At 47.7% G+C, this 284,594-nt stretch overlaps 8 protein-coding genes, 2 long non-coding RNA genes and 1 other non-coding gene across 20 annotated transcripts in view; 5 read left to right on the forward strand and 6 right to left on the reverse strand.

The window, feature by feature from the left end:
- Positions 1 to 6,314: 6,314 nt before the first annotated feature.
- Positions 6,315 to 54,228, forward strand: ACAD9 (acyl-CoA dehydrogenase family member 9). 2 transcript variants are annotated; one of them, XM_030307514.2, is made up of 18 exons: positions 6,315 to 6,543; positions 12,185 to 12,278; positions 30,792 to 30,893; positions 35,140 to 35,246; positions 36,196 to 36,296; positions 37,380 to 37,458; positions 38,438 to 38,612; positions 41,182 to 41,255; positions 44,656 to 44,731; positions 46,293 to 46,363; positions 46,622 to 46,741; positions 47,884 to 48,012; positions 49,941 to 50,020; positions 50,764 to 50,890; positions 51,106 to 51,183; positions 51,643 to 51,771; positions 52,408 to 52,480; positions 53,332 to 54,228. In XM_030307514.2, the coding sequence occupies exons 1-18, from the start codon at positions 6,394 to 6,396 to the stop codon at positions 53,430 to 53,432; spliced, it is 1,866 nt and encodes a 621-aa protein (XP_030163374.1). In that variant the 5' UTR covers positions 6,315 to 6,393; the 3' UTR covers positions 53,433 to 54,228. The 2 variants fall into 2 exon arrangements, with proteins under 2 accessions (XP_030163374.1, XP_030163375.1); XM_030307515.1 differs by lacking the exon at positions 12,185 to 12,278 and having other exon boundaries at positions 6,491 to 6,543.
- Positions 51,784 to 117,457, reverse strand: CFAP92 (cilia and flagella associated protein 92 (putative)). Of its 2 annotated transcripts, none has more exons than XM_030307510.1 (16): positions 117,204 to 117,457; positions 116,294 to 116,585; positions 114,814 to 115,004; positions 114,026 to 114,230; positions 111,812 to 111,943; positions 110,802 to 110,877; positions 109,349 to 109,470; positions 105,172 to 105,315; positions 101,285 to 101,469; positions 83,914 to 84,818; positions 78,382 to 78,576; positions 76,157 to 76,451; positions 56,676 to 56,840; positions 55,904 to 56,116; positions 55,671 to 55,815; positions 51,784 to 52,024 (listed from the first exon to the last, which is right to left on the reverse strand). In XM_030307510.1, exons 2-16 carry the CDS (start codon positions 116,550 to 116,552, stop codon positions 51,990 to 51,992), a joined length of 3,267 nt encoding a protein of 1,088 aa, XP_030163370.1. In that variant the 5' UTR covers positions 116,553 to 116,585; positions 117,204 to 117,457; the 3' UTR covers positions 51,784 to 51,989. The 2 variants fall into 2 exon arrangements, with proteins under 2 accessions (XP_030163370.1, XP_032448253.1); XM_032592362.1 differs by having other exon boundaries at positions 110,802 to 110,874; positions 117,204 to 117,456.
- Positions 117,458 to 127,155: 9,698 nt separating this feature from the next.
- LOC116737932 (EF-hand and coiled-coil domain-containing protein 1-like) lies at positions 127,156 to 130,209 on the forward strand. The gene is made up of 2 exons (XM_032592363.1): positions 127,156 to 128,575; positions 129,921 to 130,209. The coding sequence occupies exons 1-2, from the start codon at positions 127,592 to 127,594 to the stop codon at positions 130,206 to 130,208; spliced, it is 1,272 nt and encodes a 423-aa protein (XP_032448254.1). The 5' UTR covers positions 127,156 to 127,591; the 3' UTR covers position 130,209.
- Positions 130,210 to 156,072: 25,863 nt separating this feature from the next.
- Positions 156,073 to 170,185, forward strand: LOC115508606 (EF-hand and coiled-coil domain-containing protein 1). The gene is made up of 7 exons (XM_032592492.1): positions 156,073 to 156,147; positions 158,403 to 158,688; positions 160,443 to 160,584; positions 161,770 to 161,935; positions 163,727 to 163,867; positions 165,608 to 165,677; positions 166,500 to 170,185. The coding sequence occupies exons 1-7, from the start codon at positions 156,073 to 156,075 to the stop codon at positions 166,634 to 166,636; spliced, it is 1,017 nt and encodes a 338-aa protein (XP_032448383.1). The 3' UTR covers positions 166,637 to 170,185.
- Positions 170,186 to 184,033: 13,848 nt separating this feature from the next.
- Positions 184,034 to 187,744, reverse strand: LOC116737933. The gene is made up of 2 exons (XR_004343275.1): positions 187,655 to 187,744; positions 184,034 to 184,304 (listed from the first exon to the last, which is right to left on the reverse strand). It is a non-coding gene; the product is annotated as an uncharacterized LOC116737933 (long non-coding RNA).
- LOC115508609 lies at positions 187,296 to 187,782 on the forward strand. Its single transcript, XR_003967053.1, has 3 exons — positions 187,296 to 187,376; positions 187,535 to 187,608; positions 187,691 to 187,782. It is a non-coding gene; the product is annotated as an uncharacterized LOC115508609 (long non-coding RNA).
- Positions 187,783 to 189,763: 1,981 nt separating this feature from the next.
- GP9 (glycoprotein IX platelet) lies at positions 189,764 to 192,404 on the forward strand. Of its 5 annotated transcripts, XR_003967052.2 has the most exons (5): positions 189,764 to 189,870; positions 190,322 to 190,446; positions 190,609 to 190,737; positions 190,845 to 191,840; positions 192,264 to 192,404. XR_003967052.2 is itself a non-coding variant. In XM_030307520.2 (4 exons), exon 4 carries the CDS (start codon positions 190,856 to 190,858, stop codon positions 191,387 to 191,389), a length of 534 nt encoding a protein of 177 aa, XP_030163380.1. In that variant the 5' UTR covers positions 189,764 to 189,870; positions 190,322 to 190,446; positions 190,712 to 190,737; positions 190,845 to 190,855; the 3' UTR covers positions 191,390 to 191,600. The 5 variants fall into 5 exon arrangements, 4 of the variants coding, with proteins under 4 accessions (XP_030163380.1, XP_030163379.1, XP_030163377.1 ...); XM_030307520.2 differs by lacking the exon at positions 192,264 to 192,404 and having other exon boundaries at positions 190,712 to 190,737; positions 190,845 to 191,600; XM_030307517.2 differs by lacking the exon at positions 192,264 to 192,404 and having other exon boundaries at positions 189,785 to 189,870; positions 190,284 to 190,446; positions 190,845 to 191,600.
- Positions 192,405 to 204,846: 12,442 nt separating this feature from the next.
- Positions 204,847 to 235,170, reverse strand: RAB43 (RAB43, member RAS oncogene family). The gene is made up of 3 exons (XM_030307522.1): positions 234,854 to 235,170; positions 209,843 to 210,026; positions 204,847 to 206,328 (listed from the first exon to the last, which is right to left on the reverse strand). The coding sequence occupies exons 1-3, from the start codon at positions 235,055 to 235,057 to the stop codon at positions 206,078 to 206,080; spliced, it is 639 nt and encodes a 212-aa protein (XP_030163382.1). The 5' UTR covers positions 235,058 to 235,170; the 3' UTR covers positions 204,847 to 206,077.
- Positions 235,171 to 240,457: 5,287 nt separating this feature from the next.
- On the reverse strand, positions 240,458 to 265,969 carry LOC115508610 (pre-mRNA-splicing factor ISY1 homolog). The gene is made up of 11 exons (XM_030307521.1): positions 265,713 to 265,969; positions 263,607 to 263,629; positions 262,950 to 263,001; positions 261,431 to 261,496; positions 260,375 to 260,417; positions 255,403 to 255,515; positions 249,750 to 249,867; positions 246,045 to 246,167; positions 245,128 to 245,249; positions 241,538 to 241,624; positions 240,458 to 241,148 (listed from the first exon to the last, which is right to left on the reverse strand). Exons 1-11 carry the CDS (start codon positions 265,713 to 265,715, stop codon positions 241,041 to 241,043), a joined length of 858 nt encoding a protein of 285 aa, XP_030163381.1. The 5' UTR covers positions 265,716 to 265,969; the 3' UTR covers positions 240,458 to 241,040.
- TRNAR-UCU lies at positions 248,727 to 248,811 on the reverse strand. The gene has a single exon. It is a non-coding gene; the product is annotated as a tRNA-Arg (tRNA).
- Positions 265,970 to 282,019: 16,050 nt separating the features above from the next.
- The window catches only part of LOC115508613 (CCHC-type zinc finger nucleic acid binding protein), a 10,586-nt gene continuing 8,011 nt past the window's right edge, over positions 282,020 to 284,594 (reverse strand). For 2 of the 4 annotated variants that reach the window (XM_030307525.2, XM_030307528.1), the window contains exons 3-5: positions 284,556 to 284,594; positions 284,174 to 284,372; positions 282,020 to 283,110 (exon numbers count right to left, since the gene is read on the reverse strand). The exon at positions 284,556 to 284,594 is cut by the window's right edge and continues 54 nt beyond it. In XM_030307525.2, coding sequence (XP_030163385.1) covers positions 282,993 to 283,110; positions 284,174 to 284,372; positions 284,556 to 284,594 — 356 coding nt within the window. In that variant the 3' untranslated portion in view covers positions 282,020 to 282,992. Of the gene's footprint in view, positions 283,111 to 284,173; positions 284,376 to 284,555 lie in introns of all 4 variants that reach the window. The other 2 variants (XM_030307526.1, XM_030307524.1) reach the window with 1 other exon arrangement.

The following is a 284,594-nucleotide window of genomic DNA, read 5'->3' on the forward strand; positions in this document are numbered from 1 at the left end:
GTTGATAGACCACAATCTGGCCAGCCGTTGAGTGTTGGATGTTCAGGAAAACAGGGGGGAAAAACCTATTAATTACAACGTATTACAGGGGAGAATGTAAAATTGGCTCCTCAGATGAGTTTCATGGAGTTCGCTCTCCTATAAATTACAGCTGGAGGAAAAATGAATCCAAATAAATGCCAAGTTCTACTAAGTGATTAAGAGAAGTAATTGTCTTTAAAAGGGAACAGATACAGTTCCCTTTTCCAATAACTTTTTATTTAATGCCAAATCTCCGCAGTCCTGTACTCTGCATTTACAACCTCCAGGAACAACTGGGAGGAGTTTTTCACACGTCATTCCTTTGATGGCATGTGAATATACACTCCAGATCCTTCTAGGAGGCAGGCAGGGTAGAAATGATAAATGAACGAACGTGGAGGACAGAGCTGATTATCAATTCTCTGCATCGAAAATCACATCGTCTGCTAGGTATTTTATGGAGCTTTAACGTGGAGCAAACTGTATTCTTTATCAACTCGTGCTGAGTGAGCATTGAAAGCTTTTTGAAATGCAGGCACTGGTTTGGGAGCCTGAACAGCCTCTGCCTTCTGTGCTCAGTGGGTGAACCATTAAAATGAATTCCCCGCATCGCACTTCATTATCTGGTTTGCAGTCCCACGGTCACTGGCTCAGAGGATTACACAAAATATTGTTGTTAGTGCTGAGTGCTAACTGCTGCTGCTACAGCCCCAGGGTTTTCTGGAAAGAGGTTGGCTGTCGCCCTTGCTGACAGTGACCTGCTGTGTGTCCTGCTTCCACTGCCGCAGGCACCAAGGTGATGAGCTACGCTTTCCCAAATATGTTTCCCGGTATTTATTTGTTCGAGTTGAAGAGGAACACAGTGGTCCTCCCTTATCCACAAGGGATGTGTTCCGAGACATTTAGCGGATGCCTGAAACTGCAGATTGTACCAAACCCTATATGTGTATGTATATATATATATATATATATATATATATATAGCTTTTTTCCATAGACATGCATGTCTGTGATAAAGTTTAATTTATCAATTAGGTACCCTAAGGGATTAACAACTATAGAGCAATTTTGGCAATATACTGTAATAGAAATTATGTGGTCTCTCTCTCAAAATATCTTTTTTTATGTTTATTTTGAGAGAGAGAGAGCGCGCACGAGCATGAGCGGGGCAGGGGCAGAAAAGGGGACAGAGGCTGAAGTGGGTTCTGTGCTGACAGCAGACGGCCCGACGCAGGGCTCAAACTCACAAACGCTGAGATCATGAGCTGAAGTTGGACACCCAATGGACTGAGCCACCCAGGCGCCCCTCAAGTTGTCTTCTTGTGACGATGTGAGATGGTAAGATGCCACGTGATGAGATGAAGTCGGGGGAACAACGTAAGCATTGTGCCGTAGCATTAGGCTACTAGTGACCTTCTGAATGTACATCAGAAGGAGGATCCGATGCTTCTGGACTGCAGTTGACCATGGGGAACTGAAACCATAGAGAGCAAAACCGCGGATGGGGGTGCTGGGTGACGACAGTCCTCCATAATATAGTCCCTTTAGCCAGACTGGCATTGCATTTTCTTTATGTGTAGTTTCCCACGAGTTAAGGTTTTTCCATGCTGGCTCTGCCTCCTCACCATCTTGAAATGCGATTTCACTCTCCTGGCTCTTGTGCAGATACAGAAGATCCCAATGGGTTAATGTGAATAACTGGTTCTTACTTGCAGCAATTGCTTCGAGAATTCTAACACTTTCGACACAGCTTTGTGTTACTTTACACAGTTTTCATGCTGTAATAGTGGGGGCCACATGCTCTAGAACTCGGACCTTAGGCTATTTTGGCTTTTGAAACACAAGAGAAGATCAAAAGTACTTTGGTTTCATTGTTAATGCTCTTGATATTTCAGCTCTCCTGAGGTTTTGAAAGGTCATCATTAGGATCAAGTCTGAACTGGGGCGCCTGGGTGGCTCAGTCGGCTAAGCATCCGACTTCAGCTCAGGTCATGATCTTATAGTTTGTGGGTTCGAGCCCCGCATCAGGCTCTGTGCTGACAGCTCAGAGCCTGGAGTCTGCTTCGGATTCTGTGTCTCCCTCTCTCTCTGCTCCTCCCTGCTCACACGCTGTCTGTCTGTCTCTCTCTGTCTCAAAAATAAATATAAAAAAATTTTAAATTTCCAGGTGCCTGGGTGGCTCAGTCGGTTAGGCATCTGACTTCAGCTCAGGTCATGATCTCTCAGTTAATGAGTTCAAGCCCCACGTCAGGCTCTGTGCTGACAGCTCACAGCCTGGAGCCTGCTTCAATTCTGTGTCTCCCTCTCTCTCTCTGCTCCTCCCCCACTCACGCTCTGTCGCACTCTCTCTCTCAAAAATAAAAAAGATTTAAAAAATTTTTTAAAAAAGGATCAAGTCTGAACTTAAAAGCCCCTATTTTTGGACTTTTTTTCCTTTTTAGCTGGATTGCTAGATTCTGAAATCTAGGGTGGGTGGAACGAGAAGAGAAGCCAATGTTAATCTATTTAATCTTACTTAAAAATACATCCTTTTTATTGACTTCATCATTTTATGAAGGAGGAAGAAACTGAGATCCTGTGATATGTCTTGCCTAAGGTGCAATGGCAGTGATGGAGTGGGAAGAACAGGATAACGTGTCTTGTCTGAAGATACGTTGCTAGGCAGAAAGATTCCTTAGACAAATCCAAAATATTGAGACTGGGGCACCTGGGTGGCTCAGTCGGTTGAGCATCCGACTCTTGATTTCAGTTCAGGTCATGATTTCACAGCTTGTAAGTTCAAGCCCCATATCGGGCTCCAAGCTGACAGTGGGCAGCCTGCTTGGGATTCCCTGTCCCTCTCTCTCTCTCTCTCTCAAAAGAAATACGCTTTAAAAAAAAAAAAAAAAAAGAGCTTCAGAATATTCAGACTGATGGTTCCACCTGAGAGGGAATAGCACATGCATACGACGAGAACCTGGGTACCAGGTGCTGCACTTGCCCTCTAATGCAATCTTGACCTAAAGGTGCTGTCGCCTTGGATGAGTTGGCAGGGGTGGAGAGTGAGAGACGACCTGATGGGGCTCCTGACCTTATCTGTTAGACTCATTTGGCCATATTTCAGGTCAGTCAGTAATGGGGGAAAAGAACACAAAGAGGGCTACGCGTCTCTCTTGACCTCGCCTCCCCTTCCATCTCAGGAAGACGGCAGAGGAAGAGGGATAAGAAGACGCGGGATCAGGAGCCAGTTGGAGAGGCCCCGAGTCTGGCTTCGCTATTTAGGGCTGTGTGACCTTCAGTATGCTTGTAAAATGGACATAAAGTAACAACGCTGAACGCCCAGGCGGATTTGGAGAATTCAATAACACAGCACAGGTGAAGTACATGAAACAGTGTCTGGCATAAAAAAGCGCTAAGGGGGCGCCTGGGTGGCTCAGTCGGTTGGGCGTCCGACTTCAGCTCGGGTCACGATCTCGCAGTCCGTGAGTTCCAGCCCCGCGTCAGGCTCTGGGCTGACGGCTCAGAGCCTGGAGCCTGCTTCCGATTTTGTGTCTCCCTCTCTCTCTGCCCCTCCCCCGTTCACGCTCTGTCTCTCTCTGTCTCAAAAAAAAAAAAAAAAAAAAGCGCTAAGTATTAGCTGCTACTATCACGGTCTTTGGGGCACTGGCTCCAGTGACCAAGACGGGGCTTAATAATACCAGTGTGGTTGCCTGGGACTCAATTAATGTGTCTGATGAATGTGATGGGCTCTTGGAATGATGGCTGTATTTACGCTGTACCTGACCGTACTTCAGTGTTTTCTTTGAAACTTGGGAGGTATTTTTGTCAACACTGGTTGCCATAACAAATAAACCCGAAATGTCAGTGGCTTACTACAACGGCTATCTCTTGCTCGTGTAGCAGCTCAACATGGGTGTCCCTATTCTGTGGCTGGCTGTTCTCCATATGGTTGATTCAAAGACCTAGGCCCCTTCCGTCTTGTGCTGCCGTCCCTGGGGCCCAGAGCCCCCAGCTTCCAGCTGGTAGAAGAGAGGATGCTTTCATTTCTTAAAACAACAGAAGTCACACATCACTTCCATTCACACTGGGTTGGTGCGAACGTCATTCTGGATGCAGGGGGCCGGGGGAACGTAGTCCCAGGCTGGCAGCTGCCTTGCACTGACAGATGGATGCTAAGGATGTGGCAGGGCTTTTGGGGCCACTCTTTTGGCTAATGCACCGCTTCCAAGTCGTAGGCAATATGGTTGAGGCTCCGAGGCGAATCACACAGCCGGCAAGTGACAGAGTTGGGGCTCGGTCTCTCTTGAAGCCTCGTGTTGTTCTCACATCTTGCGTCTCTCCTCTACCTATACCACAGACTGTGCTGTCAAGTCTAAGGGGCTTCCCCAAAATGTTTAACTGTGCCAGGCTCCTATCATTTACAAAACTATTGATTCCAAACCGTAGCGAAAGCTGTGGGCGTATGGGTTCTAAGACACAGCCTCAGTCCTGCAGTCACTATTAGGCCCTACTTATTTCTAATAAGTGTACCAAGGATCACAACATGTCTTGTATTAGTCTGTGAGGGCTGCTCTAATAAAAACACACACTAAGAAGAAGAAGTTCGGCCTCAAAATTGGAATGTCAGCTCCTGCTTGAGTTTCCAAGTGTGTTGGCATGCCTACAGTTTGACTCGCCAGTCCCTACAATCATGGAAGTCAAGGCTTTGACATAAATCTCTCAACATATATTTTAAAGAAAGAAAAGAACTGCAGACCAGGTGGCTTAAACAATCCATGGTCTCGTAGTTCTGGAGGCTAGAAATCCAAGATCAAGGTGTCAGCAGGGTTGGTTCCTTCTGGGGGCTGAGAAGAAAATCTGCCCCAAGCTTGTATCCTAGCTTCTTGTGGGTTGCTGGCAATCTCTGGTGTTTCTTGGCTTATGGAAATGTCAACCCAGTCTCGGTCTCCATTCTCACATGGGGTTCTCCTAAAGGCACCAGTCATATTTGATTAGGGGTCACACTGCTCTAGTGTGACTCATCCTAACTTAGCTAATTACAGCAGCAACAGAATACAACAGGAAGTCCTCTTTCCAAATAAGGTCATATTCTTCAGTACTAGAGGGTAGGACTTCAACAAATGAATCTTGGGGGTACACAATTCAACTCGTAACACTCTATTACCTTTGTGGCTTTTAAACCAATGACTTCCATATTTCTGTAAGAACTAATGTATCCCAAATGGGAACAAATATACATCAAAAAGGGAGTAGCCCCTACTAGGGGCGCCTGGGTGGCTCAGTCCGTTAAGCCTCCGACTTCGGCTCAGGTCATGATCTCCCGGTTCGTGGGAGCCTTGTATATATTTAGAAGCCTGCCCAGATTCTGTGTCTCTAAGTAACACAGGTTGCATTAGATACTTGCAAAGATTTTGCAACCGGAAAAGTTTTTGAGCTTTTTTCCCCTGATGTTGTGTCATCAAGTCAACCTTTTATTGGGCCGGGCCGGCAAAGCACGCTGAGACCGACTGCGATTTCCCACTCTTCTCCAGGAGTTCACAGGGTGGTGGCAGAAAGCGTTTTCCAATACTGTGTCAATGCCAGAATCAGGGTACAAGCACAAACAAGAAATGTTCCTGGAGGAGGCTGACTTAAAACCACGAGAGAATGCCCACTTGCCGCGGGTCAGGCAGGCATCGCTGCACAAGGACCTGGGGTGCTACGGGGCTGTCGGCCCTCCTCCCTGGGCCCCATCGCCTTGCCCGTCCCGTCCAAGTGTACACACCCCTTCTCGGTTCCCTCTGGAGCTTCTCTTCCTCCGCCTGCCTTTTAAGTTGCTGTTTCCCAGGGAGAGTTTTGTAACTCAGGATTATATCCAGACCCCTTTCTGGCAGAACAAGCTTTTTATTTTCCTCTTGCAAAGTAAGGATATGTAACATACACGAAAGCCACGAATCAAAAGGAATCCACCATTCACTTTTTTAAAAAACATTACGCCTACTGAGCTCCCCCCAGAGATAAACCAATACTGTAAATTCCTCCCGCCCCATTTCCTTTTCTTTCGCTATGCGGCGTCCTCAGCGCCACAACTGGCCAGAGGGAGCTGGGTGTCCCTGAGAAGTTTCCCCCGGCTGGCAGGGACGCAACCACCCACCGGCATTTGAAAACAAACACTTCGCAGCAGCCCCTCGAAGCCGAGCACGAAGCCGCCAACACGGCAGCAACCCCACCCCCTGCGACCTCCCCCTTCCCGGCCGAAGGCCGCGCAAGCGCAGAGGCGGCGGGCGGGGCGGAGCAGACCGGCGGCTGGGCTCAGGCCGGTGACGTCATCCGGCGGCGCGAGCCGCGTGCACGTGACCGGGGCTCCAAAAAGGAGGTCTCCGACGCGGGGGTGGCGCGGTCGACTTCAGCAGCATGAGTGCGGTGGCGCTCCTCTTGCGCAGGGCGGCGGCGGCGCGTGCCTGCCGGGCCCTGGTGGTCTTCGCAGCGAGCCGGCGCCTGCTGCGCACTAGTCCGCCGAGCCGGGCTTTCGCCAAGGAACTCTTCCTGGGCAAAATCGAGAAGGTAACGCCGAGTCCTGGTCGACCCTTGAGCTCTTGCCTCTCGCTTTTTGCCCTTTAGCAGAAAAGAGGGGTCGGAGTGAGTGAGAGTCCCCATACCTGGCTGACATATACCCGTCGGGGCGGCGGGGGTGGAGGGGCGTGCTAAAGTTCCCAAGTTCCTGAGCCCCGCTGGAATCTTTCCAGGGAAGGGGAAGAGTCCCGGGGACGGGGTCCTGAGAATCCATCTGTGGTTGTGACGTATGTTCCAGCTAATTCTTGTTAGCTCAATTTGGGAAACCCTAGGCGAGGTGGTCACTCGACTCGGCGTTCTGGCCCCGGAATGTGCGGTGGTTCCTATCTGATTCCTAAAACACAGCTCAGACCCTGGCGCTCTTCTGTCCTCTTCCAGGGGCCCCTTAGCTTTCACGGCTTGAGTTCCAGCGCGTCCCTCTGTCACTCAGGCTCCCAGGCTCCCCGGCAGTCTGGCTTCAAGTTGCCTTCCCCATCCCTTCCCTTCCATAGGTCGTACAACCCTGTCAGCAGTAACAGCTACATTATCAACCACACTCACTGTCCTCTTAGGGATTTGACCTTGGTCCTTGGTCCTGTAACTTTGAGCCTCAGTGCTTTCAGCCTTAAAGTGGAGCTAGTGATGTGTGCTGTCTCACACAGATGTGTTGTAAAGTGACATTTATAGTGTGTGGAAATGCTTTGTAAACTGTCAGGTGCCGTGCCGATCCAGGAGGCAGCAGGGTAGGTAATTAATGCCGGCTTCACTCACCACTTGGGTTAGTCACTTCACTTTCCCGTGCCTGAGTGTACTAATCTACAAAATAGTAAAAGTAGTACTTGCCCACTCCTAAAAGTGCAGTGTAAAGCAGACATTTGTGTCAAATGCTCTGAGGTAGGCTGAAATGTTGGCTGATACTGTATTATTTAAAGTTACTCCCTGGTGTTTTCTTTTAGATTGTCCCTCTAATCAGGCATTACAGTTGCAGAAGCTGAAATTCAGAGTGGTTTGCCCTGCTAGGAAGTACAAACCCAGGTTTCAACATTTGAGAAACCATTTTTCCCAGAACCTGGGGCCATTGGGCACTCAGCCCTGGGATGTCATGCCTTCCAGCACACGAGTGAAAAAACCCCCGAATCTTTCATGCATCTCTTTCTCGAAGCCTCTTGCACCACCTCCCCTGTCTTCACACCCACCTGTCAACTTTGCTTCTTGTTTCACTGAGAAAGTACATACAGTCGGGTGAGAACCTCCTCCGCCACATTTACCCCTCTTCCCCACACATGCCCATACGGTCTACGCTCTTTCTGTGGACAAACTATCTACTCTTGGCAAAGACCAACCTCATCACTAGATCCCCTGCCTTCTCACCTACTCAGGGGCATTCATTGATCCAGTAATTCTCTCCTTTCTCATCTACATCAGTGATTGTTTCCTCTCTGCTGCGTCTTGCCCCCATACCATTCAGGCTTCTGTCCTTAACAATCTGCTAAAACTGCTCTCCTGCATCAGTGGTGACCTCCCTGTTGTCAAATCTAGTGGTATTTTCTCATCTTACTTGACCCATCTCTGGCATTTGACACAGTTCATCACTCCCGGCTTCTAAAAAAAAAAAAAATCTCTTCTGGCTTTTATGTTTACTTCGTTAGCTAATGCTTCTCTGTCGCTTTTCCTGGTTCTTTCTTGGCTCCTTACCCTGTAAACAGTGGCCAGTCTGACTAGCCCAGTCAGAGTTGGGAATTTTTTTTTTTCTTTTTGTCTAGGTTTTTAATTTTAGTTCCAGTATAGTTAACATGCGGTGTTATGTTAGTTTCAAGTGTACAATACAGTGATTCAGCAGTTCTGATCATTACTCAGTTCTCATCATGGTAAATGTACACTTTAATTCCCATCACCTATTTTAACCATCCCCCCTACATACCTCCCCTGTAGTAACCATCCGTTTAGTCTCTGTAGTTCAGAGTCTTTTTCTTAGTTTGCATCTTTCTCTTGTTTCCCTTTGCTCATTTGTTTTGTTTCTTAAATTCCACATGAGTGAAATCATATGGCATTTGTCTTTCTCTGGCTTATTTCACTTAGCATAATACTCTCTAGCTCCTTCCATGTTGCCAATAGCAAGATTTCATTTTCTTCTGGGTGAATAATATTTCATTGTACACTTATGCCACATCTTTTTCCATTCAACTATCGAAGGGCACTTGGGCTGCTTCCATAAGTTGGCCATTGTAAGTAATGCTGCAATAAATACAGGGTTGTGTGTATCTTTTTGAATTAGTGTTTTTGTATATTTTGGGTAAATCCCCAGTAGTTCGATTACTGGATTGTAGGGTGGTCCTATTTTTAACCTTTTTTTTTTTTTTTTAAAGTAATCTCTATACCAAATGTGGGCTTGAATTCATGACCCCAAGGTCACGAGTCAGATGCTCTACCAACAGAGTCAGCCAGGCTCCCCTAACTTTTTATTTTTTTATTTTATTTTTTTAATTACAGTATAGTTAACATAACACTATTATATTAGTTTCAGGTGTATCTTTTTTCTTTTTTTTAGTTGAAGTATAGTTGACACACAACGTTACATTAGTTGCAGGTGTACAACATAGTGATTTGACAAGTCTATATTTAGGCTCGTCACAAGTGTAGCTGCCATCTGTCACCATACAACAGTGTTAGAATACCATTGACCATGTTCCCTTTGCCGTACCTTTCATCCCTGGAAACCTATACCTCCCACTCCTCTTCACCTATTTGGCCCATTCTCCTACCTCCTTCTCTGGCACCCTTTAGTTCTCTGTATTTATGGGTCTGTTTTTCAGAGTTGGAGTTTTCTGAGACTCCGTCTATAGACTTCTCTTTTTATCCACAATTCTTCCTTTAATCTAATTTAGTATTGTGGCTTTAAATACTGTCAATATCCTGGGGCGCCTGGGTGACTCAGTTGGTAAGCGTCAGACTTCAGCTTAGGTCATGATCTCACGGTTCGTGAGTTTGAGCCCCGCATCGGGCTCTGTGCTGACAGCTCAGAGCCTGGAGTCTGCTTCAGATTCTGTGTCTCCCTCTCTCTCTGCTCCTAACCCACTCACACTCTCTCTTACAAAAATAAATAAACATTAAAAAAAAAATTAAATACTGTCAATATCCTGGTGACTCAGATCTATTTCTCCAGTTCAGACTTACTGAACTCTAGGCTCTTGATCTCTGCCTTTATACTCAAAAGCTCCACTTAGATGTCTAATATGCACCTCAGATTTAGCATACTAAAATTGAGTTCCTGGTCTTTCCACCCAATCTTATTCCTCCCACCAGTCCTCTTTATCATAGATGGTGGGGCCTCTGTTCCACTTGTTCAGGCCAAACGCCTGGAGTCTCCTTTGATGCCTCTTATTCTCGTAATCCACATCTAAGCCAACAGCAAATCCTGTTTTCTCTACTTTCGGGATATATTTAGAATGTGACCACTTTTAAGCCCTTCCACTGCTACTGCCCTGATTCAGGCCAACCTCCTCTCTCACAGCATCATTAGGGTTTGAGCAGAAACATAGCATCTGAGATGCTAAGAATCTCAGAAGAGAGAAAAACCTTCAAGATCCTCTAGGCCTGTAGCTGTCACACTGCCCGCAGTTCGACCCTTGCTATTCAAGGAAGTGTCCCAGCAGCTACTGCAGGGACCAGTGGAGAGTCGAATGGGAGGCGTGTGGGTGACCTCCCCATACCCCACCACAGCAGCTTCACTTTTACCTGTTTTTCATATTTGGCTTCTGTAGTAGATTTATTTGAAAAACAGGTTCCACTGCTTTAAGAATGTTAAAACTACTGAATCGAAATTAAGCCTAACATCTATAAGGCACCCCATTAGGTTTTTGAACTTTGCTATCAGAGATCTGTTCTTAAATGCACATGAGATCTCTCTTCCTGTAGCAGTCCTACAAATCCAAATCCAAAGGGTTTTGGTTATAGGTGCGGCCAGTTAGCTCAGGCTGTTCTCTTGCTCACTGGTACCAGCACTGAATAATCTTCCTCTAGCACAGCCTAATGCACAAGGCCCACGGGAACTAATGAGGCTGTGAAGGGCCTGGTTTGAGCCTCTAGATGCTCTGCTAAGCAACCGGTTTTGTTCTGAGACGATGAAAATCTCATCGTATTTTCCTTCTAGACCATCTTGAGGGCAGAGTAAGGGATGGCCTGGGGGCGGGGGACAGGAATTCCTCTAAGTCTGCTGTCATTTTTGGATAGGGATCCACCACAAGCCTGGAATCATGGGTCCTGAGAGGAGAGAACAGACCTGGGAGCATGTTGCTAGAGCAGACAGGCTTCAGTGGCTGATGAGCCACACGAGAGGCTGGAGGGGGAAGACTGAGGACTCCTCTGCTTTGAAGACCTTTCTTGAACACTTGGTGGGAGGTGCCATGAGGAGAGGCAGGGCTCCTGGAGGCTGGCAGCCTGTGATCGGCGACCCCACTTCTCAAGTCCCAAGTACTTGTGCTGTGCTGGCAGCTGAGGGGTAGCAGGAGCCCAGAAAGCCAGAGGGGCTAAGAGCACAGCAGGAGATTTTAGGCAGTATATGGTGATGACCCAGTGAGGAATCCTAGACCGGCCGGAAACATTGGGTACTTGACAGTTTGAGACAGAGACTTGAAGCTCAGCTGTTTTCCAGGCTGTGAGGCGGAGACCAGAGCAGAGCCGGTATCTCATATGGATAATCAGTTACTTTGGGTTCCAGGATACACCTTGTCTCTTGAGAGCCTCACCTTCTGAAGTGTCCTCTGTAACAGAAGAGAAACTGACACTGAGAAAGGCCAAGTCGCACATGTAAGTGGCAGAGTCAGAGTTGAATTCAGGCTGATTTGGCTCAACCTGCAGTGGCCCTCCCTACAGGTAGCAGGTGTTATCAAACAGGAGGGATGGAGGCTGGCGTACGCATCCGGGTGAGAACCTGGCGGGATGCGCGGCCTTGTCACCATAGTGTATTCTTGTCGGCGTAACATCTTTGAACTCACAAAATAACCAGTGTAGAATTTTACGTATCGGTAGAGAGCTTTCCCGTCTATTCCTTTTCACAATCCTCACGACACCATTGAGTAAATACTACCTGCGTGTTATGGATGGCATACGAAGAGGTGAAGGGGGTTGGCCAAGACCACCCAGTTAGCAGGCTGCAAAGCAGGGAACAAAACCCAAGGCTTTGAAGTGTTGGGGCCCTTTGCTTTGTGGGACACTCCACATAACTTGTTGCTGATTGGGAAAGCCGATCCAAATCCAGAATAAACCTGCTCAAGTTGGAGGGAGGATCTCCATGGGTGGTGGAGTCCTGCGCACAACTCCTGTTCTAGAATTTGCATTCTGACTTCTTCAGTGCGTAAGACCTCGCCTACTGGACACAGAATCTACCAACTGTTTCCTACCTCTGCCTTTTTTTTTTTTTTTTTTTTTTTTTTTTTTTTGAGAGCGAGCGGGGGGAGGGTGGAGCAGAGAGAGAGAGAGCATGAGAATCTCCAGCAGGCTCCACACTCCATGCAGAATCATGGCCTGAGCCAAAAGAGTCAGAGTCCAACCAACTGAGCCACCCCGGCGCCCTGTTTCCTCCCCTTTTGGCTGATATTACCACTCTGGGAGGTTGTTAACAATTAAATTTTTAGTCAATGTTTATCATTTTTAGAAAGAAGTTTTCCCATTTCCAGAAGTTAGCCAAGATGAACTTAATGAAATCAATCAGTTTGTGGGACCTGTAGAAAAATTCTTCACTGAAGAGGGTATGTATGATCTTTATCGTTACTCATTTCCATTTTAAGGATGGTTGTTTAGATATTTACATTAGAAGCAATACTCATATGGGAGCTGTCTTGAATATCATTAATCATGGAGAAATAATATCTATTGATAATATGTTGCTTTAAGAATCATCCCAGTTTATAAATGCTATTTAATTACAAGGCATCTAGTTTAGTGCTTCTCGATGTTTCTGTGATGAAGGATCACTGTTAAACATTTCCAAACTGTTGCAGACCAACACTTTCATAAACTATAATAAAATGAACAACTAGAAAAATGAGAAGAAAAATAACCAAAGATCTATAGAATATAAATCCATTGATCATGTGCTTGGTTGTGTGGCAATATAAAAATGCTGTAAATGTTTTTAAAGGTTTACTCTCTATTAGCTCATTAGGAACCGGGAATAGTCCGGCAGCCTGCAGAGCTCAGGTTTTGAGGGCCCCAGTACTGCCTGCGGGATGCCTCCCTTAGAGCTGGCAGCCAGCCCTGGGATGGAGCTGCGGCCCCTCAGCGGACAGAGCTCTCTGGGGAGCTCAGTGATGATTCACACACAGCCGGGACTACCTCTCTAGCACTGAGGACTCCAGAGTTCTTTTTGATGTGGGTTTTCTCTAGGGACATGTGCCCTGCTAGAAGATCAAAACTGAGAAATTTAAAAATTACTGTGTTCATTTATTACTTTATTTAAAATTATGAAAAAAGCCCATTACATGTTAACAGAAACAATATTTTAAATGACAAATAATATTTCCTTTTTTAAATTATTTTTTAATTTTTTAATTTTTTTTTTTTTTTTTTTTTTTTGAGAGCGAGAGCGCAAGCTGGAGAAAGGGGCAGAGTGGGAGAGAGAGAGGGAGAGAGGGGTAGAATCATAAGTAGGCTCAATGCTCAGCACAGAGCCCAGTGCAGGGCTTGATCCCACGACCCTGGTTTCATGACCTGAGCCAAAATCAAGAGTTGGACGCACGGGGTGCCTGGGTGGCTCAGTTGATTGAGCGTCCTTCGGCTCAGGTCACAATCTTGCAGTTCGTGAGTTCGAGCCCCGTGTCGAGCTCTGTGCTGACAGCTTGGAGCCTGGAGCCTGCTTCGGATTCTGTGTCTCCCTCTCTCTCTGCCCCTACCATGCTCACACTCTGTCTCTTTCTCAAAGATAAACATTATTAAAAAAAAAAAAAAGTTGGATGCTCAACTGACTGAGCCACCCAGGTGCCCCTAATATTTAATTCCAAACAAAAATAGGAGTGGTATGGTTTTACAGTTTTGCAGATCTTTTAAATATTTGGCTTATTGTTATATGCAACAGATATCAGAATCTAACTGGAACCAGAATCCAGCTGGATTCTCAGAACTGTTTCTGCATTTAATCTATGATATATTTCATGTAGTCCTTGGAAAACCCCACTGTATACTCATGACAGAAATAGAATTAAAAAGGCAAAGAAAATTTTACCATTGCTAAAATAGCTTTGGCCCTGTGGACTCCCTGGAAGTGTCTTAGTCCTCCCCTCTCCACCCCTCCCCCCCCACACATTTTGAGAAATTTTGTATCACTAAGTGTTGTTACGTTGCTAGTTTTAAAAGTTGCTTAGGGGGCGCCTGGGTGGCGCAGTCGGTTAAGCGTCCGACTTCAGCCAGGTCACGATCTCATGGTCTGTGAGTTCGAGCCCCGCGTCAGGCTCTGGGCTGATGGCTCGGAGCCTGGAGCCTGTTTCCGATTCTGTGTCTCCCTCTTTCTCTGCCCCTCCCCCGTTCATGCTCTGTCTCTGTCTGTCCCAAAAATAAATAAAAACGTTGAAAAAAAATTAAAAAAAAAAAAAAGTTGCTTAGTTGTGTATAAATATCTTTTATTTAGATATACTTCTGTTTTTGGTTTAGTGATTATCTTCTTGTATCTTTTCTTAGTTCCTTGCTCTTTTACTTAAACTTTTACTATGTGATTTGTCAGGGTTTTCATAAGCTTTATGGAGGTGTAATTTGCACATATTTAAAGGGTAATGTCTGATAAATTCTGATATATATGTACTCCCAAGGGACCATCAACACAATTACGTTAATAAACCTATCCATTACCCCTCAATGTTTTCTCATGCCCTTTTCATCCCCTCCTGTCCCCAGGCAACCAGTGATCTGATGTCTGTTGTAGATAAGTTTGCGTTTCCTGGAGTTCTGTTTAAGTGGAATTCTACATTACGTATGTTTTTGTCTAGCTGCTTTCAGTATAACTTTTGAGTTTTCGTCTGTGTTGTGTGTACTAATAGTTCATCCCTTTTAATGCCACGTAGTATTTCTTTGTGTGGATATACCATAGTTTATTCATTCACCTATTAATTGACATTCATTATGCATCCAGACTTTAGCTATCACAAAAGGTGTTGTGAGTGTTTTCTATGAGTCTGGTGCACATATGCTCACATTTCTCTTGGGAAAATACGAAGGTGTGGAATGTCTGGATTACAAGATAGGTTCACATTTAACTTTATCCACCAAACTGTTTTCCACTGTGGTTACCACTTAACATTCCCACTAGTGGAGTATTATACTTGCCGTTGCTCCGCATTTTCACTAACACTTCATATGGTCTGTCTTCTATTTTAGCCGCTTTAGTGGGTGTCTTGTGGTAACTCATTGTGGCTATACTTTTCATTTCCCTGATCACTGATAATGTTAGGCATCTTATGTGCTTACCTGCAATCTGTGTATCTTTTTTGGTGAAATGTCTTTCAGGTATTTTATACATTAAAAAAAAATGGGATTGTCTTACTGTTGAGTTATAAGAAGTCTTTATTCTCAGTGCTAGTTTTCTGCCCAATATCTGTTTAGCAAAATTTTTCTCCTTCTAGTCTGTGGTTTGACTTTTCATTTTATCTTTTTTTTTCTTTTTTTTAATTCATTTTTTTAACTTACATCCAAGTTAGCATATAGTGCAACAGTGATTTCAGGAGTAGATTCCTTAATGCCCCTGACCCATTTGGCCCATCCCCCCTCCCACAACCCTCCAGTAACCCTCTGTTTGTTCTCCATATTTAAGAGTTTCTTTTGTTTTGTCTCCCTCCCTGTTTTTATATTATTTTTGCTTCCCTTCCTTTGTGTTCATCTGTTCTGTGTCTTAAAGTCCTCCTATGAGTGAAGTCATATGGTATTTGGCTTTTTCTGACTAATTTTGCTTAGCATAATACTCTCTAGTTCCATCCACAAAGTTGCAAATGGCAAGATTTCATTCTTTTTGATTGCTGAGTAATACTCCTTTGTATATATGTACCACATTTTCTTTATCCATTCATCCATCAGTGGACATTTGGGTTCTTTCCATACTTTGGCTATTGTCGATCGTGCTGCTATAAACATGGGGGTGCATGTGCCCCTTCCAAACAGCATCCCTGTATCCCTTGGATAAATACCTACTAGTGCAATTGCTGGGTCATAGGGTAGTTCTATTTTTAATTTTTTGAAGAACCTCCATGCTGTTTTCCAGAGTGGCTGCCCCAGTTTGCGTTCCCATGAGCAGTGCAAGAGAGATCCTCCTTCTCCACATCCTCACCAACATCTGTTGTTGACTGAGTTGTTAATGTTAGCCATTCTGACTGGCGTGAGGTGGTATCTCATTGTGGTTTTGATTTGTACTTCCCTGATGATGAGTGATGTTGAGCATTTTTTCATGTGTTACTTGACCATTTGGATGTCTTCTTTGGAGAAGTGTCTATTCCTCTCTTTTGCCCATTTCTTCACTGGATTGTTTGTTTTTTGGGTGTTGAGTTTGACAAGTTCTTTAGAGATTTTGGATACTAACCCTTTATCTGATACGTCATTTGCAAATATCTTCTCCCATTCTGTCGGTTGCCTTTTAGTTTTGCTGATTGTTTCCTTTGCTGTGCAGAAGGTTTTTATTTTGATGAGGTCCCAATAGTTCATTTTTGCTTTGGTTTCCCTTGCCTCTGGAGACGTGTTGAGTAAGAAGTTGTTGCAGCCAAGATCGGCCTGCTTTCTCCTCAAAGATTTTGATGGCTTCCTGTCTTACATTGAGGTCTTTCATCCATTTTGAGTTTATTTTTGTCTATGGTGTAAGAAAGTGATCCAGGTTCGGGGCGTCTGGGTGGTTCAGTCGGTTAGGCGGCCGACTTCGGCTCAGGTCATGATCTCACGGTCCATGAGTTCGAGCCCCGCGTTGGGCTCTGTGCTGACAGCTCAGAGCCTGGAGCCTGTTTCAGATTCTGTGTCTCCCTCTCTCTCTGCCCCTCCCCTGTTCATGCTCTGTCTCTCTCTGTCTCAAAAATAAATAAATGTTAAAAAAAAAAAATTAAAAAAAAAAAAGTGGTCCAGGTTCATTTTTCTGCATGTTGCTGTCCAGTTTTCGCAGCACCACTTGCTGAAGAGACTGTCTTTATTCCATTAGATACTCCTTCCTGCTTTGTCAAAGATTAGTTGGCCATACGTTTGTGGGTCCATTTCTGGGTTCTCTGTTCTGTTCCATTGATCTGAGTGTCTGTTCTTGTGCCAGTACCATACTGTCTTGATGATTACAGCTTTGTAATACAGCTTGAAGTCCGGGATTGTGACCCCTCCTGCGTTGGTTTTCTTTTTGAAGATTGCTTTGGCTCTTTGGGGTCTTTTCTGGTTCCATACAAATTTTAGGATTGTTTGCTCTAGTTCTAGGAAGAATGCTGGTGTTATTTTGATAGGGATGGCACTGAATATGTAGATTGCTTTAGGTAGTGTTGACATTTTAACAATATTTTTTCTTCTTATCCAGGAACATGGAATCTTTTTCCATTTTTTTGTGTCTTCTTCAGTTTCTTTCATAAGCTTTCTATAGTTTTCAGTGTAGAGATTTTTCACCTCTTTGGTTAGATTTATTCCTAGGTATTTTATGGTTTTGGGTGCAATTGTAAATGAGATCGATTCCTTGATTTCTCTTTCTGTTGTTTCATTGTTGGTGTATAGGAATGCAACCAATTTCTGTGCATTGATTTTGTATCCTGAAACTTTCCTGAATTCATGAATCAGTCTAGCAGTTTTTTGGTGGAATCTTTTGGGTTTTCCGTATAGAGTATCTGCAAAGAGGGAAAGTTTGACTTCCTCCTGGCCGATTTAGATGCCTTTTATTCCTTTGTGTTGTCTGATTGCTGAGGCTAAGACTTCCAATACTATGTTGGATAACAATGGCAAGAGTGGACATCCCTGTTTTATTCCTGACCTTAGGGGGAAAGCTCTCAGGTTTTCCCCATTGAGGGTGATATTAGTATTGGGTCTTTCATACATGGCTTTTACGATCTTGAGGTGTAATCCTTCTATCCCTACTTTCTTGAGGGTTTTTATCAAGAAAGGATGTTGTATTTTGTCAGATGCTTTCTCTGCATGTATTGAGAGGATCATATGATTCTTGTCCTTTCTTTTATTGACGTGATGAGTCACACTGATTGTTTTGCGGATATTGAACCAGCCCTGCATCCCAGGCATAAATCCCACTTGGTCATGGTGGATAATTTTTTAAATGTATTGTTGGATCTGGTTGGCTAATATCTTGTTGAGGATTTTTGCATCCATGTTCATCAGGGAAATTGGTGTGTAGTTCTCCTTTTTAGTGGGGTCTTGTCTGGTTTTGGAATCAAGGTAATGCTGGCCTCATAGAATAAGTTTGGAAATTTTCCTTCCATTTTTGTTTTTTGGAACAGCTTCCAAAAAATAGGTATTAACTCTTCTTTAATTGTTTGGTAGAATTTCCCTGGAAAGCCATCTGACCCTGGACTCTTGTTTTTTGGGAGATTTTTGATTACTAATTCGATTTCTTTACTGGTTGTGGGTCTGTTCAAATTTTCTATTTCTTCCTGTTTCAGTTTTGGTAGTGTATAGGTTTCTAGGAATTTGTCCATTTCTTCCAGATTGCCCATTTTACTGGTGTATAATTGCTCATAATATTCTCTTATTATTGTTTTTATTTCTGCTATGTTGGTTGTGATCTCTCCTCTTTCATACTTGATTTTATTTATTTGGGTCCTTTCCTTCTTCTTTTTGATCAAACTGGCTAGTGGTTTATCAGTTTTGTTCATTCTTTCAAAGGACCAGCTTCTGGTTTCATTGATCATTTTATCTTTTTGAAGAGCAAAAGTTGGGGCACCTTGGTAGCTCAGTCAGTTAAGCATCTGACTCTGGATTTCAGCTCAGGTCATTATCTCACAGTTCATGAGATCGAGCCCCGCATTGAGCTGTGCGTTGACAGCACAGAGCCTGCCTGGGATTCTCTCTGCCCCTCCCCCACTCTTAAAATAAATAAATAGGGGCGCCTGGGTGGCGCAGTCGGTTAAGCGTCCGACTTCAGCCAGGTCACGATCTCGCGGTCCGTGGGTTCGAGCCCCGCGTCAGGCTCTGGGCTGATGGCTCAGAGCCTGGAGCCTGTTTCCGATTCTGTGTCTCCCTCTCTCTCTGCCCCTCCCCCGTTCATGCTCTGCCTCTCTCTGTCCCAAAAATAAAAATAAACGTTGAAAAAAAATATTTAAAAAAAATAAAATAAATAAACTTTTAAAAAAAGAATAATATTTGTTAAGTAAAGAGCAAATGTTTTTAATATTGATTTAAGTACAATTTTATTTTCTTTTGTAGTTCATATTTTTTTTTTGTATTTTATGTAAGAAATCTGCCAAACCTAAGGTCTTGGTGATTTCTGTCTATATTTACTTTAGAAGGCTTATATTTTTAAGTGTTAACATTCAGATTTATGACCCTTTTCCGGTTAATTTTATATATGATGTGAGGTAAAATTTGAGGATTTTTTGCATATGACTGTCCAATTGTTGCAGCCATATTTGCTGAAAAGATTATCCTTTCCTCATTTAATTCACTTGGTACCTTTGCCAAAATCAATTGACCAGAGAATTCTGGGACAATAGCAGAGTGGTAGGAAGCACCAGGGATCTGTCTCCCCACCTGGACAACAGTGGCAGAATCTGTATGATGTAACTGTTTTTGGAACTCTGGAGTCCATTTAATTTAGCTCTGAGCACAGCTACCCATTCCCCACCCCAGCCCCAAAGTAGTCAGCTGTGCACTTGTTCCTGGAGCAGCTTGCACTCAGCTTGTGGGAGCCAGAGGAGACAAAAACACCTTGGCCATCAAGTATTAGGGATCTGTGCTCTGATTGCTGCTTCTGATCACAGAGATACAGACCAAAAGGCAGAGACCATTTTTCAACCTTCTCTTATTGTTGCAAACCCTTACCCCTGTAGCGAAAGTGACAGTCAGGGGATGCTGTGTCTTTTCTTGTCCCCCCCCCCTTCATTTTTCTTTTTCCTCTTTTGGGAACCAGATTGAAGACCAGGACATTCAAAAGCAATCATATATACAGGGGGAATTAGAAAGTCACCACATATGCCCAGGGAAAGGCATAGACTCAGGAAGGACCTGAGAAGGCCTTAGATTTATACCTGGGGCTGATCACTGGCACTGTTTAAAACAAAAACAAAAACAGTTTTTTAAAATCCAAACATCAAAAGTACAATCAACAAAAGCAAAAATCAACGTATGGGACTGTAGCAAACTTAAAAACTTCCACACAGCAAAAGAAACCATCACTTAAGAATTGGGAGAAAATATTTGCAAACCATATATTGGATAAGGGGTTAATATCTAAAATACGTAAAGAACTCTTACAACTCAGTAGTAAACTCAGGCAATCCAATTTAAAAAAGGGCAGAGGAACTAAATAGTCATTTTCCAGAGAAGACATACAGATGGCCAACAGGTACAAGGGGTGCCCAACATGAGTAGTCATCAGGGAAAGTCAAATCAGAAGCACACTGAAGTATCAGCTCACACCTATTAGAACAGCTCTCATCAAGAAGATGAGATAAAAGTGTTGACACAGATGTAGAGAAAAGGGAATCCGTGTACCCTTTTGATGGGAATGTGACTGTTTCCGACATCGTGGAAAATAGCATAGTGGTTCCCCAAGTGAAAATACGGGGCGCCTGAGTGGCTCGGTCATTAAGCATCTGACTTCGGCTCGGGTCATGATCTCACGGTCCAGGAGTTTGAGCCTCACATCTGGTGAGCTCAAGCCCCAACTTCTCTCTCTCTGCCCCTCACTCACTTGTGCCCTCCCCTCTCCCCCCCCCAAAAAAAAGAAAGAAAAAGAAAATAGAATTATGGAGACACCTGGGTGGCTCAGTCGGTTAAGTGTCTGACTCTTGATCTCAGGTCAGGTCTTGATCTAAGGACTGTGGGTTCAAGCTCCATGCTGGGCTCTATGCTGGGCATTGAGCCTACCAAAAAAAAAAAAAAAAAAAATTACCAAAGGTTCCATCAGTTCTACCTCTGGGTATATATCCAAAGAAAACAGAAAATGAAAATAGGGTATCAGAGAGATGTGCACTCCCATTTTTATTGCAGCATTAATCACAGTAGCCAAGCTGTGGAAACAACCTAAGTACCCATCAACTGATGAATAAAGTGTGAGTTATGTGCGTATATAAACACACACAAGCCTGCTGTTTGCAACAACATGGATAGACCTTGAGGACATCATGCTAGGTGAGATAAGCCAGAGAAAGACAAATATTGTAAAACATCACTTGGGCGCTTGGGTGGCTCAGTCAGTTAGGCGGCCGACTTCGGCTCAGGTCATGATCTCGCGGTCTGTGAGTTCAAGCCCCACGTCGGGCTCTGTGCTGACAGCTCAGAGCCTGGACCCTGTTTCAGATTCTGTGTCTCCCTCTCTCTGACCCTCCCCTGTTCATGCTCTGTCTCTCCCTCTCTCAAACATAAATAAAACGTTAAAAAATTAAAAAAAAAACACATCACTTACATGTGGAATCTAAAAAAGCCAAGCTCCTAAAAACAGTAGCATGGTAGTTACCAGGGGGTGACGGTACAGGAGAGATGTTTAAGGATACAAATTTGCAACTACTAGATAAATAAGTCTTTAGCAGTATAGTGATTATAGACAACAAAACTGTATTATAAACCCCAAATGTGCTAAGGCATAAGGTCTTACTCCCACCACAAAAAAGAAATGAAAAATATATGATGTGATAGAAGCATTAGCTAAGGCTACAATGGCCATCTTACTGCAATATATAAATGTATCAAATTCAACATGTGGTATCCTTAAGCTTTTAAAAAAAAATTTTTTTAAAGCTTATTCATTTTTCAGAGGGACAGAACACAACAGGGGAGGGGAGAGAGAGAGGAAGACACAGAATCCAAAGCAGGCTCCAGGCTCCGAGCTGTCAGCACAGAGCGCAATACCGGGGCTCAAACCCATGAACCGTGAGATCATGAACTGAGCCAAAGTTGGACGCTTAACAGACTGAGCCATCCAGGTATCCCTAGTATCCTTAAATTTAGACAATGCTACATATCAAATATATTCAATTAAAAGAACAAAAAGCAGAAGCAGAAACCCTGCAAACTCTGGGGGAGAGGGAAGATCTGATTTCCAGAGTTACCACATTTTATCAGATTCACATCTCCAGTAAAAAAAAAAAAAAAAAAAATCACAAAGCATACAAAGAAGCAGGAAAGAACGGCCTGTTCAAAGAAAAACCAAACCAAACCAACGAAACAGTAGAAACTGTTTCTGTAAAAGATCTGATGGAGGACCAGACTTTAAACCTGCTGTCTTAAACCCATGGTAGACATGAAGAAAGTCAAGAATGTATGAACAAAATGGAAATGCTAATAAAGAGAAAACCTGGAAAGAAACCCCTTCTTCAACTCATTTATTAGTGCTAGGAGTTTTTTGGGTAGGTCATGGAGGATTTTCTGCATAGACAGTGGTGTTGGTGAAGGGCAGTTTGCTTTCTTTCTTTCCAGTCTGGTTTCCCTTTCTTTACTTGTTTCATCATGGTGGCTAAAACCTCCAGTATGGTGTTGAACATAAGTAGCAAAAGCAGACTTCCTTGCCTTGTTCCTGATCTTAGGGCGAGGCAGTCAGTCTTGACCGCTAGGTGTGACGTTAGTTGTGCTTTTGTCCACACTCTGTATTAGGTTAAGGGAGGTTCCTTTCATTTCTAGTTTGCTGACCATTTTCATCATAAATTGTATCAAATTTTGTCCAGTGCTTTTTTCCACATCTCTTGAGGTGATTATTTTCTGTCTTTATGGACCTGGCAAATTGCATGTTGATTGCTCACCCACCTCACATTTCCAGGATAATTCATACTTGGTCGTGATGTTATTACGCTTTCTTACATTGTTGGGTTCAGTTTGCTAAAATTTTAAGAATGTTTGCATCTGTGTTCCTGGACATATTTGTCTGTAGTTTAATTTTCTGTGATTTTTTTAAAATCAGAATAACGCTGGCCTGCCATATAGACTAAGTCAGGAAGTGTTTCCTCCTCTTAAAGTTTCTTTGAGGCCTTGTGTAAGGTTGGTGTTATTTCTTCCCTAAATATTTGGCAGAATTCAGCAGTGAAGCCATTTGAGCCTTGAATTTTCTTAATGGGAAAGTTAACTAATTCAATTTCTTTAATAGATATAAGGCTATTTAGATTATATAATTCTGTGAACTTTGATGGTTCATAAATTTTAAGGAATTCATTTTATCAAAGTTGTTGAGCCTACTAACTTGAAGTTGTTTATAATCTTATCTCTTTATCCTCTTTTTTTCTTTAAACAAATTTTTTTATGTTTATTTTTGAGAGCAAGAGAGACTGAGCATGAGTGGGAGAGGGGCAGAGAGAGAGAGAGAGAGAGAAGAGAAGAGAGCGTGAGCAGGGGAGGGGCAGAGAGAGAGGGAGACACAGAATCCAAAGCAGGCTCCAGGCTCCAGGCTCCAAGCTGTTAGCATGGAGCCTGACATGGGGCTCGAACTCACAACCCGTGAGATCGTGACCGGAGCCAGTCAGAGGCTTAACTGACTGAGCCACCCAGGTGCCGCATTATCTCTTTATCCTCTTAAAGACTGTAGGCTTTGTGCTGATATTCCCATTGTTGATTTCTAAAAAGTGGTCCGTTGTGGTCAGAGAACATTGTATAATTTGAGTTCTCTTAGATTTATTGAAAATTTTTTATGGCCATAATATGGTCTACTTTGTGGGTGTTCTTCCATGTGCACTTGAAACAATATTCTTCCATCATTTGGTTGAGTGCTCTATAAATGTCAATTAGGACAGATTGGCTGGTAGTGTTGTTCTAATGTATCCTTACAAATTTTTTTAGCGACTTTTTCCATCAGTTAATGAGAGAGGGATGTTGACCTTTCCAGCATGGTTGTATGTTTTTTTCCTTTTCATTTCTATCAGGTTTTTTTCATGTATTTTGAGGCTTCGGTATCAGGTGCATGAAAATTCAGGATTATTTGCATGTTGAGTTGCTGAGTCCTAATGAAATGAAATGATCTTTTTATCCATGATGATAGCATTTGTTCAGAAATCTACTTTGCCTGGTGTTGCTACTCCAGCTGTCCTTTTTTTTTTTTTTTGCTTATTTTGAGAGAGGGAGAGCAAGCATGCGTAGGGGAGAGGCAAAATGAGAACCCCAAGCAGGCTCTGCACTGCAGCACAGAGCCCGATGCAGGGCTCGATCTCACGAACCGTGAGATCATGACCTGAGCTGAAATCAAGAGTCAGACACCCAGCCCGACTGAGCCACCCAGGTGCCCCACCAGCTGTCTTTTGATTGGTGTTAGTATAGTATGTTTTTTTCATCCTCTTGACCGATTTGTGGTTTATACTCCAAGTGGGTTTCTCTTCCACTTAATAAGCATAGAAGGGATTGTAGAAATACAAAATTATCATGAAGCACACCCTATAGTAAAGTTGTTGTAGCCAAGTTCCACTAATGGATGCTAGTGTTACCGGGTTAAAGTTTGAGGAGAAGCAGTTTGTTTATATAATCTCAAAGTAGTTTCCCTATGATATTTACTAATTCCAAAGGGGAAAATAGTAACTTTATATAGAGAATCTTGGCAAACACCACCTTGCACAAGTATTCAAGGTTAGTATCACCAGTAGTGAGACTTAGTGACATCATGTACCCCCTGATATGATATACCAAATCATGAGAAGACTTCATAACCCCTGTGATACTCTTGCCCAAAACATATAACCTCAGGCTGGTCGTGTCAAAACATCAGGCAAACCCAAATTGAAGGACATTCTACAAAGTAACCGGTGTTTCAAAAGTATCAGGGCCACAAAAGACCAGGAAACACTGAAGAACTCTCACAGACTGTAGGATACTAAGGAGACATCACTAAATACAATGTAGAATCCTGGATTGGATTCAGGAACAGAAAAAGGACATTAATGGAAGTGAAATTAATTCTGGAAGTGAGTTAGTAATATTGTATGAATGTCAGTTTCCTAATTTTGAGAATTTTTTCTGGTTCTTACAAGGTTCTCTTAAAAGCGGGATGAAGAGTATATAGGAACTCTATACTATTTTTGTAACTTTTCTTTAAATCTGAAATTATTTCAAAAAAAAGATTTTTTTAATGTTTATTTTTTTTTATTTTTTTTTTCAACGTTTATTTATTTTTGGGACAGAGAGAGACAGAGCATGAACGGGAGAGGGGCGGAGAGAGAGGGAGACACAGAATCGGAAACAGGCTCCAGGCTCTGAGCCATCAGCCCAGAGCCCGATGCGGGGCTCGAACTCACGGACCGCGAGATTGTGACCTGGCTGAAGTCGGACGCTTAACCGACTGCGCCACCTAGGCGCCCCATATTTATTTTTGAGACAGAGAATGAACGGGAGAGGGTAGGAGAGAGAGGGAGACACAGAATCCGAAGCAGGCTCCAGGCTCCGAGCTGTCAGCACAGAGCCCAACATGGGGCTCGAACCCACGGACTGTGACACCATGACCTGAGCTGAAGTCAGACACTCAACCGACTGAGCCACCAGGCACCCCTGTCTGCCTGCTATTTCTAATCTTCATTTCCTCCAGTGTAACTGGATTTCTTTCTGGTACCATCCCTTTCCATGGGAAGACTTTTTTGATATTTCTTGTGTAGGTTTGCAGGATGAATGTTTTCAAGTTTTATGTGTGTGAAGTTTATTTCATCAGAAAAGATTTCTTTGTTGACGGTATTGTTCTTCCAGCCCCTTGAAGGCTTTGCTCCACTGTCTTCTGACTTAATGTTTCCAGCGAGGTGTCTGCCGCTATCTTATCATTCTTACATAACGTCTCTTTATTCCCTGGCTGCTTTTGATTGGGTCTAGGAAAATCGGATTATAATATGTGTTGGTGTAGTTTTCTTCCCATTTCTTTTGCTTGGGATTCTTTGAACTTTGGTTCTTTGGTCTGTGTGTTCATAGTATTGACCAACTTTGATTAGCTTTTGGCCATTATTTCTTTAAAATTTTTTTAGCACCACATCTCCTGCCCTCTCCTCCCCCACCCTCCTTTGGGGACTCCAAGTGTGTGTGTGTGTGTGTGTGTGTGTGTGTGTGTGTGTGTGTGTGTTCTCTAGAAGTTCAACTTGTATGTTTCTATTTCTTCCATGTCTCCTTAACATGCTTGTATTTTTTCTAACTTTCTCAAGCATTTGGAATATAGTTATAATGGCTCTTTTAATGTCTTTGTCTACTATCTGTGTTGTTTATGAGTCGTGTTCAGTTGATTGTTGTTTCTTTTCACTGTCAGACTGTCAGTCATATTTCCCTGCTTCTGCATGTGCCTGGTAGTTTCCTACTGGGTAGCAGTCACTGTGGGTTCCACATCATTGGTGCCAGGTGCGTGCATGCATGCGTGTGTGTGTGTGTGTGTGTGTGATGTTAAGCTTTGTTCTAGGGTACGGTAAATTACTTTGGAACAGTTTGATCCTTTGAAGGGTTGCTCTCTCCCCCACTATCCAAAGAGTAAGTTAAAGTGTTTTCATTGTGTTCATGTGTTGTCTGAAACCATTCTTTTATGTGGAAATGAGAGCACAGTAGGAAATGTGGGCATTTTATGTACCAGTTAACAAGGAATGAAATACAAAATACTCATATTTACATACCAAAATTATTGCAAATAAAAAGTTGTCCCTAGACACTATTGATAACGCCTCTTAAAATTATTTTGAATATAAGAGAGGGTCCTATATTGTCTACAACAGCAGAATTAAATTGGATTGTTTAATACTGCCTGAGGACCAGTTTATCCTTTTTTATAGTTAAATGATCATTTTATTTTATTATATTTTAATTGAAGTGTAATTAACATACAATATTATTAGTTTCAGGTAAACAATCTAGTGAGTGATGCAACGTTTATGTACATTACAAAGTGATCACCAGTATAAATCTAGCTCCCATCTGTCCCCATACAAAGTTGTTACCTATTATTAACTGTATTCCTTATGCTGTACATTGTATCCCTGTGTCTCCCCCCCCCCCCCCGCCCCCCCGCCCGTAACTGGAAGTTTGTATCTTTTAATTCCCTTCCCCTACTTCTGCCTAGCCCTCCATCCCCCCTCCCCTCTGGCAACCACCTTATTGTTCTCTGTGTCTGTGAGTCTGTTTCTGTTTTGGTTGTTTTGTTTTTTAGATTCCACATATAAGTGAAAGCATACGGTCTTTGTCTTCCTCATTTCACTAAGTATGATACCCTCTCCATCTATCCATGTTGTCACAAATGACATGATTTCATTTTTTTTATAGTTGAGTAATATTGTATATGTACATACCACATCTTTTTATCCATTCATCTATTGATGGACACTTAGTTTGCTTCTGTATTTTGGCCGTTGTTAATAACGTTGCAGTAAAGATAGAGGCAGTATGTACTTTTTCAAATTGGTGTTTTTGCTTCCTTGATACAAATACCCCGAAGTGGAATTACTGAATTGTATGGCAGTTCTATTTTAACATTTTTGAGGAACCTTCATACTGTTTTTCCACAGTGGCTGCACCATTTTGCATTCCCACTAATGGTGCACAAGGGTTACTTTTTCTCCACATCCTCACCGACACTTGTTATTTCTTGTCTTTTTGGTACTAACCATGCTGACATACCTGAGGTGACATTTTATTGTGGTTTTGATTTGCTTTTCCCTGATGATTGATGATGTTCAGCATCTTTTCTTGTGTCTAATGGTCATCTGTATGCTGTCTTTGGAGGACTGTCTAGTCACATCCTCCGCCCATTTTTTAATTGGATTGTTTTTTGACATGGAGCTTTGAGTTCTTTATGTATTTTGGATATTGATCCCTTATCAGATCTCTTATTTGCAAATATTTCCTTCCATTTAGTAGGTTGCCTTTTATGTTGATGGTTTCCTTTGCTGTGCACAAGCTTTTTACTTTTTTTATATATTTCCTTTGAGAGAGCATGCACGTGCACGAGTTGGGGAGAGGCAGAGAGAGGGAGAGGGAATCCCAAGCCGGCTCCACTTAAACCTCATGAACCAACTTCTGCTAGCTTCACACTCAGCTGTGGGTTTGTCATCTGTGGCCTTTATTATGTTAAGTTCCTTCTATCCCTACTTTGTTGAGAGTTTTAATCAGAAATGGATGTTGAATTTTATTAAGTGCTTTTTAAAAATTTTTTTTGGGGGCGCCTGGGTGGCGCAGTCGGTTAAGCGTCCGACTTCAGCCAGGTCACGATCTCACGGTCCGTGAGTTCGAGCCCCGCGTCGGGCTCTGGGCTGATGGCTCAGAGCCTGGAGCCTGTTTCCGATTCTGTGTCTCCCTCTCTCTCTGCCCCTCGCCCGTTCATGCTCTGTCTCTCTCTGTCCCAAAAATAAATAAACGTTGAAAAAAAAAAAAAATTAAAAAAAAAATTTTTTTTTTTAATTTTTTAAAATTTACATCCAAATTAGCATATAGTGAAACAATGATTTCAGGAGTAGATTCCTTAATGCCCCTTACCCATTTAGCCCATCCCCCTTCCTACACCCCCTCCAGTAACCCTCTGTCTGTTCTCCATATTTATGAGTCTCTTATGCTTTGTCCTCATCCCTGTTTTTATATTATTTTTGCTTCCCTTCCCTTATGTTCATCTGTTTTGCCTCTTAAAGTCCTCATATGAGTGAAGTCATATGATTTTTGTCTTTCTCTGACTAATTCACTTAGCATAATACCCTCTAGTTCCATCCACGTAGTTGCAGATGGCAAGATTTCATTCTTTTGATTGCTGAGTAATACTCCATTGTGTATATATGTACCACATCTTCTTTATCCATTCATCCATCGATGGGCATTTGGGCTCTTTCCATACTTTGGCTATTGTCGATAATGCTGCTATAAACATGGGGGTGCATGTGCCCCTTCGAAACAGCACACCTGTATCCCATGGATAAATGCCTAGTAGTGCAATTGCTGGGTCATAGAGTAGTTCTGTTTTCAGTTTTTTGAGGAACCTCCATACTGTTTTCCAGAGGGGCTGCACCAGCTTGCATTCCCATGGTTTTTATCCTTTTTATTAATGTGATGTATCACATTGATTTGCAGATATTGAACCATCTTTGCATCCCCGGATAAATCCCACTTGATCATAGTGAATGGTCCATTTACTATATTACTGAATTCAGTATTTGTTAGTGTTCTGTTGAGGATTTTGCATCAATATTCCCTCAGGGATATTGACCTCTAATTTTGGTGATGTCTTTGGTTTTGGTCAAGGCCTGCTTTTAAGTGTCATTTGGTGGGAGTAGAGCAGCCTGTAGAGCAGTGTTTCTCAACCTGTTTTTCATTATTGCCCCCTCTCCTCCAGTCCTTTATGGCCCCCTATTTACACCCTACTAATGAAACTTTAATGCCACAGTTGTAACAAATATCTGTCTGTGTATTATTTGTATTTCTGGTCTTTATACATTAAAAAAATATTTCTGGCTGCTCCACACCAGACCCAGTTTTTTTTATACCTTGGGGAGTGCTGTTGCCCTTGTTGAGAATTCGTGATCTAGGGCTAATTCTCTACTGGTGACATGTTGCTCTCATGTGTGCTGTGCCCAGTGCCCTGTGCATTTAGTGTGTTGTGGAAGGAGATCATTCCAGTCCCTGGTACTCCATCTCCATTGGAAGCAGAGCCTCCCTCGATCCTGGCGGTTTCTTATTACACATACTCTACTGTACAGCCCAAGCATTCCACTCCAAAATAGTGATGCAAGAGAAATGAAGACAGAGCTGTGTGAAATGAGCATATGAATGTTCGTGGAAGCTCTATTTCTAAGAACCAAAACCTGAGAGCCATCCAAATGTCCATCGAGAGGTGAATGGATAAGCTGGTTTTAACCATAACGGTAGAGTATTGAACAGTAAAAAGTATTACGATAAAGTACTGAAACATGCAGCAATATGGATGAATCTCAAAATCATACTGAGTCAAAGAAGCCAGCCCCCCAAAATACATTCTGTGTGATCCCATTTATATAAAACTCAAAAATGCAAACCAATCTACAGACAAAAAGGAGGTTACCTGGGGTTGGAAATGGACTGAGGGATTGATCACAAAGGAGCATGAGGAGACTTGGTGGAAAACGAAATTTTTATTCTTTATTTATTTGGTGGGAGTAGTTTCATGGGCAGATGTCAGAACTCAACAAATGAAATATTGTAAATATGTAAGGTTTACTATATGCCACTTGTATATGTCAGTAAAGCTGTAAAAAAGGTAAATAAAAAAGTGACAGGTTTGGAGTTTTGGGGGGAATGTGTATTTCTCCTTTGTGACCTCTGTGCATAAAAATTCCCAAGTGCAGGTTATGATAGTTTTTCAAATTTATATTAGTAGTGAAATTTAATTTGCTGACAGTTTGAAAGAGCATTTGAACTTGCTTCAGGCAAAATTGTGTATGTATAAAGTGCACGATTATAGACTTAATGCCGCTGGTTGCTCCATTCTGCTCTAAGGGAAGTGAGTAGGTGTTAAACAGATTACGCCACCCTCAGAACCTGTGGGCTGTGTTGAAACAGTTGTGATTTCTGTAGACTAGGTGAATGTGGGTCCAGATAGTGCCCAGAATTTGGCTATCTAGCCTCACATTTTTGGACAGTTTTGGAAGTTGCATGCTTATTTTCTAATTTTCTAGAAGGTAATGGTAATAAAAAATTCAGGTAGAGTATGCCTTCAGAAAAGTTTATATTGTATAATTTGCTGGAGTTTTACACAGGAAATACATCCATATGAATAGCACCCAGATACAGAACACTACCTGGTACTGGTCATTTTTTTTTTTTTTCTTCTTAATGTTTATTTATTATTGAGAGACAGAGGGAGACAGAGCATGAACATGGGAGGGGCAGAGAGAGGAGGAGACACAGAATCTGAAGCAGGCTTCAGGCTCTGAGCTGTCAGCACAGAGCCCGACGCAGGGCTTGAACTCACAAACTGCAAGATCATGACCTGAGCCGAAGTCGGACGCTTAACCGACTGAGCCACCCAGACACCCCTGGTCATTTTTCAAAATCAAGTGCTGGCTGGGCTGATTAATTAGGTGAGCTTGAGCACCTGCTGCGTAACTGACCAGACCACTCCGTTTTGAAGTTTCTGACCCTGGGGAAATTGTTCTGTTTACTTTTATTTGTCTAAACATAGCTTTTGTTTTACTTAATCAAATATTTTCTCTTGGCAGTGGACTCTCAAAGAATTGACCGGGAGGAAAAAATCCCAGATGAAACGTTAGAGAAACTGAAGAGCCTGGGTCTTTTTGGGATGCAAGTCCCAGAAGAATATGGTAAGTGAAGGAAAGCACCACACTGCTGGCTCTTAAGAAAGTGCTTCATATTTGCCCCAAAAAAGGGTTCTGTTTGGGAAAGTGGCCTTTAAATGCAGTATGTCCAAGATCAAGCTCTGAGAGTGCTGGAATTAATAAAAACCCACATCGTGGATCAAATCTCGGGTAGCTGGCAGGTGAGTGTGTGGACTAAGGGACTTTGGGGCAGGAAGAGCTGCTGAGGCCTGTACTTTGTTCACTTGACATGGATCAGGTCCGCTCAGGGTGCCTATGCTCTCCAGGTCCTTGCGGGGCAGAGAAGGAGGTGTGTATCACCTCGGAGCCTCATTGGCTGATTTCAGTGTCTTCTGCACCGTGAGGCCCTTCGGTCTCTCTGCAAAGGAATTGCCCCAGAGCTGCGAGCCCTTTGTGGGAGGGACGACTGTGGGGTGAGAGAGCTCAGGTGTCAGGATCCGCCAGGGTGCTTCCCATCCTGGTGCAGAGGAATAAGGCACATGGCTATAGGACACAGGTGCCTGGAGACAGGAGACTAGATCAGTGAGAACATTCAAGCACGGACTGTCCCTGTAATTCCTGGATCATTGTAGTGATATTTTTAGCCCCCAAATGAAAGACCCTGTCTTTCTCCCCAGGATCCTCATGTAATTCTGCCTTCTGAGATTTGGTCAATGACTACTACTCTCCCTCTTTCTTCTGCCTAGTCTAGAGTTGGTGACCTAAATTCTGTAAGGGTTAAGGGGACAGGCAAGAAGTTGGGGGGGGGCGGGTGAAGGGCACAAGGAATAGAGAAAGTGTCACATGAGCAAAATACAGTCACACACGGGTGTGTGCACACTCAGTCCCCTTTGACATAAAAGTGTGGCTCCAGGCTCCGCAGCCTGTAACCTGCACCCATTACTCTGTGAGCCCTCTGCCTGAGCCTTCTCTGGTGTCGCTTCCCCCTTTGATCAGCTAAGAGCTGTTGATGGTGCTTTAAGGACCTGGGCCTGTTTCTTGTCTGTGAGCTGGTCATTTGGACATTTAATATTTTGGGCATTTTTCCAACCAGGTCATGAGTTAGGTTTTGCAGAGCAAGACACAAAAGTCAGGAGCTTTTCTCGGTATTTTGTCTCCCTACCTGGTTTATCTCCAGAAGTTACAGTTAGGCCTGTGTTGTTCCTCTCCCACCTCTGTAGCCAGGCACCCCTGGGGGGCCTCAGTGTCTACAGAATAAGTTCCCACTGGTACCCAGTCTGGAGCTGGTCCAGTCTGAGACCAAATGTGAACATTTAGGACCAACTAGGTATAATGGAGTGCAATGCTGGATTGATTCTGAAGTGTGTGTGTGTGTGTGTATTTTAAGTTTACTTATTTTGGGGGAGGGCAGAGAAAGATGGGGAGAGAGAGAGAATTCAAAGCAGGCTTTGCCCTGTTAGTGCAGAGCCTGACACGGGGCTTGAACTCACAAACCCCAAGATCATGACTTGAACTGAAGCCAAGAGTCAGACACCCAACCAACTGAGCCGCCCGGGTGCCCCGATTCTGAGGCATATTTTTTTTTAACGTTTGTTTATTTTGGGGAGTGAGAGCATGCACGCGCAGTAGAGGAACAGAGAGAGAGGGAGACAGAGGATCTGAAGCAGGCTCTGCCCTGACAGCACAGAGCCCAGTACAGGGCTTGCACTCACAAACCGTGAGTTTACATGTGTGTTTATTGCAGCATATTAAGGGATTAAACAGTTGTCATTTGTCCTTTATGAAATAGCTCTCCTCACATCCCTACATGTGTAAAAACAGCCCCCTGCAGAGGCCACGAAGCCATCAGTGACGCTGCATCCCCTGTGGCAGGGCGTGGCAGCATGCACGGCTGCAGAGGACGCGACACGTCCTGGGTTTCCTTGCCAAAACCTATAGCCTCTGTGTGCGGTGGGGGGAGACTGAGCTCTGCCCAGACTTGGGAGGCTTGCCCGTGTCCGAGCTCACAAGGGACACTGTCCCCCGTGGTGTGTGGTCCTTGGTAAATACTAGAACAGAACGAAGGTGCAGGCAGAGCCAGAGAGCTAAAGTGGGTCTGTCATCAGCTATAAATACATACCTACCTACCTACCAGCCTACCAACCTACCAACCAGCCACTTGGAGAAAGCATAAGTGGGGAAGAAAGCCTCTAGACCTACGCAGGTTAGTAATAGTATATATTTCCCCTTCAGAAGCATTTTTAAATTCCCTCTTGCTTGGTGAAAAGGACTTCATTTTTTCTGCAGACACTTTGTGTCCGTTTGGGATGTGACTTCACCTGTGCGTGTGTGTTCTGTGCCAGCACGTATGGGCGGGGCGTGTGTGTTGGCATGAGGTTGGACAACTCTGCACCCCTCGTTTTGGTTTACGTGCTGTTCTCTGGTGTGAAAATGTTCGTTCTTGCCTGTGACGAGTTTGGGCCTTTTTTTCTCTTTTCTTTTTTCTTTCTCTTTTTTATCCTTTCTTGGGAATTTTAAGACAAGCACGACCAAATTTTTGAGGGAAACATTCCCAGTCTGGAGTATTCTGAAGACTGGCTGGAAACCATCATCCTGGAAAACGGGGGCCCTTTTGCCAACCGAGCCTGGATTTTCTCCCCCAGGCCCCTGTGTGCTGCCCAGTGTGTGACCGTTTCCTGTCTCAGCCCCTCCCCAGCCAGCCGTCTCCACCTACCCGTCATCTGTCTCCATGTGATTGCATTCCCCCACAATTGTAGTGATACTTACATCAGGGGAAAAGCATCAGAATTTTTTTTTTACATTATGTATTTATTTTTGAGAGAGGGCACAAGTGGGGGGGGGCTGGTTACAGAGAGAAGGGGACACAGAATCAGAATCCGAAGCAGCCTCCAGGCTGTCAGCTGTCAGCACAGAGCCCAACGCAGGACTCGAACTCACAAACTGTGAGATCATGACCTGAGCCAAACTTGGATGCTTAACTGACTGAGGCACTCTGGTGCCCCCCCCCCCGCCCCCCACCAGCCCTTTTCTTTTATTTTTTATTTTTTTTTTTTTTTTTTTAAATTTTTTTTTCAACGTTTATTTATTTTTGGGACAGAGAGAGACAGAGCATGAACGGGGGAGGGGCAGAGAGAGAGGGAGACACAGAATCGGAAACAGGCTCCAGGCTCTGAGCCATCAGCCCAGAGCCTGACGCGGGGCTCGAACTCACGGACGGCGAGATCGTGACCTGGCTGAAGTCGGACGCTTAACCGACTGCGCCACCCAGGCGCCCCCAGCCCTTTTCTTTTAAACAAACAGTACTGACTCCCTCAGTATATGAAATGAGTAAGACCAAAACTTTTGTTTGCAACTGAGGCACGGATGGAGTAGGGGGCGTGGGGATGGGATACCGTGGAGCCCCGGCCTTCCCTGGGTACTGATCCCAGGGGACTGCACGTCAGGCGGGGCTGCCCTCCCCTTTATGTGCACCTTCCGCATTTGGGCTGTGCAGGGGGCTCCAGGGCCAGGACCCCACCCGAACTCAGGGCCCAGCTATACTGCGTGTTGGCCACATGACCCTGGGCCCCAGTTTGTCACTTTTAAGATGCACATAGGCCATCCAGCCTCCTTGAGGTTGAAGAGGAAATGCAAAATACATGAGTTCAATGGAGTTTTTTATTTTTTTAAATCTTTGTCTTCTTCCTAGAAAACTTCCATCCAGGGTGAATTACTACCCCCCCACCCCCCAGGGAATGTTTGGCAATGTCTAGAGATGTCTTTGGTTGTCAAAACTGGGAGAGGGGGAGCTATTGGCATCTCGTGGGTAGAGGCCAAGGTTGCTGCTAAACATCCTGTGATACTTTGAACAGTCCCCCACAGCAAAGAATGATCCATCCCAAAATGTCAGTAGTACTGAGGCAGAGAGGCCAGCCCTGGAGTCCACTGGATACCAGGAGTGGGATGCTAGACAGCTGTCTTGTTTATAAAGATCTAGGTCTGTGACAGAAGATATTCACAACATTTTAAATGGTTTAACGCGTGTGAAGGTACTCTTTTTGTATTAAATGTTATGTTTTTATGATAAAAATATATGCTTATATACCTAAAAAAATCTGAAAGGAGGTACACAAAAATGCTCTGGTAAGTTTATGGGTAATTTTTGTTTTCTTCCTACCTTTCTGTAAGTATGACTTCTTAAAATAGTGATCTGGTATTACTTTACAACCAGCTAAAACAGTCAGGGTCTTTGCCTTCAGTGGGGGGAATTTGGAGCTGGACCACAAGTAAAGCTGGTCTGTTTTTTCTTCAGGTGGCCTGGGCCTCTCCAACACATTGTATGCGCGTATGGGAGAAATCGTCGGCCTGGATGGGTCGATCGCCGTGACCCTAGCAGCACACCAGGCTATTGGCCTCAAGGTCAAGTGTCTATGGCTTCTGTCTGATGCTCTCTGTTGGTCTGGAGTCACACGGTGGCATTGAGGCAGGAGCCTTGCTCGTTTTTACCAAGAAGTGAATTGGGCTCGCCGTGTCGGGTCTTGGAGGGGCCCCTGCAGCACCCCCCTGGTACACCTCCTCTCTCCGGCCACACTGGCTGATGCTGGGTCCCCACACAAGCAGTGGTGCTTCGATCACACTGTCCCTCCCCTTGGAATCCTCCTGTCCCCATCGCCTTTGACCCATCCTTTGAGGCCCACATCAGATACTCTGAGGAGCCTGTCTTCACCTCATGCTGGAAGCGAGCCTCCCCTGCTGAGCTCTTGAGTCACTAGGGGCCTGAGCATATCCTCCCCTCCTTGCTGTCTGTGCACATGTCTTCTTCACCTCTGGGCTTGGAGCATTTTGGGCAGGTCCACGGTCACACTCAGTGACAGTCCCATTACTCAGGCTGTCTCTGCTCAATGGAGAAAGTGAAAGGAGCCAAGTGAACAGTGTACTTGGGCCCCCCACCCCCCACCTGTGCTCCGAGCGGTCATTGGTGGAAAGAGCGGACTTCTCCCCAGGGCACCAACTGAGAAGGGGTCAGACAGTTCTGACACTGACTGCACACCTTCTTTATGCACTCCCATGTATCATCCAACACCCCTCCCCGGTGGGTAGGATTATCCCCAGTGGCATGGAGTTGATGGCATGGAGGCTCAGAGAGGCGACATCCCTTGCCCAAGGCCACCCAGCCTGGTGGTGACAGTCCCTGAGTCTGGCTCCCATACTCATCAGCACCTGTTCATTTCTCAGCTGGTGCTGCTGGCTCTGAGCTCAGAGTGTTTCTTCTTGTGTGAAGTATTTTCTCTAGAAGGGACCACATTCTGCAAGCACACTTCACACTTTCTTTTCCCCACAGCTGATAGCCTGTGTGTGTTTGGTTTAGGGGATCATCCTGGCCGGCAGCAAGGAACAAAAAGCCAAATACCTGCCCAGGCTGGCATCTGGAGAGCACATCGCCGCCTTCTGTCTGACGGAGCCTTCCAGGTCTGCCCCCTGACAAGAGGTGCTGCATGGCAGCCTCTGGGGAACCTTCCAGGGCACCCTGGGATGAGGGCTCTGGATTTTGGCTCATAGCTCGTGGCTTTTCTTTCTTCCCTCCCTGAATCTTCCAGAGAGTCAGCTCAGCAACTTTTCTTGCCAGTTCTCTTATCTTTACCTTATTTCTCTGTCTTATGGATACTTACGAGGGAGACAACATACCTGACGGCACCTATCAAGTAATTGTTTTGTGTCCACGGCACACCTTACATAGGATAAGCATTCAGGCTTCTAAGCAGCTTTGCAAGTGGTATCGTCCCCACTGAGCATGTTAGGAACCTTAGTTCAGTGGGGTTGTGTCATCAGCCCAAGATCACACGGCTGGCTTAGGACTCAGGGCTTCTGCTGACAAGTCCGTTACTTGGGCCGTGCTCCATCCGGAACAGGGGGTATCCTGCACTCCTCACAGGAGCTCACATGAGCCTGTTCTCTGCACACATTCCTGTGTTTAAACCTAAGCCCAGGAGGTTTTCACTGCCCCTTTTTTTTTTTTTTTTTTTTTTTTTTTTTTTTTAAAGCCTAGGCCCGTTGTTTCGGAGTCTTTGTTTTAGTTTTTAGAGGAGGGAGGCAGAGGGGCAGAGAGACAAGGAGAAAGAGAATCCCAGACAAGCTCTGTGCTGACAGCACAGATCGATACAGGGCTTGAACTCAAACCGTGAGATCATGACCTGAGCTGAAGCGGGACGCTTAACCGACTGAGCCACCTGGCTGAGTGCCCCCACACTGCCACTCTTTGATGTGATAAAGCCAGGGTGGCCAGCCGGCACCTGTCTTTGTAAATAGGGTTTTACTGGAGCACGCCATTTGTTTACAGGTTGTCTGTGGCCACCTGCGTGCCACAGCAGCAGAGCTGAGCAGGTGGGACAGACATCCTGCGGGCTGCAAAGCCGAATAGATTTACTTTCTGGCCCTTTATTTTTAAGTCGGCGGACTCCCATGTTAAAGTACCAAACCGTCCATTTGTACCCCCCCAGAGACATTGTTCATCCCAGCATCACTTGCTTCAGCCACGTGTTTCTGTTTCTGCAGTGGGAGTGACGCGGCCTCAATCAAGACCAGGGCCACGCTAAGCGAGGACAAGAAGTACTACATCCTCAATGGCTCCAAGGTAGCGCTCCGTGGCCTCTGCGGCCTGCTTGGGGTCTCAGCTACGGCTTCTGCCACGCACTGACCGCTTCCTGCACCCCGCGGATCCTAAAGCGTGTACACCTCAGCTCTTGACTGGCAGCTCTTGGGTGGATGCTGCTCTTTTTGAAAGAAGAAACTGGCTCGAGGTGAAGCGACTTGCCAGCGGCCTGTGTCTGCTCAGTGGCGGAACCAGGATCGGAAGCAAGCTGTCCTGCCTCCAGACCCTACACGCCTGTGCAGAACTAGCTGCCTTCCGGTAGCTGGGGCTGGTGTTGTGTGTTTGTGTTTTAATTGATTGCACAAAATTTCAAACAGACGCAACAGTTTAGTGTAGTGAGGCTCCATGCAGCCGTCCCCAGCTTCAGCAGTTACTCGCCGACAGCCCGCCGTGTCTCTTCGGTCAGCATTGCCCCCTCTGGTCGCATCCCTACGGTCTGAGCGTGTGTCTCGGCCAGATAAGACTATTTAAAAAAACCCGTTGGTCATTTCTTCGTCTCTGGTCGTCTCGTACCTTCTTATTTTTCAAATAATTTGTTTGAACCCAGATCCGATTAGGTTCCGTACATTGCAGTTTGTTGAGGAGTCTCTCTCTTTCCCTCTCCCTCCTTTTCCCGTTTCTTCTTTGCCTCTCCTCACTCCTTCCCGCCTGCTCTGTTTTCTTGAGGAAACCTGGCTGCTCGGTTCTAGAGCCTAAGCCGTCTCGGTTCCTCTGGCGTCTCTTCCGTGCACATGTGCACACACACGGCCACTTGTGCCTCTTGGGGAGATCCTTGCTCTTGGGAGATTGCGGTGATCCCCTGTCTTCTGCCCGTGCAGGCTTGGCTTCCCCTGAGCCGAGGGCTTTACGTTTGTGGCCTGAAATTTGACAGGCCCTGGAGCATCCTGTAGCAAAGATGGAGCCGAGAGGTGATGCGTAACAGTCTTGCTTTCTCCAAAGCCCTTCTTCTTTCTTCCCTCAGGTCTGGATCACCAATGGCGGACTGGCCAATATTTTTACCGTGTTTGCAAAGACGCAGGTTGTTGATTCTGAAAGCTCAGTAAAAGACAAAATCACAGCATTCATAGTAGAGAGAGACTTTGGTGGAGTCACTAACGGGAAACCTGAGGATAAGTTAGGCATACGTGGCTCCAACAGTAAGTAGCACGCGCGTGTGTGTGTGTGTGTGCCTGCGGTATGTGTGTGTGTGAAAGATAGCCGCCCTTCAGCCCCATCCAAATGCAAGATAAAATGAGATGTAAATAGTGTTGGTTTCACATAGACATGTCCGCAAAATCACGTTAAGAATGCCACAGTGAGAGGCAGCTGGGTGACCCAGTCGGTTAAGCATCCAACTCTTGATCTCTGCTCAGGTCATGATTTCACAGTTTGTGGGATCGAGCCCCATGTTGGGCTCTGCTCTGGCAGCGAGAAACCTCCTTGGGATTCTCTCTCCCCCTTTCTGCGCCTCCCTTGCTCATGCATTCTCTCTCTCTCTGTCTCTCAAAATTAAAAAAAACAAAAAACCACAGCGACTTCATGGCAGTGCAGAGGAGCCCTTGAAGCTAATTTATTCTTTTGGCTCATTTATGCCCCTCCCCACGCAGCAGGCACTGGCGATCTCCACGGGAGGCAGGTGTAACGGACACCAGAGAGGCAGAGAGGTGTCTCAAGGAAACACTCCACTGCAGGACACCCCATCTTTCCTGCCTGGGACCTCCTCCTTCCTCTGGCGCTCCCTCATACCCGCCCAGTGCTGCCATGGAGTCCTGACAAGACTCTGCCTCTTGGGGATCCTAGTTTAGATCGTGGGGTGTCTGTGATGTGGGGACCAGCGTGCTGCCCTCGGCACCTCTGGACCTGTTTGTTTGCCACTCTGTGTTTTGGCTGGTGATATTTGCCACAGCAGCCTGGTTCAGAGGGGTCAGAGGGGCCCTGAGCTCTAACCGGACTCCACCGCCTAGGAACTCTGTGACCTTGAACCAGCTAGCTTACTTGCCCATGCCTCCGTTTCCTCACCTAAAGGAAAGGGGTGATAACAGAACCCACCTAGTAATGTGACACGGGAAGGAGGTGTTACAACGTCTGTACGATGCTTAGTGCACACGGAAGCAGGACAGTGTTAGCTCCTGCCATGTTCCCAGAGGGAAAGGAGCGCGCTCAAAGGCCCAAGGTAAAGAGCTTGGCGTCCTGGTGAGGGAAAGGGGGCCCTGACGGGAGGGAGCAGGGTGGCAGGCCTGCGCACTGCTTGGGCAGTGTCCACACTGAACTCAGGGTAGGTGGTGCCCCTGGGACCATGCAGTGGCCCCGCAAGAGTGGAGTGAGTGACACAAGTTGAGGTCAGAGAGGGAGGCAGAGTCCTTCCCACACTCCGCAGCTTGGTGAAGGAATTCGAGCCACTGGGACAAGTGCCTGGCCCCACAGCCAAGGTGGTAAGCTAGGACCCGGCAGCCAGAGAGGTGGAGATTTCATTGTATTTCACGACCAGGCTGTTGGAATAGTAGAATAAAAGGTTAGTGGACCCAGTTGCCCACACTTGACTTGCCTGCTATGCGGCTGCTCTTGAGCCATGACCTTCTTTGTCCCGAGTCTCCCTTTCTTCCAGTGTTAAGTCGCTGGGAGTTGCAGTGTTTATGTGACAACGTGCAAAAGCACGCTGCTACAGAAAACATGGGTCAAAAGCCCCTGTTCTGTCCTGCCTCTGTCATCACCACTGCCATGCTTTTTCCCTTTTCTGCCTGCCTCTGTCACCTTGACCTTGGCTTTCTGCTTCTGCACACCAAGTGCTTCCTCACTTCAAGGTCTGCTCGTCCTCCGTCACCATCGTCACCTTTGTGAGAAGCCACCCCAGCACTGAGCTGACAGAGCGAGCCGTCCTCTCACTCAGCCTGCTTCAGGCTGTGGTTTGGCTCCCTGTCTGCCATGTGTCTGCCATGTGCGTGCCATGTTGGGGCATGTGTTCCTCACAGCAGATCACGGCCCCTGGGGGCCAAGCTGGCTCACACCTAAGGCCTCGGCTCATGTCGGGTCAGCTGTGTGTCCCTGGCGACAGCTAACAGGGAAACGCAGTCTGCTTCCACAGAGTCACAGCGTAGGGTGTGGCTGCATCCAAGCTAAGTGGGACCCGTACTCCCATCAGATACAGGGACCTTACAAAGGCTGTGCTGTCCACTTTCATTGTTCCGCCTTTGCCTCTTGCTCCTCCTTCACACTTCTGCTGAATGTCAGCTTAGAAAATCCTGATGTAAGCCCTTGTCAAAAATATTATTCACCTCCTCTCCAACCTCTGATTTTGTCACCATGCTCTATTTTTTTTTAATATTTTTTTAAGTTTTTTAGAGAGAGAGCACGAGCAGAGGAGGGGCAGAGAGAGGGGTGGTGAGGGAGCGAGGATCCCAAGCAGACTGTATGCTGTCAGCTCAGAGCCCAATGCAGAGCTTGAACTCCCAAACTGTGAGGTCAGGACCCAAGCTGAAACCAAGAGTCTGATGCTTAACGGACTGAGCCACCCAGGCGTCCCCACCATGCTCTATGTATTTCCTCTGTAGCACTTACAACACCAACATGTTCCTAGCAAAGTATGAGCTCCACGCGGACAAAACCCTTGTCTTTCTGTACTGTCCTGTCGTAGCTGGAGAGTGAATGAGTGAATGAATTTGTGCCTATGGGTCAAGTGCAGAATGGTTTGCATTTGTCAAGTAAAGCCTGCAATTTCATCTTTTTCAGCTTGTGAGGTCCATTTTGAAAACACCAGGGTGCCGGTCGAGAATGTCCTTGGAGAAGTCGGAGGCGGGTTTAAGGTGCGTGGTTAGAGCAGGCCCTGTGAGGGCTGCGGTTTCACGGTTTAGCTTGTTGGCCCCCCAGTTTCCTGTACCGTCCCTGTTTGTGGCCGACCAGTGCACTTGCCAGGTGACTACATAATTCTCCACTGGGAAATCGGAGTGGAGAAGAGTTGGTTCCCAGAAGAGGGAGTGTGTAGTTGGAACTCCATCTCCTTCCTCTGCAAGGCTTTGTTTGCCTTGAGGAGGGTTAGGAGTCCTCTCTCCAGCGAGGGTAAGAAAGCAGGCCAGTGGGCGTTGAAGAAGCTCCAGTTCTCTGAATGCACAACCCTGGGTCCTGAGTCCCTGCCCTAATTTTTCTTGGAGTCAGATTTAGTATTGTTTTTAATTGACATGACTCACATAACGTAAATTTACCGTTTTCAAATGTACACATGGGTGTTTATTTAATATATTCACTATGTTGTATAGCCATCCCCATGGTCTAATTCTGGAACATTTTTATCACTCCAAAAATGCCATACCTTCTCATGCTCCTCTCACCATCTTTGGTGTCGCTATTTTTCTGTTTCTGTGGATTTGCCTATTTTAAACGTCGCATACGCGGAATCCATATGTGATCTTTTGTGTCTGGCTTCTCTTCACACAGCAGAATGTTTTCGAGGTTCACCTACCTTGTGGCACGTGTCATTCCTTTCTGTGGCTGAATAATACTCACTGTGTGGATACACCACACTTGCTAATCCATTCATCAGCTCGTGGACATTTGCACTGTTTCCACTTTTAGACTATTGTCAATAATGCTGCTGTGAACATGCACGTGTAAGTCTTTGCGTGAACACTGTGTTTTCAATTCTTTTAGGTATATACCTAGCAGCAACATTGCTGGCCATGTGGTGACTATATGTTTAACTTTTTGAGGAACTGCAGACTGTTTTCCGGTGGCTGCACCATGTTACGTTGCCAGCAGCGATGTAAGGAGGTCCATTTTCTCCACATCCTCACCAATACTAATCTCTGCACCCAACATGGGACTCAGACTCACCACCCTCAGATCAAGAGTTGCACGCTCCACCACATGAGCCAGCCAGGCGCCCCTCCTTTACGCAGCTTTATACTGGGCTACTTGTCTTTACTGTTGCCCTGCCCTAATTTCATGGGTGACCCGGGCAAGCATCTTTGCCCTGGGGAGCCCCACCCACCTTGGCTATGAAGCGGGCATCACAGCAGTACCTTTCTCCCTTTCTGGGTGTTACAAGAATCTGATGAGTGCCATTAGCCAAAGCTCCTGGCCCAAGGCTGCCTGGTAAATGTCTACCAGAGGACTTTAGAGGTGGGCAGACAAAAAGGGAACAGTTATATGCACACGATGGTATGTTTATCCCGGATGTTCTGTACAGGTAAGAGAATGTAGATGGGAAAGATGAAATTACTGAAGGTTGACTCCAAGAGAGTTGATGTTCATCGTTCAGTTTGGGTGCTTATCTTCCTAGATTTTGATCTTTTTAAAGAACATCCATCTCGTAAATATTTGGTAACGCCATTTGTGTAATACACCCCGTCGTTTTTCGCTCACCAAGAATTCCAGTCTTCTCTTCGTGCCAGTGAATATATGTTGCTAATATTTCACGGTGCAGAATATCTTTGGGACGGCACCTTTGATGTTCCCAGTCCCTGAGATCGGGCACGCGGTACTGTTCGCACACCTTCCCTGCTCAGAACCAGATTGTGTGGTGTATGTCCTTGCTTGTAGCTGTACACACTTGTCCTGGGTTTAAACATCCAGCAGGAGACTTGCCAGGTGGGAGAGCACGAACGTTTTTAGTTCGTGGCCCCTGCTGCCAAGCTGCGTGGGGAGTTGGGCCGGCACCCACCCACCAGCGGTGTGTGGGAGTGCCCCTTGCCCTAGTCCTTTCCACACTGCATTAACACATTGTTCCCATCGTGGTAGATGAAAAAAACAATTGTCTTAATATACAAAAGAAAGATTTCCAAAGCCCTCTCTTTGTTATTAGTAGGATTACTTGCCAGTTAGCCTAAACGCTAAACAGTGAGTGATTCCAGAGACCACAAAATGAGCAAAGGCCAGGGGAACATTGCCTGGCTGATGTGGGAGAAAAGTAAGCCTCTTCCTGTGGACAGTCAGAGGTTTTGTCCATGGTCAGATCTTTGAGGCATGGAGGCAGTGAATGGTCGGGCAGGGGCTGTTGAAAGCGTGGAGTATGTGTCTTGCTCGTGGGCAGGCCACGATGTAGAATGCAGCTTAGAAATTATGGATGGAGAGGTCTGCAGTAGGGATGCTGTTGCAGCATTCTGGGACTGCACGGGCAGGGGGTGGATCCCGGGGTTAAGTAGGATTGACACTTGAGCTCGGGAGCCCCTCTTGAGAAAGGGTGAGATCTGTTAGGTCGTTGGTCCTCTGGGGAATGAGACCTCATCTCAAATCTTTTTTTCCTTCAAAATCAATTTTTTTTAATGAGGTTAAGAATAAACTCTGAAGAGGCCACGAAACGGATTTCATTCGTAAAACTGTGAGCCAGCTTTCGCAAGCCTGTGTGGGCAGAGGGAATGAAGGTGGGGCGTTCGCATCCTCATCATAGTCCTGGCAGGTCTAGACTGGCGCACACTCATGGCCCGAGACTCAGGGAGTGTGAGGCCGGAGGTGGCCCAGGAGGAAGCAGGGCAGGATCTGGGTGTCTGTCACACTGTGGTGGCGCATAATGGCACCCTCTCCATCCAGCACCCAGGGCTGGGCCTTAGTCCCGCATTCCCGTGGGAACCGCACTCGCCACTCCCAGCAATTGTTGCCAACCTCACAAAGTCTGCTTTGAGATTCTCCTGTTCAGGTTAACAAGTGATCATAAATTCAGATTCAGCTGCATGATTTATTCACCCAAGTCCTCTATAAGCGTTCAGTCAAAAGCTGTAATACACTTGAAGTTGAGCTTTTAAGAAAACTGTGGTGTTCACAGACTCCTTCTGCCTTCAGCCCCAGCCTGCCTCTGAGGCATCACAGGCATGGTAGGGGCATGGCAGGTCACTATTTCTCAGGAGTGGTGGGAAAGTCCAAGTAGCTTGCAGGGGTACCTGGTAGGTCTTAGTTTCTGCTCCTCTCCTCTGAGGACTAAGAATTGTCCTGTTCTGGAATAATGTGGGTGACTCCAAGGATGTTTGTGATTGAGTTACCTTGTTGTAACATGTGGGGACTACTCTCTCTCCCAGCCCGGTGGGGATTGGCAGAACAACTCTCCCAGATGCTGGCACAGAATTCTGTACCAACTTGCCTTTTGTCTTCATGAAACCTGGTAAAAATAGACAAGCAGTGCTGTGGTCTGGCCCTTGGGCTTTTCCCAGTACAGCAGGGGTGAACAGGACACTTGGGCAGTGCAGTCCCAGTGAGCTACCCCCACTCTCCCTGCAGGTGGCCATGAACATCCTCAACAGTGGGCGGTTCAGCATGGGCAGCATTGTGGCTGGGATGCTCAAGAAACTGATCGGTAGGTACATTGGGGACAGGAGCCTTTTGTGGCACAACCTTGCTCCTGCGGCCCCCACTCCATCCCGGAGGCTCTGCCACGTCCTCGCAGCAGGCCGGTGCTGAGCCAGGCCACTGGACAGACAGCCCAGCTGCAGGTTAAGACGTGGGCTTTGGTTTAGACCAAAAGTTGTAGTCAGTCTGCGCCCAGGTGGCTAATGTTCCCATTTCACACTCCTCTGTTTTACTTACAAAGGATGGGGGGAGCCGGTGTAGTCTGCCAGAGGTCAAGAGGGGTTGCTACTCTGACCACTAAGAACAGAGCTACTTAGCAAACATCCAGATGTAAGCAGCACAGTAGTGCTATTTCTCACAAGATGCCCATTTTGTAGTGATTCAGTGGGTGAGGAGTGGGACTCCTATCACTTGGTTTCGGGATGTTGCCTTTGTTTTTTTCCATTAGCATACCTGAAACCTAGAAGTTTTTGTCAGCGAGCTTAACCCTGTAGGATTTTTGTTGGGCAAGGATGTCAGCTTTGTGGAAGTGACTGAAGGGAAAGGCACAGAGCTGAGGGTTACCTGGAGGCTGGTAGAGTGCTTGTGAAGTCCTCAGAGTGCAAGGCCAGGTGGGGACAGAGAGGCTTTGTTTTAGGCTCTTCTCTCCATTTCATAGATGAGGAGCCTGAGACTCAGAAAGGATCACTCATTTGCCCGAGGCCACTCACCTGGGCCAAAAGCTGACCCTGTCAGACTCCAACCTCTGGGCTCATCTCACTTTGCTGAGCTGCCACAGCCCCTGAAGCCGTCTGGGCCTCTGCTTCCCCTTCCCCGTCAGGAAAACTCAAGAAGCATGAGGAAGCAAGAGCTTCGTGGGGGCGCTCATGGTTAGCCTGTCTCCAAAGGATGTAGGCTCTTGCGATCCCGAGGCCCAGAAGTAATGTGTGAATGTGGGTGCCTGTCTACCTCCTGAACCCATCATGGGGGCCAGACCGTGGTTGGATCATGCCTGTGAAACGTTCAGAGAACACCGCAGGGGGCGGGGCTGGCCTTTGCTGCCGACTGCTGGGAGGCTGCCGTGTCCTCTCAGGTGACCTCAGAGCTGGGCGCCTGTTCACAACTATACACAAAACAGGCTGCCCTCCTGCTCTGGTGAGGGACGGCTGGGACAGGCGTGAGCCTGCTCCTCTTGTCGGGGTGCTTCTGGGGCCCTGGCTCTCGCCAGGTGCCTTACACCTTCCTCTCTGATAACCTTGGCAGCCATGCTAGGAGGCCGGTAGTGTTGCTCAGGGATGTTGGCTGCTTGGCCCGGCCTACTATCTGGTAAGGAAAAGCACCAGGGTCGGGCCCGACTCTAAACTCTGTGCTTGTGCCCCTGTCCACTGCTGAGGCACCCGGAGAGTGGACGGCCGCTCCTCTGACCAGATACACTAGGAAGGGGCAGCGCCATCTTGCAGGGCGTTTGGTCTCAGCCAACCTGCTTCTCATAGCTCCTGCCTGAGTGTTCGCAGGGACTTGATGATAGCCTTAGGAGATCATTCTAGGATAGCCAGAAAATGGTTTGTGATGACTCTGCTCTTCTCCAGAAATGACTGCCGAGTATGCCTGCACAAGGAAACAGTTCAACAAGAACCTCAGCGAATTTGGATTAATTCAGGTACTGAAGGTTGTGGGTGCTGCGTGTGTTGATTTCATGTGTGGGCGTTACACGTATGCTTTCGTGGTCTGTACTGGGGACTCTCGTGCAGCGGTTCGGAAGACGGCGAGATAACGTGCCTCCCTGTTCGGGATGCCGGGGCTTGGTTCTCTTGGGCACCGAGGCTTTGGCCTTAATTGCCTTCTCTGCTGGCTGGCACATCTGGGTCTCAGCACATGCAAATTGTTTCTTGTTTGTGTTTTTTTCTGAACACCCCAGGAAAAGTTTGCCCTGATGGCTCAGAAGGCTTATGTAATGGAAAGTATGGCCTACCTCACCGCAGGGATGCTGGACCGACCAGGGTTTCCTGACTGCTCCATTGAGGCTGCCATGGTGAAGGTAATCCCCGCACAGCCCGGGAGAGAGCAAGAACAGCTCCTTAGCTGTGGCCTTTCAGACCCAGTGTTGCCTGCCACCTTCCTCTTCTCTTTAGCTGATAGGCCAGTTTATCATCGACCCAGTATCTGTGGTGTCCCCACCATGTGCCAGGTACCGCCCTAGGATGCACGTGGAGAGACCAGGATAGCATAGGAGAAGCAGCAAAGAACAGTGCCCAGTTGAGTGCGTTTCTAGGACAGGTCAGTGTCTCCTGAGCACAGTTTGTGCCAAGTTGTCTCCGGTCTGTAGCAGATGGAGAAAAATCTAGGCCACGTATGTAATTTCACGTCAGTATAAAACAGCAGCCAAGCTTTCTTAGGACTTTTGTTGTGAGTGTTCAGCCTTCCTGTTTTTTGGGTAAATACTGGAGTTTTCAGTACCTTCATTTTGGGGAGGGGGGCAGTGAGGAGTGTTTTTTTTTTGTTTTTTTTTTTTTTTTTAAGCTCCAGTATAAAAGAGGCATCCCTGGTTCAGGAGAAGTGGTGAGAGGAGCTCAGAGGAGAGACCCTGCAGTGTCTCGAGGTGCTTTAGAGGCACCGTCAGTAGGTCTCTGTGCCAGGCACTTTGCATTCACTGTGCCCCCTCATCCTTCACCGACAGCCAGACACAGGGACGGCCCCTGGACGCAGCCTCTGCCCAGAGGCTGAGCTCCCAGCCGAGCAGGACAGTGACTCTGCTGTCCGGGTGCTCACGTGTGGACAGACGTGTCTTTGTGTCACCCACAGCCGGGTGTCGGGCCAAGCAGCTCACGTGCAGAGGGGTGAGCTGTGGGTGAAAGGGCCTGGGCGGGCAGGGGCGGGCCTCGTGGAGGAGGACAGGAGATTCCTCTGTGGAAGGTGTAGAGTGGCCCCTTCCACTGTAAGGAAGCCTCAGAGGTAGGAGGAGTCACGGTGAGTGGGGGGCCAGAGCTAGTCATTGTGGTCCAGGAAGCAAAGGACTTGCCTGAGGCCTCCCCGGGAGATTGCATCAGGGCTGCTACAGGGTCGGTCTCATCCTAGAGACCAGTTCTCCGTGCCCAGTCACCCTGCCCTGGCTAAGGCCCCCTCGTGGAAGGGACTCGGCCCTGCCGCCCCCGTGCTGACCGTGTCCTGGGTCTGTGGCAGGTGTTCAGCTCAGAGTGTGCCTGGCAGTGCGTGAGCGAGGCGCTGCAGATCCTCGGGGGCTCAGGCTACATGAGGGACTACCCGTACGAGCGCATGCTGCGTGACGCCCGCATCCTGCTCATCTTCGAGGTGAGTGCCCGCCACTCCGCCCCCCACCACCCACCCTGAGCACTCTCATTTGTCCCTCCTCACAGAGCCCCTTCCCCAGGCGTGGAGGGGAGGCCAAGGGGCCAAGCAAGGGCCTCTTCCGAGCCTGCCACTTCCGTTGGCTATGTTGAGACAAGCAGAGATCTCATGGGAGGGCCTGGTTCTGCCTCCAGGGCTCTCTCTGGGTCTGGGTTTCCTTCTCTGGGTATTGAAGCAGCTGAGGGTCCTCTCCATGGGCTTCCCCAGCCCTGACTGCTCCCTCTCTAATTACTGCCTCCTTCCATGGGCTCACAAGCCTAAAGAGGGACTTCAGTGAGTGGGGAGAGGCCGAGTGGGGTAAGGAAAGGGGACGTGGGGGCCGCCGAGAAGCTCTCGGGGAGCTCATGGTCTGACTGCACGGCCAAACTAGTGCAGTGAGGGCCTGAGGTGCCCCTCCCCCTAGAGCAGCTGGAGTCTCAGGAAGCAAGTGCACTGGGCCCCTGGCGGCAGAAACAACTTGGGCCTGGCCTAGGGGAGGGTGGTTTGGGCCAGGCACAGGAGATGGAGTATGCCAGGCCCAGACAGGGCCTTGCCTGCCAGCACTAGGTAGAGTAAGCAAACCTTTGTGGGAGCAGCGGATAGTCCTGGTTGAGGGGAGCTGGGGCAGAAGGTAGATAAGAAGGAGAGGCAAGTAGCCAGGCTGTGGAGGACCGTGGCCAATAAGCAGAGTCTGGATGTTACTGTGAAGGTGCTGGAAGCCGTCAGAGGTTTCTGGGCAGGGAGTGACTCGGGTACATTCCCGTTGTGGGAGATTCCCTGGGGCTGACATTGGGGGTGGGTTGCAGAGGTGAGACCAGAGGCCGGGTGCCCGCAGCAGAAGAGAGAGGTTGAGTCCAGAGGCTGTGGAGATGGATGGGATTTCAGGATGCACGCAGGCTGTAAGAGAGGCAGGCCCATGGACCAGGCTCGGAGCCTGAGCAATTGGTGTGGTTTCTGAAGGGCCACCTTCAGACCATGTGCGGGTGGGGCCCCGCTCCTGGGCTACCAACTCAGGGGAAGGCCTCAGGGTGTGCTCCCCACATCCCAGCCCCTGTGGTCCTCTTTCTTAGTGGATACACAGGATGTGACCAGCCTGAAGTCACGAGTCCCAAGGGCACGGGGATGCATCACATCCCTGCTGCCCCAGGAAGGCTTCTTCCGAGGCCCCATTCCCTCGGCCTGGTTGAATTCAATCCTGTGTGACTGGGTGGGGCAGAAGCTCTGAGGGGCACGGACCCCTCAGTGCGAAGCAAATGCTCTAGTCTAGACTGCGAGACGGGGCATGGCTTGGCCTGCAGTCCTCCAAGCTCTCCTTCCTCTCCCATGGGAGTCTCCCGTCCATGGCTCAGCCTGGCTGTAGCGCTCAGTGCCCCATGCTGGCTGTGTGACCCGCAACCCCACTGGCTCCCTGAGATAATCCCGGGGAGTCAGTGGTGTGCGTGGGCACAGCAGCAGGTACCGACACCTGGTACTCGGGCACGGTTGGAGGCTGCCTGCCCCGAGGAATCTGGTGGTGCCCACACAGCACTTGCTGCGCCCTGGGCATCAGCATCCCTCCCCACTGGGGAAAGTGGCTTCTCTCATAAAGAAGCCGAAGTAGAGGCTTGGAGAAAGGAATGACTCCTGTGCAGTTGGTCATAGAGAATTGGTAGGTCCCTAGGGAGGCCATGGTTTTCTGGTCAGCCCTCAACTCCTCCCCATGGAGGTGGTAGCCAGCGTGTTGCCCTGACCCTCAGGTCACAGCCCTGCTCCCTTTGTGAGGCCGCTTCCAAAAACGGCAGCTTCTGTAGCACTGACAGGTGGGCAGTGGTGTGGCCTACCCAGTCACGTGCACAGCACAGGCAAGGCCATCCCGAGGGGGCAGCCTCTGACCTCTGTACTGCTGGCCACAGGGAACCAACGAGATTCTCCGGATGTACATTGCCCTGACGGGCCTGCAGCACGCCGGTCGCATCCTGACCACAAGGATCAAGTAGGTGCCAGCCCCACTGTCTGCTCCTCGGGTCCCACCTGCCCATCAGAGGCCCACCCCAGGGCATCTGGAGGAGGGAGGCCGCCCTGTCCCGGTGAAGCCATGCAGTGCTCAGCTCAGTCGCAGGCTGGCTGGAGGGAGGGAAGGGGACAGGAGCCTTGAAATTAAAAGCCGGGCTCCAGAGCTTGGCCTGCGCCTGCAAGTGACGGGAGGGTCCACTGCCTCAGGAAGTCACGGGCCGCCTCCACTGGCTGCCTCCACTGGCAGCTCCTGCCTCCCACACTGCAGGGAGCTGTGTTCTCAGAACCTAGGGAATGAGAGGTACCCCTCAGGTGCTGGGCTCCCAGGCTAACAGGAGACGACTCCCTTCTCTCCCTCATGGCTCCCCTGGACCCCCGTCATGGGCTCGGAGCAATTAGAAATCACTGCTGGAACCCCGTACGGGTTGCTGAGACTATTTGCAGACTCCTTAACCCGAGAGCACCTGGGGGCCGGCTGTGACTGCTGCTTGTGGAGAGAACTCGTGTGGCTCCACTCAGAGGGACCAGCTGCTCTCTGACAGGCGTGCAGCAGGCCCAGGCCAGGGCGGGCGGCACATAGGTCTTGAGTAGGTCCCTTTAATGCCTTAGATAGTCCTAGGGAAGAGGTGCCCTGCGGTTCTAGTGTGCCACTAGGGACCCTGTTGCTGGGCAGTGGAAACCAGCAGTGGGGCCTGAGTTCGTGGGGCCATGGGCTTTCTGCAGTGAGCTTAAACGGGGCAATGTGAGCACTGTCATTGAGACCATCAGCCAGAAGCTTCGAGACTCCGTGGGCCGAACCTTGAACATGGGGCTGACAGGGAAGCTGGGAGCTGTGCACCCCAGTGTCGCGGTGAGTGGGCACAGCTGGCATACCCCCCATCTGGGTGCCCTTCTGGGGGATGTCCCTTTCCAGAGGGCTGTGCCCAGGGCGTTGGGGAAGATGGCCCCTGCCTGGTAGCAGAGCCTGGGCCCCAGAGCCCCAGCCGTGCCATGTCTGGGTAGGATGGGCACCATGAGGAGGGGACACTGAGCAGTGACTCCTCTGACACTCCTCTGACATACTAGGACAGCGCCAGCAAGCTCGAGGAGAATGTGTATTACTTTGGCCGCACTGTGGAGACATTACTGCTCCGCTTTGGCAAGGTACCTGGGCCCCTGCCAGGTCTGGGGAGGGCAGGCCCCCTCCGACTTGGGAGCCAGGGAGATGGGCTGTCTGAAGTGTCCGCCTTTGGGACCAGGCCTAGAAAGAAATCTTGGTCACCGTGGAGGCGTGGGGTGGGGCTGGCTGTGCCAGGGGCCACTTGGGTGGGTGCCTTCCAGGCAGAGAGAGGCTCCTTAGAGCCCAAATCGAGGGCTGTTGCTGCTCCCGGTGACAGCACCGTAAGCACCAGCCTGTGTCTCAGTTTCCTGGGACCTGGTCTCACCTTGACCCCTGCCCAAACTGAGACAGAAGGGAAAACCGGGCATCCGGTGAGCCAGCCTCCCCCAACCCAAAGGGAGAGGCTGTGTTAGGCATGAATTGAGGCCTGGAGGTGGGTGAAGATGTGCCCGGGGAGGGAGGTCGTGGGTGGCGAGCCTCCACCCTGGGCTCTGTGCTCCCAGACCATCGTGGAGGAGCAGATGATCCTAAAGCGGGTGGCCAACATCCTCATCAACCTGTACGGCATGACGGCGGTGCTGTCGCGGGCCAGCCGCTCCATCCGAGTGGGGCTCCCCAACCATGACCATGAGGTAAGTCTCCCTGCCTGCTTAATCCTCTGAACTTTAATGAGGCCAGTGGTTGGAGGAGGGGGTCAGCGAGCGGCATGACCCAGTCAAGGAGTCTCAGGAGCGAGGGACTGGGCAGGTCAAAGGCCTCAGCCCGGTAGTGGTCCAGGAGGCTGCTGGTTTGCTGAGTTGTGGCCGTGGCCCGCACTGGCGGTCAGCTCTGAGGAGGAGGTCTGTGCTGCTCAGGACACAGGGCTACTCCCTTTTGTCTTCCTACCTGAGGGAAGAGGAGTGGGTGAGTGAGGAGGGTCCCAAAGCTGTGCCCTCCTCCGGCTGCCTTCCTTACCCTGCCCGAGGGGCCGGATGCCGTAACTGAGCACCTGCCGTATGCATTGTCCCACAATAGCCTGTGGGCACTAGGATTATGATGGCCTTCCTGCCACAGAGGAAACTAAGGCTCAGAGTGTCGCATAATTAGCTAACTAGTTGGGTCAGGGCTGGAATTAGAATAACGACTCTGGCTCCTGAGCAAGGCCTTTTGACTCCAGCCAAGCTGCTTAGTTTGGCTGATGGAGTTCCTTAAAGCTCACACACCAGAAAGGGGGTGCCCTATGTCATCCCTAGGTCTCTATGTCAACTCTTTAACCTTGGTTCTGGCAGGTTCTCCTGGCCAACATATTCTGTGCCGAAGCTTATTACCAGAATCTCTTCACCCTGTCCCAGCTGGACAAGTGTAAGTAGGGTGGCCTTGGAGGTGGGAGGGGAGGGCCTAATTCCAGGTGACTGTTGATGGTGAGCTGCTCCTGGCCCCTGTCAGGCTCCCAGGGCCTGCTGGCTGTTCACCAACTTCTCCCTTGAGTGACGGAGGGTCAGCTGGGCTGGCCTGCCGGGCAGGAGCAAAGGCTGTCAGAGTCCCCACAGGTGTCTGCCCAGCATGCCTAGCCCCAGTCTGGCAGCTGCCTAGTGAAGGTTTGCAAAGGCAGGCAGCGTTTTACCTGCCTCTTCACCCCCTGCACTCCGGGGAAAATCAGTCTGCCTTTTAGCAGAAGTCCCAGGCTTTGGCTCATGCAGCTGTTGGTCTGGAATGCTCCTCTTCTACTGTAGTCACTTGGCCAAGTCTGGGAACACCCGGCTCACATTCTTCTTCTGACCCTTATGGTCATTTGGCCTCAAGGCTCTGTGTCACGTGTCCCCTGCAGAGCCCACCCCTGTTGCCAAGTGACGGAGGAGAGGAGCCCGTGATCGTGTACAGCTCCTGGCCCTGGGTGCTGGCATGTCTGGCCCTGGGTGCTGTGGAGGGAGACACGCTCCTCTGGCAGGCTTGCCTGGGGAAAGGGTCCTTCTCCAGCCCCTGCTCCCACGAGATCCGGGGTTCTTCGGGGTTACCAGGATGAACCCTTTGGTTTACGGGATGAAGCCCCTCTCCCTCCTTTCTCCCTGCAGCCAGAATCACCTCCTTGGGGGTTTGGAGGAAGAGGGTCACCTTCAGGACTCCCTTCACAGCGGGTGGGCTGTTCTTTGAAAAAAAAAAAAAAGTTCCAGGAATATTTCTGTTATCACAAATCTATTCTTTTTTCCTCCCAGATTCTCCAGAAAATCTAGATGAACAGATTAAGAAAGTGTCCGAGCAAGTCCTAGAGAAGCGAGCTTACATCTGTGCCCACCCCCTGGAAAGGACGTCCTGAAGCAAGAGGACAGTGTTCCTTGCTGCCCCCAAGCCATGGCCCATCGCTGGACAACTCTTTCTCCAGAAGGTGGAGGATTTGGGGTTTTTTACAAGTGGAACCGTTTCTTCCCAGTCTATACCAAAAGGGCCTTCTCCTGGCCTCAAGGCACCTCTTTAGGCTTTGCCCTGCAGGCCCTGCTGCTTGACCTGATCCCAGGTGCTGAAGAAACGGAGAGAAGGCAGTTGGTGACACCTGGGATTTGAGGGGCTTCTGCTAGTTTAGTGGGAGACGTCGCTGCCTGTGGCACGAGGCTGGCGGGGACCTGTTTCGGGCTTGGGGAGCTGCTTCTGCCGGACCACACATTCTTCTGGTGGGCTGTGCGTTCTCCAAGAAACCACCTGCCAACTGTGTATGTGGAACGTATACACTTAAAACATATACTGGGAACTAACGAAAACCAGGAAACGTAGTTTGTGTTTCCGCCTTTGCCGCACTGGTCACATTTTTCCTCAGAGCCCTGGGATCCCCCCTCTGGTGATGGCCTCCAGTTCCCTTTGTGTTCACCCCGCAGGAAGAGGAAGGCCCTGAATGCTGAGGGGCAGGTGCCCAGGCCACAATGCTCCAGGGAGTACCAAGTCCCTGTCTCTGGGCTTTCTTGGGTGATGGGTGAAAACCATATGGTCGGCTGCATGACAGCATATGCTGTTTCTTGCCTGGGGCCTGTCTCCTGTCTCTATAGAAGTTGGCCTTCACTCTTGAAGGGGGGACAAAAAGGAATCTTGAGGTGACACTAATAGACCTTTGCATTTCTCTAGACTCTTTTCTGATGTTGTTAGCCAGATCTTGGTCCCTGCGTGCTCACACTGGCACGCTTCCAGGCTTCACCTGGTCCTGAGAAGTTTGGGGCTCCAGAAAGCCCGCTTTGGCCATCACCTGGAGGTGGGAGGAGGAGGCCAGGCCCTTCCCTTTCCCTTCAAGTACAAGTCAGTCTGCACGGACGGCTGGCCTGAGCACTCCGCCAGGGTTTGGGGAACTAATCTTCAAGAGGTAAAAGTTTACAATTGTGACATTGGACGTGACTTTCCAGTGAAACCTGACGTTCTTAGTGTTTTGTTCGCAGGGAAGCATTCTGTACAAAATGGAGAGTACTAACCTTCTAGTATAGTGCCAGGACCGGAGGCTGCATGGAGCACCTTTGCCAGGGAAGCATCTGTTCAGACCTCCCGCCCTGAGGGCAGCCCTCGGGAAAGGGGGCTTCACTGTAGGCCCGGAGTCATGGTCGCCCCTGGCGGCAGCTGGTTCTCTGCATCCAGCTGAGTTTCAAAGGCTGGGGCCCCTGGTTCAAATCTCCCTTTCCCACCTGCCGTTTCCGAGTTTTCCTTAAACACATTGTGGGGAGGAGAGGCCCCAGCGTGCGTCTGTGGCCTGCTGTCAGCTGGCACTGGCTACCCACCGTGCCCAGGGAACGCGGCTTGGGAAGGCCTGCAGTGGGGCCTGGCCTCACTGGGCTGGGCCAGGAGACCTTCATGCAGCCCCAGAGCCTGTTCCAGAGGGAGGCAGCAAGGGCCAGACAGGAGGGAGGCCAATTTCAGCAGCCTGCCAGCATTTCCTCCTGTTTCTCACAGCTGTTACCCACTGCCCTCGGGGCTTGTGGGAAGAAAGAAATCCATTTTGTCTATCTGGTCTAGCTTTCTGAGAAAGGTTTCTCTGGCAAACCAGAGATGAGTTTCTCTCTCCCTGAGCAAAGGCTCTGGCAACCAACAAGTCTGGATTCTCTGTTAACCTGTAAATGAGGCCCATCTTCATAAACAGGGTGAGAGGGACCCATGCTCCTAGGCTCCCTCCCTCCCCCAGAGAGGGATGGCAGCATCTTGGAATAGGAAGGGAGTCAGAAGGTCCCAGAGGTGCCCAGAGCCCCTGCCCCCAGCCGCTGGCCAGGCATCCATCCGGTCCTGGGTAATGTGTGTTGGGGCTCAGAAAGCCCTTAGACCTATCTTCCGACTTCTGCGTTTTGTAAGAAACCAGACCCAGAGCAGTGAAACGACTTGCCCAACGTCACACAGCAAGTTAGCATGACAGCTGGAATTAGAATCCAGGGCCCCTGAGTTTTCACCCAGCCCGCTAACGGCAAACCCAAATCTGACTCTCAGAAAGTCTGGGCAGCTAAAGCGAAATGGATCCTGCCACAAACGCACAGCAGCAGAGTTCCCAACTGTCCATGGCATCGGGAGGCTCAGCCCCACAAAGCCCTCTTACCTGTTCTGGGCTTTAGCACTGGAGAAGGGGGCAGCTCGAAGAAAAGTGGTGGCTTCCCGTACAGGTCAAAGTCCTGGTGGCGGCGGTCCCACGTCCACCTCCTTCGATCCAGCATGTTAGCGAGCGGTGTGTTTTCCCTCCACTCCTACGTGGAGAACGGCACAGTAAGTTAGGAGGGATGTTCCTGTGCACACCCTGCCTGAGGCCCTACTCCTCCCCACCCCCCCGTGGACCTCGTTCAGCTCTGTGACCATGCCAACGGGCAGCAGCCTGATGTGACGGTCGCTTTTGGTGCTTTTGTGAAGACCTGTCAGTTGGAATCCGTTGGCCGTGAGCCAGGCCTGGCGGGATTGCTTCTTGGCTTTCTTTTCCTCTTCCTCAGAGTCCTGGGGCTCCACCATGGCTGAGAGGTAATTCTGGGAGTACGTGAACCTCTTCCTTGGCTCCTAGAAACGAGGGGCAGACACGAGGGTAGAAGGGCTGGTAACAGGCACGGACGGGGCCGACTAGCCCTCCAGTCTCCAAGCAGGTGTCAGAAACGGTGGCATAGGGGGGACAGAATGACCGTCCCTGACAACCAGACCTCCAGAGTAACTGAACCGTGAGGGTGGCGTGGGTGTTCTCGACGGAAGCAGCCCTCTTCTAAAGGTCATGTGCTGGCAGCCTCAGCCAAGGCTTTTCCTTCGGGGTGACGGCGACAAGAGCTCTCTAGGGAAGGCGAGGCGTCCACACTTGTGTGCAGACAGGTGCCTGGGAGCACGTGTTGAGGATCGCTTGGCTCTCCCACGTGTGGAGGATTCACGTGTAGCATGGGAACAGAACACCTCTCCCTCCGGGGTGCGACCCCCCCCCCCCCCCGTCTCCTTCCCCTCACTGGTTGACTCTCTTGTGCACGTCGGAGAGTGCTGACCTCCAGGCAGCACGGTCACAAGAGGAGAGGGTTCACCAGGTTAGCTGTTACTCTGGAGTGCAAGCATCCACTGCCTCCCTCTCTGGGCCTCTCACCTTGGCCATCTCTCGATACAGCTCCTTCTTGGCAAGCTGTGTGGAATTCAGGGTCTGGATGCTGTAGTTATAAACCGCGTCTTTGGCAGGCGCTGCGATTCTGATCACCTTCACCACAGACTTCGGAGGCTTCTTGCCGACCTGGTAGACCCTGGCAATATTTTTCTGAAGAAAGAGACACGAGTCACAACCCGCACACAGGCCCCTCGACACCAGCTGCCAGCTTGTGTGAAGCAAGCGGACCCCTGGGACGTGGCTGTGGTTCAGGTGTCACTTCCTGAGCACGAGGGCGGCCATTCCATCCCAGAACACTGCCAGAGGGCCATCGGGTCCAACGCCTCACCGTCCGGGGTGGAACTCGGGACCAGAAAGGAGATTGGTGTAAGTAAGGTCAACGTGACTGGAACACACAGCACCCAGCCACGGAGAGAATTTGTGGCTCAGATGGCCAGAAGTGGGAGAAGCTTCAGGTTTTCATGGTATATACCATCCTTGCCCGTGGTCACCTTTCAGTGCTGACTACATAGGGAGCGTCCCCATCTCTCCAGAGCCCCACGATGGTTTGTCAGCTCCCTTTGTGAATGAAAACAGCAGTGAGGAAAGAGAACAACAGTGCAGGGAAAGGTGGCAGGGCCCCAAGAGGAAGCTGCACTCTGTACTGTGCAGCACCCATAGCCTGCCCTTCACTTGCCTGTGCACCTCCAGCAAAGTCACCATCTTTTGCTTTGAAGGAACTTTTTTCTCTTAAAGATGGTGACCTTGACTCACATACTAACCACTACTTCAGGCCAAGCCCCAGTGTCTTAGTCTCTGAGCAGTTTCTGTAAGAGAAAGCAAAGTAACCAAGGGAAAGATTAAATAAATCTGTGACTCAGACACGAAGGAAAGGTCAAGGCAGTAGGACCCGCATGGCTGAGAGCAACAGGGACTGAAGGCAAAGGCAGGCCACACGTCATCGGGTGAGGGACAAAACTCTTGCCTTGGAGCACCTTCCAGGTGACCGTGCCAGACGGGCCATCTGAGCTAGGACCCTGTGGTGGCACACACATGGCTTCGTCAGAGCACTGAGTATTTGGTCCGGTTTTTCCAGCGGGAGGGTTGGTCGGAATGAGTCAGTCTGCGTTACTAAAAGTGCAAGTCCTCAGACCTAAGGGAGACCGCTTCTTCCTTTTACGATACTTCCTGGAGTTTGAGGTTGAAGTTCCAACCAAAAGAGATTACGTGAGGTCAAAACAGTGGTCAGCGGTGTTTCTGGATGCCTGGCGTTCTCTGCCCTGGGGGTGGAGGCTGCAGGGAAAGTTGGACTCTTCAGCCAGAGTAACTAGATGCCTGAGGAGGACCGGTATCCAAGACCAGAGGCACAAACTGAACTGAAGCCAAGCTGTTGGAAGGGATGGGATAAAAATTTATCGTACATGCAATCCTAAAAGCAGCAGACGGAAGAAACAAATATCGGGGGCAAAACACGAGAGTTGAGATCAGGGGCGCGGGCGAGTGAGCCGCCGCAGAGTGAACTCGTGAACTGGAATCCAGGCTCAGACAGCAAGCCTGAGTTTAGGGAATGGGAACCAAACTCAAAATGTGTGAATAACAGAAGCCCCAAAAGGAAGGGGGAAACAGGAATCGGAACTTTTAAGAAAGCAGGAACATCAGAATAGATCAGGAAACTTCCAAGCCTGGACACACTGTTCATGAAGTGTGAGACCCCAAGAGACAGCAGGCCACCTGTGAAGGGAAAAGTACCAGACTGACCTCAGATGCTACAAGAGCAGGAAACAAGGTGGAGAACTTGAACCTAGGACTGTACATCAGTTGAGGTGAGTCAGGTGTGCAAGGCCTGGGAATTTAGGCAGAGACTTTGAAAATACACTCAGAAGAAAATTCAAAAGGGAGGAGGAAAACCCAAGAGTTTGGACAAAGGTACCAAGTGATGTTTTCTTGTCTAAAAAGGACCAGAAAAGCATAGTAACCTAGAACTGAAATTCTGGAGACTTAATATATAAAAGGGATGGTAAGGTGTGCATAGGAAAAGATAAAAGGAAGATATTAATATAAAATTTTCAGGGGCCGCCTCTGGGTGGCTCAGTCATTTGCGTGTCCGACTCTTGATTTTTGCTCAGGGCATGATCTCACAGTTCATGGGTTCAAGCCCCGTGTTGGGCTCTGCGCTGACAGGCCGCAGCCTGCTTGAGATTTTCTCTCTCTGTGTGCCTCTTCCCCTTTTGCACACACTCTCTCGATCTCAGAATACACTTTAATAAAGTTTCAGAATTCAGTAGGAATTTACAAAAATGAATGTGGTCTTTAGGACAGCCACCTTAGAAACCAAGAATGTGTAACTCTTAAATCTTTGGTCTAACCAAAGAAAGGAAGAATTTAAAAGAAAGCGAGCCTCAAAAGCCTAATCTAACAATACTCTCGGTAAATGGCTTGTTTGCCAACTGGCAAATCTCAGACTCAATTTTTTTTTTTTTTTTTTAAGCTAACATGCTGTCTATACGAACTGCTTTAGGAGTGTCTGGCTGGCCCTGTCAGTAAAGCATATATGACTCTTGATCCCAGGGTCATGAGTTCAAACCCCAATTTGGGTGTAGAGATTAATTCAAAATAAATCTTTTTAAAAAGAATGGCTTTAGACCAAAAGATACAGGTTGCAATTAAAGGGAGGAAGAATACAAACTAGGCAAAAAGGAACCACAAAACCAAGACGAGAAAAACGAGTGGCATTCGGAAGACTGGACCACATAATTCAAGATAAAAATCTATCAAGAGGCACAAAAAGACCTTGTATATTGAGAAACAGAGCAAGAAGGTATAACTGTCATGAACATTTGTGCCCCTTAACAATACAGCCTCAAAGTTTATTAAGCAACTGACAGGACTGCAGAGAGAAATGGACATCTGCTTGACATCACTGGATAGTGATCAAGGAAGTCAGAATTCGAGGGGCCAAGAACCTGGAGAGAAGGAGAAAACATTGAATCCTCCCCCACCCACCCTACACAGTTTACTCTCAAGGTATTTATTTGCTGATTCCTAAATTGCTCATGAATGAGATGAATGGAGCAGACAAGAACCCAGGCAGAAAAAGCAGCCAAGAGGTTCAGGGCACCTGGGTGGCTCAGTCAGTTGAGCGACCGACTTCAGCTCAGGTCATGATCTCATGGTTCGTGGGTCCGACCCCCCACGTTGGGCTCTGTGCTGACAGCTCAGGGCCTGGAGCCTGCTTCAGATTCTGTGTCTCCCTCCCTCTCCGCCCCTCCCCCACTCATACTCTGTCTCAGAAATAAACAAAAGACATTTAAAAAAAAAAAAAAGCAGCTAAGAGGTTCAATGTTCAGCAGGTATTTTGGAAAGTGTCACCATGCTGGGAAACAAAAACTGGATTTCAGAGTGTCCCAAGGAGGAAGGCACCTGTTTACACCCTAAGCTTATAGTCAAAAATTCAGAAAATCTGTGCTTAGAAATAAATGCAAACAAGGGATAAGCCTTTTTAGGGGAATTTGTCCTTCATTGGCCTGCTAGAAGAAAATTAAATCCTCTCTGTAGGAAGATACAGTTTTTCCTATACAGTGTTCACCATTTAAGGAAACACCCCAAGGCAATCTACCAATTCAATACAATCCCTATAAAAATTTGAATGGCATTTTTCACAGAAATAGAACAATTCTAAAATTTTTACCAAACCACAAAAGACCCCAAAGAGCCCAAGCAATCTCATTTCCTGATTCAACTATATCACACAACTATTGTAATCAAAACAGTATGGTATTGCCATAAAAATAGACACAAAGTCCAATGGAACAGAACAGAGCCCAGAAATAAACCACACATATATAGTCCATTTATAATAAAGGAGCCAGTAATATACAATGGAAAGAATGGTCTTTTCAATAAGTGGTGCTGGGAAAATAGGACAGCTGCATGCAAAAAAAAAAAAAAAAAAAAAAGGGACCACAGTTCACACCATACACAAAAATCAATTCAAAATGCATTAAAGACTTGGATCTAAGACCTGAAACCATAAAAATCCTGGAAGAAAAAATAGGCAGTTAACTCTTTGACATCCGTCTTAGCAATGATTTTTTTGGATTTGACAAAAGCAAAAATAAACAAGTGGGACTACATCAAACTAGAAAGCTTCTGCACAGCAAAGAAGACCATCAGCAAGATGAAAAGGCAACCTACTGAATGGGAGAAGGCATTTGCAAGTGACACAACCAATAAGGGGGTTAATACCTAAACTAAATAAAGAACTCCTATAACTCAATAGCAACAACCAAAAACAACAAAACACACCTGATTAAAAATGGGCAGAAGATCTGAATAAACATTTTTCCAGAAAAGATACACAAATGGCCAACAGGTAAATAAAAAAATGCTTAACATCACTAACCATCAGGAATATGGAAATCAAAACCACCCCACACGTTTTAATGACTATTATTTAAAAGACAAGAAATAACCAGTGTTGACAAGGGTGTGGAGAAAATGGACCCCTTGTGTACCCTTGGTAGGAATGTAAATTGGTGCAGCGGCTATGGAAAATAGTATGGAAGTTCCTCAAAAAATTAATAATGGAACTACCATATGATCCAGCAATTCCATTACTGGGTATTTATCTGAAGGAAATGAAAACACTAACTGAAGAAGATATATGGACCTCCATGTTCACTGCAGCATTTATGATAGCCAAGACGTGGAAGCAGCCTGTGTCTATCCATGGATGAGTGGACAAAGATGTGGAGTGGGGTGTGTGTGTGTGTGTGTGTGTGTTACACAATGCAATATTACTCAGCCATAAAATAGAAGGAAATCATGCCTTCTGTGACAACATGGATAGGCCTTGAGGGCATTATGCTACATGAAATAAGACTGAGAAACCTCACTTGTGGAATCTAAAATGAACAAAAACACGAATTCATAAATACACAACACATTGGTGGTTGCTAGAGGTAGGGGGTTGGTGAAATTAATAAGTGGTCAAAGGGTACAAACTCTTAATCATACAATAAGTAAATCATGGGGACGTGATATATAGATAGCATGGTGACTACAGTTAATAGTACTGCATTGTATATGAAAGTTACTAAGAAAGTAGATCTTAAGAGTTTTCCTAAGGAAAAGAAAATTGCTATATGTGGTGATGGCTGTTAACTGGACTTACCATGGGGATCATTTCACAATATACACAAATATTGAATCATTGTGTTGTATACCTGAAACGAATAGAACATGTCGGTTATGTCTCAAGTTTAAAAAACTAAGAGACATGCCAAGACACAGGACCAAATAGGAAAACGAAGAGAAAAGGCAGGTAATAGAAAGAAACCCAAGATAATCCAGATATTGGAATTACGATTAATATAATAAGCTAAATGAAAAGGTGGAGAATTGAACTAGATATCTGGAATCCATAGAAGAATCAAATGGAAATCTTAAAATTTTTTAAATCATTAAAATTATAATTCACTGGATGGGTTTAACAGCAGAATGAACATCCAGCAGAAGAGATCAATGAGTTAAGATAGATTAGTTAAAATTTGTACTGTATACTACCGTATGGTATAAATTGAAGACGCCTGGGTGGCTCAGTCAGTTGAGTGTCCTACTTTGGCAAGGGTCATGATCTTATGGTTCATGGGTTCGAGCCCCACATTGGGCTCTCTGCTCTCAGTACAGAGCCCACTTCAGATCCTCTGTTTCCCCCCTCCCCCATCCCTCACCTGTTCATGCTCTCTCTCAAAAATAAACATTTAAAAAAATATCCAGATTGAAGAACACCCACTAAAACACGGAAAAATAAAAGCATGAGATATATAAGTAATATAAGATGTAAGTCATAGTGAAAATATCTAACTTGTCATTAGAATCCCAGGAGGACAGGGAGAGAGAACTTGACTAGAACAGAAGTATTTTTGAAAAGAAATACTGGGTCTAGATTTTTTTTAAATGTAAAGATATCAAGCCACAGATTCAATCAGCTCTACAAACCCATAGCAAGATAAATACAAAGAAAAATACACCTAGGAGCATCATAGTAAAACAAAAGGAAAAGGAGAACAATTTTGGGGCAGCTGGGTGGCTCAGTCGGTTGAGCATCCGACTTTGGCTCAGGTCATGATCTCAGAGCTGGTGGGTTCGAGCCCCGTTTTGGGCTCTTTGCTGTCAGTCCAGAGCCTGGAGCCTGCTTTGGATTCTGTGTCTCCCTCTCTTTCTGCCCCTCCCCTGCTCATGCGCTCACTCTCGCTCTCAAAAATAAACACTAAAAAATTTTTAAAGAAGAAAAAAGGAGAACAATGTTACATGCAACCAGGAGAGGACAGTATCTTAAAAAAGAGCAAAACAGACAGCTTTAAAGTGTGAAAATAACTGCCAAGCTAGCATTCTGCCAAGAAAAATGTCCCCCCAAAATTAACCAGAGAACCATGATAAATGGAATTGAAACACGTCTCCTCAAAATAGGACACTGAAACAATGCAAAGGCAAGCCACGCACGCAGATACTTGTAATGCATGTAACTCATAGCTTATCTGGATTTAAAAAAAAAAAAAAGCAAGATCCAGATGAGCTGGAGGAAAAACTGCATTTGAACAGGCGCCTCACAAAAGAAAATATACAAATAGCCAACAGTAGGTGAAAATAGGTGCTCAGTATTATTATTCATCAGGGAAAGGCACATCAGAATTAAAATGTAATACCAGTAAACCTCACCAGAGTGGGTAGGACTATAAAGATGGACAAATTCAAGTGTCTGCAACACTGCAGCACAGATGGAAAGCTACACTCCTGTATTTGCTGGCAGAAGTGTGAAATGACACAACCACTTTGGAAACGTGGCAGTTAAAAGTTAAACACATGCCTGCGCTATGACCCAGTAAGTTTACTCCTAGGGTATATGCCCAAAGGGATGAGTAGATGGGTCCAACAAAGAGGATCTGTATAAAAACACCATAGCAACTTTAGCCATAATAGCCTCCCCCAAAATACCCTGGAAAACAACACAAATGGAAATCAGCAGGAGAACAAATAATTGTGGCATACACATAATGGAAAACTGCACAGCAACAAATACGTAATAATACAAATCTTTATAAATATATTTGTGTAGCAAAAGAAGCCAGTGTGAGGATGCATGCTGTATGGTTCCATTATATAAGGTCCAACAAATAGCAAGCAAACCTATTCCATGATGACAGAATTCAAGATAGTAGTTAATTGGGAAGGAGCATGGTACTTTTTGGGGTGACAGAAACCTTCTACCCCTTGATCTGTGTAATGGTTTCACAGGTATGTGCATAGATGGAAATGAATGAGGCTATATACTTAAGATATATGCATTTTACGGTATTTGCTCTAAAAAGTATTACCAGAGACAAAGAGTCTTATCATATTTATAAAAATCAAATCAACAGGATAAAGCAGTCTTAAATTTGTATATATCTAAAACATAAGTGAGCAAATATAATAAGCAAAGCCAGGAGAGAAGAAACAAATCCATAATCTCATTTGGAGATTTTAACAGACTTTCCCTAGTAACTGAGAGAAGAAACAGAATTTAAAGATCAGGATAGAGGTTTGAAAAACAAAGCAAAGTTGATGTATTTGGAACACTGTCAACAACTGCAGGATATATTTTTTTTTCTCAAATACTCTGGAACACTTTCCAAAACTGACCTTTTCTGGATTGTAAAATATCAACAAAGGATAGAAATTATACAGAATATATTCTCCGACAGCAGTGCATAGAACTGAAAAAACAAACAGAGGTAACAAAAAGCCCAAAGTATTTGGAAATTACAGAATATACTATTAGCTAATCCACTGATCAAACAAAAAATGAAAATGGATAGTAGAAAACATTTTTAACTGAGTCATGAAAATACAATGTATAAAAATGGGGATGCACTTGATGTTCATAGGAAATTTTTAGCCAAAATAAATACACTAAGATAATAAAATGATGCATATCTGAAAATAACCAAAATATCCATCTGAAGAAATCAGAAAAAGCAGAGCAAATTCAAGCCATAGAAAGTAAGAAGAAGGAATAAGAGCAGAAATCAATAGGAAGTAAGTATACAATATGGAATCAAAAAACAACAGAGACACTGGTTCTTTGAAGAAAATAATGCATTCGTAAATGCAATTTCAATAAAGATCTCAATCTCCCATAAACAAACTCATGTATGAAAAGCAACTTGATCTGACAGAATAGGCAACATAAATCATTTGGGAAGGGATGGGCATTTAAGCAAAGCGCTGGTACCATTGATCATGTGGAAGAAATGAAATTAGAGTCCTACCCTCATACAAAAAATACATTCCTGATAGATCCAAAATGTAAATATGATGAACAAAAATGTAAATCTTTTTAGAAGGGTGCCTGGGTGACTCTGTCGGTTAAGCATCCGACTTCGGCTCAGGTCATGATCTCACGGTTCGTGGGTTTGAGCCCCACGTTGGGCTCTGGGCTGACAGCTCAGAGCCTGGAGCCTGCTTCGGATTCTGTGTCTCCTCCTCTCTCTGCCCCTCCCCCACTTGTGCTCTGTCTCTCTCTCTCAAAAATAAATAAACATTAAAAAAAATTTAAAGAAAAAAAATGGGGGGTTGCACCTGGGTGTCTCAGGCGGTTGAATGTCCAACTTTGGCTCAGGTCATGATCTCACAGTTGGTGAGTTTGAGCCCCACATCAGGCTCTGTGCTGACAGCTCAGAGCCTGGAGCCTGTTTCAGATTCTGTCTCCCCCTCTCTCTCTGCCCCTACCCCACTAGTACTCTCTGTCTCTCTCTCTCTCAAAAATAAATATCAAAAAAACCTTAAATACCAACAAGTACAAATTAAGAGGGCAAACAAAATGGAGGAAAGCCCTTCAAGCTTCAGTGAAAAACAAAAAGCTCCCACCTCGACACCGAGGTGAACACTAAGGATTAAGGGAAAGTTTTAAAAGATTCCAGAGGAGATGACAGTCTAGTTAAAAAGGAAAAAGGATCAGGTGGGTATCAGACTTACCCGCAATTCTTGATTTTAGAAAGCAATGGGTTTGGTGGGTGGTGGGGGGGAGGCTGCGTGCAGGGATTTGAAAGCATAATCTCAAAAACAGTTCAGGTGCTATTCAAGTGCAAAGACAATGATAACCATGGACCTGCAAGCACCCTGAAAGTTCATTATCTACAAAAACTTTCTGAAAGAAAAAAAAAATAGTAAAGCAAAGGATTAAGTAGACACGACATGCACACATCACTGCAAGAATAGAAATAAGTAAAAATTTGAAGTTGGCTAGGAGGAAGACAGGACTTCTAGTACGGTGGAGTAAGGAGTCCAATCCTTCCGTCAAAAAACAATAAAACTGGACAAAACCGTCAAAAGCAACCACTGGAAATTCTCCAAAGGCATACAAAAAAACTTCGAAGTCTTTATTCACGGAAATGTGCTCAACTTCAGGTAAGAACAGGAAGAGTCAACGTCATTCCTGCCATCCCCGGCACTTCGAGTAGTTCTCCGAGGGTGTGCGAGTCAGGAAGATCACCAGCTGCACTGCCCACTTGAGTGCACACTTACTTGATCTGCACTGCAGCTTGCAAAGCCCACGGGCAGGGCCAATTATAAGCAACGACAGCAATCTCAGCAGCAAACCAACAGAGCAGGCGAGCTGCTCAGCAGACCTGAGTTGCTGTCCTACCTGGCGCAAGCAACAGGCAAGCAAACTAATTAACGGGGAGACACAGGAAATGAAATAGCCACCTTGATATGCTCTTCATACATCGCTTGCTGCCTGCCTGCCTGCACCAGCAGAGGAGATGTGAGAGAGAGAGCAGGGGAGGGGCAGAGAGAGAGAATTCCAAGCAGGCCCCATGTTGTCAGCTCAGAGCCCAAGGTGGGGCTCGATCCCACCAACCAAGAGATCATGACCTGAGCTGAAATCAAGAGTCCCCCAACTGAGCCACCCAGGCGCCCCTACTGCAATGCATTTTAAATGTACAGTTTTCTTTCTTTGTTTTTTTAATGTTTACTTATTTTTGAGAAAGAGAGTGCAAGCAGGGGAGGGGCAGAGAGACAGGGAGACACAGAATCTGAAGCAGGCTCCAGGCTCCAAGCTGTCAGTACAGAGCTTGAACTCACAAACAGCAAGATCATGACCTGAGCCAAAATCAGATTTACCAACTGAGCCACCCAGTTGCCTCTTAGATGTCCAGTTTTCAACCAAAACTTAGGAGACATGTAAAGAAATAGTAAATTGTAAACCTTATTCAGGAAAATAAAGTAGTCACTAGAAACCGTCCAGTAGGTCCAGCTGGTTGACTTTAGCAAAGATTTCGATGTGGCTATTACTACAAAAAAAAAAAACAAAAAAAAAACAAAAACAAAAAATTATTTCAAAAACTTAAAGAAAGTATACCCCAAGTCAAGAAATACACAATCTGAGGGGTGACTAGGTGGCTCAGTTGGTTGAGCATCAGATTTCAGCTCAGGTCATGATCTCACAGCTCGTGAGTCCGAGCCCCACTTTGGGCTCTGTATTGACAGCTCAGAGCCTGGAGCTTGCTTCGGATTCTGTGTCTCTCTCTGCTCCTCCTTTGCTCACACTCTGTGTCCCTCTCTCAGTAAATAAATAAACATTAAAAAAAAAGACATAGCCAATCTGAATTAAAAAAAGCTACAGGAAGACTCTGCAGTTATATCGTACAGTAACTGAAATGAAAAATGCACTAGAGGGACACAACAGATTTAAGCAGACAAAGAATCTGAACCCAAAGACAGAGATTATCCAAGCTGAGGAACAGAAACAAAAGAATATTTTTTTTGCATTTGTTTATTTTTGAGAGACAGAGAGAGAGAGAGTGTGTGTGAGCAGGGGAGGGGCAGAGAGAGAGGGAGACACAGAATCCAAAGCAGGTTCTAGGCTCTGAGCTGTCAGCACAGAGCCCGACATGGGGCTCGAACTCACAAACTGCGAGATTATGACCTGAGCCAAAATCAGACGCATAACTGATTGAGCCACCCAGGTGCCCCAAAAGAATATTTTTTTTAAATTAATAGTGCCTCAAGACATATGGGATATTAATAAGTGAACCAACATGCACATAATGGAAGTCTGAGAAGGGAGGGTGGGGAGAGAGGAAGAAGCCGCAAAAAGTATTGAAGAACTAAAGACCCGAAACATTAATCTACTGATCTAGGGAAGCTCAATAAACCCCAAGTAGGATAAATATAGAGAGATCTACACCTGTACATATTAGAGTCAAACAGTTGAAAGAAAAATACAATGATAAAAATCTTAGAAACAGCAAGGAAAAAAAATGACTCATGACTCATCATGTACAAGGAAATACGATTTAATGGCTAAACATCAACAGAAACAACAGAGACACAATGTAATAACATTTTCAAAGTGCTGGAAAGAAAAAAAAGTTCTTGGTAAATATACCATGAATTCTGTGTCCCGCAAAAACCATCTTTCAAAATCGAACGTCAATAAAGATATCCTCTGATAAAGGTAGAATTTGTTGGTAGTAACCTGCAAATTATCAAATATACTAAAGGAGATCCTTTAAAGCTGAGAATAAATGACAGCAGATGGTAACTAGAATTTACATTTAAAAAATCACTGGAAGGGGTACCTGGATGGCTCAGTCAGTTGAGCGTCTGACTTTGGCTCAAGTCATGATCTCACAGCCCATGAGTTTGAGCCCCTCCTTGGGCTCTCTTCTGCCAGTGCAGAGCCCATTTTGGATCCTCTGCCTTCTCTCTGCCCCTCCCCCCTCAAAAATAAATGTTTGAAAAATCACTGGAAAAGATAAATATGTGGTAAATATAAAATATTATATACATTTTTCCTTCTCTCAACTTTTAAAAGACCTGACTGCATAAAACAATAATAACACCATATTTGGGGATTAGTGCATATATAGATATAACAATAATAAAATAAAGGAGGGGGAGGAAACAGATATATAGCAGAACAGTTTCTCCATTTACCCAAATAAAGCTAGTGATAATCTGAAGTAGATTGTGCTGAAGATGCATATTATAGATGAATCCTAGAGAAACCACTAGGAAATCATTTTTTTAAGAAAAAAATCCATGAAGGAATTAAAGTGGTACAACTTTATATCTGTTAAACACAAAAGGAGGCAGTAAAGGAACAACAGAGAATCGAAATTAATATTAAATATATAAAAAACAAGACATAAATCGAACCATATCAAAAATTATATTACTCATAAATGGACAAACAGCAAAGATTGTCAGACTGGACTTTAAAAAAAGGATGCAGATATCTGCTGTCTACAGAACACACATATTAGATGTAAAGGCACAGTTTGAAAGTCAAAGGGGTGGAAAAATATATAGTATGCAAACCAGAAAAGAGCTGGTGTGAGTACATTAATATAAGACAAAATGATGTTTTAGACAAGACATGTTATTAGAAACAAAAGAGATATTTCATAATGATTAAAGTGTCAGTTCATCAAGAAGATATAATTATAAACACAAACACGCCTAACAACAGAGCCCCAAAAGACAGTAAGAAAAATTAAACAGAATTGACAGGAGAAATAGACAATTCGACCATCAATAGAGACTTCAATACCTCAATCCAATCATTGAACCTGAGAAAGGAAAATCAATGACACAGAAGACCTGAACAACACTATTGCCAGCTTATCATCCTGCCATTTATACAACATTCCTCCCAATGTCAGAAAAGCATATATTCCTTTCAAGCCTGAGGATGTATCTAGGCCATAAAACAAATTGTAATAAATTTCATTCAATAGAAATCATACAAAGTACATTCCCTAGTCACAACGGAATTAAATTCGAAATTTCTAAAAGCCACAATGGAAATTATAAAATATTTTTTGGTGAATGAAATGAAAATACTACATACTAAGTTTATGGGATGCATCTAATGTAGAGTTTAGGGGGAAATTTGTAGCTGGAAACACATGCATAAAAAAAGATCCAAATCAAAAACCTGACTTTACTCCTTAAGAAACTAGAGTCACAGGGGCGCCTGGGTGGCTCAGTCGGTTAACTGTCCAACGTCAGCTCAGGTCATGATCTCACAGTTTGTGGGTTCAAGCGCCACATCAGGTTCTGTGCTAACAGCTTGGAGCCTGGAGCCTGCTTTGGATCCTCTGTCTCCTTCTCTTTCTGCCCTTCCCCCTCTCGTGCTCTTTCTCTCTTTCAAAAATAAACATTAAAAATTAAAAAAAAAAAAGAAACTAGAATCACAAAATGAATCCAAATAAGCAGAAGGAAGAAATCATAATACAGTTTAGAGTAGAAAAACATGAAATAGAAAAATAGAGAAAATGAACAAATTCCAAAAATGTTTTTTCAGGGGCGCCTGAGTGGCTCAGTTGGTTAAGCATCTGACTTCGGCTCAGGTCATGATCTCACAGTTCGTGAGTTCAAACTCTGTGTCAGGCTCTGTGCTGATGGCCCAGAACCTGGAGCCTGCTTGGATTCTGTGTCTCCTTCTCTCTCTCTCTGCTCCTCCCCTGCTCACGCTCTCTCTCTCAAAAATAAACATTAAAAAAAAAAATGGTCTTCCTGCTGTTCCTGTTTTTTCAAAAATGGTTCTTCAAAAAGATCACCAACATTGGCAAATCTTTAGCTAGAATGACCAAGAAAGAAAAACGTACAAATTAGTAAAATCAGGAGTGATAGAGGAGACATTCTACTGACTTTACAGAAATTAAAAGGATTATAGGAGAGTACTATGAACAAGTATAGGAGAGCAAACTGGAGGGCTTACATCTAATGGATAAATTCCTGGAAAGACACAAGTTATCAAACCTGTCTTAAGAAAGAGATATCTGGGGCGCCTGGGTGGCGCAGTCGGTTAAGCGTCCGACTTCAGCCAGGTCACGATCTCGCGGTCCGTGAGTTCGAGCCCCGCGTCAGGCTCTGGGCTGATGGCTCGGAGCCTGGAGCCTGTTTCTGATTCTGTGTCTCCCTCTCTCTCTGCCCCTCCCCCGTTCATGCTCTGTCTCTCTCTGTCCCAAAAAAATAAATAAAAACGTTGAAAAAAAAAATTAAAAAAAAAAGAAAGAGATATCTGAATAGACTTACAACAAATAAAGAGATCAAATCAGCCTTTTACCCACCAAGGAAAGCTCAGGCTTGGACGGAGTCACTGGTTCATTCTACCAAACAATGAGAGAATGAATACCAACAGTTCACTTGTTTCCAGAATACAGAAGGGGAGGAAACACCAACTCATTTTACAGGGCCAGTATTCCATGGGTACCAAGGTGAGACAAAGCTATCACAAGAAAAATACAAAATATTAGCAAACTAAATTCAGAAACACATAGATAAAAAGCCATGCACCATGATCAAGTGGGATGTATTCCAGGAATGAAAGGATGTTTTAACGTCCAAACATCAAGTAACGTCATACACCATATGAATAAAAGACAAGAACCACAATATGTGCAGGGGGAAGAAGGCATTTGACAGAATCCAACATTTATTCATGATGAAAACTCTCAACACACTAAGACTACAAGGAAACTTCCTCAACCTCATAAAGCGTACCCCAAACCTGTAGTTAACATCCAACTCCATGGTCAAAGATTGCTTTCCCCAAGATCAGGAAGAAAACAAGCATGTCTGCTCTTACCGCTCCTATTTGACACTGATCTTTATACTACAGGTTGTAGGCAGTACAAACAGAAGCGAAGGGAGGATTATAGAATGAAAGCCCCCCCCCCGACACCCCATTCATGCATTGAATCCCTAATCCCCAATGTGGCTGTATTTGGGTAAGGAAGTAATTACGGTTAGATGAGTAAGAGTGGGGGGACTCTGATCTGACAGGATTAATGTCCTTATGAGAGGAGGAACCAGGGAGCCCACTGTCTTTCTCCCCACGCCAAAGAAGAGCCACAGAGAGGGGCCCCTGGGTGGCTCAGTCAGTTGAGCGTCCGACTTCAGCTCAGGTTGTGATCTCATGGTTCCTGAGTTCAAGCCCTGCGTCAGGCTCTGTGCTGACAGCTCGGAGCCTGGAGCCTGCTTTGGATTCTGTGTCTCCCTCTCTCACTCCGCCCCTGCCCTGCTCATGCTCTGTCTCTCTCTCTCTCTCAAAAGTAAATAAACATTAAAGAAAAAAAGAAAAGAGCACACAGTGAGATGCAGCCACCTATAAGCCAAGAGAAGAGGCCTCAGAATGAGATCCACTCTACCAGCATATTGATCCTGACTTCCCACCCCCCAGGACTGTGAGAAAAGCACTTTCTGACATTTAAGCCACCCGACCGTTGTGCTCTGTATGACAATCTGCATAGACTAATGCAGGAAGGAAGGGTATCCAGCTTGGGAAGGAAGAAGTAAAGAGATCTTTATCCAGGGATGACATGATCCAGTTTCCAAAGATTTCAGGATACGAAATCAATATACAGAAGCCAACTGTATTTCTGTTATTGCAACAATTCAAAAATTAAAGAATTCAGCTCACAACAGCAAAGATTTAATCAGGTGTAAGGCCTGTGTGTGACAGCTACAGAGCTTACTGAAGGATATTACAGAAGACCCAAAAGAAGTCTAGACGTTCCATGTTCATGAATTACAAGCCTCAAAACTATCAATATAGCAATTCTCCCCGAAACTGATCTACATATTCAATATAAGCCTCAGGAAAATCCCCACAAGTTGTTTTTTTTTTTTTTAATAAATTGGCAAGGTGATCCTAAAATTGTTTTTTTTTAATAAATTGGCAAGGTGATCCTAAAATTATATAGAAATGCAAAGGACCCAAAATAGTCTAACAATTTTGAAAAAGAAGTTAAAAGACTTTATACAACCCATTTTCAAAACTGCCTGTAAAGCTATAGTAATCAAGATAATGTGGGGCTGGTGTAAGGACAGGCATCTAAGTCAATGGAGTATAACAGAGCCTAGAAATAAACCTTTGCATTTCTCATCAATGGATTCTTAGGGACGGTGCAGGGATAGTTCATCTTTTTGAAAAGCGGTGCTAAAACGATTGGATATCCACATGCAAAAAAGATGAATTTAGACCTTTACCTTCCATTATGCATGCACACAAAAAATTGGTGAAGATGCTTTAAAGTCTAAAAGTAAGCCAAAACTCCAAATCCCCTAGAAGGCAGCACAGGAGAAAATCTTTGTGAGCTTGGGTTAAGCAGAGCCCTGAGCTATGTCACCAAAAGCATGATCAATAAGACAAAGACACTGATAAACTGGAATTCATCAACATTAAAAGCCTTTATACGTCAAGAGTTTTTCCTACCACAATTAAGAAAGAGACAAGCCACATATACAGAGAAAATATTTGCAAATCATAGTTCTGATTAAGCAACTATATCCAAAATAAAGATCTCTTACAATTCAACAAGAAAACAACCTGATTTTAAAACATGTAAAATATATGAATAGTTACCAGAGATATATAAATCATTAATAAGTACATTAAGAGATATCCAACAGGTATCTGGGTGGCTCAGTTGGTTAAGCGTCTGACTCTTGATTTCAGCTCAGGTCATGATCGCACGGTTCATGGATTCAATTTGACCTGGCATCAGGCTCCACACTGGCACTGTGGAGCCTGCTTTGCATTCTCTCTCTCTCTTTCTCTCTCTCTCTCTCTCTCTCTCTCTCTGCCCCTCTCTAGCTCATGCCCTCGCTCTCTCTCAAAATAAATAAATAAATAAATAAATAAATAAATAAATAAATAAATAAATAAATAAATAAATAAATGAAAAAAGACTGACAGTAACAAGTGTTTGCGAGGATGTGGAGAAACCAACTCTTGGAGTGCTTTTTGTGGTGTAAAATGGTACAACTTCATTGTCAAACTGCTTGAAAATGTCTTAAAATGTTAAATTTACCACATGACCCAGCAATTCTCTATCTAGGTTTCTACTTGAGAGAAATGAAAATACATTTTCACATAATGATCTGTATGCAAATATTCAAACCAGCGATATTCATAAGAGTCCCAAACTAGAAACAATACAAATTTCACCAAGTGGGGAATGAATAAGTAAACATGTGATACACCCATGGGTGCCTGGGTGACTCAGTTGGTTAAGCATCTGACTCTTGATTTGGGGTCAGGTCATGATCTCACAGTTCGTGAGTTCAAGCCCCGCATCAGACTTCACGCTGACAGCACAGAGCCTGCTTGGGATTCTGTCTCTCTCTCTCTCTCTGCCCCTCCCTGCTCGCTCTGTCTCTCTCTCAAAATAAATAAATACACATTAAACAAAACTTTCAATGTGATACATCCAATCAATGGAATACTATTCATCAATTTTAAAAAGGAACTATTGATACATTCTGAGACATGGATGAACCTCAGATTATACTCAGTGAAAGAAGCCAGACACAAAAGGTCACGTGTTGTCTGATTCCATTTACATGAAATGTCTAGAAAAGGCAAATCTGTAGAGACAAAAAGTAGATCAGTGGTTACCTGGGGCTGGAGGTGGTAACAGGGATTGACTTCAAACGCAATAGGGAAAAATTTTATGGGGATGGAAATGTTCTAAAACTGGATTGTGTTGTACACAACTCCACAAATTTGCTTAAAAATTACTGATTTATATACACTTACAATGATTAAATTTTATGGTATGTAAATTATATCTTAGAGTAAAAATAGAAAAATTAAGTTATGGCTGGGTTTCAATGATTGATTATAGCATGGATAAGCTACTTAAGGCCATTTGAAATTAGCAATAACTAAGATAATAGAAACAATATTTCCAAGTGGTTTCAATAAAATACAGATGATAGGAAGATATTAATTGTACAAACATATTACAAAATTCTGTACAGGCATATTTTTATAAAATCTTCAAGGCCCTGTGTTAAATGCCATTAACAAAACAGTGTTAACCCATAAATGAATGTGATACATTTGTGTACTTGAATGCATGTGTGCACAAGTGTGTACCTGTGTAAGTGCATTGAGAAGGTAGAATAAGGGGGTCAGAGAAGACTGCTCATAGTCTCAGTGGTTTGACTTTTTTCTAGGACTGTATCTAGGTCTTGTTTTGTTCTGAAATTTCTAAGACATTTCAGGCAAATAACAATCGCAACATACAATACATGTAACACTTTACAGAATGTGGCCAAGGATGTGTACAGAGGAAAATGTGTAGCCTTTCTTATTAAATAAGGAAGAATAAAAATGAATGAAATAGTCAACTCAAGAAGCTAGAAAGGTGCAGCAACTGTGGAAAACAGTATGGAGGTGCCTCAGAAAATTAAAAATACGACTACCATATGATCCAGTAATTCCACTACTGGGTATTTACTCAAAGAAAATGAAAACACTAATTTGAAAAGATACATGCATATCTATGTTGACTGCAGCAGTATTTACAATAGCCAAGATGGGGAAACAGCCCAAGTGTCCATCAACTGATTAATGGATAAGGAGATGTGGTATATATGTACAATGGGATATTACTCAGCCATAAAAAAAGAATGAGATCTTGCCATTTGCAATAACACGGATGGGGTTAGAGAATATAATGCTAAGTACAGTAAGTCAGAGAAAGACGAATACCGTATGATTTCTCTTATATGTAGAGTCTAAAAATAAAGCAAATGAACAAACAAACAAAAAACAAATAGACTCTTAAAAACAGAAAACAAACTGGTAGTTTCCAGAGGGGATGTGAGTGGAGGGATGGGTGAAATAGATAAAAGGGATTAAGAGGTACAAATGTCCAATTATAAAATAAATAAGCCACAGAGATTCAAATTACGACATGGGGAATATGGTCAATAATACTGTAATAATGTTTTTTGGTGACAGATGGTGACTACACTTACTAACGATATGCCAATTATACTTCAATAATAAAATTTAAAGAAGCTAGAAAGAAGAGAAAAAGTTTTAAAAGATGATAAAAGATAAAAGCTGACATTAATTAGAAAACAGACCAGAGAAAAAGCAGATTGATGAATCCAAGAACTGGTTCTTTTGAAAAACCAAAAACCTCAACACAAATGGGAAAACAACCTCTTTGCTGGTTTTCATAAACAATATCCACTTGCAAAGCTCACAAACTTCTTTCTGAACTTTTCTCTCCCTGGAGATTGGGGGGAGGGAGGTGCTTCACACAGACCATGGGCGGACAAGTTCAAGTCACACCTTGGATGTCAGTGTTTTAAGCCTTCGTGGTGGCTGTGGAGGGAGGGAGATTTTCCTTAGCGCCCAGCCTTCAAGGTGAACTCCGGGGCCAAGGTAAAGGTGACAACACCTAAGAGCGTTCCTTTTCACTTTCAGGAACGATGGGTACCTGACAGCTGGGAGTGAACACTTCTGACCTGGTTCAGCCCCCAACCCGGCACCTCTTATGCAACCTGCCTGGGATCCCAGGAGAGTAGGTACAGGAACTGGTCCTCTGCCCTGTATCCCCGTGGTGACTGGACAGCCCAGGTGGGGCGAAGGCCTGGGACCCCTGACCCGGGGAGGAGAGAGTGCCCACCTGGATCAGGCTGCGCTCCTGGCCTCTGTTCTTTAGCACCATGGCGTTCCGCCACTGCAGATACTTCTCCTGGTGGGCTTGGATCTCATAAGCGAGGTCGGATTTCTGACCTCGGAAGTCCGCGAGATTGGGGGTGGGAGGAGTTGGCAAGACCAACGGCTTTCCATCTGTGAGGCCTTGCGAAATGGGCAGCCCCAGCTCTTGGCTCAAGTCTTTGACCATGGCGGAGGATGGCAGCAGGTCTCCTGTGATCACCTCCCTGAGTTTGCTGCTGTGATAGCAGATGCAGTAGATCCTGAAACGCAGAGGGCCCCCCCACCCCGCAACACAGCCTCGTCTAACCTTTCAAGATGGGCGAAAGCGGCCCCATTTCACAACACCAAAGGGAGCTCAGAGGTTGGCCAGCTGGTCCCAGATCACAGACCTCATACACGCAGAGTTTAGACTCCACTCGGACGAGCCCACAAAACGCAATGCCCCCTTTCCGCTCTCCTCCCAGCCCCCAGAAGTTAAGGGCTTTCCACAGTCCACTCTGATTATTTTTCTGCTACCGTGGCCTTATTCCACGCCTGTCACCAACCTGCGCCCCATCAGGGTATAGCCCCAACCAGCTAGCTGGTCAGGGGTGTGGATCTCAGAGCTCCTGCCGCAGGAGGAAGGCAGTACACACACAGCCTCGTGTCTCCGCAAAGCTCAGGACTGAGCGGCCACCACCCACGCCTCCCCCCACATCCCCTGCCCTGAGACTCCTCCTCGCTGCCCTCTCCCGGGGGGTGGCCGGTGCACCTTGGGCACTTGGCTGACGCTGATGTTCTACAACATACACATAGCAGCTGTTACTTGCTGCTCACTGTCTCTGACACTCCCAAGGTCCACTGCGAGGGAGCATGCCTGAGGATGGCGGGCTCTGCCTCTCACCCGCTGAGTTCTCTGGCCACCATGGGACCTTGCAGATGGGAATAAAGCCACGATGAGGGCAGCTGCCCAGGATGCAGCCAGCACTTCACAAATAGCGGTTTTCTGCCCTTTCCCTAACACCCCCCCACCCCAGCTACTTCCTGTCACCAGCAGGGCAGGACAGGGCAGGATCCAGCCTCCTCTGACTGACTGCCAAGGCTCTGGACACCCCCATGTCCCAGCACCTCCCCACCATGAGCCTGAGGCCCACTGCACACACGACCCTTCCTGAGTTGCAGCTTCGGCCTACTGCTTCAGGGCTACCCTGCCTAGCCCCTCAGGCAGACCCGCGCGTGGAGAAGGGGGAAATAATAGGACTAAGTCCTCTTTCTCCGCGTCCGGGCTCTCTCCCTTCCTTTCTCTCTTGCCTCTGCCCTCTCCTTCATTAATACGTTCAATCAGCTGGGCGCCACGTCTCGGCCACGGCTGTTGCTGCTTTTAAAGGTATAAAAAGACAGTCGGTACCCCTGCCCCAGACGGCAGTGAGAGGACTTGTCCACCTGATGAATGCCCGCTCACTGACGTTCAAGGTCAGCCTTTCCTGACCTCCCGAAAGAACCAGCCACGGTCCTTCACTGCCCCCACGAAGCCCGGCACAGGCTGGCCAGGGTCCCAGGAGCCCCACCGCACTATGCTTTCTCCGTCTCTGCTTCCAAACTGGGTGTGCCTCATTCGGCCCCACTGCTACCGGGCAGTGGCTGTTCCCTACGTGAAGGGAGGAGGTCCTCCTGGAGCACGAGCCGTGCTCAACCCGGCTGGAGGAGCACACAGCTTCCCAGGGTTGAGCACAGATTAAGGCATGCCCTGTTTAAGATCTAGATCTTTGGAAGATGCCTTTCTGATGGTGGCTTTCTGGACAGGCCGCTGGGGAAGAAGCCAACAAAAGCAAACATCCAGTTGCTAGAGACAACTGCTGCAGGCCTGGTGGATCTGGTTCTGGTCCTCATCACTCACTGGGAAAAGGGGTTTTATCCCCCCCCCCACTCACTGCTCACGCTGTTCTAGGCTATTATTCCCCAAGAGCAGCAGAGAGCTTCATGTAACCCGTGTTCAAGTCAACCGCCCTCCCTTCCCCAGTGCGATTCCAAAACCCCATTGGTGGGGGGGCATGACAGAAGCTCGGGGTCCCTCGGAACTGTGCTCCACTCCTGGTTCGACTCCTTTGGGCATGAAGAGTATCAACAACTGCCCCTGGAGGGGCCCCCCCACGAGGCCCCGGCGCCCGCCCCGAGGGAGGGGACCTTCATCTCTGTGGCAGCCTGACACACCTGGTCAGGGCCTGGAAGGTCTTCTCTGGAACGGTGTTGCGGACATAGAGCACCGAGTGCTTCATGAGCTGCGACAGCGGCTTGAAGAGGTGCACTTGGTACAGGACGGTCTCCAGGTCTGCGTACAGGCGGTGGCGAAACAGTAGCGCGGAGTTGTAGAGCACCTTGCATTTCCCGTGTTCTGCTTTGGTGTTTCTGCAAGGAGCCCGCAGGGCGGGGTTTTACCAGCACCGCTCTGCAGGCCCCCAGAATGCTCCGCGGTTTTGCCCTTTGGCAAGAGCCTTTTCCTTTTCTTTTCCCTTTCTTTCTCTTTTTCCTTGTTTAAAAACACACAAGCAGAGGGGCGCCTGGGTGGCTCAGTCGGTTGAGCATCCGCCTTTGGCTCAGGTCATGGTCTCACAGCTCGTGAGTTTGAGCCCCGTGTCAGGCTCTGTGCTGACGATCCTACTTCAGATTCTATACCTCCCTCTCTCTTTCTCTGTCCCTTCTCTGCTCATGCTCTGTCTCTCTGTCTCTCTCTCTCTCTCAAAAATAAATAAACATTAAGAGGTACAAACTTCTAGTTATAAAATAAATAAGTCACAGGGATGTAATGTGCAGCACAGGGAATAGAGTCTATAATATTTAATAACTTTGTACAGTTACGGATGGTAATCCGATCTACCATGGTGATCATTTTGCAGTGCATACAAACATCAAATCACTGTCCTGTACACCTGGAATATAATATTGTAAGTCAGTTATAATTCAATTTAAAAGAAAAGAAGACTTGGGGCGCCTGGGTGGCTCAGTCGGTTAAGCGGCCGACTTCGGCTCAGGTCATGATCTCGCGGTCCGTGGGTTCGAGCCCCGCGTCGGGCTCTGTGCTGACAGCTCAGAGCCTGGAGCCTGTTTCAGATTCTGTGTCTCCCTCTCTCTCTGACCCTCCCCCGTTCATGCTCTGTCTCTCTCTGTCTCAAAAATAAATAAACGTTAAAAAAATAAAAGAAAAAAAGAAAAAAAGACTTATGTCCACGTAAAAACCTGTACGTCATTGTTCACGGCAGCTTCATATGTAAAAGTCAAAAACTGGGAATAACCAAAAGGTCTCTCAATAAATGGATGGTTCAACTGTGGTACATCCATTTCATGAAATACTAATCAGCAACAAAGAGGAATGAGCTATTGACATACACAAAAGCTCGCATGGACCTGTCACAATCTATACTGAGTGGAGAAAACCCAATCTCCTAAGGTCATATACTGTATGATTCCATTAATATGCAAGATTATACACAGATGAAAAAATTAAGGAGATGGAAAACAGGACAGAGAAAGAGGGTGGAACTTCATTAGCGTAGTGGTCATACAAATTTGTATTTGACCAACTGGCACAGACAACACACACATTGTATTGGTGTCAGCGTCCTGGTTTAGATATTGTACTGTACTTAGGTAAGATGTAACCACTGTGGGGAAAGGGTCTGTGAGATCTCTGTGACATTCTTTAAACTTCCTGTGAATCCATAAGTATCTCAAAATAAAAAGTTGAGGGGCGCCTGGGTGGCTCAGTCGGTTGAGCATCCGACTTTGGCTCAGGTCACCATCTCGCGGTTTGTGAGTTCGAGCCCCACGTCAAGCTCTGTACTGACGGCTTGGAGCCTGGAGCCTGCTTCGGATTCTGTGTCTCCCTCTCTCTCTGCCCCTCCCCTACTCGTGCACTCTCTCTCTCTCTCAAAAATAACCATTAAAATTTTTTTTAGCAAGTTGAAAATGTACACAGATTTTTAATCCAGCTGGAATTGATATGTGTGAATGGTTTGATGTAGGAAATTATTTTCCTTTTTTCTTCTGGATAAACAATTACCCCAACACCATTTTTTGAAAAAATTTTCTCCTTTCCTCAGTTTTTTTTTGCCCACTAGAGGTACTTTTCTTTTTTATTTATAACGTTTATTTATTTTGAGAAAGAGAGAGAACACGAGCAGAGGAAGGGCAGAGAGAATCCCAAGCAGGCTCTACACTGTCTGCGCAAAGCCCAACACGGGGTTTGAACTCACAAACTGTGAGATCATGGCCTGAGCCGAAACCAAGAGTTGGTCACTTAACCCAACTGAGCCACCCAGGCGCCCCCCAGAGGTATTTTTCAATTGAGATTTAATTCACAGTCCATACAATTCATTCATTTAATGTGTATACTTCAATCGTTTTTACTCATGAACCATGAGATTATGATCTGAGCAAGAGTCAGATGTTTAACCAACTAAGCCACCCAGGTGCCCCCCTAGTGGCTATTATAATCTTGTTATAAAGTTATATACTGTTTAGCATGGATATATAGTCTCATTTACCTTGGGCATTTACCTCGGAGTGGGGCTGCTAGGTCAAATAGTAACTCTTTTGAGGAACTGCCAGACTATTTTCCAAAGTGACTACACTATCTAATTCACCTAATTCTTACCAGCAGTGAATAACAATTCTGATTTCTCCACATCCTTGTCAACACTTGCTATAATCCGACATTTTTATTCTAGCCAGACTAGTGGGTGTAAAGTGATATTGCGTTATGTAAATTCACGCTTTTAATGCATTTAAAATTCATTCCCACTGATTTTTCAATCTGCATATGTCATATGTCAAGTTACCACTTACATGGAGGTCTCTTTTTGGATTTTCTATTACATCCCATACATCTGCTTGTCTATCCCTGAACCAATACGTGATCTTAATCACTGTGGTTTTATCATGAGTCCCGATATCTAGTAGAGCAAGTTCTCCCATCTTGTTCGTATTCAAGAATGTATTTTTTGCAGGCTGATGTAAATTCATAAATCAGATTTTCAAGTTCCATACTTTCGAAAAAGTGGCATTTTTAAATTGATATTGCATTGAATCTATATATCCAATTTGGGGATAACTGACACCTCTACATTATTACGTGTTCAAATCCATGAACATGGTATGTCTCTTCACTTATTTAGGTTTTCTTTAATGTTTCTAAAAGTTCCACAGTATTCGTGATAGAGGTCTTCCACTCCTTTATGTTGAATTTATTCATGCAAATTTCATATTTTTATGATACTTAAAAGTATTAACTTTTTTAAAAATGATTTTTGTATGTAGATAGTATTCAGACATTCAATAGATTTTTACATTAACTTTTATATCCAGAAACCTCTAAACTATCTCCTCTGAAAACATTTTTATATATTTGGAATTTCTTGTACATATTTAAGTTTACTGACATAGTTTACAATGCTTATTTCAATCTCTGCAACATCTATCAATCATTTTCAGACTTTCTTCTTTTCTAATGTAAGTATTTAAGACTATAAAGTTTCCTCTAAAGAACACTTTAACATTACCCCACAAATTTAGATATTATACTCTTTTCATTAGTGTTCAATTCAACAATGTCTAAATTATATTACAATTTCTCTTTTGACTCATGGGTTACTTGGAAGTATTTGCTAATTTCCAAGCATGTAAAATTTTTTCTTGGTTAGTAATTTTTTATTTGTAGTTTAATTTAACTGGGGTCCATGAACATACTTTATATCATTTCTCCTACTGGGAAAAAACTGTTCATTGAGATACAAGATCATACCATACCCCTCGACTTAGCCAAACTACAAAATTTGAGGTCATAGTCCCTGAAACTGCCCTGATTTCTGATACCAACTGAAGTTCAGGGGGTTCCTAATACCACCCCCAGGCTCACCGATTATTCAACTTATTGAAAGCTGTTATACTCACACAGCTTATTACAGGGAAAGGATACAGATTAAAATCAGCCAGAGGAAGAGACATAGGGCAGGGTACAGGATGGTTCCAAACACCAAGATTCCATTGCTCTTTCCTCATGGAGTCAGGATGTATCACCCTTATGACACTGATGGGACAATATGCAGAGAGAAGTTCCCCCAAGCCCTAGTGTGTAGAGAGTCTTATTTGGGCTCCATTAGAGGGACATGACCAATTTACTGCTTGATTGCCCACATGGCAATCTCAGTCTCTAGACCAACCAACACTGCAAGACCAAAGCCCCAATCCTAACTCACACTGTTGGTCTATCTGGCATGGTCAACCTGTATCCTATGATTATCAGGTGAGGCTGGTCCCATTCTAAGATCTAGTGCAGTCAGCCCCCATCCTAAACAAAGGCACTTATATACGGTATGACATATGTCACCCCCCAGAAGCCAAGGAAGGGCAAAGGCCAGACCTTTTAGGCAAGGCCAGATTCTTCACCGCACACTGTAAGTCTGCCCTTCTTAATTGTAACAATTCAATGGTTTTGAGTATATTAACCATGTTGTGCGATCGCAAACATTAATTCTAGAAAATTTTCATCACCCCAAAAAGAAACTGTACCCATTATCGGTCACTCCCCACTTCTCCCTCATCCTTCCCCTGAGACCTTGGGAACCACTAATCTTCTGTCTCTGTGGATTTGACTATTCTAGACATTTCGCATAAACAGAATCATTCAACATGTGGCCTTTTATGCCCAGCTTCTTTTACTTGGTACGTTTTCAAGCTTCATCCATGTTGAAGTACGTGGATCAGTACTTCGTTCCTTTTTCATGGCTGAACATTATTCATGTGTATGGATATATCACATCTTGTTCATTGGTTGCAGCACATTTGGCTTGTTTCCACTTTGTGACTATTATAAATAATGATGCTGTGACCATTCCTGTACAAGTTTTTGCGTGGACTTATGTTTTCAGTTCTCTTGGGCAGGTAACTAGACATATTGCCAGCTTCTCCACAGTGCCTCTTGGCCCACTAGCACATCAAGACAGGTCCCCGCAGGGCTGCTCTTCCCTCCTGGGTGGATGCACTCAACCTCAGGACTACCTGCTATTGTCATCATCTGGGTCCTGGGGCATCTGAACTCCAAAGACAGAGAGAGGGTGTTCCCAGACTAAAACAGGGAGGTCCTTTTAACCCGAACTAGGATACATGCAAATAATGAAAGGAAAAGAGAATTGTCAGGAAACCAAAACTAAAGAATGGAAGGACCATAAGGGGCCACCTGCTCTAGCCCCGAATCAGACACTTGAATTGCCTCTCCAATATCCCCACTGAGCAGTCATCAGGTGCTCCTGGAGGCCATCAGGGAAGGGAAACCCTCTGCACCTGAGGCAGCTTTCCCAGCCCCAAAATAATCAGAAAGGCCTTCCTTGGGGTGAGTTGAAATCTATTTCCCTGTAGTGTCCATCTTATGGCCATATAGAACATTCTTCTCCCTGTTAGCCAAGTAGGCCCCTCAGAAGTGTGAAGGCAGACCCATTTTCCTCAACCACCCTCTCTTCCAGATGCCCCTAAAGTCTTCTCTTCATCCAAAGGCAAGCAACTGCTTCTGTGATCAAGGCCAAGTACAGAGCCCTGTAAAGTGCTTTACAATAAACCCCAAGAGGAGCTGAATCAGCATATCCTTCTCACAGATGAACATACTGAACCTGATCCTGGCTTCAAAAGATTTCCCCGCTCACTCAGCATCCGGACATGATGACTTTTACATGAAACACAAAACCACGCACTCACCGGCTTTGATGGCTGTCCCACAGCCGCTTTAAACCTTGGTCAGCCAAACCTTCCAGAATGAGAAGATGGATCTTCCCATCCAGCAGGTGGAAGCCAGTGAGCACATCCAGGTCCTGCCTTTCCTGGATCCTCATGTGCATCTTAAAGGCAGACAGAATCTGCTGGATGTTCCCAGCAGAGTAGGCGTCCAGATCAAGGGCCTTGGCATTGATCATGGAGATGTCCTGCAGCAGGCTGGAGAGGAGGAAGATCTTTCTGGAGTCAAACACGAAAATGATGCGGCCAAACAGGGTGCCTGTAAGTTCAGGGTCAGGGGCTTCGGCGCTGGCCCGCAGTGGCACTGCAATGTCCACCCGCAGCTTGAGCTGGGAGTTGGCTTCAAGGTAGTTGCCCATGGGCACTGAGCTGTGCTGAAAGCCACCTGGGGGGAACCGAAACCCCACAACCTTCCTGCTCCTGCCATCCCGGCCATGGTGTGTGGGCTTGGGCTCACACCTGTGGATGGGGACAACCAAGTTCAAGTACTTGTGGCCAAGGAGAAGGTCAGCAAAACTGACCTTGGCAACCCCATAAGGGTCCCATATCTTGTTTTGGGATTCAAAGGGGTTGTTCTCTGTCTCTTCCGGAGAGATGAGGGCCTGGAGGTTGAGGTGTGAATCCAAGGGGTCATCCCCAAACAGGGTGGGCTTCCGGGAATACTCTTCTAACTTGCGGTCCCTGTCGTGAACCTCCACAACCATGGGGGGCCCCTCCAGGTATTCCCTCAGGTCACTGGGCTGCATTGGCCCAAGAAAGATGACATTGATGTCCTGGAAGTAGATGTGTACTCCATGGGGCTTCCCCTCCGTCTTGTGAACTGGAGTCTTAAAGAACTTGTACTTGCAGTACACGGGGGTGCACAGCCTCTAGGAGAGAGTGAGGTGACGACAGATCACCAGGATGCAGTGGCAGTCACCCTGCCTCCTCTTTAAAGGAAGAATCCCACACGGGCTCAAATCCTAATGTCGCATTTGTCACCTGCAGCCCCTGTGGCCTGGATTTCCTCATCCACAAATACTGATGAAAAGCCTGCTCTGCCAGGTAATCCCTGGGATTAGGTGACATATGTGAAAGCATCAAGATGGTGGCTGACACAAGACAAGGGCTTAATAAGTATTAAGTCACTATTTCCTCCTCCCAAACTGAGTGTCATGAAGACAGTCCACGTGCATTTTGCACACCTGTATTTTTACTTCCAAGCCCAGGGCTAGGTGCAGAAAAGGCGGAGGTAAGTGGTTTTTAGAAAAGGTAATCCATATTTCCCAGACATCCATCTGGAGGGCTGGCATGGGCTCACCTTCAGCATATCACTAGGTATTCAAGGAGAAAGATACAAGGTGAGGAAAGGCTCAGAGGTTTGGGGCTTAAGAGGGCATGGAGAATGAGATGGAAAGGAGGGACAGAAAACAGGGAATCTTGCAACTTTTAACCTTGGGGCTAAGATTTTATTATCAAAAGTTATCCCTTATGCAAGTTTATGATCTGAATCCATACCCCAAGTGTACTACTTATTTTACACAGAAACTGAAAATTTACTTTTAAATAATCCTGGGCTGGTATGCTCCCAGTTACCTGGGAGAAGCAATCAAGAAACCTAGAGAAATCCACATTCAACCTTGGCCTCAAAGAATCCCCAAGATAAAGTCCAATTAAATGTGAGCTCATAGTAAAAAATCACAAAATAACTAAGGTAAAAGGTACTACTAGCAAAATTGGTTGCACAAAGGCATAAGATATTAGAACGATCAGATACATATAAACTAAATATATTTGGTTATGTGTATAAAAAGGAATATCAAGGTCAAATCTATTGTATTTCAATTTACTGGTGATGAATAAAGATATCACCTAGAATACCATAAAGACATAAAATGCCTAGAAAGAAATGCAATAAAAGATGTGTAAGACCTGTACACACTGAAAACTACAAACTATTGCAGAGAGAAATTAAAGAAAATCTAAATAGAGAAATACAGTTTTCATGGTCAGAAAAATGCAATTAATTCTAGATGAATCATAGACCTAAATACAAAAGCTGAAATTTTACATCTTCTAGAAGAAGACATAGGAGAGAATCTTCATGAACGAAGGATAAGATCTCTTTGACAGGACACAAAAAAAGCACTAGTTATAACAGCCAGAGTTAATAAAATGGACTTTGTCAAATAAAGTCAAGTCCTCAACTGGCATAAAATATGGGCAATACCTAAACATCTGATAAAGGACTTGTATGCAGACTATAAAAAGAACATCTATAAAACAATAATAAAAAAGAAAAATTAAAACTGGTCAAGATGAACTTTAAAATTTGGCTAAATGGAGTAAGCACATCTGCCACGTATCTCCCGGTGAATGCAACCAAACACTGTAGACAGAATGCATGGAGCTGCTGTCAGAGGTCTCTGGAAAGTAAAAGGTAATGGGCAGATTGCAGAAAGAGAACAAACTCAAAGTACAACCAATCTAGCTGTGAGTTTCCTAGATTTTATCTTCCTCCTGTATGTCACAGACTGGATTCAAAAGGAAGCCTGAATCCCAGAATTGTGCACCAGGCATTGACAGTCAGAGCTCTAAGAGAAGCCCTTTCTTTCTGTTCTAAAGAATGGGAGGAGGGACTCCCCCCCCCCCACCCTGCTCCCCTGCCACTACAGGATACAAAGAGTAGAGGTTGGGGAGGATCTCCTGTTGTTTTTCTCTCCTGGCCCTGCCCTCATTCAAGTTCAAGTTCCAACGCTGCAATCTGATGGCAGTGGCAGCAACTGGGCAGGCACTGAAAAATCTTTTGTTTGTTTTTTGAAGGTTTTAAGTAATAAATACACCCTATGTGGAGCTCAAACTTACAACCCCAAGATCAAGAGTTGCATGCTCTACCAACTGACCCAGCCAACCACCCCAAAGGCACCTAAAAATCCGAAAGAGGGAAATCCTCTTTGACCAAAGGAACTGTGATACAAAGTGTGTGGCACACCCTCGCTATTGTTTTTACTCTACATATCTTCCCACCACCTATTCTCAGAAGCAGTCCAAGTCCCAGGAAAGGCATGTTAGAGTGGAAACACTAAAGATACACCTTTCAAGCCAGCAGACCAGGAAGAGGATTCCTTAGGAACTGGAGAGTGTAGATAGGAGGAAAATCAAGAAAAGGATTCCATAAAGCTATGTGTAAACTTGGGCTTATACCTGAACTATGCATGTGTGGATCTGGCCTTAAGCAGCATACCAGGGGTTCTGAGAACTGAACTATAGAGAGACCACTGCACAGGTCTCAGACTAGCCCCTGAGTAGTGCACATGCAGCACAGGCTTAAATATCACTACAAAATCTTTGAATACTGAATTGGCTTTAAAACCACAGCTACAGAAGGTAAACTGGAAATTACACCTTCACCCTAACTGTGGTTATTGTCTAACAAAACAAAGAAACCAACATTCTCCATAGGATTTAAAAAGACTCAGGGGCTCATAACATAATATTTAAAATATCTAAGATATAATCCAAAATTACTTGACATACAAAGAACTAGGAATGTTGACCAATTATCAGGGGAAGAGACAACCAACAAATGCCAGCTCTGAGTTGACATGAATACTGGAGTTATCAGATGAAAACTTTAAGACCACAATTATAATCATTCTCCAACAAGTAACTGCAAACATTCTTGAAACAAATGGAAGGTAACCAGTCTCAGCAAATAGAAACAATAACAAAGAACCAAAGGGAAATTTTAGAACTAAATAATATAACTGAAATTAAATATTTGCTGGATGGCCCAAAGAACAAAATGGAGATGGCAGAGGAACAAGTATGTGACCTTGAGGATAGATCAATAGAAAGTATGCAACCTGAACACATATAGAAAGAAAGACTGAAAATTAAAACTAAACTGAGCCTCAAGGACCTGTGGGACAATATGAAAAGGTCTCACATTTGTATCATCAGAGCTCTAGGAGGAGAGAAGAAACTTGTATAAAAGATATCTGAGGAGGCTGGGAAGATGGCAGAGTAGGAGGACCCTAAGCACACACCTCTTCCCACAGATACAAGAGATAACGCTCACATCAGTGTAAATAACCCAGAAAATGATCTGAAGACTAACAGAACAACTCCACAACTAAAGGTAGAGAAGAGGGCACATCAAAGAAGGTGGGAAGGGGAAAGACATGGTTTGGGAAAGAGACGAACTGTGTCCGTATGTGGTGGGGAAGGAGCCAATGTTGCAGAAAAGGCCAAAAAATAGACTTTCACACCAGGGAGCCCACAAAGGGAAGACGAATCCCCATAACATGTGGTATTGAAAGAAAGAGGGGCTGAGTTTTGTGAGTGAGACTTAAAGCCTAGAATTTTAGAAATCAGTAGGTTCAGCCCTGGGAGAGCCCAGAAGACATTAGAAAGTAGAGTTCTCACCCTTAAAGAGACAGCATAACAAACAACCCAGGCAGACACAGCCTAGAAGCAGCAGTTTGAAAAATGCCAGGGGTGGCGGGGGCAGAGAAGAGGGAGAGTGATTCACTCATCGCAAATCATGGCCCAGAGAGGCAGGGATAACAGGGAAACCTCTCCAGGAACAAAGGAGCTGGCAGGTGCCATTTCCCTCCCCTACCCCCCAGCAAAAACATACGGCCACCTGTGGGAACCAGTGCATCACTGACACTCACTACCTAACTGGCTTACACCAAGGTCTCCCCCACTCCACAAACTTTGGTAGACCTACCCTTCCCAGTCATGTTTGCCTCAGTCCCCACACTGCAGGGCCCCTCTCCCAGAAAACGGGCACAAACTGCACCAACACCTCATCTCCCGACCTGCATATTTTGTGGGACCTTAGTTCTAGCAGGAGCAGCTGTGCTGGCAGGTCTTATTTCACAAGCAGACCAGTGCACACCTTATTAAAATGCACCCCACCCCTGCTGGGAGCCAAACACTGCCCACAACAGGCAAAAACAGCCTCTGCAGGCAACTGGACTGAAAAAAAGGGAGGGTGCCAGGACTCAACAGCAGGGTATAAACAACACACATAGGAGGCACTCCCTGAAGCTCCAGGTCCCAGGGAACAGGGGACACTGCAGAGCCACTATAGGACTTTTTCTTCGTAAGACCATTACCTTCAAGAGCAGGAGAAGTAGCTGACTTTCCTAACACAGAGAAACAGCCACAGAGAGTTAGACAAAATGAGGAGACAGAGAAAGATGTCCCAAATGAAAGAACAGGACCAAACCATAGCAAGAGACAAGCAAAATGGATAGAAGTAATATGCCTGATAGAGAATTTAAAGTAATGATCGTAAAGATGCTCACTGGAGAAAATAGTGGAGGACTTCAGTGAGATCCTTAACAAAGAGATAAAAAAAAGAATCAATCAGAGATGAAGAACAAAATAAGTGAAATTTAAAATACATTTGATGGAATAAATAGGAGGCTAGATGAAGCAGAGGAATGATTTAATAACCTGGAAGACAGTAAAGTAACCAAGATGAGCAAATGAGACAACAAAAACTATGCAAATTGAGAATAGTGTTAGGAAACTCATCAACTCCATCAAGCATAATAACTTTCATATTATAGGGAACTCAGAAGGGGGCGCCTGGGTGCTCAGTCAATTAAGCATCTGACTCTTGATTTTGGCTCAAGTCATGATCTCACTGTCATGAGATAGAGTCCCATGTCAGTCTCGGTGCTGGGCATGGAGCCTGCTAAAGATTCTCTTTCTCCCTCTCTCTCTCTCTGCCCCTCCCCAACACATGCTCTCTCAAAAACAAACAAACAAAATTTTTAATAAAATATAAGGATCCCAAAAGAAGAAGAGAGAGAAAAGAGATCAGAAAGTTTATTTGAAGGGGGGCCTGGGTGGCTCTGGCGGTTAACCAACCGACTTCAGCTCAGGTCATGATCTCGCAGTTTGTGAGTTTGAGCCTCTGCACTGACAGCTCAGAGCCTGGAGCCCATTTCAGATTCTGTGTCTCCCTCTCTCTGCCGCTGCCCCACTCATGTTCTGTCTCTCTTACTTCGAAAATTAACAAACATTAAAAAAGAAGAGCCCATGCACCAAAAACCATAAAATACCTAAGAATAAATCTAACCAAAGAGGTGAAAAATCTATACACTGAAAACTAGAAAGCTTACGAAAGAAAATGAAGAAGACACAAAAAAATGGAAAAAGATTCCATGCTCCTGGATAGGAAGAACAAATATTGTTAAAATGCCAATACTACCCAAAGCAATCTACATATTTGATGCAATCCCTACCAAAATAACACCAGCATTCTTCACAGAGCTGGAACAAACAATCTTAAAATTTGTATGGAATCAGAAAAGACGCCAAATAGCCAAAGCAATCTTGAAAAAGAAAACCAAAGCAGGAGGCATCTCAATCCCGGACTTCAAGCTGTATTACAAAGCTGTAACCATGAAGACAGTATGGTACTGGCACAGAACAGACACTCAGATCAACGGAACAGAATAGAGAACACAGAAATGGACCCACAAATGTATGGCCAACTAATCTTTGACAAAGCAGGAGAGAATATCCAATGGAATCAAGACAGTCTCTTCAGCAAGTGGTGCTGGGAAAACTGGACACACTGACATGCAGAAAAATGAACCTGGACCACTTTCTTACACCATACACAAAAATAAACTCAAATTGGATTGAAAGACCTAAATGTAAGGCAGGAAGCCATCAAAATCCTCAAGGAGAAAGCAGGCAAAAACTTCTTTGATCGTAGCTGCAGCAATTTCTTTTTAAATATTTCTTTTAATGTTTTTTTTTTATTTATTTTTGAGACAGAGAGAGACAGAGCATGAGCAGGGGAGGGGCAGAGAGAGAGACACACACAGAATCCAAAGCAGGCTCCAGGCTCTGAGCTGTCAACACAGAGCCCAATGCAGGGCTCAAACTCATGGAGTGTGAGATCATGACCTGAACCGAAGTCAGATGCCCAACCTACTGAGCCACCCAGGCGCCCCTAGCTGCAGCAACTTCTTAACACGTCTCCAGACGCAAGGGAAACAAAAGCAAAAATGAACTACTGGGATCTCATCAAAATTAAAAGCACAGTAAAGAAACAATCAGCAAAACTAAAAGGCAAGTGACAGAATGGGAGAAGATATTTGTAAACAACATGGCAGAGAAAGGGTCAGTATCCAAAATCTATAAAGACCTTATCCAACTCAACACCCAAAAAACAAATAAGCCAGTGAAGAAATGGGCAAAAGACAGGAATAGACACTTCTCCAAAGAAGACATCCAGATGGCCAACCGACACATGAAAAAATGCTCAACATCACTCATCATCAAGCAAACACAAATCAAAACCACAATGAGATATCACCTCACACCTGTCAGAATGGCTAACATTAACAACTCAGGCAACAACAGATGTTGGCGAGGATGCAGAGAGACAGGATCTCTTTTGCACTGCTGGTGGGAATGCAAACTGGGGCAGCCACTCTGGAAAACAGTATGGAGGGTCCTCAAAAAATTAAAAATAGAACTACCCTACGACCCAACAATTTCACTACTAGGCATTTATCCACGGGATACAGTTATGCTGTTTCGAAGGGCCACATGCGCCCCCATGTTTATAGCAGCACTATCAACAATAGCCAAAGTATGGAAAGAACCCAAGTGTCCACTGATGGATGAATGGATAAAGAAGATGTATATAGATACAATGGAGTATCACTCAGCAATCAAAAAGAATGAAATCTTGCCATTTACAACTACGTGGATGGAACTAGAGGGTATTACGCTAAGCAAAATTAGTCAGAGAAAGACAAATATCATATGACTTCACTCATATGAGGACTTTAAGACACAGAACAGATGAACACAAGGGAAGGGAAGCGAAAATATAAAAACAGGGAGGGGGACAAAACACAAGAGACTCTCAAATGTGGAGAACAGACAGAGGGTTACTGGAGGGGGTGTGGGAGGGGGTGGGGGGGATGGGCTAAGTGGGTAAGGGGCACTAAGGAATCTTCCCCTGAAATCATTGTTGCACTATATGCTAACTAACTTGGATATAATTTTTTTAAAATTAAATTAAATTAAAAATAGCCTATAAGGCTACCAGCAAACTTTTCAGCAGAAACTTTACAGGTCAGAAGGGAGTGGCATGATATCTTCAAAGTGCTGAAAGGGAAAAATCTGCAGCCAAGAATACTCTATCCAGCTAGTCTATCATTCAGAATAGAAGGACAGATAAAGAGTTTCTCAGACAAACAAAAACTAAAGGAGTTCATGACCACTAAACCAGCCCTGCAAGAAATATTAACAGGAAATCTTTTTTCTTTATTTTTTAATGTTTATTTGTTTTTGAGAGAGAGAAAGAGAGACAGAGTGCAAGTGGGGGAGGGCAGAGAAAGAGGGACACACAGACATAGAATTCAAAGCAGGCGCCAGGCTCTGAGATGTCAGCATAGAGCCCGACGCAGGGCTCAAACCCATGAACCGTGAGATCATGACCTGAACCGAAGTCAGACACTTAACCAACTGAGCCACCCAGGCGCCCCTTAATGGGAACTCTTTGAGTCTAATGGAAAGAATACAAGTGAGAGTATGAGAAATAAAAACTACAAAAGCATTAAAAATAAGTATTTCTTTGAATATGAGTCAAGGGACTCATAAAGTAAAAGGATGTAAAATATGACACCATATGACACTAAAACATGGGAGGGAAGAGGAGTAAAGAATGGGTTCAAACACATGCAACCATCAATTTAACATAGACTGCTATATGCAGAAGATGTTATATACAAACATAATAGTAACCACAAATAAAAAGACACTAATAAATATGCAAAGAATAAAAAAAAAGAAATCCAAATATATCACTAAAGAAAACCATCAAACCATGAAAGAGAGAAAGAGAAGAAAGGATCAGGGAAAATCTTCAGAAACAACCACAAAACAGGTAATAAAATGGCAACAAATACATAACTATCAATAATTACTCTGAATGTAAATGGACTAAATGCTCCAATCAAAAGACATAGGGTGTGGGGCGCCTGGGTGGTTCAGTCAGTTAAGTGTCCGACTTCAGCTCGGGTCATGACCTCACAATTTGTGAGTCTGAACTCCACACTGGGCTCACTGCTGTCAGTGCAGAGCCCACTTTGGATCCTCTGCCCCCATCTCTCTCTGCCCCTCCCCTGTGTGTGCTCTCTCTCTCAAAAATAAGTAAATATTTAAAAAATTAAAAAAAACCTTCTCCAGAATAGATTACATATTAGGCCACAAGACAAACCTCGAGAATACTGAAGTCATAACATGCACCTTTTCTGATCACGACACTATGAAACTAGAAGTCAATCACAAGAAAAAAACCTGGAAAGATCACAAATACATGGAGGTTAAATAACATGCTAGTAAACAATGAATGGGCCACCAGGAAATAAAATAAGAAATTTTTAAAAAATACATGGAAACAAATGAAAATGAAAACACAAAGCTCAAAACCTTTGGGACACAACAAAGGTGGTTCTAGGAAAGATGTTTATAGCAATACAGACTTATCTCAAGAAACAAAAAAATCTCAAATAAACAACTTAACCTTACACCTAAAGGAGCTAGAAAAAGAATAATAAAACCTAAAACCAGCAGAAGGAAGGAAACAACAAAGATTAGAAAAGAAAAATGATATAGAAACTAAAACAAACAAACAATAGAACAGATCAATGAAACAAGGAGCTGGTTCTTCAAAAATAATAAATAAAATTGATAAGCTTCTAGCCAGACTTATCAACAACAACAAAAAAGTGGAAAGGAGCCAAGAAAATAAAAACATATAAAAGAGAAGAGAGATAAAAATAAAAAAATAAATTAAAAAAGGGAGCAGGGATAACAACAAACACCACAGAAATACAAACAATTATAAGAGAATATTATAAAAAACTACACGCCCACAAATCGGACAACCTAGAAGAAATGGATAAATTCTTAGAAACATATAACCTACCAAAACTGAATCAGGAAGAAATAGAATTTGAACAGATTGATTACCAGCAAAGAAATTGAATTGGTAGTCACAAAACTCCCAACAAACAAACGAAAAATCCAGGACCATTTGCTTCACAGGTGAATTCTATCAAACATTTAAAGAAGAGTTAATACTCCACACCTGAAAAACAAATAACCCAGTGAAGAAATGGGCAGAAAACATGAATAGACACTTCTCTAAAGAAGACATCCGGATGGCCAACAGGCACATAAAAAGATGCTCAACGTCGCTTCTCATCAGGGAAATACAAATCAAAACCACACTCAGATATCACCTCACGCCAGTCAGAGTGGCCAAAATGAACAAATCAGGAGACTATAGATACTGGAGAGGATGTGGAGAAATGGGAACCCTCTTGCACTGTTGGTGGGAATGCAAATTGGTGCAGCCGCTCTGGAAAACAGTGTGGAGGTTCCTCAGAAAATTAAAAATAGACCTACCCTATGACCCAGCAATAGCACTGCTAGGAATTTACCCAAGGGATACAGGAGTGCTGATGCATACAATAGCAACAATAGCCAAAATGTGGAAAGAGCCTAAATGTCCATCAACTGATGAATGGATAAAGACATTGTGGTTTATATACACAATGGAGTACTACGTGGCAATGAGAAAGAATGAAATATGGCCCTTTGTAGCAACGTGGATGGAACTGGAGAGTGTGACGCTAATTGAAATAAGCCATACAGAGAAAGACAGATATCATGTTTTCACTCTTATGTGGATCCTGAGAAACTTAACAGGAACCCATGGGGGAGGGGAAGGAAAAAAAAAAAAAAGAGAGGTTAGAGTGGGAGAGACCCAAAGCATGAGAGACTCTTAAAAACTGAGAACACAATGTGGACTTTTCAGTAAATAAATAAATAAATAAATACTGAGAACAAACTGAGGGCTGATGAGGGGTGGGAGGGAGGGGAGGGTGGGTGATGGGTATTGAGGAGGGCACCTTTTGGGATGAGCACTGGGTGTTGTATGGAAACCAATTTGACAATAAATTTCTTATATTGAAAAAAAAATAAAGAAGAGTTAATACCTATTATTCTCAAACTATTTCCAAGAATAGAAAAGAAAGGAAAACTTCCAAATTCATTCCATCAGGCCAGCATTACTCTGATACCCAAATCAGATAAAGACATCACAAAAAAAGAACTATAGGCCACTCTCATTGGTGAACACAGATGCAAAAATCCTCAACAAAATAATAGCAAACCAAATCCAACAATACATTTAAAAAATTTTTTCACCATGATCAAGTGGAATTTATTTCTGATTTGTAAGGGTAGTTCAATATTTGCAAATCAATCAACATGATGCATCACATCAATAAGAGAAATGATAAGAACCATATGATCATTTCCACAGAGGCAGAAAAATCATTTAACGAAGTATGACATTTATTCATGATAAAAAAAACCTCAACAAAGTAGGTTTAGAGGGGAAATACCTCAACATAATAAAGGCCTTCTATGAAAAACCAACAGCTAATATCATTGCCAATGGTGAAAAACTGAGAGCCTTTTCCGTGAGGTCAGGACCAAGACAAGGATGCCCACTCTCACCGCTTCTTAAATGACAAATGACAATCAACAGATGCTAACACCAAATGACATCTCTTGGAATTACCGGACAAGAATTTTATTTTATTTTTTTTTCTAAATTTTTTAATGTTTATTTTGATTTTTGAGACAGAAAGAGACAGAGCATGAGTAGTGGTAGGGCAGAGAGAGAGAGGGAGACACAGAATCTGAAGCAGGCTCCAGACTCCAAGCTGTCAGCACAGAGCCCGACGTGGGGCTCGAACCCACAGACCGTGAGATCATGACCTGAGCCAAAGCCGGACACCCAACCAACTGAGCCACCCAGGCGCCCCAAGAATTTTAAAGCAAGTATGAACATTACTGAATCAAATGGAAAAAAAAATTTTTTTAAGTCTCAGCAAAGAAATAAAGAAGAACCAAATGAAAATTTTTATTTTTTTAAGTAGGCCTCACACCCAGCATGGAGCCCAATGTGAGGCTTGAACTCATGACCCTGAAACCAAGACCTGTGCTGAGATCCAGAGTTGGAGGCTTAATTGACTGAGCCACCCAGGCACCACCCAAATGGAAATTTTAGAATTGAAAAATACAATAACTAATATTTTAAAACTCAATGGATGGGCTCAATAACAGAATGGAAAGGACAGAGAAAAGATCTGGTGAACTTGAAGATAAAACTATATACATTATCCAATCTGAAGAACATAGAGGAAAAATAAGCTAAAAACAAATGAGCTAAAACTTCAGGGACCTGTGGGGACTATAACAAAAGAACTAACCTTCGTGTCATTGGAGTCCTAGAAGGAGAGAACAACAAGGGTAGTGCTAAAATGTATTTAAAGAAATAATGGCTGGAATGGGGGGAGGGTTAAGATGGCAGAGGAGTAGGGCAACCCTAAGCTTGCCTTCCCACACCCCAAACAGCTAGATAAATATCAAATCATTCTGAACACCCAAGAAATTGATGGAAAGTCTTAGAGAACAAAGCTGCACATTTACAAACAAAAAATGACCCGTGGAAGGTAGGAAGTGCAGACTTGATTTGTGGTAGAAAAGAGCCCCAGGTGCTGTGGTGGGAAGGGAGCCCTCAATGCAGAGAGAGTAGCTAGAGAGAGACAGAGAGAAACGATGGGTAAAAAAAGAGTGAAAACATGCATGGGGGACTGCACAAGAAAACTGCTCCCCAAAACCACTGACAGGAAAAAAGGAGAGGATTTCAGTACTGCCAGTTTTTTTTTTTTCAGTTTATTTATTTTCATAGAAAGAAAGCGCACACGTGAGCAAGGGAGGGGCAGACAGAGATGGAGACAGAATCCCAAGCACGCTCTGTGCTGTCAGCATGGAGCCCTACGTGGTACTCGATCTCATAAATTGTGAGCTCATGACCTGAGCCAAAATCAAGAGTTGGATGTTCAACCAACTGATGCAACCCAGATGCCCAACAATATCACCAGTTCTTATAAACAGCAGAGCACGCAGAGTCTGAAATTTCGGACTTCAGCCCCTGGTGATGCTACAGCAAGGAAGTGGGGTGGAGCCTTAGAAGCAGGCAGCACATCTAAAGATCCCCTGGGTCACATGGGGAAAAGCAGTTCCCCAGCTTGGAGTGCATTTGGTAGAGGTGATATGGCCTCTCCATGGTTAAAAGACCTGGTGGGCACCATAGAGCTGCCCTGTTCACCAGTATAGGAACAAAGACACCAGCTGAGGGCAGCAAACCCTGGCACCAGCTGTGTGTTGCAATTTACCATAAATACTGAGCCACTACTGCTGCACAATCACACAAATGTTTTCTGGGACAAGCTGGCACCAGCCACAGCACAGAGAGATCCTCCTCCAGAGGATTAGTGCTGGTCTGAAGTGTGGGGATCTCTGAAGTGTGGGGTTTTGAAACACAGCCATACCTGAGAGATAAGACACAGAAGGGCAGCAGCACCTGGCAGGCAGACAGCTTGGACACAGACAGGGTGAAGGTGGGGATCTAACAAAAGCTGGAGATACAGGAAGGATGACTGATGCGTGTCTGTGAGGGTATGGACCTTCCACTCCAGAGACTAGAGAGAGGGCTGAAGTCATTTTCACCCCTAGCCCACCAGCACTGACTGACTTCAGTGAGCTAAACAGCACCACCAAGTGGAGAACGGAGCCATTACACCAAGCCATGCCCACTCCTCCCTCCAGGCACATCTCCAATAGGGCAAGTCCACCTGAGAATCAGAACAGCAGTCCCCTCCCCCCAAGACCAGCACAAACCCCTTGCCCACACCAAGTCTACTGATCATAGAGTGCTGCAAAGCTTCAGTTCTAGGGGAAACAGGATCTAGCTTCCTTCAGGTTTTTGGTTGGTTGATTGGTTGGCTGATTCTGTTTTTGTTTTGCTTTGTTCTTCTTGGATACAGAAAGAGCAAGTTTTGTTTATTTACTTATTTTTTAATTTTTGTCTTTTTTTTCTATCAAGCTTCTCTTAACAAGCAGACCACAGCATACCTAGAATCTAGCTTTCTTTATTTTATTTAAAAAAAATTTTTTTTAATTTTTTTTTTCAACGTTTATTTATTTTTGGGACAGAGAGAGACAGAGCATGAATGGGGGAGGGGCAGAGAGAGAGAGGGAGACAGAATCGGAAACAGGCTCCAGGCTCTGAGCCATCAGCCCAGAGCCTGACGCGGGGCTCGAACTCCCGGACCGCGAGATCGTGACCTGACTGAAGTTGGACGCTTAACCGACTGCGCCACCCAGGCACCCCGAATTTAAATAAAAATTTTAAAAGGAAAAAATAATGAAATAATAGCTGGAATTTCCCCAAATTTGGCAAAAGATGTAAGCCTAAAATTTCCATAAACTGAGTGAATCCATAGGATAAACCCAAAGAAATACACACCGAGTCAAACTTCTGAAAACCAGAGACAAAGAAAAAAAAAAAAGTTGAAAGCTACAAGTAATAAATGCCACCCAGACTATTGGGAAAGACAGTTGATTTCTTACCAAAAAACTATACAGGTCAAAAGGAAATGGCACAACTTCTTTCAAATGCTCAGCCCCCAATTCTAAATCAAGTGAAGTTAGCCTTCAGGAATAGAGGAGAAATAGACATGCTCAGACAAAGAGAAACTAAGAGAATTTGTTGTTATCAGATCTACCCTAAAAGAATTACTAAAGGAATTTCTTGAAACAGAAATATTTTTTTTTAATCTTGGAACATCAAAAAGGAAAAAGAACACTAAAAAGAGCAAACCTATAGATAAATACACTTTTCTTCTCCTCTTGAGTTTTCTAAATTATGTTTGACAATGAATCAAAAAGTATAATATCATCCTGTGGTGTGTATACATATACAATGGAATACTATTCCGCATCAAAAAGAATGAAATCTTGCCATTTGCAACAATGTGGATGGAACTAGAGTTTTCGCTTATGCTAAGCAAAATAAGTCAGGCAGAGAAAGACAAATATCACATGATTTCACTTATATGGAATTTAAGAAACACAGAGGAACATAGAGTAAGGGAAGGAAAAATAAGATAAAAACAGGGAGGGAGGCAAACCATAGGAGGCTCTTAAATACAGAGAACGGACTGGGGATTGTCAGAGGGGAGGTGGATGGGGGGGATGGGCTAAATGGGTGATGGGCATTAAGGAGAGCCCTTGTTGGGATGAACACTGGGTGTAATACATAAGTGATGAATCACTGGGTTCTACTCCTGAAACCAATACTACACTGTATGTTAACTAACTTGAGTTTTAAAAAATAAATTAAAAAAAAAAAGGATAACATCATCTGATGTGGTTCTCAGCCTATGTAGAGGAAATATTTAAGACAATTGTAAATGAGATAGGGTAAACAGATTTGATGAAAGGTAAGGTTTCTACATTTCACTCAAACTGGAAATATGTTGACACCAGTAGGCTGTGATAAGCTAGCTATGCATAATGTAATTCCTGTAGTAACCACTAAAAACCTATATAAAGAGATGCATTCAAAAATGCTTAGATAATCAAAATAGAGTTCTAGAAAGCTTTCAAATAACCCACCAGAAGGCAAGAAAACAAAGAAACAGAAAGCAAATATTAAAATGGCAGACCTAATCTCTAAAATATCAATAATTACACTAAATGTAAATGGTCTAAATAAACCAATTAGAAGAGCTAGTGAATTTAAAAAAAAAAAAACTGCACTAAATGCAAGGGCATTATGCTGAAGCAGGGGAGCGTATCTCAAAATGTCATACACTGAATGTTTCCATTTATATAACTGTTCGTTTCCCAGGGCTGCCATAATAAATTACCACAAACTGGGTGGTTTAGCACAACAGAAATGCATTGTCTCACAGTTCTGGAGGCTACAAGTGCAAAATCATGGTGTCAAGAAGGCCATGCTCCCTCTAAAGATGCTAAGGAAAGATTCTTCCCGGTCTCCTCCAGTTTCTGGTAGCCTGACACACTTCCTGGCTTGTGACAGCATAACTCTACTCTTCACATAGCATTCTCCCTATATCTCTTCATATAGTCTTACCTCTATGTCTCTACATCCAAATTTTATAAGGACAGCAGTCATATTGGATTAGGGCCCATCCTCAAGACCTCATTTTAACTTGATTACCTCTGTAAAGGCCCAATTTCCAAATAAAGTCACATTCTGAGTTGCTAGCAGTTAGGTGTTCAACATATCTTTTTGAGGGAACACAATTCAACCCACAAAAATAACATTCTCAAATTGACAAAATTATAGAGATGGAAAACACGTTAGTGGTTAGGGGTGGTGGGAGGTTAAGAAGTGGTTGTGACCATAAAGGGATAGCATGAGAGATCTTTGTGGTGATATAGTAATTCTGTATCTTGAGTGCAATGACAGTTACATAAATCTACACAAAAGATAAAATGGCATAGAACTACACACACATTTATCAATATCTGATTTTGATATTACACTATAGTTATATAAGATATAACCACTGGAAAAAAACTGGACGGGGTACCTGGATGATAGTTGGTTAGCATCTAACTTCACCTCAGGTCATGATCTCACAATTCATGGGTTCAAGCCCCACATCAGGCTCTGTGCTGACAGCTCAGAGCCTGGAGCCTGCTTCAGATTCTGTGACTTCCTCTCTCTCTGCCCCTCCCTGGCTCATGCTCTGTCTCTTTCTCTCTGTCAAAACTAAATAAATATTAAAAAAAAACACATTCAAAGCACATACAAAGGTTCAAATGGAACATAAAAGATGGCAGAACAATGCCTTCAAAACTCTGAAGGAAAATTAGAATTCTATGCCTAGCTAAACTATAAATCAAGTGTAAGGGTAGAATAAAGATATTTTCAGAACATGAGATCTCAAAACAATCACCTCTCATTAACCTGTTCTCAAGAATCTACAGGAAGATGTCTTCCAGCAGCAAAACCAGAAAGCAAACAAATCAAGAGGAAGACAGAATCCAGGAAACAAGGATCCCACCAAGAAAGGAAAAAGGGAACTCCCAGGATAAACATCAGTGCTAAACCTGGTTGGTTCAAAATGAGTGAGCATCTAGGTGAGTGCTGTTACTGTATTCACGAAGCCTGGCGGGTGGGATCTGAAGGGAGGATCACTACCTGCACTTGAAAGACACCTGTGGTGCAGCGGGGAGACATCAAGAGTCGGTAGCTCTTAATCCCAGGAACCTAATCTCTCTCATATCTTGCTATGAGATCCTAAATGATTATACATCTCACATAAGGTCACGGTGGGGAAGTAGAGATGACACGGACAACTGGATGGGAAAAAGAGCTCTCAAGTCCGTTTTTCTGGCTCACTCTTACCTCTAGTTCATGGATTGGCACAGGTTGTGATGGAAGGCAGGAAACACACTTGATCTTTATGGTCAAAGGGTTTAAATCCTGCTTTTGCTCCTCAGTCATGATAGGAACTTCTGTTTTAAAACTCAAATAACAATCTAAAATGCTGGCAGACTTCCAACAGCCACAACTCGTGACAGTTTGCCATCCTAGGAGGGACATACACAGAGCATTAGACTGTTACTCTTGAAAGCCCCACCACAAATACAGAGGGATCGGGCAACCTGACAAAAGCCAATGATAAATCACAACTAAAAGAAGAAAACTTAAAAGAAAAAAAAAAAGCAAATTGGCAAACACCTATGGGCAGCATAGTATATGTCAGTTTCTCAAACTGAGGTCCCATAGGTCTCCTAAGAGAATTTACTTGTTGTGATTTAATCTTGATCATCACCTTGTAATATCAGCATTTCCTGAATCATCTACAGGAATACCAATGTTTGGGTACCTTCAAGCAGTCTCATGTACTTGGTCTGGGATGTAGCCTCCACACTAGGGTTTTTAAAAACTTCTCAGGCTGGGGCGCCTGAGTGGCTCAGTCGGTTGAGTGACCGACTTCGGCTCAGGTCATGATCTTGCCGTTTGTGGGTTCGAGCCTCGCGTCAGGCTCTGTGCTGACTGCTTGGAGCCTGGAGCCTGCATCGGGTTCTGTGTCTCCCTCTCTCTCTGCCCCTCCCCCACTCACTGTCTCTCAAAAATGAGTAAGTGTTAAAATAAATAAATAAATAACTTCTCAGGCCATTTGTGGCTGCTGAAATTTAAACTTAAATATAATTTAAAACACAGTTCCTTCATCACACAAGTCACATTGCAAATGTTCAAGTGGCCACGTGTAGCTAGGAGCCACTGGCCTGGACACCACGGATACAGAACATTTCCATCAGTGCAGAAAACTCCACTAGAGAGTGCTGCTCCAGGCAATTATTTTAGAACACAACACATAATGTCAGTGTCTCTGTTACAGGGCCCAGTGGTGCCACTTTCACTGTCGCAGTCCAGTGAGAAGAGCCTAGATGCTGACGTAGAATATAACTGGTACCTGATCAAGCATGGCGCCCCTTCCCCAATGGCTGCGCGATGGCGCAACTAGGGAAAAGGGTGGGTGAACTGAGCCACCGCGTGGCACACGGGTAGCAGTGAGAATATGTTCTTGCAAAAGGCGTCCCTACATTTTACCAGGTGGAGACATACCGGGGTGGGGGGCGAGGGGAGGGGAAGAGGGAAATCCTCCAATTTAACAAGCAGAGAGGCCTAGGCTTAAATCCCGGATTCGATTCTCAGCAGTCATGAGAGGTACAAGCATAGGCTCTTTGAGGCTTCATGTCCTCATGAGCAAAACAGGCACAGATCCCAGCTTTCTTGGTCAAGAGGGTCAAGAGGGCTCATATATGTGAAGGTGCTGGGGATACCACCCAGCATACAGTGGGTGCTCAAAAAAATCAGTTCTATTCCTTTCACGACACTTGTAAATGCGTTTCCGGGGCACACAAAAACCCGGTCAGTCACACTCAGAAAGAGGAGTCACTTCCAGGAGCCCCTGGGTGGCTCAGTCATTTAGGCTTCTGACTTGGGCTCAGATCACGATCTCACGGTGTGTGAGTGCGAGCCCCGCATCGTCTCTCTACTGTCAGCACAGAGCCCTTTTCAGACCCTCTGTCTCCCTCTCTCGCCGCCCCTCCCCCTCCTCAAAAATAAACAAACGTTAAAAAAAAAAAACAAAGAGTAAAGAAAGAAAAGAGCAGTCACTTCCAAAACAAGTTATGGGCCCAGCGTGTCTGGCCATGTGCACAGGCCGTGAGCGTGGGGCCGTGTGCAGCTCCAGGGGAGCAGCCCTCAGTGCTCCCATATCTCTCTTTTCAACAGAGCTGACTCATTAAGGCCATAACTAATTATGATTTGTGTTCTAGAACTTTGCAAGCCTCTTCGTAGAAAAAGACTGCCCAGTTTAGAAGAAATCTCCCGTGCAAACATGCACTCAAATCATCATTCAGAAATTTAGGGCAGGGAGAGCCATAATTCCAGGGTAGGGTTTCCCAACCTCAAAACCACAGACACTTGAGGACAGAGAGTTCTCTGTTGTGGGGACCGTCCTGTGTATCGTGGGGCAGTTAGTAGCAACCCTCTAATGCTCTGCTCCCACCTGTGACAACCAAAATACATTCTCACACTGTGGGGGGTGGAGTGGGGGGAGGCACACGTGCCCAAGCCGAGGAGAGAAAAGGAGCGGGGGAATGAACGCCACACAGTGTGTGCACCGAAACGGCCAGACCTGAGCCTGCATTCATGCCATTTGATCCTGAGAACAGCCCTGTGTGGCCACCATAATGTCTGCTTTGTAGATAGAGAAACCGAGGTCCAGAAATGGTGAGACGCCATCCGAGGTCTCCTGGCCCATAAGTGGCAGAACCCATGTCCAAGCCAGTCCTGCCTGGCTACGCTTGGCCCCTCCACTATGCAATAATAGAAAGTAAAGAGCTCATTCCAAACACAGAATCTTTCTAGAATCTTAATGTGTTACTAGCCAACCAGCATTTATCACTCAGGGATGCAAAGCCTATGGCCTAATTTGAAATTGAAGATGATTACCAAAAATTATCATGCTGGTCTTGGAATAGTCTTATGCTATTATTTTATGGCAAAAACAAACATATAGGGGCACCTGGGTGGCTCAGTCGGTTAAGCATTCAGCTTCAGTTCAGGTCATGATCTCACAGTTCGTGAGTTCAAGCCCCACGTCAGGCTCTGTGCTGACAGCTCAGAGCCAGGAGCCTGCTTTGGATTCTGTGTCCCCTCCTCTCTCTGCCCCTCCTCCATTAACACACTCTCTCTCTCTCTCAAAAATAAATAAATGTTAAAAAAATTTTTTTTAAATAACTAAAAGTAAAAACTAAAAAGTTAAAGGTATTTCCTCAAACTGTATCAATATCAACCCAAGAGCTTGTGAGAAATGATTTTCCAGTCACTCGACACTGACTTTAGGAGGTAAAACCCCAAGCAGCTGCAAAGGTGGGTTCCATCCCAAGACGGAAGCCTAAATTTCTGCAGATTGGCCAGTAGAGGGCGCACATTTACCCTGATGGCCAAAAAAAATTTACAATGAATTAGTCTCGAAAATTACCTTCTCTAAAAGAGAAGGGTTTCCCCCCATATACTATTTCAGAAACGAAGTCACATAATGTTACCCAAAATATATTCTGAGCTTTCCATGAGCACAACCTATGGATATAACATGCCTACTATTTATTATTTAAGCCAGAGAAAGCCTCATTTCTAAATTGTGGTAGATCTTACAAAGCAGAAGAATGAAACCCCTGTCCTGCCACTGAGCTCTGTGACCTCAAGTAGGTTGCTCTGACTTCTCTGAGTTTTGGTCCCTCACAGAATAAAGGAGAGCGAGCCCAACACCACAGCTACAAGTTCACTGGGAGGATCAGAGTTTGCCATGAGCAGTAAATGATGGGCCAGGAATACTGGTTCCTTTTCCTCATTTCCTTTACTAGATGTTTTTGTAAAACTCTGCAGGAAGGCGTTTATAAAAAGCAGCATCCTATTTAGAAAACAAAATCAGGGCAGTTATTCTCACAGGTTTCTTTGGACTTCGGAATCAGACCTGAGTTCCAATCCTGGCCTCGCCTTTACTTGCTGGTGTGATCTCGGACAACCCGGCTGACCTCTCTGCGCCTCTTTTTCCTCCTCTGTGTAATGGAGACACCTCCATTTTGCTGAAATGGCTGTGAGCATGGAAGTAGGTGGCAGAGGAGAGGCTTGGTCAATGCAAGCATCCTGTTTATGGACATTCTAGCCACGTGGGACCAGACAACTAAGAACTGCTGGGAACAGGTGTTAACTACCTGCGAGGAGCGGCATCAGCACCAGTTCGGTAGAGAAAGCTCCGTGCTTCCAATTTCCTGCCCCCTTGGAGTCACTGTCTTCCACTCGAGATTTCCTCTTTCTCTTCTGGCTCTTCTTTTTCACCTCTGACTCTTTCCTTTTACCTGTAAAATCAAAGGAAGGAAATCAGTGTTAAGAGGAGCACGTATCCAAGCTACCATATATGAAATCTTACACGCTGCAGAGATTCGGAAAGGTTCTGGAACAGGGGCGCCTGGGTGGCTCAGTTGGTTAAGCATCAACTTCAGCTCGGGTTGTGATCTCGCAGTTCATGGGTTTGAGCCCCGCATCGGGCTCTGTGCTGACAGCTCAGAGCCTGGAGCCTGCTTTGGATTCTGTGTCTCCCTTTCTCTCTGCCCCTCCTGCACTCATATTCTGTCTCTCTCTCAAAAATAAATAAACATTAAAGAAAGAAGAAAGAAAGAAAGAAAGAAAGAAAGAAAGAAAGAAAGAAAGAAAGAAAGAAAGAAAGAAAAAGAAAGAAAGAAAGGAAGAAAGGAAGGAAGGAAGAAAGAAAGGAAGAAAGAAAGATAGGTAGGTAGGTTCTGGAAGATCCTTGAAGGCAGAGGCTGTCCTTGGTGCTGCCGTTCCCCAGCAACCAGAAGAGGTGTCTAAATGTAGATAGCAGACCAGTTATCAGTTACACTCAGGAAGAATGTGACCTCCTAGACTCTCCTACCCAAGAACGTGGTCAGAAGGGGGCTAAGAATGGATGATGACCACAGCACCATCACATACCAAAGTTCTCCCCCAAGTCAGCCCTTAACCACAGTGTAGGGTTGAGGTTTGGGCTTCGGAGTTGAACCACCAAAGTTCCAGAACCAGGTCTCCCCCTCCGTAACCACTCTGAGCCTCGATCTGTAGAATCTGTAGAATGGGAGCTATAGTGTTTACCCTGTAGGGTGTTGAGAAGAGGAAATGAGCAAAGGTACATAAAATACTCAGCTCTGTGCCAAGCTCAGATCCAGGGATTAAAAAGGAGACAATAAGACATATATTTCTATGGTAATTAAAACCATGAGCTATTTGTTCCGTGATATAACGACCAAGGGAACAGAACTTAGAAAGCCCAGAAATACATCTGCTAGCATAGAGCGACTTGACAGATGCCAGAGGTGGCATTTCAGATCGCAGGAAAGGATGGATCAGTCGGTTAATTGTATTGACTATCCATTCGGAGGCAGATGAAATTATCAGGCATCTCATGCCATATGCAAAATGAATTGCAGACTAATGATAGAAAACAAAAACTTCAAACTCATTTGGAGAATACAAGAAGACTCTATTGACAGCTGGATGAGAAATGATTTTATTTTTTTTCCAATGTTTATTCATTTTTGAAACAGAGAGACAGAGTAGAGTGTGAGCAGGGGAGGGGCAGAGAGAGAGAGGGAGAACCAGAATCCGAAGCAGGCTCCAGGGTCTGAGCCGTCAGCACAGAGCCTGACGCAGGGCTCGAACTCACAGACCGTGAGATCGTGACCTGAGCCGAAGTTGGCCACTTAACCAATTGAACCACCCAGGCACCCCAAGGAAGGATTTCTTAAACATTACCAAAAGTACAAACTAGAAAGGAATAGTCAAATAAAGGGTGTGCAAAACAAAACAGCACACATAAAGTAACAGGGTAAATTGCAGACTGCGGGCTGTGATGTTTATAGTGCATGTAACTGACAATGCATAATTATCCAGAAGATGTCAGAAATAAAGCTTACCCATCGCTAGGAAAAAAATATAAAACCCAACAGAAAAATAAGCAAAGAAATCGCAATAGCCAAATCACATAAGACAGTGACCAAATAGGCACATGAGATGTTCTCAACCCCACTGGGAATCAGGAAATAAGGCCCTGAGTGCACCAAGCACGGCTGATGACATGGAAAAACTGGAATTCTCAGGACTTCTGTCCAGAGAGCAAACTGGTACCACCCAGAGAGTAATAAACCTGAATACCTCCTGAGGAGGTCAACGTGCATTTCCCATGCCCTGTGATCCCTCTGGGCAAATGCCCTAGACTCTCTGGCACGGGCACATGGAGACCTACCCAAGAGTGCTCGCTGTCAAAGCACTGGTGACAGCAGGAAACTGGAGACAACTCAAATGTCCCTCAGTGGGGACTGCATGGGTGAAGGATGGCACGTCCATCTAACGGGGTATTCTACAGAAGTTCCAAGGAAGGAGCTGGACTTAGGTATACGGACACGAATATCTCAAAAATCAAGCTGAATGCAAAGAGCAAGCTGCAGGAAGATATGTACAGTATGAAATCATTTCTGTGACTCACAAAAATAAAAATCAATTACAATGTTGTATGAATGTGTCAGAAAGAAAGGGGTGGCAGGGAAGGGTCACACCAATTTATCTGCAGGACAGGGTATGCTTCTTAAAAGCACAGGATGTAAAGGAGACAAACTCTATCTGTAAACTTTTCTTTCTCAAGAAAGCTGTGGTTGTATTTTACTGTGTACTTTTACAAAGTAAAAAGGAGGGTGTGAAAAGCTCATTAAAATGCTTAAAGAATATTTTTCAAAAGCAAGGCTGTTAAGGGGCACCTGGGTGGCTCAGTAGATTAAGTGGCCAACCCTTGATTTTGGCTCAGGTCATGATCTCATGGTTCATGGGATCAAGCCCCATATCAGGTTCTGCATTAACAACATGGAGCCTGCTTGTGATTCTCTCTCCCCCTCTCTCTCTGCCCCTCCCCTGCCCATAGGAGGGCTCTCTCACACTCTCTCAAAATAAATAAATAAACAAATATATTTTCTTAAAAAGCAAGTCTCTTTAGGGGCGCCTGGGTGGCTCAGCTGGTTAGGCACCCGACTTCAGCTCAGGTCATGATCTCACGGCTCGTGAGTTCAAGACCTGCATCAGGCTCAGAGCCTGGAGCCTGCTTTGGATTCTGTTTCTCCCTCTCCCTCTGCCCCTCCCTGCTCTGTCTCTCAAAAATGAATAAACGTTAAAAAAAAATTTTTTTTTTGAGCAAGCCTCTTTAATCTGAAAAAGAGAAAACTCAGAGTTGAAGGTGTTCCGATGTGAAAGTGTTGACTAGACTTTTAGGGCCTTAAAAATAGGAACATGAACAACTGTGTTTCTGACGCCTGGCAGAGAGCCGACTCAAGCAGCCACTTCTTCCCCCAGCTTCAGAGTGTTGAATGCGAACCAGGAAAAGCAGATTAATTGATAGAGAGTTAAGGAAATGATCTGTAGCAGTTACAGCTGAACAAACAGGAAGTAGGCCATCCCAGAAGTAGCAAGTGCATCAGCTCTAGAATATTCCACCTCATACTGGAAACCCAACTGCTTACTGAAAAACTGGTGAGGAGAACAAGGTCAAGAATGAACAGGTCCACTTAGTGGCTTCTGACAACACTTTGCCTCTTGTCTGTCACTAAGATTACAAGCATCTGCATGAGCAGTTCCTATAACCTAGAATGCTATTTCCCTTATTCCACCATAAGAAGCAAATAACTTATCTTCCAAGATTATTTCCATAACCCCAACTCTTTTGTGCTTCCCCAACATGCCTACCTACCCTACCACAGCATCTATCACATAGGACTATCATTATTTATTAGAAAGTCTCCATCAACATTAGAGATTTTCATGCTTCCTATGTTCATGACACCATGAGTCAGGAGCACAGAAACATTGGTGGAGTGGAAAAGGGATGCAGTGTGGATGGGTGGGATCACGCAGGTAACTGAATGGGATGAGGTCGGTTGGAATGGATGGATGGGGTGGTAGGGATGGCTGGTTGAGGTGAGATAGAATGGGGTAAGTTGAATGTGTATGTAGTATTCTTTTACTTTTGAGTCACATTTGGTCAGATATCAAAGAATCTTTCTGAAGTATTCTGAATTTAAAATATTTCATAATCCCGGGTGCCTGGTTGGCTCAGTCAGTTGAGCATCCGACTCTTGATTTTGGCTCAGGTCATGATCCCAGGGTCGTGGGATCGAGCCCCATGTTGGGCTCCATACTGGGCATGAAGCCTGCTTAAGATTTTCTCTCTCTCCCTCTCCTTCTGCCCCTCCTCCCACTCATGTGCACTCACTCTCTAAAATATATAAAAAAAAGAAATATTTCATAATTCTTCCTAGTTACGTTATAAAATTCCAAAATCCCATCCTAACTTACTTTGAAATTTTTGCTTTTCTACTATGTTTGTTAAACTGCTAAATGATCTCTCCATTAATTCCTTCATCTCCATCCCAGGTGCTGTCTCCAAATAAACAGTTGGTTCTCTTGAAGTACTCCATCTAGAAAATTCACAAAGAGAAAAATAAATGAAGGTGAAAAAAATCAGGGACCAGACCTAAGAATCTATTTACTGGACCAAATATGAGCAGATTTTTTAAAATGACACTGTATTTCTCTAACCAATGCTTCATAAATTTCATTGTGCATATGAATCACCTGAAAATGCTGTTAAATAAAAGTCAGGTTAGGGTTCAGTAAGCCTGGAGTGGACCTGACATTCTACATTTTTAACAGGTTCCCAGGAATGCTGATGCTGTTGCTCTGCAGACCACACTTGTACTATCAATTTCTAACCAACCAGAGACATTAAGGAAAATATTATATTTTTTATAAAAGCACTCAAACTCTAAAAACATCCAGGAACTCGCTTACAGGAATTATCCAACATCTATAGGAAGAAAAATTTTTTAACTCTATTAAAAATCATAAAGAAGGAACTGAATTGGGTGAAAAGGTATACCATGATCATGGACAGGAGAACTTCTCAATGTAAAAATGTCAATTCTTCCCAAATTAACGCATAAATTCAATGCAAAAAAACAATTTTTTAAAAATCAAGATTCTGTAAAAATTTTTTAAAATGTTTTTATTTACTTTTGAGAGACAGAACGAGTGGGGAAAGGGCAGAGAGAGAGGGAGATGCAGAATCTGAAGCAGGCTCGAGGCTCTGAGCTGTCAGCACAGAGCCCGCCCGATGCAGGGCTCAAACTCACGAGCTGTGATACCATGACCTGAGCCAAAGTCGGATGCTCAACCAACTGAGCCACAGAAGCGCCCCCAAAAATTGATTTTTTTTAATGACATGGTCTCTTGGGTTCTCCCCATCCTATTCTCTCAAGCCACCAGCTGGGCCTCCACCCTGGTCCCCACAGCATCCAAGGAATCTCCTTCTCCATATCCTTCTTAGGCTCCAAGAGCAACTGCACTCAGCAGGAAAGGCTGTGGACTTGGTGATCCAAAGGTATGGGATGGGGTCCTGGCTTTACCAACACTCCCAAGATTCCAAAGAATTCCAATTTTAAAGCTTTGTGCAAATTGCTTTACCACCACTCTGTTAGCTTGTGAAGACAATGGAGATAGTAATACCACCTCACAGAGTGACCATGATGAGGATTAAATGAGATAAACTACACATGCAAAAGTACAGTACATGTTTACACACATAAACACAACCATTCCTTTCTCTATTCCTTTAATTTCACCTGGATTGTATGAGTTCTGACTTAACTGAAGTTACTAAAACCCACATAACTCTTGGCGAGAGTTTATAGGGCCAGTACAAGAGGGGGTTCCACTCCCACTCCCCAAAATAACATGGGTCCATCCTTACCGAACTGTGCCAAGATCATCCATTCGGAGTGCCTTTTCATATTCCTCGGAGCTCTTGGAAAAAGTTTCAGGCTCTGCTGAGTGAGAATCGGATAATATTTATTAGTAAATGGACTTCTTGTCCCATTCTAGTTCATTAAGAAATGAGGGCCCTTGACCCATTTTGCAATGCCAGTCACCAGACAGAGGGCTTGGTGTGTGGTGAGCATTCCATAAAAAGATTAGTTAATAATGAATGAGTAAATGAGTGAATGTAATTGTAAATAATTACAGTTATTTGGACAAATGGAGGCAAGACAAGGCCTCCGATTTCTTATATAACATGCCATGGAGGGGGGGAGAAAGAAAGTCTATTCAGTTGTCTGCTTCAGCACCATTTACATCAGAGAATACTGAAAACACTTCCAAGACCCCCAAGTTTCCACCTACAGGGAACGATTAAGAAACGTATAGTGCTACCAGCAGCTGATATATTATGTAGTCACCACAAATGGAGTTTATGCAAAGTTCTTAAGTAAACAGGAAAGTGCATGTGGTGACAGGTTAATCTCAGAATACAAAATTCAGAATCCGGAACAACCTCATCTAGGCAAAAGAAAAAAAAAAACAACTTACAACAAAGGTATTTGCCATAATATAATAACCAAAATATCACACTGCTTGTTCCTGGTGATGGAATTATAGACTGTTTTCCCTGCTTGTTTTGTACTTTTCTATATTCACTGAATTTTCTTTAAAAAAAAAAAAAACCCACAAGTGTAACTCCTACAGTTAGAAAAATTGTATAAGTCACAAAATAAACAAAAATAAAACAAAGAAAAAGGATCAACAACAGAAAGTGACTCCTGCCCTGAGAGCATTGTTTGCTTCAAGGGCGAAGCAGCACCAGCAGGAGTTGCTGATACACATGAAGGGTACCAGTGCACATGCACAGTACCAGCAACACCCATCCACCTCGTTCTCTGCCATCGCCCTTCACTCAGTTTGTCCACGGAGGTCATCTCCACTCACCATGTGAAGGCTTTATGTGTTTTCCTGCCTTTTCTGCTTTTTCTGGTGCATGCTCCTGGTTCCACTCCTTTCTGATGTGTGCGTCCTCTTCACACAATCTTCTCTGACTTAAAACCAAATTTTTCACTTCCTCTAGAATGCAGGAGGAGAATCATTGACTCAGTCAATCAGAAATACTTACTGAACATCTTCTGTGCATACGGCACTCTCCTAGTGCTGCAGATGGGGCAGTGGACAAGACAGGCAGGACCCCTGTCTTCCAGCAGCAGTTGCCTAGGGGGCTCCTTCAAAATACCAGGTAATTCAAACTTCAACTGGCAATGACTTCTTCCAAATAAGACCATTAAGGATTTGACTTGTGTTGGTCCATTTAATCATCACATTTCACTTGAAGGCACTTCCACTTGCCCTACTTTACAGATGGGGAATATGACACTTAATGGTAACTTTCCTGTGATCACAGAGCTGGCACTTATTAAGCCAGAGCTACCCTCAGGGCTCAGGGCATCGAGCTAAGGAAATAGGTCCTCTGTTTTTCACTTCTATCAATACAGGACTCTGCAGAAACGTAGCAGTAACCAACACGTATGGAATAATGAATGAGCAGAGGGAGCAAATGAATGAATGGAGATAATGGAAGCTACGAGAAAGAGGTGAAATGGGGTGCCTGGGTGGCTCAGTTGGTTAAGCATCCAACTTCGGCAAAGGTCATGATCCCCCCATGGTTGGTGGGTTGGAGTCCCGCCATCGGGCTCCAGCTCAGAGCCTGGGACCTGCTTCGGATTTCTGTGTCTCCCTCTCTCTCTGCCCCTTCTCTCTCTCTCTCTCTCTCTCTCTCTCTCTCTCTCTCTCTCTCTCAAAAATAAATATACATTATTATTTTTTTTTTTTTTGGTTGTCACAACAGGGAGACTATTGGCATCTATCAGGTCAAGGTCCCAGGACAGTCCCCACGGAATGATCTGGGCCAAAATGCCAACAGCACCGAGGGCAAGAAACCCCAGATAAAAGTGAAAGATGAACAGTCGGAAATGCCCCTCCCCCCCACCCCATGTCAGACCGGCTCCTCAAGAAGGCAGGCTGGAAACCCAGAGAAAGGAGAGGCTTTCCAGTCACAAACAGAATGGGTTCTGATTGCGGCACTGCCTTGCCCTTCAAGCAGGTGTGGGTCTTCTTTGCTCCCTGTAAAATGGGGACAACTGTACTTGTCTGCAGCCACCACCATCAGTGCTCTAGACCGTACTCCGACCAATCTCAGACGCACACTGCCGCGACGTTTCAAAGTCTCTAAAAACTGGATGCATCTTATGATTACCACCACAGAGTTTAACTGGTAGCATTTTAGGATGCTAAATGCTTATTTATTTATTTTGATAGAGAGAGGGAGCACAAGCGGGGGAGGAGCAGAGAGGGGGGAGAGAGGGAATCTCAGGTTCTGTGCTGCCAGAGCGTAGAGCCCGTTCACAGGGCTCGATCCCACCGACTGTGAGATCACAACCTGAGCCGAAATCAAGAATCAAACGCTTAACCGACTGAGCCACTCAGGCGCCCTAGTTTTTAAATTCTTTATAGACAACACACACCCTCTTTATTGCGGGGTGGGGGGCACTCCCATCATCCTGCCTCAGGGGCATATAACCACCGGAAGTAGTAAGCTGCCCAAGGTCAACATGGAGACAGGTTGAAGTCAGCTATCTGACTTCAAAGCCTGGATCTTTCCACTCTCCTGGCTCTCTCCTTGGAGATGAGCTCAAAAGGACACTTTCTGGTCCTTGAGAGAATATTCACCCAAGTAAGAATCTAGAAGGTCTATACGAAAATGTTAACATGGTTGTCTCAGGGGTGTGGGACTTTTAGGTTTTCTCTTTTGTTTCTTGGTGTCGTGTGTGTGTGTGTGTGTGTGTGTGTGTGTGTGTGTGGTCAGGGAACACCCATTACTTGGCCAGAAGACAGACCAGTGGGGACTGCACAGGTCACGCTGCCTGGGGACAGGAAGTCCAGAAATGCGGCAGAGGTGGAGGTGGGGACCGTGTACATGCAAAACAGATGCTGTCCACCCTCCGACACAGCTCCGCCGGGCGGTACTCCCAAGCTTGTCCACAAAGTAACATGTTCCCCGAAGTAAATGATGGAACACTGGCTTTTATCCTGTAAACACTGAGAGGCCACACGCCTGTAGAAACGTTTCAAATAAAACACAAACACCCGACTTACCAAAAGATCCTGCGTCTTCTGAATATGCAGGAGTCTTTAACCGATAATACCTGACTTTTCTTGAAACTTTGTCCTTGGTGTCCCAGACCTTCAAGGTGATTTTGTGAACATTTATTTTCTTTAGTAATTCCTTCGTCATGTTGATGTTGAAAGTCTGGGTCCATGACACCCAGATTTTGTCCCCTTCCTGCCATGGCCTCACCGTCTGTGTAAAAGAACACCAAGGGGTTTGAAGCGTGCAAGGCTGGGAGGCTTAGAGCCCACGACTACCCATCCCTGCCAGCCTTGCCCTTCCGGGGACCAAAGCCCGGTGCTGCTCTCCACCTGTCTGCCTTCTGGGCCCGGCCCTCCCTCAGCTCCCACTCCACATCAGGAAATGGGTGTCCTGGCCTGGGCCCTGTCACACCTCTGGGTTCCTCGGGAACCCAGAACCAAAGCAATTACCTACAAATAGCACCCTCTCTAGTGACTTCGAAGCACTGACCCACAGCCAGGCCTCGGGCAGGAGGGTGGGTGTGTGCGCGGGCAAGCAGGTGTGCACACACATGGGTACCCAAAAAAGAAATCGTAAGAGGGGCAAAAACTTTTAAGACACCAAAGAAGCTACCTGACAAAGATACCTAAATAGAAAGTCAGGTAACTGGTATTATTAGGTCAGTGAGGATTCTCATTCAGTAGGGCTGGGGTGGGAACTTAATATCCTGCATTTCTAGCAAGCTCCAGGGAAGCAAGCACCCTTGGTACAGTATTAGACTATATGTGAGGTGCACATGCACACACACACACACCTTTACTCCTGAATCCAGGAACAATTTGGCCACCGTTGGAAACACCACCATGTCAATCTTTTTAGGCTCTCCATCATCCGGCAGAAGGAAATACTCCATGTGGTAGTAACAGCGAGCCTTGGAAGCATGCTTGTCCATTCGAGAGTGTTTCCTATGTTTTTCAATAAAACATGTATGTTTTCCTCTATGACCTAGGAGACACGATTTCAGGAGTCTTGGTTGAACCTCACACGAGAAAGCAGACCCCACCCTGCAGTGCCCTGGAAGCAAGGAAGAGCCCGAGGCTGTGGGAGGCTGCCCCTGCCCCCGCCCCCACCCCCGGGCTGCTCGCCCAGCCTGGAGGCTGAGATACAGATCCGGTCCCCCTGGCCGGTAGAGGAACAAGCTGTGCACCAGTCAGCAGGGTGCAAAAACACAGCGTGCGACTCTGAAAGGGAGTGTCTCCTTAAATGTTTCACCTGCCTGCTTTGCCTGCCTCACGGCGGTCTTGGCAGTAAAAAAGTTCGAGTCACCAAGACCGTAGGTCAATTCTAAACGTGGTATATACATCTAACCAAATAGCATCCAGAGTATCTGAGGCAACAATGGATAGAACTACAAAGGAGAAGCCGAAATTAATCTTCTACCGGGGGCGGGGCGGGGGAGACCAAGTAGGAAAAAAAAAAAATAAAAAAAAAAAAATAAAAATAAAAAAAAAAAAAAATATATATATATATATATATCACTCAAAACATGGAGTTCTTTTCTCTGCCCCTAATCTTGGGGTTCAACCATGTGACTGGCTTTGGCCAAGAAAATGCTAGCAGGTGGGAGGTGCTCAAAGACTTGAAGAGTTCTTGGATGTCCGGGCTTGCCCCCTTGGTGTGCCTGTGCCTTCCCATAATGAGAATGTGTCTGGCTAGCCCCCATGTCCCGGAGGAGAGTGAGAGGGGCACGAAGGGGTGAGAGGGGCACGAAGCAGAGCAGAGCCACTACAGGGAGACCCGCCTGGACCCGCCCACCTGCTCATCCAGAACGAGGGATTCCTGTTCGAAGCCCCCGACTTGTGGAGTTGTTTGGGTTTGTGACACAGCATTTGTGCGGTAAAAACCAACTGATGCACCGATACACCCAGAGAGCTGGATCCCATGCATCTGAGAATCTGTATTTTCAACAAGGAATTAGGTGATACACAACCAGCTGAGGGGAACCAATGCCTTCACCTCTTCCCCATGTTCTCATCTGCAAAAAGTAGAAATAATACCACCTACCTCTTAGGGTTATTGAGAAGATTAAGCACGTGAAGCCCATGTAACCGCTTACTTGCTGGCCCACTGTGGGCCCCTGAAATTGCAGCTGCTTTTCTGATCCCTGCTGCTGGCATTGGCCACATCACTTGGGGAAGCCAACAGAGGGAGCTCAGGGGCCCCAAACTTCTGGGGGCAGGTCATTGGCGCACCCCTTTCTGCAGAGGGTGTTGGGACTCTGCCCTAGCACTTACCAGCAGTCACCGGGAAGGCCAGTGAGATGACGAACTTGCAGGGGACAGCCTGGGGCACATCAGACTGGAAGCTGTCGGCAGGCCCATGTGAGGACTTGCTACGCGGGTGGTCGGAATCCAACTCCAGGGCTTGTGTTCTGACCTTCAGGTACTCCTCCGTGTCCCACTCACTGCCAGACTGGTAAAAGCTGCCCATGGAGGACATGGGCCCCATGCTCGCCCTGTCCTCATCTTCCCACTCCCAGGCGTGCAGGGACATTCCGCAGAGCACCCACAGGCCCGGCACTCCTGGCTGGAAGACGATGAAGGCACTGCTGTCACCACCCTCTGTTCCCCGGAGGCAAGCCCTGCCTCTTACCCACCCTTCCTCTCCTTCCCTTCCTTTCCCTTGTCCTGTCTGGGGTGAACGGCCAAGGCCTGGAACACCGCCTGGCCCACAGTAGGCGTGCAACAGTGAGTCACAGAGAATGACGGCTTGCAGGACTCAGGATAAGCAACACCGACTCCAGCTTGAGTCTCCCTCCTCCCCCAGCCCCAGCTCCTCCCCCTTTCGCCAAGTCAATCATTGGCACTTCTGGAGAGCCAGCCCCAGGTGAGTGCAATTCCCTAAGAACCGAGAAGCTGGGAGAGAACCGGGTGTTTCCACTCCGTGGGGCCGCGGGTGAGCAATGTCAAAGCACAGTATGCGTTTGCCACGTAGGGACAGGCGAACCGGGCCAGGGGACGGCAGTGCAAGGGCCTGGTGAGGTCAAAGAGGGCGGGAACACCCCCGCCCCCGGGGGCAAGACACGAATGGGCACTGAGTGCTGGGCTCAGGGCACAAACTCTGGGTCCATGGAGGAGGAACTCGGGCAAATGCTCAGAAAGGGGTGCCCAGCAGGACGGGCAGGTGGCAGGGGACCTTCGGTACCTGCAACGCGATGCGCTGGGCAGCACCCAGGGCTCAGACCCTGGCGTCAGCCAGCTCGTACACCCGCTGCACAGCCGCCAGGCGAGAAGGTTCGGAGGGTGCAAGTCGATCCACCCAGGCTGGGAGGCCCGGGGGTCGAAGCTGCGCACTTCTGTTTACAGTTGCTAGGAGACAGGCGTGGCTACGGCTCTGGGGCGGGGCTCCTCTGGAGGCGGGGCTCCTGGAGGTGGGACTTCCGTCCTCAGCCCCTGGTCCCTGACCAGGTGCAGCCAAGGTGTGGCAAAAAGGTGTATCCAAATCCGGAAACTAGTTGGAGCCCTTGCATGCACGCATTCATCCATTCATCCATCCATCCACTTAAAGAATTCCAGATCTGAACGTGAGCGCCTATTACACACCTCGCTCTTACCTGCAGTACAGGGGACAAGGATTGTGGCCCCTCCTGTACTGCCATCAGCCCCCACCTTCCATTCTTTGATAAGGGCGAGGGAAGCAATGGGCTCTGAAAACTCTGATATCTCTAACCCTACCCCAAACCTTTTTCACATAGACTCTGCTTCTGTCGCTGATGTCCTTAAAATATCATGAGAATTCTGTTTCGTGATCAGGAGCCCCAACTCAGAGATGAGAAAACTGAGGCTTCGACTGGTGCCACGACTCGCCGGAGGTCATACAAGCGAGTGTGTCGCAGCACTGGGTGGAAATCCAGACTATCTGACGCTAAAGCCTGGGCTCGTCTGCAAACACCACCGCCACCCCCAAGCTCCCCAGCTGAGAGAACACTGGCGGCTGCTCCCTACGTAGATCACAGAACATCCAAGGGGCTAGGGCGGAGGGACACACCGCAGAGGTAGCTGGCAGGGGGGGGCCAGGGGCAGGCTTCATGGAAGAGGTGACAAAAGCCAAACTTCAGGGCTTGCCAGGAAATGAACGCAAGAGAAAGTATTCCAGGCAGCGGGAAGAGCCTATGCAAAAGCCCAGAGGGGGTGAAGGTGCCCGCAAGTTCTGGGAAGGGATGATGAGGCCGGAGTGGTGAGCGGAGGGCCCCTGAGACCCACCCAGGTGTGAAGGGCAGGCAGGGCTCAAAGACTAGGGTCAATGAGGAGCCACCTCGGGTTTTCTGTTAAGGGAGAGTAGCTCCACTCAAGAGAATGGGAGCTGAGACTCCACACGTGTACCTGTTGGGGAAACTGAGGCTCTGAGCTGAGATATGACCTACCCATGGTTAAAGAAGCAAAACTGTGGCCCAGCTGGAGCGGGAACCCAGGTCCCCTGCCTCCCACTTCCTGCCTCCCTAGACCACCCCCTTCTAGAATCCTGCCCACTGACTGGGGCCCTCCAATAGTCCTCAGGTTGAATCAATCTAAAAAAACCTGAGGCTCAAGAACAGCTATGAGGGGAAGGCCCCAGATGGCAGCGAGCACCCTGGAGAGGAGAACTCAAACTCTCCCCACTAAATGCCATACCGCCCTCTCATACTGTACCGCCAGCAGCCTGGACATCACCATCTACAAACCAGGAAGTGCTAAAGAGACACACACAGGGTTGGAAGAAAAGAAGGCTGCTAGGATGCACCAGCTCCCAAAAGGCCCCATTAATAAGGGCAGGTCGAGGCACCCGGGTGGCTCAGGTCATGATCTCACAGTTCGTGAGTTCGATCCCCACACTGGGGCTCTGTGCTGACAGCTCAGAGCCTGGAGCCTGCTTCAGATTCTGCGTCTCCCTCTCTCTCTGTCCCTCCCCTGCTCACTCACTCTCTCTCAAAAGTAAATAAACATCAAAAAAAATGTTTTAATAAAAAAGAAAGGCAGGTCAGTGATACCACCCTTCCCTGCACAGACAGCAGGCCTCCTGTTCCTCAGGTCCCCCTGCTGACCCAAGGCTGGTTTCTCTCCAAAGTCCATCTCCCCAGCATCTCCTGTGGTGTGGACAGCTCTGAGCTCAGAATTGAGAGGCCACAGGCCTGAGACAAAGGGCCACTTCCTGGTCCTGGTTATGCACCAGAATCACCCAGGAACATGTCAAAACTTCAATCCTGAGGCTTCACTCCAGACTTTCAGAATTGATTCTCCAGGGGTGGGGCTTAGGAACCAGTCACTGTATTCTCCAAAGACAGCCACCTCAATAGATCTCCCACACACTCCCCTTACAGAATGATGTTGGACTCCTCCCATGCAGTGGTAGGTCTAGTCCCTTCGCCCTTGGATCCAGGTAAGACTTTCTGCGACCACCTCAGCCCACAGAGTATGGCAGAAGTGACTCTGTAACTTCTGAGGCCAGGTCATACAAACCCCATGTGCTTCTGCCTTGTTCTTCTGGGGAGCTCACTCTGAGAATTCAGCCAGGATGTTGGGGGGCAGCCCAAGCAGCCACATGGAAGGTCCACATGTGGATGTTCTGGCCAACAGCACCAGCTGAGTTCCCAGCTGCCTCCCAGCCTCAACCACCAGACGTGCAAGAGTGCCAGACTTCAGATGATTCCAGCTCCCAGCCTTTGAGTCACCCCAACGGACACCGTATGTAACAGAAACCGGCTGCTATCACCAAACCCTCCCCAAATTGAGCTTTATGACTGGAGCAAATTATTGTTGTCTTAAGCCACTAAGGTTTAGGACGATCTGTTGCACAATAACAAATAACCGGGCGGCGCCTGGGTGGCTCAGTCGGTTGAGTGTCCGGCTTTGGCTTAGGTTATGATCTCTGGCGGTTCGTGAGTTCAAGCCCGGCCTAGGGCTCTGTGCTGACAGCTTGGAGCCTACTTTGGATTCTGTGTCTTCCTCGCGCTCTCTCTCTCTCTCAAAAATAAACATTTAAAAAAATTTGGGGGGCACCTGGGTGGCTCAATTGGTTGAACGTCTGACTTCAGCTCACGTCATGATCTCACAGTCCATGAGTTCAAGCCCCGCGTCAGGCTCTATGCTGACAGCTCAGGGCCTGGAGCCTGCTTCGGAGTCTGCGTCTCCCCCTCTCTCTGCCCCTTCCCTGCTCATGCTCTGTCTCTCTCTGTCTCTCAAAAATGAATAAAGTTAAAAAAAATTTTAATTTTTAATAAAAAATTACTGGAACAGACCCCATATTTTTTAAAGTTGCCTCCACCAAGATTCTATCGCACAGCCAAGGTTTAGAACCGCTGCTTTGAGAGAAATGGTGTCTAGGTCAAGACCCAGAGCATCATGGGAGGGAGTGAAGGCACACGTGTGCTTGCTGGTACTTGGGTGTGGGAGGTGGGTCCACAACCTCACCTCAACAAAGGTGCCTTCAGGACAGGCAAAGTCAAAGGAAAGCAAAGCAAAGAGGGTATATGTTCACAGTTCCATAGACCAGTGACTCTCCAATGGTGTGGCCTGGGCTCACTCACTGAGCTGGATCATCTATCCACAGGGCTGGGAGGTCCAAGATGGCCTCACATGTCTGGCCGTTGGTGCCCTTGCCTGGGGTCCCTCAATCTCCCCCTCCCCGTCCATGTGCCCCCCCCCATGCTCCACCAGGCTGGACTGGCTTCCTCAGATGGCAGGGCATCTCAGGGCAGGGTTCCAAGAAAGCAAAGGTGCAAGGTCTAGGGCCTCTTGAGACCAAGGCTTGGGAAATGGCACAGGGTCACTTCTGCCATATCCATTGACCAGAGCCAGTCACAAGGGCCAGCCAAGATTCAAGGGGATGAAGAACAGACTCCACCTCTGGATAGGAGGAAGGGCGAAGCCACATTGCAGACAGATGCCCCATGGGTGGGAACAATCTGAAGGCATTCTATCACTTCCTTCTTCCTCCCAGAGTAGGGGAGCCCCAAACTTTCCATGGGCATCCAGAAGAGCCTTTCTGAAGTTCTCCTAAGCCTCTGGCAGAGGATGCATCTTTGAGGAAAAGCTACACCCACCTTCTTCTTGGCATCTCCAACCCCCCTTTTTAACAGCTGTAATGAGGTATATTCTATATCATAAAATGCACCCATTTCGAGTGTAGAGTCCAATGGTTTTTGGTAACTTTACCAAGTGATGAAACCATCCATCTCCCGAATAAGAGCCTTCGTGCACATTTACAATGAATCTCTGTTCCCAGCCCCAGGCCCAGGCAACCAGTAATCTACCTCTGCCTCTAAAAATTTGCCTTTTCTGGATATTTCATATAATTGGAGTCATACGTTACATGGTTTGGCTTTGTGACTGGCCTCTGTCACTTAGCATGTTTTTGAGGCTCATTCATGCTGTAGCATGAATCAATACTTCATTCCTTTTTGTGTCTAAATATGTTCCATTGTGTGATAGACCACATTTTGCCTATCCGTTCATCTGTTCATGGAAATTCAGGCCGAACACTTAGACATTTATGAAAAATGCTGCCATGAACATTCCCCTAAAAATCTCTGCGTCATCAGATACGTTCATTTCTCTTGGGTAGACACTTGGAGTAAAATAGCTGGGTCGTGTGGTAGTGGTGTGGGGAACAAAAGCAAAAGAAAAAAATAAATAAATTTCCTTACAACTTACAGCCCATTGGCAAGTCCTTGAGACAGGCAGGGTGACCTTCCTCTAGAAGATCAGATGCTTCGACGTTAATATTTTGCTAAGAACAAAAGGCAATCTTTGCTTAACATTATCTCGCCCCTCCAAGATCCTGTGAGTCTCCTTTAACATATAAAAATTCCTTTGGAAACTTCCTTTATCTCTACCCCTCCCAGATATATGTTAGCAATCATCCTCCAAGCATATGGCCCACTGATACACATCCGAAGGTCTCATGACCGAGGTTTTACTAGACAGTAGCAAATGACCTTTTCCTAACAACAGTTAGTCCTTCAAGATCCTGGAAACCTTGCTTCCAAGTTCCTTAGAGTCTTATGCTATCCCTAACCCCCTCCCAACTTGAATGTGTATAATCAGTCACCTCTCACAACCCCAGTGCAGCTCTTTCTGCCCTCAGGTCCTGTCCCCGAGCTTTAACAAGACCGCCTTTTACACCGAAGATGTCTCAAGAATTCTTTCTTGACTGCCTGCTCCAAACCCCAACATCTCCACGTCAGTAGTTTCATGTTTCTCTCTTTGAGAAATTGCCAAACCGTTTTCCAAAGTGGCTGCGCCATTTCACATTCCCGCCATCATAGGAGGAGGGTTCCTGTTCCTCCCCATCTTCCAGAAACCATTTATTGTCTGTCTAACTTACTACAGCCATTCTCATGAGTATGGAATAGTATCTCGTGGTGGTTTTATTTTGTATTTCACCAATGACTAATGATATTGGGATCTTTTCATGGACTTATTGGTCATCCATAATCCTCTTTGGTAAAATGTCTGTTCCTGTCTTTTGCCCACTTTTTGATTGGATTGTCTTACTGAGTTGTAGGAGTTCTCTGTAAAGTCAGAATACAAGTCCTTTAATTGCAGGGCCTATGTTCTGCAAATACTTCCTCCTGGTCTCCTGCTGGTCCTTCTATTTTCTTAACGGTGTCTTTACCATTGCAGTTTGAAGTGCAAAAGTTTTGTATTTTGATTAGGTCCAATTTACCAATTTTTTTTTTGTTTTGTTTTTGGATCATGCATTTGTTGTGTCTAAGAAAACTTGCCTAGCTCAGTCCGATTTTTAATAGAGAGAAGAGTAAAACTTGGAGTCTGAACGCTAAGCAAATCCACTGACCAAGACTCCTGAAAATATAAAAGCTTTGTCACGGAAAATGATGGCTCCCAGACATTCCCAGACATGCCAGGGGCCTGTACAGAATGACAAAACGTTTCTGAAAAACAGTTCGACAAAATCAGGAGCTTATAAAATGTCCAAACTCCTTGGCACAGTAGTAAATCACTCAGGATGGAGAGTCAACAGTTTACGGTGTTGTTTTGATGGAGAAAAACCACAAACCACCTTGATGTGCATCGGTGGGGGATGAGGAAACACCTCGCAGCTCCCAAGAGGCAACATGAAGCCGTCTCAAAAACATTTGCAAAGGAATATTAATGACAGCAAAGCTGTTGAGGAAGTATGGCTGATGTGCAAGGAAAGATCCCAGCAAGAGCATTTCAACTGTGTTTCTCTAGGTTGAGTTTAATGAGGTACAATTCACATCCTGTAAAACTCGTCCTTTTAAGTGCTTTGACAGATGTACACAGTCCCATAACAACCACCCCAGTGGAGTTCTCTCAATGCATGGAAAACGCCTGGAAATAAATACATCAGAAGTGTCTATGGTCCCCGCTTACGGGGGTGACTTTTGCTGTTTAGCATTTTTCGGGGCTGTTGAAAGGCACTTTAAACAATATACTGTTTGAAATGGCTCAAACAACAGTGAACCGACTTCAGAAAATCATCTCTTCGCGGGGGCCTCGGCTCTCCCCCACGCAGACACACACCCATCCCCCAGCTCAGACAAAAGAGCACAGGAGACCTTTGAGTTTGCTCACTCCGAACCTTAAACAAAAACCTTGTGGGTCCAACCGGAATGATTTCAGAGGCGCCTGGTAACCCTGCCCCACAGACAGACAGGCCTGACAGCGCACCATTATAAACCCCGACTTCCCTGGCCCCTGCTGAGCGGCGGGGGGCAGAGGCCCAGGCAACGCTCCATGGCAAGATATTTAAAGGCTTTCTTTTCAGCGTTGACTGGCCCAGGGAACGTTACTGTTCAAAGGATTCCCTCACCAAGAGCAGTCCCCAGCTGCAGGGACAGGGGGTAGGGGTGGGCGCTGTGGTCTGGCTGGGCGTGCCAGCTCTCAGCACCCCCATGAAATCAAATCCCATTCGACTGCAGAAGTGCGACCCGGAAGTCCAGAGCCAAGATCCAGAGTCCTGTCCTACACAGCAAACCCGCAGACCAGGGGGCTCCGGGCCCAGAAGCTTCTGCGGCCCAGCTGATCCAGTCAACTACCAACATTTGGAGTCTCACGGACTCCAACACCAGTGCATCAAAGGACACCGAACTCCCCCCCACACACACACCCCCACCCCCGTGCCAGCTAGAGGCACTCTTCCCATTCGATGCAGTGACTTCACGTGTTCAGTCAAAGCAGTGTTATTAGTTCCTACTCTGTGCCAGGCCCCTGCTGGGACTGCAGGGCACCAGGTTCTCAGACCTCCTGCGAGGCCCACAAATAAATAATAATGTGGTGTAATAGCTGCCTTTAAAAAAAATACACATAAAAAACACACATAGCATTTGTAGGCAAAGAAACTATGTGGCAGGTAACACACGACGCCATACCCAGGGTGGGGACGAGGGAGGCAGCAGGGATGGAGGCTGGAGACCCTCTCTCCTTTCGGCGTGCCTGACACCGTTCCAGGGCAACGGACAAGTGCTGCTACCCTCATGGCTGACGGACAGTTTCGGACAGGGAGACAGACGCCACACACAGGCAAGACAGCCTGTCAGAGGTGCAGGGTGCATTCGATGTCACCAGAGCCCTCCCCGAGGCGGTGATGTTGGAGCAAAGGCCTTGGAGGTGAGGGGGCTGTAAACAGCTGGTGGAAGCAGATGCAAATACCCTGGGGTCAGAAGAACTGAGAGGAGGTCGGGGAGCAAGTCCATAGTAATGGCTGAGGAATGTGACTCTAGGGATCCGGGGTGGACTTAGCCTCTAGTCCCTGTGAGAGGGAAAGAATTAGGGGGTGGTGAGCAGAGGAGGGGTCCTCTGGCTATGGAACAGACTGTAGGGGTCCAAGGGCAGTTCTTGGGGGAGTCTGTTGCAATAATACAGGTCGGAGACCTTGGGGGTTTGGCCCAGGGTGGTACCAGTGGAGGGGGTTGTGGGAGTCGGATTCAGGATGTCTTCTGAGGGTACAGCACTGGATGGCCCGACGGTCTAGAGAGGCTGGGCGTGAGCACAGAGAAGAACAGAAGATGGCAGGGACTTGCTGAGGAAGGCTGGGGGCACCGCGAACTGACATGGAAGCTGCTGGAGGCCGGGATTGAGACCGGTCGTATCACTTAACCCATCAAGAAACAGGAAAACACTGCGGGTAGGAAGGTAAATGGTGCAGCCATTTTGAAAACCAGTTGGGCAATTCCTCAAAAATCAAACATAAAACTACCATCCAGTGGGGCGCCTGGGTGGCTCTGTCGGTTAAAGCAGCCAACTCTTGATTTCAGCTCCGGTCATGATCTCATGGTTGGGAGACAGAGCCCCACGTTGGGCTCTGTGCTGACAGCATGAAGCCTGCTTGGGATTCTCATTCTCTCTCTCTCTCTCTCTCTCTCTCTCTCTCTCTCTCTGCTCCTCCCCTGCTGGTGCTCTCTCTCTCTCTCTCAAAAATAAATAAAATGAACATTAAAAAAAAAGCCATCTAAGCAGCCTTCCCACCCCGGGTCTACACAACAAGAGGAATGAAAACATGCCCACGTGAATGTTCACAGCAGCACTATTTGGAATAGACAAAAGGTGGGGACAACCCAAATGTCCATCGACTGATGAGCGGATAAGCAAAAACGTGATCTACCCACACAATGGGATATCACTCATCCGTAGAAAGGAAGAAAGTACCGATACATGCTACAATGTGGGTGAACCTGGAAAACATTATTGTTAATGTTTTCAAAAAGGAGCCTGTCACACACTGTATGATTCCTTTTACATGCAATGTCCAGAAGAGACAAATCTATAGACACAGAAAGTGGTGGCTGCTGAGCACTGGAGGTTGGGGGTGGAAGGTGGAGATGTACTGAATGAGTTAAGTAGTACAAAGGTTTTTGGGAAACGGGGGATGAAAACGTTCTGAAGTTAGACTGTGATGGTTATACACTCTACAAATGCACTAAAAGCATTTACTTATACCATTAAGTGGGTGAATTTTATGGCATGTAAATGGTAAATAAGGTATGTCCTCCCTGGAAAGAAAGAAAGAAAGAAAGAAAGAAAGAAAGAAAGAAAGAAAGAAAGAAAGAAAGAAAGAAAGAAAAAGAGGAAAGCAGGAAGGAGGAAGGAAGCAGAAAAAAGGAAGGAAGGAGGGAAGGAAGGAAGGAAGAAAAAAAAAGGAAGGGAGGGAGGGAGAAGTCATCTTGTCAAAAAGAGAAATGCTATAGCAAAGGCTAAATATCTTTGATCCTCAGAAATAACCACTAAATCAGTTTTGAATCCTCCCATCTCTCTCTATGCATATATACACGTCTTTACAGAAAATATTTACCACCGTGCTGTGTGGTTTTGTTGTTATTGTTACATGTAAGTCTTAACATTGTACATAACAGGTTTCAACTTGCCTTGCTCACTCCTTTTTTGGTGATTCATCGAGGCTGATGGTACTAGGTTGTCTCTAGTTTCTCAATATTATAAACAATGATGCAGTGAACATCCTGTGCACATGTATTTTTCTAAGGTAGGAGCCAAGAAGTGGAACTGATGTAACACTTTTTGTCAAAATGTTATTACTTTTATAGTTTAAAAAAATATGTCCAAAATGGTTGGGGAGAAGCATCTAAGTCCTTCCTTTGGGCAAAATCTTCAAGAATGGGTAGGAGTTTACCAAATAAACTGCTGACTCTGGGATACTGCCGAAGAAGAGACAGAATTTTAGCGCTTTTTCAAATTCCAGGATTTAGCATTTAAATTCCTAGAGTTATACACAAGCCCACATTCTGCCCATCTTAAAGCCAGGGACAGTTGAATAAAGTCTGCTCCAACATGGCTGGACAACCAGTCCCAGTGCCGGTAACAGGTGCATGACATCTCTCTGGTGAAAAAGAAGGGAAAAGCAACCTAGGTCTCCCCGAGAGGGTGGTTTTCCTTTCACCTGCCAAAAACGTGTTGTAAGGCACCGGAGAAAGTGTTGGCCAAACAACCTACCAGCATAACCCCAGCTCAGAGGTGGAACTCAGGTCGCTCCGCCAACTCACTACCCACAGGCACACAGGTGAGGGCCGGAAAAATACCTTCCTTTCCCCGCCCCCCCCCACCCCACCCCTCACCAAACACACACGCAGCTTAGAGAGGGAAAGTCTGTCCATCTCAGATCGACTTCTTACCGGCGCGATGCCGGTAAAGCGGTCCATTCACTCCTCCAACCTGCCTCTCCTCAGCTCTAATTACACGTGAGGCTCCCCGCACCGCCTGCCGTGGAGCGACGTGTGAGTTTAAGACCCCAGTATCTGAACAGACGGGGAGAGGGGCTTCTCTGCACCGGCGCGGGGAGAGGACGGTTGGAGCCAGCTCGTGGGGCTATCCTCGGAAGACTTTCCTTTCGGAGGAGAAGGGGTGGAGCGACACGTGGGCTTGGGGGGCACGCCCCCAGCCACAGGACCTGGCTGCCACCGTCCCGTCTCGCTCCGGCTTCCTATCCTGCGCCCACGCCTCGCGCCTGTCCCCGGGCAAACTCTGAGCCCAGGGCGGGTGGGGCCGAGGGTGAGGGAGTCGAAAGCCGACAGAGCCAGGAGTGGGAGGGGAAGACGAGACGCCAGGAACGCCCCCGGAGTGATGAGGGGAGGAGAGCGCGGGGGCCACCCGGAGAAGCGAGACAGAGAGAGGGACCCGGCCCCCTACCCCAGTCCCCTCCAAGCCAACCGGGGAAACACGGACGACCCGCCAAGCCGGCGCAGCTGCGGGACACGGCCCCCCGCGCGCTCCAACCAGACCGCGACCGCTAAGCCTAAGCCCCTCCTTCCGAGGAACTCCGGAGCCGCCCCTGGAAGTGGCGGGGCGGAGGCACCCGAGAAGCGACGCTCGGCGGCGAAGGAGCCGAACGGCGCGGGCCGGGAGGCCGGCATGGAAGGCGCGGCGGGTGACCCGTACCGGCGACCCGCGCGGCGCACCCAGTGGCTGTTGAGCGCCCTGGCGCACCACTACGGGCTGGACCGCGGCGTGGAGAACGAGATCGTGGTGCTGGCCACCGGCCTGGACCAGTACCTGCAGGAGGTCTTCCACCACCTGGACTGCCGCGGCGCCGGCCGCCTGCCCCGCGCCGACTTCCGCGCGCTCTGCGCCGTGCTGGGGCTGCGCGCCGAGGGGGCCGCCGCCGGGGAGGCCTCCGGGGATGCGGCCGCCCGAGACGCGAACCCGGGGGATGCGGCCGCCGGGGACGCGGCCGCCGGGGTGGCCACCGACGGGGACGCAGATGCCGAAGAGGAGGCGCGCCTGGCGCTGCGCGCGGACCCGCCCGAGCTCACCTTCCGCCAGTTCCACGCGCGCCTCTGCGGCTACTTCGGCACGCGCGCGGGGCCCCGGCTGCCCCGCGGCGCTCTCAGCGAACACATCGAGACGCAGATCCGCCTGCGCCGCCCGCGCCGCCGCCGCCGCACCCCCCACACGCCGGGCCCGGACGGCGGCCCCAACTGCCCCGACGGCGGCCGGGACGGCGAGCGCCTGGCGCGGTTGGAGGAGGAGAACGGCAGCCTGCGCGAGTTGGTGGAGGACCTGCGGGCCGCGCTGCAGAGCAGCGACGCTCGCTGCCTAGCGCTGCAGGTGCGCGCCGGCGCGGAGGGAGGGGGGCGGCAACGACTGGATGGGGGCGGGGGTCGTTCGAACAGCCGGGACCGGGCACAGGAAGTGGAACAGGGGAGAGAGGGCAGCCCCACCCCACTCCAGGTCGCTGGCATCCTGTCCCTCTCCCGCCCCACTCCAGCCCTCCTCTTCTCCTCCCCCGTGCCACCTCCAGAACCGCTGGCACACCCAGATCACCAGCCCACCCCGTCTCCCCACCCTCCCTGTCCCTTCTTGCCTCTTCTAACCCAGTAGTAGCATTCGCCCCGGAAACCTGGGCCGGCTCACACATTCAGTCATTAAACAGGCATCTTGAGCTCTCCGTGGTGGCAGGCTATGGGGGTGCGGGGAGAGGTTAGGAGATAAGGGGTGAAAGAGGCCCTGTCCCCACCCCCCCTTAAGCAGCTCATTGGATCATTCAGCAAATAGTGATGGGCCTCCCTCGGGGCCAGGGCCTGGTGTTCATCGGGTAGTCACTGGCCACCAAACACCTGTGGGGGTCAGGCCTTCTCTGGGATATTGAGAAGGAAGCAGTGAGCGAGATATGGACCCAGCCCAAGCATCTGGGATTCAGTCAACAAACACTTCTGCACTGTGCCCAGCCCTGTGCCAAGGGTGACAGGGGTGGGAGGAGGAAAAGAGCAGCCCCAAGGAAGCCTAGGGCAGGAGGGAACTGACCGGTATTGGCCCTGCTCTGCACTCTGCCCAGACACCAGCCCTGAGTGGCAGAGGGGTGGCAGGGCGCTGCTTTGAGTGGCCGTACCTATGGACCAGGCAAGGGCTGGCAGCCAGGGAGCACCAGAGAAGCAAAGGGTGGGAGTGCAGAGTAAGAGGGTCCAGGATCATTCACTCCAGGTATTTATTGAGCACCTACTGTGTGCCAGGCCTGGTTTAGGCGTCGGGGACACCGCAGTAAACAAGACAGACAAAACCCCATCCTCAAGAACAGTCTATTGACCAGACCTTGGGGAAGTCCGGAAACGCCTTTTTGTTCCTCGAGTCTAGGGATCGGAGGCGCCACGGAAGGTCGAGTGCCACCAATGCAGGCAATCGTCAGGGAAGAGTCGTAAAGTTTGGGAATTAATTGATACCGCGCCAAGATGAGAACATGGGTGTTGTGGCTCAGTTTCCATCACCCAGGAAAAGGGGGGCTGATCAGAGCTCCTGTCTCATTAGGTTTATTGCGAGGAATGAACCGAGTTCAGAGCAGCCCGGGAGCGGGAGGCAGTGCGCGCAACAAACGTGCACGGTCGGTGCTCCTGGGGGCGCGGGAATGGTGAGCGCAGCGAGGCGCTCACGGCTGTCCCCGCGGCCCTGTCCCCCGCAGGTCGGCCTCTGGAAGAGCCAGGCGGGCGCGCAGGAGGCGGGGCGCGTTGGGCCCGAGGTGGCGGCGCGGGAGCTGCGGCAGGCGCGGGGCGCCCTGGCGGTGGCCGAGGCCCGCGCGGGGCGGCTGCGCCAGGGCCAGGTCGAGGTTCGGCGACGCGCCGAGGAGGCCCGGGAGGCGGTGCTGCGCAGCCTGGGCCGCGTGCGCGAGCTCGAAGCGCTGGCGAGACAGGTGCCCGGCCTGCAGCGCTGGGTGCGGCGGCTGGAGGGTGAGCTGCGGCGCTACAGGTGAGCGGGGGGGTGCGGCCCCGGTGCCCCAAGTCAGCTCCGGGTGTCCCAGACCACGGGCGTGTATCCTCCCCGCACGCACGCTGGTGCTCGCGTTCCCGTTTGTTCGTTTCGTGTATCCCTCCGCTCGCTCGGCCGTTCCTCCCTTTCCTCCGACGTTCATCCACTCCATCGCTTGCCCCCCACCCGACCACTCCTGTGCGTGTTCACCCACAAAGGCCTTCCATTTGCCCATGCGTGGGTCGCAACAGGGTAGAGTTATTCGTATCCGTTCTTTGATCAACCCAGTGATGATGATGATGGTGGTGGTGGTGGTGGTGGTGGTAGCTAACAGTTGCTGAGTCCTTAACGTGCACCAGACGCTGAGCTAAGCACTTCAGTGGCCTGACTGAATCCTCACGGCAGCCCTGTCACTTGGTACCATCTCATCCCCGTTCGGCAGATGAGGAAACAGATGTACAACGATCCCTTGTGCCAACCTCACCAGGCAGGAAGCCGGGCTTGGGACCAAGTTTAAATCCTAGCAGGGCCTCTGCCAGATGTGCGACCTTGGGCAAGTCACTGACCCCTCTTGGAGCTTCTGTTTCCCCTTTGGTAGAACAGAGTGGAGTCCCTGCCTGCCAGCGTGGCTGTGAAGAGGGCGCGAGGTCCTGCCTGCCACGGGGCAGGCGCTCAGTGAGCAGCCCCCTCTCCGTTTTGAATCCCAAGGCACACCTGCCTGCCTGCCTGCCTGCCTTCCACATTTACTGGGCACTGACTCTGCACAGAGGCTCCACCAGGTACCAGGAATGTGACTGGGGGCAAGACAGCCCCAAGTCCCTGCCCTGAGCAGCCACTACCGAGCATGGGAGATCATGTGATGAGATGTAGGGCAGCCGGCTGGATGAATGCTGTGGGGGAAGAGCGGGGCTCAGCCGGCACCTGAAGTGACCCTTGAGCTGAGAGCTGAGAATAGGATGTTACTTGGCAAGGTGGGCCGGGGAGAGGGACAGGGGAAAGGGTGGGGGGGGGGGGGTTAGAAAATGGGAATCGTGTGGGCAAAGCCCTGAGGCAAGGGGAACTGTGGCACATTCCAGAAACTAAAAGGAGGCCAGAGTGGCTGGAGCGGCAGGCAGAGGCCAGGCCTTCCAGGGCCTGGAAGGGTGTGTCAGGGGCTTTAATCTTTCCCCCAAAGAGAGCATGAAAGACTTGGGCAAGAGGGGGACAGGAACAGATTTGCATTTCAAAAAAAGTGGCCCTGGCTGCAGTTGTGACAAAGAGATGGGAGGAGGGAAGAGTAAGAGCCTGTGGGGGAGCCCACAGAGGGGCTGTTGTCATCTTCCAGCCCGAAGGGAAAGTGGCCTGGCCTAGGCTGGTGGGCAAGGCAACCAGAAGGGGAGGCTTTGAACCTAGCCCCTCAGAGGAGGGACCTCCTCCTTGACTTCTGAGGTGCTCCCAGCTGGAAGATGAGAAGACACAGTGTGGAGAGAGGCCTCCGTGAGGAGGCCCACCCCGGGGCCAGCCTCCTGCAGCTCCAAATGTTTGGGTAGTCCCTTCCTGTTTGCATAGCTGACGGACCAAAGAGCAGAGCTGGTTGGCTTGGGGCCTGTGTCCAGCCTTAGAACTTTCTCCAAGAGGAGAAATGAAGGGGCCCTTCTTTGTTTCACCCTAAAGTAACTCACTGTCTCCCACAGCATGACTACAGGAGCCACTACAAACATTGGGATAGCCCTTTGTGCTAGAAAAGGTGGATTTGTATCCAGGGCGCCACTTAACCCTCACAAGAACTGTGCCAAGGTAGAGGTTTTATCCCCAGTTTACAGATTGTGGGGAGTGAGGCTCTGAGAAGTGAAGTAACATACCCAAGGTCACACAGCCAGAACATGGAAAAGTAAGGTCAGCCTGCCCCTACCACCTGTGTTCTTTCTTCCTCCCTTCCTTCCTTCCTCCCTCCTTCCCTCCCTCCTTTCTTTCTTTCTTTCTTTCTTTCTTTCCACTTTACCTTTTCGTGTGTGTGGACTCACAGTTACAAGATAGCTGCCACACCTCCAGGCCTCACGTCTGTGTCCAGACATCAGAAGAAGGATGGGCAATGCTGAGGGTGGATGCCATCCTGCCCGTCTTCAAGTGAGCTTTGACTTTGTTTCCAGGGAGAGACACCCCTTCCCCACCAGAACACGCATCTCCATGTCCTGGGCCAGCACTGTGTCACATGGCTGCTCTTATCTACATACTGAGGCCCCAAACAAAACTGGGTTCTCTTGGTGAGGAGAAAGAGTGACACTGTGCTCAGGTCGCGGTGATTAGGAGATGGCTCTGTCACTTGCTCCCCTGCCCCTATAACAACATGCCCCCTAAACCACGCCCAGCCCCAGGAGGCAGACCTCCTCTGCCCGTTTTCTACGATCAGAGTTTGAGGGCGACTTGCCCCAAAGCTCTCCTTCTTTGAAGAAAGGAAAGGGCGGGCGGGTGGAACAGCCAAGGACATGCGTTGAGCATCACGTGTGTACCAGGCATGATGCAAGGCACTTTCCCCATGTTAGTACAAATGAGCCCCTCAACTGGCCTCAGAGAAAGGTATTATTATTAACTCCACTTGCTGGATGAGAAAACCAAGGCCAGACAAGCCAGGATCCAAGCCCCAGCCCGAATAGCCCAAAGCCACATACCCCAGGCCAGTCTGGCAACTTCCACAAGTCCTCCTGGAGTCTCCCCGTGCCCCCCCCCCCCCAAACACCTGAAGGAATGTCACAGCCTGCAGAGGGGCTGTGGGCTACAATGTCACCTCTGTTTTTGCATAAGTGTCAGGAACTCAGGTGTCCCTCTGTGACCAGACGCATGGAGCCTGCGGTAGGGTCCGAAGGAACTTGGGTTGAAGAGGCCTCACACCCCAAAGACTAGAGCCTGTCATGCCCTCTTAAGTGACATCGCTCTGGAATGCCTCCAGGTGTTCTGCAGATTTATCTTTGGGGAGAAAAAGCGCAGTGACTGAAATCCCTGCTGGGAATGACAGCTTGAAGCCATTTGGTTAGAATGAATGACACTTTTCCAGCACTGTGGCAGGAAGCGACACACTCTGACCTTCTTATAACCTCTGAGGTTGGTATCTGAGCCACCTTTTCTCACACGAAGAAATAGAGCCCTGGAGGGGGGGTGGCCTCCTAACGAAACCTTGGCTGTTCGAGGGCCCTGGTGAGTTTCCCAACTCCGAGTAAATGTCCTTTCCCCTTCCGTGCCGTCGCCCTAAAACGATATCTCAGTGACTCCCTTTCTCATTCCCTGGGCTTCCATTTACTTCTTTTTCGTCCCCCTCTGTCCTTGTGTTGTGGATGCCATCCTGCCCGTCATGTCTTTCCCAAACGTCCTTCTTTTCCAATCTCTTTGGGATCACTGCAACCGCTCAGCTTTCCCTGGTGTTTTACCTCTCTGCCCTTTCCGTGCTGATGGCAAGGTCCTCGGTGTGCCTCGTGATGGCCAACTGCGAGCCCATCTTTGGCAGAAGCCATGATCCGGGAGAACCCACCCATCCCCAGGGCTGTGGCGTTCCCGTCAGAGCTGTTCCCCGTCTGCCTCCCCCAGGGCCCGATTCCGGGCCGGCTTGTAACTTCATTTCTCAGCTTGAAGCTTCAGAACTACACAGGTCGGGAGAAATTGAGTCCATATATAGGGACAACATCCCAAGGGCAGTAAGAGGGGTTTTTCTCACCTCTGTTCATGGATGAGGCAGCCCCGGGCTGGCCCCTGGCTTCATGCAGGAGCCTCCTTGTATGAACTCCCCAGGCAAGCTCCCTCTTGTTTTTGACCTTGGCTCTGTACTCATTTAAATGGTTATATTTTATCCAGTTCTTCTGTGTATTGGTACATGGGAAGGGAACCTCGCACAGCACCTCAATTCACCACCCTGACCGGGAACCTAAGAGAACAGACAGTAAACATTTAAGCAATTGAGGATGTTCATATATTAGTTCCACATTCTCTACGCACCTTCCATGGAGAAAGTGGGTACGTCGGGTACACGGGAATGACACAGACATGTCTGCTGCCCCCAGAGGCTCCTCTGGGGCCTGGGGGGAGCAGGCCATGAACACCCATGTTAGGATACAAATGGGCTGTGTGCAGACAGGCCCCACGGAAGAATTTCTGGTTTCACAGCTGTGGGAGTGAGTCCCAGATCATATGGACGCAGTCCAGGAATCAGAGGGGTCTTCGGGCCTCTTGGAACCAGAAAAAAACCCAGGGGCTCACCGGACCCAGCCCAGTCTGCCAAGAAGGATTACCTGCCCCATCGCAGCCACATCAGCCTCTGGGCTCCTGCTTCTCGGCTTCTTCAAATCCCCGAAAACAGTCCCCCCTCCCAACACATTTTTGAGCAGCGCAGACCTTACTGATGACGGGAGGGAGGAGAGATGACATTACAGCGATCATTTTTTATGAATATTTGCCATCCCGAGTCATCAAATGTCATTTAACCCCACGTCCAACCAGGGTTTTCACTGTTACTTCTCCCAGTCTACACCCAGCCACTCTCCGCCCTTCTCTTCTCTGTTTTCTTTCTTCCCGTCAGCCAGCTCTCTTAGATGAATGCCTGGAAGCCTGACTCTAACTGACTTGGGTTAAAACAGTGGCTTCTGGGAAAGTCTCAGCATACCAGCTTCAGGCATGGCTGGATCAAGGTACTCAAACAATGTCACCAGAATATAGAAGCTCTGCTTCTCTCTCAGGCAAGTTCTCTCTCCTGGTAGCCTTTGGGGCACTTACCTCCTCAAAGGTCTAAGTCCAATAGAAAGATCATCTCTCGTCTGAGACATCCCAGTGAAGTCCTGGAACTGGAAATCATTGAACCAACTTGGAAACATATTCATCCCTGAACCCATCAGTGGGGGTGGGGAGTGGGAGGTAGAGGAGGGGCAAGAAGATTTGATGTTCTGATTGGCCAAAGCTTAGTCACATACCCACTGCTGGAGCCACAGCCAGCCCCATCGGACTGTGGGACTGAGCCCCTCCCAGGACAATTAAGGAGGAACATATCCCATATGTGTTAAAAAACACGTATCCCCCACCCATGCCTCTCTCTGGAGCCTGCAGCCCAAATCCCCCTTCTTATCTTGAAAAATAGGCCAACTCTGGCAGCCGGAGACTCCCCGGACAGTGGAGGGGGAGGAAGGCTGGTTTAGCTGCAGAACAGGCTTGTCTCAAGATTGGCTTTTCCAGGCTGCTGAATGCTTTGGGTGGTTAGGGGCATTCCGCCCTCGCCATCCTGTGCCTGTACAGGCGCTTCAGAACTTGCTCGGAGAGTGGGCAAAAAGGGTCATAATAACTGGTCTCCAACACTACGTGTTGGCATTTCTGTAGCTGGGCACCCAGCCCAGGGCTCGCAGTAAGATGGTGAATGAATGGACGCGTAAGCATATGGATGGATGCGCCCTCAGACGTGCCTTGGTGAGAAGGGTGCGGGCACAGGGGACTCCAGCACAGGGTCAGCCCTGGGTGAGTGGTCCAGTGGGTAGATCCTGCTTCAAGGCGGGTGGTGCTCCTGGAGGAACTGCCCTTGACTCAGTGACCGTGGGTTTCTGGCATCTCCACCTTGAAGCCCGCCTGCCCCTGCTCTGTGCTGAGCCTGGGGCCAGTACCTCTGGGCAGGGGCTGAGCTGAAACTTACAGAAAAGAAGACAGAAAGCTCAGCTCAGCTGGAGCAGGGAGGAGGGGCTTCCTCCTGGCCTCTGTGGCTTTGTTGTCCAGGAGGGGAAAGATGAAAAGGCCCCGTGGGGGTGGGGGAGAGTAGGAGGACAGCTCCTTCGGCAGACCAGACCACCGTGGAAGGGACACAAAGATGAGGCCATTGGAGGGCCAGCTCCTTTCTTCTGCCCCACTGCGGCAGCCCAGCCTGACCTGGGGGGGGCCGGGGGCGCGGGGGGCCAAGTCAGCAGGTCAGGGGAGGGAGGAAAGCAGACAGGCAGAGGCGGGGCAGTGGGGCATGGGGTACCATCTGGAGCTAGGAGGCGTCTGGTCACGGATTCCATTAGTCTTGGAAGCAGGTGTGTGGGTGGCCACTGGTGGGAACCGAGGCCTTTCTCTCAGGGACAATACCCAGGGCTCACAAAGAGGCAGTGGTGGTCAGGCACCTGCCACATGCCCCGGCCTGGGACCCTCCACAGATGGGCTTGATGGGGAGGGCGGGGGGTGGGGGCAGGCTCAGGAGGCCCAGCCTGACCTGCGTTTGAGTCCCAGCTTTTCCACATATTTTCTGTGGGACTTGGAGCCCTTCCCTTTCTCTCTGTGAGCCTCAGTTTCCTCATCTGTAAAATGGGGATGACGAGAATATTACTACTAATAATACCCATTTCCTGGGGTATTTGAAGATTCAGAATGCTAACATGTATAAAGCACCTAGAAAAGTGCTTAGCATTGAGAGAAAGCTCAATGAATATCATGTTACTATTATTATTGATCCCTTATCGCAGTACCCCCCATAAATAGTAACGGTCATGGTGGTTGGTGTTAATAGTAACAGAGCCCAGCCCCTAGAGAGCCTTCTGTCTGGAGACCAGCAGCAAACAATGGACAGTCTCAGCTGATTGTAGACAGGACCCTAACCAAGTTGCAGAGTGTAGACAAGCATGGAGGAGGCATGAATGAGGCAGGGGGGTCAGGGCATCTCTTGGGGTTATTCCATCATCCAACCTGGGTATTGAAGGACGAGTAGGAGTTTTCTCCGGCATTGCAAATGCAGGTTGCAGTGAGTACAAAGGCTTAGAGATATGAAGGGCTTGGGTGCCTCCTGCGAACAGGGAGACTTACGGTGGGAGAGGGTTTGAAGTGGAAAGTGGCAGGAGAGGAGGCTGGAAGGCAGGCAGGGGGTGGCGAAGGACCCTGAGCACCAGACTGAGCATGAGACCTTTACCCCACAGAACAAGGGAGACAGAGAAGGGCTTAAGCAAGAAGGGCCTAATCAGATTTGAGCTTCACGGAGACCCCTCTGGCTGTGTCTGGAACAGATCAGGCAGGAGGGGTGGCGAGAGGCAAGGAGACAGGTGAGGAGGATATATCTGTGTCTAGGGAGAGAGAACGCAGGGCCCGACCTCCAGCCCCTGAGAAGGGACAGACCCCCAGTCCCATACCTGGAGGCCTTGCCAGGAGCTCAGTGGGGGGGGGGGGGGGGAGCCTCAGACCTGCTATTCTCTGTTCCAAGACAGAGCTTTCTGCAAGGATGGAACCTTGGGATTTGCGGCTGAAACAGACTTTAAAGTTTATTTATTTTGAGCAAGAGAGAGAGTGTGTGCACACACGTACACGAGCGGGGGAAGGGCAGAGAGAGAGGGAGAGAATCTCAAGCAGGCTCTGCCCTGAGAGCTCGGACCCCGATGTGGAGCTGGGGCAAATGGGTCTTTGCAATGTTCCTTCAGACGTGTGGCCTCCACAACTCTATTAAAGGCAGAAAGAAGGGGGACATCTGTTCTTTTCTATCCAAAAAAGCAAAGCCTGCTGAGAAACCACTCACCAGTGGATGTCTATGTGAACGCAATGGCCAGAGCAGGGTCACGGAGGCACAGAAGGGCCCGAAGAAGGAGTGAGGCCTTTTCAGTCCCAGGAATGGAGACGGCGAGGCCAGAAGAGCTGCGGCGTTCTTTGCTCAATAGTATCTCCGCAGAGAAGTCTCCCCTCAGGCAAAGCATGCCCCCAGCTAGATTTCTCTGAGAGCAGAGCTGAGCCCATCCTTATGGCTGACGGCCCAGGGTCCTACCAAGGAGCGGGATCTTGACCGTACAGGCTAATGTGTGCAGCAAACGTGTCCTTCAGAGAAGAAGCTGGAGCCCAGAGACGGACAGTGATCTTCCCAAGGTCACCCAGTAGGACAGGGCAACCCCCAAGCGAGACTCGGTCCTCAAGAGTCCCAGAGTCTAGGGCTGCGTGTGCTGCTTCCCTTGGGTGGTTGGGAACAAGCTGCAGTTCCTGTGTCTTTGTGCTCAGATTAGGGGATGGGCTCTGCGATCCCCCGCTTTCCGGTCCCAGCTTGTCCAGTTCCCAGCCAGGCAGGTAGCCTGAAGCATGCAGATGGGTCCCAAGTGGACGGGGGTCCCCAGGTCAGAGGCAGCCACACGGACCCAGGGTGGCCTGCGGGGCCGCACCAGCCATGTTTGGTCACGACCCACCTTGTCCACTTACCTCTATGTGCGTCTATTTTCTTTGGTGCCTTGACACTTCTTGGGAAGCTCTGACTCAACCTATCGCGCCTCAGTTTCCTCATCTGGAAAATGGGGTCAATTTTAGTGCCTACGTCACGAAGAAAGAATTAGCCAGGATGCAAAGGGCACTTCAAATTGTGCCTGGCACGTACTTGGCACTCAGTAAATGTCACTGTCATCAGTTGGCCTCCCGTGGCGGGGGCGTTCTCGTCTGTGGGGAGCATTCGTGCATCTGTCTGCTCCACACTCTGGAGCAGATTTAAATTCCCATGCCGCCAGCACACTCTGTGCATCCTGTATCTCTGCTTGTCCCTGCTTGGTTTTACCCACGAACGTGGCTGCCGTGAGCCCAGCTTCGGTGACCCAACATCCTGCTTTCTAGCACCTGTGGATGATGTCCCAGGGAAGAATCCATGGCTGGGATTCCTGAGGCCAGGGTGCTGGGAGACTCCATCCGGCCAGGGCCGGAGCACACACTGAGCCCTGAGGTCTGGGAGAGGTGGGTGCTTAGCCTGGGCGTGGGGGCGGGGGAGTTCCTCAAAGCAACGTGGGTGCCGTTACCTGGAGACAGAAGAAGGATGCAGGTCAGACAAAAACAACAAACGTCTAACCTGTGAGCTTCCTTTCTGGAAGTGAAAATCCAAGAATCATAAAGGCCGCAGCATGGCACCAACGAAGCAATTTTTTTTTTAGTGTTTATTTATTTTTGAGAGAGGAAGAGACACAAAGCACAAGCAGGGAAGGGGCAGAGAGAGAGGGAGACGCAGAACCCGAAGCAGGCTCCAGGCTCTGCGCTGACAACAGAGAGCCCGATGTGGGGCTTGAACCCACGAACCGCGAGATCGTGACCTGAGCCGAAGTTGGACGCTCAACTGACCGAGCCACCCCAGGCCGCATGGCACCAAGTAAAGGGAAGATGAAAAAGCGGATGTTTGGGCCCCTGAGCCAGATGTGGGAAGTTTTTTTGGAAGTTTGTTGTGTAGTGTAGTGGTGTTCCAGAAAGCCAGAGGTCCTTGGTGCATGTGGATGGTTCCCCTCGTCTAGGGTGGTCCCGACCACATAAGGAAACACAAGGAAGAGGCCAGTGCCGGGGTGGAGGCCTGGCAGGCCTTGTTGCTTCAGAGGCACTATAGAGCCAGGATCCTGACATCGCCTGTCTCGAGTTCTGGGTGGTGTAAATGGCTTCTGCCTGAGACCCAAGCCAGAGAAACCCTGGAGCACATGAGGGAGTGGGCGTCATGGTCTCCAGGATGTTCTGATGCAACGACCTGGGGTATAGACCATCAAGGTGCTCTCGTGTGGGGGAAATGGTGAGAAATAGATGTGTGCTTTTTTGGAGGTAGCGGAATATCTCTGTTATATCGGACGCTTGTCGCCAATGGCGGAAACTAAACTCAAACTGGCTTAAATTTAAAAGTTGGTGGGAGCGGGGTGCATGACCTGCTGAAAAGCACAAGAGTATGGCTTCAGGCGTGGCTGGATCTAGGAGTACAAATAATGACATGTGGAATCTCTCTATCTCTTACCTCTGCTTCCCTCTTGTGGGCTCCACTTTCAGACATTCTTCCTATATGGGAGCCAGAGGTCTGCCAGCATCACCAGGGTGAGTTTCCACCCTCTGAATCACCCCCAACAGAAAGAGCTTTTCTTTTCCGGTAGTTCCAACAAAACCCTTAGATTAACTCTGATTATCCTGACATGGTTATATGCCCATCCTTGAACCAATCATTGACAACAGGGACACGGAAAGTAGTGATGGGCCCAGGTGGGAGTTGTGTAACTACTCGGAACCAATCACTGTGATTGACCAGGCCTGGGTCCCATGCAGGAAGTTGAGGCAGGAGCTCCTAGACTGGGAACTTCTTGTGGGCAGTGATGGCACTCAGCGCCCCTCTTTTCTGTCCCTGCTGCCACTGAGCCCAAGCCCAGGAAAGACGAGGGCTGCCTACTGGCTGGCAGGTGCTTGGACTGTTGGAAACATCTGAGGATTCCCACTGCCTGCTCTGAATTGAGGGCAGTGGGGACACTTCTCCCAAGAGGACTGAGGTGACCTGGAGAAGCTTGGGGCCAACAGCAGTCAGAGACCCAGTAAGCGTGGGGGACAGAGAATCTTCCCTTAGTCTCTTCATCGTCTCCGTCAGACATAACTACTGACTTTTCTTTATTCACCCAAATTTTGTTGCATGCCCAGAGAGTGCCGACGCTGTCCTGGCAGCTATGACCGAGACAAACTCTCTGCCCTCATGGGACTGACACCCTGGGTAGGGGATATGGTCAGCCAATGGGTGACAATAAATGGGATGAATAAGATATGGGCAAGGTGGAAGAGGTTTCTTTACTATGGCGCTTGGGACAGTGTATCAGTCAGATTGGCTGCGTGACAAATACTATTGCCGGCTTAAACAGACATGCATCATTTCACCGTCCTGGAGGCCAGAAGTCCAGGATCAAGGTGTGGGCAGGGTTGGTTCCTTCTGGGGGCTCTGCAGGAGAATGTGTTTGCAGATGGCCGTCTTCTGCTTCTGTCCTCACATAGTCCTCCCTCTGCACATGTTTGGGTCCTAATCTCCTCTTCCTATAAAGACATGAGTCAGATTGGATTAGGGCCACCCCAGTGACCTCATTTTAACTTGATCGCCTCTGTCAAGACCCTGTCACCAAATACAGTCACTTTCCGAGGCTCTGAGGGTGAAGACTTCATGTAAATTCAGTCCTGCCTGGCAGAAGGCTTCCTTGAGGAGGTAATGTTTGAATTTGAAGTCTCCAACCTACCTGCTCCCCTCCAGCCACACCTGCCACCCACCAGCATCAGCACAGATGTGACTGCTGTCCCTAGCTCTCTAGCCCACTAACCAACCACACAGTGGCTGGCGGGGCGGGGGAGGGGGGGAGGCTTTCTAAACCCACATCCAACCTTGTGGCTTCCTGTTGCCCTTAGAATAAACACTGGCCTCCTTGCATTGACTATCGTGGACCTGAGTGATCTGGCCACCACCCACGGATCCAGCCCCAGCGTCCTCCACTCCGCCCACTGTGCACATCACTCTGGCCACAGTGGCCCTTCTGCTCCTTGGTCGTTTAGTTCCTGACCGCTCTCAGCCCTGCCTTGCCTAAGTCACCGGCCTAAGTCATCCATACCGCCGGTCTCCTCTGCTATGGCTCACTTCTTCAGAGAGGCCCCAGCCCCATCTAGTCTGCTCCCCTGTCATCTCTCACAGCCCCTGGCTTTTTCCATCCTTAATTTACTGTCGTGACCCCTTCATTAAGGTCTGTGTCCCCCAGGGGAAGGTGAATTCCATGAGGCTAGGGCTGTCTGCTGCTAAGTGCAATACCTCTGGCGCTGGGCGCGGTGGCTGGCTCAGTAATGCATCTGTCGGATGAATCACAGAACAAAATTAGCAGCTAGGCGGAGAGACGCCTCTAGAGACCACTCAGTGGCAGCGTGACCCCTGCACCGAGACCCTGATGGACACACTCCCATTGCACCTGCCTCCCACCCCAGGAAAGGCAAGTAGGAGCCAGAGTTGAGGAGCCACGGACAACCCTTCCCAGGCCCAAAGCACCCCTGAGGACTGTCCCACACTCCCCTCTTCGTGATTTATTTTCAGCTCACCCTCCACAGCCCCCTCTCAAGCTCTTCTTCCTACTGTTGTTCTCTTGTTTTCACATGCTGGCCTCCGTTTCCTGCGAGGCTTCGCTCAGGAAACGCCGGCACGCAGCAAAGGAAGCACGGTGTGCAAGCCCCCAGGCCCTCCGGGGCGGGCTCAGCTGCCTGGAAGCCCCCACCCGTCGGTGGGCCCTAGCCGGGCTCTAGACGTCCTGTCCGCCCTGCAGCTCCCCAAAGCGCACAGAGGGGCTGAGTGGCTCAGGCAGCCGAAAGCAGAAGGGGGAGCGAACGCAAGTGACATTTTCCAGCCATTCTAGGAAAAGCCGGGCCGGGGAGAGGTGACGGTCTTCTGATGTGTCACTTGGTAACAGCCCCAGGTGGTCCAAACACAAATCAAGGCTCGCTGTGAAGGCATTCTGCAACTGTTATTAAAGTCTGTGATCAGTTGACTTTCAGCAAGGGAGGTGATCCGGGATAATCTGGGTGAGCGCAATTTAATCACTTGCAAGGCTGAGGACTTCCCTGAAAGAAAGAAGGTTCTTCTTTCACAGGTTCCGCCTGTGACCAGAGCTTCTCTGTGCCCAGGGATCCCAGCCTGCCTGTGATCTCCCCCTCTTAGGGATTTTAGACCGGCTGAGCCAGCCCCCCAACCACAGAAGCCACTTCCTTATAATAAAGCTCTTGAGACAGTGCTGGAACTACAGACATAGGCACAGATCAATGTCCCCTGCTGGCCCCAGTCCTCCGGCTGAACCCTGACTCACCCCAGGGCTAAGGCAGGAGGGGAGAGGCACTAAGACTGCAGGCTAACATTTCTGAGCACCTGCTGGGCCTGAGGCTCTGCGCTAAGGACATACACAACCTCACTTAACCCCCAAGCAGCACTGTGAGCCGTTTTCGGTGACAACACTTTAGGCTGCAAGAAACAGAAAACCCAACTCCAAATGGCTTAAATCTTAAGGACGCTGATGATCACCCATAAGAAGTCCAGGGAAAAAGCAGTTTCTTCGAAACTCAGTGATGTCTGCAAGGATTACAATTCTTCATCTTCCCACACTGTCTTCCTCAGCTTGTCGTCTTGGCCTGTCGGCAAGCCTCCCTCATGGTCACAAGATAGCTGCCATGGCCTCAGGCGTCACTGCCACATCCACAGACAGAAAAATAACGTCCTCCTTGGACTTCCCTTTTCCCAGAGATCGGCCTGGAACACTTCCCTTCCCCTCTTATTGGCCAAAAGCACATAACATGCCTATCCCTAAACCAATCCCTGGTAAAGGGGAGGAGTCACCATGATCCAACACAGACCAATCAGATCTCTTCTCCAGAAGCACATGGCCACTCAGTGCCTGAAAGGGTAATTGAGGTTGTGTGTGCAGATGGGGCGCATCTGTTTGGCAGTTGTGTTTGGTTTCTATGCAACCGTAACAAATTACCATAAACTTAGTGGCTTGAAACAACACCCATTGATGATCTCACGTTGTGTAAGCCAGAAGTCCAGGCAGGCTTGGCTTGGCTCTCCTTAGGCTCTCACGAGGCTGAAATCAAGGTGTCACTGGCCAGGTATAGAGGCTCAGGGGGAGAACACGTGTCCAAACTCCAGCGTCGGCAGAATTACATTCCTTTCGGTTGTAGGTCTAAGATCCCAGTTTCCTTGCTGGCTGTCAGCTCCAGGGTCACTGTTCACACTGCACCTCGCATGTCTATTCACCTTCTGGCCAGCGAGGACCCAAGTCCTTCTCACACTTCAGGTCTCCCTGAAGTCCTCTTTGGACCGGAGAGCTCTCTGTTATTAATTTTTTTTTTAATGTTTATTGATTTTTGAGAGAGAGACAGAGCACGAGCAGGGGAGGGGCAGAGAGAGAGGGAGACACAGAACCCAAAGCAGGCTCCAGGCTCCGAGCTGTCAGCGCAGAGCCCGATGCGGGGCTTGAACCCACAAACCACAAGATCATGACCTGAGCTGAAGTCAGACGCTTAACCAACTGAGTCACCCAGGCGCCCCAAGAGAGCTCTCTGTTTTTAAAGGGACTCGTGTGACTGGATGGGAACGTTAACCCCCTTGACATCAGCTGTAACAACATAACACCATCAAGGGGATGATACCTCCCCACAGTCAAGGGCTGCAGGAACATTTGAGTCATTGCTAGAAACTCTGCCCACCCTGCCGTAACCATGGTGCACACCATGTAAGTAAGACATTTTTGTGGAAAGAAAGTTGAAGTTGAGAAAGCTGATGTGAATTGCTCAAAGCCATACCAGCTGGGGGGCCATGGTTGCAAACAACAGGAAGTGACGCTGGCTCACTAAAGCCGGAAGGGAATTATTTGGCAGGGTGTCAGGGGCCAGCACATCGGAGGGCCAGACTCAGGCCAAAGCAAGGCAGAGCTGACCCGGCTGGTCTAGGGGCAGGCTGCCGGCGTCCCCTCCTGCCACCCACCGCTCGTGCCCTCTGCCATTAGATACCACCAATGAGCTCGAGTGAGCCTGCACCTGTGAATGTGTGTCCCACAGGCTGTCAGCCAACCACTCCCTTAGCATATCAGCCACAAACAACATCCCTCCCTCCTGCTGACCCAGATGGATACGCCATGCTGCCCATTCAGGGGGTCCCCACTCCCCTCAGGGTGGTCTTTCTGGCCCCAGCCAGATGGTTGCTCTGTTCCATCTCTCATTCAGTGCTCTTCACAAATCCAGAAGGTGCTGGCTGGCTGGCCTTGGGGGCAAGGTGAGCCCTCAGCCTACCACACCAATTAAACACGTTTTCTCTGGATGAAATTCTGTCCACTGAGGGCAAAAGTCATCAATTAAACCAGGAGTTCGCAAACTACAGCCTGTGGGCCATATCTAGCCCCAAGCCTATTTATGGATCTTATGCAAACTATGATTTCAACCTTTTCACGTGGTTGAAAACCCGAAAAGGAACAATATTCCTGGCACAGAGGAATTTCATGACGTTGTAAATTTCAGTATCCATAAAATAAAGTTTGGAACACAGCCATGTTCATTTCCTTGTGGATTGTCTGTAGCTGCTTTTGCACCTGAAAGGCAGAACTGAGTAACTACAGCAGTGGCCACATAGGCTGCTGAGCCTGAAATATTGACCCCCTGGCCCTCTACTGGAAAAGTTTGCCATCCCCTGAGTTCAGTGATAGTGTCCTACAACCGCCGTGCTGGTCATCAGTGAACATGTATTCTGACACTTGGAAGGTTGTGTACTCGGAGCGGGAGACTTGGGTTGGAGCAGGGGTAGGAATGGATACTTTCTCCCCTTCTCTTCCCACTTCCCTGTCCGCCCTGTCGGCAACCCTCCTCGAGTGACTTCCAGGTATCTTCTTTTCACCGTGCTCCGGCAAAACGTGCGTTTCTGTGTCTGCGTTCGGCGTCCGTAACGGCACTGTGTTCTGTGTCTCACGCCGCGTCTTGCATTTTTCACTCAGCCTTGCATGTTTCAGGTGCCTTGGCTGTGTGCACGGCTGCCCCTTGTCCCTCCCTCCTGGTGAGTCTCCCGCCCAATCCCAGAGCCGCCTCCCAGCTGCCACCTCCCCAGATGACACTGATGAACATTCTCCTCCATGCCACCCTGCAGACGGGTGCGAGAACTTCCCCCAAAAAACAATACCCCGGGGGCGGAATCGCTGGGTTGTGAGAGGCTTGCACAGAACTTGACCAAGGGATGCCAGCCGGCTCCCATGTGTCCTTTGATTGATCAAATTCATCAAATGCTTTGGGCCTTGTGATTTTTGCTTTTGAGTTTTTGTTTGAGCTGTCCCCCACCCCTAGGTCTCAAAGCCACTCATCCTGCTGTATGTTCTATTTTAATTCTGCCCTTCATATTTAGGTCTTTAATCCACCCAGAGTCCACCCCTTCAGTGGGTGTAGACGGGGACCCAGTTTGAGTTTTTCCATGTAGAGAGGAGTGCATTGGATTATGGCAGGAACCCACTTGTGATATATTTTGTTTATACATACAACAGGGTCAATTTCTAGGTTCAGATAATTGCAATTTAAGCAGAATTATCACTGCACGAACGAAATAGTGAATTGGACAGGCGACTTACAAGTCAGAATTATGGTTCGAGGCAAAATGACTGTGAAGTATTACTTTATCTTCTTACCATAACCTCAGTGCTGTCCAACAGAACTTTCTGTGATGATGTAAATGCCTTATATCTGCACTGTCCAATATGGTAGCCATAAGCCACATGTGGCTACTGAGCACTTGACATGTGGCTCACATGCTGAGGACCCGAATTTCATTGTAATTAGTTTAAATTTCAGTAGCCCAGTATGACAAGCGGCCACCATATTCATCGACACAGGTCAGATTAAGAAACTGGGCGACTGACTATCCATGCGCTGAAGCATTTATTTGAGGTTTTTAAAAAACAAAATGAATAGAGAAGGAGGTGGTTGTGAACAGAGGATGGGAGCTAACAAGAGTTGGATGCGTGCCTACAGTGTGAACAGGTGCACACATCCCTCACTTAGCCCCAGATCTCATCCATGAGCAGGGGCGACTTCCCCATTTAAAAGCTTGGGGCTGCTGAGTCTCAGTGAGGGGAAGGGACTTGATGAGGGCACCCTTGCTTGAGAGGCTGGCCCAGGAGTAAACAGATACAAGCCAATCCCCCATCCTTCGTGGCTGTGCAAGCCCAGAGACCACATGGTGAGGTGGGGGGGGGGGGGGGGGGGTTGGCCAGAATGGCTGCAGGCCAGAGGGCACTGGCCAATGAAGTTCCTGGGTGCTTCCCCAGGGCATTGGCATGGTCCAAGTGGCTGAACCGGCAGCCTCCAAGTCCAAATCCATCAATTGGGCACCTTACAGTCCCCCCATGAGGCAGCCTAGAGCCAGGTTTGGGTGGAGGCTCCCATAGCCAGTGGGACCTGAGGTTAGAACAGGAGCAAGGAGGGAGTCTTCAACAAGGCATCTCTCTGGAAGCAGCTTCCCTCCAGGGATGTTCTGGAAACTTGTGGGGAGGGAGTGTTTGTCTCAATGAATAGGGGGACAGTGTTCCTGGCCCTTGAGGGGGGCCTTCCCAGGGACACAAGCTTCTGCACAGGTCCTGTACAACCCAGGATTGCCCTGTACCCCACACGGCTTCCAAATGTCTGGACATTCATTCTTTGAAAAACGTGCTGTCACTACAATTGTCTGAGACTGGGATCTAATGCTGCTTTACATATAACCACAAATTCTTTGCATAGCTTTAACATACAATGGATTTTCCAAGAATGTAATGCTGCGTGAGTAGTGGGAAGGTTATACTTTGTTTTGTTTGGAATTTTCCAAGAATTGCTCATCATTTCAAAACCACATCCTAGACACTGACAACACTTGTGCTTAACCAGCTGATAAGGAATGTCTGTGTCCACTGGCATTCATTATGCTGTGTCCCAGTGAGTCTGCTTATCTATCAACCCATCTGTCCACCCATCCATTCACCTATCCATCCACCCATGCATCCATCCATCCATCCGTCTATCCATCCATTCACCTATCCATCCATCCATCCATCCAGTCACCTATCCATCCATCCATCCATCCATCCATCCATTCATCCATCCATCTATCCATCCAGTCACCTATCCATCCATCCATCCATCCATCCATCCATCTGAATGTATTTTCTTAGCCCATATTTCAAAATGCCAAATATAGGGAAAGAATGTCAACAACATGCAATTGAATATTACCTCATGACTCTCAAATTCAAGTGTAGCTGTTATAACAAACACAAAGCAGAAACAGACCCATAAATACAGAGAACAAACTGATGGCCGCCAGAGGGGAGGGGTGGGGGGATGGGCACAATGGGTGAAGGGCAGTGGGAGATACAGGCTTCCAGTTATGGAATGAGTAAGTCATGGGATGAAGGTACAGCACAGGGAACATGGTCACTGGTATTGTAACAGTGTTGTATGGTGACAGAGGACAGCTACACGTGTGGTGAACACAGCAGAATGTGTGATCACTGTGTCATACACCTGAAACTAATGTCACATTGTGTTAAGTACACTTTAATTTTAAAAAAGCCATTATAGGTAGGTTTAACCATCTAAAAGTATCATTACGTCTGAATATTTACATGTTGAAATGTGTATTATAACCTTCCTTTCTCCTTTAAATCACTGTTAGCGCATCACATTAATTTTTTTTGAATTTTTTCGAATATTTGTGAGGATTGAGTATATTATTTATCCAGCTCATGTGGGGCCATTCCGAAATAGCCATTATAAAAAGAGGGTGCCCATATTTAGAGTTGGGGTCCTTTCCCCTGAGGGGCTAACCAAGTGGCTGAGGCCGTAAAGAGCGCAGCTCTCGTAGCTCCCAGAGCTTACCGTGTGCTGGTCTAAGGCTCGCCAAGCTTCAGACATTCTCCTAGGCTCCGTGTCACTTTTTGCCATTATCTGCATAGCACCTGTGCTATTATTATTTAATATTTTTCCTTAAATCATCTCACTCTTTTTACTTAAATAAATTTATTGAAAAGAAAGGTAGGGGCCCCTGGGTGGCTCAGTCTGTCGAGCATTCAACTCTTGATTTCAGCTCAGGTCATGATTTCACAGTTCATGAGTTCGAGCCCCACGTCGGGCTCTGTGCTTACCGTGTGGAGCCTGCCTGGGATCCTCCTGCTCCCTCTTTCTCTGCCCCTCCCCCATTCATGCTCATAGCTGTCTCTCTCTCTCTCAAAATAAATAAACATTTTTAAAATGAGTAAATAAATAAACATTGTTTAAAAAGAAAAGAAAGGGGGCTCCTGGGTGGCTCAGTCTGTTAGGCGACCGACTTCAGCCCAGGTCATGATCTCACGGTTCGTGAGTTCGAGCCCCGCGTCGGGCTCTGTGCTGACAGTTCAGAGCCTGGAGCCTGCTTCCGATTCTGTGTCTCCTTTTCTCTGCACCTCCCCTGCTCATGCTCTGTCTCTCTCTGTCTCTCAAAAAATAAATAAATGTTAAAAAAAAATTTTTTTTAAAGAAAAGAAAGGTATAACACTGTCATACACAGAAAACTGAAATTGTTTGGTGTGCTTGTTATTTGTGCTTCATACACGTCAAAATGAATGCTTAGCTGTTTAAAACACACACACGCAACTGTCCATCTGAGCACCACCTTGGATGGCCTCGAATGTTAGTGGAGGCCGGGGCTCCCCAGCTTTGGAAGTACTGTGTCATTTCATGTCACCCTCATGGGACCCAGGGCCCCTCCGTGTTTACTCACGAGTGAATGGGGGGATGAAATGGAGACCCGGGGGTCACACTGCAGAGCCACAGTCCTGCGGGACGCGACCCAGATCGGGCAGTTCCCAAGACCCCTCTCAGCATCGTGGATCCCAAGAAGGGGCCTGTGTGTTGGGGACCTCGAGCTGAGAGCCAGGAGCCGCAGGACTGGAGGAAGGGAGAAAGCAACATCTGGCCTTTGTCAGATTGCATAAGCTGCCGGGCTGGTGGCCAGATGTGGCCGTCGGCCTCCAACAGGAGGGAGACATCAGAGGTTCACCCCAGCCTCCGGGAAGTGCACAGATGCGGCCAGCTGGAGGGAACGCCCAACCGCACACGAGGACTCGGGTCTGTCTGGAAGCGAGGGTGTAAGGGGACAGTGGACAGCCTTCAGGGCCCACCTTGCCCCAGAACCGCCTGGAACTGGGAAGGAGGTCCTTCTCCAGTGCTTGCTGAGTGACAGGTACCTCTACAGTCACAGGAGTCCCCCCCCCCACCGCCCCCAGTTCCTCCATGGCTCCCAAAGGAAAGTGGCACCGAGGCGCAGAAGGGGTCACAGGCCAGGGAGGCATGGAGCGAGGAGGCTGGGCCTCCTCAGTCCTGGTTTGGAACAGGCGAATCTCTAGCGCCTCCGGGCTAACCCACTTTAAGGGAGAAAAAGCAGTCTTGGGTTCAGAGGCAGACAGAAACCTCAGGGCTAGGTAGAATCGACTCACTTTGTTTTGTTGTTCTTTTATGTATTTTTGTTGCTGTTGTTACTTTCTGTGTGGGACGAGATACCGGCTTTCCACGGCTGGTAATCGTGTTTCCTAGGAAAGGAAACCTATATTAGTAAGCAATAGGGTCGGCGGCCAAAAAGGTGTACAGTTTAAGAAAGCACGACACCCTCTCACTTTGAGGGTCCGCCCCTCAGTGAGGTGCGCAGGAGATGAGCCCCTGATCCACAGGAAAAGCTGATCAGAGCTGGGGCGCCACCCAGGCCTTGTGGCTTCACATTGAGTGCTCTCCTCTCTGTCCTTTCTGGAACAATCCAAGAGCACAAGGTGAGGGAGGAAGCTGGGATCCTCACCCAGGCTCAGGACTTGTCCAGGCCTGACCTACCCTTCACACATTCATGCCCTCATTCACTAATTCATTATTGGGCCACTCTGTCCCTGTGATGCCCGGAGGAAACCTCTGTCTGGTGAGGGACACGTATCATAACAGGACACCTGAGAGCATGTGAGCTCTGGGAGTCCAGGTGAGAGAGAGGGGAGTCCTGAGAGGAAGTGGTATTTGCATTGCAGAGGGGAGAGCAAAGGGCCAGTAGGATTTTCCAGGCTGAACTTGCTGGGCTCGGGGTGCACATTGAAGATGGGGCAATCTGTGTGGCCTCGGGCAAATTGCTCTCTGCACCTCAGTTTCCTCATCTGTAAAATGGCAGTAACAAGAATCACTCCTTCAGGGGTGCCTAGGTGGCTCAGTCAGTTGCGTGTCCAACTCCTGATCTTGGCTCGGGTCGTGATCTCGTGGTCGTGAGATTGAGCCTCACCCAGGGCTCCGAGCCACCAAGCGCAGAGCCTGCTTGGGGTTCTCTCTCTCTCCTTTCTCTGCCCCTCCCCAACTCATGCACATTCTCTCTCTCTCTCTCTCTCTCTCTCTCTCTCTCAAAATGCGCAAACTAAAAAAGAAGAAGAAGAAGAAATCACTCCTTCTTAGGGTTACTGGGAAGAATAGAGCAGTTTGCATTAAAAGACTCAGAATGGTGTCGTGTCTGGCACACGGTGAGGCCATACGGGTGTTGGCTATGGTTGTCACGCGCAAAGGCCCCAAGAGCAACACACAGGAGTTCGGTGGGTCTGGCTGTGCTATGCCCGGTGGTCATCACCAGTGATGAGGCTGGAGGGTTAGGTCAGATCTTGGAGGACCCTTGATGTTGTGTTAAGGATATTGAAGTTCTTCCTGGTGGCCACAGAGAGCCACTGAAGCATTTTGAAGGCAAGAGACACGGGGTCAGAGCTGACCTCTGCTCCCTTACTGTACTCCCGTACAGTGGGGACTGGAGGGCAGGATGGGGGGTGGGGAGGGAGCAGAGGGACTTGTCCCCACCCAGAGGGCCCTCCTGAGCAAAATGTGTTCTTTCCTCCGTCAGATCTTTGCTTTGCAACTTCAGAAACTCCTCCATGGAGGGGTTCAGATATCAGGGGATCTGGACCTCTCCAGTTGGCCATGGGAGCCACAGAGGGCTTTGGAGCAGGGTCAGAGCTGTCTTCCAGAAAATGACCATGATAGCAAGTACTGATGGCCCAGGGAGTGGGGAGGGAGGGTAGAGACGTAACATGATACAGTGTCTGCTCTGTGACCTTGGGGCTGGTGTTTCAAGGAGGCTGGACCTGTGGGTCGGCGGGGGGGGGGGGGGGGCGCATAGCACCCAGCTCATTCAGCAAGATGACAGGTGACCCTCTGCCTTGTCCCCAAGCAGTTCCATCTCCTGCCCAGAGCTGACTTGAAGGGACCCATTCTTATGGGAAACACTCCTTAAACCACCGGGCTATATGGCCCAGTCCTAGGGTGGATGGCTATCAGCTTTCTAGGCCCAGAAAACCCTTTTTCTCTTTTCTTTTTATTTCTAAGTAATCTCTATATCCATCATGGTGCTTGAACTCACAACCCCAAGATCAAGAGTCACGTGCTCCACCAACTGAACCAGCCAGGAGCCCTGTAGGCCTAGAAAATTCTAACAAAGCCTCTCACAAACCAGGGTACTCACCACTGAAGTGACAGATTGGCAACCGATCAATTGAGAGACCTTATCCATACACATCCTGTAAGATTGAACCATTTTAAATTCCCCTTTGCAGGTCTAAATCAGCAAAATCAGCCTAGGTGGCTTAGTCGGTTAAGCATCCAATTTCGGCTCAGGTCATGATCTTGTGGCTTGTGGGTTCAAGCCCCGCACTGGGCCCTGAGCCAACAGCCACAGAGCCCGCTTCGGATCCTCTGACTCACTCTCTCTCTGTCACCACCCACCCCACCCTCCCACCCCTCATGCTCTCCCTTCTCTCTCTCTCAAAAAAAGAAACCCAGCAAAACCCAGCAATTCCATATGGTTCAACCTAATACCTGCAAACCTCTGCTTGCTTCCACCATCTATAAGATGTGGGACCTTCCAAGGCCTGGTGACCTAGGGAATGGGACAACGGAACAAGGCAAGGTCAGGCTTTGGAGAGGAGGGACCCAGGTCTGGATCTCTGCTGGCCCTCAACCACCTGTGACTTAAATTTCTCCTGCTCTGAGAGATATCGACCTCCTAAGTCCATTGAGCAGTACTCAAAACACCACACATAAGGCCCAGCCCAGATTTGGGGTGCCCAATCAGGGCCTGTTCAGCCCTTTCTGGTCTACTGTGACTCCTTTTCTCTGGCCCTGCTGCCCCTGATCTGTCCCCAGAGACACCTGCTGCCTTGCCTCTTTCATTCTGTTCAACCCCAAGTCCTGCCTCCTCTAGGACACCTTCCCTGCTTTGCAGACCCAGCACCCTCCTTGTCTATGAGGGTCTGGCCCCGAGTCCAGTGGGCACTGCCTTGAAGAGTGAAGGGTCTGGACTCCCTGTCACCCAGAAATCCATTGAGGGCAGGGGCTGCACTCCCCCTGCCTCCTTCCCACTTCTGTCCCCACCTGCCCAAACCCAGCATGGGAGTGGCCACACAATAGCATTATAGAACGGCCCTCTGTCTCCCTCCAGCACCCCTGGGCTGGACATGGGATCAGAACTGAGTGACAGGTCAGACTCTCCGCCCTCATGGATGACCTCCACTTTGGGGGGCCAAGTGAGTGTTGGCGCTTTTCACTGAGGGCGAACAGAGGGAGCAGACGGAGAAAGACAAGGATACTTGGAGGCATCTGCAATGCCTGTGGGACATCCAGGTTGAGATGCCAAGGCAGCAGTTAAGCTGGGTAAGGCTGTCATAAAACTGGATCCCAGAAGCCAAAGCTGGAGATACATTTGGAAGTCATCGGCTCTTACGGCCACAGAATTGGCTGAGACCCCTTGAAGAGTTAAATGATATAAAATTCTCAGGTGGGGTCTGAGGGCATGCCAGCCAGCACAGAGGAGTAGGGAGGAAGAGGGGGAACGAGCCAAGTAGACAAGGAGGAGCACCAGGGAGGGATGAGCTGTCTCCTGGAAGCCACCTGAAGAAAGTAACCAGGTGAGGGAGTAATGTAGCATCCGTTGCCTTCTATATAGTAGTGTTCGTGAAACGGACCCCATGAAATGTGCACTATGGGGGCACCCGGCTGGCTCAATAGGTTGAGCGTTGAGGATCTGACTCTTGATTTTGGCTCAGGTCAGGATCCCAGGGTTGTAGGACTGAGCCCCGAGTTGGGCTCCACACTGAGCTTGAGATTCTTTCTCTCTCTCTCCCTCTGCCCCTCTTCCCTGCTTGCTCTCTCTAAAATTAATTAAAAATAAACGTGAAAAGAATGAAACGTGCACCATGACGTGTGCACTAGGAAGTGTAGTGTTCATTTCACCGGCCAGATGAGCACTGAGAGGCAGCCATTGGGTCTCACAGGACAGCCGTCGTGGGTGACAAGGTGAGATTGGAACGGCATGTGTAGCCGAGGTAGCTCTTTCTAGAAGTTCTGCCCTAAACCGGACAGAGAGAGAGGTGGCAGGTGGGGGAACCTGTATGCGGGAGAGGGTTATTTCATTGGTTGGCTTTCGTTTTTGGTTTTAAGGTGGAGATATTACAGCACATTTACATGACTATGCGAATGACCCTAAGGAGTGAATCAGTTACTAGACCAGGTAGCACACGCTCGGCGTCCCTGAGGACACTCTGTTGCTTTGCAGCCACATTTTATTTCTTGGAAAATTCCGAGGCATATCCGCCCCTGTCCCACTCTCCACACTCTGTTCTCGGTGGCTTCCTCTTCCCGACTTCATTGCCTGTGGCCTATAGTCACCTAATGAGAATGGCGGCTGGGCTGGGTCATTCCAGACCTTGCCTCCCAAACTTCCTCCCACGTGGCAGGGCCACGGAGGTGTGGGCCCGGAGCCAGTGGCCTGAGCGTGAATCCCAGCAGCTCCAGAACTGAGTTGTGAGGCTTGAGGAAGTTACTCTGGCTGTCTGTGCCTCTGCAAAATGGGGGTAATGGCAGTACCTACTTCCTAGGGTTGCTGCGAGGAAAATGTTTAAAGCACTGAGAACAGTGCCTGGCACCTAGTAAGCATTCTGAAAGATTTAGCTGTTGTTGTTTTTGGTTATTGTTGGTAATGCACAAAGTTGCACTTGGGGCAGGGTTTCCAAGACTCAAGTGGCTGTGGGCATGTGGGGAGAGGAGGGACCAGGGTGCCAGCGCTAGCCTATGCTAGGAAACTTGTAAATAAGGGCTGGGTCCCTCCGTCTCATATTGTTTGTTGAAGCCCTTAAATAATTTAGGGGGGAAAGCAGCATTTCAGAGTGGGAAGACGTAGATATTGTCAAGTTCGGCCTCCAACTCTGTTCAAAATTCCAGCCCACTGAAGTCCCTTACCTCCTTACATACCTCCTTGGCCCAGAAGCTCATTACCTTACAAGACAGCCCAGTCTGTTCTTGGTCAGCAATCCCTGTGAGAAAGTCATTCCTCACAGTGAGCTTAAACTGCCTCCTTCTGATTCTCCAAATCTCATCTTTGCTTCCCCCTCCTTCTCTCCTTCTGGGCAAGCATCGCCCTCTGGGGCCATAAAAAGGCTACTTGTCTCCACCTTTGAGTCTTGGAAACAGTGACCCCATACCCTCGTGTCTTCTCTTCTCCGGGCTGTATGAGCCTTTGGAAACCTCACATGGTGTCATGCTTAAACAAGAATACCCGCCCATGGCCTTTTCACACTGACGGCTGCCAAGCCAGATCCCTGTTCTCGGCTTGCATTACAGGAGCTTGAATACCGGACTTAATCAGTCAGAGTTATTGGCTCGTAAAACACAAAAGTTTAGGGGCTCCTGGTGGCTCAGTCGCTTGAGCATCCAGCTCTTGATTTCTGCTCACGTCATGATCCCAGGGTCCTGGGATCGAGCCCCACATTGGGCTCTGCACTAAGCGTGGAGCCTGGTTGGGATTCTCTCTCTCTCTCTGCCCCTCTCTCCCAGTCGCGTGCTCGCGCTCTCTCCCCAAAATAAAACATTTTAAAAACACACACACAAAAGTTTAGGGTTAGCCCTGATCCAGCAACCCAACTCATGTCATTAAGGACGTCGTTTCTGTTGTCATCTTCAGGCTCTCTCTGGAGCTCCCTGCATCTCCAGCCAGCCCCCTGGGCTGTCACATCTCCCTACGTGTCGTGTGGTCCTCAGACCTCACCAGGCAGGGAGCCAGCGGGTCCGCTGGAAACCCCAGCAGACAGTTCCTTTGGTCTCATTGGCTACCTGTGCAGGCCTGGGCCAATCACGGTGGCCAGGGATGGGATCATGCTAATTAGCATGGGGAGGAGCCACACGCCACGCCCTCCTCTGAGCAGACTAGCTGCTGGGGGTAGGGGTAGGTGAGCAGGTGAGACATCTGGGTGGCAGTCAGGGAAGCTGCCACCAACGGGGAGGAGGTGCTGGGTGGCCCCAGGCGGCCGATGCCCTGCTCTGGGTTCCGAGTGTAGTCCCGCAGATCCCCTCTTGTTTGGCTCAGCAGACAGTCCCCCCGATGCTGAATCCACCCAACAAACACTGGGCACCCACACCTGCTAGGACTCTCTGCCGTGCCGCGTCCCCGTGTCCCAATCACTCTGGAACGGCTGCTGTCGTTTCCCTGACACGCATGCTGGCCAAGCTGGCTCCTCTGAATACTCACACAGGCCTGATCACCAGAACACAAGCAGAGATGGGAAGACCTCAGAGGTCATCAGCTCCAGCGACCCATCTGCAAAATGGGGACCAAGTCCCACTGCCACTTCCTCATTGGCAAGGCCAGGGCTGGCACCAAGGCCCCCACTTCATCCACGGTGTCGTGTGGCTTCTATCTTTACAGTGGTCTGTGTGGGCAAGGACTGGCCGGTGACTTCAAACAGCAACTCCTGAGCTGAGCAGAAGGGTCCTCGGTTTCCAATAATACTTGGCCCCGGAGAGATCCACTGAAGTGAATCTGCACAAAATGGGACCAAAGAGAGTGGCCTGTGTCTGATTTGACTGAGGCTTTAACTTGAAAAATAAACCCAAAATGTATTAAAGAGAGTTTCTTGTGCTACTTAGCAGATAAAACCAGGTGATGTTTTCAACTTATTCCTTCTTTTTTTTTTCCATTGTAACATGTATACATAACATACAACTTAACCACTATAGCCATTTTTTAGTGCACAGTTCAGTGGCGTTAAGTACATTCACACTGTTGTGCATCCATCCCTCCACCCATCCACAGAACCTCTCTCATCTTCCCAAAATGTAACTTTGTCCCCATTAAACACTAACTCCCCGTTCTCCTGGCCCCCAGCCCCCCGGCACCCACCCTCCTACTTTCTGTCTCCAGGAATCTGAGCGCTCTAGGGACCTCACAGAAGTGGGATCATACAGCATTTGTCCTCTGATGACTGGCTTCTTTCACTGAGCACCATGTCAAGTCTCGTCCGTGTTGTAGCGCGTCGGTATTTCCTCCCTTTGGGAGGCTGGATAATATTGCATTGTATGGATAGATCACACTTTATCCATTCAACCATCAATGGACACTTGGGTCACTTCTACCTTTTGAATCATGCTGCGGTGGACAAGGGTGTGTCAACATCTGCTTGAGTCCCGGCTTTCAGATCTTTTGGGTACAGACCCAGAAGTGGTCTGCCGGGTCACACGGCAATTCTATTTTTCACTTTTCACTCCTTTTTTAAAAGCAATCTTAGGGGCGCCTGGGTGGCGCAGTCGGTTAAGCGTTCGACTTCAGCCAGGTCACGATCTCGCGGTCCGTGAGTTTGAGCCCCGCGTCAGGCTCTGGGCTGATGGCTCGGAGCCTGGAGCCTGTTTCCAATTCTGTGTCTCCCTCTCTCTCTGCCCCTCCCCCGTTCATGCTCTGTCTCTCTCTGTCCCAAAAATAAATAAACGTTGAAAAAAAAAATTAAAAAAAAAAAAAAAAGCAATCTTCATGACTGTAGGACAGTGTATTAATTCTTAGATGTAGACTGTTTCCGGGTTGATTATATTCCTTTTGGAATAATTTTCCCAACAAAACTGTGTGAAAACACAATGGGGGCATCCTTAACATCACATTTTCTTGTTGTTGCAACTGGGTCATGAGGAGGGTCTCTTATGCAAAAGTATTTGAGACTTTTGATCGTTTTTCTAAGGGCTTTTCCCAGTCCCCCGAGTCTCTTCTGGTGCTCCTGGCCCTTCCTAATCCTGTTGATTTTTCTCTTGTTCGGTTGTAAACTGGCCCAACTCTGCCACATTCCCACCATCAGTGGCTTTGCCTGTGAGTCCCATGGTTCCCCAGTATCCCTTCAACGACACCCCCACAGCCTCTTCTTTTCCAAGATGTGAAATTTCACTTCACAGCCCTTTCTTTTCTATTGGGCTGTTACATCTGACAGGGAGAGGTTGAGTAACAACAGATTCTGAAGAGATGAAAGACAGATGTGGGTATAAAATGAAAGAGGAGGAAAGGGCTAGTTTAATAAGCAGCCAGTTCATTAGTGAATATTTTCATGCTAGGATAGATTTGTTTTTCTTTTTTTCCCTTGATTTTGTAAGGGCAGTGACACGGACCCTGAAGATTCAAGTGAGGACCTTAGAATATCAAGAACATTGATTGATGAGGGTGAAGTAGGTTCTCCAAAGCCCAATTAAAAGTAACTGAAACAATTAAGACTTTTAAAAAAATCTCTCCCATAATAAGAAGTCCCACAGTGGGAGGTCCAGGACTCTCAGCAGCTGAAAGATATCAGAGCTCTTGTTCAACTACTCCATAATTCTCTCAGCCATTTCCTCATGGTCACAAGATGGCTGCCAGTGTTTCAAACATATCCACACAACAAAGTCCAAAGGCAAGAAGGAAGGGCATTTTCTTTCCTGATTTACTTTTAGTAAGGGATAAAAATCCATTCCAGAGGCTCCCCAGAAGATTTTTCCTTTAGCCTCCTTGGCTAAAATTAGATTGCAGCCTGTGCCTTAGATGCAAGGGACACTGGGACAGGGAGTGTCTGTCATGGAAGTCTGACTCTAACATCCTGGCTGTTGGGTAGAGAGCCAGTAAGGTCAACCACATGGTCTTCTTCAGGCACATCATAGCTCACCTGTGCAGAGTAAGCAGTGGCAGAGGGTGGGTCCACATCCCACACTGCCAGCAGGAAGCTGGCCAAGCCCCCTCCTCCCTCTCAGCACCTGTGTCTTCTCCCCTGCCCACAGGTCAGAGGGCACCCAGCTCCCAATCTCCTCACAAGGCAGCCCAGAGCCAGAAGCCAAGAGTGGTGAACCTGAGGAAAGTGGGACCAGAAGCCCAGACACCTCTCCAGAGGGAGCCTGGCAGTCAGACAGCAGCTCCGGGAACAGACCCCTGGACGAAGGTTTGTCCCTGCACACAGTGCTCGCTGGGCTCAGCCATGGGCAGGTGCGGAGGGGCCGCTGGATGCCATCTTTCCAGCTCATCTTCAGAGCCCCTTGCCTGCCCCTGCCTCGGGCACCAGGACGTGTTAATGACCGTGACCATAATGATACCACACACACGCGCGCATATATACATGCACACATACACAACACACATACACACAGCACCAGGAAATCCCGAGGACGAGAAACAAACCGTCAATATTGGGAACACGATTCACGCAACCAAAATGTCATGGATCAGTCACCTCAACCCTGGTTCTGTTTGGTCCGGGACAGTTTCTTTTTTTTCTTTTTTAACATTTATTTATTTTTGAGAGAGAGAGAGAGAGAGAGAGCGTGAGCGGGGAAGGGGCAGAGCGAGAGGGAGACGCAGAATCCAAAGCAGGCTCCAGGCTGTCAGCACAGAGCCCGACGTGGGGCTTGAACTCACGAACCATGAGATCGTGACCTAAGCCCAAGTCAGACACCCAACCGATTGAGCCACCCAGGCGCTCTGGTCCAGGACAGTTTCTATTGAAACAAAACGGAAGGGCCCTGAGCCCACCCAGCTGGGTCAGTCAGGCTGGAGAGACGGGTGTCCCAAGTCAGGATACCTGAATCAGTGGTTCCCAAACCTGCCAGGTGGCCCGGATCACAGATGCCCAGGCCCACCTCAGATCTGCTGCTTCTGATTCTCCTCTCCCTCTATGGGGGGGGAAGGTATGCACAGCTTTGCTGCTCAGGATACTGTCTGTCTGCGAGGGTCAGGCCATTGTCACTGTCAAACTGGCTCGAGTTAGATGGAAGGTACGGTGCGGGGAATTAATTAAAAAGTCCAAGTAGGCTTTGGGCACAGCCGAGATGTCAGCAGAACTACACCCCTTGCTGCCTTGCCTTCGTGGACCCACCGTGCAGAAGGCGCTCCCCTCTTACTGACCAGACAGCCCCCAGGAGCTCCAGACCCACACCTTCCAACTCCCAGGCCAGGGGAATGCAAGCCCTTCTCTTCCCTGGAAGTCTGAATCAGATTTTGGCCTGACTGTCCTCGGCCCGCCCTGGGTCCGCTGCCCTGGCTGAACCAGTCCCGTGGCCATCTAGTCTGCACTCTGCCTGGCCAGGCTGGACATCTGTGTCCCCAGGGCTGGGGTGGAGTGGGGAGGAAAGGGAGGGCTCCCCTGGAGAGATATTCGGGGGCTGTTCCCCCCCCCCCCCGGAGACAGAGCCTGATGCTGGGTGACAGGACACCAGGAGGCCACAACCAACCCCGGGGTTTCTGATGCACAGCCAGACTGGGGGACACCAACCAGACACAGCCATGCTGGGGATCACACAGAGTCACGCGTATGACTGCTCTTCCTCTGCATCCCCTGCCCCCCCCCCCAGTGTCAAAGGCATGCAGCCCCCTGCGAGCTGAAAACCTGTTCAACCTGGTGTGTGTGCCAGCAGACCCCAGCCCCCGCCCCACGGCTTTCCTGGCTGGGATGGCCATATCCTCAAATGGGAATAATACTGCATCTCTGAGGGCACGGACAGGTCCTGGCTGGTTGTGTCATCTTAGAAAGCGGAGAAGAAAAAGGGCTTCTCTCTCTCAGGGTCCCTGGGTAGAACATCAGGGAGGGGCTCTGGGTGGCCGGCTCGGCTCCTGGTGGAGCCTTGGTGGCTTCCCCCTGGGGCGGGCTGCCTGGTTCCCTCCCTCTGTCCCTTGTCCCCGCATCCCGTGTTTCTCCAGCAGTGGACGGGCAGCTGTTCCGCTCAGTGGAAGGCCAGGCCGCCTCCGACGAAGAAGAGGAGGAGGCCGAGAAGTGGCAGGAAGAGCAGAGGTCACTGGCCAAGGTCAAGATGCTGCTGGCTCGCCTCTCCAGCTGCAGGAGTGGGTATGTGTGCCGCGGGGGGCGGCGGGGGGGCGCGAGAGGCCCAGAGCCCCTTCACACAGTGACAGAGCTTGAACTTGGGAGGCTGACAGGCCTGATTCTGTCCCCTAGTCCATAGGAGGGAAGTGATCAGATGCCCCGCCCCCCACCCCCGGCATGTGTGGGGATGAAATGAGGAGACTGGCAAAGGCACACTTTGTGGGGGGCTTTAATGACCGTTGGTGTCTTCTCAGTCCCCTGGCCGCTATCCCAGGACATGGCCCACAGCTCCATGTAATTCCAGGACATACCAGACCCTTCCTTACCCGGTCGCTCCTGCGAGAAGTAGCGTTTACGGTGCCCTCCTCCAGCCTGGCCCAGGTCAGGGGCCTTCTGACTCCCCAACTTATGTAATCCTCACGACCACCCTAGAGGGGAGAAAGACCCAGATGCCTGGGGCACCTCAGACAAGTCTCCTGACTCCTCTGAGCCTCAGCTTCCTCGTCTCTAAGGCAGGCAAGAGGTTTGTGAAGATTTGTTGTCAAGGCTATAAAATGCCTAACAGGTGCCTGACCGCACTAGGTACGCCACCAAGGGGCAGCGCTGATGTTTATTATTGTATTGTATAGTGCTGTCAGCTTTCCAGGACTATTGTCACCACCGACCCTTAAGTCAACAACAAGCATTTATTAAGCATCTACTTCGTGCCAGACAAATCTGGAGGCTCTGAGAGAACGGCAATAAACAAGACAGCAGCCCTCCTCTCCTGGAGCCCCTGTTCTAGTGAGTGGTGACAAGTAGGAGGAAAATAAGGTGAAGCAGCAGAAGAGGGAGGGGCGAGGAGATGCCAGGAAGGCCACTCTAAGAAGGTGCTATTGGAGCAAAGACCTGAAGGAAATGAGGGAAGAGCATTCCAGGAAGAGGGAACAAGTGCAAAGGCCCTGAGGCATGTTGGAGGGGCAGTGAGGAGGTTTCTGTGGCTAGAGCACAGTGAGTGAAGATGGATGAGAGGGAGGCCAGGGAGATCAGAAGGGCACATTGGGTGAGGCCTTTGGCTTTTCCTCTCAGTCAGATGGGGAGCCATGGGAGGGGTACTGACCAGGGGGTGCCATGGCCTGGCTTTTAGACTCAGTGGCAACACCCACTTTCTGAGGCTGGAGCAGACTCTGGAAAGCAGCCCCACAGTGCTGGTGCTCTCCTTTGCTGCAGGTGTGATGAACAGACAGCCAAGAAGCTCGTGACTTACTTCGGCCACTTTGGCAGTGCTGACCATGCCTGTACCCTGGGGGAGCTGGAGGCTCGCATCGCCGTGCTGGTGGAGCAGCTGGGGACCCAGGGCTGCAGTGAGAAGACCCTGGGGACACCTGGGGAGGAGGTCAGCTGAGCCCCAGAGGTCGAGGTCTGGACCAATGCTAAAGTCTCTCATAGCTGGAAGAACCCTGAGGGATGTCAGCCAAGTCCTGTGCCCTGTTCACAGATGGGTAAACCAAGACTCAAAGAGATGTGCCTTCCTTTGTCGTAGATTTAACGAAGAATGTTTTGGTTGCAAGTTAAAGGAACCGTCTCAGAACAGCTTGCGTGCAGAATAGGTATTTATTAGAATATGGAGCTGGCAAGAACAGCCGAGGAGATGAGCGTCAGAAACAGCTGGATCCAGCGACTCAGACCAGATTGTTGCCACCTATCTGCTCTGTGTTTCTCTTGGCGCTGGCCTCATTCGCCCTACTTCAGAAAGGCTTCCTCCGTATGGTGGGGAAAGGGACCAGAGACAGCTCCAGCCTCCCACTGGCCCACCTAAGAAAGCCCAGGGGGATAAGAGCCCAATATACTAAACCTCAGGGAAGAACGCCAACCGGCCCAGCCTCGGTCATGTGAGTGTCCCTGGGCCAGTCCCTGTGGTAGCCGGGCAAGATTCAGTGATTAGCAGCTCCATCAAAGTCAGATGAGGGGGAGGAGGGACACTGCCCCCCAGGAGAGTTATGGAGGGTAAGGGAGGGATATACACCAACAGCCAATGGCAAGGTGTCTCCGTTTCAATGAGACCGCTTGGCCTTTTTTCTCATCTCTCCACTCCGAGCAACTTCTCCATCCCACAGTAGTCAAGTGTGGAGTGCTACTGAGAGTCGCCATTGCATTAAGCCCCAGCACATTGCGCTTTTGCAAACTGTCGTTTTGATAGAAGATCGTTTTATATTTATATACCTGAAATTCTAAACCCATTCTGTCTTTGACGTTGGACTGATGCAGTTCCACAAGGCATAGCCACCACCCCTTTTCTAAGTAAATTTCCAGGAAGTGGGGATCAGGAGAGTTACTGAGGCACACGAGCTGTGTCCCCAAGCCCACCTTCCAGGCCCGTCTGCAGGAGGCACAGGCACCACGCCTTCTCTGTCCTGCCCAAAGCCCAAAGAGGACTCAGACTGTCCAAGGGCACCACGTCTTCGGCTGCTTCTCTTTCCCTCCATCAGTGCTAAGAACAGGGACCACCTTACTCCTGGCATCCCTGCTTTAGAAGGCAGATAGCCGTGTGACACTTTATGACTGCCTGGCATCTGCCCCCTAGTGGGTATCCCAGTGGATACCCACGGTCTCGGTGCTCCCCTGGCCAAGTGTGAGTCACTGGCCCAATCAGGCCCCTCTCCTGAGGCCTTTCATCTTGAGAGAGATGGGAGAGTTGCTGGAAAGTGTTCTTCTCAGCTCTGGCCCCTGGACAAGAGGCCTGAGACCGTGCTACCGTCTCAGCCCCCACTGCTGCCCCATCCCTGAGCTTCTCCAGCCACCGGTCTGTTCTGGGAATGACGCATAGCCCACTAGTGAATTTTTTTTCTGTTTAAGCTAGCCAGAAAGGTTTCTGTTGCTTGCAACCAAAAAAAATTTTTTTTAATTTAAATTAATATATATATATGTATATATATATGAAAAGAAAGCATATGGATAGAGAAGGGAAAATGAAGTTCTCCACTAGAAAACAAAATATGCATATTCTTGCATTAACCCAACACACTGTGTGACCTTAGGCCAGACATGCAGCCTCTCTGGGCTGGGGGGCGGGGGGGATGGGCAGAGGGGGCCAGATGACCTCTGAGAAAGGGTCAAGGCAAGCTGTGGGTCCTGCCCAGAGACAGCACGGTGAGTGTGGGCGCTGAGTCCCCGTTGGTCCCCGCAGGCAGAGCTGCAGCGGAAGGTGGAAGAGAATGAGCAGCTGAGGCTGGAGCTGCAGATGGTGGAGACAGAGAGGGTGCGGCTGTCCCTGCTGGAGGAGAAGCTGGTAGACGTGGTGCAGCTCCTGCAAAGGCTCCGGGACCTGGTAGGCTCACAGGAGGTGGCCCACCCAGGGCAACGAGAGGGGCTCTCAGAAGGGGGCACTGGCCTATGTCGGGCACCTGGCTCCGAGCTTTCCTCACATTAGGCAGGTGTTATCTCCACTTTCCAGATGCAGAAAAGGAGGCTCAGGGAAGGTAATTAAAAACAAAAGGAGGCTCTCTAATTTATTCTATAAAGCTAACCTAACTTTGATTTCAAAACTACAGAAGGATGAATATAAGAAAGGAAAATCATAGGGGAGCCTGGGTAGCTTAGTTGGTTAAGCATCCGACTTTGGCTCAGGTCATGATTTCAGTTTGTGGGTTCGGGCCCCGCATCGGGCTTTGTGCTGATAGCTCAGAGCCTGGAGCCTGCTTCAGATTCCGTGTCTTCTTCTCTTTCTGCCCCTTCCCCATTCACACTTTGTCTCTCTCTTCTTCAAAAATAAATAAACATTAAAAAAAAAGAAAGAAGAACAGTAAGGACCCTCCTTTACCAGATAAGGAGTCTCAGCCAACTACGTCTCACAAACCTCACAGATATTGGTTAAATGTTAGAAGGAATCCTTCTAAAGTCAGAATCAAGACCAGCATGACTGTCCTCACTGTCTGTATTCCAGCTAGATGTTCTAGCCAATGGGATAAGACAAGAAAAAAAAAAAAGAAAAGGTGTAAGGATTAGACAAGAAGACATTAAGCTATCAGTAATTATATATCATATTCATCTACACAGAAATACCCAAGAGAATCCATAAGCAAAATATTGTAATTTCTTGGCAAGGTGAATGATAAAATATCAGAGTACAGACATCAAGCGTGTTCCTAAATAGCATCAGCAAACTATTTAAAAAAAAATTTTTTTTTGAGGGGTGCCTGGGTGGCTCTGTCAGTTAAACATCCAACTTTGGCTCAGGTCACAATCTCATGGTTTGTGGGTTCGAGCCCCGCATCAGGATCTCTGCTGTCAGCACAGAGCCTGCTTCAGAGTCTCTGTCCCCACTTCTCTCTGCCTCTCCCCCAACTCATGTTCGTTCTCTCTCTCTCTCTCTCTCTCTCTCTCAAAAATAAACATTTAAAATTTTTTTTCTTGAGGGACAATTAACTTAGGATTACAGCCGCTGTAAGGTGAAAGTGGGATCTGAACCCGGCTTGCCTGAGTTTTAAGCAGGCTCTTACCTGTGCACCAGACTGCCTAGGATACAGAACCAGCAAGGCCCAGGCCAGATTAGCACAGCCTGGGAGAAGAGCTGAGGGGCAGCCAGCACCAGCAGGCAACTTCTGGCCATGCAGCCTGTGGGTAAATGCTGGTTCTTCTGCCTCCTTGCTGGGTGGCTATGGCCGAATGTCTCATTCTTTCTCAGCACTGCTTTTTTCACCCATTAAAAGGAGCCTAATAATATAAGCTGTTGCAAAGGTTACATGAGACCATGCATAGAAATGCTCTTATTCATGTGTATTTCCCAAGTGCCTACTTCTCCTTGGGCACATGAGTGGTAATCCACAAATATGTGATCTTTGATGGAATGGGTCCCGCATACCACTCGATCCACCCACCAAAAGTCTCTGAGAAGCCCAGCAAGCAGTGTTGCCAGCCTAGGGCCAGGGGGCCAGGGAGGGAGGGGGGTTGTGACTCTCTGTGCCCTAGGGAGCCATACAGAAGCCCGTAGGGGCCACCAAGTCCGACCCGCTGAACGAGGACACAGCAGCCACAGTGCAGTCCAGCCCTGTCTCTATTTCTTTTTCAGAACATATCGAAAAGAGCCCTGGGGAAGATTTTGCTGAACACGCTGGATGCTTGCAAGGACCCCACACATGGTAGGAGATCTCTCCTATCTTTCAGAGCCTGGACAGCATCTGATGGTGGCCTGACTCAGCACTGTCTGTCCTGAGTGTCTTGTCTGCAAAATTCCACTGTCATTACCACCCTGAAAGTACATAGTCAGGAACAGTTCAAAATGCTATTTGACAAGAGCAGGGGAACAGAAGTCCTGGGGAGAAGAGCCCAGCAGAAGCCAGCAGGGCCAAAACCCCCAAGGGAACTGGGCAGGGTTCCCTGCTCTCAGTTCAGTCGGCAGGCTGACTATGGGCCAGGCTCTGGAGAGGCACCTCACATGGTTTTAACCCCCTGCGTCATGACAGCAGCCCACTGAAGAAGGTTCTGTTATTGTGCCCATTCCACAGATGGAGAGACTGAAGCACAGAGAGGCCAAGTGCCAGCTGCACCCAAAGCCTTAGGTCTCTCCTTTAAGCACTGAGCTACATGGTCGCCATTTTTAGATAAAGTTCGGGGGCAGTAGGATTACATCAGGGCCAGATTGTGTCTCGTGAAATCAAGACGAGCCAGGCCAAGCTCTCTCCTCAAAGGGCCTCACGCTAATGGGATGACCAACTGGTCATAAGCCTTTGCTCGCTAGCTTCACAGGGCATTGCTGGGCAAGGCTTGGGTATGTCTAGCACCCGGAATGGCCCCTGGAATCGAGAGGGAGGTCAGAAATTATGTGCTAGGAGCCGGCTTCTCTGGGGTCCTCAGTGGGAGTGAGACAAGAGAGGGCTGGAGAGGGCCCCAGAAAGAAAAGTGGCTCTGTGGGCCATGGTGAGCAAACTGACGTGCCCTCCCTGTCTACTCTTTCCTTCCAGAGGGGAGATCTGGACCCTCGGCCATCCTGGACGCCCTGCACACGGCTTTGGCTGGCTGTGAGCTCTTGCGGAGAGAGCCCTCAGCGCCAGCCTCCACGGCTCCTGCACTCGCCAACCCCCTCCTCATCTCCTGCTGAGGCCACTGGCCCAACCTGTGGGCACCTGGGTCAGCCCGACCTCCATCAGACCAGCCTCCATGTCAGCCTGACCAGCAGGCTGGAGACCCAGACTCCTTGTGAGACTGGACTTAACCCCAGAGCCTCCCACGACAGAGCCTGACAGACATCCTTTCCTTTCGTTCCTCACAGATTCCCTTGCGTTCCTGCTGCCAGAGTTCACATTCAAACCCTGGGGCTGCTGGATCAGCCCATACCTGCTGCTGCTTCCCCTGCCCTCAGTGCAGAGTTGCCTACATTCATGCACAAACCGGCCCAGAATCCCCTCCCTGGACTCCTGGAGTCTTTTCCCCTTCCAGCACTGCCCCCTTCCTGTCACCCATGTGCCTGATGCAGGCACACTGTGCCCAACCTCCAGGCCACACAGGCTGGGGAAAAATAAGGAGGGGGTGATCACTGCAGGCTTCCAGGTAGAGGCTGCCCTTGAACTAGCTCTAGAAGAGAGGCAGGATTTCGATGGACAGAGAGGGGAGAGAAGGACATTAAATGCTAATGTGAGGAAACAGCAAGAGCAAAGAGTGGGGCCAGAAAGGGCCCCCATTAGTACAGTACCTGGAACACCTCTTTCACAAGCATGCAGTGGGTACTGGGTTTCATGCAGTCACAGGAGAGAGTAAGACAAGCTGCCCGTTCTCACCTACCTTAACATCTCATAGGAGAGAAAGATACGTTGGCAAATAGCGCAACATGCATGAAATCAGCGCTAAATCAAGGTAAAATAGTTACCCGGCAGTCCAGCCTAGAGGGGTTCATCCGAGCCAAGGAGGGCAGATGCACCACAGAGGGGAATGGCAGGGGTGAGGGCAGGTGCCTGGGGGGACAGTGGCAAGGTCGGGGGTGGGGGAACCCAATAGCAGATGAGGACCCGGGACTTACTTCCACAGGCGATCAGGAGCCACTGGAGGATTCTGAGCTGCCCCATGGAGCATGGATGGAGAGGAGGGAAGAAGAGGCAGCTGCAGGTCCGTGGGAGGAAGGCGGCACCAGCAGCTTGGGGCCAAAGCTACAGGGACACAGAAGGGGATCATGGGAGAAGGAGGACCAAGGGGTACCCAGGGGGAGCCTGGGAGCAGCAGACACTCCGGGGCAGGGCAGCAGGGACTGGGGACAATGACCGACCTCCTCTCTGACCTCAGACACTCAGCACCTTGGATGGGGCCAGAAGGCATCAGGGAGCCACTGCAGGCTCCTAAGCAGGGTGACACAGGCCCCAACCCAGTTTCTCTATGGTTCCTCTGGGAATGGAAGGAAAGAGACCAAGGCCAGTGGCCATTCCAGGGGGCCACCTCACCCCTGGTCCTGTCAGATGAGCCAGGCTTTTTTGAGAAGGCCCCTAGGGCTCTTCAGGGGCCAGTGGGCAGGGAAGAGCCTTGAGGAGGCTGGTCTGAGCCCTGAGGAGGGGGCTGCCCCCAACTTGCTCCTCTCAGCTCAGCCTGAGCCCACCAGGCCCGCCTCCCTGGGCTGTGCTGCTGACTGCGTGACCCAGGTTGAGCCTCACCTGTGCCCCGCCCAGTGAGAAGGGCCAGCTGTTCTGTATCCTGACCATGGCAGCAAGCACAGGACGCTACACGTGTGTTAAGATTCACAGACCTGGAAGCTGTCCTCAAAAAAGTCAACTTGACCGTTATGTTAATAAAACCCAAGAGCCACCGGAAGACACATTCCTACAGTGCCTCTAGGTCTAGCCACCTGAAATCTGCAGACAGAGGCACAGAGAGCTCTCATAGGTTACAGTCACAGTAAGCTTCATCCTCGGGATGTCCCTCATTAAAATCTGCTCTTACCAACTGACCGGCCATCCGTGGTCCATCACCGCACTTGTATGCCCCTCAGCTCATTGGAGGCAAGTTGAGGTGGATTAGGATGGAGAAGTGCCCAGAGAGCGTAGGTGAGCTACCCAGTAAATCAGCATCCAAGCTTGGAGCAGGCCTGTTTTCGGCCCGTATTTCATGTGCTTTCTACCACAGCCAGCTGTCTCTGGCTAGGAAACTCTGGGCTCACTAAGGGTTTGGGGTCTGGATTAGTTAGGGTACAGGCTAAATTGCCTTGATAAAGAGACCCCAAAATACTCTGGGTCCAAGAGGATAGAACTTTACTTCCCTGCTGTAAGAATCCAAAGGTGCGTGGTCCTGGTTGGCAGAGCAGCTCTGCTCTATGTGGTCACCCACGGACCCAGGTCCCTTCCACTTTGTGGCTCTGCCATTCCGTAGAGTGATGTCCTCCCTTGCATGGTGGAGGCCAATTCGTCAGAACTGTATCTGCCTTCCAACCCATAGGAAGGAGGAGAGGGGAAGGGAAGGAAAGGCTCTCTGGCTCACAAGGTTTCTACTTACACCCCACTGGCCATGCCTAGCTGCAAGGGAAGCTGGGAGATGTAGTCTGTGGCTGGGCAACCATGTGCCCAGTTTCCAGTCCAGCATGTAAGGAGCTTGGGAGTCATCAGCCCATTCTAAGGACAAGTAAAAAGCTGAACAAGCTGGAAATTCAACAAATCCTCTTAAATCCATGAACATCACAGGACAAAGGCTGCCCCCCAAATTGGAGAGACAGACTGCCGAATGCAGAGAATCACAACTTGCCAAAGCAGAAGCCACCTTCTCAGGAACTGGTACCAGAATAGGAAAAGCTCAACTGTGATTGACAAATTGGTGGCTCAGTGTGGACAAGTATGAGAGTTAAAAACTCCAGGGTGACCCAGTCACGGAAGGGGTGGAGTCCCACACCTTTGTGAGCTTTACGTTCTGAAGCTCTACCAGGTCCTTACAGTGAAACTCAGAGAGGAAAAAAACCTGCTTCTCACAGTAGAAGGGAAAGTAACCATGTTGAAATATGCCAGAACACTCTGCTTTTCTTAACAAGGCCCTTAAGAGAAACTATTTTGCCAGAGCTTAACTTATTGGGGTTTTATCAGAGCCTATATTAATTTTAGACAGAGCAGACTTCAGAAAAGGAAAAATGTTGAGGCATTATGTAATGCCTCTTTTTATAATGATGATAAAGGGTCAGTTCTCCAAGAAGACATAACAATCCTTAATGTATATGCGCCTAACAATAGTGTCAAAATATATAAGGCAAAAACCAGTAGAACTACAAGTTGAAATGGATGGATCCACTATTATACATGGAGACTTCAACTCCCCTTTAACAGAAATGGGCAGATCCAGCAAGTATAAAATCAGTAAGGACACAGTTGAACTCAACAGTACCGTCAACCAACTGGATCTAATTGATACCTATGGAGGACTTCATCCAGAAAATACAGAATGCACATTTTTCTCAAGATCACATGGAATATTCACCAAGATATACCATATTCTGGGTCATAAAACACACCCTCACAATTTCCAATGTGTTCTGTATGCTCTCAGACCAAAATAGACTTAAACTAGAAATCAATCAACAAAAGTAGGTGGAAAATCTGAATATGTAGAAATTAAACAACATACTCCTAAATAACATGTAGGTGAAAGAACAAATCTCAAGGAGACTTAAAAATGCTTTGAACTAAATGAAAAATAAAATCTACCAAAATTTGTGGGATGCAGTGATTACAGGGAAGTTTATAGCATTGATGCATATAATGGAAAAGAAAAAGATGTAAAATCAAAAACCTAAGCTTCCACCTAGGAAACTAGAAGAATAAGAGCAAATTAAGTCAAAAATAAGCAGAAGAAATAATTTTAAAAATTAGAGCAGAAATCAATGAAATTGAAAATGAGAAAACAATAAAGAAAAACAATGAAACCAAAAGCTGGTTCTTTGACAAGGTGAATAGATTCAATAATCCTCTAGCCAGGCTAATTGAGAAAAATAGGAGAAGACACATATTGCTAATATCAGACATGAATGAGGATGTATCACGATGGATCCCATGAACATTAAAAGGATAATAAAGCAATGTTATGAAAAACTTGAAGTCCCCAAATCTGATTACCTAGATGAAATGGCCCAATTCCTTGAAAGACACAATCGGCCAACACACAAGAAGAAATCTGAACAGGCCTGTATCTACTAAAAAGGTTGAATCAGGGGCACCTGACTGGCTCAGTCAGTAGAGCATGTGACTCTTGATTTTGGGGTTGTAAGTTCAAGCCCCACATTGGATGTAGAGATTACCTAAAATTAAAATCTTTTAAAAATTAAATAAAGGGATTGAATTAATAATTAATAACCTTCCCAAACAGAAAGCACCAGGCCCCAGATGGGTTCACCGGTAAATTTAAGGAAGAAACATTTAAGGAAGAAATTCTTCCAATTTCCTGCAATCTCTTCCAGAAGACAGAAGCAGAGGGAATACTGCCTAACTCATTCTGAGGCCAGAATTACTCTAATACCAAAATTAAACAAAGCTATCACAAGAAAAGAAAACTACACAGGATGCCTGGGTGGCTCAGTCTTAAGCGTCCAACTCTTGATTTTGGTTCAGGTCATGATCTCATGGTTCGTGAGCCCCATCAGTTCGAGGCCCCATCAAGGCTCTGCACTGACAGGCTGCTTGGGATTCTCTGTCTCTCCCTCTCTCTCTCTCTGCACCTCCCCCACTCATGCTCTCTCTCAAAAATAAACATTTAAAAAAAAAAGAGAGAAAAATACAGAGCTACATCATGAACACAGGTGCAAAAGTCCTCAAAAGTAAATCCAACAATGTACAAAAAGAATTATACACCATCACCAAGTGGGATTTATCCCATGTATGCAAGGCTGGCTCAACATTCAAAAATCAACTAATGTAATCAGCACATCAACATGCTGAAGAAGAAAAAAATTTCATGATTATATTAATAAATGCAGAGAAAGCATTTGACAAAATCCAACACTTATTCATAATAAAACACCAACCCATCAGCAAACTAGGCATAGGGAACCTCCTCAACTCGATAAAGAACATCTACAGAAAACCTACAGCCAACATCACACTTAATGAGAGAAAAACTAGATAATTTCCAACTAAGACCAGCAACAAGGCAAGGATGTCCCCCTCTCCTTTTCAACACCTTATGTCCCCCACCATTCCTTTTCAACATCTTATTGGAAGTCCCAGCCAATGCAATAAGAAAAGGAAATGAAAGGTGCTATGGACTGAAAACTTGCATCTCCTCAAAGTTCATATGTTGAAACCCTAATCCCCAGTGGGATAGTATTTGGAGCAGAGGCCTTTGGGAGGTAATTAGGTCAAGAGAGTGGAGCCGTCATGATAATTAGTGCCGTTATAAGAAGAGACCTGAGACTGCTTGCTTCCTCTGTCTCTCTGTCTCTGCCATGCAAGGATACAAGAAAGTGACCGTCCATAAACCAGGAAGAGGGCCCCCACCAAGAATCCAATGATGCTGGCACGCTAATCCAGCCTCCGGAACTGTGAGAAATGTTTGTCGTTTAAGCCCCCCAGTCCATGGTGTTTGTTATTAGCAACCCAAACTGATTAAGCCAAAAGATACACAGATTGGAAAGGAAGAAATACAACTTTCTTTGTGTGCAGGTGACATGATCATCTAAGTAGAAATCCTAAAGAATCAACAACAGCAACAAATTGGAATAAGTGATTATAGCGAGATTGCAAAATACAAGGTTAATATACAAAAGTCATTTGCTTTCCTATATACCATCAATTAACAAGTAGACCTTGAAATAAAAAACACCACACCACTTACATTAGCACCCCCTAAAATGAAATACTTTGATATGAACCGAGCAAGATATGTGCAAGATCTACATGAAGAAAAATACAAAACTCCAATAAAAGAAATGAAAGAACTAAACAAATGGAGGCATATTCCACGTTCACAGACAGGAAGGTTCAGAAGTATCAAGACGTCAGTTCTTCTCAACTGATCTCTCCATTCAGTGCAGCCCCAATCAAAATCCCAGCAAGATATTTTGTGGATATTGACAAACCGATTCCAAAGTTTATATGGGGAGGCAAAAGGTCCAGAATAACCAACACAATATTAAAGACAAGGACAAAGTTGGAGGACTGACACTACCCAACTTCAAGACTTACTATAAAGCTACAGTAATCAAGACATACGGTGCTGGAAAATAAATCACTGGAACAGAGTGGAGAGCCCAGAATAGACCCACACAAATATAGTCAGCCGATCTCCGCGAAAGGAACAGAAGCAGTACAGTGGAACAAAGATAGATTTTTCAATAAATGGTGCTAGGACAAGTGGACATCCACATGCAAAAAAAAAAAATTTAGACACATACCTTACACCCTTCATAAAAATTCAAGTGAATCATAAACCTAAATATAAAATGCAAACCCACAGGGGCACCTGGGTGGCTCAGTCGGTTAAGCGTCCGAGCTCAGCTCAGGTCATGATCCCACAGCTCATGAGTTCAAGCCCTGTGTCAGGTTCTGTGTGGACAGTTCAGACCCTGGAACCTGCTTCAAATTCTGTGTCTCCCTCTCTCTCTGCTCTTCCCTCACTCATGCTCTGTCTCTCTCTCCTTCAAAAATAAATAAAAACATAAAAAAAATTTTTTTTTAATGCAAACCTACAAAAACTCCTAGAATGCAAAACAGGAGAAAATCTAGACGAACTTGAGTATGGTTATGAGCTTTTTAAATATAATACCACAGGTGTGATCCATCCAAGAAACCACTGATACTGTGGAATTTGTTAACATGAAAATCTCCCGATCTGAGAAAGACACTGTCAAGAGAATGAGAAGAAAAGCCACAGCCTGGGAGAAAATACCCGCACAAGACACATCAGATGAAATTATTATCTGGGGCGCCTGGGTGGCGCAGTCGGTTAAGCGTCCGACTTCAGCCAGGTCACGATCTCACGGTCCGTGAGTTCGAGCCCCGCGTCAGGCTCTGGGCTGATGGCTCAGAGCCTGGAGCCTGTTTCCGATTCTGTGTCTCCCTCTCTCTCTGCCCCTCCCCCGTTCATGCTCTGTCTCTCTCTGTCCCAAAAATAAATAAATGTTGAAAAAAAATATTAAAAAAAAATTATTATCTGAAATATACAAAAGAACTCTTAAAACTCAATAATAAGAAAATTAACCACCTGATTTTTTTAATGAGCAAAGACCTTGAATAGACAACTCCCCAAAGAAGATACAGAGGAGGCAAATACACGTATGGAAAGATGTTCAACAACATGTGTCATCTGGGAATTGCAAATTACAACAATGAATTCCACTCCTCACCTATCAGCATGGCCAAAATCAGAAACACTGACAGCACCAAACGCTGGTGAGGATGTGGAGAAACAGGCATTCTCATTCCTTGCTGACGGAGATGCCACTCTGCTGGTTGGGAATGACACAAGAGCTACGGCCACTTTGGAAGACGCTGTGGCACTTTCTTAAAAATTTAATATGTTCTCACCATATGATCCAGCGGTCACACTCCTTGGTATTTACCCAAAAGAGTTGAAATGTACATCCATACAAAAACTCACACAGGGATGTTAATGGCAGCTTCAATCATAGGTGCCAAAACTTGGCAGCAGTCGAGATGTCCCTCAGTGGGGGATCAGATACATAAACTGTGGCACATCCAGACAATGGGATATCATTCAGCACTAAAAAGGAATGAGCTATCAAGCCATGGAAAGACATGGAGGAACGTCTGAAAAGACTATATACTGTCCAAGTGCAACTATAGGTCGTTCTGGAAACGGTAAAACTTCGGAGACGGTAAAAAGAGCGGCGGTTGCCAGGGGTGCAGCGGGGAGGGATGACAGGGTAGAGTGTAGAGTAGTTCAGGGCAGAGAAACTATTCTGTATGAGCCCATGGTAACAGGTATGTCTGTCAAAACGCATAGAACGAACAACCCCAACAGTGGACCCTAATGTAAGCCGTGGACTTGGGGAGGTGGTGGGGGAGGCTGTGCATGTGACAGGGGGGCGGGGAGAATAGGGGAACTCTATACTTTCTGGCCAGTTTTGCTGTGAACCTAAAACTGCTCTAGAAAAATAAAGTCCACTTAAAACTAAATAAAGGAGGGGCGCCTGGGTGGCTCAGTCGGTTAAGCGTCCAACTTCGGCTCAGGTCGTGATCTCGTGGTCTGTGGGTTTGAGCCCCGCGTCAGGCTCTGTGCTGACAGCTCAGAGCCTGGAGCCTGTTTCAGATTCTGTGTCTCCCTCTTTCTCTGACCCTCCCTGTTCATGCTCTCTCTCTGTCTCAAAAATAAATAAATGTTAAAAAAAAATTTTTTTTAACGAAATAAAGGAAGAATGGGTACAGAAGGTCTCTCGGCCACCTTGGCAGTCAGCCCCGGGGTCAAGTGCTTCCTGGCCCCTCAGCATTGCTGACTTGCCCCTGGGCGGCCTTCCTCTTGCCCAGTGGGGAGAGCCTGGGACCTCCTCAACTTCAAGACCCTGAACGTGGGTGTGACCTAAGAATCTGCCTGATGCTCTGTTCTGGGTCAAGGTCGGCCTGCTGCCCCCGGCCCCGTGGAACTTGGCCCAGGGAATCTGGCCCCATGCTGCCTCCAGGCGTGACATCCTGAGAAGACCAAGGGACTGAGGGACTTCCCTGGAAAAAGGCCCAAGTCAGGGACCAACAGAAGCCAGGCAGGGTGGGGGTGGGCAGGGTTTCCTCTCACCTCCACCTCTGACTAATGGCGGCCCTCGTCCACCGCCACACAGCTCAATAGCAGAGCCAGGATTCAGGCCCCAGCCTGTCGCTGTGATAAGCAGGTAGGGCTTGTACTGAGCAACAAAGCCTGAGGTCGCTGACAGAAAAGAAGGTCAGAGGGCACAATTTCACCAAAAGGTGGGGCACACCTTTGCTGAGCCGAAGGCCGGGGTGATGTCTCCCGGGGCAGAAATCGTGGAGCCCAGGGAGCTGCCATCACGGGAAACTTGGGGTTTCCTCCGGTCAGAAGCAAAATAAGTGTTCAGCTCCTGAGAAGCCCTCACTGGAAAAGGGGCCTCCCCTGATATTTGGGCCTGAGGATCAATCCCAACTCTGACCCAGAAGTTTCCTGACAGCTGAGCCTCCTGGGAGCTACCATTAACTAATTAATCCCTGGGTAGATGCCTCTCAATAAAGCTTTAGCGTTTCCTTGAAAGCAACCTTACAACTGTGTTAAAGTGTCCACAGTCTTCGATACTCTTCCTTCAACCTGTAAGGCCAAACTCCCTTCCCCGTGAGCATGAGCTAGACTTAGCAATTCAGTCTTCTTTTTTTAATGTTTATTTATTTTGAGACAGAGAAGGAGAGCACACGCACAGGCGCGAGGGGCAGAGAAAGAGAGGAAGAGAGACAATCCCAAGCAGGCTCCACGCTGGCAGTGCAGAGCCCAGTGCGGGGCTCGATCCCACGAACCGTGAGATCACGACCTGAGCCAAAAACCAAGAGTCTGAAGCTTCAGCAACTGAGCCACCCAGGCGCCCCAGCAACTCAGTCTTAACAAAGCCAGTGTGGCAGAATGGGTGGTGTGACTTCTCCTACGTGGTCATGAGAGGCCCTGTGCTCCCTCCTTGCTCGCTGTGTCATGAGGGCACCCAAGCACCCCATGAAAGAGGCCGTGTGACCGGGATCTGGGTCTCCTGTCAGTAGCCTGCGAGGAACCGAGATCTCAGACCAACAGCCATGGCTCACACTCAAGAAGCAGATCCTCCAGCCCTAATCAAGTCTTCCAGAGAATGTAGCCCTGGCTGAAATTCCAAACGGAATATCCAAGCCACTCCCAAGCTCTCAAGCCACGAAATGGCGAGATCATAAACGAACACATGGTATTGCTACCAGCTGCCAGTATGGGGGACGATTTGTTATGCAGCTGGAGATAACAGATACATTTCCTAATTAAAAAAAAAAAAAAGGCTTGGGGAGCCTGGGATTCTCTCTCTCCCTCTCTCTCTCTCTCTCTGTCCCTCCCCTGCTTGTGTGCTCTCTAGCTCCTTCAAAATAAATAAATAAAGATTTTTAAAAATTAAAAATTAAAAAAAAATTTTAAACAGAACACAGGATAATTTGGATGTGTCTGTGGTGGGTGTTTAGGTATATTAGTATATTAGTAACCATTGGAGGCCTGACAATAACCACTAGCACGTTGGAAGGAGGACAAGGGTCCCCCCCAGGCACAGAGCCGGCTGACTAACATAATGCACCCTGGCAGGAGGGCAGCATGGGAGTCCAGGGGACCAGTGCGGCACGGGAGGGAGTAGGCAACCAAGAATCAGGGAGGTGACAGGGTTAAATTGTAGCGTAGGGCTAACCTGTAGCCTTAAGAAATAACAGCTTTGTTTTAACACTGTAGGTGAAGAGATAACAGCCTTATCCTGTCCACCAAGGGAACAAAAGTTTAAGGAAAATCAACCGGATTAGTGTTTGATTCGATTGGGACAAGGGCACGTCTGAACTGTTTCCACCCCCATCCGGGAACTATTCCTTTGTTCTGTTCCCAGGTAATAAGACGATGTGATCGGCTATAAAAACTCTGTACCCCGGCTGCTTGAGACCGCACTCGGGTCAAGAGTGTCGGTCCCGATCGATCGGTTTGCCTTGCCTCTCATTGCAATAAACTTGGTTGTGACTGTCACTGGTGCCCACAGCCTTCTGTTTCAGGAGTCATGTGGATGCAACAGTATGTGTTAGCCAGGCTCGAAGTCCCCGGTGCCTGCACCATTGTCCTGTTAGACTTCGCTTACAAAACAAATTCAAAGTTAAGACAATTATGAATTTCAAGACAGAAGCCACAGAGCATTAAACCCCAATCGTAGGGCCTTTCTGAGTGGGGAGCCCTTGCAACTACACTGGATACATGTCCTGAAGCTGGCGCTGGGTAGGGCGAAAAGCAAGGAGGAGGTGGGGAGTGAGGTAGTAATCCTACCTGTTTCGGGGAGAAGAGGAGAATTGAATATTTGTGAATAGCCTCCACATCTATCACTCTTCTCTTGCCTTTTTTCTAGAAAGGATTCTTTGGGATTGTTAAAATGGCCTGCAACTAGTTAAAAATGTTTTTCTGGGGGGAAAATGTTTTACCAGGGAATTTCTAACTAACACACTTTCTCAGCTTCTGGTGACAAATTTGTGTCGACCTGAAATTGCTCCCATTTCTCCAAACATCCTGTAATTTCACACTCTTGCCACTAGGTGGCGAGCGCACTCACTGAATAGAGGAACGAACAGAGGGTTCAAAATCGCCTTAAGCATGAGGTCTGGGAGTCTGGGATTGAACGCATTCGGATGCCCCTCCTTAGATATTTGCCGTATCTTTGCACTACTTGTGCTATTACCAACTCGATAGTTTTCTTAGAATCAGCCCCCTTTTTAAACTTATGGAAATGGCTTTAGGACGAAAAGTTTTTGTGCTCTAATTTAATTGAGAAAGCACTCCTGCCTGCCGAACCGAGAGGGTAACGTAACGGGAAGTTCACAGAAAATACGACTTGTAGCTTCTGACTAGATGCATTTGCCGAGCCTGAGGAGACAAGCAAGGGGCAAAGCCCCAGTGCTCAGGGGTGCCAAGCTAGACTGTCTGATCCTTTCACACAACTGATGTGGGACGCAAAGACAAATGAAAAATTAAATTTTCTTACAATTTACACCCCACTGACAAGTCCTTGAGACAGGCAGAGTGACCTTCCTCTAGGAGCTCAGCTGCCAGATGATGACACTTTGCTCAAGGCAAAAGGCAATCTTGGCCCAACCCTCCAGGATCCTATGAGTCTACTTTAACATGAAAAAATTCCTTTGGAAACGTCTTTTATCCATTACCACCCACTCCCCCGCCAAAATATATGTTGGCAATCATACTCCAAGTTTAATGGCCCCCTGATACACATCTGAAGGTCTCATGACTGAGGTTTTACTGAATAGTAATAAATGACTTTTCCTAACAGAAGCTAGCCCCCAAGGTCCTGGAAACCTTGCTTCCAAATTCCTTAGAGATTTACACTATCCCTAACCCCCTCCCAACCTGAAGGTATATAATCAGTCACCCAACACAACCCCAGTGCAGCTCTTTCTGCCCACGGGTCCTGTCCCCATGCTTTTAATAAAATCACCTTTTTGCACCAAAGACGCCTCAAGAATTCTTTCTCAGCCGTCAGCTCCGGACCCCCACCCCCACTCAAAACCACATCACAACCAAAGAGACAAGAATCCTCTGACACCACAGACAGATCAAAGGGTGTCAGGCCCACCTTTTATGCCCTGATAGCAGACAGTGCCTTGCCTGTGGCTGGCTGGCCCAGCTCGGACTGTACCAGGCTCCAAGCAACGCGCTTCAAGTGCCTGACTCACGCGGCCCTCATGGTTCCCCAGAGAGGCAGCTTCTTTTATTCCTCCATTTTACAGATGAGGAAACTGAGCCAGGGAGAAGCTGAGACTGTTGCCCCAGATCACGGAGCTAGGAAAGTTAGCAACAGGTGGGTTTGGAGCCACGCACGCTGCTCTACAGCCTGGTCCCAAACAGCTTTATTGACAGAGATGTGTATCCGCAAAGAACCAGCCAGCAGAATTTCTGGTCAAAGGGGCCCCAGCAGCTGGGGCAAGGGTGATCCTTTCACTGCCTGGTTGCACACCGGCTAAAAATGCTAGGGAGTAGTGGGGTACCTGGGTGGTTCAGTCAAGCGTCTGACTCTAGATTTCCGTTCAGGTTGATGGGGTTTTGGAGTGGTGGGGTCCAGAGCTGATGGCCAAGAAAGAATTCTTGAGACAGCTTTGGTGCAAAAAGGGGGTTTATTAAAGCACCGTGACAGTGCCCGTGGGCAGAAAGAGCTGCCCTGGGGTTGTGATGAGTGACTGGTCATATACTATGGAGTTGGCGGAGGTCAAGTCAAAAGGGAGGCCTCCAGGAGGACTTTCACATGCTAAAGAGGACTCAGAAGATGCCAGGGGCCTTGCTATTGTCAAGCTAAGGGTGTTTTCCCTCTAGTAGGGCATTAACATGAAGACAGAAGGGAGTTCCTGGAGAAATGTTCTACTCTGTATTTGCCTCAAGTATTTGTCAATGAGCTGCAGGCTATAAGGAAATTTAATTTTACCTGCCTTTTCCTTCTTGTCTTTGTTTCCCACATCACTACTGCGGGGAGGGTGATGTTGGGGCTCCAGGAAACTGAGTCTCTAGGTTTCTGGAGATCCGGCTATTGCTAAGATGGCCTTTTTCTTGCAATTAACTAAGATTTGTAAACTGATCGAGACCCGGTGTCCTGAAGGACTGTGATCTCTATCGGTTAACCATTTGTTTCCTTTCCTTTCCCAGGAGAGCCTGGGGAATGTCACACACATCCCACCTGGGGCATGCTAGCCGTGCATTGCCCTGTTTGCCTTGCGCTCCCTTATCAAGGTCATGATCTCACGGTTTGTGAGTTCAAGCCCCACCTGGGGCTCCGCGTTGGCAGTGTGGAGCCTGGTTAGGATTCTCTCTCTCCCTCTCTCTCTCTGCCCCTCCCAGCTCACTCTCTCTCTCTCTCAAAGTAAATAAAGTTTTTTTTTTAAAAACCCACAATTAAAAATGAAATGCTAGGTAACAGTAATCACGTCTTATTCTCCTCTGCTTCCCATGAGAAGAAAAAATTATTCCAGGAGGATAGTGAAGGATCCTGGGGCCCCCAAATAAAGGGTTTCTAAGCAGCTTCCCTTATACAATAAGAGACCAAGGCTCTCTGCGGTTTTGGAGTGGTGGTGGGGTCTGGAGCTGATGGCCAAGAAAGAATTCTTGAGACATCTTTGGTGCAAAAAGGTGAGTGTATTAAAGCTCGGGACAGGACCCGTGGGCAGAAAGAGCTGCACCGGGGCTGTGAAGAGTGACTGATGATATACTGGGGAGTTGGGGGAGGTAAAGCCAAATGGGTGGTTTCCAAAAGGGCTTTCATATGCTAAAGACTAGACTATTCCTAAGATACCTGAGGCCTTGCTATTGTCAAGCTAAGGGTGTTTTCCCTCTAGTAAGGCATTAACATTACAACAGTAGGGAGTTCCCGGAGAAATGTTCTACTCTGCCTAGGCAGGTTATAAGGAAATTTAATTTTACCTGCCATTTCCTTCTTTGTTCCCCACATCACTATGGAGGGGAGGGTGAGGGGGGGCTCCAGGAAACTGGGTCATAGGTTTCTGGAGATCAGGCTATTGATAAGATTGCCTTTTTCTTGTAATTTACTAAGATATTTGGAAACCGATGGAAGCTCATGACTGTGATCTCTATCAGTTCACCATTTGTTTTCCCCTCTGCTTTAGCTTTAGGGCAGCCAGGAGTGACTGAGGAATGTCACACATGTCCAACCTGGGGTTGGGGGGGAGGGGCTTGCTAGCTTGGGCTTTGACCTCAGCTTGCCTTATGCTCCGACATCACCTTTGGGTCAGGGGATGGGAGAGGAGTGACTCTGTCCCTCCTGTGTCTCAGTATGTATGTCAAAGGCATGTGTATCTGCTGAGATCACCTGAGAAACTCAGCTTTGAGTCATTCCTCAACTCTGTGAAGCTCATCCATTATACCTCTGTGGGTGCCTGGAGTCCCCAAGGAGCTGGGCTTATGGGCAGACAGACAGGCAAACAGCAGGGCCACTAACTCAGGTGGGGAAGCAGGTCTGGGAGGACTTCTGGAAAGAGGTCACGTCCTAGGTGAATATATGTATATATTTCTTAGATTTATTTATTATTGAGAGACAGACACAGAGCGTGAGCAGGGGAGGGGGAGAGAGGGGGGAGACACAGAATCTGAAGTAGGCTCCAGGTTCTGAGCTGTCAGCACAGAGCCCAACGCAGGGTTCGAACCCACGATCCATGAGATTGTGACCTGAGCCAAAGTCAGGTGCTTAACCGACTGAGCCACCCAGGCACCCCTAATCCTAGGCGAATCTTAAAGGGAGGAGTGTGACAGGAAAGCCAGCTGGGGAGGGGAGCAGACTCCAGAAAGAGAGAGGCACAGAGAAGGAAACCAACATGTGGGTGGGGAGTAGCATCAGAGATGACCTACCCTGAGGCTTCTGGTCAGGAAGAGATGACAGGGGAGCCTGGAGTGGATGGCCGAGGAGAGGAGAACTCTGTGGAGGAGTTGGACTTCATCCTGAAGATAACCAAGGAGCCATGAAAAGATGTTGAGCAGCTGAGTGTCAAGGTCAAACCTCTGTAGTCAGAGGCAGAGACTGGCATCCAGGAGACAAAAGTCCTGGAGAGATATGGACTAGCCAGCACCGGAGGAGAGCTGGTCAGCAAAACTGATAAATATGTATTAGACACATACTATATGCCAGACATAGGTGTGGTTGTAAACAGTAGTTAACAGAGTCCCTGTCCTCCTGAAGTTCAACGTCAGGGGCACAGACATTTAAGAAATGCACAAAAATGTACATAGAAGGGGCGCCTATATGGCTCAGTCAGTTGAGCCTCCAACTTCAGCTCAGGTCATGATCTCAAGGGTTCAAGCCCTGCATTGGGCTTCTATGCTGTCGGCACAGAGCTTGCCTCAGATCCTGTCTCCCTCTCCCTCTGGCCCTCCCCTGCTCGTGCATGCTCTCTCTCTCAAAAATAAACATTAAAAAAATAAAATAAGATAATCTTAGGTCCCATCAAGTGCTATTGATGAAGAAGCATAAGGCAAGCTGACACCCTTCAAGCACCGCCCCCCCACCCCCGCCCCAGGTGGGATGTGTGTGACATTCCCCAGGCACTCCTGGCTGCCCCAGAACAAAGGAAAGGAAAGAAAACAAATGGTTAACCGATAACACAGTCCTACAGGACTTGAGTTAACAAATCTTAGTTAATTACAAGAAAAAGGCCATCTTAGCAATAGCCGGATCTCCAGAAACATAGAGACTCAGTTTCCTGGAACCCCAACATCACCCTCCCCGCAGTAGTGATGTGGGAAACAAAGACAAGAAGGAAAAGGCAGGTAAAATTAAATTTCCTTATAGCCTGCAGCTCATTGACAAATACTTGAGGCAAATACAGAGTAGAACATTTCTCCAGGAACTCCCTTCTGTCTTCATGTTAATGCCCTACTAGAGGGAAAACACCCTTAGCTTGACAATAGCAAGGCCCCTGGCATCTTCTGAGTCCTCTTTAGCATGTGAAAGTCCTCCTGGAGGCCTCCCTTTTGACTTGACCTCCGCCAACTCCATAGTATATGACCAGTCACTCATCACAACCCCAGGGCAGCTCTTTCTGCCCACGGGCACTGTCACGGTGCTTTAATAAACCCCCTTTTTGCACCAAAGCTGTCTCAAGAATTCTTTCTTGGCCATCAGCTCTGGACCCCACCACTCTAAAGGAATTGAATGGAATACTATGGGGCAGAATAATGGAGAGCTGCCTTAGCAGGTGGGGGGAGGGCCTTTGAGAAGGAGGTCACTTCAATTGAGACATGAATGACGGTCAGGAGGAAGCCATGGCAGGGTCTGGGGAAGGGTGCTCCAAGCAGAGAGATCTGGGAGTGCAAAGGCCCTGAGGCAGGAAGATACTGGAATGTTTGAGGAACAGAAAAAAAGGTCAGCGTGGCTTAGATTAGGGAGCAAAGGTCAAGAACTGGGTGGGGGTCAAGCCACAAAGGACCTCATAAAACACGAACAATGGAGTTTATTCTAGTTGCAATAGGAAGCTGAGAAAGTTTACAGAAGACCAGGGCAGTGGCAGTCCAGTGGGTTAATTCTGTATATTTGGGGGCTGAGACAACAGGAATTACTGATGGGTTGGGTAGCAGGTGAAACCAAATCTTTGGAGGAATTTCGTGATGGAGAGAGGCAGGAGAAGTGGAGGAGACTGGATTAGAGTGTGGCATTAGGGAGGGTTTTATAAAAGGACGATATTATAGACCATTTGCAATCTAATGGGAATGGTACTGTAGAGGATAAATTTGATGATGCGGGAGAGTGGCTAGCTGTGGGAGCAATGTGCTTGAGAAGGTGAAAGATGATGACCTTAAAAATAAAACTATCAGTTACCTTGCCAGCGAAAAAATGGGCTTATTCGGGAACAGCAGAGAATTGCAACTGGAGACAAAGAAGCTACTGCAAAACCATAGGCAAATCCGCAGAATAAAAGAGAAGGCTCTTTTATAGAGGAAAGGGAGGAGCTGGGAGGGGCTGTCTTAATTAAACAAAAAGCCCATTGGTGTAAACTAGGAGCTCAAAGTGTAGTGACTTCTCATTGGCTGCGTTGCGACAGACTCTCATTGGCTGGGCTGTTGCGAAGGCGGGGCAAGAGAAACCTTCCTTCCACCTGCTAGATAGTAAAGTAGCATTCAAGTGCCAGGTCCCTCTCTTCCTATTGGGTCTATAATTGACCATGGGTGGTAGGGCGTGAGCGCTCCCCCTGCCCGCCTCCCCGCTCCATTCTGAACAAGATTTCCTTTCATGACTTTTCCCAAAGGGGATAGAATGCAGAGCACCTGAGCAGAGCCTGCCCTTGGCGTCGGTTTTCTCTTGCTGCTGTGAGAAATTACTACAGACTTGTAGTAAGGCTTACAGCAACACTCGTTTCTTATCTCACATTTTTCAAGGGACAGAGGTGTGGGCCCAGTGTGGCTCTTGGTTCTGTGCTTAAGGTCTCACAAGGCTTAAATCAAGTGTGGGCAGGGCTGCCTGTGTCCCTTCCCAGATGCTCTGGGTTAGAATCCACTTGCTGGCTCATTCCCACCATTGGCAACATTCAGCTCTTGCTTTGTCTTCAAATCGGAAGTCTCACATCAAGTCCTCATGGTCAAAAACCGACCTCTGTGCTCTGGAGCTGAAATATAACAGGAGGACAGAGTTTGGGGATAAAAAGGAACAATTGTATTAGTTTGCCAGGCAAAAGGAGGCTGCAGCAGGCTTAATGCCTTCAAAATTTGAATGCCTTCAAATGCCTTCTAATGCTTTAGACCTGCCCAGGGTAAAAGGCTGAGGGGTTTTATAGGGAAATACAGGATCTGGGCAGTTTTGATAAGAATCTGGTACGCTTCAGTCACGTGTGTCATGTCTTCGAGATGGTCTTATAACTGGCACTGGCACGGGCCATCCAAGCCTCATTATTAAGTATCGATACCAAGTTCCAGAACAAAGGATTCTACAGAAAAACAAGTGAAGGGGAGGGGGGAGGCCTCAAGAATGAGGAACAAGGGGGCACCTGGGTGGCTCAGTAGGTTAAGCGTCCAACTCTTGATTTAGGCTCAGGTCCTGATCTCACGGTCGTGAGATTGAGCCCCGCATCCAGCTCCACGCTGAGCATGGAGACTGCTTGGGATTCTCTCTCTCTCTCTCTCTCTCTCTCTCTCTCTCTTTCTCTCCCCCCACTTCTGCCCCTCCCCCACTTGTGCACACACTCTCTCAAAAAAAAAAAAGTGAGGAAGAGAAACATTTGTTCAGTTTCACGTCCCCCTTCCTGAAGAATTAGTGTGTCCACCTTAATTTCTATCCACCTTGACATTTCTAGAGCGATTCCATTCTTACACTCCGGATCTCTCCAGCTTCCCTTTCTGCCACATCTCTCTCACTTCCTCCTCTGCCAGCAGCCACAGAAAGTTCTCCGCATTTAAGAGCCCACATGTGTGGATCAGGCCCTCCTGGAACGCCTCCCTTTGTACGGTCAACTGTACCATAAAACACAGCACCACCATGGCAGTGATGTCTCATCAGATTCACCAATTCTGGGGATGTGGGTGTGGGATCTTGGAGTTAGGGAGGCATTCCTAGGAATTCTGCCCACCCAGCCTTATAACAGCAGGACCTTCTTCTTTTTTTTTTTTTTCTTTTTGAGAGAGCGAGAGCGAGCAGGGAGGGGCAGAGAGAGAGAGAGACAGAGGATCCGAAGTGGGCTCTGTGCTGACAGCAGAAAGCCCAATATGGACTGAGCTAAAGTCAGATGCTTCACCAGCTGGGCCACCCAGGTGCCCCAGGACCGCAGGGCCTCCTTGCACTGTAGCAGGTGGCATGGCAGAATGTGTGAGGGCACACCTACGGGCAGACTGGTGGGGTTTGCCCTCAGAGGCACATAGGCTGCTGAGGCACGTGCCTGAGCCTGATGGCAGTTCCAGAACCATCAAGAACCCGGGCTCCTTCTTTTTGCTCTGCTATCGTCAAGTCAGGGCTATTCCTCATGGACCAAGATGGCTTTCCCTGCCCTCTGCAGCCAGTGGGAAGCAGAACTGATCACTTCTTCCTCTTTCCCCATTGGCCTACACTTGGTCACATGACTACACTGAAAGGCAACAGAGGCTGGGAAATATAGTCTTTAGCTTGACGGCCACATGTCCAGCTAAAATTCTATTTGTGTGAGAGAAAGGAAGAGTGGACACTGAAGGACAGTGGTCATCCCGGAGTCAGCCTGTGAGGCCATGACATTGAGAGTATAAAAGGACCCACGATAAGGCCACTGGCCTGGAGATCTTGATGAGGTCAGAGAAGGACCAGAGCAGGTATGCTCAAAAATTTGTGCTGGAATGGAGAGGTGTAGTCAAGGGGTGGGGCACTTGAATCAAGGGTTGGAGGAGGAGCGGTTGCTGGTGATGGCCAGTCTGGGATAGGATTGTGAGGGTGAGTGGCTGGAGTGGGGCAGAGGGCAGGAGTACAGTGCAGGGAGAGGCCAACGGACTGTGAGGCCAGGGGGACCAAGGGTCATCCGCGTGGATGCTAGAATTACAGAGAGGGAGGGCAGTGTTCATGGTGGACAGGAAGCCAGGACAGAGGAGTGACCGGGATGGGGAGCTGCTGGCAGGAGCAGGTCGCCTGGTAGACAACAAGCATCAAGAAGGAGCAAGAGGACAGGGTCCTAGGGAAGAGCTGGGTTTCCATTCTAGAAGTGGAGAAGGATGTGAGAGGAGAAAGGGGAGTGGAGAGGGTTGCTTGAGAGAGGTGGAGAGCAAGGCCAGAGGAGAGGGACATAGAGTGAGCAGAGAGCCACCCAACAGGGGACGAAGTCTACAGATATGTGGGAGGCATTTGGCCAGCTTGGAGGCCAATGGGATATGAGAGTGGGGAAGAGAGGACATCCCTAATGGTATCCCAGGTTTCTGGTTGGGTGACGGGGTGGACGAAGCTGGCCCTCCCTAAGGTGGAGAACACTGAGAGGGGCTGGCGTTGGGGAAAAACGACCAGGTTTAGGCCATGGTGGGTGTGATCACCCTGTAGGACACTCAGAGGGTTTGTCCAGGAGTTACAGGATACCCAGGTCTGGGCTGGCATTGGAGATGGGTAGGCAAGCAGTGCAGCTGGACTGCAAGCTAAGAGAGAACACACAGGACTGAGGTAGGACTTGGTGCCTGTGGGACGTAGCGACTGTATCTGGGATAGTCGTCATCCCAAGGGGATGAGGGGAATGGGCAGGGAGCATGCTGTGGTGCTCAAAACATGCACACACACATACACACACGCACAAGATCTTTCCAGAATATAAGAGGTCATAAGCATGTATAGGAATTGAGAAGAAGGAAGGGGCCAGACAGAAGAGGCCTCCACATATAGAGAGTGGGGGGTGACCTGGTAAGGAGCCTGAAGGGGCAGGAATGGAGAATGCCTCAGTTTCCCCACAGGGAAAATGGTGTAATAAACCAGGCCAGCCAACTTGGGTCAGCCTGGAAGGAGGAGTCTCCCCACCTCAGGAAGCCCCAAGAGCTGTCCCCCCTCCCACCCTCAGCCCCCACAAAGGCCTGTCTGACCGAGATAAGGAGAGCAAGGCATGTTCCTTATGCCCAAAGAGTCCTTAAATAAAAGGTGCTACATCCATACAATGGAGTCATGGCGAATGCTGGTGACATATGTGGGTGTTTCACAGGTGGGAAGAGAAGGTTCCAGAAGAGCGTGGGCCCCAAGTGACCTGATTTGGGTAAGAAAAAAAATACACACAGGGAAAAACTAAAAGGCAAGCCTGCTTGGTATTAGAATTGAGAGAACATTTTATTGTCTCTTTCCTGCTCATCTGAATGCTCAATTTTTCCACAACAAAAATGAGTTCTCATTTGTCCCCCTTTTTGTTTTTTTTAGTTGTACATGTTAAAAATAAGAAGGCGATCTCAGAGGGCCAAGAGGAAGAAAGAGCGTGGGCCCAACTAGGTCAGGTCAGGTCAGGGAACACAGCCTGGGGGCTGTGGGACCCCCACTCACCGGGACTCCTTCCCCAACTGCTGTAAACTCATGCAGGCAGACGGAGATGGGACAAGGCCAGGCGTTCACAAGTGGACCTCCAAGGGAGGGTCCATGGAGGCCGAGGTTCCCGTCTGGGGTCCAGGCTCTACTGAGAATGTTCACCAAGTACCTGCCAGGGGACCCCACCTGGAACAAGCAATCTCCACAGCAAGCATGACTCCAGGGGCCCGAATGACACCTTTCCCACCCTGCTCTGGGCCAGGCATCAGAAGGTCGAGGAGGCTGGCCCTTTGGGAGGTGCATGGTAAGAAATAAGGCCTTGGGGCACCTGGGTGGTTCAGTCCGTTGAGCGCCCGACAGTTGATTTTGGCTCAGGTCGCGATCTCACAGTTCATGGGATCGAGCCCTGAGTGGGGCTCTTCGCTGACCTCGCGGAACCTGCTTGAGATTCTCTCTCCTCCTCTCTCTGCCCCTCCCCCCTCACATGCCTGCTTTCTCTCTCAAAATAAATAAACCTTAAAAAACAACAAATATAAAAATAAGTAAACTAAACAAGAAGGCCCCCATTCTCAAGCCCCCCTCTCCCCACCCCCCCGCCCTGCCCCGGGCAAGGATAGTTTGGATAGTTTGTCGCAGTTTGTTTTACCGAAATGAGGTATTACTTTACACTCAATACAATGGAAATTCCTTCAACACAATTCATGCAGTTTTATGTCACTTAATGTAATGTCAGTATCATATCCCGGGGTGTGAATGCACCAGTACCTATCCCTTTTGCTTCCGGCTGTTTGCTACCATTAACAACACTGCTTTGGGTATTTAAAAACAAAAACAAACCCAATCCCAGGTGTCCTAGGACCAGAAGTCTGCTCAGAAGCCCGGGGCCACCGTGACAGGTGAGGCTCTCGGTGAGCCAGGGCTCCCCTCTGAGCTGCCTGCCAGCATCCGGCATCTACACAATGAGGGGTCAGGTTAGAAGAGGACCAGGGTCCCCCCTGTGGATGGGATCGGTCAGAGTCAAAGCACTGGCTCCCTCCTGCAATCACCCGGCACAAACTAAGTGAGGACCTGCAACGTGCAGGCACTGACCTGGGCACTGTCACTGGACCGTGGAGATGGTTCCCGCCCTCAGGGACCCCTGTGCAGTTGAGGAAAAGGCAGATGACAGATACACACAAGAATGGGAGCAACGCCATGCCTCGAAGCGGGCTGGGAGTTGCCAGATGCTAAAAAAATAAAACACCCACATTCCGTGTGAACACAGGAATGCTCCTGTGGGTCTAGGGTAGTGTGTAAATGGGGTGTTTAATGTTGTTGTTTTTTTTTAATGTTTATTTATTTTTGAGAGAGAGAGAGAGAGAGAGAGAGACAGAGCGTGAATGGGGGAGGGCAGAAAGAGAGGGAAAGACAGAATCCGAAGCAGGCTCCAGGATCTGAGCCGTCAGCACAGAGCCCGACGTGGGCCTCGAACTCATGAACAGCGAGATCATGGCCTGAGCGGAAGTCAGACTGAGGCACGGTCTAAATATAATGCAAATTAAAAATGGTCTCCAGCTAGAGACCAGTGTTTGATGGAAACTGAGCCCCAGACTGCAGTGTCCTGTGAAAAACAGGGTTCAGCAAAGCGTTAGAAGGCGCTAAAGACACGGGGGAACCAAAAAGCGGCTTTCTCCCTGACCTTTTCCGAAGAACCGAAGAAAATGAAAACCCACGTCGTTCTCCCCCTGTGGGGTTCTCAGCCCATGGGAGCTGCCCAGCCCACACCCCGTGTATACAAGCAGGACAGACATCATCGCTCCCATTTTACAGATGAGGAAATCTGAGATTTGGAGGAAGAGCCAACAAAGTCGCTCAGCTCCAAGGCCTCTTCCTCCTGGAAACCTTCCCCACCTCCAGAGACCTGGGGAGGGGCCTCCTTGGTCCTCCCACAGACCCTGAACTGAGGCCCAGTGAGGCGCTGGTGGCACATAGCCTACCTTGTGGGACCCCCTTCCGTAAACTGGGGTCGACTTACCGTTCTGGGCCCGAGCCCGCTGGATCCCTGAGTGCCCGCTGCCCCCGCAGATAGGGCCCCCCGGCGGCTGCATTCGGGGGATAAGCCAGGCTATTTTCATCACTTCCTTCCTCCCACTCGAGCAGCGCCCACCATCTGCTGCCTCACATCCAGCTGCCAACTCAGCCTCCACCAGGACAGTTCAAGCCACAGAAGAGGGTGCCGACTGCAGGCCTCACAAGTAAGTGGCCCTCCTTATTGCCCATCGCCCCCTCCCACACACACCCCCGCTCCCAGGTGGGACAACGGGACAGGACCTGGCAGGGGAGGCCAGCCACCGAGGCCTGCCTGTGTCCCACCTTCAGCTCTCCGCTCCAGATGGGGCTGGGCGGGGGGCACTCGCTCTGAGACACGGGCTCCTTGGTTTATTCAACCCAAATTCACAGGAAGCCTGCGCGGGCCAGGCCCTGGTGGGAAGGGCCTGTCTTAGGAAGGGGAAACGCTCGTAGGGAAGTCACCTAGAGCTCATGAGGCCTGAGTTTGAGTCTGTTCTCTGACACAGACCGCTGGGTGACCCTGCACAAGTCACGCTCCGTCCCTGGGCCTCAATTTCCCCAACTCTGAGCATTAGCCTAGATGCATGGCTTCCCACAGGGAACCTCTTCTGTTCTCCTTCCCTGTCTGCACCTCAGCATCCAGTTTTCGGCATTGGCTTTCACCTAAGAGTTCACTCGGCCTCGGGGCGAGCTGTTTGGCGTGGTTGGGAGGAGGTGTGGTCTGTGAAATCCACACTGGCTGCCTGACCCCAGGCTTAGAGGTAGGGGAGCTGGGAGGAGCCTGGGGGCCAGGGGTCGGAACTGGGAATCATGTAGCAGGCATCAGCGCCCCTCACCCATGAACTGGGGCTGGGGTCTCTGTTAGGGGCCAGGAGGTCCCTTCCCAAGAACCTTCTTACCCTCCCTCCCGTCCCCCATCACAGCCACGCTCACCATCCTGCCTTCTGAGTGTCCAGTGAGGCTCAGCGAGGCCTGGGTGGGACTCATTACACTTGCTTCTGTCTTCACCACCCCATTTCAACACAGGAGAAAGTTGAGGCCTGAGAACGGAGGTGAGTGGTCCCTTGTCTCAGGTTCGATCCCCCTAGCCCTTGGCATGGGGTGGAGGCTGCCGGGCCCTCCCTCACCCTCCCTCACCTCACGGCCACTCTCCCCACAGCCAGCCTGCCAATGCCTGCCTGGGGGGCCCTGTTGCTGCTCTGGGCTGCCGCAGAGGCCACCAAGGACTGCCCGGCGGAGTGCACCTGCCAGGCCCTGGAAACCATGGGGCTGTCGGTGGACTGCAGGGGGCGGGGGCTCACAGCCCTGCCCACCCTGCCCACCCAGACCCGCTACCTCCTGCTGGCCAATAACAGCCTTAGCTCCGTGCCTCCGGGTGCCTTCGACCACCTGCCCCAGCTACAGGTCCTCGACGTGACGCAGAACCCCTGGCACTGCGACTGCAGTCTCACCTACCTGCGTCTCTGGCTGGAGGACCGCACGCCCGAGGCCCTGCTGCACGTCCGCTGCGCCAGCCCCAAGCTCGCCACGGCCCACCCCTTGGGCCAGCTCACGGGCTATGAGCTGGGCAGCTGCGGCTGGCACCTGCAGGCATCCTGGGCCTACCCGGGCTTCTGGTGGGACGTGGCGCTGGTGGTCGTGGCCACGCTGGGCCTGGCTCTCCTGGCTGGCCTGCTGTGCACCGCCACAGAGACCCTGGACTGAGCCCAGGACCCTAGGGTCACTCCCCCCAGCCTGAGCCCCCAGTAACCCAAAATAAACTGCTCAACCATTGTATCCAAGCTCAGAAAAATTGTGTTTCCTCTCGGTACCCAAGTCTGGCTCCTCCTGGAAACCTGGGTCCGTTTAGTTATAACCTGATATCAACTGGGGCTTCTCTGTCCCCCAGGTTCCTAGTAAAATGGGCTGTTCCACCTCCCCCACGCCAGCCACCCCCAATTCCACCATCTGTGGACATCCCGAGCCCTTCTTCGGTGCCTGACAGGTCCCAGGACTCCGGTCCGCACGCTCTCCTCTGTCCCAGCGCCCACACGGAACACTCTGGAGGGCCCAGGCGAATTTCACATCAACACGTGGCTCCCGTCCAAATTCTGCAGAAAGCTGGCTCTCACGACACAGCAGTGAGCAAGCGGGAGGCTCAGAAGACCCCGGGCAGGTGGGAGGAGTTTCCATCTCTGTGACAGACATACCTTGAAAGGCACACCACCGTTTACAAAACAGCCTTTTGTGTCCTGGCCATGAAGACACCTGCTTTTCCAGCCCCATCCTTTCTCATCTTCTCCTGCAGGGCTTCTCTCCTTTCCTCCTCTCTCTATCCCTCTTTCTTCAGAAACAAAAGTGGGGCTCCTGGGTGCCTCAGTCGGCTCAGCGCCCAACTCTGGCTCAGGTCATGACCTCACGGCTTGTGAGTTCGAGCCCCACGTCAGGCTCTGTGCTGACAGCACGGAGCCTGGAGCCTGCTTCCGATTCTGTGTCTCCCTCTCTCTGCCCCTCCCCCCCCAAATATAAATAAACATCTAAGACATTTTTAAAAAAGAAACAAAAGAAATTCTTCCCTTTCTCATGGAAACAACTCCAGGTGCTGACATCAGACACCTCAAACTCTGGAGTCCCACTTGTACCCCAAGCAGTGGTCACCAAATTCTTCAAACAAGACTCTTCTCTCCCTCAGAGGATTCTGGTGCCAGCAGTTAAACTAATAAAACATTTCTCCACTGTATGAGAGTGTTTCCAGGTCTGTTACGGCCAATCTGAATCCAAATATAATCACCCCAAGGTCCTTCCCTCGAGGAGATCCTGCATGTGGTGGGCCTGGGGCTCAGAGGGTCATAAGGAAGGTCAGGTAGGCACAGAGCACCATGGGAGGGCACTGAGCCACAGAGCTGAGGCTGGAGCAGGAGGCCCGAACTCGGGGGTGGGGGTGAGCTATAGGGAGGGGTGGAGACTATGGCAAATCCGACAGCCCGTGTTCCATCTGTGCTGCCCTGTGCAGATGTGAACCCTGTCTTCCCATTCGTCCGGAGAGATTGGAAATGTACATCTGTATGTGAAATCCCAACCTCAGTGTTGGCAAGTAAATCCGGAAAAAAATACGTATACATCAACAGGACACATAAAATACATTGATTGACTGGATGGAGTCCGTAGGCTGAGAGTCTGTGAATTGTACAGTCGGGATCAGCTGGAACCGGGCTGCCTTGGGGAGCAGGAAAAGCTGGCATCTCCCCACAGGGCACTTAGTAGGTGTGCAGCCCTGCGTGAACCACCCACCATGGGGCCTTCTTGTATGCCCCGTGAGGAAGGCACTGCTCCCCCACACCGGATGGAGGACACAGCCCCAGGGCCCATGACAGTCTCTTCACAGGCGTGATCTCAGACAGGTCCCCTTTCGTACCTGAAAAGTGCCCCCTTGACAGCTTCCTCAAACTAAGGCCCTTCAGCAACCCCAGGCTCCCCCATGTAGGGTGCCCCTAAATCCTGCTACTGCCCCTTCCTGAGGCGCACACATGCAGCCACGGCTCTGGCACAGTAGTGATCATAAGCCTTGATCCTACTGGCCAAGCAGCTGGTCCCATGAGACCCTGCCAGGAGCCCAGACAGCACAGCATCGTCAATGCAGAGGGTGACGTCCCCGCGGGAGGTGGGGAGGGCAGGGATCTCCCGAGGTGGATGGCGGATTCACACGAGAATCCCCAGGGAAACAGGTGCGCTGGGAAACTCAATTGGCCACCTCCGTTGTCCCCATGGTCTTTGTCCCAGGCCAGCAAGGTGGCCACCACAGCGCCACGCGCATAGTCCCTACCCACTCCACAGCCACCAACCCAGCATCCACAGATCCCATCACCACGGCCGACCATCCGCCGGCCACCACTGTCTCCTACGGGTCGGCCACAGCCACAGACATCAGGCGACACCGCCCACCCCCTGCCCCGCCGGCCCCCTACTGCTTCTGTCACCTCTAGCACCAAACAACCAGGGACCTTGGCCCCATCACGGTCACCCTGACGTCATCCTCATGACCATCTCCCTCATGAGCGTTTTCAAAATCAAGCGGCACGTGGAGAATTTGCTAAGGTGACTTTCACCAGCTGCTGACCCCCTTGCCACCTCTGCCTTCTGCCCCTGCTCCAGGCTCCTGCTCCGCCCGGCTTCTAGGGCCTGCTTAGAGCCCTCTGCTGGTCCTCTGCAATCCTCTGGCCAGTGGGTGAGCAGAGAGACCAAAGAGGAAAGCGCGGATGTTCGTGGCCGGGCCTGGAAGTGGTAGGGAGGGCCTTTGCAAGCAGCTGTTGTCTGGAACCAGCCACCGGCCCCGCCCTAACCACAAGAGAGGCCTGGAACTGCTCCCCCTGTGTGCCCAACCGCAGCAGCAGGCGGGCATCTGGCCACTGCCGGCCCCACCCGGTCTACGCAAAGGTAATGGCACTTGATCAGAAGGCAGGCACACTGTAGAGAGGGAATCTGTGAAGCCTGGGCGGTCTCGGGGGCACATGCCGAGTCTTGGCCCTGAGCCACAGCCAGATCCAGCTCCTAACACAGTGCCCATCTCATGTGTTTTGCATACACACTTAACCACACCTCCTGTAAGTGCATGTGTGCAAAGTCTCCTAAGACTCCATGGCCCAGCCAGGACCCTCACCGTCTCCAGCCCCTGGGGTTGACACATCAAACCTGATGAGAGTGAATTCCTTGTCGGGCAAAGGATGCACTCCATTTCTTGAAAGCGGCCTGAGCCAGCCCCTGTGCGTGTAGCTGAGATGGCATTGAGAAGGTGGAAGGCTCTGCCCTCCCCGGGCTCCGCTCCAAAGGGGGACGCTGAGTCCAGGGCCTGAGGAATCTTCTAAGAACAGCATCTGACTTGACAGACACCCCTGGCCTCTGAATGTCAGCTTTCTAAACAGCTCTGGGGCCAGAATCCTCATTTTAAATCACTACAGGCAGTATGTCTTAAAATCTTGGGAAAGTTTTGTTTCTGTAGATAGATCTCTAACCAAGTGGGTTAAATTCAGAGAGGAAAGCAAAACTGTAATACTTTCTTTCTTTTTTTGTGTGTGTGTTTATTTATTTTTGAGAGAGAGAGACAGAGTGTGAGCAGGGGAGGAGGAGGAGACAGGGGGAGACACAGAATCCAAAGCAGGTTCCAGGCTCTGAGCTGTCAACACAGAGCCCAACGAGGGGCTTGAACCCACGAACTGTGAGATCATGACCTGAGCTGAAGTAGGACGCTTAACTGGCTGAGCCACCCAGGCACCTCTATTTTCTTTTTTAATGTTTATTTATTCTTGGGAGACAGAGAGAGAGAGAGAGAGAGAGAGAGAGAGAGCGCGAGCATGAGTGGGGGAGGGGCAGAGAGAGAGGGAGACAGAATCTGAAGCAGGCCCCAGGCTCCAAGGTGTCAGCACAGAGCCCGATGCAGGGCTCGAACCCACGAACCGTGAGACCATGACCTGAGCTGAAGTCAGATGCTTAACCAACTGAGCCACCCAGGTGCCCCAAAACTATATTACTTTCTTAATAAACACACACACACACACAAAACAAAACAAAAAAACCTCGGGGTTGTCAGGGCAACAATACAGAAGGAGCCCCGGATCAGCCCTATTGATCATGTCCTGTTTGTGTTCAGACTGTTAGAGGGACATAGATTTAGTCCTATTCCTTTCTTTTAGATCTGTGTACCCCTATTAAGTAGAAAACAAATATGAGGTTTACAACGATATCATGAAAAGAGAGGTCGGGCTCTGAGGTTCATCCAACCTGCTGGGTTCTTTATCTGATGCTTCAGGGTGCTGACTTGTTAGTGAAAACAAAAGCATGAATACATGCATTTGATGTTTCAGAGTCTAAAAGAACTCCGCACACCTGCATCGCAAGCTGAATGACTGTTCCTTCCTCTGAGTTCAGAAAGTTTGAATTACCATACAGAAAGTCTTTGTATATTTATGCAGTATCTTTCAACAAACACGGATAATTGTATTCTGTAACTGAAGCCTTTAAAAAGTCGACAGCGGAGACTCAGGGGTGGGGAGTTTGGGGAGCTGTTGAAGGCATGTAGAGTTTTGTTTTGCAAGAACTAAGACGAAGAAGCTCTGGAGGCGGATGGTGGCAATGGTCGCACACCCACACAAATATACTTAACACTCCAGAACTAGACACTTAAAAAAGCTTAAGATGGTAAATTTTATGCTATGCATGTGCTATCACAACTTTTTAAAAGAAGTCTAGAGGGGCGCCTGGGTGGCTCAGACGGTTGAGCAGACGACTTCGGCTCAGGTCATGATCTCGAGGTCCGTGAGTTCAAGCCCCGCATCAGGCTCTGTGCTGACAGCTCAGAGCCTGGAGCCTGCTTCAGATTCTGTGTCTCCCTCTCTCTCTGCCCCTCCCCTGTTCATGCTCTGTCTCTCTCTGTCTCAAAAATAAATAAAAACATTAAAAAAAATTTTTTTTTTAAAAAAGAAGTCTAGAGTGATGGTTTTCAAACCTTTTAGCAGTAAGACCTTTCTACCAACGAACCCCTAGGCAGTACCTGGTCTATGAAATAAAGTGTCTCCATCTGGTTGGACGGGGGCCTAACTGGCGTCCTTCCCTCCTTCCCCATCCCTGCCTTTTGTGGGCTACTGACAGGCTTCAAGACTCTTCCAAAAGCCCATTTGTGAAACACAGGTCTAGAGTTTTAGTGGGGTATTAAAATTTGGTTTAAAAAAAAAAAAACAAGTTACAGGGGCACCTGGGTGGCTCAGTCAGTTAAGCGGCTGACTTCGGCTCAGGTCATGATCTCACAGCTGTGGGTTTGAGCCCCACGTCTGGCTCTGCGCTGACGGCTCAGGGCCTGGAGCCTGCTTCACATGCCGTGTCTCCCTCCCTCTCTGGCCCTCCCCCGCTCACACTCTGTCTCTCTCTCTCTCAAAAAGTAAATAAACATTTTAAAAAATTAAACACAAAACAAGTACAGCGAACTGTCTCTGAGGACACATGGTCTGGAAATGGAAAGAGGTACCCGTTCAAGAACCACAACACTCAGTCCTCCCAGATTAGTCTCTAAATTCAATGTCATCCCAATCAAAATTTTTGCTATAGAACTTGACAAATAAGGGATGAGACCAGCGTCACCGGAACCTCCTTATCAATCCTCGTGAGAGGTTTAAGCAGAAAGTCAGATAAAGCCAGAGCGGCAGCTTGGAGGGGCGTGGGTGAGGCAGACAGAACCTTCCCCAGACTGCTTACGCTGAGCACGCTGACCACATGGAACAGACAGCTCTCCCTGCCTCAAGCCCCACGGAAGTTACTAGATGATTGTAAAAAAAAAGGGTAAGTTCAAGGGATACAGGAGTACTGATGCATAGGGGCACTTGTACCCCAATGTTTACGGCAGCACTCTCAACAATAGCCAAATTATGGGAAGAGCCTAAATGTCCATCAACTGATGAATGGATCAAGAAATTGTGGTTTATACACAATGGAGTACTACGTGGCAATGAGAAAGAATGAAATATGGCCCTTTGTAGCAACATGGATGGAACTGGAGAGTGTGATGCTAAGTGAAATAAGCCATACAGAGAAAGACAGATACCATATGTGTTCACTTTTATGTGGATCCTGAGAAACTTAACAGAAACCCATGGGGGAGGGGAAGGGAAAAAAAAAAAAAAGAGTTTAGAGTGGGAGAGAGCCAAAGCATAAGAGACTCTTAAAAACTGAGAACAGGGGCGCCTGGGTGGCGCAGTCGGTTAAGCGTCCGACTTCAGCCAGGTCACGATCTCGCGGTCCGGGAGTTCGAGCCCCGCGTCGGGCTCTGGGCTGATGGCTCAGAGCCTGGAGCCTGTTTCCGATTCTGTGTCTCCCTCTCTCTCTGCCCCTCCCCCGTTCATGCTCTGTCTCTCTCTGTCCCAAAAATAAATAAACGTTGAAAAAAAAAATTAAAAAAATAAATAAATAAATAAAAAAACTGAGAACAAACTGAGGGTTGATGGGGGGTGGGAGGGAGGGGAGGGTGGGTGATGGGTATTGAGGAGGGCACCTTTTGGGATGAGCACTGGGTGTTGTATGGAAACCAATTTGACAATAAATTTCATATATTGAAAAAAAAAATGTAAAAAAAAAAAAAAGGGTAAGTTTCCAAGGATGGGCTAATAGAGGAGACAACAGTAGGAAAGTGATGCCCACAAGCTTCTGTAAGATGGACAGTGGACAGAGGAGTCGCCACTGCCTCAGCAGGTGACAGGAGGCTCCCCCCATGGCCTGCACTGGGACCACCGAGGAGGGGCCGTGGTGTCGCCCCACTGAACCCCCAGGAGGCTCCATGCTCCCCTGTTGCAATTGTGATGTGACTCTTATTCAGAAATGAAACAAAAGAATTTAAAAAAATTTTTAATGTTTCTTTACTTTTGAGAGGGAGAGAGAGAGAGAGATGGAGTGTGAGCGGGGGAGGGGCAGAGAGAGAGGGAGACACAGAATCCCAAGCAAGCTCCAGGCTCTGAGCTGTCAGCACAGAGCCCAATGTGGGGCTTGAACCCACGAACCGGGAGATAATGACCTGAGCTGAAGTCGGATGCTCAACCGACTGAGCCACCCAGGCACCCCTCTCATCAGATTTATTACTTATTTCCCATATGAGCATGTACCCATATGTACCTGTGTCTATAGCTAGATATAGGTATATAGTTACACACACTTATGTAATATGTATCAATAGGATACATATAAAATAGGTTATATATATATATAAAAGATAGTTCCATTTTTAAAGATTTATAAAAGAAAGAAAAGAAGGAGGAAGTTCTTCATAGCTCTATTTTAACACAATCGCTGTTAACATTTTCATGTCCAGACTTTCTTGTTTACATCAGTCGGAACACTTATTTACTTGGGTACTCTGAATCGTTTGCTATTGCATCATGTTTTTGAACATTACATCGTTTTCCTGACTCTTCTGAAGTATATATATTATGCCTTTCTATTACAAAGATAGTAGAAATTGATTATGGAAGACTGGAGAGTGTAGAAAGGCAGAAGGAAGACCCAAGCTCCCCAGCCCTTCACTGAGAGATGGTCCTACATTTCCAGCGTTCCAACATACTGTCTAAAATACTCTGCAGCGAGGGATGGCTACCTCCTGGATCCCCCTCGTATGGGAATAAGGCTATCGTGGATATTCCTGTGCGTAGAGGTTTTATTGTTTTTGTTTTTAATTTTTTTTTTCAACGTTTATTCATTTTTGGGACAGAGAGAGACAGAGCATGAACGGGGGAGGGGCAGAGAGAGAAGGAGACACAGAATCGGAAACAGGCTCCAGGCTCTGAGCCATCAGCCCAGAGCCTGACGCGGGGCTCGAACTCACAGACCGCGAGATCGTGAGGTTTTATTGTTTTTAAGAATCATTCCTCGAGGGGCGCCCAGGTGGCTCAGTTAAGCATCTGACTCTTGATTTTGGCTCAGGTCATGATCTCATGGTTCATGAGATCGAGCCCCACATCGGGTTCTGTGCCCAAAGCACGGAGCCTTCTTGGGATTCTCTCTCTCTGCCCCTCCCCTGCTTACATGCGCACAAACTCTATCTCTCTCGCTCTCAAAGTAAATAAGTAAACTTAAAAAAGAAAAAGATGTGTTCCTTGAGATAGATCCCTGTAAGTTTTCCGTCCTTTTCAGACCTGTCCACTTAGAATTGAGTCCCTTTCGTTGAATCTAAACCTGAGTACACGGCACTGTCACTGCAGCCACAGTCCCACCCGACAAAACCCAAGGGGTCCCCCCAGGATTTCAAGGGGGTCAAGGCACGACCCTAGAGCACCACATCGAGGACTCACATCTCATCTCTGCTGTTCACTGGATGTGCATTTGAGGCAAGGCCTCAAATTCTATGTGAATTCTCTTGTGAATCCGTGTGTTTTCCGACTGGAAGGGTCTACAGCTTAAAGGGGTCACAGATCCAGACAAGACCCAGAACCCGCATCAGGCACGAGCTCAAATGTTGCCAGTGGGGGTTGGAGTATGATGGAAGAGTGTCGGGTGTTAGGTGATCTGGCCATCAGAATCAGAGCCTGCCACCAGCCCTTTGCCTCTGATGTCCTTTGCCTCCGTGCAGAGGACAGAAAACACTCTTCAGGGGTAAATGGGCAAGAACCTTCGGCTCTTCTTTTTTAGGAAGAAACTAAAAACTTCTGAGGCACGAAGACCTGCCCAGGGGCCACATGAGTGGGGTGGGCAGGCTGTGCAGACCAGGGTTCCTCAAACTGTAACTTGCATGCAGATCCCTTGGGGAACTTACTGCAATCTAGGTTCTGACTCAGGAGCTCTGCTGTGGACGCTGAGATCCTGTGTTTCTAACCGGCTCCCGGATGACGCGGGGCTGGCGGCCCGTGGACCACACGTTGGACGGAAGGTTGGAGCATGTTGGCCGGGAGCTAACTCACCAGCCCCCTGACCACCCTCTCTGTCCCCTGGCCTCCTTCGCCGGGTCCGCGCCTCCTGATGACCCCTCAACCCTGCACACGGGGCCTCCAGCTCCCTGGTGGACACCGTCATCACTGTGCTGGTGAGGAAGCAGCTTTGAACCGGCAACCCCCACGTCTGAGGCTGGCTCCCCGGGAACCGTACTGAGGCGATGGCTGCAGCAGGACGCGAGGTTCAGAACTGCTGCAGGGGACAGAGTCCCGAAGCACACAGCCCATGTGGGGGAGGGCTGGGACAGTCCCGGCTCCGTCCCCGAGTCGAGGTGGGCGGGCAGAGCCGTCCTCGCCACACCCTGGGGCTGGCCCGCGTGAAGGCACACCACGGATGTCCAGGAGGCGCCAGTGGGAGCCCAGCCTGCCATCCGGGCTGGGTCTTTTCTTTCAGGGGTGTGGGGGGGGGGGAACCGACGGCAGCGACGGGGCACAGCCGTCTCCAAGGCTGTGTGTGTGGGAGGGGGTTCCCCACGCTCCGGAGGGCTCCTAGGAGTAGCTGGGAGTGAGTGTCAGGACCAAGCAAGGGGGCGACCCGGTCGGTCAGTGCGTGGCCTGCTTTAGGAAGGTGTGTGGAGCGGGGTGTGGAGACCGGAGGCAGGAGCCAGGCCAGGCAGAGGCTGGGCAGAGAGACTGGCTGGGGTGGGGAAAGGGACAGAGGACGAGGAGAGGGGATGTGACTCGAGGAGAGGGGATGTGACTCGGGTGAGGGCACCCTGCGTCCTGGCTTCCCCAGAGGAGGGGTGGCGCAGTCCCTCCTCAGCTGAGCCCCTGGCTGAATGTGTGGTCGGGGGTGGGGCTTTGGGGGCCCCCGGGGGGGGGGGGGGGCCGGGACCAGACTCCGCTCTGGGACCTAGGATCCAGCCCCAGCCTAGTCTGGGACAGGGGCTCAGGAGCCAACTTATTGGGGGCTTTGAGTGCGTCCCTCTAGGCCCCTGGCCTCACTCTCCGTTTCCAAGCCCAGGACGTTGTCCCAGGGTCTGGCAGTCCCATGGTGCGGGCAGAGGGAAGAGAGGGCCCTCAGCACAGCCTCTGGGGGCCACGTGGTGGCCTGGCTCAGACCACCCAGTTAGGGGTTTTTCTTCCAAGGGCCACATGCAGGCTTGGGGCCGCCCTGCATTCAAGGACACCAGGAAATTCAAACAACAGGTATCTCTCACTGGAAAAGGTCACAGAAGAGACTGCAGTGTGGCCCCTCTGGAACGCCCAGGGCCCCAGGCCCGCCTCCGTCATTCAGTCCGTGGACTTCACAGGTTTCGAACCTCTGGGACAGAGTCAGAAACAGGCGTCACTGTTCCTGTCCTTCAGTTTCCAAAGTCCCTCCCAGCTGGGATGTCCTGGTGGCTTCCCAGGATGCAGGCAGGATAGGAATTTGTGTCCCGCGTCTGAGGAAGCTGAGGCTGGGTGGAGAAATGACTTGCTTAAGGTCACACTAGTCATAGCGGACCTGGGATTGGAATGGAGGTTGGTCTGACCCCCATGTTGTCAGCGTGTCTCAGAGCCGGGCTGCCAGACTGGGTAGTTACTACCTGGCCACCGTGCACAGTCACACTATCGTCATCTGGCCCGTGTCAGCATAGGCCCCCTTCTGAGAATGACCGGGGACAGATCCCAGATGGTCTCAGTGGGCTATGGTTCCTGGTGGCAGGGGTCCCATTCAGGCACTCGGCAGTTTTTTTGAGCACCTACTATGCGCCCAGAGCCATTCTCTGCCCTAGGAACATAGCAGCAGCGAGCAAGACCAGTCCTGGCCCTTGTAGGGCCTCTCCTGACTCGCAATACAAGGTCTAACTTGTTACCGATGCAAGGCTCGGGCAAGACACTCCCAACCACTGAGTCCACTGGCTTATCTGCAAAGCACGGGGATGGTAACACCTCCCCCACAGGGTTGTAGGTGTGGGAGAGGCCTGGTTTCCCTGGGCATCGCCCAACCGTACTCCTCAACCTGCCCACCCCCAACTCAAATCCAGCTGAAGTCGTTCAGTGACTTGCCCATGGTCTCCCGGGCCGAGTGAGGACCCAACCCAAGCTCTTTCCTGCCCCTTGGGCACGGACTGCTCCTCTGCCAAAGGATCCCACGTTGGCATGGGGCAGAGAAGTCTTAACAGGGCTCCAGGCAACAGATGGGCGGTGAGAAGTGCAGACCCACCCGTCCACTCTGGGCCTGGAGACTAGTCGGGGAAACCAGCTGGGCAGGTGGGACCACCTGTAGAGATGTGGCCACCTGGGCCAGCTCTGGGCTCAAAGGTGAGAGAAGCAGTCTTGGGCGCCATGGACTCTTTGCAGAAATCTGTTTAATGGTTTAGGAATGTGTAGACTCTGGCTCTGCTAAGTTTCCATAAAGGCAACTTTCCCAAGTTTTAAAAAATAGATTTGCTATAAAGATTTATGTATCATAAATAGGTAACATGAAAAATTCCCAAATGCAAAATGGCATTGCCTTATTGCAATGCTGAGGCCCTCCCTGCAGCCCAACAGTCCAGTCCAGCAGGGCTCAGAAGGTCCTTGAGGCCCCCACCCGTGGCAGCCCTCCTGGGGAAGAGTAACTGAATTCAATATGAATTAGGAGCTTCCTCTAGCTCCATGGCTGCCTGCCGGGGTCTGTGTCCTTAAAGCCCTTTTCTGGAAGGACAGGGACCCTCTGGGCGGCCCCGCTCCTCCTCCCGGGAGTAGAAAACACCAGCCTTCTCCTTCTTCAGCCCACGTCCCATTAGCCCCACCCAGGCCACAGACCGCCCTGTCCCCGGGGACCTGGTAGTGGCCAGAACACTTCCTGGCCCTCTGATCCCTGCCTCCTCTCCTAATCCCTGGCCTCTGACCTCACCGGCTCCTGCTACTGGGTAATTTATAAACAGAGGGAGAGATAAAGCTGTTTCCCTTCAGCCCCAGAAGGCCTGGGCTGTTGCAGGAGGAAACAAAGGTGGGTTGTGTTCTGTCTCACACAACTTCCCCATTTTCTCTTACCCAAATCCGGGTCCCCACGTGACAGAAGACTGAGGCCCAGGAGGTAGTGAGGCTCCTGCCTGATGCCTCACTACAGGCAGCCCACCAGCGTGGGGCCCTGAGCACTAGCATTCGTGCCTGTGACTGAAACCCGGAAATGGTCTCTGTTCGAGGCTGCAGGAAATGGCTTCTGCCCAGGAAGAGGGGAAGAAGGAACTCAATCTCGCCAGAGGGTACTATGGGCAAAGGACTAGCTTGGGGTGGGGCCAGTGCTCAGAGGCGTCCAGCTGGGTCATTTGTGGGACTCTGAATGACACGGATAAAAAGGCTGGGTAAGTGGGGGTGGGGGAGGGCAGGAAGGGCGCGGCCTGCATAAAGGGTCCTCCTGGGGGACAAGGTGCTGGGAGAAGCCAGGGCACAGCTGTGGAGGCCTTGGACACCTAGATTGAGTATGGGCCATATCCCAAGGGCCCCAGGCACCCTGGAATGGGGAGGGGGCAGCAGCATCAGTTGTGACCTTCTACAAATGCCACTCTGACTGCGGCACGAGGGCGGCTTGGGCTGCACAGGCTAGAGGCCCAGGGGACAAAGAGGTCCATGAGATGTCCAGGGGATCCTGGGGCCCATCCAGAGCAGGGGCGGGGTGGGGGGGGGGGAAGTATGGAGGCGGGATCCCAGCACTGTGGTGGGGAGGGGAGAGGGAGGGTCCCGGCTAGACCCTATTGGCTGTGGTGCCTGAAGGAGGGATGGCCAGAGACCAATCAGCCCACGTTTCAGACACCTCGGGACTCTGAAGGGAGAAGAGAATCGTGTTGGGGGGTGTTGCTGGGTGAGCCAAGAGGCTGCCAGTGAGGAAACCTCCCTGGTCCAGGCTGGGCCAGCTGCTCCCTGCCCCCTCTCAGCCAGGCCCTTGCAAAGTTTCAGGTCTCCATCCCAGGGGTCTGGAGGAGGAAGGAGATGGCTCATAGAGAGGAAATGAAAGGTCTCCCCACCTTGCCAAAGCCATCCCAGCACTGAGGCAGAGGAGGGGCAGCAGGTAACAACGGCAAGGGCCCGCACCTATGCTCAGCTGGAACTGTGGCTGCAAGTCAACAATGGGGGTGCAGGCCCAGACCTGTGCTCCAAGATCCCCCGCGTTCCCGCCACCGCCCCCCAAAGCAGCAGGCCTCTGGAAGGTCAGGCTTCATGAGATCGCTCTTCCAGCTTGGGCCCTGGTAGACAGCTTAGCTCTGCCCCAAGATCAGCCCTTAGAGGCCATGGTCTGAATGTATCTCAGTGACAGGCACTTTCTACTTTGGAGGAAGAGCCCAGGCACTGCAATGGAGGGGCCTGGCAGACACCAGCTCTCCCTGCCAGCAGCTGGGCCCCAGGCCCCGCTCACCCCATCTCACTGACAAGGCCACTGAGGAAGGAAGCCAAGTGGCCTTCTTGCTCCCAGCTCCCACCCCACCACGGCCACCAGTGGGCCCGCTGCCCTCAGCACAGGACCCTGCTCAGCAGCTCTTGGCCCAACCAGGCCAACATCCTTCCCTTCCAGAACCGGGCTCAGACATGCCTGCCTGAAACGGAGTCATCAGCCCTGCTGGTCTCGGTCTCAGCCAGGGAAGCCTTCCATGCCCAAGCCCACAGAATGCCGTGGGTCTGGCTTCTCACTCTGCGGTCAGGCCTGCCTATGAGAAGGGGTGGGACGGTGCAGACCAAAGTGCAGGAAGTGGAAGGCAAGGGAAGTCGGCTGGAGCACCGCCTGGGCCCCGCAAGGCTCTGGGCTGCACCTCCACGATGTGACCTTGCCCACGGCTCTGACAGCAGTTTATTTCCCGGGGCCCTCCACTGAGGGGCCCTAAGGGGCTAGACTGGGCTGACATAGGGGGTCCGGGTGGTAAAGGGAGATCACTGCCTCCCCCAGCTCAATCCCTGTGACCCTCTGAGCTACCCGCCGAGTGCAGCCCCAGTGGTCCCAGCCCCCACCCGCCTTCTAACCTCAGCACCCTGCACACGTTGAGGCTGGTAAGGCCCAGGATAGAAGAGCCGGACCCAGGACTGCCGGGGCATCGCCTTTTTGGTTTGAGAAACCAGAAGCTAGACTGGAAGCAGTTAGGGAGCTGTCACTCTGAACGTGGCAGGAAGGGCTTCTGCACAGCTAAGACTAAGTGCCCTGAGGGTCCCTCTCAGACCGTAGCCTCAGGGATGCAAGCGTTTACTTTTCCCTTAAGTGTCCACATTCCCACCTCATTCCCCCAACCCCCAAGTTCTGAGAGTCAGTGCTGAAGGAATCAGCTGGTTTTGCAACCTGAGTGGCCACACTTTGGGCCCCAGGCCAGCAGACGGTCCCCGCTGGGCTGTGGGCCATGACCCCATACTTGTGCAGACGAAAACAAGAAGCTACACGGAAAACCAGAAAACTTGAGAGGTCTTGCTAAGGCAGCAGGCCAAGCCCCAAGCTGTCTGTGAGCTTCGAGCTGGCAGTGAAGAAAGGAAGGAAGTTCCCGTCCTGGAAGGAGCTGGGGCTTCCCTGGGGCTGTGCTCAGGAACCGAGTCTGCTGGGCGGGTTGCTCTCACTCGGTACAGAGGCCCTGGAGTGACCTGAAAGAACCCAAGGCACCAGCCACACCCCTGCCGCCTCAGCTGCAGCAAGACTCAAGGTGTGAAATGGTCAGACCCAGTACGTGTGCAGCAAGGGAGGCACATCCCAGCCCCTCTCCTGCTGGGATCCACACCGGCAGGCCTGGGCCAGTCCTGGACTGTGAAGAACACAGAGGGGACGGCCACTGGCTGGCAGGTGGGGCCCCACGCCCCACAGGCCAACAGGTCTCCCTCAGAAGGTACCCCACTGCTTCCTTCATCGAGGGTAGCTTTCCCATCAAGCACCCAGGCCACGGAATGGAGAATTCCAGGGCTTTATCCAGCTGCTCTAGGGTCACCGGCACCGTGGAGGGCCAGCTCTGGAGGGGTGGGCCTGGCAGGCCAGAGAGAGGAGGTGGGGAGGACCCTGCCTGCCTGCCCTGCACCCCGGTCAGCAGCCGCAGCCCCAGCTCTCTCCGACGTCCTTGCTATCCAGCTGGATGTGGTCGGTGCCCTTCTCACTGAGCAGAGGGCCACCGTGCCGCATGACCAGCTCCGTGGCCACCCTCACGAAGGCCTCCTCCACGTTGCTCGAGTCCTTGGCCGACGTCTCGATGGCACACAGGATGTCATAGTGCTCTGCCAGGCTCTGTGCCTCGGCCAGCGGGACCTCCCGGAGCTCGCCGAGGTCCGACTTGTTCCCTGTAGGGAAAGGCCAGGTGCAGCTTGGTGAGGCCCACGGGTGCCAGCCCGCCCTGTCCCACCCGGCGGGGCCAAGCTGAGACACGTCAAGCCGCCCACCGCGCTCGGCCAGCCACCAACGAATACCTTCTGGTGTGGCCCTCCATCTTTTTGGGGGAAGAAAAAAGACCTTCTTTTATTTTAAGGCTCTTAGTCCAGCCTTTAGTCCCTCCTTTTGTTTCTCTTTTTTATCTTTGCCAGAGGCTGGTGTCTTTTATGGCTTCTTCCTGACACATCGGAGCACTCAACTTTGGTGAAAAGAACCTTAGAGCTGCAGGAAACTTCAGCTCCTTTTCGCCTGCTGCGTGACCCTTGGGGAAGTCACTTCATCCCTGGGTCTCGGTTTCCCCATCTGTGATGCCACCTTCAGCACAGGAGGGATCAGATGATACAGTGAACCTGAAAGCAACGGGCACTTGGCAGACGCTCCCTACAAGGGGACGCCAACAAGGAAGTCTCGCACTGCCAATTGTTTCCTTGGCTACAATTTCGTTATGCTTATTATTTAGGCTCTCCTATTCTCATCTGGAATTCTTTCATTGCCTGGAAGATGGGGACTTTGATTATTTTGCTTTGCTGATAGTAAGAGCACAGCCTACCGCCTGACCTGAGAGCGCACCTCTGGTTGCTCCTACAAGGTGTCAGCTGTGTCATTATGTTCTAAATAATCTGGTCAACTGCTCCTTGACCCAATTTCTAGAAGAATTTTTTTTTAAGTCTCTAAGCAGTTGACTTTTGTAATGTGGTTATAGGGAGAACACAAAAAAAAAGATAACCGCGGGGCCCCTGGGTGGCTCAGTCGGTTGAGCGTCCGACTTCGGCTCAGGTCATGATCTCACAGTCCATGGGTTTGAGCCCCGCATCGGGCTCTGTGCTGACAGCTCAGTGTCCGGGGCCTGCTTCGGGTTCTGTGTCTCCCTCTCTCTCTGCTCCTCCCCCACTCATGCTCTGTCTCTCAAAAATGAATAAACATTAAAAAAAAATAGATAACCACCTATAAAAATCAAGACTGTCTTCGGTAACCTTAAATGCTACAGCAACTAATTTCAATGTGTGGAACTCGTTTGGATCCTGATTTCAACAAAAAGAAGAAAAACAAGTACATGTGATATTTATTAGCAATTATAAATCTGAGCACTCATCAGCCATTTGATTATATTAAGAAAATATCAATATGGGGGGGGTGCCTAGGTGGCTCAGTTGATTAAGCATCTGACTCTTGATTTTGGCTCAGGTCATGATCTTGTGGTTCGTGAGTTCGAATCCTGCATTGGGCTCTGGGCTGACAGTACAGAGCCTTTTTGGGCTTCTCTCTCTCTCCCTCTCTCTCTGCCCCTCCCCTGCTCTCTCTCTCAAAAAATAAACTACATAATAATAATAAGAAGAAGAAAATATCAATATTTTGTGGATGTGAAAATGGTACTGTTATGTACTTTTTATTAAAGTGTTTGTACCTTTTATAGATTTATGCTGGAATATTGATAAATGAAATAGTTTGGTGTTGGGATTTGTTCCAAAGTAAGACAAGGGAGGGGAAGGGATGAGGGTAGAGAGGAAACTGGCCATGAATGGCTCATTGCTGAAGCTGGGTACTGGGTATGTGGGGTTCAGTGCACTATTCTATTTTTATACTTGTATAAAATGCTCTATGATAGAATGTTTTATTTTATTTTTTATTTTTTTTAACGTTTATTCATTTTGGAGAGACAGAGACACAGAATGTGAGTGGGGGAAGGGCAGAGAGAGAAGGAGACACAGACTCCCAAGCAGGCTCCAGGCTCTGAGCCATCAGCACAGAGCCCTAGGCGGGGCTTAAACCCTCGAACTGTGAGATCATGACCTGAGCCAAAGTTGGATGCTTAACCGACTGAGCCCCCCAGGAGCCCCAGAATGTTTTATTTTGAATGTTCTGGATAAAAGGGAAGTGTCAGGCCGGGTAAGGAGAACCCCATTCCTGGTGGGGGAGCCCAGCTCCATTGAGCGCTCCCATATCCGAGGCCAGACAGGGAACCAAGCACCGCCCTTTCCCCAGGTGGAGCTATGTGCAGCCCCATCTGTACAATCTCATCTTAGAAGAATCTGCCTCTAAAAAACGAGAACAAAATTGGGGCGCCTGGGTGGCTCAGTCGGTTAAGCGTCCAGCTCTTCACTTCGGCTCAGGTCATGATCTCATGGTTTGTGGGTTCAAACCCCGCATCGGGCTCTTTGCTGACAGTGCGGAGCCTGCTGGCAATTCTCACTCTCTCCCTTTCTCTCTGCCCCTCCTCCACTTGTGCGTGCAGGTGTGCTCTCTCTCTCTCTCTCAAAATAAAATTTAAGATTCTCTCTCTCTAAATAAATAAGTAGATAAACTTAAAAAAATTAAGATTCTCTCTCTCCCTCTGCCCCTCCCCGGTTGTGTGCATGTGCGTGTGCTCTCTCACTCTCTCTCTCTCTCTCTCTCTCAAAAAAAAAAAAAAAGAAAAAAAAAAGGAAGAAGAATCTGCCTGACTGTTGGAATGAGGACCCTGGGGACCACAGAAATGGTCCAAAGCGCTTGAGCCCAGGTCTGGGGAGTTTATGTAGGAGGAAAAGGGAAAATGGAAGTAAGAGCCTCTCTCTGCAACAGTGGTTCTCAGTGTGGGGTCTCTGGGCCGCCAACATGGACGTCACCTGCGTCACCTGGGAACTTGTGAGAAATGCACATTCATGGGCCCCACCCAGCCCTCCTGAGTCAGACCCGACGCCTGGCATCTGTGCTTTAACAAACCTTCGGAGCGCAAAGGTTTGAGAAGCGCTGCTCTGCGGTGTGGGGGGACAGCATGTCACCAAGGCACCACCAGCAGGACCCCAGTTTCGGATCTATAGGCTCACAGGGTGCGCAAACTGGGACAAGTTACTCCACTTTTCTGAGCTTCGGCTCTAGCCCTGCCAAACCAGGAGGAGCCAGTAGCCAAGGTTATGGGAACTGAATCCAGAGACACACGTGAAGGTTTAACCAGGGCTGACCATGGTGGGGATATGCGGGAAGTAAAAAGCAAATGTTCGCTCCTTTCTCCCTAGCCCTCCAATTCCAGTTTTGAATATGACTTTGTAAGTGACTGGCAGGATCAGAATTTGCAAGATCACCGTTCAAGCTCAGCCTCTCTCTGCACTCCACCTGCCCTTTGTTTAAAAAGGAGAAAGATGAGGGGCCCCTGGGTGGCTCAGTCGGTTAAGCGTCCAACTTCGGCTCAGGTCATGATCTCACAGGTCCGTGGGTTCGAGCCCCGTGTTGGGCTCTGTGCTGACAGCTCGGAGCCTGGAGGCTGCTTCAGATTCTGTGTCTCCTTCTCTCTCTGCCCCTCCCCCATTCGTGCTCTGTTTCTTTCTCTCTCAAAAATAAATAAACATTAAAAACAATTTTTTTTTTAAAGGAGAAAGACACTAAGACGGAGAGACAGAACCGTGGCCCCAAGGAACCCTGCTGGCCCTGGCCCTGTTCCCCTCAGCTCACCGATCAGCAGCTGCACAATGTTGGAGCCCGCATACTTCCTCACGTCCTCGATCCAGTGAGGCACGGACAGAAAGGTGCTCCTCTTGGTGATGTCGTAAGCCAGGATGGCCCCGTTGGCACTGCGGTAATAGCTCTGGGTGATGGTGCGGAATCGCTCCTGGCCAGCTGTGTCCCAGATCTGCAGCTAAAGAAATAGGGGGCCTCCCGTGAACCTGGTGGTGTGGCGAAGCACGGGGGATAGGGAGGGCAATCCCACAGACCCATGCCCAAAGCGCTGGTTCCACTGGGCAGGCCACCAGCCCACACCTTGGCGGGAATCATGCAAGAGGGGCTAGAAGGTGGACAGAGAAGACCCCTGATCCCTTACAAGACAACTCAGTGGCCCAGCTTTGAGGGGGGCAGGAGGATGCAAAGGAAGGTGGGGAGCCCTCACCTCTGCTCTCTAGAGTGCCCAGGGCTCCCCTAAGGCTGGGCTCTCTGCTGTTGGGACACTGAACCAGAAGAGCTCCAGCAGCTCACGGTCCGGCGAGCTGGTTCTGGTATGCTATGATGCTGGCTGTGTGTGCATGTCCTGTGCCTTCCCCTCTCTGGGCCCGTAAACACACTACTACACCCAGCCACGTGGAAAGCTCCTCCAGCATTAGGGTTCTCTACTTCTGCCTCAGTGATGCCTGGTGGCAGTGACGGCCTGGGGGAAGCAGTGGATGGAGTCCTCTGGCGGGGCCTTTATCACCTGCTGGCCCAGCTTGGCCAAAGGCAAGGAACTTGGGGTCTTTCCTTGCCCATGTTTTCACTTAACTAACACCCATCAGTGCCCACTGCCAAGCCTTCCTGCACCCTGGCCATGGACAAGAGGTGCCTGTGTACCGGGAGCTTCCCTAGTTTCTGGAGAAGCAATAGTCTGGCATTCCCAGATAGGGCAGGGGGAGGGCCTGAACCCGGGGTAGACCTTGGACCTTCACTGTGCCAGGGCTGGGAGGCTGTGCACTCTGGGTGGAGGTCACCAGCTCTGCAACTGGGAGAGATGGACTGCAGGCAGGCATCTGAGGAGGCAGATGGCAGGGCTCTTGGGGGCTCAGGACTTGCCTTCTCTGCTCCACAGATCACAGGTTCTTGGGGCTCTCTGAAGATGAACACGAGCCTTGGGTCTCCACCAAGCTCTGGGTCCATCCATTTTCCTTTGCTGCACAAGCATTCTGGGGGCCTCTTTATCTAGTTCTAAACGTATTGGGAGGCCCCCTAGTCCATCCGGGGTAGGGAAAAACCCCAGAGGCCTCAGACTGTTCCTGAGGGCAGGGCTTCAGGCCCTGGTACCATGGAGGTGAGCACCTCTTCCCTCGGCCCCACAGAGAGAAGTTCAAGAGTTAACAAACTCAGCCACAACATGCCAAATGAGACCCTCCTGTCCCAAGACCTCCTATTTACTCAACTATGAAAGGTTCCAAGGAAATCAGGTATCTGCTTGCTTACGCATGATGGGGGGGGGGGGGGGGGGGGAAGCGAAAGGCATGAAGTCTGGCAATACACAAATCTGGAATCCAGTTGACCAAGAAACTCATCCCCATACCCCAGAGAGAGCGCATGACACAAAAGACAAAGGACAAACACAGAAAAAAAAAGTGACCTGGATGAAACAAAAGCTAGGCAGAAGCAAATTTTTGTTTATCAAAAACAAACATCGGTATTTTCAGAGATAGGAAAAGATCCACAAAACAATAATAGAATACTATTTTTTTTAAGTTGTGGGAGTATTCAGGGAAAAAAAAGAGCTTTTGACTATTAAAAATATATCAGTGAAAAATACAACCTAAGGGCTGGAAGATAAAGTTGAAGAAATCCCTCCAAAATAAAGAAATACAAAGAAATAAGAAGAAATAAGAAGAGTAAGAGGGCAAAAACTGTAGAGCCAGCCTAAGAGGTCTAATATCGGGATAGTAAGCATTTCAGAAGGAAAAGAACAGTGGGGCGCCTGGTGGCTCAGTCCGTTGAGCATTGGACTTTGGCTCAGGTCATGATCTCATGGTTTGAGTTTGAGCCCCGTGTCGGGCTCTGTGCTAAGCCCTCAGAGCCTGGAGCCTGCTCCGGATTCTGTGTCTCCTTCTCTCTCTGCTCCTCCCCTGCTCATGCTCGGTCTCTCTCTCAAAAATAAACGTTAAAAAATTAAAAAAAAAAAAAAGACTGAAAAAAAAAGAAAAAGAACAGTAAAATCAAGGGGAGGAAATCAAAGAAAGACTTCAAGAAAACTCCCTCTGAGAGTTTAAAGGGCCCACTGAACATAACACACAATGGAAGAAAACAGACTCCCCCCCAACACACTGTGTGAGAATTCCACAATGGGGTAGGGGAAAGTGCTAAAAGCTTCCAGAAAGAAAAAAAAGAAAGAAAAGAAAACAGGTATTAAGGTTAAAGTTTCATAAAAATCCATATGGCATTAGATATCCAATGAAAAATGCCTAGGGGTGCCAGGGTGGCTTAGTCCGTTAAGCGTCCGACTTCAGCTCAGGTCATGATCTCATGGTTCACGGGTTCAAGCCCCACGTCAGGCTCTGTGCTGACGGCTCGGAGCCTGGAGCCTGCCTCGGATTCTGTGTCTCCCCCTCTCTCTGCCCCTCCCTGTTCACGCTCTATCTCTGTCTCTCTCAAAAATAAACAGTAAAAAAATTATTGTTTCTTGTAATTTCCTTATAAGACAACTGACCAGAAAACGATAAATAAGGACTGTAAAGTGGGATTTCTAATGTGTAAGAAATAAAAAAGTAGGACAATAACAGCAGACACAAAAAAGGAAAGCAGATACATGAAATCATCCTGTTGTAAGGTGACTACACTTGTGCGGTGTCAGATGTGAAGTGAAAAATGAGAAGGGTTCAGTGCCAGTTCTAACATATGAAGTGATACAAAACTGTACAGAGACTTTATAAGTTAAGGACGCCCTAACTTATCATTGGCCCTATATCAACTAGTAAGAGAAACAGCAAGTCAGTAGAGGAAATAAACTGGTATTTTAAAAAAAAATTTTTTTTTTTTAATTTATTTTGAGAGAGAGAGGGAGGTGTGCAAGCAGGGGAGGGGCAGAGAGAGAGGGAGAGCGAGAATCCCAAGCAGGCTCTGTGCTGTCAGCATAGAGCCCAACGAGAGGCACCTTAAATATAAAGACACAAATAGGTAGCCTATAAAAAAACGAAACATATAATAAAATACATATAAGAAGTGAGGGTAAGAAAGTATATGAATGACAGTTACAGTAATATCAAAGGCTTCCAGACCAAGAATTGCAAGAGATAAAGAGACACTTTGGGGCACGTGGGTGGCTCAATCAGTTAAGCATCTCTTGGTATCGGCTCAGGTCATGATCTCACAATGTGGGATCGAGCCCCATGTTGGGCTCCGCACAGAGTGTAAAGCCTGCTTGGGATTCTCTCTCCCCCCCACCCCTCTGTGCCTCTCCCACTCAGACTTACTCCCCAACCCCCTCTCAAAATAATGATATTACGTATGTATCTACCTAATTACAGAGTTTTAAATCCCATGAAGTTAAAACTGATAAAACTAAAGGGAGAAACAAATCCACAACTATCGTTGGAGATTTAATACCTCTCTCTCAGGAATTGATAGAATAAACAGAGAAAAAAAATCAGTGTTGGGTAAAGAACATCTAAACCACACTATTGATCAAATTGGTATTTCCAGAACACCACACCGAACACGGCAGAACTGCCCCTTTTTTTTTCAAGTGGACCCAGCATATTCACCAAGATAAACCATATACATACACTGGGCCTCAAGTAAGTCTCAGGAAATTTCAAAAATGGAATTCTTATAGAGTAGTACTCTCACCACAAAAACAAACAAACAAAAACCTAAAATAGAAATCAAGAAAGCTCTGAGAGAGATTTCTTCAAGAAGACAGAACTGAGGGAAGGTCATATACTGAGAGGCAGGGTTTACGGTATGTTGGACAGATAGGGAGGACAGCTATCCCAGTTAGGATCTCCCCTACTTGCAGAGATGAATTAATGGTAAAAACACAGACACGTAAGCAAACCCAAGATGATAGTCCTTCCAGGAAGAACTGGTGGGACGTGGCCAACGAAAGATCAGTGAACAACTCTTAGTAATATAATCATCACCCTTAGTTGAACAATTCCTTCAACAATTTCTTTAAAAACAATTTTTTTTAATGTTTATTTATTTTTGAGAGAGAGAGAAAGCAGAGTGTGAGCAAGAGCAGGGAGGGGCAGAGAGAGGGGGGAGACACAGAACTTGAAGCAGGCTCCAGGCTCCAAGCTGTTGGCCCAGAGCCTGACACGGAGCTCGAACTCACAAACCGTAAGATCATGACCTGAGCTGAAGTCGGACGCTCAACCGACTGAGCCACCCAGGCGCCCCCCTTCAACCATTTCAATAAGAAAATACTAGAGATACCGGGGCCAACCAAACAGATGCGTTTTGCTGTCCTCAAGCTTACAGTTTGGTGCAGGAGACAAATGCTAAGTAAGATCATAAGTAATAAGGGTTTATAATTATTATAAAATATATTTATTTATACATAAATATCTATAATATAAATACTATCAATTATAAACTAAATAATAAAAATAGTAAGTATGGTAGCTAGTGATCAGATGGGAAAAAATGAGGAAGGAAAGAAATTATGAGGCAAGGCGAGGAATGGAGATTTAGACAGGACAACCACACAAGACCTCATTGTTCATAAAGATCTGGAGAAAGTTAGCTACCAGTGCAGATGTCTGGGAGAGAAGTATTTCGGGGAGAGAGAACAAGTGCAAAGGCCCTGAAGCAGAGACAAAGCAAGCAAGACAATGGGTGCGTTTGGCACAGAATACAAAGGGAGAGAGTAGTCAGCGATGACCGGGGCGGGGAGGGGGGACCAGATCACACAGTGGCTTCCAGACCACAGCAAGAACTTTTGGCCTTCACTCTAAGTGAAGGTGGGAAACCGTGGGAGTTTAGAGGCGATCAGATTTACTTTCTAACAGGATCGCTCTGACTGCCACCCGGAGAAGAGATCAAAAGAGATCCAGGACAGAAATGGGGAGACCAGTTAGGAGGCAAGGGCCATCATCCAGGTGAAAGACAGCGGTTGGACCAGGGTGGTGAGCACCCTGTGGTTACCACAGCGAAGGTGGGGAGAAAGGAACAAATTCAGAATACGTTCTGAGAACAGTGCTGAAAGGAACATACTGCTGATCTAATCAATATCGCCACACCACTCTACTGGGAGGATGCGGAGTGTGTACGTGTGTGATGGGGGCTGGGGAGGCACTGAGAGTTAGTTAACTCTCACCTTCTGAAGTCAGAAGTCAACAGACTACGTGTGTAACTGGGGGAGGCGGAGGCAGGTAGCAATGTAAGCAAAATAAATAGAAAAACCCCATCAACTGAAAAGAGCTCGAAGGGGTTACCCCCAGAGGCTGCGGGTGGCCGTATCAGGAGACCTTTCTGTACCGCGCCTTGTTGAACCAGATGACTCTTTCAACCATACACAAGTACAACTCTGATAAAAATAAAAACTAAATTAAAAGCCAACAAAATAGCTACAGGTCAAGGTATCTGGGTCAACCAATTGGTGAAATTTGGGTGGCAATGGAGGAGGTATTTCTGGAAAGTAGGTCCTTCCCATGACTGGCAATATTCTCATCCTCTCCCACATTAGAGGAAGGGAAGGAAAAGAGCAGTGTCAGCGCTCTTGGGGTCCGACCGACCCGACTCCGTCACTTTCCAGCACGGTTATCTCTGGGCTACAACTGAATTCAGTTTCTCATCTGTTCCAAAAAAAAAAAAAGAAAGAAAAAAGAAAAAAAAAAAAAAGGTCCAGTAAGGACCACATGACAGATTCAGTGTGCACAATGCCTAACACAGAGAAGGTGCTGGATAAATGCAGCCATTTAACAACATTTGCGTAGCTATTTACAATTTTTGGCTAGTGTTTTTAATATACACAAAGGAGATTTAATGCAAAAGGTAGGATACATGAAATGCCCAAAGGAAAACCTACTGGGCTGTGGGCATGGGCCAACCACTTGTTCATTTAACGTGTGCTGAGTTTCTGCCGTGTGCCAGCCCTTGCTCTAGGAACTGGAGATACTGCAGGGAACAAAACAAACACAGGGTTCACATCGCAGCAAAAGGAGAGACAGGAATGCAGACAGGATCCTTGCAGAGAAGGGTAACGAGCACTCTGAAGAGGATACAGGTAATAGGAGAGACTCCCTGGGACAGGGGCCTCCTCGCGTGGTCACAGAAGGGGGCACTCGAGCTGAGGCCTGATGATGAGAAGCCAATCATGGGGACAGTGTTCGGGCAGAGGGAACAGCGCAACAGTGTCCAGAAGGACAAAGCTCTCCGTGTTGGGAGATACAGAAAGGGCAGTGTGGCCAGACGGCAGTGAAAAGGGACACGGAAGGAGACGCGGTCAGAGGCAGACTGAAGCCAGAACGTGTGGGATCTTACAGGCCAACGTCAAGGGCAGGTTTTATTTTTATCGCGATGGGAAGCCACTGGAGATGGTCTGCAGCAGGGAAATATACATTAGACATCTCTTCCATCCCACCTGGGAGTCTCTCCGATTCTAGCCAGGGGCGGGGGTGGGGCAGTGCTGCACAAACCACCAAGCCTTCATGCCTTCGTGACACACATGTGAGAAGGCCTCACCAACCCTATGGATCAACCCTTGGCCAATGGGGAGCAAGGGATGTCCGGCCAGATCAAGCCCTATCTGCCCATGGCAGCGACCAACTTGAGGATGCGGCCTTGTAACATGTCCTTCCTCCTCTGTTTCCCCCTCTCCAGTTGCCAAAACAAACGAGCTGCGAACAAGCCCTTGTCTCAGGCCATTTTCCAGAGGGAGCCCAGGCTAAGACGAGAAGCACTCTTGACTGATGTCTGTGAAGTACATCTGGGCTGCTGAGCACGGTGCGGTCCTGCCGTGGGATCGCAGAGGAGGTTTTAGTTGAGGAGGCTCAATCTCTTGGCCCAAATGCCCTCTGTGTTCCAGAAGAGGTGCGAGAAGCCAAACCAGGGGAGGCCCTGCTTTCCCAGCAGCCAAGTGAAGCTACTCTGCCGGAGCCCCAGGTTTGCCATTAGGCAGCGCCCCGAGGGGGTCTGGGTGAAAAGTTTAATGAGCGTGATTAGCCACCCCAGCTCCTCAAGAGACAGGAAGGTGACGAGGCAGGCAAGCACGCCAGCACCATCCTGAACCTTCCATCGGAGAGGATGATGCAGGCTCTACTTCTCAGAAGTGACAGCAGAATCCACTGCATGGATGCTGTGGGGTCCTGGGGCAGGCGTGCAGGCCACCTCACCGGGTCCCCAACAGAGCCTGCAGGCAGAGACTACCAGCCCGAGGCACAGAGCAGAAAGGCAGGCTCTGACAGCCCCGTGATTGGCTGAGGCATGTGAGCATCGTGCCAGGCCCACGCCAGTCTGTCTGTCTGGCTGTCTGTCCACTCACCTCCTTGCTCTCCACCCTCAGCAGGGGCCTGGGTGAGCAGGAATCATGGACACGGAGTCCTTCGTTGCTCCGTGCCCTCCACACCTGTTGTCACCAAGCCTTACACGGGGCCACTGCGGATGGCCTCAAACCCGCCCCAGGCTTCCTCCTGCACTGCGGTCCATTCTCTACCCCACAGCCAACGTGGAGCCACTAAAACAGTATTAAGAATCTCGTCGCTCCTCCGTTCTCCTCCCCGGAAAGGCCTAAAGGTCCTGCAGCATGGACCTTACTCGCCTCCACAGAACTTCCCTTGGGGCCGTATTTGCTCCTGGCTGATCCCTGAGCACTCCGAGGTCTCTATACCAAGCCCCTGGCCCTTGATGTTCCCCTTCCTGAAGTGTTCTTCTCCCAGACTGGTGCATGATTGGCACCACCCTTCATTTCCAGCCTGCTTTCAAGTATCAACTCCACTCACAGCTCTTTCACAACCACCCTTTCTTAAAAGAGCAGTCCGTCCTGTCCCCTCACCCCAATTTACTTTTCCTCCGCAGATCTTTTTATCTATCTTTAAGTTTATTTATTTTGAAAAGGAGAGAGAGAAAGCCAGGAGAGGGGCAGAGAGAGAGAGAGAGAGAGAGAGAGAGAGAGAGAGAATCCCAAGCTGTCAGTGCAGAGCTCAATGCAAGGCTCAAACTCATGAACTGTGAGATCATGTCCTGACCCGAAACCAAGAGTCAGACTCTTAACCGGCTGAGCCTTCTGGGATGAAGAAGGTCCTCGATTAATACATGCTGGGTGGATGAGCACCCTGTCTGCCCTTAAAGCCTTGTCACCCTGCCCTGCCAGGTCTCCATCTAGCAGATTGGGCTCCAGGGCCTGGCTTAGGAAAGCTAACCATGGAGTTAGCTTGGAACCCTACCCCAAGTCCATAATCAGCCTGAAGCCAAGAGAACATCTGCCAAGTTGAAACTACTACCTCACTCACCCGAAGTCCTCTGCACGCATGCTCACTTGACAGATAGGGACTTTGTCCTGTGGGTTAGGTCTCAGCCTGCCCTCCCTCCTCTCCCACCTCCCACCTGGCACACTGCCAGCCTCTCCTACCTTCCCCAGCCAGGCCTCCACATCTTACACTCAACTTCAGGGGAAACTTTCAGGGCTGCTGACATCTGGAGTGACATTCAGAAGCATCTGCTAGGCACAGAGGGCAGGAGGGCAGCCCAGTTAGGATGGAGAAGGGCTCCCAAAGCATGTACATTCAGAAGAGGGAGGCTGCCCCCACTCCCACTCAGCAGGGGTCAGTCAGGTAAGTTTCAAATAGGCAAGGAGTAGGGATTCCAAGGCTGCAAGAGTCCTGGGTTTCATCAGGTCCTTCTTCCACCCTGGTGAATTTTCTAGGATAGATGGCATTCATCTTGACCTTTTGGTGAACTCCTACCTAACCTTCAAGACCCCAGATCAGAAGTCATCTGATTAGTAGAGCTCTCCCTGACACACAGGCCTAGGCCCCAGCCCAGAGGGGAATTCATTCTTCTTCCTTCCTGGCTCCCTAGCATCCTGGTTCTTGCTTCTATAAAACAGCACCCACGGCAGACTGTGTTCAACATTTCATTCAAATGTCCCAAACGAAGGTGCCCTGGGGGCCAGGCAAGGAACATAAAATGCAGCAAGACTGAGGCGCCTGGGTGAGTCAGTCAGTGAAGCGTCTGACTCTTGGTTTCGGCACAGGTCATGATCTCAGGGTTTCAAGAGGTGGAGCCCCGTGTTGGGCTCCACGCTCACAGCGCAGAGCCTGCTTGGGATCCTCTGTCTCCCTCTCTCTCTATGCCTCCACCATTCACCATCTCCGTCTCTCAAAATAAAGAACTAAAAAAAAAAAAAAAAAAAAAAAAAAAAGTAGCAAGACAACAGAAAAGGAAATCCTGCCTAAAGCAAATCCAAAAAAAAAAAAAAAACAAAACTAACAAATGACCATTCTGTAGGCACACACACACACAAAAACAGGTTTCTTAGTGGGAACTGGCCTAGGGCTGTCTGTCTGGGGCTCTAGGTTTGTAAGTCTGTCTGTTGCCATCAAGAATAGGCTCTAGGGGAGCGTAGGTGGCTCAGTCATTTCAGTGTCCAACTCTTGATTTCAGCTCAGGTCATGATCTCAATGGGTTGTGGGTTCAAGCCCTGCATTGGGCTCCATGCTGAAAGTTCAGGGCCTGAGATTCTCTCTCTCTCTCTCTCTCTGCCCCTCCCCTGCTCGCTCTTGCTCTCTCAAAATAAATAAACTTAGGAAAAAAAAATGAATGGGCTCTTGAGGGGAGAGACCCCATCTATTCTTTGTGTTACCAGCAACCTGGCACAAACCCAGGTACTCAACAATAAAGGAAGCTTTCTGAAGATAAGTCCTGGTAGTTGGGCCAGTGAGAGGGGACAAGAGGGGGACAACAGGCCCAGTGGGGCTAAAGCTGCTTTCCAGGGATCTGTGCCAGCTGTCCCCAAGGAGTGAGTTCACATGTGCCCCAGTGGAAAATCAGTTCTGCTCATTAGGTTAAAAGCACTGCTAGTGGTTGAGTTACCAAAACCTATGTCTAGCACTGTCTCCTCCAGTGGAAAGAGAAGATTTTATTTGAACAGTCTTTCTCCTGCATGATGGAACAGACAACGGAAAGTTCCTTGCTACTTCATAGTAGAAAAGGACCCTGGGAAAATGAGTTCTCAGGACAAAACTCTGAAAACTGGTCAGACTGACCCAAATACGAGTTCCTGAGTTATTTTTCATCATGTCTTGGGATGTGGGGAGTCGAACCAGGAGGTGGAGTCTGCAGGCCACTCCTCCAGCCAGCTGCTGTCACTTCTGCCCCAGTCCTCCAAGGAAGAGGGTGGCCTGGGGCTTGCCAACCAGCCACAATCGAGACACGGGTGTGCCGTCAGGAGCGACAGTGACGTGCTGCCGAATGTCCAGTATGCTAGCTGAAGACAGGCAGCAGGACGGCAGACACCGAGTGAGGGAGACAAGGGCAAGACAGGGAAGGGCAAGCAACGTGGCCCTGAACACAGACGGCTCCTCTGTGGCGGGCAGTGAGCGCTGGGGACGGACTCCTCAGTCCAGATTCCTCCTGCCCCCTAACACAGCTGCTCCAGGTCCCAGCGTCACAGATTTCTCATCCCCTGTTAGCAGCCCTCCTCGGCAGGTTACCCGTAGTCTGAGGTCAAAGAGCCATCAGGACTCTCGGGTTCCCGTTCTCCATCCGCCGAGGGGCCAAGGATGGTTCAGTAGCTTCCTGGAGTCGGTATTTCCTCACCAGGATCTTGGGAGGAGCAGCGACCAGCCCCGCTCTGCAGGGCTGCGGGGGGCACGGGGCACAGGAGGGGTTCTAACGTGCTTCGAGAACATCAGGCACCACCAGTGTTACTGCTCACATCTGCCAGTCCATCTCATCCTCACGACAGCTCTAGAAGGTTTATGACTTTCTACACCAGGGGTCGAAGGGTCACAGGGAAGCCGTTGGCAGAAGAGCTTGGTCTGATTCTAAAACCCCATGACCTTTACTGTGTATGGCTCCTCCACAAACCTTAAATGCTTTGTTTGGTTTTGTTTTGTTTTCTTTCTTCCAAGAAACCTCACTGATGATTCATACCTCCTGCAGGAATCAGTCAAACCCCTTCCTGAACAGTCTGCATGGGGAAAAGGCACGACGTGGGAAAAAGACCAGAACCTCTGACCAATGAGTCCTGCCTCGGTCGCTAGCAAAGGGCCACTGGCTCCCCAGGGACACCCCTCCTCCTTCTCACAGGGAAGCGGTGACCATCCAGCACAACCCAAGCCCTTCCTCCCACCCGTCCCCCTTCCCTGCTGCCACCAAACTGCACTCACAGGCCCTTTGAGGTGCTGCGGGGAAACAGAGAGGGACCTGACCCAAGCAGGGCGCCAGGAGGCCCCCCCACCTGATTCAGTGATCAGGCAGTCCCCCGCTAGGCCAGGAAGAGCCCATAACAAACAGGGTGGGCTGCTGGCTCCTTGTGGCAACAACCCATGCCTCCCAGGAAAGGCCGAGAACAAGCAACGGCAGCATTCCTAAAGCCATGGCCACAAGCTCAGACTCTCTGGGTAAACGGTCTGGTAGAGCCCTCACTGCCTCAACAGTAATTCCCTTAAGCCCACCGGCTTCTCTTTTTCCAAACTTCCTCAGCAGCAAGGACCCAACCCACAGAAGGGTTGTATGCCATACGTCCCAAACTGAGCTCTGCCTTCCCTCAAGGTGTCCCTCCAGTGCCCTACCACTAGGGTTAATGGAGAGTGCACCAAGCAGGAATACCTGCTCGGCCTTGACCCCTTGGGCGCCCCTCCACTCAGCCACAACTGATCGTGCCTCCCGCCCGCATCAACCCTGAGGGACAAACAGTGGGTCTTCCAGAGAACGCTTCCCACGGCCCTCAGGACACCGTTGACACGCCTTCTATGTTCAGAAGTCTGGTCTTGAGCCCCCTCCTTATGCTCATCCCTGCCCCCACCCCAACACACTCCAGCCACTTTGGACTTGGACGAATACCCACACTTCCTCTCCCACACCTCCATGGCTTTGTGCATATGTGGCCCTGGTAGCAAAGCCCCTTCTCTCTTTCCTCAACGGGACACTGACTTATCTTCCAGGGCCTACCTAAGCTCGAAACTCCCTGCCTCTGCAACCCTGGGGAGAGCGGACTGCTGCCTCCTCTGTGGCCCTATGGCACTCAGCCAACACCCCTAGGACAGCCATGGCAACCACAGGGCCCTGCTTTGTGGGAACAGTCCTAATTTTCTTTTCTTCTTCTTCTTTTTTTAAATATGTATTTATTTTGGGGGGAGTGCTAGCAGGGGAGGGTCAGAGAGAGGGGGACAGAGGATCTGAAGAGGGCTCTGTGCTGACAGCAGCGAGCCCAATGTGGGGCTCGAACTCACGAACTGGGGGACCATGACCTGAGCTGAAGTCAGAGGCTCAACCGACTGGGCCACCCAGGCGTCCCGGTCCTAATTTTCCATATTCGATCTTGTGGCCACAATAAATACACACATACTTACTTGTCAGGCCACATGCTCCAATTCTGGGTTCAGAAACTGGGCAGCAACATTCACAGCACTGCATGCTAGCTATGTTTACATATCTGTTGCCCCAACCAGATGTGAGCTCCTAAAGAACAGGAACTGTCTCTTATTCCCCTTTTTTTCTCTTCAGAGCTTAGAATGGTACCTGGGGAAAGAGGAGGTAGTTACAGAATGGATGGATAACCCATGAATGAGTCTCCATTTAATGATCTCCCCGATATGCAGCTGGTGTCTCAGGGTGTCAGACGGTAAATTCTACCAACAACTGTAATTAAGCCGGGCAGAGTACCTTCTAAACGTTAGGAGTTTTTCCCTTTCAATCCCATTTCATCCCGTCTGCTGCTCCAGGCAGAAAAGGCCAGGTCAAGGCCATGGCTCTGAAGTGATCCCCCAAGAAACAAGCTAAGAGCAAAAAGGAACCTTTTAACAATAAACGTGAACAGAGAAATCTGGCAGACGCTCCCCTCACCAAGTGATCAAAGAAGGCATCAGTACCAGGGGGTAACCTGGCACCCGGTACTGCCTGCCGTGGTGCAAATGGGCAGCACACAACATTACCTATGATTCATTCTTGCCCAAACCATCCCACCAGAGCCAAAGTGAGCCTCTAACCCAATCTCCAGTTTGCAGGAAATACAGGAGACAAAGGGACAAGTCCAAAGACGCCCCGAGGAAACCACAAGACAAATCCAGGGAGCGAATCTTAAAAAAGAAAAAAAAAAAAAAAAATCAGTATCATTGAAAAAAAAAAAAAAGTCATTAAAAAAAAAAAAGGTAGCAAGGTGTTGTTCTGGACCAAGCCTGTACTAGACTCTGGTTCAAAGAGGAAACACACTATAAAAGACATTTGGGAGAAAAGTTGGAAAAGCTTAAAAATCAGCTAGACAGTAGAAGCTATTATAGAAATACAATTGACCTTTGAACAATGTGGGGGTTAGACGTGCCAACCCCCTGGGCAGTTGAAAATCTGGGGGTAACTTTGGACTCTCAAAAACGTATCTACGAATAGCTTAACTGTTGACTGGAAGACTTGTAGATAACATAAACAGTCAATTAGCATGTGTTTTATATGTTATATGTACTATATACTATATTCTTACAATAAAATAAGCTAGAGAAAGCAATGTTATTAAGAAAGCCATAATCCCTACGATTGCACTACTAGGTATTTATCCAAGGGATACAGGTGTGCTGTTTCGAAGGGACACATGCACCCCCATGTTTATAGCAGCACGATCAACAATAGCCAAAGTATGGAAAGAGCCCAAATGTCCATTGACGGATGAATGGATAAAGAAGATGTGGTATATATCTACAATGGAGTATCACTCGGCAATCAAAAAGAATGAAATCTTGCCATTTGCAACTACGTGGATGGAACTAGAGGGTATTATGCTAAGTGAAATTAGTCAGTCAGAGAAAGACAAATATCCTATGACTTCACTCCTATGAGGACTTTAGAGACAAAACAGATCAACATAAGGGAAGGAAAACAAAAATAATATAAAACCAGGGAGGGGGACAAAACAGAAGAGACTCATGAATATGGAGAACAAACTGAGGGTTACTGGAGGGGTTGTGGGAGGGGGTGGGGGGATGGGCTAAGTGGGTAAGGGGCACTAAGGATTCTATTCCTGAAATCATTGTTGCACTAAATGCTAACTAATTTGGATGTAAATTTAAACAAACAAACAAACAAACATAAATAAATAAATAAAAAGAAAGTCATTAGGAAGAGGGATGCCTGGGTGGCCCAGTAGGTTAAGCACCCAACTCTTGATTTCGACTCAGGTCATGATCTCACAGTTCGTGAGTTCAAGCCTCACACTGGGCTCTGTGGTGACAGTGTGGAGCCTGCTTGGGATTCTCTCTCCCTCTCTTTGTCTCTGCCCCTCCCCCTGCTGGTGCGCTCGCCCTCTCTCCAAATAGATAAATAAACTAAAAAAAAAATTATATTACATATACAGAAAGATAAGGCACACAGCAAAATACGAACAGTGGCCAAATCCAGGTTTCGCGGTTTACTGTGTTCTTTCACCTTTTCTGTTATGCTTGAAAGTTGTCACAGTAAAAAGTCAGGGAAAATGAGAGTATTAATAACAACCTCAGAATGAAGGTATTACGGATATGAAAAAACCAGCTAAAGATCTTGGGAACGAAAATCGTATTTATCAAAATAAAGAAACCGAGAGATGAATGATCAGAACAGATACAGCTCAAAAGGAAATCGTTGTGCCAGAAGGTGGAGCCCAGGTTTTGTCCAGAATACAGCACAACAGAACACAACGCAGTTAAGGTGGAGGAGAAGGCAAGCGATGTGGAGAAGAGACCCTAAGTTCCAGCTCCTGTCCCATGCAAGCTCTGGAGGAGAGAACAGGGAAAATGACAAGAAGGAGCTTATGAGAGACATTTTAAAAAATTCCTTAGGCCTTCAGAAGTATAGGAATTTTCATACTGTTTCTATCTAATGCATAATGCCAAAAAAAAAAAAAATCAACAATGATCTGACATGCAAGTTTTAGATGATTTCAACGTGGAAATTGGGGATGAGGAGGCAATAAACACACAGGGAGAATGTGCCAGGTTCTTGTACTCTTAGGGTCAAAGAAATAAATGCTGATTCTAGACCGCAGGTAGAAAAATATAAGTTTGAATATGCATTTAACATTTAACAAGATAAGTAGAAATAGGGTATGTGGATTTCCCAATTACTAGAGGGTAGCATGGGAGAGAGACAAATATTGGATCCGCCAAAGGCAAAGACGTACTTTGTGACGTGGAAAAAGGCAGTCACTGAACAGTGAGGGCAGAAGGCTTCATCCAGTTCGTTCAACAACAGAGAGGGGGCAGTGGAATAGAGACACAGCAGAGCTCACATTCCCTCCCGGGCCTGGGAACCAACAAGAAAGCGTGTGATGTGGGGTGGTGGTAAGTGGTAGGAAGAAAAAAAAAAGTAAGGCAAGTAAAGGATATAAAGGAACGCAGACCGCGAAAACGTTATGCTCAGCGAAAGAAGCTAGATGCGGGAATACCCGCCACATTGTGGGTTCCACTTACACAGAATGTCCAGAACAGGCAATCTATAGAGGCAGAAAGTAGACAGGTGGTTGCCAGGGGCATGGGGAGGCAGCAACAAGAGCGAATGCTAACAGGTAGAAGGTGTCTCTTGGGGCGATGAAAATACCTGGCAATTAAGTGTGCTGACAGTTACACAACTCTGTGAGTACATGCCATCACCACCCTGAACTGAACACTTTCAACGCGGGAGTTCTACAGGATATGGATTGTATCTCAGTAAAGACTTTTTTCAATTTTTTTTTAAGTTTACTTATTTATTTTGAGAGAGACAGAGACAATGTGAGCAGAGGAGGGGCAGAGAGAGAAAGGGAGAAAGAGAATCTCAAGCAGGCTCTGCACTGTCAGCAAAGAGCCCGATGCAGGGCTCAAACTCATGAAACCGTGAGATTGTGACCTGAGCTGAACCAGAGAGTCAGACGCTTAACCAACTGAGCCACCCAGGCACCCCAAGATTTTTTTTTAATGTTTATTTATTTTTGAGAGAAAGAGAGACAGAGTGTAAGCAGGGGAGGGGTGGAGAGAGAAGTAGACACAGAATCAGGCTCCAGGCTCCAAGCTGTCAGCACAGCTGTAGGGCTCAAACTCAGGAACCGTGAGATCATGACCTGAGCCAAAGTCAGACGCTTAACCGACTGAGCCACCCAGGTTCCCCCCAAGAATTTTTTTTTTTTTTAAGTAGACTCCACACCCAGGGTGGAGGCCAACGCAGGGCTTGAACTCACGACCCTGAGATCAAGACCTGAGCTGAAATCAAGAGTCAGAGGCTGAACTGACAGAGCCACCCAGGCACCCCAATAAAGATTTTTTTTTAAAGGAACTTGGTAGAACGCTACTTTAGACAAGCTAGTCCAGTAAGGCCAACTCATGTAAAGCAAAATAACAATCTGTGCTGTTTATACACATGTGCACACACGCAGAGCAAACTGCCCCAAAGCATCTTAATAGCCACGGCCTTCCATCCATTACCACGCTCCTGCTCAGAGGCAGGGGAAACCCTGACTGGTAAAAAGAAGAATCTAGTGGGAATTCTATAGCTTGGAGTCCTTTTAATACTTAATGAGTTTTTCATGTTAGGCTTGAAAGTACCAACTGTGTGACCATTTTGCATCAAATTAGCCCAACTTTGCCAATTAAGTTTTAAGAGATCTAACTTTTTTTAGTGTTTATTTATTTTTGAGAGACAGAGTACAAGTGGGGGGTGGGGAGGGAGGGAGAGAGAGAGAGAGAGAGAAAGAGAGAGACAGAATCTGAAGCAGGCTCCAGACTCCGTACTGTCAGCACAGAACCCGACGCAGGACTCGAACTCACGAACTGCGAGATCATGACCTGAGCCGAAGTCGGACACTCAACCGACTGAGCCACCAAGGTGTCCCAAGAGATCAGGCCTTTTAGCAAACTAGTCTATAAAACTTTCCCCATCAACTTGTGCTGTGGTGGTACTATTTCTCAAAAGTCATAAAATCAAACAAAACAAAACACGGAGTTCCCCATAAGGTCTCCTGCTCTCATCAGCCATTTAACTCGCCTCCCTGGCCAGGAGCCCTTCAGCTGATGTGTGAACCCCACTCTTCAAGCAGAGCCCCACCGTCACCCTTTCCTCCTTAGAAGTCTCTCCCTTCTCCCTCCTTCTCTACCCTTCCCTCCCTCTCACTACTTGCTCGTTCATTCAGTCAGCACGTATCAAGGGCTTATTCTGGGGAAAATAACCCAAAGAAAACCCTAGAGTCAGAGTGCACACAGAGGTATTTAATTTACCTTGTGGTTTCAATAATAAAATAGACTCTTTTCTATGTATTTCAAAGAATGTTCATGTATTTTATAAAATTGATCTTTTTCTACGTAATTCATCTATCACGTAAACATGGCAGATACGCACAATTCAGAGCTAGCGAACTGAAGTTTATTCTGACAGCTTTGATCCACTTTTTCATCACGAAATCACCTACTGTTTGTGTATCCATTAGAGAGTTAAAACCCAAGAATAAAAAAACAAGTTAAATAAATTTAAAAAAAATCAAAGTTTTTCATTAGAAAATGTAAACGGAGTATTTTTAATTTTAAAAACTATTGGATTTTTACCCTTCTCAGGCATGAAAATGGCAGGAGTGGGGATTACCTGGCTTGAAATTATAAGAAAAATTTTTTTCAGGGAAATGGTCCAACATCCTCACCATCAGCTACTGTAACCCACTAACCATCAGCTGTGTGCCTCTCACATCAAGATACACAGCATCCCCGGGGCACCTGGGTGGCTCAGTTGGCTAAGCGTCTGATTCTTGATTTCGACTCTGCTCAAGATCCCACAATTTGTGGGATAGAGCCCTGCATCGAGCTCGGGATTCTCTCTCTCTGCCTCTCCCCCGCTCATGTGCACGTGCTCTCTCTCAAAATAAATAAACTTAAAAAAAAAAAAAAAAAAAAGGATGAATGGCATCCCTTTAAAAAGCAGTTGCCTCAAGACGGGACACACTCCAATGACCTGTCACTGCCCAACACACACTGCAGTTGCCATCAGGACACTTGGGCAAGCCCCCTGGCCTGCCGTACACCAGATTTGCGATTTTATAGTCAGACCTCGTTTTGGACCGAAGAACTGCTTAACACTATGGCAGGTGTTCAAATACATCCCTGAAAGTCTTGCCAAAAGTAAGAGCTGCAGGGTGCCTGGGTGGCTCAGTCGGTTAAGCATCCCACTCTTTGATTTCGGCTCAGGCCATGATCTCATGGTTCATGAGTTTGAGCCCCACATCAGGCTCTGTGCTGGCAGTGAGGAGACTGGGATTCTCTCTCTCTCCCTCTCTCACTTGTTCTCTCTCTCTCTCAAAATAAATAAATAAACTTTAAAAAAAAAAAGATCTGTACATTCTGAAGAATTTGAATAAGGATCATCGCAGCTGGTTAAACATCTGGGAAATACGTGTACAATTTTTCAAGGAGACTCTTTTGAAAGGCGCAGCACCCGTGGACACATCAGGTTCTGGGGTTGCTATTTTTTACAAATCAGGCACATCGCTCCTTAGTCACGCTCCAAATTTGGGATGGTGTCACCTCAAACGTTGACGAATAGGTGAGAAAACCTCTAAGAACCGCCGATGCTCACACACCTCATCTCGGGTTAAATTCGCCTCTTTCCAATCTGGGAAACAGAGGCTTACGAGGCACAGTAGAGCAAGTCAGATCAGAGAAGTCCATGTGTGTCGTGGTGTATATACAGGAGCTGCTAATGAGAAATGGTCTTCACTTACTAATCCCTCCCAGCGGGCTGGAGGGATCCTCTCACAGTCCTTGCTTGGGTTCTGTCGCTATGTGTTCAACAGGACAGCATTTTGTAAGCCATTCTAGAAGATGGGCTTTTTCTTTTTTTCGTACCAGCCAAATGCACCACTTCACCCAATTCATCTGAATTAACAAGGATTTGTGTAACAAGCACCTGGCATCAGGATGCTGCTTTGGTACTGCTAATCAAAACACACAAAGAGTGTGAAATGCAAGTGATATATGACAGCCCAGATATTGAACTCATTCCTCCCCAGCCTTTCTGCGTGTGTGTGGTGTTGGTGCGGATACTACCGGGCGGGGGGCGGGGGAGGGCATGGCCAACAGTGAGCAGAAGCACCGGGAGCCAGAAGGCTCAGTTCTGTTCAGATCTGTCACCCGCAGGCCTCCATGTCCTGCTCTGTAAGATGAGGGTCTCTCTCACAGGGTGGCCACGGGGAAACCCCATATGGGTAGGTAAGACAAGGATCCTTCCTGCATTCACTGACAGGGTAACAGATCAGTGAAATGACTTGTGTAAGGTCCGCTGCGCACCCAAGCTTCCTGACTCGCCACATCACTCACTCTCTCTCTCTCCCAGGTGATTTCCATACCAATGTCAGCACCCATTTACTGATGATCTGCAGTGGGCCAGGTCCCTAAAGCGAAGGGGTTTGCAGAGTTTGAGGGTGAAGCCGGTAAGAGGAGGTGACATCACACGCCTAAAGGGCTACGTGGCAAAGCCAAGATTTTAAGGTGATAAATCTTAAGGAGCAGCGTGGGTCTGCTCCTGGAGCTCGTTCCACGGTCTTTCCGCTACACGTGCTGCCTCAGGAGGGTCAGAAACCTCAGGAGGCAAGGTTTATTTTGCAACAGGGATAGCTGTCATTGGCATCAAGAACAGATTTCCTCGGACAACCAGCACGACCCAGTACTTCTTTCTTATCTAACAGTCCTTTTGCTATTTCTGATCAAAACTGAAAAAGTCCAACCAATACGATCCAAGTAGGAAAAGCACCTGATCTGAACCGCAAAATCCCGATTGTAAGGACAGAGGATGCAAACTTTAAAAGAAGGCAATGCCTATTTCCCTGCCCCTGCCCCCTCTTTTGAAAGTGCCAGGCTACAAAAACAAAGATTACTTGTAGGGCCCGGGGAAGCTTGAGAGCCAAGGCCCAAGGTCCTGAAATCTGGAGGCCCAGGCCCAAGGGCATAAACTTTACCTCTGTGAAGGAGAGATCTGGCAACCTCCCCAACAAGGGGAGAGTGAACCCGACAGAGAGCTGAATAAAGGGGGTACAATTCGACAAGGCTAACCTCTGTGTGTGGACTTGAGGCCTGTGTCCCCAGCGATCTGCGAAACGAGTTTACATAACAGGCCTTTGTATTGTCCCAGATAAGAGAGAGTAGAGGATCGGTCAGAATGTTTTAAGGATTTAGAACCGGCTGAGATTTCCTGGGGGACAGTGAGGTGGGCGGGGCGGGGAGTGAGGGGTGGAGGAGGGGCGAGTTAAGAAATCACCTGTCTGCTCTGAGGAGGAAAAATGGTAACAACAGCAATAATAATGTAAGTCCTCATATTTGCAATTCCTTGATTTTATCCGCAACGCCACTTTCAGGATAGACCAGAAATGAGTAACACTGGTTGTCTCTTCTCAGAGGGCACCGCGGAGTTGGGGGTCAAAGGGAGATTTTTTTTTTTTTAACTGTATGCCCTTTTATGTCTTCGAAATTTTGAAATTCTGGACCACGTGGATGGATCATCCATTCAAAAATATGTAAGGGGAATTTTTACACTATTTTAAGTACGTCCATAGTTTTCCAACAGCCCTAAGAAGCAGGCAAAGATCATTAGTCCCAACTCAAAAATGAGGAAGCAAGCCATGGGCTCCAAGAAGGGAAAAGGAATTCGCCACGGTTGTGCCAGAGCTGGATGGAAGATTCAGACCTACAGACTCCTAAGCCAGTGCTCTCTTTCAGAGACTGCATGGTGTGCAAGATGGCGCCCCCCAGGTTCACTCTTGAAGTTCAACCTGCATAGCCAGAGCCTCAGGAATCCCCAGGAGGTTGGGCACAGGAACCTGTCACCCCATAAGGTGCCTTCCTAACCAGCACAGCAGGCTATGTGGGCTGTTCAAGGCTGGCTAGATGTTCTGTTAGTGGACAAACATGCTGGAACTCACTGAGGCTTCAACCCTTATTCCTGAAAAATCTATGAAATGCCCAAGTCCACATTCTTGTCTCAAAGTGCGGTGGCTGCAACTGCATTTTTACTAGATTCATTAACTTGCAGACTCTGAGGGTCATTATTATGAACTCAGAGGGACTCAGATGGGGGGCGGGCGGGGGAGGCAGGGAGGTGTTGAGTATGAAAACAAGCACTAGGCTTGGGACCCAGGCAGACGCTGGGCTCAAGTCCTGGTTTTGCCACCGACTTGTGTGTAGCCTTGGGCATGCTGGTCACTTCATTTATTTTGGCCTCAGCTTCCCCTCTATTAATAAAAATCAATGCACAAACATGTACTGCACATCATGTGTCTTAACAATGTGCTAGGGACTCATAGGCCCATAAGGCAGACTAGATCCCTGCGCTTTCAAGGAGCTGATATACATCGTACAGGAGGGGACCAACAAACGAGTAATTTCAAGTCCTAATAAGTGCTATGAACTTATACTGTAATGGGAGAGAGGGTCTAGAAGGTCAGGGAAGGCCTCTCTCTGAAGAGAAGGCATTTGCAGTGGGAGCCAAATAATGAAGCAGCAGGGGGATATAGGAACACGGTGTGATAGGCAGGGGGACAGATACAAAGACCCCAAGGCAGAAAGGGCTAGCGAGGCTAGACAGCAGCAAGTGAGGGACAGAGGGAGGGACATGAAATCAGCCCAGGTAGACGGGGGCCCACTCCTCAGGTCCTAAGGAGTCTGGATGTTATTGTGGTTGCAACAGGAAGTGACTATAGAAATAAGGAAGTTTGATTAGATCTGTGACATTTCAAACAGTTTTTAGCAGAACTTTTCAGTCAAATAGAAACAAGTGGACCCTTAATACAGAAGTGGATAAAAGGAGTATTACTCTGGCTGGGTGAGAAGCCAGAACCTGTGGCCCCTCGGCCTTCCCCCTTCACCCCTGCAGCAGTACCCCACCCCACCCGCCCTGCCTCGCACTGGCGTTCAGAGGGTTAAACACCGGGTGATCTATCTCTGGGTTGTTGGAGCTCTAACAAAAGCCTGTGGCACATGGAGAGGAGGTTTGGGAGATCATGTTGGATGCTTGTTGGAACCCCAACAGCCCCTGGAAAGGTTTTAAACTAAACCCCTGATACGGACACACTTTCTGCAGGAACAATAACAATAAAATCTGGCTCACCAAAGGTTCCAGTTAAAATCACATTGCTGAAACTATAGGGACAGAAAACAGATCGGTGATTGCCAGGGGCTGGGGTGAAGGGAGGACACTGACACAAAGGGACACAAGGGAACTTTCTGGGTCGCTGGAAGTATTCTATATTGTGATTGTGGGGGTGATTATGGGACTGTATACGTTTGTCAAATTCACAGAACAGCACACCTAAAATGGGAAATGTTTAAGGAGCATAAATTAAACTTTAATAAACCTGGTGGGTTTTTTGAGGGGGGAAAAAAAAAGACACCTCTGAGGTGTTTTATGGATGAGGAAACAGACTCAGAAAGCAAAAGTGACTTGCTCCTTCTGTCAGTGGAACCCCAAAAGTCCCCCACCCACTGCTGCTCACAGTTTTTTGTGTTTTTTGTGGGTTTTTTTGCTCGGTTTTAATTCAAAGCCTCTTTAGCATCCTGGGCCCCACGTTTCTCTGACTACAAAATGAAGAGAGAAATAATTGCCAAAGACTTTCCCACTCCCAACAATCAGATTCTAAGAAGCAGTCTGGTGTAAGGGGAAAGACCTCAGTGCTGTGGAGACCGAAACAGTGGAAGAAAATTCCCACTGCTACCATTACCTGCTGTGTGCCCTGGGGCAAGCCTGTCCTATGCCAGACAGGGTTAATAAGGACACATCTGTAGGGGTGCCTGGGTGGCTCAGGCAGTCAAGCATCTGACTCTTGATTTTGGCTCAGGTCAGGATCTCACAGTCGTGAGATGGAACCCCACGTCAGGCTCTGCGCTAACAGTGCAAAGCCTGCTTGAGATTCTCTCTCCCTCTCTCGCTGCCCCCTCCCCCTCTCAAAATACATAACCATTAAACACACACACACACACACACACACACACACACACACAGCCGTAAAACAGCTGGCACACAACAGACTCTCAAGAAGGGCAGCCATCGTAACTACCGAGGGGTTTTACCATCCCCATACTGTTCTGAATGCGGAGGTGACCATAAGGAAAAGAAATCACAAACTGCCTGCGCTGCATTGCATAACCTGTGCCCGGGTACACAGTACACCCTGGGCTCCACCGGGGCACAGGCTGTTATCACACCAGGTAAACAGGAACACCCTGCCCCCTCCTTGACCACCGTCAGCACCCAGTCACCACAAACACTTGGGTGCAGGAGAAGGCCGACAGCTCACAGGAACACCACGGCTATTTATGCCTATATTTTAGGCACTCCGCTTTCCCTGTGGCTGCTGGCATCATCACAGGGCACAGACTCATCCAGAGACACACCCCACCCATCCTACAGCCCTTTCCCTCACCATCTGCTCCAAAGGGGTGGTCCCAAATAATGACTCAAAGCTGCCTGCCACACGCTGCTCCTTTTTTCTGCTCTCCAAAAGAAACCAAAACACACAGAAACCGAAAAGACTGTTTAAAAACAACAACAAACAAACAACAAACGCTTCAGGTAGGGAGTTTCTGCTTCCTCTGGCACATCCATTCTAGGGGCACTGCGGTCATGTAAAGTTTGTTGGCTTACTTTTTCTCCACGGAGAGACAGGAGGTAGGCAACACCCACAAATTATCCCAATTCTGCAGAAACAAAGAGCGAAGTACCCTGGCAAAAGGCAAACATGAGCAGGGCTCCAGCGGCCCAGGGACGCAAAGCACCAGAGCATCAGGCCTCAAGGGACTTCAGTACTCTGGCTCATCTTCTAGAAAACACAGAGATAACAGGAGAAAACACTTGCCCTGTGACGCCCCTGCCCGGTGCTCTTAAGAGCCGTCCTGGAGATCATGTGAATTCAAAACCATGAAAGAATGGAAAAGATTTCTGCACAGCTCAGTTAAGTAAAGTTACTGGGCAAAAACAATGCTCTGTCCTGGCCACGATCTCCTAACTCTATTAGGGAGAGCTGGCACCCAGGTTAAGAAAACTCTGATTCATTAATCACAAATATTATTTATCAAACCACCGCCAGGACATTGTGGCAACTACATCCTGCTGTTTCTATTCAGAGCCATTGCCAAAGTTTGGTCCTCTCCCCCACCTTCCGGTATCTGTGAACTTTTCAGTTTCTATCAAACTCCAGATGGGGGAGGGGACCCAGTGCTGGCCCTAGTCGAGTAAAGTTCCACCACCAGGTCCACAAAGAGACTGCAGGGAGGCGTGGCCAGGCCGGAAATTCTAACAAAAAGTTTTGGCCCTCCGGTCCTAGAAGCAACTACTTCCTGATCCTTTCTAGTCGTGGAGGGAGGGGGGAAGGGGTAGTTTTCTGGCCGGGTTCTCCCAGCCCGGGGCCGAGCTAGGGCCTTCGATCGCGGTGGGGAAGGGTCAGGCCAACCATGGGCCCTTCTATACCCCGCACTCCGAGGCGCTCTGCTGCCTTCCACCGGCGAAGTTATTTTGGAGCAAAGTGCCCCCAGGGTGTGAGCTCGGGAGGGCAGGGACTCCTCCCCCACACTATCCCCAAACACACACACCCACACCCGCACACACACACCCCAAGGCCGGCGCTTTGAGGACTGAACCTGACCTAGACCCTAAGGCCCAGGCCTGCTACTACAGGAGGAAGGGTAAGGGGAAATGAAAGGGGTTTGTCAGAACCTCAGAACAATCCGGGGCGCTCGCTGCGGTCTGGGGTTGAACCAGCCCCTGCCCCCGCTGGGGGAGCGCGCCTTCCGGGGTCCCTGGTCGACCCCCAGTGCCCGTCGTTGCCCCGGCCGCGCCGCAGTCAGAGAAGGCCAAACCACCCCCCGCGCGGCGACCCCAGGCCGGGCCTCCCACCTTGACCCGCTTGCCCTGGACCTCCAGCGTCTTCATGGTGAAGTCGACGCCGATGGTGCTGCCCTGACGCTCGGAGAAGGCGCCCGTCTTGAAGCGCTGCACCACGCACGTCTTGCCCACGCTCGCGTCGCCCACCAGCACCAGCTTGAACAGGAAATCGTACTGCTCGTCCGGGTCCCCCTGGCCCGGGCCCGGCCCCGCCATGGCCGCGCGGGAGCCGAAGGGCCGGCGCTCCGGACGCTGGGGGCAGCCCGGGCTCACGGAAGCTACGGACCGCCAGGCGACGTGGAACCACCGCAACACCTGAAGAAGGGGCGCCGCCGACTGCCGGCCCCAACCCGGGCCCGCCCCGGCCCCGCCCCTCCGCCCTTCCGCCCCGCCCCCGGCCGGGCCGGAGCCCACCGGCCTAGGCTCCGCCCGGGACTCGCCCGGTCCCTCCTCCGCAAAGCTCGCGGCCGGCCCTCTGCTAGCTCCCGGCCAGTCCGGCCCTCAGGTCCGGCCTCAGCCCTGCCGCGGCCAGGCTCCACCCTCCGCACGGCCCCGGCCCGACTCTAGCCTCAGCACATCGGGCCCCCCTCTCCCCACTCCAACCTCAGCACTTTACAGGACAGACTCCGCCCTCAGCCACACCCCCGATTAGACTCCGCTCTCAGCCCCGCCCCGGCCAGACTCCGCCCGCAGCGCCGTTCTTGGCCGCGCCCCCAGCCAGACTCCGTCCCCAGCATCGCTGTCGGCCCCGCCCCCAACCCGACTGCGCGCTCGCCGCGGCCCTAGGCGGGTGGACGAATCCCCTCAGCACCGCCCCTAAGCCTTCCCACAACCTAACTCCGCCCGCAGCACCGCCCCCAGCACTCGTCACGCCCCCCGCCGTCCCGCTGGTCAGCCCGCTCGCATAAGCAGTCAGGAACAGGCTCCAGGCAACGGTAGGATCTTTGGGCCTGACCCAGCCAAAAAGAACCAAACACTTGGCCTGAGCAGAGGAACATGGGAGGTTTGTGGGGAGCTCTATGGAAGGGCAGATCAGCTCCTGTCAAGATGGTCCATAAACCAGGGGTCCTTGGAGAAATGGAACCCAAATGTCTATAAGAAGCTTAAAATAGATCAAATGGGACCTATCCCCCCAAAGGGCTTCCCGACCACCAAGATGGGAGGGAACTGAGAACACTCTTGCCCTCCAATTCTACTTAGTTCAATAAATTTGGTTAATGCCTACCATGGTTCAGGTACTGTTCTAGGGCCTTTGTTCCTATCAGTGCACAAAGCAGACAAAAATCCATACCCTCCCCAGTAGAAAAGGAAAGAGGGCTTTTCCATGGCTTAAGGAGACCACAGAGGGCAAGTCCACCAGGGCCAGTACCTTGAGGATCCCTGACCAGCTTTACTGTCCAAGTGGGGAAGAGACTGGATGAGGAGGCAAAGGCAGACCCATGGAGATGGTGGAGGAGCAATTTGTTCTGGAACAGTGTGAACTCTACTCCCATGGTAAATACCCAACAGTGCCAGACAGGAACCCCCAAAGTGCCATGGAAAAGCAATTCTGGGAGCCCAGCTTTATTACATCAGACTGGAGTGGCAGGAAATAGCCTCCATCCTGAGGTGGAAGGAGACAGAAGGATATGGGATGGAGGGCTTCCACATGCTGGGGTTGGCTCTGGGAAACTGGGGCATGTCAAAGCTTAGAACTCTAGAAAATAACATCTGCTCCAGCCCAGAGTGGCTACTCACAGCCACTGGTGGAGACAGGGAAGGGAAAGGTGAGCCCAGGAGCTGGATTGAGCCAAGGCTTAGCTGCTGGAAGCACGGGGAGAGGAAGGAAGAATGTCAACAGTTGCAGGGTGGGGTGGACGAGTGGCCGATGAACTGAACTGGCCTTTTAATTTGCCTTGCCTGGAATTGGTTTGGGGTGGGGTGGGGGCATGTTGGTCTTGCTATGGATTTTGCCAGAAGGCCCAGCCACCACTTGCTTTGGTGGGGTGATGGAAAGGTTCTAAAACTAGACTGTTGTGATGAGGGCTGCATGACTCAGGAAATGTATTAAAGTCCTTAAACTACACTTAACCATGGGTGGGGAAGATGGTGTGTTAAGTTACACCTCAATAAAACTGTTTAAAAAATATCCGCATTTCCTCTTTTTTGGTGGGAAGTTTCTAAGTAGCCCGGTGCCATTTTATCTTAAGTTGAATTATGCACATTTGAAACAGAGCAATTCAAATTTAGAAATGTTTTATGATGTCTCACTTAATGCCCCAAATGTGAAATGATGCACATCCCAAATTTTAAAAAATAGGTCAAGAATTTAACATTCTTACAGCTGGGGTGGGGGGGCAGGGGGAATGCTGAGTTTTAACTATGCCGTTGCCACATGGGGGGCACCAGCCTAGCTGACATGCTGAAGCATGCACTGTAACCCCCCGCACAGCGTGGATCAGAACTCCTCCCAGTGGTTAGAGAGACAAATGCCATCTTCCCTCTTCCTTAGTTCCTCCCTCCATTCCTTTTTCATCTTTATCTTTCTTTCCACTGTCACCTTTGGTAAAATATACAGCCTCTAACAATACCATCTTGAGTTTTACTTGTCAGTGCCCAGGCTAGTGCTAAAAATGTGTCCCCAACATACACGAAGGCGAGAAAACACCACAAAGAAGACCAGACACCAACCGTGATACCCTGCGTTAGTAAAGAGTGCTTGGTGCACATTATTAGAATATAACGGAGCAGCAAGGACTGGGCTGGTGCTGGCTGAGGACTGGGAAGGCTCCCTCGCAGGGGCAGCCCTCAACCCACCTGGTGGCCAAAAAAATGGCAGCCATCCCACTCTTTCCCCCCTCCCCAAACCCCAAAATGTTATAAACACTGGTCAAATGACCCCCAGGCCTCCCTTGCTTCCGTTGATGGTACCCATTTCACGCTTGAGGCTTTGCCTACAAATAAGGGAGCAATTGGCTCTCAGCACCCCTATGCCAACCTCTACCAACTCCATGCTGCGCTCCCACCCCCTCTGCTACCCCCACACCCGGCTCAGTGCCCCACCCAGCACTGCCCTGGCTTTCTCCCCTGCCAGCTTCTAGTCCCCACAGTCCCCCACCACCAAATGGGCTTGCTGGAAGGGCTCTTATGAGGTCACTCCCCCTGCTCAAACGTCAGTGATGAGCCGAGACCCTCTGGAACACCCACACCTTCAAGGTCCACCCCTCCATAATCATCTGTTCCCCTGCCAGGAAGCCCCTCCCCTGTTTCCCAGACCCTCCAACCTTCCAGTTTTCACAGAATCCTCCAGGGTCCTGCCGGAAGGACTGGTGGGATCAGCCTTGAGCTCACCACTCCTCACCATGCTTAGGCGGAAACCCAGGCTCTGAAGCTTGCAAAAAATACCCTGTACAGGAACTCTGCCCTGCTCAGTCCTGCAGGAGACCTTCCCACCACATTTTTATTTTCAGGGGGAGGTGGGGAGAAATGAAGGAGACGGACGTGATGTGAAAATGGCTGAAGGGGCAGGCTGCTGCCACAAATCTCCCAGGGGGCCTGTCTCTGCTCATTAGTTAAGTGGTGCCTGCCCAGTGAGGGAAGTGAGGGAAGGTCTGATGTACCCAGATGGGTTCCTGCTGTCACCACTTCGCAGTTCCTGTGAGCAGAGGATGACACACCCCTACTCCATCCTCTCTTGGGGCTTTGGGAGGAGGACAGTAGTAGAGGATGGGGTAGGGGTGGGAACGGGGCAGTCTGTGCAGCATCAAAACCAGCACCTTTGCTTCTCTGTGACAGGCCTGGCCCTCTCATAGCAGCCCAAGGTATCCAGGACCAGAGGAGAAACATTTTAATCTCCTCCTTGTTTATAAATTGCTCAAGAGCAGGAGCACAAGGGTCAGGGGGCAGAGTGCAGGGAGGTGGGGGGGTGATGCAGGAAAAGGAGGGCGGTCTGAGGCCTGGGTGGGGCTGGTGTGTCAAATCTTAAAGCAAAACAAGAGGAATATTGACATTTTGCTCAGGAAAACCAGGAATAAGCAAAGGGGAAGGAAATGTATCCATGCAAAATCGCCTCTCTGGAAATGTTGGGCAGAGCCAAAGCCAAACCATGAAACAGATTTGGTCAACAAAATCAAGGTTCCTGAGACTGGTTCCTTTGCCTCTGAGCAATGAACTGGGCCAAGGGAATCACATCCCCACCAATGGTCACACATGCCAAGCCAGTTCCTCTGCTGTTACAGGCCTAGAGTGGGAGACATGCACAGATCTTCCCCCTTGGGCCCCCTGGCAGACAAGTAGCCAGGGCCTTCAGGATAGGAAGAAATCTGGGGTTGGGTCCGTCTCAGCCAGTAACACCTGTGCTACGTGCTTCTCTACCCAGCCTCAGTTTCCTCAGACATGGGACATGAATTCCTGTCCTGCCTGCATCCTGGGAAGCCACCAGGACATCCCAGCTGGGAGGGACTTTGGAAACTGAAGGACAGGAGCAGCAATGCCTGTTTCTGACTCTGTCCCAGAGGTTCGAAACCTGTGAAGTCCACAGACTCAATGACGGAGGTGGCCCTGGGGCCCTGGGCGTTCCAGAGGGGCCACACTGCAGTCTCTTCTGTGACCTTTTCCAGTGAGAGATACCTGTTGTTTGAATTTCCTGGTGTCCTTGAATGCAGGGCGGCCCCAAGCCTGCATGTGGCCCTTGGAAGAAAAACCCCTAACTGGGTGGTCTGAGCCGGGCTACCATGTGGCCCCCAGAGGCTGTGCTGAGGGCCCTCTCTTCCCTCTGCCCGCACCATGGGACTGCCAGACCCTGGGACAACGTCTTGGGCTTGAAAACAGGGAGAGTGAGGCCAGGGGCCTAGAGGGACTCACTCAAAGTCCCCAGTAAGTTGGCTCCTGAGCCCCTGTCCCGGACCAGGCTGGGGCTGGGTCCTAGGTCCCAGAGCGGAGTCTGGTCCCCGCCACCCCCCCCTGGGGGCCCCAAAACCCCAACCCTGACCACACATTCAGCCAGGGGCTCAGCTGAGGGACCGCGCCACCCCTCCTTTGGGGAAGCCAGGACGCAGGGTGCCCTCACCCAAGTCACATCCCCTCTCCTCGTCCTCTGTCCCTTTCCCCACACGGCCACTCCCCACCGCAGCCAGTCTCTGCCCAGCCTCTGCCTGGCCTGGCTCCTACCTCCTGTCTCCACACCCCGCTCCACACACCTTCCTAAAGCAGGCCACGCACTGACCGACCGGGTCGCCCCCTTGCTTGGTCCTGACACTCACTCCCAGCTACTCCTAGGAGCCCTCCGGAGCGTGGGGAACCCCTCCCACACACACAGTCTCAGAGACGGCTGTCCCCCGTCGCTGCCGTCAGTTCCCCGCCCCGGAAAGAAAAGATCCAGCCCGGATGGCAGGCTGGGCTCCCACTGGCACCTCCTGGACATCCGTGGTGTGCCTTCACTAGGGCCAGGCCGGGGGTGTGACGAGGACGGCTCTGCCCGCCCACCTCGGCCCTGGACGGAGCCCGGACCGTCCCAGCCCTCCCCCATGTGGGCTGTGTGCTTCGGGACTCTGTCCCCTGCAGCGATTCTGAGCCTCACGTCCTGCTGCAGCCATCGCCTCAGTACGGTTCCCAGAGAGCCAGCCGCAGACGTGGGGGTTGCCCTTCCATATAAAAACCTTTAATAAAAATAGCTCTCTTCAGAACCTGTCATAAAACGGAAGTACCAAACTGAAAGTCCTGCCACCTGGGCAGGAGGGAATGAGGCAGGCTGGGCAGGCCACAGAGAACTGCGAGCGGTAGCCGACCCAAAAGGAACAGCTCTAGCTGGTGGCTGACACATGGGACTGTGGGCTGAGTTGACACAGTCTCATTTTTCAAGAGGAGGTAGCAGTATATCTTTTTAACGGTAGTCATAAATTGACCTCCCCACCGCGAGTGACAGGAGAAAGCTAAATAAAACGCAAGCACCCAGCTAGCAGCCTGTTTTACACACTCAAGATAAAAATAAGTGAGTTCCTACAATAGCAAAACATGTGTACAAAAGTGACAGCTGAAGCCCACAGCCTGCCAGGGAGGGCCAGGGGCCAGGGTAAGAGAAGGTGGGAGAAGGAGCCCCAGGACTCACAGCGCCAGCCTGCCCGTCTGCAGTCCCAGGACAGCAGAGCCCTGTGGCAAGGGCCAGCGGGGGATGATGGTCCCCTGACAGATTTCCAGACCCTGCACAGGTCCCGGCTCAGACCTAATACCCCAGAAGTCTTTTGGCCTCTTCACTCTGGGCCTGCAGGGTCTCACTGGCGTACTTCTGGAGGAGTTCCATCTTCTTCCTTCGCACAAGGGCCTCCTCGATCTGTGGACAGTGAGAGTGAAGGGCTCATGCTGGACTCCTCCACAAGGCCCTCCGTGCCCTGCTGGAGCTCAGCCAGGAGGGAGATCCCCAGACAGAGGCCATCGAGGAGCCAAACCCCAGAGCCAGCTCCCACTGGAAGCGGAGGAACAACCCTGTTTGTCAGTATCCCCTAAAGCGGACGGGACCCAGCCCCCCGCTGCATGCTGCTGCACCTTACCTACCGGAAGCATAGCGACCAGTGCCAAGTGGTCGGAGTCAGAGCTGCCCTAACGGATAGGAAGGGCGAAGAAAACCCACGAACACACTCTGTGCAGGCTCCTTTTCCCCGAGTCCTCTGGCACTGGGGAAGCCCCACCTGCAAGGGGAGCAGCTCTCAGCCTCTGTCCTACCTCTTGCTGTGATGGCACTGGGACATGGGCGATGAACTTCTGCTGCCCGTCTTCACCTCCTTTCTCCTGGCTGCCTTCCTCGTCAGACTACAAAACAGAGAACAACCAAAAGGCAGTGAGCCGGAGCCCGTTACACACATGTTGGAACCGCTACAAAACACACAATTCGGCAGCTATTTAAGAGGAAAAAATAGGGTGCCTGGGTGGCTTGGTCAGTTAAGCATCCAACCTGATTTTGGCTCAGGTAATTATCTCTGTTTGTAGGATCTAGCCTCACTCGAGCTCCTTGCTGACAGCAATGGAACCTGCTTGGGATTCTCTCTCTCTGCTCCTCTCCTGGTCTCTCTTGTGTATGCGAGATAATAACTAACTAACTAACTAACTAACTAACTAACTAAATAAATAAATAAAATCTCACTCACAAAATAAACTTAAAAAATAAATGCCAGGTGTGCCTGGGTGGCTCTGTTGGTGGAGCGTCCGACTTCGGCTCAGGTCATGATCTCAGCTTGTGAATTTGAGCCCCGTGTCGGGCTCTGTGCTGACAGCTCAGAGCCTGGAGCCTGCTTCAGAGTCTGTGTCTCGCTCTCTCTCTGCCCCTCCCCTGCTCATGCTCTGTCTCTCTCTGTCTCAAAAATACATAAAACATTAAAATAAACAAATAAAAATTAAAAAAATAATAAAAGGAAAAAAACAAAAGGAATGGGGAAGTTCAGTGCTCACACAGAAAGACATGGAGATACCCACTAACTATTTAAAAAAGCCACAAAACACTGTGCAAATGATGCTACCTTTTGAATGAGGAAAGAGAATTAGAAGAGAATCTAGTGACAGCCGTGAGAACCGGGTGCATCTTTGCACCCAGAGAACTAGGGAATCTTTGTTGGTCTTTACACATTCTTTGGTTTTTGAACCTTGTGAATGTTATCTATTTCTTTAATTAAAATTTAAAAAATTTAATTACCAAATGTACCCAATATGGGAAATGTACCAAATATAGAAAAAAGATCAATTCAGGGTCTGCCCACGAGTCAAAAGAGATTGCCAATAACTTCAGGAAATAACGTGGCCTTGGAAATCTGAGGAGAGAGGGCTCCCGTGAGGTGGTGGGGTCCACTGTTTGCCAGTGTCGGTGCCAGACACCCTGCACCAGCCTCTGCCCACACCCGCTGACTACTACCTAGCAATACAGAGGAATGAACTCTTGGATTCAACACCTCGGATGGAGCTCAAGGGCACTGTGTTGAGTATAAAGACCATCCTCAAAGGTGGCATACGGTACGATTCCACTTGTGAAACATCCTCAAGAGAACAGAATTATAGAGACAGGGAACCGACTGGAGTTGGCCACGGGATGGGGGAAGGAAGGAGGCCTGACTGTCAGGGTGCAACACGCGAAGGGAACGGCTCTGTATCTTGACCGAAATGGTGGTTGTACAAATCCACACGTGTGATAAAAGACACACAACGCTATACATTCATTACGCCATCTCTGTTTCCTAGTGTTGACACCGTCCTGTAACTCTGGAAGATGTAACCGTTGGGGCAAACTGGGTGAAGGATACACAGGACCTTCTGTACCACCTTTACAACTTCCTGTAAATTATTTCAAAACTACAAGGAAAAAACCCACCTTTGGTGGCTCTCCATTGCTCTTTGGATGAAGGCAAACCCTCCTCACCGTGGAGCAGGGGCGCCGGCCTGTTCTGCCTTGCCCCCACCCCAGCAGCCCCTTACTGTGCTCCAGCCACACCGGCCCGTCCTCTGTCCCTCACACTCCCACGGTGTCTTTCAGTACATGTGTTTCCCCCGCTGCTGGAACACTCTTCCCTCACTGCCTCTCCCTTGGTTATTAACTTGTCCTGATCTTCCAGACCTCGGCTGAAGGGTCAGCTCCCAGGAAGAGCCTTCATGGGCTCTCCCCGCACCACATCACTATCGCAGACCGCTGTCACAGCCACTGGTTCCCACTGTCTCTACTCACCGGACTGTCTCCCCACTGACTCTAAGCTACAAGCAGAGCTTGTCTCCTGCTGTGCCCCTGGCACAGGCCTGGTTCACAGTAGCCGCTAATTAAACAAACACCCGCTGAAAGAGCAAATGAATTATTTGCAGCTGAAGAAGACCTTCCTAGGGCTTCAAATGTTTCACTGTCCCCACTGCTGAGCAGCCAGACCTGCATATGAACCTAACCTCAGGTCCGCCGTACCCTGTGTGATAATGACCAAGTCACTAAACTTCTCTGAGCCTGCTTCCTTGCCACCGATGTCGCGGCAAGTTCCTCACCCGGGACCTGACCTATCGCCCACACACGGGTAATTCCCCTCCCCTTCTCAGTCCAGCGAATCCATTTCATCCCTTCTCGATGTGTCCAGGGAGCAAGGGCTGCATGGCAGGCTCTTCAGAAGAGTCCAGAGCTAGCAGGCTCTGCCTGAGAGGCAGGATCATAGCTCCACCCTCAACCACCACCCTCTGAATAAGGCCCTCTCTGCTCTGGGCTGGTTTCTATCTCTAAAATGGGGTTGTTAAGACTAAACAAGACCTTTTGGCACTGCCACTTAAAAGGAAATGATGAGGGGCCCCTGGGTGGCTCAGTCAGCGTCCAACTTCAGCTCAGGTCGTGATTTCACGGTTCATGAGTTCGACCCTGCATCGGGTTCTCTGCTGTCAGCAAAGAGCCTGCTTCAGATCCTCTGTCCCTCTCTCTGCCCCTCCCCGGCCCGCGTGCTCTCTCTCAAAAATAAACAGGGGCGCCTGGGTGGCGCAGTCGGTTAAGCGTCCGACTTCAGCCAGGTCACGATCTCGCGGTCCGTGAGTTCGAGCCCCGCGTCGGGCTCTGGGCTGATGGCTCAGAGCCTGGAGCCTGTTTCCGATTCTGTGTCTCCCTCTCTCTTTGCCCCTCCCCCGTTCATGCTCTGTCTCTCTCTGTCCCAAAAATAAATAAACGTTGAAAAAAAAAAATTAAAAAAAAAAATAAATAAAAAATAAACAAACATTTCAAAAAAAACTTTTAATAAAAACATAAAAAAATAAAAATAAATGATGAGGCCTACCCTGCTGACACCTTGATATTAGACTTCTAGCCTCTAGAACTCTGAGGCTAGAAACATCCATTTCTGGTGTTTAAGCCGCCCAATCTGTGGTACCTTGTAATGTATAAGCAACTAATACAATAGATACATAATTAAACCTGAAAACGTAGTAATAATAAAGAAGTGAATAAATAAATAAAAAGAAACGATGGGGACACGGGCTAGAACTCATGGCATCAAATGTGTTTATAAGTCCGACAGCAGTGTATTCAGAAGGGCCTATCTCTACAAAGCAGGTAAGTAATGCTGGGTATAAAGTACAGTTTACCAAGTGCTCTAACAGCCATTCCCTTCTAGAACCCTCCCTGGGATGCTGAGTGGTGATCCTCACATCCATCTTCCAGCTGAGGAAGCTGAATTCTCAGGGCTGGGCTTTGGCCCCGACCCCTCGCCAATGGGCCGAGGCTTCCTACCATCCCATCCATTTTCCCAAGGCCCAGCCTTCGTGGCTCAGAGCAGAGGCAGTGAGCACCGGGGGCCCCCCACTGCCCACAGTACCTCTTCCTCGGTGACAGCATAGATGTTGATCTCTTCCTCCTCTTCCTCCTCCTCCTCCTTTTCTCCTCTTGCCAGCCGGGCCTCTCTCTCAGCTTTCCACTTTTCCACCAATCCAGCCCTGACTGGAGAAACAGGAGAGCAGGTGCTGCTTAGTCAGGCCTCGAAATCAGCTTTATGTGCAATGCAGGGTGAGGCCCACATGTCCCCTCGGAAGAGGGGAACCCTCCATTCTGCCCTGGCAGGCAGGAGTGGAGTGTGAGAGGTAGTCTAGTCACATCACAGCTCTAGCTCCCAGTCACAACAAGGCAGCCTGGCAGGGGACAACCCCAGATCATCCCCAGTTCAACGACCTAAGTGACTTCCTGACATGCCTACATGAAAGAGGAGACACAGTGGTACAGCATGCCGGAAAAGGGCTCAGACTCCTGACCACCTGCACCCAAAGCCCTAGCTGACACACCAGGGGTCTCAGCACTAACTTCTTCCTCATAGGGCTGTCATGAGGCTTCAGGACAATGTCCATAAAATGCTTAGCACAAGGCTTGGCATGGAAGAAGCACTCAGAAAGAGACACCCACCTTGCTCTATACTGATAACCTATTAGCTGTGCTTAAAGCATATCTGAAAGCTACTTAAATGGGCACCACTTCCCGATTTCAAGAAAACCAATGTGGGAAGGAATCTAGATGATGCATTCTGGGTGGATAGGGGGCAGGTCAGATGTCACTCTTGGGCTTCCCCAACCTGCTGCTTCTGGCCCAACACAGCCCTGACTGCATCACAGATACCGAGCAGACCATTTCCTCAGAAGACCATCAGCAATAAAACCAACCCACTTCTGGTGTAAAGGACATTTTCAAAGGACAGAACAGAAACCAGATGCCATCTATAACGAAACGAAATGCTCGGAGACCTACATTTCTTTTCATATTCCTGTTCCAAAGGCACGATGACACCATCATCTTCATCAAGGTAACCGTAGTATTCAAAATCGATTGCTTTCATGAGCTCAGCGCGTGTCTTTCTTGGAGGGGGAAGAGCTGAAAGAAACAGCACCAGCTCAGCTAAATAACCCACCACAGTCACACCCAAGCCTTCATCCTGGACAATGTTATGTGGCCATGGAGTGTGCGTGCTCAAGAAAATACCATGATGTAGGCACCTCTCTGTACTAGCCAGAGATTTACATTAAGTGGTACAACCCTTTTTAAAACTTTAACCCAATTAGTCTATTTAGAAAAAATTTATACTAATTAAAAACACAAAAACAAAAGCTGGCAAAGCCTAATGGACAGAGATATACATTATTCACAGGGTCGTGAAAGCCTGGAATAACCTAAGGCTCTATGTAAGCTGTAGGATGTGTGTAAAATGGGGTATCTGATGGCCCCTGTACCGCTCTTGCACAAGATGCTTTGATAATATAGGAAATGTCATGTTAAATGAAAAAAACAGGATAGGAAAATGTAAGTATATAGATAAGACAAAAGAAACTATAAAAAAACAAAAGAAAGTCCTAAAGAAAATATTTTCAGGGGCACCTGGGTGGCTCAGTTGGTTGAGCGACCGACTTCAGCTCAGGTCATGATCTCATGGTTTGTGAGTTCGAGCCCTGCGTCAGGCTCTGTGCTGACAGCTCAGTGCCTGGAGCCTGTTTCGGATTCTGTGTCTCCCTCTCTCTGCCCCTCCCCTGTTCATGCTCTGTCTCTCTCTGTCTCAGAAATAAACAAACATTAAAAAAAATTTAAAAAAAAATTTTTTTTCAGACTAAGGGTTACTATTCAGGATACCTAAGTAATTCTTAAAAATCAAAAGGAGGGCATCTGGCTGGCTCAGTCAGTAGAGTATGCAACTCTTGATCTCAGGGTCATGAGTCTGAACCCCATACTAGGTGTAGAGATTACTTAAAAATAAAAAAATCTTAAAAAAAAAATCAAAAGGGAAATGGCAACCCAACAGATAGGTGAAAGAGTAAAAGCTGATCATTTCAGCAGAAAAAGCTCACATGTATAAAAATTTCATTTAGCATGATGCCTGGGTGGTTCAGTCCTGACCTCTGATTTTGGCTCAGGTCACGATCTCACTATTCACTGCTCCACTACTCTTGGTCCCTGACCCGTGACCATGCTGGCTTCACCCAGGACCGGGTTCAGGGCTAAAACCCCTCGGGCTCAGAACGCTGCGTTCCTCCCAGTCAAAGGGAGTGGTTTAAGGGTAGAACTATGGTCTGGTCAAAGCCAACCAGATTCAATTCTGGGGGTTTTGCTTAAACTGCTTGGGAGAAAAAAAAATCTCTTGCTGAAGAGGACAAAATGTAAGTTGGTGATAAACCACTCGCTGCCACAAGCAGAGAACTAAACAGAGAAAAAGTTCACGCAGTGGAAGTCAAAACTGCAACATGGAGGAAATGTGGCCTGGAATCAGCCATTCCTGAAAGCAAACCACCGTGGGCTTCTCAGTTATGCGAGCCAATAAATTCACTCTGCTGCCTAAACTGAATTGGGGTTAAGCCAGGTGTCACTCACACTGATGAAATTCAGCTTATGAAATAAGCACATAAGTGCATTAAAAAAGGCCTGGAAGGGAACGTAACAAACAGATAATAACGATTACCAGTTATCCAGGGGCACGGGGAAGGGGGGGGGGGTACCCAAGGGAGAGTGCTTTTGAATATACTCATGAAGACTGACTTACATACCTTCTCATTTAAAAAAAAAATCTACAACTGGAATAAATAATAAATTTAGAAAAATTATTTTTCTAAAAATATTGACCTCGATATAGGTGCCCCCCCCAACATATGAATTTTTTCTTTTTAAATTATCAGCTTTGATTCTTTGACCAATCTGTTGGGTTGTCATTTCCCTTTAAAAACTAGATGGAAATATGTCCCAATAGGTCAACAATTGTCATCTACAGATGGGAAAATATGGGCAGTTGTTTTTCTGATTTTCTGTATTTTACCACTTCTCTGTAATAAAACTATATTATTTTCACAATGAACAGCATGATACTTACACTTTGAATTATTTTTTAAAATTTTTTTAAGATTTTTTTTTTTTTTTTTTTTTTACAATTTTATATTTAAGTAATCTCTACACCCAATATGGAGTTCGAAGATCAAGAGTTACATGCTCCACCAACTGAGCCAGCCAGGTACCCCTTGAATTAATTTTAAGTGGTGTTAATAACGCACACAAAACCAGTTTGGGCATAATTAATTTAAAATTAAGCAGGGCTTGGGGCACTTGGATGGCTCGGTCGGTTAAGTGTCTGATTTCGGCTCAAGTCATAATCTCATGGTCTGTGGGTTCGAGCCCCGCATTGGGCTCTCTACTGTTAGCGCAGAGCCTGCTTTGGAACCTCTGCACCCTCCTCTCTCTGCCCTTCCCCTGCTGGTTCTCTGTCTCTCAAAATAAATAAACAAACTTAAAAAAAAAAAAAAAAAAGCAGGGCTGAATACAGATAGAATTATAAATATATTTTTAACATTTACTTATTTTTGAGAGAAAGAGACAGAGCACAAGTGGGGGAGGGGCAGAGAGATTAGGGAGACACAGAATCTGAAGCAGGCTCCAGGCTCTGAGCTGTCAGCATAGAGCCCAACGTGGGGCTCGAACCCACAAACCATGAGATCATGACCTGAGCAGAAGTCAGATGCTTAACCGACTGAGCCACCCAGGCGCCCCTAGAGTTATATACATTTTTTTCTAAATCTTTTTTTTATGTTTATTTATTTTTGAGACAGAGAGAAACAGAGCATGAGTTGGGGGAGGAGCAGAGCGAGAGGGAGACACAGAATCTGAGGCTGGTTCTAGGCTGTCAGCACAGAGCCTGACACAGGGCTCTAACCCACCAACCGTGAGATCATGACCTGAGCTGAAGTCGGACGTTCAAACTGACTGGGCCACCAGGCGCCCCTAGAATTATATTTTTAAAAGAAAAACTGACTGGAAGGAAATAGAGAAGAACACCAACAGTGGTGAGAATATTGCTGTCATTCTTCTCTGCTATTCACATTTTTTTCTATAATATTTAGACTACTTTCTTAAAAGGCAAAATTAAAATCCACAAACACTCCAGGCTAGTGGTTTCCAATTGCATTTTGGAAGGCCAAGGTTTGGCTGAAGCTCCCCACGGCCACGGAGGGAAAAGGCAGGACAGGTGAGGGGACCAGCCCTGAATTCGCACAGAGCAGTTCCCTATTACTCCGTTTATACCTACTGGGGTTCAGTCCAAGCTTTTACTTGTTCTTCGGCTAGGGTTTTTTCAGCTAACAAGTAACTGAAACATGAGCCCATTTCAATGAACATCAGAGCCTGCCCTGATAGTTCGAGGAAACCTCAAATCGGAAACATGTCATTCAGACTGAGAGACTGGCATGTGAGAATTTGGCGCCAGTCAATTCTGGATTCGCCTCCCAACCCCGACTGCGTGCCTTGGGCCTGTGACTTCAACTCCTGGTATTTAAAGTTTCTCATTTAAAATGGGGGAACAGTAATTCTGACACTGAATTACTGACTCCTGAAACAATGCAGGAGGAGCACCTAGCATACAGATCTGTTAGGATGACTACCAACAATTAGAGGCTAAGACCTTCACAAACATTAGCAGTCACTTACGTTCTTTTTCAAATAGCTCTCTAACACCAGGCAAATCTTTGGCTGCTCCAAAGTACTTGTAACCTCGATTTCCGGGGACTTCTTTCCCTTCATGATCCAGCATTTTAGGTCCAACTTTCTTATTGGGAAGGAAAAAGAGAAAATGAATCTGATCCTTTAACCCACTATTTCCATGTTTGCAAATATATTTTAAGATAGTAACAATAATTGTGGGAAAATACTGATGTACACGGAAAAACATTTGGGCACTTTTTTTTGTAAATTAAAATCAACCTAAATACCTAACACTAAGAGGATGATTTATGTAAATTATAGCATTGTCATGGATGGAATATACTCTATAACTTAAAGATAATGATTCTTATGAAACTCCTATACTGCCTTGGGAAAACACTTATAACATGAGGTAAGTGACAAAAGCTCAAAACACAATTGCAAACAACCTAAATGACGAGCAGTAGAAGACAAATGAAATACATGCTGAAGACGGAATTCTACCCATTAAAAATGATGATGTCAACAACTACATGTAGTATGGTGACCCTGCGCCAGGTCTATAGGACTATAAAAGGATATTGTTGGGAAAATCTATGAAACAGTCAAGTACTTTACATAAAATGACTGTACCAAAGTGTCTTACACTTGATAATTCTACCACGGTTACGTAAGAGAACATTCTTCCTCTTGGAAAATACACACAGGGGCGCCTCGGTGGCTCAGTCAGTTGAGCGCTCAACTCTTGATTTCAGCTCAAGTCATGATTGCAGGGTCATGGGATAAAGCCCCATGATGGGCTCTGCATGGAGCATGGATCCTGCTTGAGATTCTCTCTCTCTCTCTCTCTCTCTCTCTCTCTCTCTCTCTGTCTCTCACCCTCTGCCCCTCTCCCCCGTTCGCATTCTCTCTCTCTAATAAGAAAATAACAAAAATAAGAAAGAGAGAAAATATACACAAGAGATACTAAGTATTAAGGGAAAAAGAAGCATAATGTGTTAAGGTACACACAGAAAATGACAAAGTAAACACAGGAAAAAAGCCAAAATCTGGTAAATGTGTATGAAGGGTATATAAGAATTCTCTGTACTAATTTTGCAACTTTCTCAAAAATTTGCTTTTTTTTTTTAATGTTTATTTGTTTTTGAGAGAGAGAGAGAGAGAGAGAGAGAGAGAGAGAGCGCGCGCGCGAGTGGGAAAGGGGCAGAGAAGGTAAGACAGAGAATCCCAATGCGGGGCTTGAAACACAAATCGCGAGATCATGACCTGAGCCAAGTACAGGAGTTGGACACTAAACCGAATGAGCCACCCAGGCACCTCTCAAAAATGCTTTTTAAAATGATGAGGGGCATCTGGCTGGTTCAGTCAACAGAGCATGTGGCTCTTCATCTCAGGGTCATGAGTTCAAGCTCCACATTGGGCATAGAAAGAAATAAAAATAAAAATAAAATGATGATATAAATGACTATTGAAATGAAAGTATGCTCCTGAAACACTGTTAAGTGAACAAAGCATATAGTTACAATAAGAAACAATTTCCGTAAAAATAAACATATATATACATAGAAAAAAATGCTAGAAAGGTTAAATAGAAAATGTCAGTAGTAGTTATTTCTGTGTAGTAGAAAACTATATAACATTCTGTATCATTCATAGAATATAACAAATTTTTTAATATTTTACAATTTTTATGATTTTTTATTTTATATTTTCTTCCTTTTTTTTTTCATTTTTTTTTTTTTTTTTTTTTTAAAACTCTATAGTATCTACACAGACAATGTTACTATTTTGGAAAGAAACAAATCCTACAACCAAAGTTGTATATACAGTGAGTGTGATCTCAATCGTGGCACTCACAGAAAAACAACAGAAGGAACTATTCAAGTAGTTTCATCCAGGTAATGCCATCCTGACTGAATGCTATCCTGCTTCTTTTCTGAACTTGATAAATGTACTACTTTTCTTTTTTAATGCGGCAAAATACACATAACAAAATTTACCATCTTAACCTTTTTTTTTTTTTAAGTTTATTTATTTATGAGACAGAGAGAGAGAGACAGACAGCATGAGTGGGGGTGGGGCAGAGACAGAGGGAGACACAGAATCTAAAGCAGGCTCCAGGCTCTGAGCTCTCAGCACAGAGCCCGACACAGGGCTTGAACTCACAACCTGCGAGATCATGATCTGAGCCTAAGTCGGATGCTTGCTTAACTGACTGAGCCACCCAGGCGCCCCAGCATCTTAACCTTTTTTTTAAAGTTTATTTGCTTATTTTGAGAGAGGGAGAGAGAGAGAGTGTGCAGCGTGCGTGCACAAGTGGGGGAGGAGCAGAGAAAGGGAGACAGAATTCGAAGCAGTTCTGCAGTACCAGCGAAGAGCCCGACTCAGGGCTCGAACCCACAAACCATGAGATCATGACCCAAGCCAAAATCCAGAGTCAGGTACTCAAACCAACTGAGCCACCCAGGCACCACCCATCTTAACCATTTTTGGTGGACAGTTCAGTGATACTAAATACATTCATAATATTATATAACCCTCACCACCATTAATCTGCAGAACTCGTCTCATCTAGTGAAACTAAAATTTTAAATGTATTACTTTTACACATAGAGAATGGAAATAAAACTGTTAAGCATTAAAAAAAAAAAATTCAAGGGGCGCCTGGGTGGCGCAGTCGGTTAAGCGTCCGACTTCAGCCAGGTCACGATCTCGCGGTCCGTGAGTTCGAGCCCCGCGTCGGGCTCTGGGCTGATGGTTCAGAGCCTGGAGCCTGTTTCCGATTCTGTGTCTCCCTCTCTCTCTGCCCCTCCCCCGTTCACGCTCTGTCTCTCTGTCCCAAAAATAAATAAACGTTGAAAAAAAAAAAAATTCAAGAAAGAAAAATATTGAAAGATTAATGTGAATTGCACCAAAAATTTATAAAATAAACTTGACCAAGAAGGTGAAAGACCTGTACTCTGAAAACTGTAAAACACTGACGAAAAAAATTGAAGATGACAAATGAAATGGAAAGCTCTTCCATGCTCATGTACTGGGAGACTTAATATTGTTAAGATGTCCATATTACCTAATGCAATCTGCAGATTTAATGCAATCCCTATCAAAATACCAGCAGCACTTTCCAAAAAACTAGAACACATAATGCTAAAACTTGTATAGAACAACAAAGACCCCAAACAGCCAAAGCAATCTTGAGAAAGAAAAACAAAGCTGAATTCCAGATTTCAAGATATACTACAAAACTGTAATAATCCAAATAGTATGGCAGTGACACAAACACAGACACACAGGTCAACGGAACACAACACAGAGCCCAGAAATAAACCTAGGATTATATGGCCAATTAATGCACGACAAAGGAAGCAAGAATATGCAATGGGAAGACAGTCTCCTCAAAAACAGTGCTGGGAAAACTGGAGAGCTACATGCAGAAGAATGAAACTGGACTACTTTCTAACACCATACCCAAAAAGAAACTCCAAATGGATTAAAGACCTAAACGTGACACTTGAAACCATAAATATACTAGAAGAGAGCACAGGCACTAAATTCTCTGACATCGGCCATACCAACACTTTTCTAGATATGTCTCCTAAGGCAAGGGAAACAAAAGCAAAAATAAACTATTGTGACTACATCAAAATAAATAGCTTCTACAGAACAAAGGAAATAATCAATAAAACAAAAAGACAACCTATTAATTAGGAGAATATATCTGCAAAGGATATATCCAATAAGAGATTAATATCCAAAATATAAAAGAACTTCTACAACTCAATACCAAGAAACAAATAATCCAATTAAAAAATGGGCAGATGACATGAACATTTTTCCAAAGGCAAAGATGGCCAACAGACACACTGAAAAGATGCTCTACATCACTCATCATTAGGAAAATGCAAATCAAAACTACGAGATATCCTGTCAGAATGGCTTAGTATCAAAAACACAAGAAACAACAAGTGTTGGCATGGCAAGGATGTGGAATAAAAGGAACCTCACGCACTGTTGGTGGGAATGCAAACTGGTACAGCCACTGTGGAAAACAGTATGGAGGTTCCTCAAAATTAAAAACAGAATTACCATATGATCCAATAATTCCACTACTGGGTATTTGCCTAAAGAAAAATGAAAAACACTGATTCTAAAAGATAAAATGCACTCCTAATACTGTAGCATTATTCACAATAACCAAGATATGGAAGCAACTCAACTGTTCATGGATTGATGAATGGATAAAGAAGATGTAGTGTGTGGGGCACCTGGGTGGCTCAGTCGGTTAAGCGACCAACCTCAGCTGGGGTCATGATCTCACAGTTCGTGGGTTTGAGCCCCATGTCGGGCTCTGTGCTGACAGCTCAGAGCCTGGAGCCTGCTTCCGATTCTGTGTCTCCCTCTCTCTGCACCTCCCCTGCTTGTGCTCTGTCTCTCTCTGATTCTCAAAAAATAATGTTAGTAAGAAAAATTAAAAAAAAAAAAAAAGATGTGGGGTGTGTGTGTGTGTGTGTGTATAATGGAACACTCAGCCATAAAAAGAGTGAGATTGGGGGAACGTGGGTGGCTCAGTTGGTTAATCATCTGACTCTTGATTTCAGCTCAGGTCATGATCTCACAGTATGTGAGATCAAGCCCCATGTCAGGCTCCGCACTGACAGCGCAGAGCCTGCTTAGGATTCTCTCCATCCTTCTCTCTCTGCCCCTCCCCCACTCTCTCTCTCTCTCAAAATAAATAATACACATTTTTAAAATATTTTTATTCTTTTAAATAATCTCTACACCCAACGTGGGGCTCAAACTCACAACCCCAAGATCAAGAGCGGCATGTTCCTCTGACTGAGCCAGCCAGGTGCTCCAGGACCATGGCCATTTTAAACAAGAGGCCAGGGGTGCCTGGCTGGCTCCATTGGTTGAGCCTAAGACTTCGGCTCAGGTCACAATCTCACGGTTTGTGAGTTTGAGCCCCACATTGTGCTCTCTGCTGTCAGAGCAGAGCCTGCTTCTCCCTTTCTCTCTGCCCCTCCCCTACTCGCACTCTCTCTCAAAAATTAATAAACATTTAAAAATAAATAAATAAACGAACAAACAAGAGGCCCAGAGAGATTAAGTGGTTTACTCAAGAACATCTGGACAGTAAACTGAGGGGCCCTATCTGCTCTGATGGCTGTGCTATGGGGTGTTTAAGAATTATCCTACCATGGGGCGCCTGGGTGGCTCAGTCAGTTAAGCGTCCGACTTCGGCCCAGGTCATGATCTCACAGTTTGTGAGTTCAAGCCCCACGTCAGGCTCTGTGCTGGCTGTGTGGAGCCTGGAGCCTGCTTCACATTCTGTGTCTCCCTCTCTCTCTCTGCCCCTTCCCTGCTCATGCTGTGTCTCTCTCGGTCTCAAAAATAAACATTAAAAAAAATTTTTTTTAATAAAAATAAAAAAATTAAAAAAAAAAAAACATTAAAAAGGTAAAAAAAAAAAAAAAAAAATTATCCTCCCTACCTTTCCCATGTTTCCTGTCCACATTTAACAGGCATTCTTCAAAGCTTCTTTCATTCCTCAAGTACCTACTCCGTGGCCAGCATGGGCTGGGAGCTGCAGCGGATGCAAAGTTACCCAGCCTGCCAAAACACTTACCCCCAAGATCCACTGGCACAGTGGCTTACTTACTCCATAATCAGGACCACCCAGCTCCTTTATCCGGACTTCCCAGTGTCCTTTCTCTCTTAGCAGTTTGTTAATTTCATCATTCAGGTCCCGAATTCGGAATTCACCTAAACCAGCTGGAAAACAAAAACATTAACATTGTTTCTTCAAAATAGCACTCAATGTTAAACCCTAAAAATAAATGTCAATACCTAGGAAGGTATGCGGGACAAAAACACTCATTTAAATTTATAAGAAAAACCATCACACCCAAATAAAGGAAATGGCAAGGATTATGAACCGAGTCCCCACCAGCACAGGGGAAAAAAATTCTTGAGGAAAACCTTCATCATCATTAGCAACTGAAGAAATATAAACTGAAGCAATCCTACTGTTCCATTTATACAACTATTAAAATACTTTGGTGGTGGGGGCACCTGGCATCCAACGCCAGCAAATATGCAGCGAGGCTGACATAAGCACCGGGACTGGGAGAATTCTGTGTTGGTTTCACCCTTTCAGGAAAGCAATGTTTTGTTATATGGGAACATCTTTTGGCAAAGACTATACTCTGAGAATGAAGCCTAAGGGACTCATTTAAAGGAATATGCACAAGAGAGTTTGCAGAGGTGTTGTCTCCCACGCCAAGAGCAGCTGGGGCATCCCACCGCAAAGGAAGGTTAATGGCTAATGAACCTTGATATGTTGAAACAAAGTATCACGTGGCTGTTGCAAGGGAGTAACCTCCCTCCCCCTTCTCCACTGAATGGTTTTCCACCACTGTCAAAAGTCAACTGACCACATGTGTGGCTCTATTTCTTACTCTCTTCCATTGGTCTATCTTTCACCACTACCCACCCCATTATCTGGAATACAGTAGCTTTATATAAAATCTTAAAGTTAGGTGGTATGAATGCTACAATCTTGTTCTTTTTCAAAATTATTTTGGCTACCCTAGTTCCTTTGATTTTCCATTTAAAATGTAGAAAAAATCTGGCAACCTATTTAAAAAAAAAAAAATCCCATTGGGATTTTGATTGTGGTACTATTTGAAAAGACCAAGAACTGACATCATTACTAGGTTTGGGTCTTGCCATCCACGAATGCCGTGTACCTCTCCACTTACTTGGGTCTTCTTTGATTTCCTTCATCGATGTTTTAGTTTTAAGCAAACAGACCACACACATACATTTTGTTAGATGTATGCCTAAGTATCTCTTCTGTTTTGGTGCTTTTGTAAATAGCCCTTTTTGCAAATGTTCTATTACCAATTTTTCAGTGCTGGTTTATAACAATAAAATTGATATTTGTGTATTGTCCTTCTTTCTACTCTGTAACCTTGCTAACCTCACTTACTCACTTTAGAAAGCTTCCCATAAGATTTCTTGGGATCTTCTACACGGAAAATGACATAGTTTGAGAAGAGAATTGTATTTCTTCCTTTCCAATCTGTGTGCCTTTTATTTCCTTTCCTTGCTTTACTGCACAGACTAGGAATTCCAGTACGACCTTGAATACAAGCGGTAAGAATTTCTGCCTCGTCCTTGCTCTTAGGAGGAAAGCATTCAACCTTTTGCCATTAAGTACGATGCTGGCTATAGGTTTTTTGGGAGAAGTGTTTTATCTGGGTGAAAAAAATTCCCTCTTATTCCCAGTTAGCAGAGAGTTTTTACCATGAGTGGATGTTAAATTTTGCCAAAAATTTTTCCCGTTATCTACTGAGATGATCTCTACTAAAGATCATCTAGAGAGGCTTCTCTACTTTAGAATGATGATACAGTGGGGGCGCCTGGGTGGCTCAGTCGGTTAAGCGGCCGACTTCAGCTCAGGTCATGATCTCGCGGTCCGTGAGTTCAAGCCCCGCGTCGGGCACTGTGCTGACAGCTCAGAGCCTGGAGCCTGTTTCAGATTCTGTGTCTCCCTCTCTCTGACCCTCCCCTGTTCATGCTCTGTCTCTCTCTGTCTCAAAAATAAATAAACATTAAAAAAAAAAAAAAAAAGAATGATGATACCGTGAATTATATTCATTTCTGAATACTGAATCAGACATGTACACCAAGGATAAATCCCACTTGGTTGTGATGTGTTATCCTTTTTATAAATTACTGGATTTGGTTTGCTAATATTCTATTGAAGATTTCTACACTCATGAGGAATATTAGTTGGAAATTTTTTTCTATTCATGTAATGTCTTTTTCTGATTTAGTATCATGGTAATGCTAATAGTCAAACTTCTAAAATGAAGGAGGAAGTGTTCCTTCCCCTTCAATTTTCTGGAAGAAACTGTGTTGAATTGGTATTTTTTCTTCCTTAAATGTTAGGTAGAACTTACCTGTGAAGCCATCTGGGTCTGGAGTGTTCTTTGCTGGAAGGCTTTAACTATGAATTCAATTTCTTTAACAGATACGGGGCATCTGACTGCCTCGGTCAGTAGAGCATGCAACTCTTGATCTTGGGGTCATGGGTTTGAGCCCCATGCTGGGCATGGAGTTTACTTAAAAAAAAAAATTCTTGATTTCTTTAATAGACATAGGAATGCTGAGGTTTCAATTTCATCTTGAACAATGTTTCTAAACAGTGGCACTACTGACATTTTGAGTCAAATAATTCTTTGTAGGATACACTGTAAGATGCTTAGTGGCTTCCCTGGCTTTAACCACTAGATGCCAGTAGCACCCCAAGTTATAAAAATCAAAGTTTCTCCAGATACTGACAAATGTCCCCTGGCGGGGCAAAACTGCCCCTGGGTAAGAACTAATTCTCTTTAAGTTTCTGTCTTTCAAGGACTGGTCGGTTTCATCTGAGTTGATGAATTACAGACATAATATTGTCTGTAACATTCCCTTATTAACCTTCTAATGTCTGGAGAGTCTGTAGTAATATTCCCAGTGTCATTCCTCGTGCTTGTAATTTTTTTAAGTTTGCTTGTTTGTTGGCTTGTTTATTTATGTAATCTCTATACCCAACATGGGGCTCGAACTCATGACCCTGAGCTCAAGAGTCACGTGCTCTACTGACTGAGCAAACCAGACACTCCTAGATGTTCCTAATTTGTATCTTCTTTTTTTCTTGGTCACTCTGACTAGAAGTCTATTAATTTTATTGACCTTTTTATTTATTTAATTTTTTTTTTTGAAGTTTATTTATTTTGAGAGACAGAAAGAGTGAGCAGGGGAGGGGTGGGACAGAGAGAGAGAGACAGAGAGAGAGAGTCCCAAGCAGGCTCTGCTGCACTGATAGTTCAATGTGGGGCTCAAATTCATGAACTGTGACCTCAGGACCTGAGCCAAAACCAAGAATCAGACACTTAACCGACTGACTCACCCAGGCATCACTTACTGATATTTTTAAAGAACCAGGTTTTAGGGGCGTTGGGTTTAACGACTCTGGCTTAGGTCATGATCTCACAGTTAGTGAGTTCGAGCCCCACACTGGCTCTGTGCTAACGGCTCAGAGCCTGGAGCCTGCTTCGGATTCTGTGTCTCCCTCTCTCTCTGTACCTCCCCTGCTCACGTGCTCTCTCTCTCTTAAGAATAAACATTAAAAAAATTTTTTTAATAAAAAATAAAAGAGTAAAGCCTTGGTGAGGCTTAAAAAAAAAAAAAAAGAACCAGCTTTTGACTTCTTTTCTCTCTTCATCTTCGATTTTCAGTTTCATCGATATCTGCACTTACCTTTATTATTTTCCCTCGTTCTGCTTACTTAGGGTTTGGTTTACTCTTCTTTTCTAGTTTCTTAGCATAGAAGTTTAGATCATTGATTTGAGACCTTTCTTATTTTCTATTATTTTAATACAAAAAAAGAACATCCCCCCCAAAATTGTTTTTGTCCCTTAAATTCTGACATTATGTTTTCATTTTCATTTACTTCAAAATATTTTTGAATATCCTTGCAGTTTGCTCTTAGACACATGGGTTGCTTAGATACATGCTGCTTGATTTCCAAATATTTAGGAATTTTCTAGGTATCTTTCTGTTACGGATTTCTACATTAATTCTGTTATAATCAGAGAACATACTTTGTAAGATTTCAATTATTTTAAATTTGCTAACATTTGTTTTATAACCCAGAACATGTTCTATTTTCGTGAATATTCTAGATGCTCTTAAAAAAAGAAAACATTCTGGGATGCCTGGGTGGCTTAGTCGGTTAAGCGTCCGACTCTTGATTTCGGCTCAGGCCACGATCTCACCGTTGGTAAGTTTGAGCCCCGCTTTGGTCTCCAGACTGATAGTGCGGAGCCTGCTTGGGATTCTCTCTCCCTCTCTCTCTGCTCCTCCCATATGGCTCTCTCTCTCTCTCAAAAAAATAAAATAAGGGGCGCCTGGGTGGCGCAGTCGGTTGGGCGTCCGACGTCAGCCAGGTCACGATCTCGCGGTCCGTGAGTTCGAGCCCCGCGTCGGGCTCTGGGCTGATGGCTCAGAGCCTGGAGCCTGTTTCCGATTCTGTGTCTCCCTCTCTCTCTGCCCCTGCCCCATTCATGCTCTGTCTCTCTCTGTCCCAAAAATAAATAAACGTTGAAAAAAAAAAATTAAAATAAAATAAAATAAAATAAAATAAAACAAAATAAAATAAAAAATAATAAAACTTTTAAAAAATGTTTTTTTTGTTAGGTGGAACGTTCTAGAAGTGTCAAATTGACTCATACTATTATTCAGTTTTTCTATGTCCTTAATGATCTTCTATCTACTTGTTCTACTGATTATTGAAAGAGAAGTGTTGAAATCCCTGAGTCTAATGGTGGATTTGAGAATCAACACTGCAGGGGTACCTGGGTGGCTCAAGTGGTTGAGTGTCCAACTCTTGGCTTTGGCCTAGGTCATGATCTCATGGTTCTGTGGGGTCGAGCTCCATGATGTCAGCATGGAGCCTGCTTGGGATTCTCTCTCTCCCTCTCTCTCTGCCCCTACCCCTCTCGTGCATGCATGCACTCTCTCTTAAAATAAGTTAAACTTAAAAAAAAAAAAAAAACACCGTAAAAGACAAATTAGCTTACCATTCTGAATTTGAGCCACTTTTTTAGAGATCTCTCCAATGATCTGTGAAAAAAAGAAAAGGTAATATTCTCATGACTTTTGATTATGTCTGAAAGCACAGAAAACATATAATTCAAGATTAGTAATTAAAAATACTTAGAATTCTGGTAAAGAATCACTGAGAGAATAAGAAACAATCAGAATACAAATCAAAACCACAATGAGGTATCACCTTACACCTGTCAAAATGGCTAGAATTAAAAAGACAAGAAATAAGTGTTGGTGAGAATGTAGAAAAAAGAGAACCCTCGTGCAGTGTAGGTAGGAATGTAAATTGGTACAGCCACCATGGAAAACATGGAGGTTCCAAAAAAAATGAAAAATAGAAATACTATATGATCCAATAATTCCACTCCTGGGTATTTACCCAAAGAAAATGAAAACACGAATTTGAAAAATACATGTTAACTGCATTATTATTTACAATACCCAAGATATGTAAGCAACCCAAGTGTCCTTGGACAGTTGAATGGATAAGAAAGATGTGTTATACATATACAACAGAACACTACTCAGCCATAAAAAAGAATGAGATCTTGCCATTTTCAACAACATGGATGGACCTAGAGGGTATTATTTATGCTAAGTGAAACGAGCCAGACAGATTTCACTTACATGTGGACTCTAAAAAGCAAATCAAATCAATTAACAAACAAAAAAGCAGAAACAGACCCATAAAGACAGAGAAGAAACTGATGACTGCCAAAGGGGAAGGAGGTGGGGGATGGGCATAATAATGGGTGAAGGGGAGTGGGAGATACAGGCTTCCAGTTATGGATTGATAAGTCACGGGGGCGGGGGGGGGGGGGGGGAGGTGCAGTGGAGTTCAGCATAGGAAATATAGTCAATGGTATTATAATAGCATTTATGGTAACAGATAGTAGCTACACTTGTGGGATCACCATGTTGTATACCTGAAACTAATGTAACACTCTGTGTCAACTGTACTTCAATAAAAAAAAGAAACAATCAGAGACTTGTTACTTCTACTAAGACCAGATTCACCCAGAACATACTTGTCGTCTCCACTTCTCAGCTTTGGGCAGCTCAGTACATTCTGAGGCAAGGAAGGGTCTTCTTTCCTATGAAGAAGAAAATACACATGTTGCCACTATACTAGTTACAAGCTCTGTGCAGCATTCACAACTGATTCAGCCCTGAAGACTAAATGTCTAGTGGTCTAAACACATTTGAAGTTTCAGTTCCAAATGATCTCCATCAAGCCTTATATCTCACACTACGGTCTCCACTTGGAAACAACTATATGAGGGGTGCCCGGGTGGCTTAGTCAATTGAGCATCTGACTCTTGATTTCAGGTCAGGTCAGGTCATGATCTCACGGTTCATGGGACGGAGCCCTGCAATGGGCCCTGTGCTAAGAGGGTGGAGCCTGCTTGGGAGTCTCCCTCTCCCCCTGCCCCACTTGCGCATGCACTGTCCCTCTCTCAAAATAAATAAATAACTTTTTTTAAAAAAGGAAACAACTATACATGCAAAAACATACATACATTGCACTGTATCTGGTACAGTGAATCACTGGAAACAACTTAAAAGTTCAATAATAGAGAGATGACTAAGTAAGCTAGGTTATATTCACTTCATGGAATATTCATATTATCTTAAGAAATAATGTCTATCGGACACCTGGGTGGTTCAGTCAGTTCAGCTAAGGTCATGATCTCATGGTTCATGATTTCGAGCCCTCTATCAGGCTCTGCACTAATGGTGTAGAGGCTGCTTGGGATTCTCTCTCTCTCTCTCTCTCTCTCTCTCCTCTCTCTGTCCCTCCCCTACTTGCTCTCTCTCTCTCTCCCAAAATAAAGAAACTTAAAAAAAAAAGAAATATCTACAATACTCAGAACATACATAAATGTGTATGTGTACACATGCATGTGTGTGTGAGCATGTGTGTTTAATTTCTTTTTTTTTTTAATCTTTTTTAACGTTTATGTATTTTTGAGAGAGGGAGAGAGACAGAGCGTGAGTGGGGGAGGGGCAGAGAGAGGGGGAGACACAGAATCGGAAGCAGGCTCCAGGCTCCGAACGGTCAGTGCAGAGCCCGACGCGGGGCTCAAACTCACAGACTGTGAGATCATGACCTGAGCCGAAGTCGGACACTTAACCGACTGAGCCACCCAGGCGCCCCTGTGTGTTTAATTTCTATAAAATAAAACAAAAATATTGAAAGAATGCTGCCTATTATCCCTGACCTGGTTGAGTCTCCATGAGTTGAGATCATTTACTGGTATCAGCTTAGAGCTCCTCTCCATAGTACATTTCCGTTTTCTATTATTCACTATTAGACAGAGCTGGGATAATATGGAAAGCCAATTATCATAATACAGAGGAAATGGAAGCAGCTAGATCATCAATCACACTGCCCCAGCTACAGAGAGAGACACCTAGAATTCAAATGTATAGACTCCTAAGAGTGCCAGCGGCTATAGACAAGAAATTGGAAGTCTCGTCTGCTCAGGAGAGAGTTTTACCACATTTATTCTTAACGATTTACAATTCATGAAGATTTACACCAACCTTCACTTTTCCCTCTTCCAGTTGAGCTTGGCGAAATCTTGCTAAGGCCGTCCTATCAGAAAGAGAGAAGAATCCATTAGATACCGCTCACAGACTTCTTATCACTCAAGTTCCTAGATGACATAGATCTGCTCATGACCGTATTTAACATCAGCCATTCATGAATACTATTCATAAATAGATTATAATAATTATTCTTCATAAAAAGAGAGCATACATGAGCATGCACAAGAGATTAAGACACCAAAGAGAAGTTATGGGTTTCCATGTCCCGACAGTGGAACTTAAAAAGCCATGGGTGTTCCTGAACACCCAAATATCTATTTTACTTACACTGTGTGTAAAGACCATGGGAAACTCTCCTGATCAGACCACTTGGTGAGCAACACATCCGGATGCTAAAAGACTAGCATCATGGGGTGCCTAGCTGTCACTCTCATAGCCCCTGTACCATCCCCAACTAAACTAATGTTTATCCAGTATAAGTTCTGGGGAGTTGTCAGAAAACACTAGTAGGGAAAACAAACATCGAACATGGGCATACTATTTTAACACACGTAGAGAAAGAAAAATACGAAAAGAACCAAACACAAAAAGAGCTCCATGGTGATAATTAAGTCCCTTAAAATTTACAGACAAAACTGAATTGATACTTACATGGCCTTTTCTGCATTTCGGGCCTAAAAGGAGACAGAAGGGGAGAAAAATGCCCATGTTTAAAATACCCTTTTTTCACATACTTTTAGAGAAAAGTATCAAAAGGACAGTCACAAGCATAATGTTTGAACTAGCATCCCAAAAGAAAAAAAGAAAAGAAAACCAAAAGAAAAAAAATCAAAAGACGTCCAAATCCTGTGACTTTACCCACGCTGCTCCCTCCACCTAAAATCTTCACCCCTCCACTGTCCCTCCCCACCCTTTGGATCTGACTAACTCTTATCCATCCTTCAAAATGTATCACCGGTGTCATCGCCATCCCAGAAAGTTCGTCTGTGGCCCCTTCTTCCCAACTGGGCTGCTACCTTTTGTGTGGGTTTGTAACTACCATGGTCCTTTCCACTCAGCATCCCAACTGTCTGTTTCCAGCCAGCAGAACTTGAGGAAGAAAAGACTGGCTTTTCCAAAAGGAGTTTTATGTAACTACTGTCACACAAGTGTCAAGTCCACTGTCCCTGAAACACTGTCAAGCACAGAACATGTTTTCTGGGTTGTAGTTTAAGTAGAAAGAGTACTCGCTAAGTCAGGGACTTGAACTTTACTCTCAACTCTTCCACTCACCATCCCGGAGAAGTAGTCTCTCAGGTTCCCCATCTTTACAACAGGGATCATACCTCTTATCTCCTAGAGATGTCATGAAGACTTAAGAGATAAACACATACAAACATCAGGTATGCAGCTTCTAGAGCCTCAGCAAAAGTTAAGTTCAACGTAAGTCTCCTTCCTGGCCTTCCGTTACAATGGACACAGCAACAAACTCGGCAAAAGCTTGGCGGATACGTGAACACATTACCAACTAAGGATAAAAACAAAGCAGCCCTCCCAGGGGAAGCCATCATCTTGAAGGCTGAGGCAGTGTCCTACCTATTTTACTAAATCCTAGAGATTCTAGATATTTAATTTAGTGTTTCTCAATGTTTACTGCATGTTTAAAACACCGCGGTAGGTGCTCGTTGGAACTTCCCCACCAAACAATGAATCAATGTGATACGGGCACGTACCCAGGGTAATGTAAGCCCACTCATATATGAATGTGCGATGGTGACAGGGATATAAAATACCCAACAACTCCTGTACCCAAAAATATCCAGGCCCAGGAATTCTTCTCCCCTGCTAGGGAATAGGCAGAAGGATTCCCTATGTTTGTTAGAGTTCAGAAATGACGAGCCTCAAGGCTGAGCAGGGCAGTATGAAGCAATAATTTGGGATATAGTCTCCCACAGAAAGGTCTGATTCCAACCCAAGAAGGTTTCTTCCCTTCTTGGGATCTTGGGCTCATTAATCTACAAGAGCATGCAATACATCTTCTATAACCTCATTACTGTGTCTTGTGCTTCTTATGCGGGCTTCGCTTAATGAAAATATTATGGTAACTAACATGTATGAGCATCTTCTTTGTACCAGCGCTAGGTGCATTCTCACACTGACATGTCGGGAGTGCTTCCTGAACCAATGGAGAAGCCAACAAACCACTCCAGACCACAGAGATCATACCCTCAGGCAGTAACACTACGCCATCCATTCAATCGTTACTGAACACCTACAACGTGTCACACCCCTAAGAAAGCCACTATTAGACACTAAGAAAGCAATGTTGAAAAGACCGACCCCCGTGAAGTTTACATCTTGCGGGGGAGATGGAGAAGAGAAGAGACATAAATCAAATAACCCAGAAACATACTGTCACCCCCGCTGCTCATCCCCCGTATGGGACCTGGGGACAAACAAGTGGGCCCACGCCAGGCACCGTGACTCGATGCCGGTCCTTGCACCTCTCTTAGTTTTCCCGGGCGATAAAATAAGGCGCTTCATCGAGATTACAACAGTGCTGGAGACGGTAACTCCGCTCTCCGAGGTTCCCATTTCCCACCCCCAAATTCTGACAGCTGAAGAGAGGAGGAAGAGAACCCCAGTTACAGGTAGACAAGGAGCCTGAAGCCTGCAGTGATGCCCGGCTGCACCCCTCCACCACGAGCGACCGAATGGGGCTGGGAGACCTCACTGCGCGCCCGCTCGCCCCCTCCACCACGCACCCACCCAACTCACCATGGTGGCAGTGAGGGCGCCGCCCTCGGGCCGCGCGGGCCCAGCCCCGGGAGCTTCACTGAGTCGGGCGAGGCCGACCCCGGCGGGAACTGAAACACCCTAGCTGACCGCACCACCGATTTTTCTGTCGGAAGGACAAACGGGATGGACCGGAAGTTGGGGGCCGGAAGCGAAAATGGGACTCGACTAGAGGAGGAAGAGGAAACGCAAAAGCGCTCTTGTAGGACTGCCTTCCCTAGGCGTTCGGGCGTCGCACTGACACGCGCGTACGAAGACTGGGGGCGTTGGCAAATTGCGCCTGCGTAGTGAGACTGACGTGTCTTAGACTCCGCTCCCGAAGGCTGGTTTCGCTCTCGCGATAACAAGTGCAAATTTTCTTGCGTTAACTATTGCTACTGCGGAAGCGGAGGACACCGGGTGCGGTTGACTGTAAGCTGCTTGGGGTTATGGTTGCCGTTCTGGATCGCATCCCACCGGCCCCCTTTTTATTTCTTTTGGTGAGAGCAAACATGCCCTTTCGGAAGTCGTCCTCATGCCTCTGAACGAACTGAGTCCTCACAGCGGACTGGGCTCGCTGAACCCAGCCTTCGTAAGAGGTTAGGCAGCTCGAGAAGTGGAAGCCGCAGGCCCCAGGTAGTAGGCGCTGAAACGCCCTTTTGGTCAGGTCAGAACGAGTGTTCTCCAGGAGTTCGAGCTGGCGGGGCTTCGTAAATTCCTCCGCGTTTCCCTGTCATTTACGTGGGGACTTAACTTTTTCTGAGCTCTTCGGGAATCGCCAGGCTCAATCAGAGCTGGACCAGTGTTTTAAGTCACCCTCTTTTAAGATAAGAAATTTAAGGCCCAGGGAAGAAAAGCCTACTTACTTGGAGGAGGAGGTTGGTTAGAGAGGTGGTTTGGGTCATTACCCAGAGAGATGCGGTCAATCAGTGTGTGATGGGCACGTTGCTGGGATCAGGAGATCGTCAGACAAGGACCCAGGGACACGGGAGAGGCCACTTGATACGTACGGTTCTGGTGGCTATCCCCATATGGTGTCCAGAGCTGTGTGGAATTCAGGTAAAGGACAGTAGCAAATTAAGCCAGTTACAGCTTCGGCCATGGTGTCTTCTCTACCAGAGGACGTAACCAATGATGGGCACTTCAGCTTCACCCAGGAGGCACAAGCCATCTGGGGAAAGCAGCTGACATGTGGTTCAGGATCAGACAGGACAGACATGTACTCAGAATAGACACCAGGATCTCATGCCTGAGCGGTGATAAGGACAAGTTCTTAAAATTTCAGCTGGGCATATGGCCACCCAACTAGATTCCCATCTTCCCACTTCTGACAGCTAATTGTGGGTTTGTGATTATATAACCGCCAACGGGAATTGAATGGAGGGAATAAACGCCACATAGGCAATGCCATGAAAAGTATGGACACGCCTTTCCCTTGCCATTTTTCCCTTCACGGCTGAGAGGTGACTATGGCCAACAGCCACCTCAAGTTCAGAAATGGAAGAACTGAATTGTGAGGATGCTACACTCCCAGCTATGGAACATCTAGCCCTGTGAAATGAGAGAGATAAACATGGTCTTTTTTTTTTTTTTTTAATATAAGCATTGAGAGGAATAGTTTTGCTTCTCAAACTTTATTTTTTTTAATGTTTATGTTGATTGAGAGTGAGAGAGAGGGAGAATCCCAAGCAGGCTCCGCGCTGTCAGCACAGAGCCCTGTGCTGAAACGAGATCATGACCTGAGCTGAAATCAAGAGTCGGACAGTCAACCGAATGTGCCACCCAGGTGCCCCAAGAAACAAACCTAGTCTTGTGTAAGCTGCTGCATTTGGGAGTCTTTTATTACCTTTGTTAACCTTTACCATAAATAACACCTGTTCCCAAACAAGCAAGGTTATTTCTCACTCAAGTTGAGTATTTGTGAGACAGAAGTTTCTCACATTTCTGTATCTTTGTCCATTAAATCCCTGACTCTAGGATACAGAGATCATATATAACAGGATTCAAGAGGCATTACCTGTATTGATTGTCCTTCCAGCATCCATTCTCCCTACCCGCTTACCTGAATTACATTTGGGGATCTTACGGTTCAGGGGAAGGGAACTGCATGCCCAGCTTTAAGAGCAGAATGAAAGAGCTAGGTTAAGCTAAACAATCCATACTATCTCCCTATGAATATTGATTGGTGGACTGAAAACCCAAGCAGTTGGTTAAGCATCTGACTCTTGATTTCAGCTTAGGTCTCACCAACTGTGAGATCGAGCCCACATCAGGCTGTGCACTGACAGGGTGAAGCCTGCTTGGGATTCTCTCTCCCTCCCTCTCTGCCCCTCCCATGCTCTATCAAAACAAATAAACAAAACAAAACAAACCCAAGCTGACCCAAAGTTGAGTCTCAGGACTTGGCTTGCAATGCTGGGTAGAATACATCCTGCTAGACGCAGAGCAAATGTAATACCAGAAGCTGCTGTCAGCAACTCACACCCACTGCTCAGTCTTCAGTTATATAGACCAATAAACTCTCTTTAGTGTTGAAACAAGTAAAAGTCAGACCTACCAGTACTTAAAACTAAGAGCATCCTGATGATACCATTTATCTTGCCACAGTCTGCTAATGTCCTTGCTGCGTGCACAATGATCCTGTCTTTGCCCATAGTGTTCCTTTTGCCTGCAGCACCCTGCCTCCACTCTGCAAATATTCCCTGTTTATGCCTACTTATCATCTGAGACAATTTAGACATCCTGGATTTATCATAGTTCCACCACTTAGTAGTTCTGTGGCCTTAGGTGACTTACACAACCTGTTTCATTTCTATTGTGAAATTGACATAGTATTTACCCTTCTGTTCTCATTTTTCATCACTCATGAAATTGGGACACTTGCCTTACAGACCTGTTATTAAAAAGAGGGAACAGCATATAAGGTGCTCAGAACAGATCTATGTAAACTTCTCAGTAACTATTTCAAAACTCAAAACCCCATAATCGGCAGTCAAATCTATCACGTGGCCTTACCCAACTCCATGTACAGCTGGGAGGCCTAGGGGCTTTGTAAGAGCTCTGTTAGCCTTTTATTTATTTATATATACATATATTTATTTATTTACTTACTTACTTATATAAATATACAACCCTGAGATCAAGAGTCGTACGCTCTTCTGACTGAACCAGCTGGGTGCCCCTAGCTTTGTTAGTCTTTAAATCACCAGACTTAAGATTTACAGGTCTTGCCCTACTGGAATCCTATCTTGTTTTTTTTATCTCCACCCTATAGGTCTGGCTTGTGAGATATCATGGCTAAACGAATAAAGGAGCAAAGACAGTGACACTAAACTGCCTTATTTTTGTGCCAACAGCCTCAACTTAATGCTGTGTTTCTTAGCCACCCTGTAAATTTGAACAGCATATTTGTAGTGCTAAGACTTTCTGTACTCATATCCCAGTATCAGTCATATATATCTTATCTACCTATACATCCACAATCAACGATCTATCATTAGATCACATCACTAATCCATAAGACCACAGCTATAAACTGGCCAGCAGGCTGAATTTGGCCTACAGCGTTGCTTTGCCCTGTATCATGTTATAAGAACTAGAAAATCTCACATAGAAATCCTGATATGAGGCAACACTGAACCCACATGCCTGCACAGTAATTGTCAATACAAGTGAAAAACCTTAATATTAAATCAGTCCATGTTGTGAGCATGTAATACATTTAATGCAATACATTTAATTGGGTAGGGGAAAAAAAACCCTCTTTACATTAAAAAGACATTTTCCAGTTCTGTCTGACCCAACAAGCAACAGAGGCAGTAGTTTCACCTAGCAACGCTCATTCATGTATCCCCTAGCACCCATTTAAGGACCTCAATACTGCATTGGAGAGCAGGTGGGGCAGGCAAGCACCCCCTCCCCCACCCCTGGCCAAAGATGCCCACATTCCAATCCCCAAAACTTGTGAACATATCACCTTACATGGCAAATGGGACTTTGTAGCTGTAACTAAATTAAGGATCTTGGGATAGGGGAAGGTTATCCTGGATTACTCGATGGCCCCAGTGTCATCCACAAGGATCTTTATAAGGAGACCAAGGATCAGAGTCCAAGAAAGCATGACTACAGAAGCAGAGGTTGGAGTGAGTGGCCACTAGTCAAGGAATGCAGACATCCTCTAGAAGCTTGAAAAGGCAAGGAAGGATTCTCCCTTAGAGCTTCCAGAAGGAAAGCAGCCCTGTTTTTTCCGTTTAGTCCTGTAAAACCCATTTCCAACTTTTGCCTTCCAGAAGTGTAATAATTCAAAGTGTTTGAAGTCACTAAGTTTGTGGTAATTTGTTACAACAGCAATATAGAAACTAAAACAGATTTTGGTACCTGGAAGTGGAGTGCTACTGTAACAAATACCTTAAGATGTAGAAGTGGTTTTGGAACTGAAAAATGGACACGGGCTGGAAGAATTATGGGTATGATAGAATGCTTTCCACGGATTGTTACTACAAACATGAATGTTAACAATTTTGTCAGTGAGGACTCACAAGGAAGTGAAGAGCCTAGTAGAAAATCTGTAGTCTTAGAGAATACATAAACAGACTGTGAATAGAAATACAGACACTGCACGGCTGGTGAGGGCTCAGAAGGAATTGGGTAATGTTATCGGAAACTGGAAGAAAGGGGAATCCTTATATGGTAGAAACATAGCTGAGTTGTACCCAACAGTTATGTGGAAGGCAGAACTTGCACATAACAAACTTGGATATTTAGCTGAAGGGATTTTTTCATTTCTTTTTGATGCTTATAGTAAAATGCAAGAGCAAAGAGATAAATCTAGGGAAGAACGGTTAAAACAGAACCTGAACTTAATGCAGAAATCTCAGCCTATCCACACTGCAAAAAGATGCTAAAATTAGGAGACTCACAGGGAAGGGTGCTCTGGAGAAAAAGCCAAGGTGTGGTTGAGCCCCCTTTTTCTAGTGCCTCAGAATGACCAAAAGGTCATATTTGTCCACACAGATAGGTTAGGAGATTAGGCGTGTGACTCATGAATACTCTCAACCATCTCAGCAGAACCCAGGAATAGAGATGGGATTACCCAGGAAAGTTCTGTGGAGGCACCTCTTGTCCAATGAAGTGAATTTCCGTGACATCCACAGAAGATCAAGGTTGAGAATTTTTATACCAGCCAAAACACTGCCAGCCTGGACTCTGAGGGATGGAGAAAGGATCAAATTAAAGAAGTCTGTTAAATTCCCGAAATTCTGTAAGCAGGAAACAAGCTGACAAAACTACTCAGCTGTGAACAAGCGCTACCTTTCATGAAAAAGAAGGGAGGACTCAGGAAGGTAGCTTGAGCCCGGAGAATACCCTCAGGCCTTAAACTGGACACTGTTTGCCCAGCTAGATTTTTAAATTGGTTGAGACCAGTGACTCCTTTTTCCCTTTCATTTCTTCCCATTTCGAAGGACCATGTCTGTTACTGATGTCCAATACCTGTCTTACCATTGACATTTGGAGAGCAGATAACTTAAAAACCTGTTATAAAACCACAGATGGAGAGGGATTTTGCCCCACAATAGATCATGCTCAGCTCTTACCTAGACCTGATTTAGACAATGAGACTTGGACTTTGGAGCTGAGAGTTGGGAGGTTTTTTTCTTTGGTGTATAATGGGTTGACATGTTGGGGGATGCTGGGAGGAAATGAATGCATTTTGCATGTGAGATGACTGTGAATCTTTAGGGGCCAGAAGCCAGACTGAGGTAGGAAGAGTAATGCCCTGTCAGAGATGTACATGTCCTAATCCCCAAAACCTGGGAGTTACCTTACATGGCCAAAGGACTTTGGGGGTGTGATTAAGTTACATCATTAACAGTAAACTAATACAGTGATTGATTCCTTCACTTGGGGCAGAAAAAAAAAAAAAAACCAAACCCAGAATGGATCTTGTAGAATGCTGTCCTTAGCAGAAAATAAGGATGTGACAATATGAGCATAAAATAATAAAAAGTAATTTGTAAAAGTCCATGGGTTCACAATTTTGCTATGTTAAAATATACAGGGGCACCTAGGTGGCTCAGTCGGTTAAGCGTCAGACTCTTGATTTCAGCTCACATCATGATTTCACATTTCTGGAGTTCGAGCCCCATGTTGGGCTCTGTGCTGACAAGGCAGAGCCAGCTTGCAATCCTCTCTCTCCCCCTCCCCTGCACGCTCTTTCTCAAAATAAATAAGTGAGCTTAAGAAAAAAAGCGTATGAGGGGCGCCTGGGTGGCTCAGTCGGTTGAGCGTCCAACTTCGGCTCAGGTCACGATCTCGCGGTTTGTGAGTTCAAGCCCGCATCGGGCTCTGTGCTGACAGCTCAGAGCATGGAGCCTGCTTCGGATTCTGTCTCCTCTCTCTGCCCATCCCCCCCCCCGCTTGTGCTCTGTCTCTCAAAAATAAATGTTTAAAAAAAATTTAAAAAGAGTGTATGAAAACTAGTTACAAAGATATGAACATGAAGTCCTTTTAAAGGAACTTATAATTATATACATGTGTACTTTTCGCCCGTGAACTGAATCAAAATGTCCCAAATCAGATAAACAATCCAGAAAATGTATAAACTACACAAAGAACAAAAAGGTCTGATCAACAACTGTGGTCTAATATTAAAAAAATATTGCAAGACCACTTTGTTTCTAGAAAAAAGGGTCCAAACACTTTAAATGTGCTTGAAAGGGGGCGCCTGGGTGGCTCAGTCAGTTAAGCGTCCAACTTCGGCTCAGGTCCTCATCGTGTGGTCTCAGTTTGAACCCCACATTGGGCTCTGTGCTGACAGCGCTGCTTCAGAGTCTGTGTCTCCCTCTCTCTGCCCCTCCCCAACTCGTACTCTCTTTCAAAAATAAATATTAAAAAAATTGTTTTAATGTGCTTGAAAGATAGGGGCTAGGAGACCTGTTGTGTACGACCATATTAAGAAAAACTGTTATGAAAGAGGATTTGGGACACCTGGGTGGCTCGGTTGGTTAAGCATCCGACTTTGGTCCAAGTCATGATCTCATGGTCCGTGAGTTCAAGCCCCGCATCAGGCTCTGTGCAGGCAGCCATGAGCCTGGAACCTGCTTCAGATTCTGTGTCTCCCTCTCTCTCTGCCCCTCCCCACTTGTGCTCTGTCTCTAGCCCTCAAAAATAAATAAATGTTGGGGCGCCTGGGTGGCGCAGTCGGTTAAGCGTCCGACTTCAGCCAGGTCACGATCTCGCGGTCCGTGAGTTCGAGCCCCGCGTCAGGCTCTGGGCTGATGGCTCAGAGCCTGGAGCCTGTTTCCGATTCTGTGTCTCCCTCTCTCTCTGCCCCTCCCCCGTTCATGCTCTGTCTCTCTCTGTCCCAAAAATAAATAAACGTTGAAAAAAAATTAAAAAAAAAATAAATAAATGTTAAAAAAAAAAATTAAAAAAAAAAAAAAGAGGATTCAACCTCACTTCCAGAATCTGATTTTAATCACCTTTGGAATTCTGTCCTAACCTAGGGCTAACCAGCCCCAAATACCAGAAACTCCCACTGACAACCTGAGATGAGAGGACATCCACTTTCTCTTGCATCTGATTGTTTATACTCAAGAAAAAGCATTAAAAAAGGAATATGGTAGGGACACCTGGGTGGCTCAGTCAGTTAAGCCACCAACTCTTGATTTTGGCTCGAGTCATAATCTCACAGTTAGTGAGATCAGCCCCACATTGGGCTCTGTGCTGTCAGCTATGCTGATAGCATGGAGCCTGCTTGCAATTTTCTCTCCCTGTCTCAAAATAAACATTTTTTTTTTAATTTTTTTTCAACGTTTATTTATTTTTGGGACAGAGAGAGACAGAGCATGAACGGGGGAGGGGCAGAGAGAGAGGGAGACACAGAATCGGAAACAGGCTCCAGGCTCTGAGCCATCAGCCCAGAGCCCGACGCGGGGCTCGAACTCACGGACCGCGAGATCGTGACCTGGCTGAAGTCGGACGCTTAACCGACTGCGCCACCCAGGCGCCCCTCAAAATAAACATTTTTTTAAAAAATGGAATATGGTAGAATTATTAAGATCCTTAGGAAGGTGTATGACTGGAACATCACAAAGGCAGAAAAAATGTAAAGTTCCTAGTAAAACTTTAAACCATGGTATTTGTAGTGTTTCTGCTTAAAAATTTCAAAACCAGATTAAAAAAAATTTTTAAGTTTATTTTGAGAGAGAGAGAGTGAGCGAGCAAGCACGCAAGGGGGAAAGAGGCAGGAGGGAGAGAATCTTAAGCAGGCTCCACGCTCGGTGCATGGGGCTCGATCCCATGACTGGGATCACGATCTGAGCCGAAATCAAGAGTCAGTCGTTTAACCGATTGAGCCACCCAGGCATCCCAAAACCAGATTAAATTTCTATTCAAAGTTTAAATTTTGGACATATTTGGAACCAAGGCCTCAATGCCTGAGAAAAACTGATTTTCAAAATGTTGCTCAGGTTTAACAGAGTATGCATCAAAGTTTAAAACAGACTACTAAAAAAGTAATAAAATAGTAGACTGCTCCTCCTTGCACCAAATCATTAGAGAATCTCTCAATCAGGAGGAGCCAAGTAGCTGTTGTCCCTGGAGGGACGTGGGCTCTTCTCCAGAGTTTTCTACAGCACCATCTCCCCCATCTCCCAGCTGACCTGCTTCATTCATAGCACCATCTGCTGCCTTCCAAAGGCTCAGGAGTTAGTGGCATACATTAAAGGTGTCCCTGAACTGGTTCAGCCAGGTATTCTTTCAGACCTGCCAAACATCCTGAGAGGTATTCCTCTCAGTTGGCATGCGGCAATCTGGTGGCACTGTAGGAAGTTTGCATAAAAATAGTATGTACCATTTATTATTCCAGTAAGTGCTAAGCCCTTTGCCAATGTCTCATGTAATCCATCATAGTGATCCTGCAAAATAAATACAAGGTTTTCTCACTTTACAGATGAGGAAAGTGGAGCTTAGCAATCTTGCTGTTTCAAATGTAAGCCAACAACAGACTTAGAACTGAGATTCCAGTGAAGTCTGACACCACAGCCCATATTGGCTGCATGATGCCACTGTTTCAAAAATGAGCAAGGCCGTGAAGCTAAAATCAGGTTTTTGGAGGCATAGATACTGCAGTACCAACAGACCTTGGGGGAAAAAGTGCAAGATAATTTGCACAGCTTTTTTAAATTTTTTTAAGGTTTATTTATTTTGGGGAGACAGCGAGTGAGCACAAGTGGGGAGGGGTGGAGAGAGAGGGAGACACAGAATCCAAAGCAGGCTCCAGGCTCCACGCTTATCAGCACAAAGCCCGACGCAGGGCTTGAACTCACAGACCGGACAGTGAGATCGTAACCTGAGCTGAAGTCAGACGCTTAACTGGCTGAGCCACCCAGTCACCCTAGATAACTTGCACAGCTTTTAGAAGTCACATATATTAATTCTTGGGGTCTTCTATTCTGGGCTTGCCTTAAGAAATTTAAGGTCCTTTCACTGATTTGTTGTTTATGACTAAAGTATCAGTGTAGATGTTTATCATCCATGGCTGCTAAAATTATTTGGTGCAACGTTGATGGAAGACTTTATAATGGATAGAAAACACTGAAATCACTAGAATCTACTAACCAAGCTTAGTATCCAAAGTAAGGCAATCTGACATTACGTACCTCCTGATATGATGCAAAAGGAAGTATGCAGCACCCACTATGATGTATCTAGCCTAAAAAAATAATCAAAATATAATCAAGCTTCTAGATCTATTACTAAACTCGGGGAGATAAAACCGTATGAAACAATACGACAGGAATACAATCAGCCAAATGCAAGTCATTAGAAATTCCTCAATTTGTTTTTCCAATAAGGAGAGGCAACTATTACAAATAGAAGACATTACCAAATGCGATGTATATAGAACATTTGGATCCTGATCCAACAAACCAACTAGAAAAAATTAAAATGAAACCAAGTGGGAAATTCACGTTGCCTCCATACATTACCACTTGCCACTTTACAAATATTCCAATTCCAAGGCATTTTTTTGGTTGATCTGATTCAGAAACCTAGTTAATGAAACACGTTTGTAAGAAGTTGATATTAACTTGGCAGCTAGAATGACTGTGAGCTAATTCTACAAACTGGCATGAAAATACTAGAGTGAATACACTTTCCCTTCCATTCACAAGAATCAGCAAAGGTTTTAGGCCAATGACCAGTTTTTGCTTCTGCTCTCAGCTGTAGTTTAAAATTTCAAAAAACAAAAATCTTGCCCTTGAATTTTTGTCCGATTTAGAAAAAAGAAAAATCTGTAAGCTCTGACCTCTGCCACATCTGTTCAGGTTCACTGTGTAGAAACTATCGCCCAAAAATATTAGTGGACAAGTGACCACAGTTTGGAGAGAAGTGTCACCTCACCTGTTAACACCATGTAACGTGTACAAATACAGTTTGACCCTTCCCAATTAAAAATACCACGTGGAAGCACTGAATGAATGCCCATCCAAGTGGCCTTATACCTAGATTAGCCAAAAATCAACCAGGTGCAATCAATTCTTGATGAGAAGGCTCTTAAGAGCTCCAGTGATCATATAAGGCTGCCTCACAAATGGCAGGTGCATCAGCTAAGCAACAAGCACATTTGCCTATTGCATTGCTCATGGTGGCCTGATCCATGAAGTATAAATATACAGGCAGAATGACTGGAGATCCCAATTCTCCTTCCAGGGAACTGTCCCTCGTTCTATTCCACTTGCACCCACTTTAAGTGGAGGTCCCATTGTGATACCGTTGCTCCTATGACTATCATTATTTGGGGCACAAGAAGGCAAGCGAACTGCAACTAAGAATATCTGAAATGAACCTAAGGGAAGAGGATGGTTACTCTGGGAAGACAAAGCCATGAAGTAGCCACACTTAGGAAAGAAGTCCATCTCAATTGAAGTGGAAAAATTCATACTGAGAAGTCACTGAATTAACTAACTCTGTTTTTGCCTCTGCTTGGTCACTTAACAATGTTCCCTGGGGAGAAAAGAGTAGTCCAGTTCTAGGCCCTTGGTTGGTGGGTCACACTGCAAAGTAACTACCAAGAAAAACGCAGTGCTGAAAACCAAGAACCACAATAGTAGGGAGAAAAAAGATCAGGAAATATCAAGACTAAAATGCATCCACACTACTCAACAGAATTGCAGCTACGTTCCTTGTAAAAGGTTTGTTGTGGGGTTGAAAATGGAATAGATGTGAAGCAGGTATGTTTAATGAATGTTCTTTCAGTTCTAAAGCAAGCAAGAAAGGGTAATTACGTGTAAACCCCTGTAACCAAGAGCATAAGCACAGGACTGAGTTTTCAAATTCCAACTGCACCACTGGGGCTATGACCTCAGTTACGTACCCCAGTGGTTTTCAACCCACTGGTACCGTAGAATCATCTAGAAGCTTCTAAAACACCAATAGCTTAGGGACCCACCCAAATTAGACCTAGATGCCTGCAAGCCTAATTCTAGCGGTTACCAGCACCCAGCCACGAGGCTGGTAAGATTCCTGCTTCACTGCTTCACAGTCGCTCGCTCCGCACAGCAAGCACACCAGACTCACAACAGTACCCCTGGCACTTCAGGTTACACACAGGAAATACGATGTCTAATGCTTCCTAGGACATAACAGAATCCAACAAGAAAACCACGTGCTCCGAATCTTTTAGAGAACTTTGAAAAGTCATTAACTTAGACTGCCACAACAAATACTAACGCATATTAAAGCAAACACATCCAAAACAGAAAGTAAGAGAGAGATGGTAAAAGTATGCACCAAACACTGAACTCCCCCCAAATATCAAGGTTTTACCTTGCGGGACTTTAAGTGCACAAGGTTACAAGCGCACCTGTACCAGACAGCAGAACCTAAATGTTTCCTGAAGTCAACTACCCAATGCCCTTTGATACTCATCAAAGCAGTACGTGCAAGTTTTTGTACATTGGAGTACAGTGCTGCACGAGACTCCTAATAAAGCAGACGTGCTTCAGATGTAACCAGTGCATCACGAAATCACCTCCATCATCGCAATCCAGCATATCGGTTGTGTAGAGAGAATTCTGGACTTATCTACAATAGGAAAAGGAAGTATCAAAGCAAGGGGTGCCTGGCTGGCTCGGTCTGATGGGCACATGACTCGATCTTGGGGTTGTGGGTTTGACCCCATGTTGGGTGTAGAGATTACTCAAGTAAAATTTTAAAAAGGGAAATTTGGGGGGGTCAGTCGAGCATCCAATTATTGATTTTGGCTCAGGTCATGATCTCTAGGGTCATGGGATCAAGCCCTGCTTCAGCTCCACAGTCAGCGTGGAGCTTGCTTGAGATTCTCTCTTCCTCTCCTCCCCCACCTCCCGTTCACAGGTGCATACTCTGTATTAAAAACGTTTTGGGGGTGCCTGAGTGGCTCAGTCGGTTAAGCATCCGACTTCAGCTCAGGTCATGATCTCACGGTTTGTGAGTTCAAGCCCCCCATTGGGCTCTGGGGCTGACAGCTCAGAGCCTGGAGCCCACTTCAGATTCTGTCTCCCTGTCTTCCCCTCCGCTGCTTGCACTGTCTCTCGCATTGTCTCAAAAATAAACATTAAAAAAATTTTTTTTTAATTTTCTTGAAATTTTATTTTCAAAGCAGAGAGACAGAGCACGAATGGGGGAGGGGCAGAGAGAGCCAAAGCTGACTCCAGGGTCCGAGCTGCCGGCACAGAGCCTGACACACAGAGCCTGACACGGGGCTCAAACTCACGAACTGTAAGATCATGGCCTGAGCTGAAGTTGGGACACTTAACCACAGGGCCACCCAGCCACCCCTAAAATACTTTTTTTTAATAATTTAAAAATAAGATAAAGTGTCACACCAAGAATGCAAAGACCAGTCAAATTAACATTTTAAAATAGTACCTAAAAGTGTAGTTTTCTTTGCTATGCATATCTAAGTTAGATGGGATGTTCAACTTCAAGGTTATTAAACAAGCTTTCTACCTCAAGCTAGGTGGACCACTACACTTCCCAGAGAAAAATGTCTCATACTATGATTAGAAAACCCAAGCATCTGACCCCGACTCAAGAATTGCTATTAAAAACAGGTTTCATGTAACATTTAACATGAAAAATCGTATATATATATACACACACACGTATATTATACGTGTATGTATATATATATATATATATATATATACACACACATATGCTTATTTTAGAAGTTTTGTTCCCACAACTTCAACAGAAACGGGACTATAATTTATATCAAGAAAACCAACTTTTCCTTTTGTGGCTTTTTTAGAGATACTTAACATTTATGAAGAACCTATGGTTTGGGGTACCCAGCATCATTCTGGGTATATAACCTGGCTTTGCTGAGCTAGTGAGATTACATTCTACATCCCTAGCAATTGCACAACAAATTTATGAACTCAAAGCAACATCTGAACAAGGCATAATACGTGCTAAAAGCATTACGTGAAAAGATACTGGGGATGGAGACCGATTACTAAATTTTCAAGAGAAAGACGTATCACTGCAATGAAAAAATAGTCTTAAACGATCGATAAAGGTATCAAAAGTAAAACTAATGAAATGCAACATTACATACTTTTAAAACATTCGTGCCAAAACAAGTTCAAGCTGAACCTAATAATCAGGACTCTACAGCAGGAAAAATAGAAGACATAAATAAGGTGACACCAGGAAGAAAAAATAATTAGTAAATACAGGACATTCAAGAAAACTGCTCTGGTCTCTTCAAAAACAAACCAAAAACCCATGGTTATGAGGGGGAAAGGTAGGGAACTGTTAGATGAAGAGAGTCTAAATAAACTTATCAATCAAACACAACTTACATACCCTGACTAGATCCAGTTTGGAAAACCTGGCGATGTTGATTTTGGTACAACCGGCACTGTTTGAATTATTTTATTAAGGATCAGATGGTACTAGAGAAATAAGGTCAAATTTTCTAAGTATGATAATGGATTGCAATCCCTGTGATTGAGAGAGAACATCTTAGTTCTTAGGACATGTAAGCCACAATAAGAGGTAAGTGTCAGGTGTACCAACTTATTTTCAAACGGCTCAGCAAATGTTTGCTGTTAAATCTAGGTGGGGAGTAGAAAGTGTTCAATGTATTTTTTTTTTTTTTTTTTAATGTAAGCTCTAAGCCCACTGTGGGGCTTGATCTTGAATTCAAGATCAAAAGTTGCAGGTTCTACCGACTGAGCCAGCCAGGCACCCCTAAGTGTACAGATTCTTTTAACTTCTTCAAAATAAGTTTGTAGGCAAAAGCTTGCCATCTGATCTACTTCATTTAAGTCACTGATGAAACAGCTTCAAGAAGCTGAAGAGAAACAGCCATTCCAGAAGTAGGCAAAAAGGTAGCAAAATTCCATGAGGATGCAAAGATGAAATTTTATGTTACACAATGAAAAACTCATTGTAGTACCTTCACTAATCTTTCCATCATCCCCTCAACCCTTTGTCACAAGAGAAATCCTTGACCTTTTTATCTAGCCTGCAAGGATAGGAATCTCAGTCGGTATTATAGAAACGGAGGATTAGTTTCTTCCTAGTCCAGATCCCCCAGAGGAAGAATTCAAGTTTTCTTAACCAAAGGTGAAAGCTGCTAAATCCCCAAGCAAACCTCACTTTTGAAAGAACCATTCGCCAATCAAGGGAATGTTAATTACGGTCCGAAAAGTTTTTAAAAAGTTGTTTAAAACCAGGGCGCCGGGGGGACTCAGTCAGTTTAAGCATCGACTCTTGATTTCGGCTCAGATCATGACCTCCCAAGTTCAGGAAATCAAGTCCCGCATCAGGGTCTGAGCTTCAGCCTGGAGCCTGCTTGGGATTCTCTCTTCTCCCCACTCCCCCACATGTGCATGCTCTCTCAAAATAAATACACCTAAAAAAAGTTGCTTAAAACCCACTCTTATAACAAACCATTAATTGTTACAGGAACAGCTCATTGGCTTCCAGCATAGCTAAGTGAATTTCCCTAGAATTTTCATGTTGTACTTGCTCAATCATCAAGGTCAATGCAACTAAATGCTACCTTATGAAAGAACACTTATGCGGCCTGTGAATAGGCCCTCAGTTATGTTTATCAAAGAGCTTGGAACAAAAGGCTGCTAGGTACTACAAATGCAACACAGAACGGTTGTGTAAAGCAAAGCAGTTCTAAGTATCTCACTTGCTGTGTTTTTTAACTCGAGGCCAGAAACCTCATAGGAAAATAGCCCCGTGTGCACCACCCCCAAACCTGAATTTAACTACATTTAACAGTGATCCCCTTGAAAACAGGTCTTCCCTTACACTGTTTATTTGCAGTAGAAAGAAAAATTATCAAGATGCTGCTTAGTTAACATCTGAGATATACCATTTGCTCAGTAAAAATATCAAATGAAAAAGGAACTTGTAAGCTTGTATTCGTAAGTGAACAGACCTACACGACAGGACTTCGCTTTTTTTTGCCTGCTTTTGACTGTTAATTTGACAAAGTAGGAATTAGCATAGCATGGCTGAGGCACCAACATCTTAATCGTGCAATGATATGTATCACACGAGGATGAAAATTCACAATACATCCAATGCGAAGAATCACATGGAGGGGAAAAACAATAAACTAAGTCAGGAAGGCATAAGCCACTAACTATAGTTAGCTTATAGGGAGTGGGGACCAAAAAAAGAAGAGGACACAAGGTGGCAAGGATACTGGAGTTAGGTTCTAGGCTTTAGATAGCTATACATTTTTCAACCAAGTTTCCAGTAACTCATGTACAAAGTGAGTTCCTTAAACCAAATGATTTCTAAGGTCCACCTCAACTCTAGATCAAATCCTAGAAAAAACAATCTAACATTTCAGATCCTTGTGAAGCCCAGGAAAACTATTAAATGCTAAAACAGAACAATGGGGGCACCTGGGTGGTTCAATTGGTTGAGCGTCTGACTTTGGCTCAGGTCACGATCTCGCGGTTTGTGGGTTCAAGCCCCATGTGGGGCTCTGTGCTGACAGCTCAGAGCCTGAAGCCTGCTTCAGATTCTGTGTCTCTCTGCCCCTCCCCCACTTGCTCACTCTCAAAAATAAAAATAAATAAAAAAAAAATAACAATGGCATTAAAACTATTGAGAGTGAACACCAGAGCTCAAGGACAGCAATATAATGGGTTACAAAGAGAAATAAAACTTTTACATCTTCGCAAACAGACACCTAAATAGCTAAAGCCTATGCTTCCTTATAACAGGTATTTTTCATTACTAAGACGTGACTTAGTACACAAAGAAAAGTCCAAACTGTCAACTTTTAGTCCTCCACATTCCCCTCTTTAATATGGCATTTTGCACTATATACATTAATGAAAATTTGAAACAAACAAAAAGAACTTTAGTCAAACTCCCCTTCCTCCTCCAGCTTTATTGGATAGTTTAAAATTACATTTCTATTTTCTAGGACTTCAGTTGCTTTTTCCATCTGACTTTTAAAAACTGATTACAGCAAATGAAACACAGTTGTCTAAGTGATATAGTATACAAAAATAACATCTTGATTTCTGTGAAAATGCATTTCTCTGCAATTCCTGAATAACTCCAAATTATGCTAACTCTGAGCTTAGATGTTTACTCTGGGTTTTAGATTTAGTCTTTGAAAAAAATGTGTTCTAAACCTTTGTCATCACCTTATGTATATCCAGCATCAACGCTGTGATGAAGTTGTTCCTGTTTAGGCCTTTATCCCGATCTTTCTTGCACAGGCATCAACACACGTTTGTCTTTTTATTTTGTTTACTCCCACTCAACTGTATGTTCTATGTAGGGCCTGATACAGATGTTACTTGATGTTATTTAATAGCTACTGAGGTCAGACAATCCAAGGCCATCATTATGCTAAAATTAAAGTTATTTATGGAAGCTCATAGATACTTCCAGAATTGTTTTTACCTCCTACATGGGAACATATCCAAGAAACCCAAAACGGGCTTACTGGTCTGACTCAACTCTTCCCATTCATCAATCCCTATTCACCAGTGGCGCGGAAAGGGGGTTCTTTAACAAAGCATTATACATAACACCTCTACCAAACTAAACATAAACTTTTTTTTTGTAGTTAAATGCAGAAAGTCGATTTTTTTCCACCCCTTTCCTCCTTTTACACGGCAAGTAAAGCTCACTGGCCTGGGAGTAGCCTCTATCTGCCAACCTTTGGCCAGTGAAGAGGATTCAGAGAAAATAATACAACCATCAATCAGAAAAAGGAGGGGCGACAAAGGAAAATAATTAAGCTGTGGCTTCAATCGTGCATTCCCGTGCAAGGTGCCCTGACTCGCCACAGCGGTAACAGTTGACTTCACTTGTCTTGCTGCAATTGATGGCTACATGACCAGTTTCACCACACCTACAAAAAAAATAAAGAGAAAGAAATTAAGATAATTTTCACAATGTGTTCAGAAAATACAAAACCATAGTGAAGCAATAATTAACTGAACAAAAAAGCAGTTAACAAGTGAAGGAACATATTTTTTCCCCTCAAAACAGTCTCATTAACCCCTAAACTAAGAGCAGAAAGGAGGAATTAGATAACAAAGTACTCAATCGTGCAGCCTAAGCCATTACATTAAAATTAAAAATTTTCGCTGTAAGAGATCCACCAATATCAAAAACCAACACAACAATAACACTGGGCAAAATGCTGTTACCTTTTTAAAAAAGTTTTTAGTAATCTCTGCATCAAACATGGGGCTCAAACTCACAACCTCAAAATCAAGAGTCTCATGCTCCACTAACTGAGCCATCCAGGTGCCCCAAGATGTTGAACCTTTATACAAATTAATCCCTAAGATCTCACTGGTATGTACGTATCAAAACTTACCAAATTTTACACTTTAAATACGTACATTATATGTCACAACCACAAAGATTTCTGGTTGCAGGACAAAAGATTTGTGGATGGGGGTGGGGAGGTGCCTTAGTGGCTCAGTCAGTCAAGCATCCAACTTTGGCTTAGGTCATGATCTCTAGGTTTGGGATTTCAAGTCCACCATCGGGCTGTGTGTGAACAGTGTGGACCCTGCTTGGGATTTCCTCTCTCCCTTCTCTCTGCGCCACCCCCACAAAAATAAACATTAAAAACAAAACAAAAACAGATCTGTGTATGCGAATTATAAATTTAGTTTTCTCCAATGTCTCTGAAAACACCAAATTACAGCATAACATTAATTTTTACATTAAAAATTCCCAAGTTGTGTAAGTTGTCCAGCAGCCATAAGCCACAAATTATCATGGTAGAATAGTGACTGATGTACAGATAGGCTGCTGGTTATATATGCTTAAAACCATTATCATCTGGTCACAACCAACTTTCACTGAATGTACTGGTCCGCAAGGTCCTTCCATTTATAGCTCACTTCTAAAATAATCTCTACAATGAGCTTTCCTTCAGTAACACCCTAACAACTTACCTATAGCACTTCACTTTGGTGCAGTCTTTTTGAATGTGTCCAAATTCTCCACAAGAATAGCACTTCTGCTCATCAGCATGGTCACAGTCACGAGCCAGATGGCCTGGTTTGCCACAGTTGTAGCAGCACTGCTCTCGCTCTCTCTTGGGCTCCTTGCAGTCCTTGGCAATGTGGCCACCTCTACCGCAGTTATAGCAGGCTTCAACAATAAGGAAAAGAAGCAGACCAAGACTATAAAACCTTTACATAACGTTGCTGTTCTAAGCCATACAATACAAAATCTCAAAAGCAGCAAGTCCTTTCCAATGCTACGTGCAGTAGTAGTACATCCTCACCGCTCCAAGTTCTAGAAGGGTATGAAAAGGAAGTGTTAAATACTTACCATCCTCTTGAAGATCACAATCCTTGGCAAGATGACCAG

This window comes from Lynx canadensis, chromosome A2, assembly GCF_007474595.2.
Source record: "Lynx canadensis isolate LIC74 chromosome A2, mLynCan4.pri.v2, whole genome shotgun sequence".
NCBI lineage: Eukaryota > Metazoa > Chordata > Mammalia > Carnivora > Felidae > Lynx > Lynx canadensis.

What these genes read in the sequence shown, in the direction of transcription:
- ACAD9 (XM_030307514.2), top strand. Translation starts at nt 6,394, where the DNA reads ATGAGTGCGGTGGCGCTCCTCTTGCGCAGGGCGGCGGCGGCGCGTGCC. An exon ending in ACCAGGCTATTGGCCTCAAG is followed by an intron (nt 35,247 to 36,195) that starts GTCAAGTGTCTA and finishes TGTTTGGTTTAG; the next exon opens with GGGATCATCCTGGCCGGCAG. An exon ending in GCATCCTGCTCATCTTCGAG is followed by an intron (nt 48,013 to 49,940) that starts GTGAGTGCCCGC and finishes TGCTGGCCACAG; the next exon opens with GGAACCAACGAGATTCTCCG.
- CFAP92 (XM_030307510.1), bottom strand. Translation starts at nt 116,552, where the DNA reads ATGTCCCTGCACGCCTGGGAGTGGGAAGATGAGGACAGGGCGAGCATG. An exon ending in TGTATCGAGAGATGGCCAAG is followed by an intron (nt 56,117 to 56,675) that starts GTGAGAGGCCCA and finishes CCTCGTTTCTAG; the next exon opens with GAGCCAAGGAAGAGGTTCAC. An exon ending in AGTGCTAAAGCCCAGAACAG is followed by an intron (nt 52,025 to 55,670) that starts GTAAGAGGGCTT and finishes CTCTTCCCTCAG; the next exon opens with GTAGGAAGACAAAAGGGAGT.
- LOC116737932 (XM_032592363.1), top strand. Translation starts at nt 127,592, where the DNA reads ATGAGGGGAGGAGAGCGCGGGGGCCACCCGGAGAAGCGAGACAGAGAG. An exon ending in CTCGCTGCCTAGCGCTGCAG is followed by an intron (nt 128,576 to 129,920) that starts GTGCGCGCCGGC and finishes TGTCCCCCGCAG; the next exon opens with GTCGGCCTCTGGAAGAGCCA.
- LOC115508606 (XM_032592492.1), top strand. Translation starts at nt 156,073, where the DNA reads ATGGGGACCAAGTCCCACTGCCACTTCCTCATTGGCAAGGCCAGGGCT. An exon ending in GAACAGACCCCTGGACGAAG is followed by an intron (nt 158,689 to 160,442) that starts GTTTGTCCCTGC and finishes TTTCTCCAGCAG; the next exon opens with TGGACGGGCAGCTGTTCCGC. An exon ending in CTCTCCAGCTGCAGGAGTGG is followed by an intron (nt 160,585 to 161,769) that starts GTATGTGTGCCG and finishes CCTTTGCTGCAG; the next exon opens with GTGTGATGAACAGACAGCCA.
- GP9 (XM_030307520.2), top strand. Translation starts at nt 190,856, where the DNA reads ATGCCTGCCTGGGGGGCCCTGTTGCTGCTCTGGGCTGCCGCAGAGGCC.
- RAB43 (XM_030307522.1), bottom strand. Translation starts at nt 235,057, where the DNA reads ATGGCGGGGCCGGGCCCGGGCCAGGGGGACCCGGACGAGCAGTACGAT. An exon ending in TCCAGGGCAAGCGGGTCAAG is followed by an intron (nt 210,027 to 234,853) that starts GTGGGAGGCCCG and finishes CTATTTCTTTAG; the next exon opens with CTGCAGATCTGGGACACAGC. An exon ending in CATTGTGCAGCTGCTGATCG is followed by an intron (nt 206,329 to 209,842) that starts GTGAGCTGAGGG and finishes CTTTCCCTACAG; the next exon opens with GGAACAAGTCGGACCTCGGC.
- LOC115508610 (XM_030307521.1), bottom strand. An exon ending in CGAAATGCAGAAAAGGCCAT is followed by an intron (nt 263,002 to 263,606) that starts GTAAGTATCAAT and finishes TCTTTCTGATAG; the next exon opens with GACGGCCTTAGCAAGATTTC. An exon ending in CAGTGCCATCACAGCAAGAG is followed by an intron (nt 241,149 to 241,537) that starts GTAGGACAGAGG and finishes CACTGTCCACAG; the next exon opens with ATCGAGGAGGCCCTTGTGCG.